The sequence below is a fragment of the Vipera berus genome, assembly GCF_964194415.1.
Source record: "Vipera berus genome assembly, chromosome: 3".
NCBI lineage: Eukaryota > Metazoa > Chordata > Lepidosauria > Squamata > Viperidae > Vipera > Vipera berus.
The window spans coordinates 177,418,194-177,706,551 of record NC_138204.1 but is presented as its reverse complement, the minus strand read 5'-3'; the positions used below and the strand labels follow the sequence as shown (position 1 = coordinate 177,706,551).

Below are 288,358 nucleotides of genomic sequence, written 5' to 3'. Positions count from 1 at the left end.
GATTACTATTCACTTTGTAAGCATTTCATTAAATATTACTTAATCAGTGAAAGTTCAGGAAACCTCTTATGTTTTGAAATATCAGAGTTTCATATTCTTTCCTAGGATGCAATATTAAATAGGGACATAAGTAAGATGAGATTTTATTGGATTATCTACCTTGTTAAGTTTACAATATTTTATGATGGAACTGTTTATAATCTGCACCCTCCTGCACTTTTTTTATCTGCTTTATATCAACAAAAATCTCTGTTGAAAAAAAAGAGGAATAGAATACAGTGTGTTACAAACATTTCAAAGAAAGCCAACTCAAATACATAAATAGCAGCAGGATGTGTCTCCTGGTTTTTGTTATGTGAACCACAAAAACAACAGAGATTCAATTGTACCTTTGTGGTCACTATCTGGACTTTTTTGACCAGGTTCTGTGGACACTCTTGGATAGGACATAGCAGAAACATCCTCAGGATTAAAGGTATAATGGGGAGAAAGAAGGAAGAATATTGCTTTATCTTGAATCTTAATGTATTAATACTCAATTTGCATCATCTTAATTTATAAATGCATTTGTGAGTGCTAACCCACCTACTTTTCAGATTATTACAATACAGTTCACAGTTTCATGTCCATACTGATTAAAGTAAATATATAATATATGTGCTATACGAAATATGCATGTAATGGTATATGAACGTTCATGGGGGGGGTTGTTTATTTATCTTCCTTTGAATTCACAGACATGTGGAATCAGAGCAAAATGAATTTGTGGCCAAGAAAAGGAGAGAGTGGAACTGAAATTGAAGGATTTAGTCATATCTATGGTTAATTTCCTTCTCCAAGAGGGAGTTTTGTGTCTGAGTAATTGAGAGATTGAAAAATAGTTATAGTAGAATTCTTTCCAAGCCCTTAATTTCTAAATTACAGCCTATGAAAATAATTGGGATAGTCCAGAGAAGAATTTCATGTTTATTAATAGCAGGAGGCTACAAAATATAAAACATTTTTATTTGTAGATGGATAGATAGATGTGTGAATGAGTATAAATAGATTTTTAAAAATGAATCCATATCTTCAGTATTGTACAGTATAAATATTACATCACAGTAGTATTGATTACATGTGAGACCATGTAGTTGTGGATGTAGCTGCATGTGTAGGGCAAGAAACTTACCATAAATTGGCTAAATCATTGTGGAAATGTGTGTGCTTTATGAACAGGAAGGCAAGATTTACACAAGGAGAGCTATTAAGCTTGCACCCTAAATAATTCATTGCATATAGCACTCTGAAAAAAACTATTGCTATTTTTTTCATGAATAAACTGTATTCTGCAAGAATTGAAGCCATTCATACACTGCAAAATATTTTTACCTGCTCAGGTTTTTCTGCTTTTGGTGATATGTTGCATGCCTAGGTTAGGTATACATTTGATTTAATCTATGATATTTTGTACTTTAGTATATTCATGAAGTGTAATTGTTATCCAAAAGCTTTCCTACTGTAGTGCAAGCATATAAAAATTACAGCAATGTCTAGAAACAAAGCTCTTTCTCTCTCTTTCTCACTGGCACACTCATGCACACCGAAATACATATATACAAACATACCCCCCTACAAATAATTATTTGGTTAACATCCACACAAAGAACTATACTGTATTTCTTCAAAAATAGACTCATAGACTTTATACTTCCAGGAACAGAAATGGGTGAAAACAGTTGCAGAATATATGCATACCAAAATCTTTGAAAATACATTTAAATATTCCATGTTAGCCAACATGATAGCATTCTCCTGGGTTTCTGGACAATGCAGGAAAGTATTAGATGTCCTTCTCTCAGTAAAATGGACTTAGTTTCTTTTTTCTTTCAAGCTTTTTCAGAGATTAAGGAGAGGAGTGGTAATGATGAGCCTTTAAAAGGAAGCTACCAATCCTTTCAAATAACTTGAAATTATCCTGATGAAAATGTACCATTACTTGGACACTGAATTTCAGCAATATGGTGACAGGCTATTGCTAGGGCTCAAGTGGAGACCTGGCAATAAGTGGTCCACATTGCCCAGCCCTGAGTCTTTGTGTCACAAGACAGATTTTAGAAAGAAGAATAGAAGTCTGCCAATCACTGTAATTAGGAAAGAAAACTGGCAATTAAAATTTACATCTGCCAAGCTTATTTTTATTCTGCATCTAAATTCTTCCTCTTAGAAGTCTTAAATCTTTTGACTGTGATACAATTTATCTGAAAGCTGCATTTGGTGAATTGTGCTTTGATTAATGCATGCCGTTGGTCTAAAGAATCCTACTGAATATTGTGTTTATGTTACATGACTAAACATAGCAGTAAATGCTTTAGCTGGCTAATTCTGGATTGAAGCAAGTTATTTTCTCTTCAAAATGTAGTAGTCTTAACCAACTGCTAGGTGGTTTGGATAGGAGTAGATAAGAAGCAAATCAAGATACAGACTATCATGTTTGATATGTAGGTCTGAATAGCTGATTAAATACAATTTTTGAAGCAAACCCCCCCCCCCAAAAAAATAGTAAGTGAGGTCGATGTTTACAGACATTCATTCTTTGACATTCATTTGGCCTTTTGTTGTTCGTTTTATAAAGGAAAAGAAAAAGATGAAATCACAGCAAGCAAAAATAATTTTAGAGAAGAAAAATAAAAAGTTCACTGGCTGTGTATCTCAGCAATCATTTTATAATTCTCGTGCAAGACACAGTAAGCCTATTTGCTCCCTGACAACACAAGGCTGGCTCATATTGCTGTTATATGTCACGAATTGTATAACCACAGCAAGCAAAATTCAATTCTCTTTCCTATTTCAAAACACAGCCTGTGCTGCCATCAAGGCTTAGATTTCTATGCTCACTACAATTTCCTAATTATATCACAAACAAAATAGAACATAGATTAGAAATATGAAAAAGTTTTCTTGGTGCGAGGAAAGGGACCTGCATCAATCAGGGATTAATTTCCATTTTTCAATTCTGAATTAATATTTGTAACTATTTGTAAGGTTTTAATATACACACATGTATGCATTCCACATATAAATAATGGCATGCGTCTTTGTTTATAAGCATTTATCTAATATATATTTAAACATAGTTTTAAAATATGGTATATTTTTATCACTTTATATAGATCTGCGTAATGCCCCCTTTTCTGTTGTTTTTGAAATATAACTGAATTTTGCTTCATGTATTAGTTTAAAAAGTTAAAAATAAATGAATTTACATTTGAAAACTGGACAAATCAAATTTACTCTTCATTCTTTTCCTTTTACAAGATAATAAAATGGGTTTTGTTTAACTGAGCATAGTAGAATCAAGCACAGTGCCATTCCCCAGTGGAATAATAATACCAAACTCAGAATCTCTGTAAGAAATGGATAGGTATATAATACTACCTTCATGAGAAAGCCCTAGAGGCTGTTACCCAACATCCATCATCTTTCCTATATTATACATTGGCCTCAATTCCTGGAAATGTGCAGAGGAATTGTCGCCAGATTTCTGCTGTACAGTGGCTCATGGATTAAGTCACAATTGGCTTCAGGCATTGCAGACATATATGCCCATAATGTACATCTAAAGTATTAATCTGATCAGATTTTTTTTATTGGCAGCAGAAGCTATGGTAAAGTGTCAATTCACACCATTATGCTTCTCAATTCATGAATAATTGTTCATAAGTTTAAATTTTATTTCCAACTTAATACACATGGCAAAGACAAAAATAAATTGGGCAGGTTTTTATTTTTCTTGAACTAAGTGTTCATTTCCCCTCTATGTATCTTATAACTTATGGTATCTCTAATCAGGGAAGGTAACAGCGTTCCGTGCGCCTTTGGCGTCTAGTCATGCCGGCCACATGACGACGGAGACGTCCTCGGACAAGCGCTGGCTCTTTGGCTATGAAACGGAGATGAGCACCGGCCCCTAGAGTCGGAAACGACTAGCACGCATGTGCGGGGGAACCTTTACCTTTACCTTTACCTTATCTCTAATCAGAACTGGGTACAAATGATGAGATCCTCTACAAATAAAAAAAAAATAGAGAACCCATTTTCTAAGATTAATCAAAAGCAGAGCTCTCTTTAGGGTGACAATCTTCCCTGCTCCAGCAGAAGACATTCCCTAGTGATATTTTCCTTAGAAAGTAATGGAAATCAGAAAAGCCATAGCAGCTACAGACTACTGGAAAGATGATTGAACAATGAAAGGAAATATTCACAGACACATGGGAATTTCTCTGAAATAATTTCTTTAAAAGAAATTTATCCAAAGGATTTTGTTTCATTACATTAAATGAAAGATGGTAAGGAAAAAAAACTAAGGAATTTTTGTATCTGGCACAAGTTGCTGTGAAACTTAAAAGAGTAGATTGATTTAAAACATAGACAAGCAACTGCAATCTCTATTTGGAAATTTCTTAGCACATGTGTGGATGCTGGGATATGAAGATTTTTTCTGGACTTTAAGGTGGGAGAGAGAGAGAAAGTGTGTGTCTGTGTTGTGTGTTGTATGTACTGGAAAACACCAATTGCATACACTCTGCGCTGAGTAGCATAATCAGGCAAAAGGAAGAAGCTTAGAATGAAGCAGTTGCTAACATTCCAATTACCAACCCAACTGCTCCACCACAAAGATGCATAGGAAGAATGTTTCTGGATTTCCACCCACCCCCACCCACAGTCACTAACCTGATCCTGCTTGTATTGGAACTTGATCTTTCTTTTAGTTCCTTTCTTTTGTCTTCTCTCACCAAATATGGTTCTGTTCTGTTGTTTGAGAGTTACCATGAGAACAGTCGGGCACATGGTCCCAAGTCCTTTCTACATATTACTTTCCAGTATTCTGTTGAGTTGGAAAGAACAAAATGCAGTCTTTGGAAAGAACAGCTGTGAGAAGCCCTAGGCTGGATTCCATACTACCCTATGTACATCTGGCTTAATGTGCTTCATGTATTCAGCAAGTTGAAGGAGAAAAATAAAATATGAAAATGGATTCTTCATCATATAATGAGTCATATAGTTCTAATTAGTATCATAAATCTTTCATTTTAAGATAATAATTTACAGGTGAAAAAATTAATTATAAGCTAATATCCATATTTTTTCCAGAAAGTAATCAACAAGTTATTTGTTACTAGTCATTTAATATCCCTCTCATTTAGCTTTATTTTACAAATGAAAAAACAAATATATGCATCTACCCACAAAAAGTAAGCATAAACTTAAATTCATATTCATATAAAACTAAATTGATTGGGCATCCCAAATATTACTTATCTGTGGAGAGATTTTCATTAGCCAGAAACTGGCTCTAGAGTAGTACTTCCATTACAATGCTTCCATTGTGGAGCTGCTCACAGGGACTTCTAACCCCTTCCCCCATCAGTCCTTGCCTGGGAGCCCCTTTTCAATTACATATTGATATATTTTTTTAATATTCTTTGGATTTCTCAATTATCCAGCAAGTATCAGTAATAATGTTTCTTGTTCCTTGTTTTCTTCTAAACTAAACCAACTGGAACACATGGCAATTCCCTGTTCATGTGCAGCTCTATCTGTGTTGAATAGCCCTAAGTATTATTGTATTAGCATGTGAGATTATGGAGACAATACAATAGTTTGCAAAACTGTAAGTCTCCTTTCTTTAGTATTGATATGTAGACTAATTTATTCCAATATGTTGGACATTGTTATTCTCCAAATTTGTTAGAATACTTTCATTAGAACATAGACTAGACTAGACTAGACTAGACTAGACTAGACTAGACTAGACTAGACTAGACTAGAATAGAATAGACTAGAATAGAATAGAATAGAATAGAATAGAATAGAATAGAATAGAATAGAATAGAATAGAATAGAATAGAATAGAATAGAACCTTGGAGGTCTTCTAATCCAGTCCCCTGCTCAAGCAGGAGAACCTATAATATTTCAGACAAGTGACTGTCTAGTCTGTTCTTTAAAAACCTCCAGTGATGGAGCACCCACGATTTACTACTTCTTCTGTTCTTTGTCATATATATGAAGATATTTCATGAAGTTCTATAGCTTTCTGATTTGATAATGACTGGAATGCTGATCTAAGTCCATCTTCTATCTGTTTAGGGTTTTGTACTTAGGAAATATCTTTGGTATCTTGAATGTTATCTTTACTATATAGAATTGTGTTATAGTCATCCGACTCTTCTATTTGTTCTTTAAATCAGGTGCTGTCTGATTCAAGCATGCTAAAATATTTTATAGCATATAATTTAAGGTAGGAACTTCCTTCTGAACCAAGAGACTTTTGAAAATATTCCATCTTTAATTTCTCTATAGTGTAATATTGCTCCTTGTTTCTCCTAACCATTTTCTAAAATTCTTTTTTTTCCCTTGAAATCTTTTTTCTTGGCTTTGGCTTTTGCTCTTAGCAATTTCCACTGTTGTTTTCACATCCAATTTATTTTGTTCTTTTTTCTTGGTTTTGGGCAGTCTCCTTTCACATTCATCCTTAACAAATTCTTCTCATTTCATAGTTACTCTGGTTCCCTATCAATGGAGAAAAGAACTTTAAAGTGATACTTGAAGTTTTCCTTGAAAAGTGGTGGAGATAGGCTCAAGGTAGAAACTCGTTTACTTATTCTTCCGCTTACCTTGAACTGGAACTTGCACATGGGCAGTTTGTGATCTGTTCGCATTCAGTCCCTGGTCACATCTTTGTTGTTACACTTGATTTTTTTAATCAACAATATAGCCATTTGATCTCTGGAGTAAAAGTATAATTTTAGTTGTTTAACAATAAAGAAATTATTGGAAATAGAACCTGATCATTTCTAATTACTTCATTTCTATTTCCTAGGTCATATAGTCCAATTTTATTTTCCTCCTTACTATTTTTAATTTTGCCATTCTGACTGCCAATCACAAGAAGCATATCTTGCTTTTATGTTCTGTTAATTTCAGGCTGAGCTTGACTGTCGATATTTATCAACTTTCTCTTTTTCTACAACACTGATTACCATGTAAATTTGAATAACTGTCATTAAAGTATTGCCTGAGAAATCTAATTGCTATCATTTGGTCACTGGCTACATTGTACTCAAGCACTGCTTTGCTTGACCATTCCTGATGATGAAACCAATGCTATTTTTTTTTACTTTTCATGTCCTTAGCAGTAAATAGCTTGGTCATCTGACTGAAAGTATCCAATTCTATATATATATATATATATATATATATATATATATATATATATATATATATATATATATATATATATATATATATATATATATATATATATATATATATATATATATATACACACATATATACATATACATATATATACATATATGTTAAATGCTTGTTAACTATTTAGATTACCTTGCTAGGCCCCAAACATGGGACAAATCTTTATTTCCTGTTTCAGCCTAACCGAAGGCCATCGACAGGCAGTAGTCACAACAGTGACAGCTCATATTTGTGTAAATTTTTTTTTTAGATTGCTAACAAAGAATTAAAGGGAGACTGATATGCATTTCAAACTTATTTGTTTTCATCAGTCAGCCATACCCTTCTGATATTCGAACCTGGGCTGATTGCACATTTGGCAGTTGTTTTAACCTCTAGGCCACAAGCTCTATCTCACTTTGTTAGCTGAGAAGCAAGGGAGATATGTGTTAAATGCTTGTTAACTATTTAGATTACCTTGCTAGGCCCCAAACATGGGACAAATCTTTATTTCCTGTTTCGGCCTAACCAAAGGCCATCGACAGGCAGTAGTCACAACAGTGACAGCTCATATTTTAATTTAATTTTAATTTAATAATATTTCTATACCGCCCTTCTCTATTTGTGTAATTTTTTTTTTAGATTGCTAACAAAGTCTCCCACTATAATGAGGAGGCATACCAAGACTGGGGCAAGAAGTTTTAAATATGCAGTTATTAATATTGATTTTTCAGATGTATTTAGAGACAACTTAAATGTCTTTTAATATTTCCAGTAATGTTTCCAATCAAGTCAAACATCTGCACATGCCAAAGCAATTATAAGATTTCCCCATAATGCAAAAAGTATAATGTTGTCTGAATGCACTGATGTGGAAGAGATAATAATTAAGTAAGCTGAACTTCATATGTCTTTTGTACAAGATTCTTGTGTGAAGAACATTTAACACAGTATTATATAAATTTTGACAAGCATGGAAAGCCATTCACTGCAGTTTTCTCTTTTATTTTAAAGTCCTTGAAAATTATATTCTATACATACAGTATTTCTGATCTTCTATTAGAATAATAGTACTGAAAAGTACTGAAAAGAAGGGGAAATAGAAGAAATTAAGAAAGCTAGAATTAAAACTGTACAGAATTCCAATCATGCTGGAAAGATGTGTGAGGGTAGACACACTGCAAGATATTCTAATCAGTTACCTCTTATGCTCAGGAATAGTATAAGAATTATTCTGTGAATTCATCTGATTATAAATTATTGGAATTCTCATTCAAATTATATGGATAGACCTTGTTGTTCTTCACCTTTATCTTTACATAATATATATTAAAATTGTGCTCCAATAAAAAGTGACTTCTTCGAGCTTCTTCATAAAATCTGTCATGTGTAACTTAAATCTTTTGTCAATACAGCAGAAATAAACCTTTCCATTGTACATTAACAATATGCTGTCATGGACCACAGCCCACTTTATTATACTGTATGCATTAAACCATATACTTTATTCTGTTAATAAAACAGAATTATGATTATGATTAAATTATGATTTAAAAAACAGAGGCTTGTTAATAAAACCCAAAGGGGCAAATATGAGATCATTTGGAGTCAGAAACAAGACAAAGAGCAAAGCTGTCTTGTATACATATTTGAAGTAATAGCAATAGCATTTAAGCTTATATACTGTCCCCATAGCATGCTCTCTGGACAGTTTACAATGTAAAAGCATTATTTGCATATTGCTCCCAACAATCTGGGTCCTCATTTTACCGACCTTGGAAGAATGGAATGCTGCATCAACCTTGAACCCTTTCAAGATTTAACTCCAGGCTGTGGGCAGAGTTTGCCTGCAATACTGCACTTTAACCACTCTTCCACCAGGGCTCCTCTTGTGTAAGACAATCTGTATTGTGCTTGATTCTTCAAAAGTCATATATAGATCTACTCTGCAAGCAAACTGGATGGTCTAGCTAAATTTTATAAGAAGGCCTGAGCTTGACAATAATTGTGGCTTTAACTCACTGATGATTGAAATTCAAAAATTCTATCAGGTTCAAGGTTGCTTTGTGTTAGGTTCTTTATGACAAAATAATTGCATTGTCCTCAAAGAACTGGAAAACTGCCTGCAGTTCAAAGGGGGGCAGGAATTATTCACATTAATACTTTATAGCAAATATAATTATTAAATTTATATAGCCAGACATCTCGCATATTTGTCTCTTGGGCAGTGCCGATAATTAAAATAACAAAAAGCAAATAGTCAAAGCAATTAAAAAACAATAACTGTTGGAATACAATTAGCACAGTTAAAAGCTGTAAATAGAACAAAAGGCGTGGCAGAGTGCATTTTAGAACCTACAAACATTAAAAACAATTTCTAAGGATCCATCCTTCATGAAATCCCCAGGCCCCATGACAAAACCAGGTTGTAAGGACCTTCTTGAAGGTCAGTAGGGTCAGGAGCAATCTCATCTTGCAGACAATAATGTTCCCAAGGGCAGGTTGTGAGGTAGAAAAGCCTGTTCTTCTGAGATATTATTAATTTGATGTATTTTTTATTGTTTTAAAATGTTTTAATTATAGCATGTTTTTTAATGTAAGCTGCCTCAAGTCATTGATTGAAATGGGTGGCTAAAAGAATTGAATAAATAAACATACATACATACATACATACATACATACATACATACATAAATTAATTAGGCAGCAACTCTTAACTAGCCATGGTAAGGAATTTGTTAAAATGATTGTATATAATGCTGTTAAATGAATATTGCAATCCGATTAAGAAGGTTAAAAAAAATAAGGATGTTGCTGTACTATAAGATGTTGATAAAATCTCAGTTAGTGGATGGAATCCCTATCAGAAAGGATCAAGAATCTGTTGGGCCAGAGGGAACACTAGAAATTATCCCAGAAGCTAGATCTGGGAGGAAATCCATGACACAGATGAAGATTGCTATATAGTATTTTTATGTGGTTCAAAGTGTCTTAGATTAGGCATTGGCAATTTCTTGAGCTGATAAACACCTTTAAAACTTTGACAGCTTACTGTAGCTCATGGAATAGTTGTTCCTGTTGAGATAGTAATTCACAAAGTAACAAAAGGAAATTGTTGTGGAATTACTGATACCTTCCCTATAGCCCTTTCCCTCCAGGATGACTCCGACATTTCCAATTTATATTTATATTTGTATTTTATTTGGGCAAGTAGATACCTTCTTATAAAAGCACTAAACTATAGCTACCCACCATTTTTATTCCTTCAAACAGTGTTTTTCAGCTTCAGCAATATTAAGATGGATGAACTTCAATTTCCTGAATTCCCCAGCCAGCATTGAGTTGAAGTCCACACATCTTAAAAGCAGCTGAGATCAGGAAAAAAAGCTCTAAAAAAACAACCTATGTGGTTTTTGTAGGACTGATAAAAGCCAGAAGGAGGAGCAATTAAAATATGTCTCTTCTTCTAAGTAAAAGATACATTATGAGAGAAAACCAGTATCAGTTAAGACTATCTCCTGATGATGTTTCATCTGTCCAACTGGACCAGGATTTCCCCAGTCCAGCACTAAGAACATACAAAGGAGAGTGATTTGGAACTTTCTAGACCCAGATAAATAGTTTAACAAACATGGTAAAACTCCTGAATCACAGATGGTAACTATGCAACTCGATATGCTTGCATATGAGAATAATTTTAAATGGAAAATTGCCTTCTCCGGCTAATGAAGCCAAATCTATAGATGCAAAAGGCTTATTGGGGGAAACAGGAAATACAGTAAAAAAAAAGCAAGGCAATACTCACCAAAGCAGCACTTTCAAATAGAGCCAATACAGTCAGTGTTCCTAAACTAATTGCTCCTTGAATCTCCTTCAGATTTTAGCACATATTCATTGCAGAGACTATGTCAGAAGAAAGAGATCATTTGAGCTTCCTGCATCATTTATTAGCAGGCCCTTCTTATTCTTTCTCTTTTTTCCCCTTCCCTCTTGTTTTTCTCCTTTCCTTTGGAGTACTTAATTCTTTTTATTTACAGATTATAGACAGCTAATTAAAAGCCATCTCTTTGGGAAGACTAATTGTTGCTTTGCTCAGTGAAGAATATGTATTTATATGTATTTATCAGAAGTTTAGGGGATAGTGTGATGCTATACTGTTAGGGATTGTTACAGGATTTCAGAGCATTCTTGAAAATAAAGATATTTATTAAACCTAAGCAATTATTTTTGCACTATGCTTCTTTAAACTGAAAGACCCCACAGCTTCAGAAACAAACAAGTGCATAGTATTCACAGAAAGATTACAAGGAAATCAATCATATGTTACCTATCACCGGGTTACATTTCAATAGAATATAAGATTGAAGACTTATACAAAACTCAAATGTAACAAATATGACTCAAAAATTAATGTTAACTTAGAAGTTTCAAGAAATACATTTTGGCAAACTCACTTTTATAACATTTGACTAACTGATGGAATCAAAAACTCTTCTTTTGGTCAAGGGTTCCTTCTATGGATTTCTATGATTTAAAAGACATTCATTTTAGTAAGTGAGCAAGCTTTATGTAACCATGGAGCCATTATCATCTTTGCTCTTTGCAATGTTTATTTTTAAAAATTTATTAATTTGTATACCACCTTTAGGACAGGAAGGCCTGGAGGAACGTTGTCTGTGGGATCGTGATGGGTCGGACACGACTTCACAACTACCAACAACAACATCCCACCTTTATTATTTTTACAAATAACTCAAGGTAGCAAACACATCCAAAACACCTTCCTCCTCCTCCTATTTTTCCCAAAACAAAACCCTGGACTGACAGAGAGTGAGCAGCCCAAAGTTATCCACCTGGCTTTCATGGCTGAGGTGGGATTTGAATTTGCAGTCTCCTGTTTTCTTGCTTGGTGTGCTTATATTTTTATATTATTTTTTCCTTTTGGAGAGAAAAACCAAATAGACATAAAAGGGGCAAAAATAAGAAAAAAACAAAAAAAATATTCACTGAATTTTCAGATAAGCTATATTGTCTAATAGATATAATATAGCTCCAATAAATTTGATGCAAGTGTTGAAAACAAAAAAAATTCTCTAAATAACCAAAGTAGATAATTATTATGAAGCTTCAATTTGAATAACTCATTCAAATTATTCACCTTACAGATAGCCTTAAAATAATTAAATACTTCTTTTTATTTAAATATATTTCTAACTTAGAAAGATAATTACTAAAATAAGTACACATTTTTTTTAAAAAAAAGTATGAAGTCCAAACAGAAAACTGGCAGGGCTTAATATTATTGTAGGTTCAACTGAAATGCTGATCTAGGTATAAATAATGTTCTTGTACTAATAAAAAATAGTACAAAATGAAGAGATGAGTATATGGCAATTATTATATAACAAATTTGTTATGGGTAAAAGAATACTCAGAATTATTGAATCATTCATGCAGCTGGCAAAATATAGAAGAAACAAACATTGAATGATGTTAGTATATGAATAATCTAAATTAGATAAAAAAATAATTTAAGCATGGATGAAATATAAGGTCATTCCAATGAAATTAGAAATTGCAAAACAAGTGAAGCATAGAATGTTGTGAAGAAAGAAGGGAAGAAAAGACAATTAACTGAAGAAGAAATTTATACAGTGGTAAAGCCATTGTTCCCACAACCTTCTCCAACAGGGAAGAATTAAATATCCCCAAAGACATACAATAGCACAGAGTTTCTCAACCTGGGTGACTTTAAGAATGTGTGGACTTCAGCTCTCAGAATTCCCTTGTCGGTTATGCTGGCTGGGGAGTTCTGGATGCTGAAGTTCACATATCTTAAAGTTGTCAAGGTTGAGAAAAATTGCAATAGTAGAATGTTATTGGGAGGTGGGGGGAGGGGAGAAATATTTTAAGCATGGAGACTATTAAATTTATACTTGTAAAAGATGGTTCAAGCTTGTTTTCATTATTGCTGTTGCTTCTTCCTTTAAAAATATAAAAAACACATCAAACAGCTGCTAAATTGCCTATCAAGGAGTGTATGTAATCTAAGGTCTTTTTCTCAAATTCTTAAATCAAAAGAGGTAGAAAAAAGTCAATGATAGTTGAAAATAAATTATTATTATTATTATTATTATTATTATTATTATTATTATTATTATTATTAATAATAATAATAATAATAATAATAATAATAATAATCCCATGGCTGGGCCTGGACAGCTATCGGGTGTGGTCCCTATGGTTATGGGATTACCGGTCTTCTGATTGGTAGTGACGTAGCCACCATGAACCAACCCAGGCACCTCCCATCACCAATGATGAGAAGAAATAAAAAAAATTACATACCAGATCAATCATTGCCCGGGTCAACAAGGACCACGTCAGATGCTATGGCTCCTGGACATCTGTGAAAAATGGACCACAGGGCTCAGTTGTTACTGCTGGGGAACCAGAGCATACAACTGTAAAGCAACTGGAACAAAAGCGCAAAACCTGGACAACCGAAGAAAATTGAAAAATCATCCAATGCTACTACCAGGCAGAAACAACAGCCAGGGGATTTCAAAAAAGAATGATGCAACTGTGGAAGGAAAAGCACCCAGAAAGTGACATAACCAAACAACAATTAATGGATCAAAGATGTTTCATCATCCGTAATAAAGTTTTTACAAATGTGGAAATTCAACATCTAGGAACATTGGCTAAAAAGAAAACAACAAGCAATGATGATGAACAGGCTGAAGAAATTGTTCCAATACCTGAACAAACTGACCAACCAGTGGAAGAAGCCACCACACAGGATGAAGACTCCCCTGTGCAACAACTCGAAAGTGTAGAGCTAAGTAATTTAGCAAAAATGCTGAAAGAAAAGATTTAAAACCACATCAAAGAAAACACAGAAAGAAAAAGACTGCCTGCCATCTGTGAAGTGCATAGCAAACGAGTGAAAGATCTACTAAATGCTGTGAACAACATTTTAACTTCCATCCCATCCACCACACTGTATGAAATGAACCAACTAATGTACAGTACAGCTGCCATTATAACTGCAGAATTGGGTTATAAAATGCCCAAAAAAAAACACTGGGACACCAAAGTGGAAAATTCAACTTGAAAATAAAACAAAAAAACTACAAAGAGATGTCAGCAAATTGAAATATTTGAAAGAAGGAAAACTAAAGAAAAGCTGAAAAATAGTTTATACAAAAAATATAACCTGGATGAAAAAACAATAACAGAAATCATGGAAAACCTAAAACAGCGTGTAATAGCAACAGCAAAGAAAATTGAAAGATATGAAGGACGAATAAAACAATATCGTGAAAACATCCAGTTCAGAAGAAACCAGCACCTCTTTCTATCAGTCACTTGATGAAAATAAAGTCCAAACTACTGTTCTACCATGTAAAGAAAAAGCCTTAAACTTTTGGAAAGAACTGTGGGAAAACCCAGTGGAACATAATAAAACTACCCCCTGGATCAAAGATATTGTCAGAATCCATTTATATCATATTCATAAACGGAATGTTTCAAACATTATTCCATGGATTCTGCCATCTCCCGAAGAGAAGAGAATAGATGTGTATTGAACCGGCAATAGGCATTTCAAAGGAAAGGAGAAGCCTTTTGAACTGGGGAAACAAAAGGGGGGGCTAGCATCTGGTTTTTGTCATGGAAGACAGCAATAAACAGGAAGAGTCCTAAGTTCCTTTTTCCCACGAGATGGATGATATGAGAGAAAGGATGGGGGACTGACCAAATGGGGGTTAAGGGGGGTTAAACCGGGAACTCTTTATAAGGGTTTACTTCGTGGAATAATATTAAGTCCTGTCTCGTTCCTACAACCAAGCATGTCATAGTAAAGATTCTTTTTGGAATAGATTTGACTCCAAGAATTTTGTCTTCCTAAGACGTGGTTTGGGGTGGGTCCTGACAGATATCCAAAAACAAGCAACACAAAACAAAATGGAGAATATTGTAGTAACCACTGATATGGTTGCAAAACAAGTAAAGAAGGTCAAGAACTGGAGTGCACCTGGCCTGGACAAGCTGCATGGACACTGGTTGAAACACCTCACCAGCTCCACCGCATGGCCACTCAGTTTGATGAAATGCTTCAAAATCCCACAAGTGAAGAATGGTTAACAGCTGGTTGAACATACTTGATAATGAAAGACCCTGAAAAGAGCACAGAACCAAGCAACTACCACCCAATTACTTGTCTGCCAACAATGTTCAAATTTTTTACAGGAATACTGGCAAATTCAGTATTCAATCATCTGATGGAAAACAATTCATATCCAGCAAAACAAAAAGGAAATTATAAAAAATCAAGTGGAACAAAAGATCAGCTGCTCATTGACAAAATAGTACTTAAAAATGCAAAATGACAAAAAACAAATTTAAATATGCCGTGGATTGATTACAAGAAAGCATTTGACTCATTACCCCACAGTTGCATGGACAACATTTGAAAAACATTGAAGGAAAATGTAATAACAACTTGACATGGGCATGGCTTAAGGTGGGAACGATCAAGAAAGAAACAGAAGGCTTAATACTGGATGCTCAAGAACAAGCACTACAAACTAATTCCATGAAAGCAAAGATACAAAAATTTACTGACAATCCAAATTGCTGACTTTGCAACAACAAAGGTGAAACTGTTTCACATTTAATATGTGAGTGCAGCAAAATCGTGCAAACTGATTACAAAGCTAGCCATGACCGAGTTGCTAAACTAATCCACTGGGCATTGTGTAAAAAATACAACTTGCCTGTGTCTGAAAAGTCGTGGAAACATAGGGTGGAAAAAGTTGTCAAGAATGACAGGGAGAAGATCTTGTGGGACTTCCGAATACAGACAGATCGCCATTTGGAACACAACACGCCAGATATCACAGATGTAGAGAACTGAAGCGTACAGCTGATTAATATCGCTGTACCAGGAGATGCCAGAGTCGAAGAAAAAGAACTGGAAAAAATTATGAAATACCCCGACCTGGCCATCGAAACTGTGCGATTATGGATGAAACTTGTAACAGTGGTACCCATTGTCATCGGGGCACTGGTAACTATGTCCAAAAACTTTGCAAAACACATCAAGAAATTTCAGCTTCCTGCCATAACTCTAACAAAGTTACAAAAAACTGCGCTACTTGGAACATCTTACATTTTAAGGAGATACCTGGTTGATACCTAGGATGCTGGCAGCAGCCCATGTCAACTATTTGTGCCAGTCAATTTGAGTGTTCAGTTGACTGAGTTTCATGTTTTATGAATAAAAGAATAATAATAATAATAATAATAATAATAATAATAATAATAATAATAATAATAATAATAATAATAATAATAATAATAATAAAGTTGGAAGGGATCTTGGAAGTCATCTAGTCCAACCCACTGCTCAGGCAGGAAACCCTATACCATTTCAGACAAATGGCTGTCCAGTCTTTTCTTAAAAACTTCCAGTGTTGGAGCATTCACAGCTTCTGGAGGCAGGTTGTTCCACTGATTAATTGTTCTAACTGTCAGGAAGTTTCTCCTTAGTTCCAGGTTGCTTCTCTCCTTGATTAATTTCCATCCATTGCTTCTTGTCCTGCCTTCGGGTGCTTTGGTTTTATTTTTTCATATTACTACCATAACATATTTTCAGAAATAACAACCTTGCATACACACACACACACATACACACATATACATATATATACACACATATATATACACACACACATATACATATATACATTGTGTGTGTGTGTGTATATATCTATATACAAACATAGACACACATATAGATATATACATATGTGTGTGTGTGTGTGTGTGTGTGTGTGTATAAAGATGAAATAACATGTCAGTGAGAAAGTCTATTTGTAAAGAAACACTGAAAAATTTACTGAGTGGAAGATAATCTTCTGCTATTTATGCATTTTTATTTTTTGTCCAACATCTGGAAAGAATGAATGTCAATCTTCTATCAATAATATGTCTGGAAATAAGCTTCTTTGTTCAAAATATAGCTAATTTTTAGTTTCAGAAGATGCCGGGAAGATATTATTAGATCTGCATGATTTCATTGTTTTTGAAAGTTTTGAATGTATTCAGAAAGACCTTTGTATAGTTTTGTATTTTAAGCAAAGAAAATCTTAGTGAGACAACAAAATTGTTTATATAAAGTATTTTTTTGATTTTTGTCTAAATAAAATATTCCTGGTATTTCAGACAATAGTCAGTTCTCCATGGGTGAATAATTGCTTTTTGGCAGGTGGGTGAAATATGGGAATCCACACATTTAAAAATTCAAGAACATAGTTTTTTAAAATAAAACTTCAAAATTCATATTTTGGATCAGAAGTTTGCTCTAGAAAAACAAAACTGTAAAAAAGAATGTCTTTCCATTTTTCTTGAGGAGGGACTCATTCCATCTTTCTTTGGCATAAGAATTGTGTTTTGTCGGGGGAAAATAATGCCTTAGGAGTTGTAGCCAACACTTTTTATGGAGTTTATGTCAAATTCTTTCATTGTGAAATATTACACTTTTACTTTAATTATTAGCCTGGTGTTTGACAAATAAATGGATTCCTGACCCCACCCCAACTGCAGAATAAATAGGAATGTATTGTTGAAAGAGACCTGAGGAAGATTTACTATATGTGCAAAAATCCAGTTATGCTTCTCTGTTTTAACAGTCATCATCAGGATGGCTAACATATCTTTTCTTCCCCAGATTTTCTTCTTTTGATCTAACCAACTTCTAAACTAGTTTTCCCATCCCTTAGCTCATGGGTGCTCAACATTCTGGTGGCTGAAAGATGCATTTTGGGAAAAAATCTTGGTGCCAGATTGCTTGGGTCAGGAATTTTGCTTTTTTTTTGAATACAGAGAACTTTTGAGTGTATTTTTAAAGCTATGTACCTTGCTAGTTAAATCTTCTTTCCTGTTTCAGCCTAACCCAAGGCTATCCGCAGGCTATAGTCACAACTTACAACAGTTCATTATTTGTGTAAATTATTCAAATTGCTAATAAAGAATTAGGGAGGCTGATATGGCCATTTCGAACTTATTTTGTTCTCATCAGTCAGTCATACCCTTTATCTGAGATTCGAACCTGGGCTAATTATATATTAGGCAGTTGTTTTAACCCCTAGGCTACAGGCTCTTTGTCTCTTTATTAGCTAGGAAGCAAGGGAGATATCAGCCTCCCTAATTCTTTATTAGCAATTTGAATAATTTACATATATATGTACACATACGTGTGTGTGTGTGTGTGTGTGTGTGTGTGTGTGTATTATCCATCAGTGGAACTCTTTTACACATTCAGGATTGTCTAGACCACTGTTTCTCAAACTCATGCTGGCTGGGTAATTCAGGGAGTGAAAGTCCACACATCTTCCAGTTTCTCAGGCTGAGAAACACTGATCTAGACTATAAGTTACGCCTAACTATGACAGATAAAATAGTTGTTCTATTTACCAGCTTGATAAAATTGTGCTATACTGTTTGACAACACATTATGGCATATAGCATCTCCAGACTAATTCTGAGTGGATTAAATTGCATTATTGGGAAAAAAATCCCAGAATCAGACATTTGGTTTGGTTTTCATACTCTCACAGATCAATCAATACTGGTTCAACCTTCTGAAACATTATTTTCTGGGGCTGTGAAGGAAATCTCCCAGAAGAATACATGAAACTTTAGCTTCTATTGAGAGAACTCAAAAAAGGAAGCAAAAATACATCAATGGGAATGTAACATATATTTGTTAAATTTAATTAAAACACCATTTTTGCACATAAGTAACTAAGTACTCTTAACCACATCTATTAAAATGCAAACCCCAAAAAGGAGTTACTATGTAATAGTTGAAATACTGGCAGAAATCTCTCTCAACATCTTATCAACTAGGTATTTTATGCATGTTTAATTTATTTAAATATAAAATCACATTACAACATACTTTAAAATATGAATATAATCAAGATGCAACATATTTTAAATGACCCCAGAAGGTCTCAAGATTATGTTATATTGGGAAACTGGAAAAATATTCTGAAAGAAGGCAAAACTTTCATATAATTCCATGTGCCCATATGTGTTTTCAGAAATGGCACTTGACTTGAATGCATTTTTACTACTATTGAGTCACTCTGGAAAAATTGTGTTTTGAAGATTACTGCAACATTAACATTTTAAAATAAATTAAATTTAAATTAAATTAAATTAACATACAATAAGTCTGCAGCTTCTACATACAGTACATTAGTAATTCAAAGGACAAAATGCATGTTAACAGCTCAAGAGGATATATCACTTTTCCCATTCCTAGCAAGAAATGACTTCCTCCTCCACTAAGTTGATATTCCTTATGAGGTGGAGATGTCTTCACCAGGAAATCTGCTGAATAAATGTATTTGCTTCTACATTTAAATTAGACTTCCACCTCCAGCATGTGAGCATGGGATTGGGAAAAATTCTGACTCGAGCCACTTGATCCAAAATTCATCACCTTTACAATCCACCTAATAAAATGATTTTGTTCTTGTTTCTTCAAACATGCAGTACAAAGGGGAGTTCATTGATTTTGCAAATCAGCCTGGAAGGTAAAGTTTAAGATTCTTCCATGTCTATGCAAAAAATTTCCTCTGGGCTGGTTCACATACTTACTTACTGAAAATAAAAACATTAGCAGTGGCTCACTGAATATTTGCTTTGCTGTGTAATTTGGTTTTTAACTTATCAGTGAAGTTTATCTTTGGAAATAATTTGAAACATCAAATATGTATTCATTTGTTGAAAATGGAAAAAAAAGAAAAGAAAATAGTAAGGAAGGAAAAGAAATCACTGTTCAAATCTCTCTCAGCTCACAGTGAACATCCAGGAATGGTATTAAGATGAGAAGATTACTGTATCTTCTCTGACTCTGAAATTGGATATCTTCTCTATTAAGGCAGGTAGCATGGCAGTTTAGAAAGAGAATTTGTTATTGCTTCAACTGAAAATAAAAGTCAGTATCTCAGATGACAACTCTGAATTTTTTTTATATCTGTTCTGAATCTAACTCACCAAAATATTGTTGCTTAATGGGATTCTATTTCTATAGTTATGAGTTACAGCACTTATGCATCTAGGCATCTATGAAAAGTAATAAGGAATAACATAATTTCTGCTGCCATGTTCACAGACTGAAGCACAAATCTTCAAAGCCCAGTGATAGATGTCTGGCAGAAGCATGTTGCTCCCAGACAACCTGCTTTGATGAGATGCATCATCTTGCACAGATACATTCTCACTGAAGCACAAGTTATCAAGAGGTACTGCTTCATCTCAAGGGTGTTTTTGTTATTACTATTACAGTTTTATCGTACTAAAAAGAAAGGAATGAGGGGAAATAATTAAAATGTGAAAAAAGAAACAGTTAAAAGAAGAATATATGATGTTAAAATGAGATGCCAGTTTAATTTTTAATTATAACACTAAATGTTGAACTAATTGAATTAAATAGTTCAGTCTTCCAATTGAAATAATAGCCCCTGATTGTCAGAAAGCGACAATCCTAGGATGATGCAGTCTTTTCAACTCTGAAGAGTAATCTTTGTTATTGCCTTTTTTAACTACTCCCATGAGGCTTGTAAATATATACCTTTCATATAGTGATAAATCCCAAATTTTGGGTATATAATTTAAAAGCATATTCACACCCTTAACTTGTATTTTAGGTGAAGGTTAACCTCATCAATTCCTGCATTTAAAAAGTGGTGAGTGGCCCATACTGGTGATGAGACAAGCAGAAAAGGAAGATCTCTTGTCAAGAGATGATATCTTTTCCTCATCAAGGTGTTTGACATCCAAAACTCGCCTGGTAATAATTGATTGAAAGCATTAAAGGAGGTTGCTGTATATTAAAAAGCATGCATTCATAATCTACTTCCAGCTACTGGAACTGCTGAGAGAGACTTCAAACCAAGGCAAAGCAATACAGTCTGACAATTGTGGATCATTTTAGGGCTAGGATGAGAGGTTGATTTATAGGAGTGTCTATAGGAGATTCTCAGTCATCCAGGTATGGTTGTCCCAAAGATGCTTTTTCAGGAGGCAACTGGACTTTCTTGTTTTTCTTTTGAGACAACTTCATGAAAAGCAGAGTGAACAACAGCAGCAGAATGAAAAGCCAACTAGTAGATGGACTCTTTCAAATATCTGTGAACAAGGAGAGGACTTGAGATTGACCACAAATGCTTCAGACAGCTGCTTCTCATGAGGAAACTATAAGATAATAGTGTCAACAGAGAGATCTGTCTCTGCAGAGAGACTCTGTTTAAAAGATATTTTGGAAGATGTAGAGGCACTGTGGTATTTCAAAGAGTTTTGTGATTTCTCCTTCATATTAAGGAAATGCTAGAATTTTGTAACTCATTCTGAGCTGTTTTACCTGCTTGTTTTTCACTTTTGCTTGATGAATAAGAAAAGGGAAGAGTGGGAGGACTTCATACAACTGTGCATTGTTTAGGTTTGCAGGTTGGCTTATCAGCAAAGTTTTCAGAACTCTCAGTCCCATCCCAAAGTTCTATACCATCCAGTTAAGGTCAGGTCCTGCAATCTCTTGACCATGGAAGCAGGGCCATCTTGGTGCCAAGTTTTAATAAAAACATTGCACATTGCTTTTTTTTTAGCTTTGAACTTTGTACTGAGCACTCAGTGCTCTGCAAAACCTGGCCTTTCATGTCCCCCACTATTAAGCGCTTCCAACAGCTGAAGTGAGAGCATGTTATGTTTTTATGTTTCTGTCTATATCTGCCTGCCAAAGTTATTAATAAAGCTTAATATCTTCTTACCCTCTAGTGTGCTCATTATCCCTGGATCCTCAAAGAACCAATTGTCTGGCACCTGGCCACTACCTGACACTTGGCAAAACAGAATACGTTTTACATGACAAAAACAAGACTAAGCTGAAAGTAGATTTACAAATGATAGGCTACAAGAACAACATGGGAAAAGACGCAACACTGGACATACAAAAGAAATTGGCTATGTTTAAATCATTAAAAGGGATATACAAACAATAAATTGGTAGGTATTATGATAGCAGTTGAGAACTATGATGCTGGCAACAGCTGCATAAAATGTCCAAAGCAAATCTGATTTGCTTGTGGCAGCAAGCTAACTTTCTTTTCCTTACATCATCTTAATTTCCTCCATCCTTTCCTGGGTGTTCTATTTCTTAGTAATAATGCAATAGTAGGTATTATAATTGTATATTTTTATATTTCAGGTACTGCTGATATAACCTGTTGCTTCAGGAATACACGCTGATGTTGATTTAGAAAGAGCTGCACAAATTCCTTTGAATGTCTGTAAGAGTATGTTCATGAGGACCCAGATTGTTGGGGGCAATAAGCTGACTTTGTAATAATGCCGCTTGGGGGGGCCTGAAAGCCCTAATAAGCAGGCATATACATAGAATGAAGGCTATTGCTAAGCACATTGGTTTGTGCTTAAATTGTAAGCCGCCCTGAGTCTTCGGAGAAGGGTGGGATATAAATGGGATTAAAATAAATAAAATAAAATAAATAATGCCCTCTTACCTAGAGGGACCTGTATCACTCAAAGCAGGGTCCGGAATGACAGTCTGTATTTGCAATAAATATGAAGTAATGATGCTTCACCACCCTTACCACAACAAAGTTGGCCTTAATAGCAGTTCTAACCCATGTCTGGTCTAGTTCATCTTTTGTTGGGTGCCAAAAATTCTGTTAACATCTCTTCTCTTGTTTCATCTCACTCAGATCCAAGGGGAATGCCAGAATCCCAAGAAGAGAGAGGTTGCATGGGCACAATCCAATCCAAGACTTTGGTTGCCCCCTTATTCAAAGCAACAACCAAGGCATTAAATGGACTGTTATGTTTTCAGTTCGTTAGGCATTAAGCGAGATGAAGTGTTGAAACAGCAAACAAGTTTATTAACTCAGAACAGAAGCAGCCCTAATGGCTGTTGTGCAGCTATTTATACAGTTAGCCTCTAGGAGGTGACCAATAGGTTTAAAGTAAAAGTTTTCCACCCAGAACCTAATTATCAGCCTGGAGACAGCAAGTCTGGCTTTCAGTAACAGCAACCATTACATAACACAGAAATCTACGTCAGACATTAAGCAAGTGATCTAAACAGTTATGGCCAATACATTACATGGACCATAAAACAGATCAACAGGGATAACCCCCAGTTCCCTCGGAAACTGCTCTGGGTCCATAAGGCACCAGGGGCAGACCAATTAATAGGTCCTTCTTGCAGTGGGCAGTGGTGCTAGAGAACCCCATGGAAATCAAGGAGTGGTTCTACCATGACAGAGGGGAACCTGAATGCTTCTCTAGGAGTATTCCTATATGTATAATAGGAATGTGGGACTTAAGCTAAATGATGGCTAATTCAAAAAATGTTTTGCAAATGAAAATCACTCTATACATGATAATAAGTTGCCAAAAGAAGAAAAACTATTTTGGAAAGACATTATAGCAGTGCCCCACGTAGAGATCAAATATTCATAAATATGCATTTTCCATTACAGTGTCAGAATTTTAATATAGAATCACAATGCCTTTGCCCATAAGCAAATGTTAAAGTGCCCACACAATATAGGAAGATTGAAAGGAACTCTTAGCTGAAAAAGAAAAAAAAATACTGGTGTCTATTCATACTAGCTAAAATTATCTCCCAAATGATGCAGAAAGCATATCACATGTTCTTTCCGTTGATGGTTTCATTAATAATAAGATTAAATTAAGGATACATTCATTTGGAGACTGGCAAACATGATTTGCCTTCATACATACACACCTATACACAAAATGAAAAAGGAAAAGCAAAAAAGTAAGAAAAGGAATGAAAACACAGCTAAAACTAGTTCAGACCAATGTCCTCTATTTTTCAAATGTGTAGATCACCCATTTCATTTCATAACTCTGCATAGTATACACGTACAGTATAAATGCAAGAAGAATGAATACTAATTTATGTAACACATTTTTTTCTATCCTTGCAAGTCAACCTTGCTTGCACCACATTTCTGCCATACCATATGTTGCCTTTCCTCCTTTTCTGGAGGAGCAAACACTTAAAATTAATGTGCAATTGTTCCATGGCAAAATCAAGGTATACAACAATTCAAGAGAAAATGTCATTCTTAAAATATGAGAAGAGAGAGAATTAGTCCCTGAAAACTCAGATCAGGTTTTTGTAAGGAAAACAGTTGTTTTCAGAGAATCCAGAAAATATGTGGGCCCTGCTACTAAAAATATCCCATGAATATTACCAGAGAGAAAAACTGGGTTAATTCTACTGTATCTTCATTATATTGTAATTCAAAGCTTTTACCTTGTAATTTTCAAATATATGAGGCTGTTTCCTTTTTTAAAAAATGCCTCAGAAAGTCATCATTTTTAATATCAAACACTGACTCCCACATATTATCCTTCTGTCTAATTCATACCTTTTAAAATAATTTTTATTTTCTATATATTTGCTATATAAGAAAAAAATTGTGAATAAAATCCCTACTTTTTTCCCTTTTGTTTGGAATTCAGCTTTACTACAGTGTTCAACCCTCAGAAGCAATACAGGAAACTGGGAGGAAATTTTCAAACCAGATTTCTAAGAAGGAGGCTTGACCACTAGACTGATAAAACTGATAATACCTTAGTGCAGGGGTGTCAAACTCAATTTCATTGAGGGCCGCATCAGCATTGCGGTTGCCCTCAAGGGGCCGGGTGAGTATGGCCAGGGTGGGTGTGGCCTACTGGGTGGGCATGGCTAGAGTGCGTATGGCCTACTGGGTGGGCATGGCCAGCTCTACATCGTTGGCATCAAGGGTGCCTATGGGGGCCTGGGCAGGAGTGGGACAGATCTGAGGGTCTCTGGCAGAAGGAGGGTCTCTGGGCCAGGGCCAAGGCAGTGGGGGCCGTTCCCTCACTGTTTCTAGGATGGCTTCACAGGCCACATGAAATAACTTCGTGGGCTGGATCCGGCCCCCGGGCCTTGTGTTTGACGTGTCTGCCTTAGTGTGCTTCCACATTTTTTAAAAACAGAGTACACTGTCATTGGAACATCCTACGACCCATAAGCTTACCTGTTATCCTACAAAACATTCTGTGTTTTTTTAAGGATTTCTTTAAAACAGTATTTTATTTTTCCTATTGAACCTCAGTACTGTATCATTAGTGACCGCCCTGTGTAACAAATGTTACACAGCAAATGTTTGTAGAAAAAGTGAAACTACATCAAAGAATGCAAATGTGAAGTTCTTTCCTTTTCTGAAATAGCCTACAATTTTCCTAAGCCTTATTATTTTCACCATTGGAAAATACTTCTCAGATATGCATTTGCATTTACTTGTGGCTGCCATGTACAATGAAAGCAATACGCATGTGATAAGCATTTCCCATTGTGATCCCTTATTCTGAATAACATTGAGAATTCATTGTAGTGCTGCAGCTATAATCATAACAAACTTGCTTAGTATTCATGGGGCTGAGAAACCCATTTTGTTCCATTATAATTTAGCTATTGTTAATGGCTACGTTTTTTTTCTTTTTTTTCTTTCTTTTTTCTTTTTTCTTTTGGAAGGTTCAGTTTACAGCAGTTAACATCTGCTGTGGAATACATATATAAACCACATTTGGAATGTTTCTTTGAAATGTTATTGGGTTCAATGCTCTTCTGCAGGAGGTTGTGGGAGTTGCACAATGCCATCATCTTAAAACAAGTGTTATTGATAATTTCTATACTTTGGCCACCTAATGAGAAGGAATGACTCACTGGAGAAGAGCCTAATGCTGGGAAAGATCGAGGGCAATAGAAGAAGGGGACGACAGAGAATGAGGTGGCTGGATGGAGTCACTGAAGCAGTAGGCGTGAGCTTAAATGGACTCCAGAAGATGGTAGAGGACAGGAAGGCCTGGAGGAACATTGTCCATTAGGTCGCGATGGGTCGATCACAACTTCGCAGCTAACAACAACAACATATGTGATCAAAGCCTTTGGTGTCAATGTATGTGAAAAGAAAAACATACATATCTGTATAAGAAACTAGTATAATCGTATTATCCATGACAAAGAAGAATAGGCAAAAGTCTGCTCTGTCTCTCTTTGGGGAAGGGATACAAGCTGCTGTATATATTTTTCAAGGAGGTCTGATGTCAAGAGGAACTGAACTACTATTGTCTATGATGGGGGATGGTCAGGTCTGGTGAGACTGAAGCAACCATAGTTAATTTAAAAAACAAATTTGGGCATGTGTTTCCTCTTTTTTGTCACAATTCTTTTCTCAGTCTCTGCTTTCATTCATTTACAGATGCTCATTTCACTCAAATTTGGCAGGATCAATTAAGTAATGGGGGGAAAAGCTGGCTTCAAAGAAAACTACCTTCCAGAGCAATATTTTCCACTTTCTATATAACCAACCATTTGGAAATTAATCTACCAGAGAAGACTAGGAAGTATTGAATGAAGTAGGAATCCCTCAGCTACAAAAATCTACTTTTCCCAGCTGCTCTCCTCTAAAAAGGAGAAAGCAAGCAATTTCAGGGTGGACCACCAAAGTCGAGTACCATAAATTCTGAGAAACTGTCAAGGATGAAGGATGAAGATGAAAATGAACCAATTCTGGTCTTTTTTGAGGAATGCAATAGCATCTTTCATTATCTCAAAAATGCCAGGAAAATATTGCCATTTGAAAGAGTAAATTATTGATTAATGTCACTCAGAAGATACTGAAATACATTCCTTTCCATGATTTTCACTCCTGTAAATATAATCCCAAGTTACCTTTGTGAAGGACCACTGATTACAGGCACACAACACACTCATCCAGATTTCTGAAACTATCCATTTTCTAGATATCTATAATATATTGGGATATAAACCTTCAATTTTGTGTTAAGCCAATATGCTAAGCCTAAATAAATCCATTTAACCAATGTTAACACTAATCAGGTTTTGCTGTGAATGTATCTGCTAAACATTTATTTGGGGCTGATTAAATGTGTTTTATGAGTACAGTCGCTGAGTTTTGGCTCTTAAAAAAGAAAAAAAATCCAGAGCACAACTAGAAGCTGGTAGAAAAGCTCTTCTAGCTTCTATGCAAGACTACAAATTGTTCAAATTGTACTAATGTTTGACTATGATATCACCTTTGCTGGTTCTGAAGCTTTTATTGTCACCTCAATAGCTATCCAAGGTTCTGAATCAATATGTACTAGAACTGTACACCAAGTTGCTTCCTCTTTCCAAGGCCATTACACAGATTTCCATGAGAAGCTTCAGTGATTCTCAGTATTAGCAGCCAAGTTGTGATCTATTGATTTAGTTCAATAACATGCTTCAGTTAATGCAATGTGTGGTGAGCCTCAGTTAGCAAATTTACGATCAATTCATGGCTTATTCTGCTCAATTCACACTGAGGATCAAACCAATCTGTCCCTTTAAAGGAATTATTCAGCTTTCTGCTTTAGCAAATCAAATCTCATTCAGCTTTTAGAAAAGCCTATGCATTTTGGTCCATTCACACCCACATACACTTACAGATCTGTTCTGGGTCCTATTTAGGACTGTGTTGGAATAAACTGAGATATCAGATATATGCAATTCATGAAAGACACTTAAATTATATGCAAAAAGCTACTGGGCCCAATATATTTTGAAGAAAAAAGGGATAAATCAACTTAACCAACTTAACAATGCTACATTATTTTCCTACCTGATGACTATAAAATGAACAGTGGGAGAATAAATGCAAAATAAAATAGCAATAGTACTTAGACTGACTGTATATACCACCATATAGTACTTTACAGCACTCTCTAAGCATTTACACAGTCAACATATTGCGCCCAACAATCTGGGTCCTCATTTTACCGATCTTGGAAGGATGAAAGGTTGAGACAACCTTAATTCGGTCAGGATTGAATTGCTGGCATTCAGCAGAATTAGCTTGCAATACTGCATTCTAACCAGCACAGCAGATAGAAGGCAGATATCAGGATCAGACTGTTATTTCCTTACCTTGTCCAAATGGTTCTTTAGGTAGATTGAAATGAAAAATACCAGGAACCACATCCTGCTGCTGAGGCAGTTTATAATTATGTGTGTATATAAATATTTTTTGGTTTTATTATTTATTTAATCAGTTCATTAGCTGCTTGAATTAGTGAAAATATTTTCATTTTTCTTTTAATTGGATATTTCACATAAATGTGTGTTGTGCAGATTGGAAGGACTTTGAAGTCTTGCATCTTAAATCTCCTTCTCTGCTGTTCTTCCGGTTATTTTTTTTTTATTTGCTCATAATAAGCCTTAAAAAGTTGAATATTGGAGAGACAGAGGACAAAGAAAAAATAAGGAGATGTTAGCAGCCCTGGTATTAAAACTCCAGGAAAAAGTGTCATGTGTGTGTGTGTGTTGCATGCTCTCTTAGATTCAGGATTATTGAAAGTCTGGGTGAAGTTCCTACTATAGACTTGCATGATTGAAAACACAGTGATATAACTTGCCTTAATAGAGGCAGTTCCTATTTCCAGTCAAATCCTTCCAACTTGACCATTATCCTAGGTGTACATCGTCTGAGATGCAGGAATAGGATGAAGATTTACCATGTGTTGAAAATACGGGGTCTTGGCAATACAATTAATGTAGGGGAGGTTCCATGAAATAATGATAAATTGATCTGATTTTCTAAATTTATCCACACATAACCTCTGCTATCTCCTTTGCCTTGGCTACTGAGTAGAAGCTATTCTGATTGATATATTTTGATATTCTCTGCTGGTTTTTAAAAAGATGTTTCTGTATAATAACCCAAAACAACTTGATTAATCTAATTTTCCACATTCACTGAATAATTCCCAGGATAAGTGGTTTATAACCATCTATAGAAACATATAGATATTTAAAATAAAGGATTACAAATTTGACTGCTGGAATCCCCCTATTTATTCATTGAATATCTACAAGTATGATTTGTGAATGAAAGTCATAATTTCATTCAATAGCAACAAAAATGGAGTCTGTATAGACATTGTTTACTGATAGCATAATTTATCACTTTTTTGAAATATCCAGCCTCATGAAGCCTTTTAGCATCTTAAAGGCATCTTATTATTTTATAATATTACTATAACTTCAGAAGGTGGCAGCATATAGCTGATCTCAGAGCTTGGCTAGGAATTGGACTTCTATGGTGGACTCCTTAGGAAATCCTATAGGCTCAAAGGTTGAAACTCATTTGAGAAGAAAAGAAGGTAGTGACAAACCACTTCCATAATAGTGAGTGGAAAACTGCAAGGATACAAGTACTAGGATTCAGCTTAATTTGGAATGTTTTTACTAATATTCAAATTTGATTTTCTTTCCATCATGTACTGCATTCCTCTGCTTCTTATTTATTGTTTTTATTTTTTAAAAAATTGAGCTGAAAGGTAGCTTTCAATGCATGAATTCAATGGATGATAGTAATGCTATTTCCCTGAGGGTTTTTTTAAATTTACTGTATAAAATGATTTTGTACATTAACTGTATTTTGGTTGAGGCTTTGTAACTAAAACTGAAGAAAATTCAGATGTCTAGATTAGTCTCCAGCCCAAATTATATGGGTCACAAACATCTTTAAGATCATAACTGGCAATTATTGGCTTCTATTAAAACAGACAGGTCAATCCAGTGACTGGATAAAATACACCACAGATTTAGGAGGGGTCTTAGAGTTCATCAAGACTACAGCATCCCCAACAAATGGATCTCAAAACTTTTTAAATACGTTTAGCTAAGGAGACTTTATCACTTTCTAAGGCTAAGCAGTCTGCTGATTAGTTACCATTGGAAAAATTTTCTTGATGTTCAAAAATGTAATTGCAATTTTTTATCCTGCCTCTGAAAAAATTCTACCCTATCTTCTACATGACAACTCTTTATCAGTTGAAAACAGCTATCATGTCTCTCCCATATATATCTTTTCTCTGGGATAAACATTCTCGTTGTCTCCAAACATTATTCATATTTTTTTTCAAGCTTCCTCATTATCGTGGTTGTGCCCCTTTGGAAAAATTCCAATTTTTCAATGTTCTTCGTAAAATATGGTATGTTTTGGAGGATCATTCAGTCCAGAACTGAACCCATTATTCTAGGTATGTTCTGATCAATGCAAAAGGGACTAGAATGATTTTTTTATACTGTTGCTAATGTAACCTAGACTGCATTAGCTTTTCTTGCAGCTGCATTGTGTCATGTTTGGCTTATAATAGCAATAGCACTTAGACTTATATACCACTTCATAGTTTTTTACAGCACTGTCTAAGAAGTTCACAGAGTCAACATATTGTCCCTAACCATCTGGAACTTCAATTTACTGAACCTTAGAAGGATGGAAGGTTGAGTCTACCTCAAGCCAGTGAGGATTGAACTCCTGGCAGTGGGTAGAGTCAGCCTGCAATACTGCATTCTAATGACTGAGACACACCGCTCCTTTTGATCCTCCTAAAATGATCCTCCAAAACATACAGATTTTTTTTCACATTTGCTCATACCCTATTCCCTTCATTCTACAACTATTCCTTTGAATTTTCTTACCTAAAAAAATAAAATTTGCCCTGTTCGATTCCACTTGCTAGTTTCTGTCCCTTGTTCCAGTTGTCAGGCACTTTTTCAATCCTAATTTTGTCTTCTAAATATATTTGCTATCTTTCTTTTAGCAGCAGATTTGATAATCAAATTTCAAACCACACATGCAAGTCACTTATAAATATCTTGAACAGGACAGAGCCTATCACAAAAGCTCTGTACTATGCCACCTGAAATTTCCCTCTAGGAAGACATAAAACATAAAATTGATGGATATAGTTTTTTTAACCAGCTCTGGATCTCTCCTTCAAGGTTCTGTAAGGTAATTAATTGGTCTAGTACTAGAGATTTAAGCTCATGCAAATACTATTTTTCTTAGCCAGATATTTGCTAACTATCTTATTATTTATTTTGGCTTGGCTCTACCTCTTTTTGTCATTGTTCAGTTTAGGTTCATTTGAATACAGTTTTTCTTAGTAGAACTCCCTCTGCGCTACCCCTACCCTATTCCTTTTTTTCCTACTACTGACAATAAAACAATGATACAGTAGTTGTTATTTTTAGCTTGCATTGTAAGTTAAGTTCCTTTTCCATTTAAACCTTTCTTTTTGTTTTCAGATATTAGCTGCTTTGATGGTACATCTCCTTGGTGATGAACCTATCTTCCATTTTCTTTATATTTCTTTTAATTCTTTGCTCAGTCAAAAGCACTCTTTGTGTCCACAATGAATTCTTCAGGTGCTTCTTTGAACCTCTTTTTCTTATGGGAATGACATGCGATTATATTTTCAGTATCTTATTCTTAAGAGGTTCCTACGTTTCCTACATTCCTCGTAAACTGAAGATTTCTCTCCATTGTGGAAACTGTTAGTCACTGCAAGTGCCTCCTTTGCCCAGTTAAAAAATTATCTATCATCCTGATGAGTTTTTTCCTCAAACTCCTACTCCTTTTCTTCAAGGGGAGCACTCATCTTGCACTTGTAGCATGTATGGTTGTTGTTGTCTTCAAGGATGAAAACAGTCATGGCACAGGTGAGAGGAACAGTTCTGTTTCTTTTCATGTTCCTCTGATAAACAAAGTGTCTCCCACTCTCACACACAGAGGGTTGACAAACTATTTGTTGGACTTCCTATTTGCTTACTTAGTGAGGTGATTCTCTTATATATCTCCTGAAACTCCCTCAACCTGGACAGTAGCAACTAATACTTTGATTACACAAAATTGGCAATCAGCAACACGGAGCACAATCAGCAGCATTCAGGAAACAATCAATAGTTGCACTCAGTCAACAGTATCTCATAGTCCAGTGGTCTCTTCAGAAAGTTGGTGTGTTCTAGATTATTAAAATGTTGTTAACAACCAGTGAGGAAAGTGAGACACACAAGGAATAAATTGTTTTATAAATTCTGTGCTATTTGAAACACAGGATTGGTTGGATGTTAATATCCAAACTCTTTGTCGCAGAACATCCACTTTAAAATATAATAAACTAAAATTATTTGAAATTTGGAATGGGCAAGCTAAAGCCTATTAGTCATATGTATCCCTAGTTCCTTCTTTGTCCATCTCACGAGCTATCCAAATATGCACTTTGATATCACCCTTTCTCTTTTCCCCCCCAAATAAAATAGATATGTAACAAACAAAAATATGCATAAGCTAGATAGAGTACACTTCAGCATACTTCATATTCTCATCATATTCAAAAAGTAAAACAAAATGCCTTGCCTTTTGTTAGTTAGTTAAGTGTAGCGTTTGGCTGAAAAGGGTTGGCTTCTTAGATAAGATGCTTTGTGTTATGACAAAAATGGCAACAAAAAAATTCCATTATTTCAGTTTCATTGTATAAATTGGTGATTTTGCCAAATCATCATCCACTCAGTCTGACACAATAGCTGCCAGATTGAGTTTGTTTAAGGGCATGACTGCACAGGAAGTTGGAGTTCGACTTGCTACAATCAATGGGATAGTATTAAGCTGAATCTGGAAGCATGTGTAAAAATGAAGCTCTGATGTGAACATTCTAAAATGGTCTTAAAGTCTAACAAACTTTACTGTGATGTAAATGTAACATCAAAAGTGTGAATTATTATAATTATTATTATTATTATTATTATTATTATTATTATTATTATTATTATTATTATTATTATTATTATTATTGCCAGAGCTTTTCTCACTGAAAAGAAAAAACATATTGGGTAAATAAAATAAGAAATATATGGATAATATTATATGATAATCCATATATCCCCTAGGATGGTTAATAACCCAACAACAGAATTAGAAACATACTCAAATGTAGTTTTTGTTTGTTTGTTTGCACAGCTGCTGGACTGCTTCCTGCAAGTAGGTTGATCATGAGATAATTAGATGCTCAGCTCTCTTTCTAGGGCTTGCAGTCTTTGTAATTAAGGATCACAGTTTCCAATCTCCGGTATGTGTTAATAGCAGATTCCTTAGGGGTTGAACTACATGCTATCTTCAGGTAACCACCCACACACAGTTTCAGGCTTTCAGAAGTACAAATTGTCTTTAAGGAGAAAGGAACCATTAAAGACTTAGAAAAATTACTGCTGGAGGAGAAAGGATGGAAATTAACAGATAGTGATAGAAAGAATGGAATGCAATATACTGAAAAAGGCCATAGATAATTGGTTGTCTGATAACATCACCCATCAGGCAATATTTTGCTGCAGCTTTATTTTATCTATTTAAGATGAATCCAATGGTAATATGCTTTTTACTTAAATACATAAATCTCTACATGTACAAAACCCAGTCCTATCCTTAGCATATAGACTATTTTTCCTGAGAATGTCTAATGCAGCAAGCATAGACTACGTAAAACAGATATTTTTCCAATATAGAAACCACCAAATAAATGCAAACAATTTGAAACACCACCATCTTCAACTAAAACATTTCAGAACTCTGTCAAAACAATATATTTAAGTATCATCAGAAATGCTTTCCAAAACTGAGAAAAAAAACTAATCAAATACTCATTTTTTGGTATGCAAATCAGAGTAAAATTTACTCATCTACAATATCCAAACCTTGGTGAGTAATTCAAGAGTCTGAATCTTTCATTTGTTGCTGCATCCATTTCAAAGATTTCTGGGCTGTTGAAAATGATGACCATATTTTAAACCTTGTACTGACAGTCAAATATCAGCCTTTTGGAATTAGCAGTATATAGGGAGCATGTATACAGCATGTATGAATGTATGATTAGGGGACTGGAGGTTAAAACATATAAGGAACGGCTGCTGGAATTGGGTATGTCTAGTTTAATGAAGAGAAGGACAAGGGGGGACATGATAGCAGTGTTCCAATATCTCAGGGGCCGCCACAAAGAAGAGGGAGTCAAGCTATTCTCCAAAGCACCCAAAGGCAGGACAAGAAGCAATGGATGAAAACTAATCAAGGAGAGAAGCAACCTAGAACTAAGGAGAAACTTCCTCCCAGTTAGATCAATTAACCAGTGGAACAACCTGCCTCCAGAAGCTGTGAATGCTCCAACACTGGAAGTTTTTAAGAAGAGACTGAACAGCCATTTGCCCGAAATGGTATAGGGTTTCCTCCAAGGTCCCTTCAACTTTATTATTATATGTATGTATGTATGTATACACCATGTATACAAGAAAATAATCAGCCACAATGGGCTGCCTTTCCATTCATTTAGAAGTTAGTGTCCAATATGCTCTTTCTATGAGAATATACATTCCAGCATCTTCAAACCCCACTCCTCCAAATAAAAAACTTAGTTATACATGTCCAGTAACATGCTCTTTTATGTGACTTAAAGTGAAGGGAAGGGAAAGGCATTAAGATTAGAACATTAAAAATGGAATGTTAAGAAGAAATGGAATGTTAATGTACAAATATTAGCATTTTTATGTATATGTTCTCTTTTTCTTTCTTCTATCAGAATCGCCATTGTTGAAAATTAAGAGTTGTTTCAACAGCACTGTGCTGCCACAACCGTTGATTAAACCATATTATTGTTCTGATCAAGGTTAGGTTTCTAAAGTAAAACAATCTGAGATTTTATAAAGCCCACTTGTCAAAAGAGACTGATAGAAAAGGTGCATTTTTCACACACTCCTCAATCGAGCCTATTAGCAGTCCAACTCTCACCGGTTTTTTTTGTACTGTGTGTATACTTTGTGCACTATGTATGAAACAGAATTTGTATATGTATCTTTCATTTACTTGATTCAACAACTATACTGTTTCTTTACTTGGATATCCAAAGCAGGCCCTAAGTGGCAGGCTTTTTCTGCTATGGTGCTCACATTGTGGAAACGTCTCCTTCCTTAGATGAGGATGTCCACATCCCTGTTGAGATTCTGGGGGTCCCAAGACCTGGTTATGTCAGGACCCCAGAGAATGGATGAATTAGTGAGGTGGCTCTGCTACTTTTAATATCTCTTTAATTATTATGTTTCTCTTTGTAATTTATTTTCCATCAAATTCTGATAAGATAGCTTCTCAAGTATTTATCATTAAGATAAACTCCCCAATTTTTATCCACTTTCATGTGGGTACTTTCAAAGAAGGTGTCTAAACTGAGTAATTTTTAATGCATTTACACACAATTATTAAGAACTTCAAATAAATATCATAGATATTTTTCTCCCTAAAAATTACAAAACTGAATTCTGACTTCTGTAGCTTAATATTTTACTACCTTAGGCCATCTGCTGTAAGTTGTGTACTGTCCATTTCATCCGTGATTTAATAAGATTTTATTTGTAAAGAAAAGTCTACTCATTCTATAGCTTCATTATTTCTTCTTTTCCCCTCCAGAAAAAGGCAATACTTGCAACAGTTCAGTAATTCACAGAAGACAAATTATTTTTCAGCATGGATCCTATTTTTAACTACTGAGTTTATTAATGTTAAATAGATTTTTTTCTACAAAACTTTTAACTAGAAAATATAAAACTCGTGCCAAAGTAATTCTTTATATGAGATATATGATGAATGGAAAAAAGAGATGGGGCTTCCATCTCAGTTCCTTGTAGACACCTTTGTTTCAACCATAATGCTTCTTGCCAATGAGTACATAAAAGACTCAGTCTTAGAACAAACATAGATTTAATTAGCAATGGGAGATTACAATTCCTCCAAAGCTGAAGCAAGCATGTTAGCCAGGGGTAAAAGATGATCAATGCATAATTGTAAGGTCAAGAAATAATAAAGTAAAATATCCAAAATATCAATAACCAGTTAGTATTAACTACATTTTACTTACTTATACATTTTTAAATAACATGTTTATAATATATGACCTAGAATTTAAGTGTGTGTGTGTGTGTGTGTGTGTGTGTGTGTGTGTGTGTACATTATCTGTCAAGAAATTAACTATAGTTCCAAGAATGGAAGTGGCCCACAAAAATAATTATCAGGAAATGCCTCCCTCCCTGTAACTATATTTCCATTGAGAATTACATGTTGAGTGCAATTGGTCAGCCAGTCACGAATTCATCTGGTGGTGAAGTTGTCTATCCCACATTTTTCATTCTTACTAAGATGTAGGTTGTGGTCTATCAAAATATACAGCTGCAGACAGGCAACTATCTTGTAAAGAGGTTCCTGGTTGCAAAAAACCCCACAGAATTACTGAGCTTGTTCCAAGAAATTCAAGATATTTTTTTTAAAACAGTTATGTACCTAAGCATTTTTATATCACCATTCAGAGATAACAATTTTCTTTTTGTCTCAAGACTCTTCCAGAGTGTTGGGAACTGTAAAAGGTAAAAGGCTGCTGGGAAAATAAAACAATCCTGTTCCTCTTCGTAACCTCAATTCCTAGCTATTATCTTCATTTTTAAGAGGAAAGGATTTATAATGGATCTCCCTGCCTACAAGATCCCAAGCCTTATCTAGCAAGGATGAAACTTGTATCTCTGCATTTTATCTTGCCTTTAGATTGGGGTGGAGGGGAATGTTACTTTCAAGTGGGTTAAATGGAGAAATGAAACCTCTTTGATTCAGCTGAAGACAGTGGGAGCCTGAAGCCTTGTTAATGACACCAGAACAGATGTGGATTTGAAGCAGATGGTTCCCATAACAAAGCGAACTTGTTGATATGAAATACATAAGACATTGGGGGTTTGACTGGGGAAATTATTGTTTCAGTCTATGAATTGGTGTTGGAACCTCAGTTAGTTTTACTTTTGACAAAACCATGTAGTATATTCAATAAACAGTAAGGTTTTCAGAAATGGAATAAACCTGGAGTTTTATTTGGATTCTCGAGTTGAATGTTGACAATATCTCTGTCAGCATGAAAGTTCATCGGAAGAGAAACGTGTTTGGCTGTCAGTGAATTTCAAGCAGGAGCTTGCCTGTCCATTCACCATAGGTAACTTAGTAGACTATCCCAAATGCCATAATTCTCACAAAGTTTTTGAACAAAGGGGCTGTTTCTTTCTCTATTTCTGTATGAATATATAGTCATAATACTGAGTATCAAAGAATTTGTAATACAGAATTTTAAAAATAAATTTTGAGGATGTTTATATTGTAATTCAAGTATGGCAATCTACATAACCAGAATGAATATTTGTGATAAAAGAAATATTATTCCTTCTTACCAACTTACCAAACAAGTTTCAGAACTCCTTCTATGTTTTAGCTGAATATTTCATGCCCATAGCCAACCTAATTGCCTGCCACTCAGCTTGCAGTGGATATGTTCTAAGGACAATCTGCTTCTTAGTTTATATGAGGCTGTTATTGTGCTTGTCTCCCTACTATTCAAACTTGGAGATTTAACAGAAGAGCTGAAATTATTCATGTTGCCAATTTGTAACTGACTCACTACATTTCAGTGAAATAATTGCCTTTTTTTGTATAGAGAAGGACATAATGTCCTACAATGGATCACAGTAACGTAAAAATTTCCACATACTTACCCAATTGCATTATAATCTCTCAAATTCTTTTCAGGCTAGATACATAATTACTGTATTGCCTAAATGAAATCTTTTAAATGAACCACTTCACCTTTTTCCCTTGTCTTCCTCCCTTCCTCCCTTCTCAAGGCCTATAAGTACTACTTAATGAACATAATATACAGAGCTAAACAATCTTCCACTAACCTATTTCTATATTATAGAAAATCACTTCCAATGGTAATGGAGAATTTCTCAGTGACTATTTTTCCCTTTCTATCCTGTTATTTGTGCATTATCATGAGAACATTAATCCTTGGTGCTATGACGGAAATAAAAATAATAAAAGCATTTTGATAGCATACCATGCTGTTATTTAGTCAGTGTTTATCTTGTCATAAGCCATATGACAGTAAATTTCAGAATGTCATTGATATTCTACATACAGCTGTATGTAGATGTATATGTCTGTATATGTATATGTGTATAGGTAAAAAGGTAAAGGTTCCCCCGCACATGCGTGCTAGTCGTTTCCGACTCCAGGGGCCGGTGCTCATTTCCGTTTCAAAGCCGAAGAGCCAGCGCTTGTCCGAGGACGTCTCCGTGGTCATGTGGCCAGCATGACTAGACGCCAAAGGCGCACGGAACGCTGTTACCTTCCCACCGGAGTGGTCCCTATTTTTCTACTTGCATTTTTACGTGCTTTCGAACTGCTAGGTGGGCAGAAGCTGGGACGAGTAACAGGCGCTCACTCTGTTACGCAGCACTCGGGATTTGATCCGCCAAACTGCCGACCTTCTGATCGACAAGCTCAGTGTCCTAACCCACTGAGCCACTGCGTCCCTTGTGTATACACATGTGTTATATGCATATCTGTGTGTATGTGAGCATATGTATGTCTGTGTTGTATATATGTTACCCCTGCATAGTGTTTTCATAACTGGCTTTCTTTTCCCACCTTGCTACTTTCAGCCCTAATTTCAATATTGACATTAATTGCCTTTTTATGTTTCAAGCATGTTGCCGAATAGGAATTACTTCAGATGCAATTCTAAATTAGGAATAAGCTTCATGGAATTCAATATGACTTCTGCTAAGATTGCACTTTTAAATGTTCTTGATGAGCCTGTTACAAATGGAGGAAAAGAGGGAGGAAGGGAAGGAAAGGGTTGTTTTTTTCAAGAAGTGCAGCCTGTGCTATTTGTATATATTCATTCTGGTTCCTTTTTGTGGATTGAATGAACAGTCATTATTCTACTAAGTGCAAAAAGATGTTTTATAGTAAGAAAGATATGAAGTTATAAGGACACCTTGGGTCAAATTCTTTTTGTCTCCTTTCCTAGGTCATTTTCCTTATTGCTGCAGCCAATGCTAATTTGCTTGACCTCCAGCATTGGTTATAACCCATCTTCATAGCTGCTCAGGAAATGAAACCAAGAAGAATAACAATTTCTTGCTTGCCTGCTTGAAAAATGTGGCAGACAGACAATATAATCAATGTGGAATGTTGAGGCCCCTATGGAGATATACTAAGCTGGAGGTGGGTTGCATTGACAGAGAAGGCACCAGTCCCACTCCACACAAGCCCTTGGTTTTTTTAGCCTGTATTTAACTTTTGGGATTTAAACATGATTTTATATTTGTAATTGTTTTTATGTTTATATTTTTATTGCATTGTAAGCTGCCCAAGGTGCTTACATATAATTTGAACAATAAATAAATAATAAATAAAAGTAACAAGGCCAGAAGCATCAGACATTGAAAATGACCCCTTACTGCAGGGGTGTCAAACTCACAACATCAGGTGATGTGTCACGACATATCACAACTTTTTTGCCATTGCTAGCAATGGGGTGGGTGCGGTTTTACTATGATGCATCCGGGCCAAGGGCCGGCAGTTTGATACCCCTGCCTTACTGTGTATAACCTTGGTAGGTATCCAAAGTGCCAGCTTCTGGCTTTAGTTCTGACAAGACTAGTATTTCTTAAGACAGCAGAAAGTTTTGAAGAGCTGAAATCTTCTGAAGCTGTTTCACAAAGCAAAACGCCCCCAAGTGCTTCTAAAAGTAAAAATGGTGTTTGCTTCTCCTTTAAGGATTGTGCCACAGTGTTGTGTCACCCTATAGAACTAAGGTGGTGCAGTGATTAGAATGCAGCACTTCAAGCTACTTCTGCTGATTCCCAGCTGCCAGCAGTTTGGCAGTTCGAGTCTCACTGGCTCAAGGTTGACTCAGCCTTCCGTCCTTCCAAGGTAGGTAAAATGAGGACCCAGATTGTTAAACTGCTTAGAGAGGGCTGTAAAGCACTATGAAGCAGTATATAAGTCTAAGTAGTATTGCTACGGTACTAATGCTTTGCAACTCTCTAGGATTTCAATGGTGTGTGGTTTTCTTCTTGATGTCAAGATGTTATGACTACAGCAATAAAATGTGCAACAGAACTGTATGACATAGAGCAACATAATATTGTGTTAAAAATGAAACAGTCTTTATTTTATTCCTCTTACATTTATTTATTGATCTACTCTCTTAATTATTAAAGAGAAATGGGCATATTTGATTTGAAAATTCCTGCTGTGGCTCATCAGCCTTCATAAGGAAGACAATAATTTAAAGTCTTTCCAATCTTCAATTCTTTAACAGTAATTCAACCCTTAGAAAAAGAAGATAATATTAAGATTTCTCTTTTGAAGAAAATGAAAAAGAGAATTACTTTGGATCTCCAGCTTAAATATAAATAAAAAAAATAAATTGCTGTGAAACAGACCAAAAGATGTCCACTACTTGAAGCCTGATGCAAAAAAATACTAATTATTCACTCTGCACAAGAGACAGCAAATCACATTAGTGATGAACGCAATTGGAATCACTTATCCATTTAAGATTTGCAATGTTCTTTAATAACAATAATTCTTCAGTATTACATTTCTCAAATCAGTGGAGCACTTTTTATTACCTATTTTTTTGTATGAATGTTGATTATGAAAAGGTTTCTCTATAGTATTAAAGCTCCAGATTACAAATTGTTATCACTGAGAATTCATTTATTTGATTATAATTGTAGTGTATGCTGCTAGCATACACAGGAAATGCCAGCGCAGCAGGGGGCTGGACAGCTCCAGGCGATAACCGCTGTGGCGGGAAAAGCCGGACGGAGCAAGTTTGACAGCCCCGGCATGGTCAGCTCTGGCGGGAAGCCAGGGTTTAAACCTATTGGCCACATGCACTGGCGGGAAGCCCAGGTTCAATTCTATTGGCCATCATTCACCTGGGCAGGTATAAGAAACACCAGGTAAACCCCTTGTCTCAGATTCATTCCTGATCCGAATAAAAGAAATACTACCCAGCTCAAGTGTCCGTCTCTCTGTGCGACCACGCGACTTTGCACTGGCGACGAGGATGGGATCCTGCATCGGACAACGCTAGCCGCGGACGGAATCCAATTGGCAGCCCCGGATCCAGACGCAGGACAACCAAGACGACGGGATGACACAACTGGGTCAGTATCCCCTTTTCAATAGCGGCCGCCCCGAGGAGTGGGAAGCCTTCGTGGGGCAGATAGAATGCTACCTGAGGGCGAACGGGGTGAAGGAGGACCGGCAGAGAGCGGCGGTACTGCTCTGCAGCTGCGGCACAGAAACCTACCAGCTGGCGGTCGGTCTCTGCGCACCCGATGACATCCACTCCGTCGGCTACAACGAATTGCTGGCGAAGCTGTCTGAACACTTCAAGCCCGAGACGTCCGAGATCGCCTGGCGGTATCATTTTGAAAAACGGGATCAGCGACCAGGTGAGTCTGCCAAACAGTATATGGCAGCTCTGAGGCTGGCAGCTCGCCTCTGCAATTTCGAAAATCTAGAAATTAGGCTGCGGGATCGGCTCGTTTGTGGGGTGAGGGACAGGAAGCTGCGCCAGAAACTTTTTGCTAAGCAGAAACTGACCCTGAGGGATGTCCAAGACGAACTCCTAGCCTGGGATGCAGCCGAGGAGCCCGAGACGAGGGAAGGCGGATCCATCCACCAGGTGAGAAGAGGCACCGGCGCAGACGGGGCAGAGCTGGAGGTGGATGCCATCAACCGACCTCAGCGATCCTTCAACCCCGACCGAGACAACAGAAAAGAACCGAGACCAGCCACGGCAGGCGAGAGAGACCAGGAGTGCAGATGCGGAGCGAACGGACCCCGGTCTACCCAGCTTCACGGCCACAGCGCGAATCGCCCTCGGTCTAACCAGGAATGCGGCTGCAACTCCCGGTCTACCCAGAACAGCGGCTACGGACAGTCCCGGTCTACCCAGTGCTCCGGCTGCGGCGCGAGCGGCTCCCGGTCTACCCGTTGTGCAAGCTGCGGAGGACAGCATCCCCGGTCTACCTGCCGTTTCAAGTCGGCGAAGTGTCGGTCGTGCGGAAAAACGGGGCACATTGCGGCGGTCTGCAGAAGCAAGCAGCGGGACAGCCTACACGAGGTGGAAGCCGAGTTCCAGTATGCCACAGGTACTGGGAAGCGGTCGCTGGGGCTGACTGTGAGTCACACGTCGGGACGGCCGGGCGTTTTCAAAACAGGGGCTTCTGCGGCGCTAGCCTGAAAAATAAAACTGAGGGTGAGGCTGCAAGGGGTCCCCTGCTTGATGGAGCTGGACTCAGGGTCAGCCGTATCCATCATCTCCGCCAGAACGTTTTTAGACATTTGCAAGCGGAGCGGCCAACGGGTTCCCTTGAGGACATCCAGACTGACCCTCTCTGACTTTCAAAATTCACCGATCAAAATCCGGGGGGAGGCGTTGTTGTGGGTGCAGTACAAGGGATTCAAGGGTAAATTAAGTGTGTTGGTCGTCGAGGGCCAGCGGACTAGCCTTGTGGGGTTAGGGTGGTTTAACGCCTTGGGCATCAAAATCACAGGGATTAATCAGACACAGAGCCATTTGTCCCTAGAAGCAGTCTGCGAGGAATTCGCGGACGTGTTCGATGGGCAGTTGGGAAAGTACACGGGTCCCCCAATCTCATTTAGACTAGATCCCCAGGTACAACCCATAAGGATGAAGGCGAGGCGTGTCCCATTCGCGTTAAAGCAAAAGATAGAGCGGGAATTGGATAAGCTGGTAGACCAGGGGGTGTTAACACCAGTTGATGGAGCAGATTGGGAAACTCCCATCGTAACTCCAATTAAAGCAAATGGGGAAATTCGTATCTGTGCTGATTATAAAGGGACTATAAATCGAGCTTTAAGTGCCCATTCCTATCCGGTCCCTGCAGTCAGCAGCATCTTAGCATCCCTACAAGGCGGGTCGGTGTTCGCTAAATTGGACCTCGCCCAAGCTTATCAGCAATTGCCGGTAGACCCAGGGGCTGCTAGAGCACAAACGATCATCACTCACAAGGGAGCGTTCCAGGTAGACCGGTTGCAGTTTGGGGTTAGCGTAGCGCCAGGGATATTTCAGGAGGTGATGGAAAGGACGCTTAAGGGAATACCAGGGGTCTGCCCTTATTTTGATGACGTCCTGATCGCAGCCAGCTCCCTGGACGTGCTGGCGACCCATTTAAGGACGGTCCTTGAGAGGTTCAGGGGGGCAGGTCTCAAACTCAAAAGGGAAAAGTGCAGGATTGGGGTCCCAGAGACAGAATTCCTGGGGTTCAGGATAGATGCTCAAGGCATCCACCCATCTGCATCAAAGGTGAGGGCAATCAAAGAAGCCCCTGCTCCCAAAAACAAGCCTGAATTGCAGGCGTTCTTGGGGCTCCTCAATTTCTACCACACATTCCTGCCTCACAAAGCCTCAATTGCAGAACCCCTACATAGGCTACTTGACAAGCAAGCGCCTTGGGAATGGACTGACAAACATGCAAAAGCATTCCAAACACTAAAAAACATGTTAGCAAGCGATGCCACTGTCACCCATTTCAGGGAAGATCAGCCAATCTGTCTTGCGTGCGATGCATCCCCTTATGGGATTGGAGCAGTGCTCAGCCATCTCAAGGAGGATGGAACTCAGGCTCCCATCGCCTACTACTCCAGAACCCTGTCAGCTGCAGAGCGGAACTACGCCCAGATAGACAAGGAGGCACTGGCAGTGGTTGCTGGAGTAAAGAAATTTCATGATTACCTGTATGGCAGAGATTTCATAATCTTCACAGAACATAAACCTTTATTAGGACTATTCACAACAGAGAAACAAACACCACAGATTTTTTCACCTAGAATGCTAAGATGGTCAATATTTCTCTCTGCATATTCTTGTAAATTGATACACAGACCAGGGAAGGAGATGGGGCATGCTGATGGTCTCAGCAGACTGCCCCTAATGGACAGGGAGCCGGACCCAGCACCGGCTGCCCAAATCCTGGCAATCCAAGAACTGCCAGAATCCCCCCTCAACGCGAAGGACATAGCCACAGAGACACCAAAAGACAAGGTTCTGAGCAGGGTTCATTCGTGGGTGAGTAGTGGGTGGCAAGACAAATCACCAGGGCAAGAGTTCACTGCTTACTTCTCAAGAAGGTTTGAACTGTCCACACACAAAGGGTGCCTCTTGTGGGGAAACAGAGTCATAATTCCCACAAGGCTCAGGGAAAGAGTTCTCCAATCACTACATGAAGGACACCCAGGGATAGTAAGAATGAAGGCTCTAGCAAGGAGTTACCTGTGGTGGCCAGGGTTGGACAAGGAGATAGAAGCACAGGTAGCGGGGTGTTACACATGCCAGAGGACACGGCCAGAACAACCACATGCACCAGTCCATAAGTGGGAGGAAACACACTCACCCTGGTCCAGGGTGCACATAGACTACGCTGGCCCATTCCAAGGTCACACATTTCTGGTAGTTGTGGATAGTCATTCAAAATGGCTTGAGGTGGTACCTGTAAGCAGCATGACATCAGCAGGGACCATCCAAGCATTGAGGGGGATATTTGCTACACATGGGTTGCCTGATGTAATCGTGTCAGATAATGGAACGCAATTTACTTCCTCGGATTTCCAGGTGTTCCTGAGGACCTTGGGGATTAGACACGTCACCTCGGCCCCCTTCCACCCTGCCAGTAATGGATTGGCAGAACGATTCGTGAGAACAACAAAAGATGCACTCAAGCGCATAGTACAGGGAGATTGGAAGCAAAGACTAGCCACATTCCTCCTTCACCAACACGCAACACCTTGCACTGCCACAGGCAAAAGCCCAGCGGAACTCAGATGGGGGAGACGCCTTATTACAACTTTAGACAGGCTCCATCCAGACAGAGTAGCCGCAGACACGGGGAACCCCAACATCAAGACACATTTTACCTCAGGGGACCTCATTTGGGCGAGGAACTACAGTACGGGTTATCCATGGGTGCCAGGGGAAATTATAGAGCAAACAGGGCCCCTTTCCTACAGAGTAAGGGTGGAGGGGGGACTCCTGTGGAAAAGGCATCTGGATCAACTGAGGAAAAGGACTCCTGAAAGGGGGGCAGAGGACACACTGGGGGGTGAGGAGGAAGATCCAACACAAAAGCAAATACAAACACATTCACCAAGGAGGATGGTTGGGGGGGAGCAATGGCAACCCCTGTACAGGCAGGAGTCTGATAGAGAAACCAGGCAGTCACCAGGAATCAGCAAATCACACACACAGACACACAGCAACCTTCCTCAACAGGAGCTTCAGGAAGGAAGGAATAGCCACGCCACCATACCTCCGGAAGAACATGTACCAAGAAGGTCAAATAGGCCACACAAAGCGCCAAGCTACCTCGCTGACTATGTACGTTCATAAGGGGGCAACAGATCAACAAGTGTATCCATTGGAACCATGTTTTGTAAATATGTGTATATAGTTGGAGATGGTATGACAGAGGAAAATCCTCACTATGGGGGAAGGGGTGTAGTGTATGCTGCTAGCATACACAGGAAATGCCAGCGCAGCAGGGGGCTGGACAGCTCCAGGCGATAACCGCTGTGGCGGGAAAAGCCGGACGGAGCAAGTTTGACAGCCCCGGCATGGTCAGCTCTGGCGGGAAGCCAGGGTTTAAACCTATTGGCCACATGCACTGGCGGGAAGCCCAGGTGTTGTGACTCAGGGCCAGCCTGTGGGTCCGACAGCCGGCTCCGATGTATCGGAGGACTCAGATGTGGGGGAGGAGGGAAACGAACCGGCTGATGATGATGATTTGGAGGCTTTGCAGAGCCCTCAGCCGGGGACCTCTTCTCAGCTGTGTGAGCCTGAGAGTGCGGAGGATGATGACCCACAGCTGGCCCTGTTCAAGGACGCCCGACGCAGGAGGCAGACGAGCAGGGACAAACAAAGAAAGACTATGGGACTCCTCGGGAGGAGGCACAGGGAGACCACGCCCTGAGCTCTCTATAAAAGAAGTGTTTGGGGAGGGGCTGGTTGCTGAAAGCAACCTTTTCCGCTTGAGAAGACAAGCTCTTGTGTTTTTGTTAACTGCGTAATTAAATCTTGGCAGAAGCCTTTTAGCCTTGGACGCTTTCCAGACTCTTCTTTTGATTAGGGGTGCGAGAAGAGGGCTGGTTCAGAACAGTTTGCTTTCAGCCGTCCACCCCTTAATACTACGATGGAGCAGCTTCTTGCCGAGAATGCCCAGCTCAACCAGCAACTCACCTTGCTGGCCACTCAGGTGGCACAACTGCAGGCTCAGGTACATGCTGCCCCCCCACCCAGGAGGAAATGTCAGATAGCTATGCCGGATAAATTTGCTGGTAAACCAGAACTGTTTCCTGCCTTCCTGGGACAATGCCAGCTTTATATCAGCGTGAGAGCAGCTGATTTCCCCACTGACCGAGATAAGGTGGGATTCGTGTTGAGCCTTCTGTCGGGAGATGCAGCTCGTTGGGGCACGCCTCTGTTGGCACAGCCTAGCCCTTTGTTGGATAACTTTGGGGGGTTTTGTGACCATATGCGCCTCATGTACGAGGACCCGATTAAGGCGCAGACCGCCACCCGACGTCTGAAAGCTTTGAGGCAGGGTCAGCGCCCCCTACAGGCCTATATCAGCGATTTCCGGCTGCTTAGCCAGGATTCCGCCTGGAATGAGGCTGCGCTCGTGGATGCCTTTCAGGATGGCTTGTCAGAGGAGATGTTGGATGAGCTGGCCCGCGTGGCCATTCCCTCAGACCTGAATGGGCTGATCCATCTTTGTCTGCGGATCGATGCCCGGCTGCAGCAGCGTAAGAGTCGCCGTGCCACCCCACAGACCCCTGCCGCCCCTGTTGTGCGTGAGCCCCCAGTCCAGAGGGAGGAGCCAATGGAGCTGGGTGCCGCCAGGTCCCGTCTATCGGTGACGGAAATGGACAGACGACGATCGGAGGGGTTGTGTTTTTACTGTGGGGACCCTGGACATTTGGCTGCTTCTTGCCCGAAGAAGCGTCAGCGGGCGTCAGTGACCAAGCCTGCCCCGAGAAAGTCCCCTGCTTTGCTATCGGGAAACGGCCCGAGCCCGATCTAGACGGTGTGAAAGATCGGGCGACCCACAACGATCACGCCGAGCGACGCCGTTCCGACGGTGCCTGTGAACCTCCACGGCATTTGATTCTGGAGGCACGACTGATCCTCCCTGGCAAGCCAGAGGGGATTCCGGTCCATGCCTTAATTGACTCTGGGGCTACCACTAACTTTATGGATTCGGCCTTTGTGGCCAAATGGGCTGTTCCCCAGTGTCCGGTGGATCCGCCCATGCTTGTGGAGACCATCGATGGTCGAGTGCTCCTGTCCGGGCCTATCACGGCCGCCACGCAACCCGTGTGTATGGCCATCAGTACCCATGTGGAGGCCATTCAGTTTTACGTCACTTCGGATCTGCACTTCCCCGTGGTCTTGGGACTGGCGTGGCTCCGGGCGCATGATCCACAGATCTATTGGTCTCAGAACTTGGTCACCTTCCCAAGTTTGCAGTGCGTGGACCACACCCGCCATATCTGTGCCGGCCAGGTGGAGGGTTCCCCAGGGGTTTCCTTGCCTCCCGAACTGTCCGACTTTGCTGACGTGTTCAGTGAGTCAGAGGCGGACCAATTACCCCCGCACAGGCCCTACGACTGCTCCATTGACCTAGTCCCTGATGCGCCTCTCCCAGTGGGGCGTTTGTACTCCATGTCGGAGCCCGAGTTGGCTGCATTGCGGGACTTCCTGACAAAGAACTTGGCTCGTGGTTTCATCCGGCCCTCGTCCTCGCCAGTGTCTGCGCCCGTGCTCTTCGTCAAAAAGAAGTCGGGCGAGTTACGGCTTTGCTGTGACTACCGGAAACTCAATGCCATCACGGTGCGTAACCGCTACCCGCTGCCCCTCATCCCCGAGCTCTTGGACCGACTCCGGGAGGCTAAGATCTTCACGAAACTGGACCTGCGTGGAGCTTACAACCTCGTCAGAGTTCGGCCGGGTGATGAGTGGAAGACGGCGTTTGGTACTCGCTATGGACATTTCGAGTACACGGTGATGCCGTTTGGCCTGACCAACGCCCCCGCTGTGTTTCAGCATTTTATGAACGACATCTTTCGGGATCTGTTGGACCAGTTTGTTGTGATTTACCTGGACGACATCCTGATTTACTCCCCGTCGCGTGAAGCGCATCATCAGCATCTCCGTCAGGTCCTGCAGCGCCTCCGGAAACATCGGCTGTTTGCCAAGTTGGAGAAGTGCCAGTTCTACCAGGTGACCATTGATTTCTTGGGTCACCGCATTTCTCCTGAGGGCATCGCCATGGAACCGAGTAAAGTTGAGTCGTTGCAGAGTTGGCAACCCCCGCGTCGCGTGAAGGATGTTCAGCGACTTCTTGGATTTGCCAACTACTATCGGACATTCATCCCTGGCTTTGCTGCCTTGACAGCCCCCCTCACCCGGCTCCTGCAGAAGAAGACTCGGTTCCAGTGGAACGCCCCCGAACAACAGGCGTTCCAAGCTTTGAAGGACGCCTTCATGAAGGAGCCCATCTTGAAGCATCCTGACCCGCAACGGCCGTTTGTCGTGGAGGCGGACGCCTCCGACATTGCCATTGGGGCCGTGTTGCTCCAGGCAGCGACGCCCAACGGTACCCTTTTCCCTTGCGCGTATCACTCTCGGAAATTGAACCCCTCGGAGCGCAACTATACCATCTGGGAGAAGGAGCTGCTGGCCATCAAGGCGGCGTTCGAGGCTTGGAGGCATCATCTGGAGGGGGCGCGGCATCAAATCGAGGTCCGGACGGACCACAAGAATCTGGAAAGCCTGCAGACCGCTCGGAATTTGAACCAACGCCAGATCCGGTGGTCCCTCTTCTTTGCGAGGTTTGACTTCCGGGTGCGGTACATACCAAGCGGGCACAACCAGAGAGCGGATGCTCTGTCCAGGAAGCCCGAGTACACCCGAGTGGAAGACAAGCTTCCGCCCAGGACCGTGATCCCCGTCGAGTCTTTTGCTGCGGTGCGGGAGCCGGTGGATATACGGGCTCGGATCCGGGAGGCGCAGCAGCAGGAGGCGTGGGTGGCTCAGCGGAAGGAAGAGGTGGGGCCAGATTCGCCTTGGTCGGTCACGGATGGACTCCTGTATTATCGTGACCGGCTCTATGTTCCAGGAGGGCCACTCAGGGGACTCGTCCTCAGCCAATGTCATGATAACCCGGCTGCGGGGCATTTTGGCCTGTTCAAGACTCTGAACCTGGTCTCCCGTACCTTCTGGTGGCCCCGAGTCCGACACGATGTCCAGTCTTATGTCACCTCCTGCGTCCCATGCAGGCAGGCCAAGTCAGCGACAGGGGCCCCGCCTGGTTTACTGCAGCCTTTGCCAACGCCCAAGAGACCCTGGGGGGCTGTGTCCATGGACTTTCTGACGGATCTACCCCCATCCTCCGGCTTCACGACAGTGTTTGTGGTGGTGGACATGTTGACCAAGATGGCGCACTTCATCCCCTGTCGCGGCTTACCGTCAGCTCGCGCCACTAGTCGCATGTTCATCCAACAGGTGTTCCGGCTGCACGGCCTTCCCGATAGAGTCGTCTCCGATAGGGGGGCCCAGTTTACAGCCCGCTTCTGGCAGGAGTTGATGCGGGCGTTGGACATTAAGGTTTGCCTCTCGTCCGCGCATCATCCTCAGACCGACGGGGGTACCGAGAAGGTCATCGGCATCTTAGAGCAGTATCTGCGCTGCTACGTTAACCTGCAGCAGGACAATTGGGTGGACTATTTGGCCATAGCCGAGTTTGCCTTTAACAACTCGCAGCACACCTCCACGCAGATGACACCGTTCTTGGCCAATGTGGGTTATCACCCCCGGTTTTTCCCCCTTTCTCCCGTGGACTCACCGGAGCCGGCAGCGAACGAATTCATGGCGGAGTTACAGGCGATCCATCGGTTGGTGCGACGGCAGCTGGAGAAGGCCAAGGCCGACTACAAGAGGTTCGCCGATCGGTCGAGAAGGGATACGCCTCCACTATCGGTGGGGGATCGGGTCTGGCTGTCCACCAGGAACCTGCCATCCACTCGGCCGGCGAGGAAGCTGGACCACCGTTACCTTGGACCGTTCCCAGTCGAGGCCGTCATCAACCCGGTCGCCTATCGTTTAACTCTGCCACGTTCCCTGCGCGTGCACCCCGTCTTCCATCGGTCCTTGCTGGTCCCCGAACGACCGGCCTGTCCACTTCGCCAGGCGGAACCTCCACCATCAGGAACTCGTGATGGAGACAGCACCCCCGAGTACGAGGTCGCCAGCATCAGGGATTCCCGCTGGCTGAAAGGTCGCTTCCAGTACCTGATCGAGTGGAAAGGGTACGGGCCGGAGGACTTCACATGGGAAGACGCGACCGCCGTTCATGCCCCTGCGTTGGTGACTGCGTTTCATGAACAGTTCCCATCCCGACCGCATCCGGATCGGCAGACCCGGGGGAAGGGCCCTGCGGTGCGGGATAGTGTTGTGACTCAGGGCCAGCCTGTGGGTCCGACAGCCGGCTCCGATGTATCGGAGGACTCAGATGTGGGGGAGGAGGGAAACGAACCGGCTGATGATGATGATTTGGAGGCTTTGCAGAGCCCTCAGCCGGGGACCTCTTCTCAGCTGTGTGAGCCTGAGAGTGCGGAGGATGATGACCCACAGCTGGCCCTGTTCAAGGACGCCCGACGCAGGAGGCAGACGAGCAGGGACAAACAAAGAAAGACTATGGGACTCCTCGGGAGGAGGCACAGGGAGACCACGCCCTGAGCTCTCTATAAAAGAAGTGTTTGGGGAGGGGCTGGTTGCTGAAAGCAACCTTTTCCGCTTGAGAAGACAAGCTCTTGTGTTTTTGTTAACTGCGTAATTAAATCTTGGCAGAAGCCTTTTAGCCTTGGACGCTTTCCAGACTCTTCTTTTGATTAGGGGTGCGAGAAGAGGGCTGGTTCAGAACACCAGGTTCAATTCTATTGGCCATCATTCACCTGGGCAGGTATAAGAAACACCAGGTAAACCCCTTTGTCTCAGATTCATTCCTGATCCGAATAAAAGAAAAAATACCCAGCTCAAGTGTCCGTCTCTCTGTGCGACCACGCGACTTTGCAATAATAAAGCTATTATTATAATTTCTTTTGTTCCCTTTGGAACTGCATTTTTATTTCTTAGATATAGGAGTTTTGATATAGGAGACTAGCAGACAAATCAAAGATTCCAGCCAGTTTTTTAATTGTTTCGTATTCTACTCAATGGTATTATAGCTTTAAGAATTTCCTGAAGTTAATCTTTCATCTATGAATTAATATTCAAGGAACCAGAATAAATGTAATTACGTCACTAAGTCTGACTGATGACAATAGAATGGCTCACTGTAGTAATTGGCACCATTGCACTCTATCTAGCTTGAAACAACATATTGTTATATAGTATAGCTATGCATCATAATATGTATGATGCATCAGTTGCAAGCTGATTAAAATCCCAGTTTATTCTGTAATTTCATTGTTTATGCTTTTCAACAAGGTTTTAAATTGTGGTCTATCCACAACTATAACTCTGTTAACTTTTTGCTTTATTCGAAGTAATTTATTTTATGGTTTACTTTAAACCTTTTCCTTTTGAAAATTGTGGCTTTTAATTTGCTTACATACTGTTCACTCCCCACCATCTGAATTTAGGCTTGAAATAATTAATATTTACATATATTATCTCAAGATTTTGTCATTATGATAACTAAAATAAGGACTATTTGTTTCTGAGAAATAGGCTTCAGTGTGCCATTTACATCAGCTGAATTATAAAATATACAATTATTTTATTTTTTTTCCTTTAAGTATCAAATGAGCATTATATAATTTGAGAGTATTGTAGATTAAATTTTACAATCTAAAGCAAGCATTATCTTTTAACCATTATGATTGTTCCATTCCATTTCAGATAAGATTAATGCTGGCTGACCCTTTTTAATTATTCTGGCTTTTGTAAAGGAACATTTGGCTGGGAAACAGATTCCAGGTTCCTTTCTGTAGATTACAGTTTATTGCTTGATTAGAACCCACTTAAACCACAAAAGTATTTCTTATTTATTAGAAGTTTGTTTATGTAGAAAACTATCCAACTATCATTTCTTTGTTTCATGAAAACCTAGCCAGAGCTATTAATCTGTGGGTCAGTATCTTATGTAACCTTAGGAAATCATAGTAGTTGCAAAATTCATGGTTAGGTTAAGTATGGGAAAGCAAATATGCAAATTAATGCAGGCACTGGTACCTATCCATAGTCTTCAAGTACCTCATTTTAAGTACCTCAATTCAACTCAATTTGTTTAATTACAAGATATGGGAGCCCATCAGAGAATCGTCAGGCTGCAGACATAACTGGGAAATCATAAAAACACCACAGAAGAAGCCCAAAGCATAGCACTTCTGCTAAGATAGCTACATGGATCTGTCTAGGTTGTTTCCAAACGTTGAGCTGCAAAGGATTCATCTTTTATTTATACAGATAGTCACCTTTTAGAGCAATGAGTTTAACTTGCTCTTAGCATTAGATGGGACTATTGATTGTATGATTGTAAGTGTAATAATGAAAAGAATTTTATAATCATCTTTAATTCTCAATATAGTAGAAGAAAATCATTTCAAGAAAATGAAAATGAAAGAATTCTTATAACCATAGAATTCTATTGCAAGAAAGTGTTGTAGTTTTGCACTTTTTCAATATTTAATTATGTTTACTATTTAAACAGTTGTTACTGTTAGAATTTTACAGGAGTTGAGGAGATTCTGTCTCTTCCACAGCAGTTTCACAGAAACTAACCAATAATTGCCTGAACGCTCAGGAAAATGTGTATTACATTATAAAAGTCCATCACACTCTCTCACACACACAGTTGTACTGTTCACTGTTCAAAATATTTAGCAAATGATTACTCCAGTGAGTTTGAAAATCATCCCTCCAGTTATAGGAATGTTGAAGACATTTTCATTATTTTAAACTCTTAGGTTATCAAAACTGAACTTCCAATAGCTATTTCTAATAAAACATTTCTAAACATTTACTTCCTTGTTGATGGAAATGCAAATCATTTGCATTCTACAGAAACCTTCATATTTGCTGTGTGCTCATGTTATATTCTAAGCATCTTCCAGACACAAGAATGTATTTTAATAGGATGCTTACAAAACTATTACTGTAAGCTAAGTAATGAAAGAAAGCTCATTGTCTATTTGCTAGAGGTCCTTTGCATTTTTGCTTTCTCATTTTTCATTCCTTTGCAAAATGCAAAAAAGTACCCTAATTTATCTGAATAATTGACTTACATGACAATGGAAATGAAACAAAATTAATTTCTTTTCTGTAAAAATTATTTGAAAAACAAAAACCTGTGACCTAGTTTTGTTCTGGACTGAAAATCAGATTTTCCTGTGGATTTTTTTTCTTGGATAATTTATTTTAGGTTAAATTGTAGCAGTTATGTTTTTTAAAAAACAATATGCACTATAGAAATGAAAGGCTGAATGCAATCCATGTTAAATTTATTAAATACAGCTAGTGATTATGACTTACCGGTATTTTGTCAATGTATTTACAAACCTCTAGACTGATAAACTCCTAAGCAAAAAGCTGGCAATTTGCAAAGTCAATGAAGACAAATTTGCAATCATTGGAAGATAAAAGGGACAAAATTCTATGACTATTATCAGAGTATCTAACAAAGGCTTATATGAGCCAGTTGCCTAATTCACCACAGGACAATGTTTAGTTTTCCTATAAATACAGATGTAGATTTAAGGATTTATCTAGCTGTCATTCATCCACCTTACCACAAATACAGATAGCACTCTAAATCATGTACCGGTAGTTCCAGCCCTGGCATCTCTGATTACTTTGAGACCATCAGTCCATCTTTTCCAGCATTTCAGTCTAGTAGATACAAACAGAAACCTTATTCAGCTTGTTTTCTGCCATCCTGGTTTATAATTGACCTAAAGCTTCACTTTCTAGAGTATGGACTACACAGTGACACAGCCATACCCTCAGATCACAATTATAATGGCCAAACGTGTTGTGCTTATTGAGGTATGATTTTCAGTCAACATCAGTGTTGAATAAACTTTCCTTGCTGTTAAAAAGTCTACCTTTGAAAATCTGCTGCAAGGCAATGAGTGCCCTCTAGTGTACAAAACTGGCTGAAAAAAGTTACAGGGAAGATTAAATGCAATGTTGAAATTCAAGGAATGCTCAAGGTGCGTTTTGCTTTCTTCTGGGTTCTTACTCTGAAAACAAAAGATGAAAGAGCGACAACAAGAGGGAAAATTATAATACGGATAAGGGAAATGTGTTACAAAAATTTAAATAGACAATGTCTTGTGGTAATCATTTGTGGGATCACAGAAACATATTAAGTTATTACATCAAAAATAGAAGGTTTTCTGGATCATTTGCAATTTGCAAACAATAGTAACAAGACAATATCTCTTTCCTAATATGTATGAAATAAAAAAAAGGTCTAGGATAGCCAGAAGTGGATTTTCATCTGGACCAACTATGAGTTGCTAGGATTACTATAAGGATTACTTTAAGAATCTTGGAATCATCAAATCTCAATATTCTATTTTAAAAACTATAAAACAAAATGGATCCTGCAGACTTGAAGACTGAGGATTCCATTCCTGGTCCTTAGCAGTATTTTGAACTCTTCGTCCCTTTTTGGCTACCGTGCTGTTGACTTTGTCAGTTGAAACTACAGCAACTTTTTTTTCAAGTATACATTCTGTATGTTTTCAAAACATCTGTATTACTTATCTTCATTTCATTTTTTCTCTGAGTTCAAAATAGTTTTAACAGATATCCATTCAATTTTTATGAATTCTAGGAAAGAATGAAGCAATCAGAAGCTGTGATTTCAGACCCTTTGTGGGAATGCTTTCTATACACGATATGAATAACACAAAAACAGTCTTCTGGCATCTGGAAAAAATATATAATGAGGATAAAGAACAACAAAATAAAAGGATATGAGTTACTAAGTATCTCATATCTCAACTGAAGGGAGCCTAAGAAGGGCCAGATAAATAGACAGGCTAGACTAGATTAAAAAACTTTAAAAATCTGAATGTCGATAATGACAAACCATTTTTATATGAATATGAGTAAAATAAGATGTAAATGTCCATGTAGTCATCAGCAATCTGGCTCAGGGATCTTTATGTTCTAATGATCTATTTGGACTTCATGTACAAAATAAGCACATGCCCAATCATTCATTTCACTAATAATAGACCAACCAACTGAAACCTGCTTCTTTGTACTCCACTAATGGGATTTATGGATGTTGTACTATTAAAATAAAGAGAGATTTATTTCAATATAGCTAATTGAGAAACTTTCTTGGCTTCAAGCCTTTCTTCTAGTATCTACTCTTGACATTAATTAATCAGTGCTCTGCCTGACATCACTGAATTGATTGCTTCTCTTCACAGGGATGCTTTTCCGCAATGTACGATTTTTGGAATGGTGTTTACCTAAAAGTTAATTAAAAATATAAAAAGGAGGTATCTGAACTTGTATATTTTTTTCTTTTTTGATGCAGCTTTTAAAAATGGCACAGTTTATTCCAGAGTAAGATAGTAAATAGAATCGACCAATACTTTATATACCGTGAATGTTTATCATTTTAAAAGATTTGTTTTCCAGATATCTAAAAGTATATTAAAAGTCATTCAGAGCCACAGAAATCTCATCTAACATCACAAAAATTATGTGTTAAAAGTTTTGTTTCAGACATTTTTTTAAAAAAAAATGCATTAAACATTTTATTGCCAACAAATCTGTTGCCCTTGAACATTTATTGGCTCTCATTTGTTTTCAGTAAAAAAAAAGACTACTGTGTGGTAACATGTAAAAGGATAGCATTTTTTTTCCAAAAAAATGATCTAACAGTTGTGTGTTATTTCAAGCTGTCCTTCATAACAGCAGTGTAGTTTCCTGCTACCTTTTTTAAAAGTAAATTGTTTTGCTGATGATCTCTATATAGCAGTCAAATTAAACTCTGGCATTCAAACCCTTAGGGCGTGCTTAAAATTGGATTTCATTATTAGCAACGCATATATTTTGTACAATAATCCTTTCTTCACATATACATTATATACAGCTTCAGAAAAAATACATCCATATGCCCTTCTCTTGAATTAAATGACCCAATTGCCTTGCCTGTCACCTTCACCATTATTTTTATCACTATTACTATCCTGACTGATGAAACTTTCTGTTTTCTTCCTTGCTACCAGGGCCCTCTCTATGTTATCAGACCATGGGCTTACAGATGCATCAAATGTGGAAGATGAGCTAAAACCACCCAACCCTTATGCATCTGACAACACAAACAACAAAATCCTAGAGCTTCTGAAAAACAAGGGGAGGGAGAGATCAAGAATAAATGATATAGACTAATTTCCCCTGCCTAGTGCTCTTCCGATGCTCCCTCCAGCTAGGGAAGGAAGGAAACTGAAGACTCTAGTCCCGACACATTGGGGAGGTACTAATTTAGGGCCAAATTGAGACAAAAATCTTTCTGGCAGACTTCTGAACATGACAAGTTTCTTATTACATCCTTAAGTGGCCTCTGTTAAAAAGAAGTAAACCCCACTCCAGCTTTCCCTGGGATGGGGGTCTGGATCACCCTCCAGCAGAAAGGAAGAACTTTTGAAAATCCCATGTAGCCAAAGGTGATTGGACCAAGGGTCAACATGGAAGGCCCCACTGGAACTTGGGGTGATAGGGAGAAGCTATCCTGGTATGAAATATCATCCTGATCAGGTGGGGATGACTACCACATCCACCCACTCACTCAAGGGAACAAGAGAATCGTGAGTCTTGCTTTGGCCCTAGGCAGGCTGATGCGTCTCTCCCCACCTCCCCACACCCAGTACCATATGCTTTACTCCTACTGGATGGCGTAAGTCTTGCGTCACACGGAGGGCAGTAGGCGATTGGGAGAATGGTGCCCGCGTCTCCTTTTTTGACTAATTATAAAGTCGCCTTCTCCACTTCTTTGCTCCTGATTTTGCTGAAGAGTTCCGAAGCTACAAGAGATACCCTTCTTGGGAAGCGAAGGAAGTAGTCCCAGCACCGCCGCCGTCGCTTCTCTTCGGTAAGATTGATTTGGAGTATTGCAGCAGGTCGTCCTTCGCCAGCTGCCATGCCTTTCCTCCTCCCCCCCCCCCTCCCTCCCTCCCCGTTGTTCATTTCTTTCTCTTTTCTTTTCTTTCTTTCCCCTGCAGTCAGTTAGCTTCTTGGGAGAAAAGCCCTCGCAGGTTTCTTCCGTGGGATCTTCGCCGAGAGGCTCCGAGCGAGAGCTCACTTCAGAAGCGCACCGTATATTCCGGAGCAGAGGAGAAATGTAAGTCTGGGCGTGTGGCGAAGGAGGGGACAGCTGAGCTCCAGGTCTAGGCTTCTCCAGATTTTTCTTTTTTTTAGAGCCTGGGTTTCACTCGCCCGCCTCCCGTGGCTCATTGCCGGCGGGGATGAGAATGGAATCAGATTTCAGGTGAACGGGATGAAATTCGCTCGCCGCTGGTCATAGTATAGCATCTGTCTGGAACTGTTTGTTGTTCACGGTTAAATCATCCCGTGAAAGTACGTGAAGTATTTTATTCTTTGCTTCGTTTGTTACTAAGATTTTTCCCTCCTTTTTTTCCAGTTATACTGAAACTCTGTATAAAAGCCAATATTTGCAAAAGGATTGTTCTGTTTATTATGAAAGGAGCTATTTGAGAACTGATAAGGGAGGGGAGGGTTACACTCAATTCCAAGGAATGTATTCTAATTATATGTTCTTTAATGGTTTCTAGCATCATGCATGAAATTGTCCATATATGACATTATTGCAGGATCCAATCTGGGTTGGTCACCGGGACCACAGGTCACCATATAAATACCACACACTCTGCAAGAGACAAGTTTCCTGAGGATGAGTTCCAGCACAAATCTGAAAGCTTGGAAGAGTAAACCTCTGGTCCTGGTGACCAACCCAGATTGGGTGCTGCAACATTATACTTTGGATTTTTTTTCCCATATGTATTTGTTAATGCAATCTATTGCTTATAAAAAAGGGAATACTGTGACTGAGTTTAATTCTTCTTCTTTTTACAGACCATGACATTGCTTCTGAGGTGTTATTTCTTGCTTTTGGCTCTTAATGCATACCTTATCCTTACTGTTCAGGCAGAATGTGCAAAAGATTGTGCATCCTGTGCCCATCAATTGGTGTATCACGCTGATATCAACCCCTTGGTAAGCAGAATTTACTCATTGTTATTTTGAGATTCTTTCTCCTGGCTCAGCTTGATACTTCATAGTTGCACAAATAGATTACAAACTCAAAATTAGATAGATCACTAACTTAGATTAGTCACTCGATGGATTTGAATTATCACTGGAGAACTTATAGTTCGTTGCCCATGTATATTTTCACACAGAGCATTGAATCTAATGTATATCAACTACAGATAGAAGCACTACCATACTGAAGATTAGTCGATGTTCTTCATCAACAAAATTATAATAGTACATCAATTATTATTTATATAATTTTTCTCCCCAATGTGTTTAAGTGTTATGACTTCATTCACTAGTAAAATGTTGCTTGAAAATTGATGTTTTTAAATGTTATTATTGTATTTTATTTTTTTGTACTTTAAAATTAATCTTGACTTCTGGCATTAGCAGGGACAAGTCCCTGCATTTTTCTTGGCTATGTTTTTTTTTCCTAAGTGGTTTACCACTGTTTTCTTCCTTGGGCTGACCCATCTGGGTTCCTGTCTAAAACTGGAACTCATGGTCTTTCAGTTGTAGCCTATTGCCTTAAACCACAACACAAAGTGGCTATCAGTCTTCAATATATTAAATATTCAAGTTATATATACTTCATTGACTAATTAATAATGAATATGCATTAAATTCATTGGTTACATTCCTCTACTTCATCGCAGCCATATCAATGAGTTCACAAGTCCTCTTTAACTCTCTGTATTGGAAAATGCTTGCTTTTGCTGTAACACGCTAAACAACAGATGAAATAGCAAATAAGATGGAATGCCTTTCACATATTTCAGCTCATCATGTTGCAAACTTAATGGAAGCTATGAGTTTCAGAATTAGTACAAACAATAGTGCCTCAATTTTATGGTTTATTATTGTCTCCCTATATCCTGCTTATGTCATAATATAGTGATGGCATAATTATTTCTATTGTTGGTTTCTGTAGCCCCCCCCCCCTTTTTCAGTCAGTTTGATGAAGATAAAGACTTGGAATCTGTCAACCATTTCATTTTATGAAGCTGGATCAATTAAGTCTCACATGAACACTTAAGTGAGAATAATATGATCAAGGAAAGATTGAAATTTCTATTTAAAACCTGGGCTTGATTCTGGCATGAAAGTACGTTTGAGAAGGTATAGCACACTTTTTCTACTTTTGGAGATCCAGCTCTTATCTGGCTATTCTGGATTGTATATATTTTTGCCAAAGCTTATAGGAGAGATTTTATCCAATTAGTGTCTACTTTCTTACATTTTTATAACTATGTAGCTAAAATGATATGCAGGAGAAAATGAGCTTTTATTATTCAAATAGTGCTCCTCCATTCCAGATAGCAAATGTTTTTTAAAACAGTCTTATATTTCTTTGTTTTATTCTATCAAGCCTAAGCATAGGACATGATTAGCTTCTTAATGTCTTTTCATATTGTTCTCACAACTTTAGGAATTGGGTAAGGTTGGGAGGCACCAAAGGGTCACATTATTTCCGTTTCAGGTGATATTTGAACCTGGTTTGCATTTTACCTTTCGGGGTCTAATCTGACCCAAAGCAATATATATTTTAAAAATATATATTAATGTACATCCTTTCTCCTGCCCTCCCCCTTCCCAACGGTCTTTCTTCTGTGAATTTGTTTTTAAAATATAATCAGGTCCATAAGAGCATGTGCATTCTTCTATATAATCTCTTTGGTTAATAATTAAGACAATTGAAACTAATAAGATTGACATAGAGAAAAACGTGTCTGCTATGTTCTTAGCTGTCTATGTCCTTTGCAACTCAAAAGCAAAACAGCAGCTGATACTTCATGATATTAAGCTCCCAGACTTTCTTCCAAAATATATTTTTGAAAGAAAAAAAGGTATTGTTTTTCAAGTTTTACACTTATTCTTCAGCATGCACATGAAAGGCAAGAGCATCAGTTTGAGTTCAACCATACTCCTGTTAAATAATTAGGATCGTTAGCTTCATTATTATTCTAATAAATAATATTAACCAAAATAATCAGGATATTAATTACTATCTTAAAGAAAATTGAGGCAAAATAAAATAAAAGTAAGGTGCAGAGCCCTTATCAGATTTTCATTGTGGAAATGAATTAACAGCCCTCTCAAAAATAAAGATAGTACAAGATAGTACTATGGCCACAAAAGGCATCATTTAATTTACAATAGACTTTTGAAGAACTTCAGGAATGGTTGTGTTGGCCAAAAATGAGTTATAAACCAGCATAATTGGATGGAATCGGGTGAATGTATCTGGGTAGACTTCCATGAGTCCATTCCAATGAGCAAAGATGGACATACTTCTGGGCAAATAAGCATAAGTTTACATCAGATAAGAGAGCAAAATAGCACTGAAATTAATCACTTGATTTTTTTTAGCTCATAAATACGTCGTTTAAATTTGAGCAGCTAGCCATTTATTTTTCCTTTTGTTTAATTGCATCCTGAGTAACAAGTCCTTTCCATAACTATTTTGTTTGGTTTTTCCTTCTTAGTTTAGAATAACAGAAGTGAAAAATAGGCATTATTTTCATAAAGAGTGAAAGATTTCCCTTAAAATAAAGTCATACACAGAAAATAGCATAACCTAATGCTACACGGGGTATCACAGTTCACTCATTACATATTTGGTTCTTTTTCCTTTAGCCTACTAAAAAGTTTTTGGTTGTTGGTGACTTTAATGCTAATCTATACATTCACTTAATTCTGCATTTTGGTTCTTTTTTCACATCAGATCTATTAAGTGAATGCTCCAACACTGGAGGTTTTTAAGAAGAGACTGGACAGCCATTTGCCTGAAATGGTATAAGGTTTCCTGCCTGAGCAGGGGGTTGGACTAGATGACCTCCAAGGTCCCTTCCAACTTTATTATTATTATTATTATTATTAAGTTAGGATTATCAATCAGTGGTTGATAGTTACCCTGGTCAATACATGCATTCACACCATAATCACAACAGGATATACTGCAGAGGTTAAAAATGTTTTGGATATGAGATTTATTTAGATTTATTCTAAGATGGCAGCGCCTGGAATGGCTCCGGCTGCATTGGCTCTCAAAGGTGAATAGTTTTGGGAGGCATATTAAGGGATATAGGCCACTTGATCGGGAAGGCTTTAGTGTGTTTGAGCAATATGGTGGAACTAAGGTAACATACGACTGACAATCTTTGCTGGCATGGCAAGTTTATAGCTGTTTCGGAACTATTGGTGAGACCGTTATAAGTCGTTGGCACTGTTTGAATTTGTTCTGCCAGCAGCAAGATCTGACTGCTGGCCTAGCGATGGATTCTATTGCAAATCAGGGCTGTTTCAAAGGGAGGCAGAGGAGAAGAGGTCCCAGGGCTTATGGAGCAAAGGAACTGGTGGCGGCGGCAGCATGCTCCAGGGGCGAAAAGAAGCAAGGGCTCTTTAAGGAAAAAGTGGAAGAGTCAGGATCAGAAAAAGGAAAGAAGGCGAGGTTGTCGTGCATGAATAAAAGCTAATTTGAGGGCTAATCCACATGGAGCCCCATTTCCATCTGTCCTGTTTGCCATCATTTGCTCCCGAGGCTAAAATGGACGATCTGAAACTTGAGCTGGGCATGAACAAGGAGTGTATATTGGAGGTGGTGACCCTTTGAGAGCTGTATGCAATGAAATTTCATTTTGATGTATGCCGATTGGTGTACATTCAAAGTGACAATAAAGTTGTTGTTGTTGTTGTTGTTGTTACACCAGCAGGAGGCAAAAAAATTGCTAAATATTCTGTCAGACTTTGAAAACCAAAGAATTTTCAAAATGTTTCTGTATAATAATGTTCACATACAGCTCTATGCTAATGATAATTGCATCACAATTCTATTGAAGTATACAGTATATTTATAGCCAAATATTCATATTCAAGCATGCAGAATTTTCTTACTTCAGAGAAAAGTGATGAACTCCTAAGGGTTCTTGAAGAATCCCTAATGAATATAAATTATTCCTTCATCAAAACTGAGCTGCAAGAAATAAGCTGGTAGAAGTAAGCCACAGTCGTAACTGGTAAGTCAAGCTAGTATAATTCCAAGCATGAAAAACAAAAGCAAAAGTAAGAAGCAAATGTGTAAATAAAGCAATAGCAAACTCTCAGTTTGAACAAGAAGCATTTATTATAAAGAAAGCTAATGATCAACTTCAATAGTTTGAATTAATCACATATGCAGGAGCTAGGGACTGTCCAATAAGATGCTCTAACTTATAAACCTTGGGCTTAGATCCTTTTTTATTCTAGTTTCTGAAGTTCCTAATAACCTTTTAATAATCAGAAATTAGAGAAAAAGTCAGTCAAGGAAGGAAATTATATATTTCATCTTGAAAGAATGTGACCTGTTTGCTTCCAACCTCTTTTGAAAAACTATATTATTTCAGTTAGACTGATATATGGAACAGGACAATGAGTGTCAGAGACCTAATAAAACCAAAATTTGCTTTCTGAAAGCTATGAATGAAAATGGTTATAGGCTGAATAACCATACCTTTTAGTATTAAGTTTTGCAGATCAAGAATGGACCAATTTTAGGGGGGGGGAAAGTTGCCATAGTCCCCACAATACAAAAAAGATGTTGAGACCCTAAAATAAGTACAGAGAAGAGCAACGGGTCTGGAGGCTGACCTGTATGATGAATGGTTGAGAGAACTCGGTATGTCTAATCTAAAGAAGAGAAGGGCTAACAGAAGGAATGATAGCAGTTTTCCAGTACTAAGAGCCCTCACAGAGAACAGTGGGTTGACCTATTCTCCAAAGAACCTGAGGGCAAGACAAGAAGTAACAAATGGAAGATCCTTAAAGAAAGATCCAACCTAGAACTACAGAGAAATTTCCTGACAGTGAGAAAAATTAATCAGTGAAACAACTGGCTTCCAGAAATTTTGGGTACTCCATCACTGAAGGTGTTCAAGAAGAGATTGGACAACCATTTATTTAGAATGATAGAGGATCTGCTCAAGCTTGGGATTGAACTAGAAGGCTTCAAATGTCCCTTCCAACATTATTATTGTATGTTCTATGTACTAAATTGTAATAGCACTGGAAGAAATAAAGCTGAGGAAATTAGGAATATTTGGCTACTCCAAATGAATTCTCATGGTTCAAAATGTTTAATATTAAGTGTACAGATTTTATACAGTTCAATCTTTATTCAGTATAGAAATTAACAGAATATTTAGGGATGTCAATTATAAAATGCATTTCTTTCTTCAACCTGTGTTTGAAATCAACTTTCATATAATTCAACAACCACTTATTGAATCAAGCAGCAGAAATATTTTATTTACTGTATATGCATGTATGCATATTTGTTTGTCTGTGCATATATCTTTTTGTCGATCATTATCTATCTATCTATCTATCTATCTATCTATCTATCTATCTATCTATCTATCTATCTGTCTATCATCTGAAACAGCACAAGAAAACATTCCTGCCAAGATTCTGCAAGATAGTTCTGAAATAATTCTGAAGTTTCTTAAACCAATTTCTTTGAAAGCAGCGTTTGAGTAGAATTTTTAATTATACCGTATTCCATACATCAAAATGGATACCATCCCAGTTTCTGAGAAATCACACAATAAGGAAACTTTTGTCAGACTCAAGGACAACAACAATATAGTGAAATCTAATTGAGTCCAGTTCTTCATTTGTTTATACCTAATAGACAAAATCTTGCCAGACTAAAGCTAAAACCCTCTAATATAATAGAACTATGCTGAAAGATTCTAGAATGTGGCTACCCGGAAACTCTTCCTCCCTTGCCCATCCAGCTCTGGATTGTGCAGTCTCTTAATTTGGGTTTATCTCTCGAATGTACTGCCAGCTGGAATTCCCCCCCCCCCATTTCTTCTCCAGGTGCATAGTCCATCACACATTTTGATTTATCAGCAACAGTGATTATAGAATATTTGGAGAAAAACTTACTAGTTTTAAAACTAGCTGAACTGCCAACTAATATATGCTTTTTGTTTTGCTTTTATCAGCTTAAGCCCTTAAACTTCATAGTCATATATAATCGTTTAAATGGAGAGTGATATGTGTATTTGTGTATGTTGTCTTTATTCAAAATTGTTTTCAATCCCTTAAATGAGGGATAAATGGGGGATTTATAGCTTATATGTGATTCAAAGTATTCAAATTGCAGTACAGAATGAGAGGTTTACAGATGGTTGCTTGAATTATCATTCCAAAGAATTATGTAATTATGAAGTATTGAAATACTTATGCAACATTGCTGACATACTTCTGTTTAACCCAACTGTGCAATACGAGGCAAAGGTAGCACCGGTAATCTATCTGGATAGCTGCAAAACCTTGCGTAATAGCTTTACCATAAGAGCAGGGGGTTGGACTAGATTGGACCTCCGGTTGGACCTCCAAGGACCCTTCCAACTTTATTATTATTATTATTACCTTGAGCTCTATCAGATAATCAGAACAGTCAACAATTAAGCATGCAATTATCTATTAAATCCAGAGATGCCTTAGCAAATGTCCTTGCTATACATGCCTCATTTCCAGGTATTGCCTTCAATGAAATGAAATGAGCAACAACACAAATTAAGCAGATAGGGAAGAATGGGATTTATGGACACTAGTGTTTCTGAATTGAAAGAACTCTGAAATCACTTTACTGATCCAACTAGATCATTTTAAGCAGCACCTTCTGTTTAAAAATTAATATCTCTTATTGGCATAAATCAACTGCTCAAATTATATCACTGTATGTAGACTGTGATAGATAAAAGTGTAGTCATACATAGACTCATCAAAACTGTAATTTTAATTAATAAAAACTGATGTGTCTTGTTGATTTCAAGGGATCTAAGAGCAATTTAGTCTAGTCCTTTTTTATGCTATAGAAAAGGGCCAGGGAAATAATTATCATAATATTTCCCTACCCTGAAGTTCTGTGTGTTTTTGAAAAGGCTGGGAAAACTACATGCAATATGCTGCAGTAGGAAGAGGCCATTGGTAAAAAAATTACTGTGCTATTTCCTTCCTTTAGTGGGAAGTCTCCTGGTATCTTCCATGACCACAATGAAGAAAGATCATAGGATAATATTCATTATTATTTAATACTTTAAAGCTGTTACTTAGTCAAGTTTTACTTAGGAAGGCTTTGAGGATTAATTTTAATAAAGTTATTCTGCAGCATCCTTAAAAATTTAGTTAGTCTGTTATTTTTTATGAAGTGATTTTGCAGCAGTTTTATTGATATGCAAAAATTTGAAATACTTATTTCAAAAAAATTGTATTACAATAATCACACTTAGAAACAGGATTGTGCAATAAATATGTATTTATTTTCAATATACTTATATAATCTGATCATTGGTTCAGTCACCTTTATGCCACTCATCTTGGTTTCACCTACCTTTTTGTTCCTCTTCTACACTTTTAACCAATCCCAAATATTTTCTACAGAATTTTTTAACAATCTAAACTACAGGGGCAGTCTGACTATATTCAGTTTCACATTGTGTAGATGTGTGAGACATTATATCCCTTAAAAATATTTTTTGAAAGAGCACTTTCTTCTATCCATAAACTGAGCAATCCTATATTTCGCAAATCATGCAAAATCTTTATCACTATTATTAGACTACTGTTCTGAGAACTACATCTTTTTAATTTTTTAATTCCATCTTTTCCATGTTTAAAAATTACTTAGATCATCAGTTCAGGAAGAATTTTAAAAAGTCAAGTACATTTGTTTTGTTTTGTTTGGCCATATTCAGAATTTAAAATTCTGAAACATAAGACAATATTTCAAATGTTATTTCTATTTCTAAAATAACTTTATAAAACAAACTATTTTTCAGGCATGTACACTAGAATGTGAAGGAAAACTGCCTTCTGCCAAAGCCTGGGAAACCTGCAAGGAACTTCTTCAGATGACTAAACTGGGCTTCCCCCAAGAAAGCAGCAGCATCCTAGTGGACAGTCCAACAGAGGATGAAAGCCATTTGCTAGCCAAAAAATATGGTGGCTTCATGAAAAGGTATGGTGGCTTTATGAAAAAGATGGATGAGCTCTATCATGTAGAACCAGAGGAGGAACCCAATGGTAGAGAAATTCTTGCTAAAAGATACGGAGGGTTTATGAAGAAAGATTCAGATGATGATGGTTTAGCTAATTCGTCTGATCTTCTAAAGGAGCTTCTTGCAACAGAGGAAAATGCTGAAACAGGACACTATCAGGACTTGAGTGATAGTGAGGTCCTCAAGAGATATGGTGGCTTCATGAGAAGCATAAAGCGCAGTCCAGAGTTGGAAGGTGATGCCAAAGAGTTACAAAAGAGATATGGTGGTTTCATGAGAAGAGTAGGAAGGCCAGAATGGTGGCTGGACTACCAGAAAAGATATGGTGGATTTCAGCAAAAGCGTTTTGCTGATACGCTTCTTCCTTCAGATGATGATGGAGAAAATTATTCCAAAGAGGCTCCAGAGATGGAAAAGAGATATGGTGGATTTATGAGATTTTAGCATCCCTTATTTTGTCCTTTTGATCCCAAATCAAAGACTGCCTCATTGACCATAATTTATTGTATTGTGTTGCTTGTACTGTACAGTTTTTTACTGTCCTGGTTAATAATGCAACCTATTGTCTGTTATTTCAAGTTTTGTGCTCTTTTCAGTAAAAAATAACTTCTGTTTTAGTCTAATTTGTCTATATTGTACTTTCATGCTAAATCTATTTTAATTACCATATCCATTTCTTTAAAGAATGTAATTGTTTAACTGTATATACAATAAATTCTTCATTTTAACTGCATAAAATATCTTGAAGCATTTTTTGTAGTCACTAAATGTATGAACAGCAAATATTTAACAGTGGAATGTTTTTATGTGAGTTTTATGCTGTCCATGAAATAGAAATTAAAATTATATCAGTCATATTTTATCATTTACTTTCTGAAAATATTCCATAAGGTTACTTTTTAAAATCCTGTATTTCAACAGCTTAACCATATTTAATAATTTATATATAAGCTTACTCTTTGCTGTAACCAGCCTTTATGTTTGTAAAGAACAGATTTCATCACTTCAAGGCAATAATCCAATCTGATTAAATCCAAAGGGATATTATTTTCATAACCATGTATATAATTGGTTACAGTGTTCTTAAAGATAATTAAGAATATAATCCTATTTATCAGGGGTGTCAAACTGCCGGCGGGAGCGTCATGGAGAAACCGCGCCCATCCCATTTTCAGCAATGGGAAAAAGTTCCGATACATCGTGCGACGTCACGTGATGTCGCGAGTTTGACATGCCTGCTATATATGCTTTCTATTATTCAGTGACTTAATTAATTCTATAGAATAATTTGAGAATTTTACCATAAAACGTTTTATAGTTATGAAATTACAGAACTACATATATACCTTAAATTCAGCAAATACAACAGATTAATCAACTTACGTAAATATTTTTATTTTTATTTTTTAATTTTAATTCCATTTATATCCCACCCTTCTCCGAAGACTCAGGGCGGCTTACAAGCTTAGCAGTAGCCTTCATTCTATGTATATGCCTGCTTATTAGGGATTTCACACACACCCCAAGCGGCATTATTACAAAGTCAGCTTAATTGCCCTCAACAATCTGGGTCCTCATTTTACCTACCTCGGAAGGATGGAAGGCTGAGTCAACCTTGAGCCTGGTGGGATGCGAACCTGCACTAATTGCAGGTAGATTCAGAATTGCATTCACTATATTTCAGGATTTAAAAATTTGCTTGTCTCCAGATATAATTGGTTGTTTGTCTGTTGCATTCAGGCCTCAGCAGCATGAGTCCAAACAGCAACTATGTTAGCTTCTTTAGTCATAGAGACTATCTACCGGTATATATGTATAGTTATTTATAAGGGTACAGTTTCTCTAAATGTTAATTAGTACTAATTTGTGACTTTATAATAGAATATGGATGAATAAAGGAAAACAAGCTAGAACTTATTGTATTCATCCCCAGTATTATTTTCGGGGAAACATGGTGCAACATATTTTGAGCACTTTTTCATATGTTGCAAAGTAAGGATAGAAGAATTGTATATGCTGAAATGCAAAATTGCAGCATTCCTGACTTCTAACCTAGGTATGGCATATTTGAGAAAATGCTTATCTTTATAGAATGATATTTAATAAAGAGTATTTTGCTGAACATATTGGGACAGAGCTAAATGATCTTATATAACATGCGCTATATTAAAAAGACTTGTTACTTTTGGTCCTCTTCACTTAAACTTTGGAAAAAAACAAACCTTGATACATCCTATGATCGTTCTGTATTGAGATACAAGTTAAGGTTTTAAACGGTACATGCTTTCTGTATCAAGCATATAAATGATGTTGTGAGTAGTCTAGGATTAACATTACACTAGTTATCCCATTTGTTCTTTGCTTCTACATATAGTTCTTGTGAGAGAATGGTCAAGGCAGCAAAAACACTCCCATCTTTATTTTAAAGAAGTCAGCTAGGAAAGTAAAGGAACCAGTTCTTCACCTGAAGTGGTATAGAAAACACTAGTTTATATACAGGTAGTCCTCAATTTACAACAGTTTCATTTAGTGATTGTTCAAAGTTACAACGGCACTGGAAAAAAGTGACATGACCATTTTTTATACTTATGGCGATGGCAGCTTCCCATGGTCACATGATCACAATTCAGAAGCTTGGCAAGTTGTTCATATTTGTGACGGTTGCAGTGTCCTGGGGTCATGTGATCCCCTTTTGCAACCTTCTGACAAGCAAAGTCAATGGGGAAGCCAGATTCATTTAACAGCTGTGTTACCAACTTATCAACTGCAGTGATACATTTAACAATGGCAAGAAAAATAATAAAATGGGGGCAAACTCACTTAACAAATGTTTCACCTGGCAATATAAATTTTGGGCTCAATTGTGGTCATAACTCGAGGACTATCTGTACAGTTTATCCCTTGCAGAGAAAGTTGATTTTATTATAAAAAGCAGTAATATGCACTAATTTGACTTGGAGTATGTAAATGGTCTGAAGTCTTATTTACTTACTTAGAAAATTATGAATTTCTATTTATTTCTATATATCCCAATTTATATCAATTTCACACATCATAACAAATCTATGCTCAATCCTTTGGATTATCTTTTATCCTAAAATTTATTGTATATTTTATCCTACAGTTATATTTTCTATTCATGACACTCCTCTGTTGATTTCTATCCAACCTAGCTTTAGTTCTGTTTTCCTTTTATAGCACGGGTGTCAAACTGCCGGCCTGCAGGCCAGATGCATCATAGTGAAACTGTGCCCATCCCGTTGCTGGCAATGGCAAAAAAGTCACGATACATCGTGACATATCACATGACATTGCAAGTTTGACACCCCTGTTTTATAGGGATTATTGGGATCATTCTATTTTCATAACAGATAATTTCATTTTCAGTGGCTGGAATTGGCTGATTTCCCTGGACCATTTCTTTCCCAACTTTGTTCGCCACGTGTCTCTATTCTTAGCAGAGCCTGCCACCTGGGACTGTTTGAGAACAGAGGTTTGGGAATTGATCTTGAAGAAAATCCTACTGACTGGGGTTGCTAGTAGCTTGGTCACATTTGATTTCTCCACATGTGGAAAACTTTGTGTCTCCCATTTTCTTTCATGCCACTGAATGTATGCCATTCATATTTCTAAACATGTTGCAATTCATTGACTTTTGTACTGCTGTTGCTCTACCAATCTTTTGTCAACTGCTGCTCTTAAATGCTGCCATACTGATTTCTTTTACACTACTACTGCTCTTCTCCAATGCTGCCTTTTTTCTTCTGAATGCTGCTCCTATCACTCAGTCATTGTCTCTGCATAGCACTTAAAGTCACCCTGTTGCACATGGATCAATGCTATTTTTCTTTAGGACAAGAATGTTTAACCAGAAAAGCAGACTAGACAGCTGTAGCTGTGTAAGTTGTCTGGGATGTGTACATGTCAGCCTACAAACCTACAAGAGCAAGCAAAGCGCATACTAAATAAGTCTATGTGCCAGTGGGAGAGGATGGCAAACAAAGGAATTTTTTTCCCAATCATGGTCTCCCAGCATCTGTTTTGGAGCTGAGAATATGTTCTGCACATGTGAAGCAAGATTAGATTTAAGGAGAATCCAATCTAGATTAAGCACCCACAGACTTATAATTAGTCTGCATCAATTGCACATGTGAAGCAAGATTAGATTTAAGGAGAATCCAATCTAGATTAAGCACCCACAGACTTATAATCAGAGCACATCAGTTGCACGTGTGAAGCAAAATATGTATTTTACTCCTTGTGAAGTAATAGGATCAGGTGTCCAAAATAACCATCTGCCTGGCCCGTCGCGCGCAGGTCTCTCCTGGGCAGGCGTGCGTGAAGCCAGTTGGGGCCTTGTCCTGGCGCCTGCAGGCCTCTCCTGCGCAGGCGCAGCATTGGGACCCTCAGTAAGGCCTACCCGCACTGGCACGGCCGCCGGAAATGGCCGGGGTCCTGCCCCGTCACGCGCAGGTCCTGCCCCGTCACGCGCAGGTGTGGCATGTGGAGCCGGTCGGGGCCTTGTCCTGGCTCCTGCAGGCCGGGAGCCTGCCCCGTCACACGCAGGTTTCTCCTGCGCAGGCACGGCATCCAGAGGTGAGAGAGGGCCTGTCAGGGCGGCTGCGGCTGGGCTGAGGGGTCCTGGAGCCACCCCCGCTGCTGAATGTCGGGCCCGTGGGGCTCAGCATGCTGCCCCACCAGCGCTCTACCTGGAAGAGAGGAAACAAACGGTAAGCGGTCATCCACCCAACCCACGGACTCGGTTTCTCCCCCGCCCGGTTTTCCTGGATGCTTTTGATGAAAGGCCCAAACCAGACAGGGAGCGTGCATGTCCCCCACCCCCACCCACGAGGCCTCCTCCCTGGGGTAGCCTTTCCAGAGCAGTAGGTACTGCAACTTTCCCCTCCGTAGCCTGGAGTCAAGGACCTCCTGCACCTCAAAGTGCTCGCCGTGGACGGGCCCGGGACCCCCCTCTCCCACTGCCGTTGCAGACGTTGTGGCAGGCTTCAACAGGCTGCAGTGGAACACTGGGTGGACCTTGCCCAGGAACCACGGTAGCCGGAGTCGCACCGTGATGGGGTTGATCACTTGCACCACCTGGAACGGCCCAAGGTATTTGGGTCCCAACTTCTTGCAGGGCAATCGGAATCATAGGTACTTGATGGACAAATAGACAAGGTCCCCCACCTCAGGGGTGCTGAAAGGCCTCCGTTTCTTGTCCGCCAGCTCCTTGTGCGCCGCCGCAGCTCACTCTAGTGCTTTCTTTGCCACACCCCATACCTCCTCTATCTGTTTCATCCACTCCCTGGGCTGGCAGGGAAGCACCCAACGCTGACTTACTGTCAAAAATAACCATCCGCAAACAGCAGGGAGAACCACAGCAGGAACGGTAGGCAACCCACAAAGGAAACGTTTATTCTCTTGTACAAACAATCCAAAGCGGGAACAAAGTCAGCGTTGGGTGCTTTCCGCATCCAACGCTCTTTAAAGCCATCTGGCGCAAAACACCACGCCCCCCAACAAACCGGCATGCGCCCACCTCCCCATAAATGTGCAACTCCTCCCCTCCAGGGCCTTTTGGCTTCTGCTCTTCTTCCGTGCCCCACATGCAGGTATGTAACCCCGGAAACCCCCACACCAGACCCTCAGGCCCCACCACCTCTGGTCCTCTCCCACCCGAGACCGTTCTCTTCACGGTCCCAGGCCCCAGGACCCCTCCACCCGTCGGAGCCGCCCCAGCTCCCCAACCAGGCTGAGGGGTCCTGGAGCCACACACCCCGCTGAATGTCGGGCCCGCGGGGCTCGATATCAGGAAGGAAGCACTGACATATGGAACCAAGCTTCATATGTATTTGTCTTTTTTTCAGGCAGTATAAATGACTCAAGAAAAAAATTGGGAGAGTTTGGCTGAGGAGACCAGATTGGAACTGTTCTAGGGACACAAGCCAACTTCAGTTGAGAAAGTATTTTTATTACAAAAAGGAAGATACAAAATATTTTTTGCTTTTAATCAAATAAGATTGTGATTTCTTAGTGCAATAATTCTATACTTAATTCATAAAATCCTTATATATAAAATGTCTTATGCAGCATTCTAAACTGATCATGTTCCTAATTTCTATAGTCCTTATAGAAAATACCCTTTTCTATAGTTTTTATATGCCATTTATAGTTACTGCATACTCTTTCTTATACATATTCCCAATTGCTTGCTTTTTTAATTCTAGTTTATAAATCTGTGTGCCAGCTTGGAGTTTTAACTTCTTCTTTTTTTGCCTTTCTATGTAGTTGGCTATATATCTAAGCCATGCACCTGTCAGTCAGACTATTGGAAAATCTTTGATCTTAAAAGTGATATGCAACCTTTTTTTAAAAAAAATGACTTCAGGGCAGCACATTCTTCCACCAGCAAAATGCAACTAAATTGCTATTAAATCCTAAGCATGGAGAGTAAAAAGGAACCAGCCAATCAATAACCCTGTTTACAGGACAGAAAAAGAATAACAACTGAATTGTAAGTTATGCCTGAAAATATATATAGAAAAGTATATCATACCTACAAGGGTCTTCACTGTGAGGTTTTCTGAAACCAGGCAGAAGCATCAGCATGATCAATTTGTTGCAGAATATTCTTATGTGACTGATTCCAGGGTTTGTAGTTTGAGAGAGATTATGCTTCCTTACATTGAAATGTTCTGTCAAGGATAAAATGTTCAGTGACCCTAGTGTAGATGAAGAGGAGAATGAGGCAAACAATCTGATTTCAACTGTTCTTTTCTCTCAGTGTATGGCTACATATACAAATGAGGTAGTCTGAAATGCAGTTATAACAAAATGTTTTCTAAGACAATGTAGGACAGCAATAGATACTCCATTTTTTTTCCTTCGGACAAAAGCTACATGTAAGTGGTAGATAAAGAAAAGCAAGATTGCAGTTTAATAGCAATAGCACTTAGACTTATATACCATGTCACACTGCTTTATAGAGCCAGCAGTTTACTACTCTAAGCAGTTTAGAAAGTCAGCTTAATTGCCCCCAACAATCTGGTCCTCATTTTACCAACCTCGCAAGGATGGAAGACTGAGTCAACCTTGAGCAGGTGAGAATCGAACTGCTGGCAGTCGGCAGAATTAGCATGCAATACAGCATTCTAACCACTGTGCCACTATGGCTCCTCTAATAATTAATAGATTACAGCATTTTTGTAACCATGGTTATCAATGAAAACTTATACCAGACACATGCTGAAAGTCTAACCTAATAGTTTCAAACTATCGTTAAAGCAAGTAGTACTAATACATTCAAAGAAGGATTTGAAAACACCCCCCCTCAAAAAAAAACCAAAGATACCATAGTCCTAGTTGAAACATGTTGTTGTTTTTCAAAACCAGGTTTGTGATCTAAACTGATACGAGATTGTGTCCAACAAAAATATCTGGGGTCCTATTTGACGAAATTCAGAAGCAATACCAATTCATTATGTTGGTTAGCATAAATTTCCAAATTTTCATCTCACATATAAGGCTTCTATTGGAGAACAGCTGCCAAGAAACTGGCTTGTCTAGAGTTTTACTAATCAAGCTTGGTATTGTTCCATGCCAGCTATTTCTGAATGCTTATAGTCAAGCAGCAAAAAACAGGGGAAAATTATGCAAGGACAGACTTACCTTTTATGGAAAGTGTTTTCTCAACTCTGCTGTATGAAGGTGCAAAAGGCCATGCTTGCTGGGAATTGGAGCCCAAAGAATCTTGATTGATGAAGGTTTTATTACAATATTTGGTGTACATAAATATAAGTTTTAATTTACTAAATTGGATTTAGGACAGCATTTTCAGAACCTAGCAAAAACATTTTTTTAAGATAAACATTCAGGATGTAATGACTCTCGTGCTTTTCTGACAAGCTTTGATTTTTATTCTCTTTTCTAGTTTCTAAATTACACAGCTACAAAGCCATCATTTGGCTTTTCGTAGCTTAGTAGGAAGAAAGGCCATATCATCATCTATTCAAGTAATATGAATATAGAATTTGTACTCATTTAACAGAAAAATGTATGCTATATTCGCAGATGTGTACGATTCAGCTAATAATAAGGATTAGTCACAAATGGTGAATGTCTTGATTTATCAATCAATTCTTTTTTTATTTATGAAGACTTAAAGATGTCAAATCTTGATAGATGCAGAAAAACTGATAATAATACAGGAAAACTATAAATGCAGAGCTTTTTGGTATGCTGTTCAACATATTTATAAATTATAAATAATTTGAATGTGAGATTAGAAATTGTGATTTAACATTATAACACAAAGATAGGGGGAGGGTAAATACCTTAGGGAATTGTAGTTGATGCTCCCATTAGATGAATACAGAGCTGGGTGAACAATTACATCCATGAGTATACATCAGAGGATATAGTAGAAATATAGATCCAGTTTGGTCTATAGTTAAGGTATCAGGCTAGAAGCAGGAGACTGTGAATTCTAGTCCCATCTTAGGCATGAAAGTCAGTTGGGGTGACTTTGGGCAAGTCACTCTCTCCCTCACCAACTCTCCTCACAGGGTTGCTGCTGTTGGGAAAATATTATTATTATTATTATTAATTTTATTTATATACCGCCCTTCTCCCGAAGGACTCAGGGCGGTGAATAGAAGGAAGAAATATGTGTTTGCTGTCTTGAGTTATCTATAAAAATAATAAAGGCAGCATATAAATAAGCAAGGGGCGTGGTGGCTCAGTGGGTTAGGACGCTGAGCTTGTCGATCAGAAGGTCGGCATTTGGCAGGTCGAATCCCGAGTGCCGCGTAACAGAGTGAGCGCCTGTTACTCGTCCCAGCTTCTGCCAACCTAGCAGTTCGAAAGCACGTAAAAATGCAAGTAGAAAAATAGGGACCGCTACGGTGGGAAGGTAACAGCATTCCATGCGCCTTTGGCGTCTAGTCATGCCGACCACATGACCACGGAGACGTCCTTGGACAAGTGCTGGCTCTTTGGCTTTGAAACGGAGATGAGCACCGGCCCCTAGAGTTGGAAACGACTAGCATGCATGTGCGGGGGAACCTTTACCTTTACCTTATAAATAAGTACTGTGGGGCTCTTTTCCTAGCCCTCAGTTATTCAATATATTTATAAATGGCTTAGAAAAATATTTATAAAATATTATCAAATTTTCAGGTGACATAAAAATAACAAAGCATAGCAAATGCCTTAGAGAAAAGCTTTAAGGCACAGGAGAATCTTGGCAAATTTGAACATCAGTCAAAATTCATTAAGATGAACTTTAACATACAGAAATGCTGACTATTGTGAAAAGGATTTAGTGGATCACAACCTGAACATGTATGAACAGGATGTTGAAATCATTTTTTTAAAGCAAATACAGTCCTAGGTTACATAAACAGATGTACAATATCAAGATCAAGATAACACATTATTCTTCTCTATTCTGCATTGATCAAACTATACCTAAAATATTGTGCCCAGCTCTGAACACATTTTAGGAAGAACATTGACAAAGTGGAGTATGTCCAGAGGAAAGCAAACTGGACCACGGCCCTGAAAGGAAACTCTTATAAGAAACAAATTGAGTTATGAGTGGTGATAAATCTCATTTCTTTTTCTTGGTTCTGCTGGAAACTGTCCTTTCACAAGGGTGGCACCAAGCTGAACACAGACCAACCAACATCAGGCTTGGGCAACAAGCTAGTCAGTAAATTTTTATCACAACTAAAGGATCAACAGTTTGATTCTGGTTGCTGCATTTGATCACATGAAATTGCATTTGTTGATCCAAAAAGCAGACACTGCACATGGGAAATGCTAGGATAAAGAAGAAGAACAGTTCAAATCACTGAGTGACTGGGAAAAAGACTGCAGAAAGGCATGATAGTTGTGGGAGCTGGGGCAGATTTATTCAAAAATCAGGACAAGAAACAGTGAGTTTGGAAAAACATTTTAATTATCAATCAGAAAAAAATCCAAAAGATAAGAATTAATAATGTAAAAGAATGCATCAGAAAGTGATGGACTCTCTTTCACTGGGAGTACTTAAACAGGAAGAGTGGCCCTCAGTTAGGAATAGTACAATAGTGGAACCCTGTAAATTGGGCAGGGAGTTGGACAAGATGATCTTTGGAGTGTTCTAATATTTACATTGTATGATTCTATTAAAAATAAAATAATGTGGGCTCCAAAGTGAGTATTGTCAGGTATAAGAATTGACATGAACTCTTAGAGCAAAAATCTTAACTCTCTAGAAATACTACTCCATGTTCCATAACTAGCTAATAGATACATAGATATATCACAATGTATATATTATTGCTGTATGTATGTATTATTGCTATATACATAGAAAGTTACCTATTAAAGAAATCAAGCCTTGCATATGTGTTTTTGCATTAATGTCAGCTCCAAGTCCTCTTGCCATTTTAAATAAACAACTTTTAGGCATTCTTTTCTGGCCATCAGAGTTTTAAATATTTGCTTCATGTTTTCATAATAATTATTTTTGGCTTTAAAATTGCTGGTTATCAGCTTTTACACCAGATTAACTACTTGATTTGACCTTTGCATAGTAGGCAGATTACTGATTACATTTTTCTTAACAGGTATGAAAATACACTATGGAAAAAGTACTGGATAATAATAGGTCTTCTAAGATATGTGTGACTGTATTCACAGTTAAATAAGAATTTCTCCTTTTAGCTTCTCCAAAGAGAAAGGATAACTCTTCCCAAGAGTTCCCTTCCCTATCACCTGTCTATTCATCTTCCAAGTTGTTACTCTGCTTTAACTGATCATGCACCTTTTTACAGAGATGCTTAACATATAAATTTACTAATTAGTTATGAAGCTTATTGTTCTATATTTGGTGCATTAGAAAAAATATTATCTGTGCTAAAACAAACATTACATAATATACAGCAATAAGTAGCTTTCTGGTGCTTGGATAATACAATACTGCTATTTCACAATATTCAAGAAGCAGTTGTATAAGTGACATTAGATTCTGTTAATAGTATTATTCCTACCATGGCAATAATATCAGACTCACTTAAAATAAACTGAAACTTCACATTTTGGCAGTTACACCATCTCCAACCTTTGGGTATAAGTTGGCTGTTGAGTTGATTGATCACCTAAAATCAATCTTCATCTTTGTTAACATACATATATCTTCATGACTTGGCTTTTCTTGAAATTCATTCTGCATTTTCACTAATTTTATCACATGGCACATAATTCAGTCTAATAATTCAAATTTGGGAAGAGTTTAATTAGGCTAATTGAAGTCCAAATGATCATAAACTGCTAGTTTGTATCATTGTTAAAATGAGGTAAATTCTTAAACCCCATGCTTTCAAATTTTAGTCTGGATCTGTCTTTCCCTGGCCACACTCCTCTCTCCCACCTATGCTTAGCGTGTCTTTTCTGAGCTCACCCTCGACAACAAGAAAGTGCCAAGAGGCGGTTGCTCTGAGTAAACTGCCTCAAGCACATTCACCTGACCAAAGCAGTGAGACGAAATACACACTGGCTTGCTTAAGAGCGCAAAGAACAAACACACGCTGGCTTGCTTAAGAGCGCAAAGAACAAACAATCACTGCGCCCAGAGTTGGCAGGGATTCAATTGCAACAGGATACTTCTAGTTTTCAGCTGTGCCAAGCGGAACGAGAGGCTCAAGCCGTCCGAGCATATTTCCTCTTTGAGGGATGCTTAAATGGGTTAATGCTGCCCACCGCACTGCCCAAGGGGACGCTCGGTTTTCTAGTTTCTTTTTTTCTCGGCAGCCGAAGTTGGGATAACTGGGCGGACCGGTGGAGGGGAATTTCCCATCTCCTTTGCAACAACCCCGTGGCGTAGCACCGAACCCTGTGAGTCAACTTCTCCTTTCAATTGCTTTGGCTGAACAACGAGGAAGGCAAACTCGCTCCTGGAATTACAGATTAGACTAATCAGTCGTCTGCGCTTAGATGTTAGGACCGCCTTTGGGGTGAATGGGCGGGTCCTCTTCTGGACCGCCATCATTATAAACTAAAGAATCTCCGCCGGCGGTACTACTTCGTGGCCGTCCTCTTGCTGTCAATACGGACGTAAACTTTTCCTCTTCAGCGAGGTATTGAGCTGGGAGGAGTGAAATAGCTGAGTAAGTCGGTGCGCGGGGCTGATCATGAGTTGGAAAGTTTATACGGCGTGGCTCTGGGGTGCTGAGGGTTGTGGTTGCTTCGGCTCAGGGCTAGGACCCTAGAAACACTTAAGAATACTGTAGAAGATTTCACTTTGTGTGTGTGTGTTTGTGTGTAATACACGCGCGCACACACATAGAGGGGGTGGAAGAATAGAAAGGTCTTTTGGGCCGCTATGTGCGGGTTCGCCCTGTTGACCTTTACGTCGCTGCTTCCTTTAATCCAAAGTTCAGAGTTACGTCGCCTGAAACGGCTGGTAAATACAAGAGCAGTTACTTTTTTGTGGGAGGGAATTTCCTTTCGTTTCTGCACAAACCATGGTTAGGTCAGAACTTGTTGAAATTAGCATAGGCAATATTAAACTTATTTGCCTAATCCATATGTTGGGCTGTGGATTTATTTTATTTAAAAGATGTAGAAGGCCCCTCCTTTTTATGAAGTATAACATTGGATGGGTAACAAATCAAACCTATTCAATATATTAAAAATACAAATGTGTCTCTACTCCCAAGTTCTAGCTTGTTTTCCTTTATTCATCCATATTCTATTATAAAGTCACAAATTAGTACTAATTAACATTTAGAGAAACTGTACCCTTATAAATAACTATACATATATAGATAGTCTCTATGACTAAAGAAGCTAACATAGTTGCTGTTTGGACTCATGCTGCTGAGGCCTGAATGCAACAGACAAACAACCAATTATATCTGGAGACAAGCAAAATTTTAAATCCTGAAATATAGTGAATGCAATTCTGAATCTGCTTGCAATTAGTGCAGGTTCACATCCCACCAGCCTCAAGGTTGACTCAGCCTTCCATCCTTCCGAGGTAGGTAAAATGAGGACCCAGATTGTTGGGGGCAATTAAGCTGACTTTGTAATAATGCCGCTTGGGGTGTGTGTGAAAGCCCTAATAAGCAGGCATATACATAGAATGAAGGCTACTGCTAAGCTTGTAAGCTGCCCTGAGTCTTCGGAGAAGGGCAGGATATAAATGGAATTAAAATAAAATAAACCTTGTTGATAAAGGACAGATAAGTTATGGAATGGGCTTAAAGACGTTGTTAAGGATGAATGTAAAAATGTCTGCCAAAAATGAAGAAAACAAAACAAACTGGAAGTTGGAACAAACTGGAGATTCTCAGGAAGAGAAGAGAACCAAGAGAGAAAAACTCTCAGGAGTTTAACAAAGAATTTAAGAGCACAAAACAATAAGCAAGATTGCAACATCTGTAAGAACACTGAAGATAGAAACATATATGTTAAAAACAAGGAAACTTTCAATATAACTCCCAGCTAAAAAGGAGATTCTAAACTTAAAGTGGTATGCAAGCATGCCCCATAGCAAACTAGGTTTATTTAATAACCATGGCATTTGCTTTTAATGACCACTGCAAAAAAGGTTGAGAATTTGAGTCAGTCACATGATGACATATTTTATGACGGTCACAAATTAACAACCATAATTGGCAGGTTAAATTACCATAATTGGCAGGTTATTGAATCCCTGTAATTTATTAGTCCCTAAGAAATAATTCAATGATACTGGTGGCAAAAATCCTGAAAATTCCTAGTAATATGTGTCTGTAGTTATATGCTGGGGCACATAAAAAGTCAGTTGACTCAACTATTGTGCATATTTACTGCATTTCAGGAGAATGTATACATAAATTCCTGCCATTTTTGGACCCAAATTCACATGGGTTTTGTAATCTCTAGGCAAAACTAGATAAACCCATTCTTCATGTGCTACACACCATTTACTGTCTCGTGTATTGTACTTTTATTTGTATTTAGCCAAATGCCACAATATCTGTACATAGGATAAACATTAATTGCAAATGTAATAACTGAAATTATTTAATTTATTTAAATTTACCCATGATGCTTCCTTACTAATTGGGAAACCTTTGGGGAATAATCATGTAAACATGAAGCAATGAAATCTTTGTGAGATTTATCCCAGGTTTGCTTTAAAAAAATCCATATACAAAGAATGATATCTTCTATACATTGAAATTAATACTGCAAAGCTTTTCTTCCAAAGAAATGTTAGAAAGTCCTACCATTAAATAAATTGAGAAAAGTGTTTGAAATCCATTCAGTTAAAGCCCGCACATTTTAAGACAAAATGGAAATGAACACTATGTTCTAATTTATTTCTCCTTGAACAATAAAAGCATCTACCGGTATTTAAATGAAACTAGAAGTCATAGCCATCTTCACCTCCATAATAATGATAAGTCTAGTTCAGCTAGCTAGACAAATCAATAATCATCTGTTCAAACATTTCCCATTCTAAGGTTATGTTGCTTTATACTAAACCCCATCTCTATTACTCCATCCCATTAGAGGTGGAGGTAGGCATTACCTATTCTATTCATACTGTGCCAGAATTTCAGATAATACAGATATATTCTAACTACAATAAATTAGACTGGATTCTTCCAAGAGGAAGGCTGTAGATATACTGAATAAAGGTCCAGAGACAAGCTATCACCAGCAACTGAACTTAAATATGTCCTTTGTACATTATGTGAGTGAAAGTAACATTTGGTTAATACTTGTCCATACAGATATTCCAAGGTTTTGTATAGAACTGAGAAGTTTAAGCGGGGGAAATTAACACTATAGCACCTCTGTTCTATTGCCAAGAAGAAAATATGGATATGTCCATGTAGTCACTATGATCAAGCTCAAGGAAGAGATCTTATTTTGGCTGAAAAAATCTTCAATAATGCTTAACAGTCAAAAACTATTTAAAGCAGTTTGTTGCTTTAGTTTCATCATTCACCCTGTCCACAGGAATGATATACATCTGCCTCTTTCTCATTGATAAACCCTAAGTTTTGGAAGATCCCAAGGGAGGAAGAAAGGATCGTAGCTGAAAGGGGTGAAAACAAGACATAAATGTTTGGCAATGTATTTAACTGATGTTTGAATTTATTCAACAGGTAATCTGAAACGTTTTCTCCAAAATGAATTTCTTCCTGGAAACACTCAAAATAATCTTGCTGTGTATATATTATCTGATGGAGTTTTTCTTATCGTTTATCTATGCACGGAAGAAAAATGTTGCTGGTGAAATAGTGCTTATAACTGGAGCTGGAAGTGGAATGGGAAGGCTGATGGCTTTAAAATTTGCTCGACTTGGAGCTACTTTAGTTCTTTGGGATATTAATCTGGAAGGAATCAAAGAAACAGCTAGATTAGCACGTAAAATTGGGACTGAGAGAGTACATGATTACATTTGTGATTGCAGCAAAAGGCAAGAAGTCTATCAAGTGGCAGACCAGGTAATTATATATTGTTATAGGTTTTTACAACACAAAATATTTTATTATTTTATCTGCTAACATGGCATCTGTAATCACTGGAATCATATATTGCATTAAACTATAGTTCATTTAAAACTGGATTGACCCAGCATGTTAGGCAATAGACCATGATTTATAAAGTACTGTGTCAAAATCATAGGTTTGTATGTGTGAACCCAGTTGTAAGACTGCATAATATGATGAACCAGAATCCCCAATAGTTCTAGACATGACCAATAGTGAAATATTCTGAGGACTGAAATTCAGAAATATCTGAGGACTGTACATGGTATTCCAAATTACTTGCATGTATATGTCATTCTAATATTACCTGTGGTCTTTGATTTATTCATATAACAGTCTTTTTCATGGAGACTTCTGCTTGTAAAACACATGCACCCCAATTTTTAGTGATGTCATTTCAAACAGCAGTGAAACCCCTAACTTTACCACAGATCCTTAATGCTGAATGATGAATTAAATAGAAGGGAATGAAGGTAAAAATCAGAGAAAAAATGTTTTATCTTGCAACTTTCCCCAGTGTTTTCCCTTCTTTGAAACTTTAAAGTCTACTTTGCTGAATGGTGAAATGTTACAATAAATGACAGATAAAACAAGCAGACTGAGCCTCCATTTCATGTGATGTCCGATGGCATGTTTAATACAAACATATCAAGATCCTTGTATGAAGATTTTTGGTAGCTGTGCTTTCTTTTGAATTATGTAAATTTACTAAAATTGTTTTAACTTGGGCCTGCTCTGTGATTGTTCTAGGTGAAAAAGGAAGTTGGTGATGTTGGTATCCTGATTAATAATGCTGGCATCATAACAGGAAGGATGTTTTTAGACACCCCCGATATGCTTCTAGATAAGACTATTCAAGTGAACACAATGGCACACTTTTGGGTAACAGATTTTTGATTAATTATGAAAGTATATCCAGTATGAACTTGCATTTTTTATTAGTAAAAATGGTCTTACAGATAGAACTCCTGTAGAAAGTCCTTTGTCTTTTCTCATCATATGTTGACTAATAAGAGAAATGATTTCATAGTAGAATATCTTCTCTCACTAGTTTCCAATCAAATTTCTAAAAAGCAAACTAAACAGAAGCCAAGAAAGGTGATAGATGATTGTAAGAAAATCGTAACTATAAATCCTGTTTCTTATAAGCAATTTCAAAGCTATGCATAGCGTCCTCAGCCCTCAGTCAATTCTACTCTATCAACACACAATATATTTCTATCCTACTGAACAAGCTATAAGAATTGCACAAAGGCTCTTTTAGAAGATGATTCAATAATTTCAAAGAAATAATTCTACTATGATGGGATCGTGTTCTTTCACAAAAGGATTATATGTGATGTCTAAGATCCACAAATATTTTAATGAGCCTCTTATCATTTTCAGACCATGGAAATCAGCCAACCTGAAGAATGCTTGTATCCCCTCTCCCTGATCAACAAAAGATTATATTTTTAGTAATTTGGTTTTTTTAAAAAAAAAATAAGCTGTACAATTAAGCATGTCCCTTCTTAACCCTTCTCTGGATATCTGGAAGGCCACCAATTGTTTAAGCAGATAATATTGATGTTGATTTTGACTAAGATCTTCATTTATACACAATCAGCTATTGCTGTCAGCAATCACAGGTTCAACCCTATAAGTTTTTCAAAACATGTCAATCATGCTTCTCTAGACAGTGCTTTTCAAGAAACAACAAAAAATAAGATTTTTACTTCTGTAGCACAGATATTCAAAAATGTTTTTGTTTCTACTTTAGACTTCAACCTTGATTCCTGGGAACTTCCTCAATACCATAATTCTATGCAGTTTTAAAGTCTGACTTTTTGTTATTGATGCCCTCTAGTGGTCTACCAAAGAAAGACAAGAATCATAGCTGTGGTTACTCCATATATTAAGTAATACATTTGAACACAACACAGCAATAATATAGAAACATAGAAAACTAATAGAAAAAGACCCAGTGGTCTATCGAATCTGCTGTTTGAGGGATTTGTTTTGTTTTGTTGTTGTTGTTATTATTATTATCAGTGCTTTTTTTGTAAAAGAAAAAGGTGCCGGAACTCACACGTCATACAACCTGCCTTGCCTACCCTACAAGGTTCCATCCAAAAAAGGTGCCAGAACTCCGTTCTGAGCGTTCTATGAGGAAAAAAGCCCTGATTATTATTATTATTTTTTTTAATTTTTGTTAGATAAGGTAAAGGTTCCCCCGCACATGCGTGCTAGTCGTTTCCAACTCTAGGGGCCGGTGCTCATCTCCATTTCAAAGCCGAAGAGCCAGCGCTTGTCCGAGGATGTCTCTGTGGTCATGTGGCCAGCATGACTAGACGCCAAAGGCGCACGGAACGCTGTTACCTTCCCACCGTAGTGGTCCCTATTTTTCTACTTGCATTTTTACGTGCTTTCGAACTGCTAGGTTGGCAGAAGCTGGGACAAGTAACAGGCACTCACTGTTACGCAGCACTCGGGATTTGATCTGCCAAACTGCCGACCTTCTGATCAACAAGCTCAGCGTCCTAACCCACTGAGCCACCGCGTCCCTTTTTGTTAGATAGACATATTTAAATTCTCTTCCTAAGAACTAACCTATTACCTGCCCCAAACATTGACTCCCAAGTTTCAACTATTCAACAGCAAATATTTCCCACAAACGGAAGTTTGGAGACTGGATGATTATTATCATAAAAGAGGGATCTAGAGGTGACCTCTTGAGAGTGTACCCCACCCTTTTTTCAGGGAGATTTATACCACCACATAGACCCATCCTTGGTCACCTCCAGGTTGCCTTAACATCCCAGAAGAGACTAAAATGAAGCAGATAGATGAACTAAAAGACTGGAAGACCTTTCAGAAACATTGAAATATTGTTGTATCTACCTGATTAGGTCATTTTTGAAGTGAAATTAAAAAAAATTCTTATTTTTTATATATTCATATGCTGAAATGTATTTGTTTTTACCTCTTCTCCATAGACTGTCAAAGCATTTGTTCCAGCCATGGTAGCTTCTAATCATGGACATGTGGTGACTATTGCAAGTTCAGCTGGCTATTTTGGTGTCAACAAAATGACAGGTTAGTATATGGCAAAGGTTCTGCAGAAAAGATTAAATAGAACTTTTAATAGTTTAAATAAGTCTTAATTTGACAAGTGAAGTAGGCCAAAGAGTTAGCAACTGTTATTACAAATCAACATTTCCTTCCAACAAGAAACAAAACACTGTAGTAACAAGAGAAAAGAAAGAAAGAAGCAATATGAAAGAGGTAATCGGATTTATAGAAGTATTTGAATTTTTTGAAAAAATGATAGGGCAATTTACTTCAAGTAATGGAATTAAATTCAGTGAAATGATGGCTGTCGTTTTTGTTAATTATTCCTTTCACATTTCATTGATAATATTTGAAAGAAATGTCTAGGGGTTCCCCTCAAATATTTTAAACATGAGACAGGAGTTAATAACAAATAGTTTGATTTACTGTTGCTATTAAGTATAATATGCATAGTAATTAAGTTGCATTTCCACACATCTGGACCGTGTATTTTGAGAAAATGTGTAGTTTACCCTAAAAATTCCCAGCCTTTTTAGCAGCAATGTTGTAAATATAGAAAATAGACCTCTGAATATACAAACGAAAGATACCAATTGCCATTGATTTTATTCAGTTACTTATATGGGATATCCAAAATATTTTAGGAAGAATATTCTGCTTCATGCACATACTATTATGTTTTTTTCTCACTTTTCAGATTACTGTACAAGTAAATACGCAGTTCTGGGTTTTGCTGAATCTCTAGCTTTAGAGATGATGGCAATGAAAAAGAATGGTGTTAAGTCTACAATTGTCTGTCCATATCTAGTGAACACTGGAATGTTTGAAGGCTGTGAAACAAAGTGAGTTGTTTGCATTGTGTGTGTGTGTGTGTGTGTGTGTGTGTGTAATCCTTAAATTACATAAAATCACATAAAATAACGACACATTTTAAATAAAATAGTAATGACAGGTTTAAATAAAACAGAACTTGCTCTTCTACAGTGTTTTGCAACCTTAGTACCAATTGTGTATATGAATTTCCCCAGTTTCCCTTCCAGAAGCTATTTCTGATATTTCTAGAGTTTAAGTCCACAGATCTGGAAGACTGCTGTTATACGTTGAAGTCACATACAAGGAAGTATATTCTTTTGGACAAACTCATTCTGGTTATGAGCTCCTGCTCTCGGTAATTTTAGTAATATGTATAGGATAGCCATGAATGCTCTGAGGCGCACTTGGCACTGGTTCTGTTTCAGCCATCTTATATTTTCTCCAAAAGGTAAGCCAACAAGAGAAGATGCTTTGTTAAAGCAACTGCATGTTCAATTGTGAATCATGCAGGAAGGGATGATTATGGTGACTGGCTCAATAACAAATCAAATTGAAAATTTCTTCAAAACAGAATTGAAGGAAAAGCTCATAAGGGATCAGGATTTCCTTTGTTCAAAGTTCCATGCATTATTCAGCCTACCAGATCCTTCATCAGAGAAAATCTGGCCAATAAAATCAAAAAAACACCACCCTAATCAAGGAACAGCCAGATAAGCTAACAATAAACAACCCAACCAAGAAACCTCCAAGACCACCCCTCACTCACCAACACAACTGACAGGGCAAGCCAGTGGTATATAAACTGAGAGCAAACCTCACTCCTTACTAGCACTGATGATGTTACCTAGTTTGGATAATGAAATGTCTGCAGAAAAACAACCAAGCTCAGAGAGCACCAAGTATTTCTCAGCTCTGGTGGCACAGTGGTTAGAATGCAATAATGCAGGCTAACTCTGCCCACCGCCGGTTCAGTCCTGATTGTCTCAAAGTTGACTCAGCCTTCCATTCTTCAGAAGTCAGTAAAATGAGGACCCAGATTGTTGGGAGCAATATGCTGACTCTGTAAACCATTTGGAGAGCGCTGTAAAGTATTAATGAGTAGTTAGATAATTCTATTACTATTGTCATTTCAACCCTGGACTACAAATACTCTCCTTTATTGGTAAAATTTAGTTTTGGTAAAATTTGGTATAATGATTCTTTAGAACATGTATAAAATGCTTGAGCTATGCGTTATGGATAGTGATGTTTTTATACCCTTGGTATCAAATTTTACACTGGAATATAATGTAATGTGGTCAGCTAAATCCACAAAAGAAATATCATATTTGCAATGTTAGATGTGCTTCTCTGAATGATTAATGGAGCATTGGCAAATTACTCCATTAGAATTAAGAAAACTACCTATACAAAATTGAAACGTCCTAAGAAAATAAAGAGTTCAAATTCTGATAAAACAGAACAATAAGGCAGATGAGAAGATATGGATAGATGATAGCTGGTAGGCAAGCAAACAGGCAGGCAGACAGAAAAAATATTACAGAAGAGGGATTTTGCTGGATTGATAAGATACCAAATCTAAAATCAAATTTTAACAAAGACTGAAAAATTAAGTTGGGAGAATTATTTATATAAATTGTAACTGTTTCAAAGCCTTTTTTTAATCCCATTTATATTTATTTATTTAATTGATTGATTTTATATACCGCCCTATTCCCAAAGGACTCAGGGTGGTGTACAGGGCGAGTTAAAACAATACAAATAAGTACACTTTAAAATAGAATTACATTAAGACTAGCCCACAATTAAACAAATTAAAATCCCACCCTTCTCCGAAGACTCAGGGCAACTTACAATCTAAGAAGCACAAATCAATGGCTTTCGGGGGGGGCCCAAGCGGCATTTTTACAAAGTCAGCTTATTGCCCCCAACAATCTGGGTCCTCATTTTACCTTCCTCGAAAGGATGGAAGGCTGAGTCAACCTTGAGCCTGGTGGGACTCGAACCTGCACTAATTTTATACAGAAGGCATATGAAGAACTGAGTAAAATAGCCTTGGTGGAGCAGTGGGCTTATGCCTCCTTAAGTAACACCAGCTGCCTGCATTTAGTGCAGGTTCGCATCCCACCAGGCTCAAGGTTGACTCAGCCTTCCATCCTTCCGAGGTAGGTAAAATGAGGATCCAGATTGTTGGGGCAATAAGCTGACTTTGTAAAAATGCCGCTGGGGTGGGGGGAAGCCCTAATAAGCAGGTATATAAATAGAATGAAGGCTATTGCTAAGCACATTGTGCTTTAGATTGTAAGCCGCCCTGAGTCAAATTGAGGATGAAATATGAAAAAATTAATATAGATTGTCCAAAGATGTTCTCCATTAACTCAAATATGCAATTGTTACCGGTAATTTTCTAACCAATGTTTTGCTCTAGAATACTATTTATTGTAGTATTTATTGTATTATTGTAAGTTGTATTATTGTAATATTGCAATAATGTGAAGATATCTGTATTAAATATACACAAAGAAAAAACATGAGCAAGAGAAGATATTGTGGTTACAGATTGTGCGAAACAGGGAGACAATGTTCATGGGTTTGGTTGGTGCAGTATGGTTCTTGATTGCTTTGTTTAAGCTTTAATTGCTATTACAGATGAAATTCAAGAAAAAAATATAATTCAAAATGATGGTGTTTTATTCCATCAGGTGGTCTAATTTGCTACCCATTATAGATCCAGAATATGCTGTTGAAAGAATTGTGTCCGGGATACTCCGAAATGAACGATACATCTTTATACCGCGAAGTCTATACTTCTTTAATGCAATGAAAAGGTAAGAATGTTTTGCCTAGAACTAATTGAAAATGTGTCAAGAAAGGAACACTGAACAACTACAAAAACAAGGTAACAGTATAAAAAGGTTCCCAAATTGTATGCTCTGTTGAAAGACCTCTTATGCCTATGTAAATTAGGCAAAATTTTATCCAGGTTAATTTTATTTTGGAAATTTATCCAATTCAATTCAATTATTTTATTTATTTATTTATTTTAATCCCATTTATATCCCACCCTTCTCCGAAGACTCAGGGCGGCTTACAATCTAAGCACAAATCAAATGTTAATTAAACTAAACTGAATTATTCAGGAAAATTTCTCTTTTAGAACAGATTCTAAAGTTGATATTCAGTTTCATATAAAAAGATGGATTTACCTAGTTAATTTTTTTTTTAAAAAAAATGAGAAATCAGTGTCATACATACGTTCATCCAATAGCACAAATAAGGAACATGCTGGGTGAAGACTATCAGAAAAACAGGGCAAAGAACAGTTTAGCAGATACAGCATCAAATTCCTGGTGTATATTCTTTGCGTGTGCCATCAGTCCTTGAGAAGATTAATTTATTTTAACTTGAGGTGACATCCATTAATTTTTGTTTTGAAAAGGGCAAGGGGAAGCTGTCGCATACACCACACCAGCTGCACCTAAGTTAGGCTTCGTCAGTATTCTCTTTCATTTTTGTTGTTACTTTAAAGAAAGAAGAAAATTGGATTTCATATCTATAGGGATATGAAAGTTTTGCAGAATATTGGAATGTGTAAAACATGACCACCAATTATTAGAGGGCATACCTGGAATTCTGAAAAAATACTGGGAATTACCTTATGAAAGGGCTGTTCAATTACAAGATGGTGTTTTCCTCTTATTTACCTTCTGTGTCTCTGCAGAATTCACCATGCTACTTCCATTTATCTTTACCCTTTTGGGTGGAAGATTAAGCACTACTTTGCAGCCATTCATTTTCCTTTACCAATAATATAAAAAAGGATGAGCACAGCCACAGCTGGAAATGCATATGTTGTTAGAAATAGTTGCTTTGCAGTTTTTTTATTATATTTTATTTTAATTTAAAAAGTGGGGAGCAATAAACCTGGTGGGTGAAAAAGATTAAAGATATGGCAAGCATCTTTAAAATAGAATCATTTCTAGAGAATGTCAGAAATTCAGATATCACATCATAGTTAGAATATTGAAGGCACATTTTATTGCTTGCAGCAGCATAAACTAAGTAGTGTACACAGTGCAGAACAAATGTGGCTTGTCTCCAATGCTTTCCTGCAGTCACACTTGAAGCAAAATTGAAATTTGGTCATCTTCAGGTATTGCCTAGAACCCTGATAAGTATATCAGGAGAAGGGGCCAACTCTTGGAGTGGGATGGGGTTACTTGTAGAGATTAAAAATCTGCAACATAACGTTGGCTTTGGTGATAGCCCAGCAGAAGACAAGATAGCAGTTAGCAATAACATTTAGACTTATATACTGCTTCTCAGTGCTTTACAGCCCTAAGTGGTTTACAGAGTTAGCATATTAATTGTTCCTTCTAGCCTTGTACTCAAAAAGGCTTTTCTTTTTTGTTTGAGAAAGACCCTGCATGAATTTTACTGTAAATTCAGCCCTGGAATAGGGTTAGCATTTCTGGATAAAAGGGACATTATTCCCAAGGGAATAAAGCCCGCTGTTCAACTAGCATTGTATTCCTGTATGCAAAATATGAGGACAATCACAATAATTTGAAGAACAAGAAAGATTTTTTCCTGATGACCCATCCGGCCAGTGAGCTGGCAGTTTGACACCCCTGGGTTAGATGGTTTTACTATATGTACTCTGCATTTCTACATCTCAAAGCAAATTGGGATGTCCAAATGAAGACGTTTTTGTGTTTCATCAATAACAAAGACTGTACAGCCGGCATGTCAAACTGCCGATCCACAGGCCGGATCCGTCACATCAAAACCACGCCCACCCCATTGCCCGCAATGGGGAAAAATTGCAATATGTCGTGCGACATCACGAGTTTGACATGCCTGCTGTATAGGATACCTAAGAAGGGTTTACATGTGTGTATGCCCCACCTGAGTTATAGACATCTCTTCCAAAGTGAATTCAATTGCTTCTCTTATTTCCTGTCATCCATTTAATATGACTCAGAGGGGTCCGGTGTTTATTAGTTTCTACAGATTATCTGCTGTCTACCATTTTAATTTTCTGCTATGTTATCAGATTTAATTTTCTTTTGCATTTAATATTTATTAAATTTCTATACTGCCCATCCCACCTAAGTGATTGTTTAGCTTCTTAATGTGTAAAACTTGCATAACACTAATATAGCAAAATTGACAGAATCTCAAAGTTTAATATACAGTGGCTTATGTTTGTCTCTTTTCTTTTTAGCTTGATTCCTGCAAAATCAGTTGATATCCTTTCTGAATATTTTGGAATTTTACAAATTATGAATAGATTCAAAGGTCAGACAAAGAAGACTGATGACTACAAATATCAGAAAAAATCAATAAAACCTCCAGGTTCCCTTGACTGATTATAAACTGAGGAGTCAGTATAGAGAACTTCCAGTTTACGCTGTTGTAAAGGGTACACTTAAAACAGCAAATCTGGCTTATTAGCAAAAGTGAAATACTGGGAGCAGGGTATGATGATTTTAACTACCACTCTTTTTATAATTGCTGAAATACAACCTAATAGTGATGCTTTATTTCAATAAAATTTCTTAATTATATAGAACAATTAATTTTTTGTGGACTGTTAGCAAAACAAGGAAAATAGTAAACTAATAGTAAACTACTGATATAGAAGGTGAAGGTGCTTTTTTCTCCACCCCGAACCAACCCAGTGATGCCCTCGTCGTTATGTCCCGTTGCCTGGAGGCAGTCCAGGTCTGGATGGGGAGAAACAGGCTTCGTCTCAAGACTGAGTGGCTGTGCATCTCGGGTTAACCAGACTATTCCATCTTTAACAATGGGGGGGTGAGGTGTTACCCCCCGTTGATAGGGCTCGCAACTTGGGCGTCCTCCTGGATTCATGGCTCAATTTTGAAGATCACATAGGATCCGTGACCAGAGGGGCTTTTGCCCAGGTTCGCCTGGTGCGCCAGTTGCGACCCTATCTGGACCGAGATGCCCTACGCACAGTCACCCATGTGCTCGTGACCTCCCGGTTAGACTACTGCAACGCTCTCTATATGGGGCTGCCCTTGAGGACCACTCAGAGGCTTCAGCTGGTGCAGAATGCTGCTGCGAGAGTTGTGATGGGGGGTTCCCGATACTCCCATGTAACACCTCTACTCCGCAAGCTGCATTGGCTTCTGGTTGCCCTCTGGGTGAGATTCAAGGTGCTGGTGATGACCTATAAAGCCCTAAATGGCTTGGGTCCGGGATATTTAAGGGAACACCTGCTGCCAGCATCAAGTTCCCTTTGTCCTGTGCGCTCCCACATGGAGGGCCTTCTCAGGGTGCCGCCGGTAAAAGACTGCCAGCGGATAACACCCAGGGGGAGGGCCTTCTCAGTGGGTGCGCCTGCCCTTTGGAACCAGCTGCCCGTGGAGCTTAGGACTGCCCCTGACCTTCGGTCATTCCACCGGGACCTGAAGACCGAAGCCGTGGGTTGCCGACCCGTGTCCTAATGTATACCAAACTGCTAAATTTATTAATAAAAATATTAGTTAATACCACTGAATTGACAGACTTGAAACTAAAGATGAAAATATTTAGATTGATAACCATAAACATTATGGTGAAGAATATTAGTCCTTAAAGTAATAATTTTTAACAAGATATTAAAATTTACTGATAATTAATGATACACTGATCTAAAATGAGCCAACTTTTGTCTTGTCTTGGAAAGTAAATCTATGGGAGTGCTCAGTCCTGTACTATATTTTCAGCCATTTCATTTGATTACATTATCTGTAATCAATTTGAATTCCTTCCTCTTTGTATATATGAATTTATGTGGTACAATGTAAAAACACATTAATTTGGCTAATCAAAACCTTATTTCTGCAAGTTTTTCCCATATAAGAATGCATTACATTCTTTAGACATTTAAAGTGTTAAGTTTCTTTGGGTTTTTTTTTATAAAATACAATACAAGGACAGTGGCAATACAGCTATCAAGAAACCAGTTTTTAAAAATAAAATAAAGCACACTGTTATAGTAAAACCATTATACATCCTATATTAATAAAACTATATGGTCAATATGGTGCTCCTCCCAATGAAGCTAGGATTCTCTCTCTTTCTTCTGCTATAGGCATATGTGGTTTTGTTCCATCTTGTCTTCTCTGCATCATAATCCCATGCTAAAAATGAAAACAAATAATTCTGGTTAAATCCATTTTGCTGTTAACAAACATTTAATATATTTACATATTTAGTTCAGCAAATCAAATACTTGCTGTGTAGTTGGAGAAGAATTGCTCCACTAAAATAAATGTTATCTCTTGTCATCTAGAGTACCTATTTTTGAAATACTGTTTCAGCATCAGAAGATAAATCATTCTGTTTAAGATACACAATCATCACTCAATAGTTTGGAGATGGAACTTGGCCATTCATAGAAATATGAGTCAGGATAGTTTGCACATGACAGAACTATACAGAGCATCATGCTTTGACTTTCTCTATATATGCAGACACTGATTTATATACATGGACACTACCAGAATGAAGTCACAACGTGTTTAGGCCTAGAGGCTTAATGTCAATGATCTACCAGAAGAGTCACTTTTTTCATTAAAACAGAAATGGTTTGGTAGATTCTAGTTGAAGAGTGGTATAACATCAGAGTATGGTCAGCTATTTTTTTGCACGTGTGAATAAATGATTGCTTTCACCCATAATATTAAGTGAAGGAAAGACAGCCTCTCTGGGCAAGTGGCCATATTTGGACTTTTGAGAGCATGTGATGGATATATTAAAAAATGGCTGCCATGGCAAGCTTGCCTCTTTTAACAAAAAGACTATATGATATCAAAGCCTCAATTCACCAGAACTAAAATTAATGAGATTACTCTCACCCACTTGGCTTTTTTAAGTACCGGTAGGTATGAATATTTTCAAAGCAAGCACTGGGATACACTCACCCACCATTACTTATCTTTTAAGAATGACTAAAAGCTTAGAAATATTATAAAATATAAGAGACTAGAAAATGGCCACTTACTTTGCAACATATCAGCTTTATTTTTAAAAAAAAATACATAGAAAAAAATGGAAATTGCTCTATGGAAATCTGGAAAGCACCAAAAGGAGATGTCTACGAGAATGTTATCTAACATTGTGAATTTTTCTTAGTATGAATGTGACCTATCCAAAGAACAAAATGATGGTTTATAAACCAGATCAAACCAATTTTTCTTCTCGCTACATACAATATGGATTGATCTCATGTGTAAAAAAAAAACACCAGTAAACAAATTCTGATTTGGTGTCTAAATTCCTGAATAAATAAACGATTACCATAAAGTTTTAAATACAGGTAGATTTATCCTTACAGGTAGATAAAGGATAGAGGTATCCTATCATAATTGTAGTATTATCCATAGGATTCAATTTGAGTACCGGTGTCCCATCATGAATGTCAAAATTCATTAGGACCTGTATATAAAGAGTGTGCTTGTTCTGGGCCATCCTCTTAAAAGGTGTTTCATACTATCAACTAATTTTCTAGACCCCCTATGAGGAATGGGTAGAGACAAGTCTCAGTGTTCCAGCTGATGTTGGTAAGTAGTTAAACCCATCACTCTTTTATAGGATGCAATAGGCTCTGCATTGTTCTCCATGTAATTTAACTTCTTTAGGAAATTACTGGGGCAGGTGATTCATTAATTAGGTTGAGGTATTAAGATAAATATCCAATTACATATTTCCACCATTGGCAAAGCTGATAGGCGGTAGGTATCATTAACTGTGTCTTGAGGATGGATGGATAAACCAATCTAAAGTAAAATATTAAATAGAGTTTGAATACTGTCAGCTATTCTACTTTTACAGGATAAAGCAATTGCAACTTCCAGATTCTCTTGCGTTTACAGAATCTGGCTGAGGTTAGGAGAGCCCTTGCCTAGTTTCAACCAATGGAGCAACTGCAGCCCTTTTTGAAGTAGTCAGCACTAGCAAGTTACGCTCACTCTTACCAATTTAAGATTGATCTGTTGCAGCGCAGGTTTTTTTAAAAACCTTCCTGGAAACATCCATTGGTACAGCATGTAGCAATCCACTTACTCGTGTTTGAAAGCCAGGTCAACAGCATCTCAGATACATTGCAAGTAGTTGATGATTTTGATTATAAAGTTCCATAGTTCTTTATCTTCCAGAGTACCTTCTCCAAACAGAATATGCCCATTCTGATGCATTCAATCCAGAATGAGATACTTCAGATCCCAGTGCCAATGAGATTGTGAGAAGTGAGTGTGAGGATAAGTCTTATTGAAAGTACACTATCTCCATAGATTAGTCTGCCCCTGAGGTTCAAAGAACCAAATAATGTTAGCATTTAGTATGATAGTGAAAACTATTCATTTTTTACTGGAAAATGAATTTCCTTGGAAATTGTATTCTTGGTTATTTTAATTTATTGTGTATAAAGAATGTGTATTTTAACTTAACTTACTATTTAAATTTTAATCTGAAGTAACTGTAACATTGTTAGATTCTGTGGCGCAGACACATTGTAATGTAATTTCATATAAATGATGCAATAAATAATCTGACCTTTTAATTTTGCCAGAGAGACAATAATATTGATAGAGACAGAAATAGATTAGAGGCAGGTTTAGAGCCTTATTTCTGTTTCCCTTCCTGAACAAGTTTATTTATAAGCCTTTCAATTTACTTACCCAAAATTTTCGGCAATTTTTGTACTTTAAAAAATAGATTGCACACATATCCTTATTGGATTGATTCGCTTCCAAACACTTTCTAGAAGCATCACTTTCCTTGAATATGAAAGGAAATAAAATATAAAAACCTAATAGTTGGTTTCCACAATTTGGAAGAGTACCATATTTATTTGTTGAAAGGCAACTAAACAGTAAGAGTGCGATCTTATAAATATGTTGGAATAAAATCCTACTTAACAGTAGTGTAACTATATGTTTCTTCAAAGTATTAATCTAAAACATTGAAACTAAGATTAGGCTAAAAGTTAAATCTATAGTTTTGTAAATATTAAGATAATAGGTATCTTAAAATTCTCCCAACAAAATATATTATCAAGAAATGTAACTAAATATGATAAGGATGCAAACTTTTTGGCTTGCTTTAAATTAAAATAGAACTGGTAATTTAAAAGATATTCTAGAATCCCAAGAAATATGCAAGAAATAAGATAATTTCCTCATCTGACTAGATAGTTTTAACAGTTTAAAGCTTTTGTAACATCATACAATATCACCTGTAACAAATCACAATTAAAATTTTAAAAAGCTACATCTTCAACTGAATTACTTATCAATTCACAAAAAGGAGTTGGGAGATGAAAAAATAAATCTAGTGGTACTTCTCTGCAGAACCAAAGCAAAGGTATCAGCGGAGCTTCCTTCACAGACCTTATAGGAAAGCAAGGAAAGAAACATGGAATTCTTATTGTTGAAAAACAGTACTATAATAGCACTGAAGAGGCCATGTTTTATTTGTTGTATAGGCCAGGTTTTGTTTTTAAAACATTTTAGGTTAAAATATAAATTACATTAGCCAATAAAAACATTTGGTTTATGATATCTTCAAGATTTTAATAAAAGTGCTTAAAATATTAAATTAGTGATTATTACTATTTAAGGATGTTAGATGTAACCAATATTCTATTATCAGGAAATACATTGTTTATAGGTATATATGGATAATTATTTATATTTTACTTGTTCTGTAAAGGGTTAATAATCTTTGTGCTAACTTATTTGGAAAAACTAACTAACTCAAAGGAATATAATAGATCTTGAATTATATTCTATCAAATCAGTTTATTACAGTGATAAATCCAGGTAAAATATCCAACAGAACTGCCTTATACATCTATATGTGACACAAAAAAAACAATGAATATAAGACTTAAACCAAAGAATATCTTTAATAAAATAAATTATTAAAAGTGAACAAAAAAGCATTCAAACTTAGATTTTGAATTATACCTACATTCAAAGAAGCCTTATATTTTAAAAGCCTTATATAAATTCAACTAATAAATAAAATAAATATTAGTATATATATTTTTAAAAAGAAAACATGATTAAATTTTATTTTATTTTATTAAATTTATTATTGCTGCCCACTCCTTTTATACTGGTTTTATCGTATTACAAGATGCAAATACATTATAGAATTCATATGTTAGCTAGGTACAAAGGTATTTACACTTTAACTATAGGGATCAGAAGAGAGCCAGATCTGGAACACGAAGTGTGTGGGCACTGTATCTCTGGTAAAATGCTGTTTCAGAGGGTAAGGACAAAAACAAGAAATGTTTTGTTTAAAACTACTGAAGTTCACAAGTTTTTCCAAACTTTTATGATTTTACAATTCAACAGAAACAAATTTAGAATATATTTGTAGTTACAGGATCCCGTCAATATCAGTCATCAATGTTCTGGTCTATCTCCTATCCCAATGTATGCCATATACCCCACCTGCCTACCATCCCAATCTTCCCAACTTTTTATCTTCTTCTCCTGCCACCCTTGATGTCCCAACACAGCACATCGTTTTCATTCCCAGCATCTCCTCAACTGCCACTGGTTAGGTCTTATTTATTTATTTAATAAATAAGCTGTTGCCAAGAAAATCCCTTCAGACTTTTTTTTAAAAAAAAACAAACTCTCACCCCTTCTTTGAATCACACTTGCCTAGATAAATGTTATCTAAAAGAACATTCTACATATAAACTAAGATACCTAGAATACATGTCTATGTTTGGACACAGATTATCCAGTCAACTGCCATATGCAGTATTTTGTACATTATTATTATGTAAAGCTACATTTCAGAATAAATTAAAACCTCATAACATCCATTTGAAGAACTCAACTTACCACTAAACATGGATTAATGTCATGATCCTGCAATCGGTGTTTTTGGGACATAAAGTCAGTATTGTATTGTTTTTTTTCTGTGTGTGGTTTTTCTTTTAAGGACAGCAGCTTAAAAAAAAGATAATTTCAACACATCAGGACTTTTGTCTTAACAAAAATTTAATACTTTTTCCTAGGGATTTGTAAATAATATTTTAAGAAAAGAAGCATAGGAAGAAAAAAGGTTGTTTGTAAATAAGTATAATTAAAATCAGCTTATTATGCATTAGTATGTTCAGTATTATTTTTTAAAAAATGTAACTTTTTTAAAAAAATCCCATTTATATCCTGCCCTTCTCCGAAGACTCAGGGCGGCTTACAATCTAAGCACAAATCAAATGTGCTTAGCAATAGCCTTCATTCTATGTATATGCCTGCTTATTAGGGCTTTCGCCCCCCCCCCCCAGCGGCATTAATACAAAGTCAGCTTTACCTTGAAAGAAGTACAAAGTTCTGAAAAATAATTATTTAAAAATTAGAAAAGAATATGGCAATGGGTGACACTTTTTAAAAAAAATATTCCGCAAAGCAAATATATTTGAAACTACCAAAGTTGGCTGAAGTGAAGCATATTTCAGAGAAAATTCTGATTCCAGAAAATCTGCACTGGCATATTTTTGAAAGAAATATAAAGTAGAAATAAATTTTTGCTCATTCCAAAATTATAAATTTACAATTTTCCATATGGTATGGCTATCACATGAATTTAGAGGTAAGAGGTGGGGAGCTAGGTCAAGCAAGTCTAAAGGGGGTTCAGATGTCATTTGAATATATTTATATAGCCATGGGGAGGGGCAATATAAGACCTATTTTTCTACACAGCATTAATTGGGGTCTTGGGGTAACATTCCTGAAAGCTATGAAATAAAAAGAGCAATTGCAATAGATATTACAGAAAAAAGTCTGGCTTTATTATAATTTTAAAAAGAGCAAAATTTCTTAGCTGATGTTTCCTGTCACTTTATCTACTATCTCCTACAGAATGACTTTTCAATGACAATTAAAGAAAAGACAAAGCATGAAGATGATTTCCAGACCGAATCAATTGTGGCTGGCTTTCCTTCTGTTGTATATAAGTACTGGCTTAACTAAAATGCAGCAAGTTACAATTTGAGCTTTGAAATAGAAAGCAGTAAGAAATTTTCAAAGTTTTAGTATCTAAATTAAGAATACTTTTTTTTACATTCATGTTGCAGGATAACCACGTTAGCACAGCCAAAATTCAAAAGTCTTAGCAGTCTCTACATCTTTTCAAACTTCAAGGCATAAGTTTTCATGAACTATAGCTGCTTTCATCAATCAAAACCAAACTGATCAAAAATACTTCAGATTATAACTTTCAATAAAATTAGTTATTCTAAAAAACCGCTACTAGATTCCTGATACATGGTATACGAGCAGTCAAAGGAAGAGTCAGGCAGGACATCAGTTTATAGTGTGTCTATATCAGACATGTCAAACTGGCAACGTCACGCAACCTATTGGGACTGTTTTGCCATTGCTGGCAATAGGGTGGGTACAGCTTCCACTTGATACGTCCAGCCCGTGGGCCGGCAGTTTGACACCCGTGGTCTACATAGTCACAAGAGGACGAAGTCCAACTCCTTTGAATGCAATTGACTCATCTAATTTTATCCAGGTGCAAACCCTTTGTCTGAGAAGATTCCTGTGCACAGGCTTGAGAAATAAGTACATGTGGACCTGTTTATTTAAGCCTGACAGTACAGCACTCTCTTGAAATGGGACAACAGATATATCACTTAACTTGGATATAAGTCAAAATAACAGCAAATCAAATAACATAGTACTGGCAACCACTTAAGAAATATTGACACACACCCCAAAAAACCCCCAACCTGGATCGGTCTATGTAGTCATCATAAGTCAAGGTTGACCTTATGGATCATGACATATACATACACTGATTTGAAAGCAAGCTTCTAAATGTGATTTACAGCCTAATATTTATTTGTGTGGTTGACTACTACCTCAATCCTTAACATTCTTACATTTACCTGCTGATATTGGTCATTCATTTCTTCATTTCACAATATGGAAAGACATGTATTTTGGACACTGGTTCTGGCAAAAAAAGGGCAAATTGTGCTTTTAAAGATTTTCTATGATAAAGCAGTATACAGTACAGCTGTACAAAATAGACTTGTATCTACGCAGTAAACAATTTATGTGAAATTTGCAATCTAATCCTATGTGTGTTATATTAAGTATCAGATTGCTGAAATAGTTACAGCTTATATTTAAAGATCTGTATTTTCTTAAAATGTTGCAAACTATAACTACTAAATATACCAAAAACTAAATTATAGCACATGTGAACACTAAAATACTATTTTTATTTGTATTTGTAACTTCAGGCATTTGTACTCTAACACTCTATTCCTAAACAGTCTAAACCTTGTGAATTCTCAAGCTTCGTTCTTCCGTTATATATTCAAGATTGACAGTGTTTAATATTCACATGTTGTAGGTCTATACCTATATTGTATAAAGTATATATGTTGTATATAGTACGTTTAGGTATGTGTCATGTATGTGTTCACTTTGAGAGTGGGCAACTAAATTTCATTTTTGATATATGTCGTTGTGCCCACAGTAAAAAATGACAAGGTTTTCTTATCTACATCTTATATTAGGAAAGCAATCCTTTATTTTCCTCCTTGGTGGAAAACACACAAATATATGCAGGCTGAGCTCTGTGAAATTGAAGGCCAGTCTATTAGATCTCTGCACAACTTGCAGCAGATAGGCAAGTTGCCCATATTCCCAATGATTTAAAAATGGTAATAGCAAATATCAACATATTCCTCCGAAAAACAGTTGCAGAAGTGAAGAGTGGGGAAATCAGCAAAGTAGCCCTAACACTGAAACTAAATTCCCAAACACACTTTTTTTCAGGTCTACATATGTCCTGCATTATGTCCTTTCTGGTTAGACTTGACAAATACTCTTAAGAATACAATAAAAATTCCTTGAGTCTACTTTAATCCTAATGAGTTAATAACACTTTCTTGTTATTTTCTAGATGACAGTATATGGAAGCGGTCTCATTCTGGGATTTGCAGTCCTGGGATTTTCTATTAGTCCATATATATATACTAATATAGTGTTTCCCGATCTTTTGGGCACCAGGGACCTGTTCCATGGAGACAGGTTTTTCCGTGGACCAGAAAGTGGATGGCTTTGTGTGCTGCCTGCATCTCACAGATGGGACTTTGCTTGTTTGTATGGACAGGTTGCTGGCATGCCATGGCCCAGTACCACGGCTGGGAACGCCTATAGCAGGGGTAGGCAACCTTGGCTCTTTTATGACTGGTGGACTTCAACTCCCAGAATTCCTGAGCCAGCACAGCTGGCTCAGGAATTCTGGGAGTTGAAGTCCACCAGTCATAAAAGAGCCAAGGTTGCCTACCCCTGCCCTATACTAATAGATTCAACCTTGTTTAACGTTACAAGACAATCTCTAACTGATAAGCTCGAACTATCTAGCAAAGACGTACAAACGTTTCCCATCGTTGTGTACATGCTTAGTTCCTAGTTTTATGACCCTGTTAATTATTAATAGTTTCTAATATTTTGACATCTTTGCTTTTATTATATATATATTGTAAGCCTCCCAGAGTTGCTGGTATAGTGAAATGGGCGGAAAATAATTTTAATAAATACGTTGCTTCCGTAGCATTCTTTTCAATGGAAAGCTTTCGAGAAAGTCTATAAACACAAGGGAAACAGCTCGTCTCTGAGCTTCGAATCTAACTTTCCGTACAATTCAATGGAGCACACGGCCATTCTCAAAAGAAACTGAGAAAGCCTTTCTGCACCCACTCTTTTTCTTAATTCCGAGCCCGAAATGGGGGAAAAACCTAGGAGGAGGATTGAGTCTCCGTCGACTGAACCGCTGCCGGGGCCTTCCAATGCAATTTAGCCGACGGGAACCTGGAGCATCTTGGTGAGCGGCGGTAAAGCCACTCCGGCCCGTTTTGTGGAGGAGCCACGAAAGAAAAGCGAACCTAAGAGAGCCGGGATCACTGCGACAAGAAGAAGAGGTCTGAAACGGACCGGGGGAAACAGGACGAGGCCCGCTTCGGCCACCTTTCCCGCAAAGCTCCTTTCTCCTCATTCTTCAGAGAACAGCCAGGGGCAGCGTTCGCCTTGGGCGCTGCGACGCCCCCAGAAGGCAGCTTTAGCGAGGATCTTCTAAGCGGGCGAAGGCGCCCCACGCAGCACAAGGCGAGACCGCGCTCTCACGACGCCGCTCCGCAGCGAATACTCACCTCGGCCACCACGAGGAACTCAGCTCACGGCCTGAGGGCTCGTCTCGAATTCGAAAGACGTCAGCGGCTTGGGCAACGACCTTATAACTGGCGCAGCCTACCCCGTTTCTGGCCCCGCAGCCCGGTGGAAAATGACAGCTCCTTAACCCAATGCAGACGACCGGAGCTCTTTGAAAGACAGCCCCAAGCCGCCTCAGACTGGCCAATCTTTGCTCGGTTCCTCCCCGGCCTGTCCCGAGCGGCGTTTCCACCCACCAACGGGGCAAGCTGTGAGCACGAAAGGCGCCACCGACTGGGCGAGGCTAGAAGGCTGAGTGACAGGGGGAGGTGTCCAACCCGCGGCGCGTGTGGGCGGCTGGCGGTGTGGGCGCGGCGTGTGCGGCAGGCTGAGCTGCACCGCAGCGCATACACTACAATGGCTGCTGGAAAGAGGGGAAAGCAAACAATTTCCAGGCCCGCCGCGTCCAGCACGAAATATGGGGAAAAAATTACAGAAAAATCGGAGAACCCTGTAAAAGGCGGGAAGCGGGCGCTGAAGGGATGCTGAGGCTCCCGGGGTAAGTCTGCTGTGGGTTAGGGGTTCTGCAGCCGGGGTTCAGCAGGGAAATATTAGGGTTATTTAAATTCTGAAGGGGGAGGAGGAGGAGGAGGAGGAGGAGGGACGCGAAGAGAGAAGCAACAGCAGCCGAAGCAGGGATGGGGAAGGTTTGCGCGGCTCCATCTCTTTTTAGCCCTTCTGGGCTTCTTGGGGGGTCCCTAAGTCCAGCACGGGAAGGCACCCTAAAAGTAAGACTCGCTTTCTCCAGACTTGGCTGGGAGTTCTTCCTCGCTCTCTCCCTCCCTCCCTCCCTCCCTCCCCTTTGCCTCGGTCCGGGTTTCTTGGAACGGTGAAGAAGTGCCCCCCCCCGCGCGGTAGTTTTAGTAAGTGGGGAGTTTTGCAGAAACTTGGAGAAAAGTGCCCCCACACACACACACTTCGCCTCTCTGTATGTGTGTCTTCTCCACCCCCCTCCCTTCCCTGAGCTCCAGCGTCTGTGCTGTGAATATAGTGACAGCAGCGGTAGCAGCAGCAGCAGCAGCAGCAGCAACAGCGAGGAAGGAGCGGAAGACATTAGAGTCCGCGGTGCCCCAAAATGAGAGAAAATTAATGAAAATTCAGCGGTGTCGCCGAATCGGACACATTTTGCGCAGAAACGTTGCAAAGGGATTGCTCTTGCCGGACGGAGTACCGGGGTGCCCGCAGCTGAAGCTTTAGGGGGAATCTGGAGTCACTTTGGGACATCCAGCGCCCTTCTCCCTCTTTTCATTGGACAAAAGTTTTTTTTTCTCTCTCTCCCCCCCTCCCCAGCAGCATAAAGAAACGAATTTGCCTCCTTTTTTGACTTCGGCGGATGCGAGAGGCTTTCTTTTCCTTTCTCGTGTGGGTTTGGAAGAGAAGCTTAGGAAGGCAAGCAAGGTTGAGGGTGGGTAGCATTGGGGAGCGGGGTTCGCTAACTGAAAGCAGGAGAGATCCGGAGAGAGAGCAGGGACAGCTTGTTGTCAGTATCATAAACAACCAAAATGGAGGGAGAACTGAGGCATATAACAAAATTAAAAATAGCTCGAAAATTCCTAAAAAAAATCCCCAAGTCGCTCGAGCTTCCGAATTGCCCCCTAAAAGATCACACTGAACCCGCATACCCTCATGTGAGTTTTTAATGCGCTCGGAGAGCAAGGAGTTAAAATTGATGCCTATTTTTGTTGATGATCGCTTTAGAAAGGCAAAAGCCCTTTTACAGCTCATTCCCGACACTGCGAGAACGTGAAAAAACCCCTTTCTTCCTTGAATGGTGGCGGGAGGTGGGAATGCACGAGCTGCACAGCTTTGGGGCAATGTGGAGCTGATTGTAAAGGAGGTAACTGCTACATTTGCCAAACTTTGTACCTTCCTTTTCTTGTTCTTTGTCTGGAGAGGGGGGGGATTTGGTAGAAACACAGATGGAAGAAGGGGGAGGTGGCGAGAAATGAACTACCTCGAGATTGTCTTTCTGTCCCTCTCCCAGTTAAGATGTAATGCAGTGTAAAAAAGTAAATCTTAACTGGTTATGAAATGTCTTTAGGTTGATTATGGATCTCAGTGTTTGGGTTCCTCTCTGTAAAGTGCATTCTGTTGTACAATACGGAGTTAAAGCAGCGTGCCTTAGAGTGAATTGGCAGAAAATACATGTAGTGAGGTTCTCTCTTCTGGGAGAGAACCGGTCACTTGGTCTAGTATACTTACTTCACTTGGTTTGTATTTTACAAAGTATGCAATCTATAGTTTTCTCCAGATAAAAACAGTGTATTCTTTGCATCATATTAAAGTTAATGTGAAAGTGCTGCTGATGTTGGTTTCCACGTGGGATCAGAGACAGAGCAGGGTATCTTAAAGAGACAGCTCCTCTTTTAGCTATCCTCACCTATGTCAGAGCTCTAGCTGAGGCAAAGCAGTTGTCCTGTATTTGCTAAACTGTAAAGTCATAAATCAAACTCAGAAGGGAGGCTATAACTACTTAAGCTGACAGAGTTACACTAGTTCCATTGTGATTTCTATGGATATTGATTGGATCTAAGTATTTACTTGCTGTGATGCCATAAGGCTGTATAGTGCAGTGGCTGAATTTAATTTAAATTGTGCTTTGGAAATTGATTTTGCAATGTTATGTGTAGAAACTGAAATAATTTCTGCAAGTCATAGCATAATTTCCTAGAATAACCTAAAGTTTTCTTTATATTAAAATAAATTCAATTGAAGGCACTAGGGAGCTGATAATTAGACAGACTATGGGGGTGTGTCTGTTGAAGTAAAAGTATGTCTTTTTAAGATATTCAAACCTGATCAAAATATATGGCTAGAGCACATAGGGGACCTAATCTGTGTGAACGTTTTACATATGCTTATGATATCTCTGTTGTTTTCATTGAAATACAATATAAAGTGAAAGCAGGTCGCATTTTTAGAATTTGTTGTTGGTAATCACCTACCTAATAATTTGAAGTACCAGTGCCTGTTTTTTAAGTGAATAATGTTAAGTCTTTGTGATATAAAATTGACCATACATGTTTCAAAGCTTCTAGCAATATACCTGAAAAACATCTGTAATAGCCCTCACTTTCCTCATGCACACATATCTAACATAACATACTTACATAGTATAGATTATAAAGTGAATTCAAATAAGTATTCTACCCAAAAGGATGAACTGAATGTTGAGATTAAAGTCATTTGTGTTTATTTTGTGTATTTGAACATCTGTTTTAGTGTGTTTTTTATGTGAGCAACTGAACTCAAGGATTATAGCCTTGTGATCATACACGTCTTGTCACTTCCTTGGGTAAATATGTTGCCTGAATAATCTTGTGGCTTATTACCCTTTGCACAAAAACACCAAATTTTAAAAATTTCATCATTGCAATTATTTTTAAAAAATATATTAGTTTATTTGGGAAGGGATTAATTTATTTTTATGAAGATGCTATATAAACTCTTTTGCTGAAGATTTACCTATTTTTGCTATATGATCCAATAGTTCAAATACAATAAAAAGAACTTAAGAAAAACAAACTTTCAAATAACTGATGCACACCACATGTTTTAAGAATGACACTTGAGTGACATGTGTTTATAGTACATAAGCAATTTTGAATTACCAATTAAAGTCACTACATTCATAAGTAGGTGTATATATAGGGGAATAAATAGGAAATAGACATGTAGTCTTCCACTGTTACCTTAAATACATGATACACTGGCATTTGTGAAGCACGTATAGAAATATTCAACATTGGCATTAAACTTAATGCTGAATTTTGGCATGAATCTTGATTTCTGTGGAGTTCACATTAAATTGAATTTCTCAGAGAAAGAAATAAAATCTATCTGCTTTTCATAATAGAAGTTATCTAAAATAGATCTACAAAACTTGTATTGATGTATAGTTTTATGTGGTATACTGATACCATGATAAATTCATTGTTAAATGAATTAATCTGAAAAATACAATCTGAGTTTTATTTTTTGCTATTTTATGAATGTTCTCCATTTATGGAAATGTTTAATGAAATGAAATTAGAGCGTTTGTTATTTAGCTCTAAATATATTTAAAGCCAAAAGATTGAGAAGGGTATTTGTTTCTAGAATATATTTTATTTCCCTATTTTATTTTTACAACAGGTGAATTTCTTGATCTTTTAAAAATTGAATAGACTTCCAAGAATATAGATATTTTATTACTGAGAACCTACAGTTCTTTTTAAAAAGTTAAAACTATCTTTTAAGAAGTTATCTTGATTGTAACACTCTTTAATTAATATAAAATTCCACCTTCTATTATGCTATAATGTTAGAAATTTCATAGTTCTTCAGTGAATTTTATTCTTCATGTTACTTTTTAATACAACCTTGTTCCACCAAATCTTTTAAATTTTAGTTAGGTTTTCACACTTGATGTATGAATAATTCAATTATGAAATTCAACCTCTTAATAATATTTTATCAAAATAGTTTCTTTCCACTATAATTTTATTCTTTTGATTGTGGAGATTTAAGTTGGTCAGTTTAGTGCATTATCTCAGTAATTTATGTAAATTTGTTTTACACTTAGAAATTAAATTAAAAAGTGGCTTTAAATTGTGTACTTTACACTTAGAAATTATCATTTTAATCTGATTAATTATAATAGTTTTCACACATGTTAAACTTTAAAGGGATACTGAATAATTATGTGTTAAAGGTTTATAGTATCCAAATCTTCAATGAGTCACACTAAAATGCTGAAATGTCTTAAGTGATGAGACTATCCTTGTGAATAGATAGGATTAATAATTCTAGTAGATTTCAGCATGATTTAGTAAATATCTGAATGATATGCTGATCATCTTTAACCAATTACTGTTTAAAAAGTGTTAGAGAACTATGAGAATAAATGAAATATGAAAATATAATTTGTACTTGTCTGACATAGAATTTGTTTAAAAATTTACATGACAGACAGCTACTACTTTAAGTAAGATGGTAGAAACAAAAAAACTACATTTAAAGAAAGCAAGAAGCAGTTGTAGTTTTTTTTCTTTACAATAATGCAGATTTTTGCAAATAAACATAATAGTGTTTTCCTCAAAAACAATAAAATAATTTATCTTAGTTTTATGTATATTTAGTTGCTATTGGATAATAGCATAATTATATCTATAATGCATCAATATAATCTGAACATGTGTGTCTGCCCTATAACTGCACAACAATTAGATAACCAAAACTACATGATGTAAGTTGGTACTATCAAATAATGGTGTAAATTTTTGAAAGAAAATTTTTATCTTTATATTGAAACAACTAGTATGAATATATTTGTTAAAAATTAAAATTCTTATCTGTTTTAACAATTGCTTCATACTGTATATTACTACAAAATTACATTATTAGAGTTTTTGTGAATGTGTAGAATTTGGGCAGCTTATTCGTACTTTGAAGAAATTATAAAGTATAAAACAGAGTACCATAAGTGGAAAAAAGCTTTATTAAAATTAAAAAGTTTTCTTAATCTGTTCCAAAATTAACCTCTTACCATGAAATTGTGTGTATGTGTATAGTTTTGCTCCAGACCACTAAATAACAAAACTGTTAAGAGATATAACTTTTCAAAACAAAAATGTGAAGCAAGATAATATATATGAATGACAATCAACTTGATTTCATATCCCCCCATATGAGCCAAGAGGCTATGGGGAAAAAAGAAATAGGAACATGAAAGAAGATAATGGAAACATACTTTGAAGAGGAAAAATGAAAAGAAGATATGTTTGAAAAAGCTAGTATAATCATATCTGTAGTTTGTATGCACAATATCCCTGGAAATCAGATTTTGCAGACATCTGCTAAAATTAGTTTTTAAAAAGCTAATATTCATGTACTGATGGGACAAACTGGATCACTTTCGATTTTAGTAAACTTCTCTTTTGAGAAGTTGAAAAAGGTATCCTTTTTATGTTACATTATATGGATGTGTGTGTGTGTGTGTGTGTGTGTGTTGTATCTAATGGTATAATCCTGAATTCAGAATGCTGTTGTAAAAACAGTTTTAATAAAAATATCAGCACAATAATTGATGACCAAGAGATGAGTTGTAATTGGCTGGAAAAAATAAGATGCATAGATGAAAATAATTGTAGAAATATTGTAGTATACTTTTATTCTAAAATAGGGATACTTATAATAGAGACAGTTTTAATTGTCTAATTTTCTGACAAATCAATTCTTAACATTTTCACAATTATATGTACACATGCTAAGGCAGTATTTTCTTATTGATGCTGACAGTTTTTTAAACTATATATTTTTGTTTTAAAACTTCAAAGAAAAGGAATTGTGCAACTTATATCCTAGAATCAGAAAGACTTGAATATATATTTATTATGTATATGATAAGTATAAATAATTTCAAAGTTTGTATCACTCATTTACAGTTAAAATTCATTCTGCTTGATAGAATTGGATGTTCTGTAAATACTGTTTCAGTCTAATGTTACATTATGCAACTCAAATTACATTGAATTAAAGGTCCTATAAATGTACAATACTTCTGTTTAGGATTAGGAATACTGTTATTTTTCCCATAGATGTTAAAATTATATTGCTAGTCTTATTCATGTACTATTTATTCTGAAGTTAAAATACGTACAACACATATTGTAAGCCTATTTTCTTTCTGTCTTACAGCCTTCTAAGTGTATGGAATACTTGTAGAACTATTTGTTATGAATGACATTTTAAATAGGGAAGTTACATACAAGTGTTTCCAAACACTGTTCTAGTGCAATGTTATTTTTTTTCTTTACTAAGGGATATATCTTTCCTTCCTTCCTTCCACCTTACCTTACCTTACCTTACCGCCTGCTTCTTACTGGTTAATTTAGCTTCTCAATGATTGATTTTCTCATTCTCTTTTTCAGTTTCTTAAATAAAATGATTAATCTGTTTTTAATAATCTTATTCAAAACACCTTGAAATAATCTAACCTACAGTGTAAGGTATATAAAGTTTGTTACACACAGTATTTTGGATTTTGCTCAAAACTGACCAAAGTCTAAAATACATTACATAGCATTACACAGTTTATATGTATGCTTAAAAGAAACGTTCTGGGAAATATTGGTAATGGAATAATTTTTATTTTCTTACAGGAAAAAATAGTCTGTAATAGGTGAAATCAGATTGTAATGGTTTTAATATGGTATATACATTGGGAATTTCCTTAATTATTCTAAGTTTTCAGAGAATTAATATTAATATAAAATTCTAGTTCTTAAAAAGGGATAGACATTTCTTTGGTATTGTAATAAAGTTAGGACTGTGCACTTTATTTCAGAATCCATGATTTCATTATACTACAAGTTGCTTTTAATAACAAGAAGTGAAATTGGAAGCAAACCATAAATTGGGGGCCAATTCTGAGACTTAACTATCTGACAGACTGGATCTACATCTTGCTCATTTTGCCTATTTTAAAAAAAAAATAGCAAAATTTATGTGTTTATATCCATGAAAATAGTTCTAAGATAGTCCATGGTTTTAAATTATTGTCTTTACTTTTGGCTTTTGTGATATAGTAAATTAATAAATTGAGAACAAAAGAATGTTATCTTGTACATTAACTAATATACTGTGGACAAAAAAAAGCTTTGGACTACAATTAATGAAAGCTTATGCCCAGAAAATATTTCAATTTTTAAAGAGCCACAAGATTACTTATCATTGCAGTATGTGATTTACATAGTTTTTTTTATTTCTAGATGGATGAGTATTTTAAAAAATACTTAAAACCATAAAGCTTGCTCAGTTCATGTATAACTGTTTTTCTTCTTCTTCTGGGGGAGTAAATGAATTTGTGGCAGATTTCACAAATCGTCCAGTAGTAAAATGCAAATTACATAACATTTTTTCTTGAAATATTTAGTTATATCAGAGTTTCATATATTCTCTGAATACCCTTGCTTAATATGATAAACAATATTCTGGACAGTATTAATGGGAATTGTGTGTAATAAATAGTTTTCATATTTACTAAAGTAGTTGAAACCTGTTAAGTTAAAAAAAATCTATTACTAAAGTTTTAGGAAACTCATCTCTATCCAACAAATTAAAGGGATCTTGCAACCATCATATGCATTACTTGGGTCTGAGATGCACAAACAATTGCAATTTCATATCATGAAATGTAAGAGAGTAAGCAGTCCTGTGTATAAGTAATTTTTTCTAAGTAGCACTCTGCTCTTGGGTCTTAATAAAAGAATTAAATGTAGTTTATTTATTTATTTATAATTTAATTTGTATACCGCCCTTCTCCCGAAGGACTCAGGGCGGTGAACAGGGCAATAGTTGAAAAATGAGTCCAGTGAGTTGAATCCCAAATTTCCTTGCTGATTTTTTTAAAAAATTTCAAGCATTTTTCTTTACTCAGCAATTTTTTGGCCTGAAAATGTTTTTAACAACTGGGAACATAGTGGCAAACTGCAGAAATAATGAACAGGCAATGTAGTGTTAGGTAAAGTTAATACAGTGCTATACTGAAATCTACATTCCATTTTAAAGTTCTGCCTTTTGGGAATATTAATATTAAATCAAATAATAATAATACAAATAAATAATTGTATTTCCTGAAATATATACTGATATTTACTGTATAAAATTGTAAATTGATAAATTTCTTTCAAAAACTATTATTTTGTAATCTATTAATAATAAAGAAGTGCAAGTCACTATAACTTTAGTACAGAACAAACTATTGGAAAAGAGTTTGAATATGGCCTACATATTCTGTCCCTGTTGCTTCCCTAGCTTAAATATATCAATAACGTGATCCTCAATAAAATGTCAAGGCACAGGCAGATTCAAGTAGTTCCAGGTTTATCAAATCTTTTCCCGGATCCATTTTATTTTAAAATAAAAATAGCACTTTGAATTGGATCTTGGAAACTCCTTTTAATCTTGACAAAATAAAATTTGATTTTATTGGTTTCTACTTTTGCAGTTAGCCTTGCAATTGATGTCCTAGCAGTCTAGGTTACCTCTCGTACTTTTACAGGTAATCCTTGACTTACAACCACAACTGAGCCTCAAATTTCAGTTGCTAAGCAAGACAGCTGTTAAGTGAGTTGCATCCCATTTAATGGCTCTTTTTGTCACAATTGTCAAGTGAATCATGTCCTTATTAAGCAAATCTGGCTTCCCCCATTGACTTTGCTAGTCACCAGCCTGTTGGGAATATTACAAATGGTGATCACAATCTCAGGACAGTGCAACAAATACATGCCAGTTACCAAGCATCCAAATTTTGATCACATGACCAGAGACATGTTTCTTCCTTAAGAAAGAAGAAAAAATGTTGGGTTTTCTTCAACAATAATGTTTGTTTTTTAAAACAATCACAAAGCATATTATTGTCTTTAATTTAAACATTAGAAGCTAAAGAAATTGGTGAAACCTCAATTTACCAAAACACTATGCAACAGTCTGTATGTGAAATAGACCAATTTCGATTACGTGTAATCTGTGTAATAAAAACTATATAAAACACACAGATAATAAATATTCTAAAATTTTATGGGCATGTGAATAGTGGGGATCCTATTTCCCCAATTAGTCTACTAAAAATGAAAATTATTATTAATATTCTGATTATCTTTGAAGTCACAGTGACTTTTGAAAAACAAAGACCTTTCCTGAAAGGATGAACAATCCATGTACTTTGGAGGAATCATACAACTGCTATGAAGGTTTCTGATTGTGTATGCATATGTAGACTCTTCAGTCGAGTCGGAGAACTGTTGCCTGTGCAACACATGAATACAAATAGAATATTTTTTAATCAGCTGCACAAGCCTTCCAAAGATCCAGCTGTGCCTTATATTATTGTAATATAAAATTACTAGTAATATAATATAGTAACTTTATAGTAATGTTACAGACTAACTGTTGACTGTGGTGGTAAGCACTCTATAGTTATTCAAAGTAATACAGAGGAATAGGAACCTTTAAACAAACTACAAAATAGTTTTTGCTTATTCCAGGTAAGGTTTTAAAGTGGTCATTAATTAGTTATAAAAATAATTACCCATAATATAAAGAGAACGCTACAAAATCAATGCAAGATCTGTCTCTAGTATTGTTAGCCATCCCTTTGTCTTTTACATACATTTTGCATTACTATCTAGGATAGAGTGAATAATCAAAGTCACTTCTTTATCAAATGTATATAATGGCCCATGTCACCAAAGGTAATTCTGGATAGCACACAACAAATGGGTGAAACCACATATAAAAGCTACAGATACAAAAGATATTAAAATTACATTAATAGTAAATATTACAAAACCAGAGGTACAACGCTAAGCAAAAAGGAAATAAAAAATAGCCACCTCAGCAATTGAGCATCAGCTGATGGGCAGAAGCAGGACCAAAAGTGGGTAGAATTTTAGAATTACAGAATAGCTTTTTTCCTTATGGCAGTCCAGTCATCTTGTGACAAATGCCTTACAACTGTAAATGCATATGAAATGAATAGTAACTTACAATAGAATAGTGTGAAGAACAGGAGAATTTGTAGGCATCTAGCAAAACAGATGATAACATGTTTCCTGATTTTATTTTAAAAAAACCTAAAATCTGGAATGAAACAATAGGCAAAAGTCATTTCTGTGTGTCTGCAATATATTGGAATGTTTCTGAATAGTGTATCTGTCATAGCAGAAAAAGATGTATAAATGAAACATTTTTTTATCCACTACAGAAATACGGCATACTTCCCCGTTCTCCAAGTTATTGTAGTGAATTATAGTCATTAAAGATCTTTTTATAAGCCATTGAACAACTCCACCTGCATGGTTGGATGCCTTTTGGTTGTTTAAATTAGCTGCAGAAGATTTTTGAGTGTTGCTGCCGACTAGAAATATAGCTTTGGGAGAAATTGCATTAGCAGAATGTTTGCTTTTGGAAAATTAATGTTTCTTTAAAAACTGTCAGGTTTCAAAAGCTCTCCCATTCTCACTTTGTACATTGATAGATACTGAAAACACCATGACTTTCCAGAATAATCTCAAAAGAATGTGCCCTATAAAGACTATTGCTATAGCTTAAGGAAATAAGAAACACACCACAATATTGTTACTTTCATAAGAATATGTCTGAGCAAGTTAGAAGTTGCTTTTCCATCTAGCTTCAGCACAAACCAGACAAACTATTTTAGTGTGATACGTGAATCCAGGCAAAGGCTCTTTGTCCTCTACACTACAGTCCCAGCACCTAGATTGATACAGGATGAGATGAGAATGTCTTTTTCAACTTGCTGGATGGATTGAGGAAAAGAGACTGCAGGCTGGAAGTGGCAATCTGAAGCTTGCATCCACCCATGGCCCAGAAGTGTTTGGAGCTAGATAGTTGTCTAGCCAACTATGTCATAAACAGCCAAGTAATGCTTCTTGCAAACTAGTTTGCAAAATGACTAAGCATATTGTCTGTACATTAGATTATGTTACCTATAAGACACTTTAAACTGTTCAAATATAAGTCATGAATACATACTAAAGTTTGCAGGAAACCAGAAATGGTTTGTATTAAAACAATACCTGAAAATAATTAGCAAGCTAGAGACATCATTGTTCTTGTCACATGCAACAGGAGTACATTCTTAATCATTCTATAGTGAGTGTGATCATGTAATGAATCTTTTACAGTTTCTTTTAATTATTTTCTAAGACTGGATTCACACATCATGCTAAGCAAAGCTATAATAAGGGGGGTGTTTGGTCACTTTGCTTAGCATATGTGATTCCAGTAATCAAGTTGGCTTGTTAAAATTACCATAAATGAATGACACTAACAATTTAGAAGTTCTGCATACCATGAAATTAAATTTGATGACAGTCTTAGGTTTTCATGGTTGAGAAAATCAATGGCTGAATCATCAATACTGTCAAATAGATTATAATTAACAGACATCATAAAAATTGTTAGAGCTCATGCATAGACATAGAATTATTGATTCCAATAGATGTATGAAATAAATGAAGATTTGCCCATATCTGTCCATAGTTGTGATGACTATATCTGTCATTGTGAACTTATATGAAGTCTTATTGTTTGAGATAATTCTTTTGTTTTCCTCCAGCTTTTCCTTTCCTGGGCACCAAGTTCTACATATTCCAATAATAGTAATAAATGCAGAATATATACAAAGTTTTACTTGTGATAAAAGTCATTGGAGGTATTTTTAATACGTGGAAAAGATAACATTGAATATATGAGCTTGTGTGTCTCCACAACGTTATTTTGAAACCAATACCTTAAGCTTTGATATATTGCTTGAGTGATATATCATGTTTGTTCATTTTTCATGCTTCTACAGTATGCTTTAACAAGAATTTCCAGAAGCAGCCTAGGGAAGAACTTTGGTGTTGCATCGAAAATTGAAGACCATAGAGGACATTCTCATTATCACAGGCTTCTTTCAGTAAAGTAATTTATGTGTTGTGGGGTTGTGGAGAAAAACAGTAGTTGTAAAGTTACTTGATTTGTTATGCAGGTTTTGGTGTAGTTTGTAACCTAACCTGTAGAGAAAAAAGGTTGAGGCTGAAAGACCAAGACATATGCAGAAGGATAGAACTTAATTGTAAGCAGGCATAATACAAAGCAAAACGCTGTGTACAACATTTGAAAGTTGTGTTGAACTTCAGAGCTTAAAATGAGTATGCTTTTTCATGCAGTAATACATTACTAGGCACTTGTTTCTTCAATCAAACCTCTTGTACTCTTTTTTAAAACTTTTTTTAAACTATGGATGTACGTATTTCTTTTCCTAAACAAATACATCTAAATGGGTAGTTTGTATAATCCCATATGTATCTGCTGAAAAATGAATATTATTTAATGGTCATGAATGCAGCCCTGGAAACGTGGATCTGATTCACTTTTATCATTTATTATATGCCATGAAATAGGTTTTTTAAAAAAAATACTGTCCTATATTCTCTTGTCCAATGCAGTCCTGGACCTTGGGGGTTTTTTATCGGTTATTTCCAAGTTTGTATTTCCAAGTTTGATTTTTAGGTTAATGGGTCATGTTTTGCATAGCAATATTTCATGCACTGAGTTGTGATTGTGCAAATATCTGTTGCGATATAACTTTTTTCTAACTTTAAGATGCTTTGACGTCAAGAGTTTACATGGTTGATTTGTTCAGCTCTTTCTCTGAAAATTGTTTAAATAGAAAGGCATTCATAAAATAAAGGTAGCATATAGGCTGCCATAACAGAAACTCAGTTCAAATTGTGTTAAATATTTGTCTTGGATCATATGATGTCTAGCTCTTTCTTTTTCTTTCTTTCTTTTCAGATCAGCAAAAATGGGAAGCAGTAGATTCTGGTTTACTTCTAGAAATGTCAGTGGAACTGGTTAAGACCAAAATCTGAAGGTTTATCTTCGTTGCCCATCACCAGGTGTGCACTGACAGAGGCTACCATAAAACTATTTTGAGTATGAACATCTTTTAAAATGGTATAATATATATATATGAAAGTATTGTTTTGTAATATAATTTTAAATTGTTATTGATACTGTATCATTCATTCTACAGTTGTGAAAGAATGAATATGAATAATGTGTACTGAAGCTGAAAATAGACATTGCTCAAATTTTTTTCAGCTGGTCTTTGAGAAGTGTAATATTTGAGCAACAGTATTAAATACTGTCTGCATTGCTCAGCCTGTACATCCACAACTGAATTAGCAATATATGACAACTACAAATAATAAGCTAGTGTTTTAATTATTTAAAAATTTACCCTAGGGATAACAGAACCAAAAGCAGCTGGGCTTCAAAACACTATGCGCATTGTTCATCATTTACATGAGAACTTTTCCAATAATCTTTTTCTGCGCTGCTCCTCATATATATTTTCTCACTCTCTACAAAAAAAACACTACTGCTTTCGAAAACCATTCATTTTCTGTGTTATTATTCAATAATGTAATTTAAAGGGAAGATCAGTTTTCTCTTCAGATATTTTATATGCACAGACCTCTTTGGATACGGGCCACCAAAATTATTATTTTTTTAAAGAACCCATAATTCTGAACTTGATTATCACTTGAATCCACATAATTCATAATCAGTTAAGTCATAATCAATTAATTTTAAAGCAGCAGGCAACAAGCGCTATTTTCCTTTCTCTCATGGGTTGGATAAATATCTTTTGGGGATCACAGGCTGCATGATTTCAGAAGATGAGCCATATGCAGCCCATAGACTGTAGGTTACTGAACCCTGTTGTAGGGAATGCATCTACAGTTTACTGAGTTGTTTCAAGATTTTGTCTCCAGTGCAGATAGAATTACCGGAAGCATGTAAATGAAACACTGGTTTCCATATATTTTCATGTATTTAAAGTACAACTAGTCCTCAACTTACCATTCATTTAGCAATCACTCAAAGTTAATAACAGTGCTAAAAATAAGTCCTTATACTTGCAACCATTACAGTGCACCTATAGTCACAAGATCAAAATTTGGGATCTTGGCAACTGACATGGATTTATGATAGTTGCAACATCTCAGGGTCACATGATCAGCATTTCCAACTTTCTTAGTTGGCTTCCACCAAGCAGAGTCAGGGGCGAGGGGAGGGATTCTCTTAATGATTGCATGCTTCACATAACAGTTGTGATTCACTTAACATCTATGGCAAAACTAGTCATAAATTGGGTGCAACTGCCTCAATTAGCAACAGAAGTTCCAGTCCCAATTGTAGTTGTAAGTTGAGGACTACCTGTAAAATGCTTCCTTTTTCATCTGAACCTGAGGCTCTTACTATGTGCCATATTATTAATTTTATGGAACCTCTACTGCATAGTTCCAAGATGCAATGAATGTGAACTTTTGTAGTTATTCTTGAGAAAATGAACATTTGTTGGTATATGCTGTGCACTGGGGAGAAGAAAGCAGACTTAAACCAATAGGGTCACTTCCCTATTAAGCCTTTGCAGGGCTACAGTGGTAAGAATGGATTGGTGAAAATCACTATCCCTTTTTCTCCAACAAAACACTGCTGAACCATTAGCTGAAGCCAACTAATATAAACATAAAGGACAGGAGGGATTGTAAGAAAAAAGAGTTTTATTTATTACCCTCAGTTGTATCTTCTAAAAAGATTTGATCACACCTGGGCTTGAATATCAGTATTAAATATGCACAGGAAAACTATGTTGGGGATATCTAATTTAGGAAATGGGAATGCAGAATCTGAGAGAGAAGGGTTCAGTTGGCCATCACAACCTAAGATATATTTATTTTTAAGAAGTTGAATATTAACTAATGGGAAATAGTGAGCAATATAAGGTATTATCCTTTCTTTCCTGCTCCATAATGCAATTCTGTAAAAATCTCTTGCATTTTATTGTTTTTCTTTCTCTGCTTACTCAGTTTTTTTTTTAGTGTTCTTTAATCATGGTCATAATAGAATCTAGGGTGTTTTACTGATTAGTTCCACATCTGTTGTACTTTATTAGTTAAATAGGCATTAGTATTAATAAGAACAGTTAACAAGCTAGCTTTATTAAAAGTCACTTTTATGATTGTATTGTTAGAGATAGAATTATAATTTAAAAAATCAGATTCTAAAATTCAGTATAATTTAATTACATGTTGAAATTTACAGAGCAACATATATACCAGTGTTATTAATTCTATTAAGATTCAGTTGCCTTAGGAGTTAGGGCTTCTATTGCTTTAAGACAGGCATTTGTTACTTTTTTATGATTGGAAATGTTCAGAATTCCCTCCCTTAGCATAAGTTATAATACTGAATTGTTCAATAAATGACCAAATTTGTGCTTGATAAATACAAATTATGTATCAAACTTTTTTACCAATAAATAACTCCATCATCCTGTACTTAAGTTTTTAGAATGACTTCCAATTTTTCTGGTGGCCAATTGTTAAGCAATCAACAGTCTCTTGTGGACTTGATTTTTTTCCTTCCTTTGATGCCATTTCTTCCTCACATTTTTGACTTAAATATAATTCATATTGCTGTATAGCTGCAGTTTTACTATAGCATTAAAACACTTTTATAAAGACTTTATCAATTATATTTGCAAAGTGCTAAATAAAATTTCTATAATCTCTAACTGCAATTAGACTAAATCTGAAGAGTGAGAAGTATCCATGTACTTCTGCCTACCTAAGACCAAATAAAATTATCTGTCCATATCTTAATGTATTTAGCTAAAGTGTTGAATATTTGGATATTTGTGAGAACACCTAAAAATAATTTTGTGCCAACTATTTTTATAAGCTTTGGGTTTTAAAATACGCATTCTTTAGAACTTTTCCTTAAAAAATCATGTATACGTAAAAAGAGTTACAGCAATTTCTACATTACTAAACAGAAGGCTTTTATACAAAAAGAGACTTTACAATGATTGTATACTTTCTACTTAGCAGAGTATCAGCAAAGACGTCATTTGGATCACATAGTAAATTAATCTAAGACACTAGGAAAAAATATTGCCCTTTTTATTTCTGCCATACCTTTTCCCTTGTAGACAACTCTCTGAATATTTGAAAACCCTATTGAAGAATTTGGGATAATTTTCTCTTAACACTCCATTTGCCTTGTTCAAGTGGGAATGATGAACTTATTAAAATCAAGTTTATTGAAGGATCTAAACCTGTGAATCGGTATACATGGGTATACTGTCTACTATATACTGTTATATTAGCCGCCCTGAGTCTTCGGAGAAGGGCGGGATATAAATGGAATTAAAATTAAAAAAAAATAAATACTGCAAAATCAGTGAGCAGCAAAAAAAGTCATAAATATTTACCGTAATCTCTACCCTGTAGCACCATGTTCATGCAAATGAAAGTTCCATAAATTTCCAGAACAGATTTTGATGTCGAAGGGAAAGAGAGGGAGAGGAAGACGAAAAACACATTACACTCCATTGATTGAAATTTATGTTCACAGATCTATTCTAGTTGGATTCAATATTATGTTTGTAGTAGAGACCCAAATAGGCATAAAAGTTGGGGAACTCTCTAGCAACTAACAGAAAAGAAATACTGGATTATTCAAAGATGTAGATTTCCTGAAGTTATTCTCCCCAACCGCTCAAGCATTCAGGAACAGGGTTAAAAACAAAAACAGGATTGTTGGAGCATCAGCAATTCAAATCAAAATTCAAAGTAACATTCAAAATAAAATGTCTAACTAAGAAAGTAAATAGAAAGCCAAGGCTTGATTTACTGCTCTTGCCCCAATAGTCTTAATAAGCATTACAGCCTAAACTGTGGGTGGATATGTATCTCATTACTTGTATACTCTCTGGCTCCCTTCCTTTCTTCTGATGAAATATTTGCAAGTTGAGGAATCAACTTTCTTCTCTGCTTGGGCAATTTGCTGACCCAGGTAACGGGTAGAGTTTAGTTTTACTGACCTAATAAGGATTTCATCAGGTGCTTTCTTTGCAGACTTCTTAGCCATCTTCCCTCAGCTTTCTTCTTCTTCAACCCCAACCTGCCCTTCTTTCAAAGCTGCGTTTAGGCTCCGCAAGCAGTGCTGTGGGTTGCTGTCAAGGAGGTTGGTGTTTAATTTCTTTTTAACCCCAACTCAGGATTTACACGGCCCTTTTTGATAGGTTTCTTAAGCTTCATATCTACCACGGGATAGGAAGAGACCAGCCATACTTGCTTCTTGGTTGCTCTGATAACTTCTTGCCTCACTTGACTAAGCCACATGACACAGAGGAAGTGTGTCTTGACTATCTTCTGGCTCTTAAGACATCTTAGTGAAGAATGGACCTTCTGTTCTAAATAGCTGGCTTATTCTGCAAATAATAAAATTTAATATAGAGATAAAAATACATTCTTAAGAGAAAAACAAAGAAAAGAAAAACAGATGTGAAAAATAAGATTCATTTTTTTAAAAAATTAAAATAAAATTGATGTTAATCAGGAAGAAAAATGTTAGGTTGATTTATCTTTTCTACAAGAAACTACCATTTTCAGGGAAGTAAAACTCATATTTAGTAGTATATGTTTTATGATATGAGACATTTTAAAAATTGATCAATTAGGAAGAAGACTACAAAATATATCAAATTCTGTAAACAAACTTTAACTAAGATAGGTCTTAACTCAGCTTATTATGGCATCTTCTATGCTTATATTTGTCTTTTCTGAAACTATATCTGTCAGTTATTCCAATCTATTTCTCTGGCCTTGCTATCTGTGATCCCATTTTAATCTTATATATCTTAGGGTGATAAAAATTAAAGCAATTGCACAGTGCCTATAGTACTAATATTCAGGATATAAGATATTTAAATAATTGGCTAGTAAATATTAGGCCATTTTCATATGTTAAAGCATTGCATAGAAAAACTGAGGAGTTTATCACTTCAGAATATACCTGGACGATCTGCATCTGTGAATATTCTCATAATTTTTTAAAAAATCTATATTCAGGATGATAAGATGTTAAAGAAGGAGCTTGGTTAAACTTTATCTGACTTGCAAATAATAAGAATGGTTTGGATTGCCTGTTCTGCTTTTATTTTTTTATAAAGGTTGGGGGTTTTTTTCCTATTTTTTGCAGATTGTTGCTTTTATTATATAGCTTTTATTTAAGACTATTCAAATTCTCTTTGCAAACCACATAGGAAGAAAAGTAAAAATAAAATTAATAATATAAACATGAGACCCTTCAAACATGCAGATCTTCCTTCTATTCTGTAGTATTACTTCCATATTGCTGTATCCTATAGCATTCATTTTCACAATGCTATGAGTCAGACAACAATCTTTTGGAAGTATATATTAGTCAACTTGAATTTTGATGCTAAAATTTCATGAAACAGATAAATTAATTCAAAAACATATAAAGCAATATGAGGTACTTCAGAGTACATGTGGATCTGTCCATCCTGAGCAGTGAATTTTGAGCTTTAATAAATAGTCTAAAAAGCGCCTACATATATTACATTAGACCAGCTGAACCTAATTTTATATCTGCTTTATTCAAAAGCATCACATAGCAAGTAAACTTCAAAATTAAGTGTAGTTACAAATAGTTGTTTCTTATTTTTTTTTCCAGTCCCCTTTTGCTTTCTTTAACGACCACATGAAACTTGAGAAGCCATCTAAAGCTAAATCATTTAGTGGAGTTGGGCAGTTCCCAAGTGTCCAACAAGAAGGCCTGGTTTAGGCTGCGATGGCCACTGTCATTCCTGGTGATTTGTCAGAAGTAAGAGATACCCAGAAAGTCCCTTCAGGGAAACGTAAGCGTGGTGAATCCAAACCAAGAAAAAACTTTCCTTGCCAACTGTGTGACAAGGCCTTTAACAGTGTTGAGAAATTAAAGGTTCACTCATACTCTCACACAGGAGAGAGGCCCTACAAGTGCACACAACAAGACTGCACCAAGGCCTTTGTTTCTAAGTACAAATTACTAAGGTATTAAACTCTATTTATTTTTCAGATTATATTATGTGTTGGCCATTTTAATATATATCTGTGTACACTTCAGCTGATTTTTCTGAGAGGAAATGTTAATTTAGACATCAAATTGTACAATTATAAACTACAGTGCTTAATATTATAAACAAATCTGAATTTGTGTGTGTGTATTTGAAGAGAAAAGTTTAAACAAGTTATATAAACTTGTTACAAAGGAGTGAATGGACTGAGCACTTTGGGTATGGTTATAACAAGTAATACTACATAATAAAATGTTAATGTAACTTAAAATCATCAAAGCAGCAGTTGAATAAATTAGCTTATAATGTGTGTTGCTACATTTTAGTATGATATGTACTGTCTGTAGTGACATGACTTATGTAAATTTCTTTCAAATATATTTAGTATTTAGGTACCATAAAAATGATCATATGTACCTTCTGGTCAAAATAAATACTTACAGAATATATCTGTGTTTAAAGGCATATGGCTACTCATTCTCCTGAGAAAACCCACAAGTGTAATTATTGTGAGAAAATGTTTCATCGAAAAGATCATCTAAAGAATCACCTACATACACATAATCCCAATAAAGAGGCCTTTAAGTGTGAAGAATGTGGAAAGAACTACAATACGAAGCTTGGATTTAAGCGTCACCTGGCTTTGCATGCTGCAACAAGTGGTGATCTCAACTGTAAAGTATGTTTGCAGACATTTGAAAGCACAGGGGTGCTGCTGGAGCACCTAAAAACTCATGCAGGCAAATCATCAGGTGGAGTGAAGGAAAAAAAACACCAGTGTGAACATTGTGATCGACGGTTTTACACCCGAAAGGATGTCCGAAGACACATGGTAGTACACACTGGAAGAAAGGACTTCCTCTGTCAGTATTGTGCACAGAGATTTGGCCGGAAGGATCATCTAACACGGCATATGAAGAAAAGTCATAATCAAGAACTTTTGAAGGTCAAAACAGAGCCAATGGACCTTCTTGACCCATTTATTTGCAATGTTTCTGTGCCTATAAAGGACGAGCTGCTTCCTGTGATGTCTTTATCTTCCACTGAACTGACATCAAAGCCATTTACAAACACTCTACAATTAAATCTATACAACACACAACTTCAGTCCATGCAGAGTTCAACATCTGCACATCAAATGGTTGCCACATCATTACCTTTAGGAATGCCTTGTCCAATAGACATGGAATCAATCCACCCTTCTCACCAGCTTTCTTTAAAATATCCACTCAGTTCTACCTCATATACAGTTTCTATGACTGAGAAAGACCAGCCATTGAAAGGGGAAATGGAAAGTTACTTACTGGAACTGCAAAGTGGTATGCCTTCTTCATCCCAAGATTCTCAAGCATCATCATCTAAGTTAGGGTTGGATCCTCAGGTAGGTCCACTAGATGATGGATCTGGGGAGGTTTCTCTTTCGAAAAGTTCTGTTTCTATGAGTGAACCTCTAAATACCCCATCACTGGACTTCTCTCAGTTATTCAATTTTATACCAGTAAATGGACCTCCTTTTAATCCTTCTGTTTCTGTGGGAAATCTTGGAATGAGTTACTCACAAGAGGAGGCACACTCATCTATGATTCAGCTTCCTCCACAGGCACAAGATCTTCAAGACCCTGGTAATGGTATTAGTCTTGGGTCTCTTCACTCATTATCTGCAGCTTTCACTAGTAGTCTAAACACAACCACAACTCTACCACGTTTTCATCAAGCGTTCCAATAAGATGAGAAAATGGCCTTGTGACAAATGTGTAGAAATGCCTTAGATGACATTAAATACTGTAGTGCCTACTATGTCATTTGTAAATCTACTTTTGTACAGTATCAGTCTCATTAAGCCAGTATAAAATTCAAATTAACTTTTAAAATAGTTTGAATGTGTTCATTCACAGTTGTTTACTCTGGTTGTTAAAACAATCTGTATCCTCACTGCCAATAGATCCACATTTTTTTAAAAAAAAGTGTATGGAAAAAATATTTCCAGAACATTCTGGATCTCTTGTTTTAAAGCTTCATCGAGATTTGATAATTTTTATGATAATTAAATGTGGCTCTTCTGATAATTTTAAGAAAGAACAAAACAGTAAAAAGACACTTTCACTTTCCTTGTATAAAACAACTGAAACAATGATTTATGAGTACATTTGTCACCAGGATGAAAAATTGTCCAGCTTTTTACGTGCAAACTTCTAAGAAGGTCTGAAGGACCTATTTTTTCTTAAATAATTTCACTATTAGGCATGAAAATGTATTTCTTCATTTAAGTGCAATTACAAAGAAGTATGATTTGGCAAATAAAAGTATGCCTTATTGGCAACTCTAAATAGAGACAAAATTAAGAGCTTACCTTGAAATATAAATATTTTGGTTTCATCATTCTGTAAATATCTGTCATTTCCTATTCTCATAAAAGATGAGTCAAAATCTGCCAAAAGGTTTCACATGTTGTTGATTTCTATTTGAAGTTATAAAATGAATGTAAATCCACAAATATATTTTTCCCATAATTACATTGGAGCTAATCACTTTTGAGTTGTATTTCATGACATATATTATCCCCTGTGCAAGACCTTTGCTGGTAATCTTCCTTACCACACCTGGGTATTTGGCTAGTGATTTTTTTTCAATGCCAAGAATTTAAAACAGGACTCTTAGGAGTGAAGTAAAAGCATATTGCTTATGCCACTTTTACTTAATATTCAAGGTATTTAAAAAACTAATAGCAAAACAGCTATTCATGCTGTATGTCAAATTGCTATTCCTTTTCAAAACGTATTCTTATATTCCCAATAACCAAAAGAAAGAAAAACTGATATAAAAATGGAAAATGTACTTTTGCTGTAATTTGGAAACATATCCACTGATACCTTTAGACTTTTAAATCATATAATTATCTCTATTCATTAGTGTGGTTAAATACATGAGTTTTAAGTAGTTAAAGGAAATATATTTAAGAGAAACAAAGTTGCTCCCATTAAGGAGCTTTGGCTCCCAATATTTGTATCATAAATTCCTACTTTATCGTAGGAGCAATATGCAGGTATGATTTTACTATTTTATACTGATGTATTTAAATTTTATTACTGAATAGTAACTTTTTATAAGTGTTCCAAAGGCATTAAGATAAGGATGTATTAATAAGGAAAAGACCTTTTCAAATTTTGTAAGCTGCTCCAATATGCTGTGAGAATACTTTCTCAAAGTAGTCATTAGCTCTGCTGCATGATTGCTTCTTTTAGTTTCTATGAAACAGATTGCTAAAATGTATCTTTAATAGAATGATTTGTTCAATATTGCTTTTCAGGCTTTTAGCACCATTATTTTAATCCCAGGGTGGGGGGATTTCAGAAAGGAAAAGGCTTTATCATTTCAAAGGACTCATATTCTACAAGAAATGTTTTTTTGTAGATGGTGATTACTTTCAACCCTTAAAAACAGAATTGGCTTCAGGCTTCATTGTCTTTATACCAGTTTTTTCATTACTCATAATTGTTTGTGTTTCTAGGAAAATACTGTCATAAGACATACAATTGAAAACAAAGTTTCACTTATTAAAGAAGTGAAATGAACCAATTTTAACCTATCAGTTTTTCATATTTACCACTACATTACTTATAATTTTTGACAGGGTTGGTATGTATAAAGCATGTTATAACAATGTTTCAGTATTAGTTGCTGGTTACCTTGTTTTTCTAAAAAATAAGAACTAGTTTTTTCAATAATCCTTGATCCATGTTAAAGGTCCATATTGTCATGGCAGCTCTTTCAGATTCTGAAATGGGATTAATTAGAGAACAGGTGCATTTAAAATTAGCAATAGAACTTCAGACAAGATATTGAACCTCATTCAGTTAGTACTTTGGTAAATGGCTACACCTTGTGTGAATGTCACTGAAGATGTATGAATATATGGAAGCAGGATGACTGTAGGTATTATTTACACACTAGTGCTTTATGACTATCATTTAAGCAGAGACATTGTTTGGCATCTTTAAAATGTCAATTTTAAAGCCTATTTTATAATTACCAGGTTAACTCTTAAGAATGAAGTGTTGTGTGTGCTGGCTGCTCATGCACCACACTTTGTATGATATGTTTGCTTATGTTTTATTAGTAGTGAATTGTGGAATAGAGTGATTTATTCATTTGACAGTAGAGGTTTCCAAAAACCATGTACTGACTAAAACATGAGCCAGACCTGATTGCTTTATTAAGCTAATAATGAATGTTAAGAGTACATATTTTCAGGATCTTTTACCTAGTGAGCGTTATATGTATTTTACGCTGTGTGTGTGCATGTGTGTGTTTTAAACTAAAGCTCGATCAATTTCTGTGTTACACATAATACAAGATATAGCACTTTCAAAACAAAAATATAAATCTTATAAAAAATTCTTGCAGGTTATGCTTTGTTTTTTTTAAAAAAAATATTACTTTTTCAAGTGCCATTAGATGACATATGCAGGCTTTTGGTATAATGCTTTGGGTACAAGATGGTAAACAGTGTAACTATTAACAGGTACATCATAAAGTATTCTTTTTTATCAATTTGCTCTATTGCACAGAACTAGAGTGTCTTTTTAAAGAGTTTTACAGTAGATTCCTAGGTTTACAATTTCAACAATATCTTTTACTGCCATTTAATATCAGTCCAATAACTGAGTGGTTAACCATATTTAAGTGTATACATAGAACTTGGAGGTTGCAGTCATGTGCCCACAATTGTTAGCTGAATCCCATATAATTCAATGGGAAAGACATTAAGCACAGGATTTTAAGCTAACAGCTCAGCCCTGTATGTTTTATTTGGAATACCTGTTACGTTTAGTGAAATTTATTCTATGCATTATTCATAGGAGAGAAATCTTCAGAATGTTAATAAACAGAATTTCAAAGTGTGATATCCTGCCACATGATGCTGTTGTTGAAATTCATAGGTTGAAATCAACATAGGTTGATCTTATGCCTATTAATATAAAGAAAAGGATGAAGCTCTTAATTATTTGTCTCATACACTGGTTGGTCAGGTTAAAATGATGTGCCTCTGAGTACAAAGATCTCTACATTTACATCTAAATCTAAATGAATGACAGCTGCCTATCAACATCATATCAGTATACAGTAAGTTAACCACCCATTTGAAATTAGAGATCATTTAAAGTAAGTCATGTTGATTAACATACCCTTCACTTTTATAAAGGTGTCCACATATTGAAAGTCCTTGACTTTCAATAAGTATTTAACCCTAATTAACATAGAACTATTGTTAACTGCATGCAAAGACTTTTCAGTATCCGCATCAGTGGTACAACTGAACCAGAATGAATGTTTATCTTCTCAGAAACACTCCTGCAAATATATTATAGTGGATCATGCTGCTAATATAACTTGGGATACAACTCCTCTCATGGTGCTACAGATCTCCCTGTCTCATTTAGACTGATGTATTTTTATCCATAGAGAAAGGCCTATATTAGATTTATAGATGTATATTTTTATACTGTGACTTAATTTGTCATTAATGAATTTTGTATACCACAGTTTTTTCATATACACTTGCAAAAAGTAGAAACTTGGACATATATGCCCAATAAACCTATCATCAAAACTAAAATGAATGGGGCTTTTAATATGGTGTGAAGTGAAGAACATACTTGTTTATAAAAGCCCTTAAATATTGACAGACTGGGAATTAACATAAAAAAGGATGACATCTGAAACAAACCTAGATTGCTGAAACTATTTTTAGATAGTGAGAAATGTTTAAACTTGCGTGCTGAAAAGTTTCAGTGATACAAATTTTTGAGTCAAAATAGAAAAATGCATTCCAGACTGAATTTGTGTATTTCATTTAAAATTACTATCCTGTGATATGGAAATTTGTGTTGCTTATCATATATATGTACTTTACAATGTATTCACAAACTACTGTTGTATTTGTATAAAATATAGACAGATTGCATATATATTTTTGTGTATAAGCTCTGTAAAATAGCTATCACGTTATGAAGCTGCAGCAGAAATTCATTTTAGACATTCATATCCAAAGAAACAGACTATTTATTGTACACATACCCTCATAAAAATATAACTTGCTGCTATTAAACAATAGTGCTGCAGCTTCTTGCGGCCTACAGTGTTATGTTTGCTGTACAAAAAAGTATGTGAACTCCACAAAATATCAATAAAACTACAAATGGTTTTAGTTATGTACAAAATATGCCTGGATTTAAGCTACTGTATGTTGTTTATCTGTTGTTGCGGTAACCATTAATGTCTTTGAGCTACTTTTTAAATTTGTGGATAATTAACTATTTTACTGTTTAAAAGAAGAATGATAAATAGCATCACTGCATCATTTGACCCCAGAACAAGGAGAACTCCTGGGTAAAATTCATTCCCCACATTCAGAATGTCCCCAGAGGTTTTTCCTAAATGAGGAATTTATAGTTTGCCACTAATTATGCTGCATCTTAGAACACCTTACAGATTATCCTGAATTTTTCTTTTGTTTTGTTTTGGCCTTTGAGTCAGTTTTTAACTCCTGAAGATTGCCTGGACTAGTCACTGCAGTTGTGGCAAAGTTTTTAAGAATTGGTTTGCCAATGACTGCTTCCTAGGGTTGAGAGAAAATGACTAGCCCTAGGTTACTGGTTTTATGCCTAAAGTGGAACTGGAATTCACAGTGAGTTCCTAGCCTGAAGTTTTAACCTCTACATCAAACTGGCTTTGCTGTTGTTTGCCCATCTCAAAATGCTTTCAATTTCCTCCCATGATTCAGAAACACAAAACTTGTAAAAGAATATGTAATTTCTGTTGAGGACAACATTAAATCTTGCACAGCATATGAGGGTTCCACATTAATAGCTCAGTCCAGGATTCATTGTTTTTGTGTTTTGAGAATCATAAAAAAAACGAAATTGATACCATGCTTCTGCAAGACTTTGACTTTTAGTCCCTCTTCCATGAAAAGTGGGAACTGGAAGATTTATCCATGCTTGGGGGAGAGCTCAGAAGGAACAGCCTTAAACCCTTAAGTTCACAAAACAAAGCTGTGCAGCCCTACATGTGAAAATGTTTCAGTAAAAAATCCCAATTAAAAACAATACTGCCAGTCTGTTGGCAACTAAAAAGAATTCCTTTTGGGAGATCGGGAAACAGAAAAATATGAGAAGGAAACCATCAATTGTTTCCCACAAAATGCTAGGCCCAAAGCAAACTACTTTGTATAATCTGTACATTCAAATAAAAATAGTCTAACCCTGCTATCTGCAAATTATATAGATAACAAAATATTATTATTATTATTATTATTATTATTATTATTATTATTATTATTATTATTATTATTATTATTATTTATTGAATTTCTATACCGCCCTTCTCCCAAAGGACTCAGGGCGGTGTACAGGGCAATAAAATACAACATACAAAAGTTAAAAGTAAAATTAAATTAATTTAGCCCTAACAATAAATAGTTAAAAATAAACCCAAACCCTTAGTCCAGGCCGGCCTGTTCTAACAACCAGGTTTTCAGGTCACGGCAGAAAGAGCGAAGGTCGGGAGCCATCCAGAGCTCAACAGGCAATTGATTCCAAAGGGCTGGTGCACCCACAGAGAATGCTCTCCCCCTGGGGGCCGCCAGCCGGCAGTCCCTGACCGACGGCACCCTGAGGAGGCCCTCTCTGTGGGAGCGCACAGGACGATGGGAGGTTGATGCCTGCAGCAGGTGCTCCCGTAAGTAATCCGGACCCATGCCATTTAGGGCTTTATAGGTCATCACCAGCACCTTGAATCTCACCCGGAGGGCAACGGGAAGCCAATGCAGCTCGCGGAGAAGAGGTGTTACATGTGAGTATCGGGAAACCCCCATGACAACTCGCGCGGCTGCATTCTGCACCAGTTGAAGCCTCCGAGTGGTCCTTAAGGGCAGCCCCCTACTACACATTGCAGTAGTCTATCCGAGAGGTCACAAGCGCATGGGTGACTGTACGCAGGGCATCCCGATCCAGATAGGGCCGCAACTGGCGCACCAGGCGAACCTGGGCAAAAGTCCCCCCAATTCCATTACCAATTCCTGTAAGCTGAAGAGGCTGAAGTAGCATATATTGCCTTCAAGTTCACACACGTGGAATAGCCAAGGTTGGGAAACCCTGCTGTAAAGTCAATGGTGAAAAACAGTATTAAAGCTCAAGATCTGAAGGACTGTAAACTCTACTTGTGTTCTGCAAGCACAACTGAATTTTATCAGAAATAGGAATTCTTTTATGAAGCTTTATACTTCATATAATCTATTTCATCAGGTGTTCAGATCTGCCCATTTTTTAAACTGACACCATCTCATCAACATTGGACACATGAAATATGAGGTGAGTGAATCTAGCAAAACTGGTTTCTTCATACACTTGGTTGAGAATAACTTGCTAAGCCCTTTTTGATATGGAAACAATAAAATAGTTGGTGATTCATGGGTTGCGTTTTTCCCCTTCCACTTTACATTGGAAATTTGAAGAAGAAATAAGATTTGTGATTCCCTCACAAATACAGCCACCCATCTTACTGGCATGTGACTCTGGGAGGCCTACACAATTAAAAACTACTAACATAATTCAACCAGTAAAACATAACAAAAAGACAGGAAAAGAGTGCATTCTACACTTACACCAGCTATTTAATGGACTCCACACTTCCATGGGATCCCCAAGCCTGATGGCAAAACCCAATTTTGAGAAACTTCCAGAAATCCAACAGGGTTTGGTCCAATTTTACCCTGGGGAAGGGTGATACTCCATAAGGTGGGCGCCAGGCCAGAAAAGGCTCTTTTCCTGGGTCTCATCAAACAGCTCCTTAGACCACAACATTCCCCTTCTGCCAGACCTGATGGGATGAGTAGATGTAATTGGGGAGAGATCTTCTTTCAAATAACCTGGCTCCATGCCATGTGGGGTTTTGAATGATCACCAGTGCCTTAAATTATATCCAGAATCAAACTGGCAACCAATGCAGCAACCAATGCAGCATACGTGTGCTTGGAGCACATATACTTCAGCTGAAACTTCCAGATACTCTTCAAGGACATTCCCATATAGAGTAATTCATCTGGGAGATTACTGTGGTATGAGTGATCAAGTCTCAATCCATATCCTAGTATATGAAATATTTCCTTATCCCAGCATGAATACCTATGTTCTCAGCTTTTTGTTTATGAATATAATAAGATATAATAAGATGGAAATGTTTAGTAAAGTTGGAAAACAAGTAATTGGATTTATGTTTTCATTTATAAGATAAAATCTAATGTGATTCTTTCCTATCAATACTAGCAATTTAATAAAATTACTTTAAATGGCTTGTTCAAAATTATTCTTTGGCTACATTCATGCAAATAAAAGATAAGATTGCCCTCTTGTGTAGACAAACTGTATTAAACATTTTGTTAACCTTAAACCCACAGCAGGAAGGCAGTACCATAACTCTAAATTAAAAATTTCAGGTCAAAGATTTGTGATTATTGTCCAATTCTAAATTCAGCAACTTGTGAGTAGTAGTTAGTTTGGGGTTCTTCTGCTTAACATTTGTAATCATGTTATAATAGGAAATGGCAGTTCTTTAAAAAGCCATCCCTGATACTTGAAGTCATCATTGCTTTTCATCATAATGTAATATTAATTCTAAAGGTTCGATGAAATTTAAATGACAGAATAATATAAGGATCAGAAAGCATCTTGAACATCATCCAACCCAATCCTATCTCCAGTACAGGAATTTATTACAACTTGTAGCTATACATTATTACTATTTAACAAACTAAGCGAACACTGGGATGGAATAAGAAAAACTAAAAGAGTTTTTATTGCTAATAAAAGGTTTAGCAATAAAAACTGTTTTAGTTTTTCTTATTCCATCCCAGTGTTCGCTTAGTTTGTTAATTTTAATATGCCTGGGATTCGCATTTTTAATCTTATCAAGGAATATTATTACTATTTGTAGCTATACATCTACTACTACTTGCAGCTTCCATTCCTATAATAGGACTAGAATTTACAATTTCTCAGTTTCTAGTTTAGCATCATAACCTGGTGCAGAACCAAAAGCTTTAGAGAGTAGCTATTAAAGTACAAGTAGGCAGCATAAGAACCCCAAATACATGGCACAAAAATTACTTCTTTAGTTAGTGAGAGTTAACAGAAGGCCAGGTAAGGTTCTCTTAGAGGGAATTCCATAGCTTTGGTGACCTATCTCAAAGTAATTTCTTCAACCAGACCACTGGAGATTGAAAACAAGGCTTCAGGTGACAAATATAATTGGAAAGAGGAACCAATTCTGCAAAAGCTTACAGTTTTCTACAGTAAACTGCTTTGACTTGTTCTTGGAACCAATTTAAAGTAGTTAATTTAGAGTAGTACAAAATAACCAAATCTGAATTATACACTCCAGAGTAGAAGCCCTAAAGCTGCAAGGGCTGCATTTTTGCAGGAGTGGATTCTTTCAAAGGTAAGATTTAAGAATGTTTTATCATATTTAATATCATTTAAATAAGTCAAATACATATCTGTTGCTAGATTCCCTTTATCTAACAGGAGATTGTGGATTAGCCAAATCTGTTGCAAGGCACCCTCAAACACACAATTATCTTCCAAAGACAGATTAACTATGTCTAATGCAAACATGGTTTCCAAATCTATTTTCCCTAAGATTGGCTTCAGTTCCTTACCTACACCCAAACTCTACACCCAAAGTCACAAAGTTAACTATTATGAACATAACTGGGCTTTTTTCCCATTAAGGTCTTCTCATTTTGAGAATCATTAGACTAGCAACACATTCAACCTCCAAATCCTTAAATGACTTTTAGTGTTAATGATATCCCATTAACTGACTCAACTCCAAAGACCCAATAGATCCTTTGAAAATCTTGGAAATAAACCTTCAAGTTTAGTCAGTGGTCTTCTACCGAAGAACACTGAAATTTTATTACCTATTTTTGTGATCTTCATAAATTAAACCTTAATTTATGTGAGAGTGCTTATGAGACGAAGCATTCTCATTCAAATACCTTAGGACAATATTCCATATCTAAGGATCCTGGAAATCTCATATGTATATCAGCTACATTAGAAGATTCTTCTGTATCAGAAAAGTTTATTTCTACAGGCATTAAAGTGTTTGAGGTCAAACTCTTGAACAGAGCAAGATCTTGTGACACAGGTTGACTTTGTTAAGAACATTCCCAACAAGGCCCTATAAACTATATCTTTGAGGTCAATTCTTGCTACATTAATCTAATGAAGGTATCAGACTTGAAATAGGTATGCCCAAAACTGAACATGGGGTTTGGAGGAAAGTTTTGAGTTATTAGTTAAAAGTTTTGTTTCTTTCAGTGAAACCTGCACCTCTCATTTTAAAGGATGACAATGCTTATCCAACATTGGTCTATTTAAAGAATAACTAATCAAGCCAAAATGAGCATATATATTTAAAGCTGGAAATGTAGAATTACAAATCAACATCAGCTTCCTAAGATAGTTCCAAAATATTTATCATCATGAACACCTGGAAATCTATGAATTATGTAAGCATGTTGAGCAAAAGGAAAAAAGAACACCTGGAAATCTGAATTATGTGAGCATTTAAGCAAAAGAAAAAAAATATTTAGAGTTAGGAATAGCATCCTACCAACTGCCTTACTCTATACATGGAAGATTATGATCATTCTGGAGAACTAGAAACAGATAATCAAGAGTTTTGTTCAGTGGAGTTCCATTATGCCCAATTAAAACATTTTGGGGGGAGGATTCTTCAAGGAGAAATATGTGCATTTGTTTTTAAAAGATATAGAAGTTCCCATGAGACTGAGAATTAAACATGTTTGGCTTTTGTAGAATTTTTATTCCGTGAATTTTTATTTTTAATTATACATTGAAAAAGTTACACAGCTTCACAAATGCTATCACATAACAATAAGCAATTCCACTAAGAACTAATAGCATTTTTTTTCTCTTTATTTTTGCAAGACACAGAACATCAGTTGTAATGCAATGAATGTAAAATAACATGAAAGCCACAAATTCTCTACTTGAATCAATAGCAAATTAACATACAACCAGCAACTGGAAAAGTATTATTATTTTGTTACTACTATAAAAGATAACTATTGTACAAAGGAAAGAAAAAAAGAATTAGCATAATTGCATATTAACTAATTAGCTCTTTTAAGGAAAGGAGATTGGTTACAGACCTGTTGGAACAAAGGATCAAATTTGATATGCTGTTAAAGATAACATATTCAAGCTACCAATAAACGTTTCATGGCCAAACTTCTAACCCAATCCCCTTATGGAATATAATTAGGATTAGGAAGTCAGTTATCTCTACTTGATTCTGTCCAGCCCAGGTTAAGAAGATCAAAACATAATTTATTTGAAGTAATAGCTATTTAGTTTACTACATAAGTAGCTCAGTATCTCAAACAACTTATTCTCCCAAAGGATCACAGAGTTTTCATTCTTGCTTTGATAGTCACCCATCAACAATCCTTGACGGTTGATATAAGAACATCCCTTAAAACAAAAGATTGTGTTCATGCAGATATGGATCATCAGAAATTATTGTTGCTCAACAGATATTGAACTTTGAACTTATATAAGTATCTACTTGGAGATAAAGATCCAAACACTACAAGGGAAGTAGCAAACTTCTAACAGCATGCTGAATACGAAGATCCCTTAAGGAGCACCAAACTTAGCTAAGGTAAAAAAAACTAATAGGATTTTTTATTATATCACAGAACTCATGGAAGCTGATTAGCACCTATTTGTTATCAATAAAGAATTTGATAAAGTATCTTACAATAAGTAGGTCTTAAACTTAAAATTTCTAGTATTTCAAATTTTAAAAGCTTAAAAGCATGTTACTGCCTATGTTTTATATTATTTTAAGCAGTTTATAAATATACTATTTTATCAAGTTGACCAGTTATGGAGGTTCTTATGACAAATTATGCATTTGAGTTTCTCTTGTTTTATGACTCCTACTAACAGCATTTTTTATCTGTGTTCATTTTTGTGTTCTTACCTGGAGTTTACAATTTTACTTGTAAAACATGTATTATATTGGTCAGTGACTACTTCCAATTGCCCCTCTGAGGTTCACTTTTACAGTAATTTACAATTCAGCAGCTATCAAAAAGACCAATCAAGGAAAGAAGTAACCCTTTGATCTCTGCTGATCTGATCTCAGCAAGATTCCTATTGAAGCAATTTACCTCTGAAGGAAAACTGTTATTAGTGCCAGTAGTTACTACTTTGGTTTATAAAAGGGAGTGGGAGTTGTTAATGAAGAAATTTAACATCAAATGGATGAAAAATTCCTTTTATTAATTTCATCCATAGCACTTGTTTAAGAAAAATACCTAAAATACCCAGAATTGTAGTTTATCAACAACCTATGTTCTGTAAAATTGCAGGTAACACTTTGTTATTCAGTTGTGTAGCTCCATAAAATTATCACTTCCAGGGGGACTTTTTGCTTTTAACTGCTGCTGGAAAATGCAAAGAGTTGACTTCTTTCTCACAAGAGTGAAATACTTGAAGATGTTTACCTGCCATACAGTTTAAAATAAGGAAACTGTGGCAGAGAATTGTGTTGAAATTTAAAATGAATCTATAAAAAGCATATAATGGACTGTTGTAGTGTTTGTTCCACAAAGAGATATGGTTTGTGATTTGCATCATAAAAATGCTGTTGTCAAGTATATGAAGGGAGTAATTGCTATGAAATTGAAGAAGATAGATTTTGTAGTAATTCTTTTCTAGAACATGATGCAAGTCTGTTTTAGGTTGTAATTTAGCCTGTATGAAACAAAATTATTAGGGAAATATATTAATTGTCATAAAGAGGGTGTGATGGCTCAGCAGTTAAAAATGCTGAGGTCAGCTGGAAAGTTGACAGTCTGGGTTCGAGACTCAAGAGTTGCACAACGGGCTGAGTTCCTGTTTCTAGCCCAGCTCCTGCTCATCTAGCAGTTGAAAAGCATGTGAATGCAAGTAGATTAATAAATACAACTTTGGTGGGAAAGTAACAACATATGCCTTTGGCATATAGTCATGTTGGTCACATGTCCATGGAAAATGTCTTTGGACAACACTGGCTTCCTCGGCCAAGAAACGAACATGAGCACCGCACCCTAGAGTCAGACATGACTAGACAGGGAAACCTTTACTTTTACCTATCATCTGAAACTGATTGCCATTTATTATTTGATAATAGCATTTATGAAAAGTATATAATAACTTGGGTACAAAAAAATAGAAGAGTTTTGAATTTGCTTTTACTTTTTATTTCAGAAGGCAATATTTTCCATCTTTGTTAATCTAATTTTGCCTAATCTTTTCTTTAGATAATCATGCCATCTCCTCTTCCTCTTAATCGTCTTCTCCACCTGGAATTTTCTCCATCTGTGAATGCACGACCCTGCAGTAGCCCTTTGGTCTGTCCTGCCAAAGGAGAAAAGTTCTTTGGGGTGGGAAGTGTATCTAGGATTCGTCGGCTACCCCCCCACTTAGCTTGGTGTTCAATCGACTGGGATCAGTTATGTCTCCTGCATCTCCTGGGCTCTGGTGGCTTTGGTTCTGTCTACAAGGCAATTTACCATGGAGCTACAGTGGCTGTAAAAAAAGTGAAGAGATGCAGTAAGAACCATTTGGCATCACGGCAAAGCTTCTGGGCAGAACTAAATGTAGCACGTCTTAACCATAACAATGTGGTACGCATAGTAGCTGCTAGCACATGTACCCCTGCTAGTCAGGATAGTTTGGGTACCGTAATTATGGAATATGCAGGTAATTGCACTCTACATCATGTTATCTATGGGACTGGCTATTTAACAGGAAATAACAATGATAGCCTTAAATGTGACCATGGGTTTTTGAGTACAGCTCAGGCTGTCATTTACTCCCATGATATTGTGGCAGGGTTAATGTTTCTCCATTCTCAGTTAATTGTGCATCTGGATTTAAAACCTGCTAACATATTCATCACAGAACATAATGTTTGCAAGATTGGAGACTTTGGATGCTCCCTAAAGCTAGAAGATAGTGAATCATCAGGACTATATATTTGTCATCAAGGGGGAACATACACACATCGTGCTCCTGAACTACTTAAAGGTGAGAAAATCACAACCAAGGCAGATATCTATTCTTTTGCTATTACTCTCTGGCAAATGGTAACACAGGAAGATCCTTATTTGGGTGAGCGCCAGTATATACTTTACTCTGTCGTAGCATGTAACCTGCGCCCCTCTCTAAGTGCAGCTGTGTTTAAAGGTTCATCCACTGGCCAACAACTAGAGACAATAATTGAAAGCTGTTGGGGAGCTGATGTAGTCAAACGTCCTAGTGCAGAATGTCTCCTTCACAATCTTCATTGCTTGCCTGTAGTAGTATAAATAGATTTTGTCTTATATTTTGCTACTTTTATTGATTATTATCTTTCTCCTAGCTAAAGTGTATCATTGATATTTGGTGCTTTCTAGAAATATATATATTTAAATAAATATTGCTCTAGACATGAGGTTCGTTATAAAGAAAAGTGGCAAGTTTTTTCTGCTCATTAGGATTCAGAGTATTGTTTCTTATTTATTTACAAAAGATGTATTCACCTCTTCACACCACAATAAAAAAAATGGCCCAATAATTTGTCTGTGAACTTTTGGACAAATTATCATGAGCTATTCTCCCGCTCCCATTAAACAATATATAGCTTATCAATAAAATGCTGACTATTTTTGAATTACTGCAATTCAAAATATGTAAAGAATGTATATGTAACTTTAAACATGGTAGTGTTCATTTGTCTATGAATTGAAAACCATAAATAAGAAAGAAATTTAACTGCAGATTTTCTATATATTTTCTGAGACAATTTTTACAATAAAAAAATAACTGCAGTATGGTGTTAATTCATTTCTACCATGGAAATTGGAAAGGAAATTCTTAGTTCACATATATTATTTCTCTTCCTTCGATGCTCTCTTCCATATAATAAATGCAAGAATTTGTTATTATATTTAAATTATTAGTCTCATTAATTAATCTAGCGTATATTATTTTACTGATATTTTAAAATACGTTACTATACTTTTTGCCTCAAATAAACTATAAACTTTCTAAAAATATTTGTCAAGTGTACAAAAAAGTTACCAATCTGCAGTTCTAAAGATACTTCAAAGGTACAGTGTATTTATTGTGGCTTATTTCAGAGAACAAATGCTAATCTAATTCTATGTATACTTGTAATTTAAATTCTACTGAAATTAGTGGAAATTACTTTTAATAAAAAATAAATTTAGACATAGTTGTATTATTTTATAAAAATGTTAAAAACAAAATGGGAAAGTTTGGTTTGTGATGTATATGTATACAAAGCTTTAAGCCAATTGCTGAAGAAAATATCTGCTCCTACTACTCTTCTTTATAATATAATGTGCATTTTAATTTGTTATCTTTAAAATGTTGAACAATAAAAAATTTATTTTAAATTAGAATCACAAAACATCAAAAATTAAGATAAACCGAAATGTCCTTAATCTATTTAGCCAAACTTTTTATTGACTACATTTAGCATTAACTTATTTAGCAATGTAAATAATTTGGCCTTCTAAGAACAGAGCAGCAACAAAGAACTATTTAAATATGAATTTAGGGCTACTGAATTTGTGATCAATTAATTGTTTAATCCCTATGAATCATGAGTATGGCACAGTTCAGAGTGGTCCTCCAAGAAAATGATGTGTCCAATGGCTTCTGCTTAGGCAGAAATGTCCATTTTTATCGTATGTCAACATCTAATGTTGTAGATTGTGTTTTTAGAAAAACTGACAGAATTCCATAGGTTCAATTCTAATCGTTATATTAAGAAGTCTTTATAAGTATGGATTTCTGAAATCTCTATTTCAGAAATTTTAAATAGCTGCTATAGTTTAATCACTAAATGGTGATTAAAAAATCAACTATCAGCTGACACTCTTGAATTTTTGCTAACAATTTTCCACTTCGGTATTTACTGGGGAAAAAATGCCAATACCCTGCCATATCTGATAATTTTCAGAAAAATAAAATATTGGGTAACTTCCTATGCAAACAGTGCTATAAATATATGAAACTACTGAAGGTTTTTAAGTACTGAAATAAGACTTCCAGATTATCTGATTTTTTCCATTTTATAGTGATTATCCCTTAGCTAACATCTACTTGCATCTGTAAACAAATACATAAATAGCACATCAAGGGAAATATTCCTGTATGTGACTGTTATCATATCAGCCCCAGGTAGGTAGTTCAGCCAGGAAATCAATTCAATAGGAAGGTTAGAACTTGAAACTATTTAAAAAAATCAAGTCTAATTGTGCTGTTTGTCTTCACCCTCATCCTCATTCTTCAATGAAAGAGGCTTCCACGTGTTATTTTATTTATTATTTATTTATTTTAATTCCATTTATATCCCGCCCTTCTCCGAAGACTCAGGGCGGCTTACAAGCTTAGCAGTAGCCTTCATTCTATGTATATGCCTGCTTATTAGGGCTCTCATACACCCCCCAAGCGGCACTATTACAAAGTCAGCTTAATTGCCCCCAACAATCTAGGTTAAATTAATGCTTCAATCCCTTTTGCCTATATATTAAGGAGAACCTGTAATATTCTAAAGAATCATAACATTTTGTTTTTGTTCATGGAGCCATTCTGTCATAACCATAATTTACAAGTCAATGAAAATATACTGTTTTTCAATTAGTAAATCAAATATAAAATTATTGCAGGTATGAATTCAACTTGTGAAATAATTTTTAGATAGAGTGGTACCTTGGTACTCAACTGCTTTGAAACTCATCAAATTTGGTACTCAACACATGTTGACACAAAAAGTTTGTCCCAGTATTTGTTTGTTTGGTAGTCAATGCACAAGCTAGAACTTGTTGGTGTCAACTTGTTGTGACTCACTATATTATTCCTTACGGGAAAATTTGTTTGATACTTATTATCTTTGGTACTCATCACATCTCCTGGAACCAATTAATGATGAGTACCCAGGTACCAGTGTAATTAAGTTTAATGGTACAATTTATTTTGTAACTCTCTCCTTCCAGAATCTGAAAAACTTAATATAAATATTACTTACACTAGTTATTTTTAATGTCCCAGTATTTTAGCTTTGTTAAATTCAAATGCAACTTTTCCAATATGATGCACTCCAGACTGCTTGGACTACATTTCCCAAAATTCCAAGGCAGCATGTTTTCCACCAACTAGGAACTCCTGAGAGGTGTAGTAATTTAAATATGTCAACCAAGTATAGTAAGGCTAAATTCAATTATTTGAATTACATAAAATAACTAGTTATTTAGAGAGGTGTCTACTGGAAATATACACTTCCAGTACTTTACAAATTGAGAAAGCATTATGGCATGTGACTGCATTTCTTCTTTTGCTTTTCTCCTCCAGGGAAAATGGAGAAAGATTTCTAGTCTTAGTAATTGACAAGATCCTGAAATTTTCCATTGCAATGTCAGAGGAGGGTGGAGTATGTGAGGAACACAGAAGTTTAAAAATAAAACGGTTTCAACTGATTAATAAAAGGATTCGCTGAGACAAACTGCACGTAGTTGCTAGATTTGCTTGGCTATAAAATACACTTAACAAAAGGGTGGCAGGGGGAAGTTCGAAACAATGTAATCAGGGGGAGGGATGATGTATTCTGGCTGTTGAAGTCTCTCACTAGGATCCACCGTGCTTTGCAAACCGCTTTTCTATTTTCTGCAGAATAAACTTTTCTTCCCAATCCAATTTTGTTGGTGATTTAATTCCGTTTCCAACAAATTGGCTGCCCAACGTGAGGCCTCGGGCATCTGTTCCTGCATCTTCGGGAGGCGAGGTCAGCTGAGGACGGCATGCCCTGTTGATTTCAACAGTCCAAGGTTGCAGTCACAGGTCAAGGAATCTTTGAGAAAACAGCAACTAGGAGGGAGGCCACCTGCCCTAAGACCATTCCAATGCATTCAGGTAGATTTCACTGAGCTACCTAGAATAGGCAAACTAAAGTTTTTGTTGGTTATAATTGACCATCTAACCGGATGGGTAGATGCATATCCGTGTAGTAATGCCACTACCAAGGTGGTATCCAGGGTACTACTAGATCAGGTTATTCCTAGGTATCAAATTGATAGTGATCAAGGGAGCCATTTCACAGCAAGGGTATTGCAGAATATTATTGGGAATAAATTGGAAATTTCACACCCCTTGGAACACGGCGAGCAGTGGAAAAATTGAAAGGGCTAATGCAAAGATAAAGGAATCATTTACCAAACTAATTTTATACACCCACATGCCCTGGACTAAGTGTCTTGCACTGGCACTGCTGAGAATTAGAACTCAGCCACGAAAAGACATAGGACTGCCACCCTATGAATTATTATTTGGCGTTGCTTTTACCCTAGGACAAGTTTGTATAGATTCACTCAGTGCTTTTTTTGTAAAAGAAAAAGGTGCCAGAACTCACGTCATACAACCCGCCTTGCCTACCCTACAAGGTCCTATCCAAAAAAGGTGCCAGAACTCCGTTCTGAGCATTCTATGAGGGGAAAAAAACCTGGATTCACTCCAAATTCGAGATAGAGTACTGGAGCAATATTTACATAAACTGTCCAGATATTTTGATTTTCTCAGGAAACAAGGATTGCTGGCATAAACACCTCCCTTGAGTTTCCAGTCCACAAATTCCAAATCAGAGATTGGGTGCTGATCCACTACACCCGTGTAAGAAGCTCCGAGTGGAGAAGTGTGCCTCAACCTGATCCTTTGAAGTTGATAAAAAGGAAAAGCAAAATATAGAGCTATTAGAAAAGGGGGAGGGGAGTTTTAAATGTGTTGGTTTTGTGACTGTAAACGTTGGTGTAATTGTCGTTGTACCCATTGCCCAGACTGTGCACCTGTGCATCTTAAGAGTAACTTCCCTGGTGGACGTTAACGTCTAACCCAGGGGTCTTCAAACTTGGCCCTTTTATGACTTGTGGACTTCAACTCCCAGAATTCCTCAGCCAGCAAAGCTGGCTGAGGAATTCTGGGAGTTGAAGTCCACAAGTCATAAAAGGGCCAAGTTTGAAGACCCCTGGTCTAACCGGTGTTTCTTAACGTGAATCAAGTTTAACATGAATGGATTCCAACTTCCAGGATTCCAAATTTCCTAACGGCTAATATCAAACCTAGCCTCTTTTGACGCAATAAGAATCATTTTACTCTCGTCCAAAGCGGGGGCGCCACGCCCACCCTGCCTCAGCAAAGACAAAAACCGTCGCGACGCGTCGCGATCGAGTTTAACAACCGTGCTCCGAAGCACTAAAAAAAAACAGTGACAAGAGAGCACGCCACCTTCCCGAGACGAAGCTTCGGTCTTGCCAAGGCGGGAGAGCCCCCACCCCCACCCCCACCCCCAAAAGACTCCGCCGTTCTCCGGCACCAACAGGCGCACCCGCTCCCCTGAGGCCACGCCTGCAGATCTTCCCCTATCTGATTGGTTTCTGGAGGTAATTGATATCAGTTCCGGGACAAAGGGGAAGGGGCGGAGAATGGCTCTTCGTCAGACTATATAAGCGTGTGCTGTTGAGGGCGTTCTTCCTTTTGGGCGAGTGTCATCGTTGCCGTTTTGCCCTTTGTTTCCTGGCTCACCGCTGTTCCTTCGGCCTCTAGTGCTCACTTCGGCCGGGATTAAGTCGGTCAGGAAAGCTTCGCGGCAGCTATGGTGAGGAGGAAGGGAGCCTCTCGCCGAGACAGGGGCGGGGGGGAATGTACGAAGTCGAGCGCCGTGAGAAGCTCTTAGGCCACGTTCCTCCTTTCCTGCCCGCCCCTGCCTCGTGCTCGCTGGCGGCTCGTGCCTTTCTCTGGCAGCCCAAAGGCGCTTCCTGACTGGATAGAAACTGAAAGAGCTCAGTCTGTTCTTTGGGAAGAGAGAGGGCCGAGGGGAGTGGTCTTCTGTTCGCTATTCATATTTGCCTTTTGTTGCCCGAGGCAACCGTTCCGCGCAGACGGAAAGATCCCTGCGGGTGTATCCAGTAAGGGGCTACATAAGTACTTACTAATACGGCGGTTCGGACTACGAAGCGGACAAAGGAGGACGGAGTACGAAGGAAATTTAGAGCTCAACTTTTTTTCTCATAGTTTTCTGAATGTCTTCCTGTTTCTAAGAGGTCTTAAAACGTAGCCAAGATTGGAGACGTACTAAAGCTAGAATTCTGCCAAAGCTGGCTAAGTTTATTTCCCGAGCTAGGCGTTTCCTGTGCATCTTCTCCTGTCCCAAGTATAAGGTAATCCTATCCTGTATTGCAACACGAAAACCAGGACGCTTTCAAACTGGGAAAAAAAACTTATTTTTTTCTTTAGTATGAGGACTCTTATTTGACCTGAAAGAGTTTATTACAAGTACTCCGTCAAATTACTGCTCCTTAATTTAAAAGTTTAAAGACTATAACTTATTTGTTGTTTGAGAACATAGAATTGGGTTATAATAAGATAATAAAGATGGTTTCACAATTCTGACTCAAATTATAGTTCAAAAAGTTCAGTGCGTTATGACAGGGATTTGCATATTTCTGTAAATGTAGTTCACATTGCTTTAATTAGTGAAAAATGGCATAATTTTGATTGTGCCTGATTGAAACAGTTCCACAGTTATGATTCCCTCTTATTAGAAATGAATTGAGAGCATCCTTCTCTGGATTAGGGCAACCTGTTCTCCAAGGAATGCACAGATTGAACAGTCTGAAAAGTTTTATTGCAAACACTTGTATCAGAAAAGCACAGGCAAATATATACTAAGATGTTACTTCTCAGATTGTGTGAAGCAGAGTATTACCCTCTCCACAAATCTCAGAAGGCTAATAAAATATAAGTACTCTTTTTAAAAGCCTTTTCTAGCTTACTTTGATAGTAAAGTGTCTTATTACTCTACAGTTACTAATGTGTAAAGCAAACCAAGAATTGAACAGTTTCTTCCACAATTTCTTGTTTGGGTCCCAGTAGTATTCAGTTTCATTAGATTTCTCCTAATTATTCCAGAGTGTAATTATTCTTACACTCTTCTTGAAAATATCTGACCTTGAAAAATAGTTGAATTGCTAATTTTCATCTTGGTGGTTTGTTTTAGGCATATAAAGATACTGGGAAGGCCCCTGTGGAACAAGAAGTAGCAATTCATCGAATAAGAATTACTTTGACAAGTCGCAATGTGAAGTCTCTTGAAAAGGGTATGTAACAAAATAAAACATTTTTAAACGGTAGTTTCCATGGTATTATCTAAGCTGCTTCTTGTTAGCTGCGAAGTCGCGTCCGACCCATCGCAACCCCATGGACAAAAGTTCCTCCAGGTCTTTCTGTTGTCCCCTTTTTCTCTTGCCCTCAATCTTTCCCAGCATTAGGCTCTTCTCCAGTGAGTCCTTCTCTTTAGGTGGCCAAAGTATTTGAGTTTCAACTTCAGGATCTGGCCTTCTAAAGAGCAGTCAGGGTTGATCTCCTCTAGGACTGACCGGTTTGATCACCTTGCAGTCTAAGGGACTTGCAGGAGTCTTCTCCAGCACCGTAGTTCAAAGGCCTCAATTCTTGTGACTCTCTGCCTTTCTTATGGTCCAACTTTTACTGCCATACATTGCAACTGGGAAGACCATAGCCTTGACTATACGTACTTTTGTTGGCAGGGTGATGTCTGCTTTTTAGTGTGCTGTCTAGATTTGCCATGGCTTTCCTCCCCAGGAGCTTATGTATGTATCTAAGCTTATGTATTCTTATACAGACATTGGGATGTCAGAATAATTACTGGTTCATATATTTTGTTGTATTAATGAATTATATATAAAGCAATATGATGTGCTTGGGCTGCTGTATTAGGGTTTTATTCATATAGAAATAAAATATTCTACATTGGTTATATTAGTGTTGCTATATAGTTGGCAATGAGGACAAAGACTTAATTGAACTACTATGATAAGTTTATACGCTATTCTGAGCCAACATCCAAAACAATGCTATAGTGACCTGTATGTAATGTTAAGTTAAAATTCTTGCTTTTTTACAGTTTGTGCAGATCTCATCAGAGGTGCTAAAGAAAAAAATCTAAAAGTGAAAGGCCCTGTTCGCATGCCTACTAAGGTATCTAATTTGTGGAAAGTTTATTTTTTTCCTCTTATATCAAATTATTAAATTTTAGAAATAGTTTTGTTTATTGAATACATCTTTTTGCTTACATTTTAGACTCTGCGAATCACTACAAGAAAAACACCATGTGGTGAAGGTTCCAAAACTTGGGATCGTTTCCAAATGCGTATACATAAGCGCCTCATTGATTTACACAGTCCTTCAGAGATTGTCAAACAAATAACTTCTATCAGCATTGAGCCTGGGGTGGAAGTTGAAGTTACTATTGCTGATGCTTAAATGATTGTTACGTTTATCAATAAAAGCTTTTAAGTTTTTATCATTACTTGCTGGTTGTGGTAGTGACTTTATCATGAAGATGTATAAATTGAGTAGTTTACAGGTTTTAAGAAATGTTAGGAAAGTCATGATCAGGATAAGTAGTTATAAATCTATGGTTTATAAATTTGTAATGGTTTGTTTTGGGTAATTGAATAGTCTACAACATAATTGTGTATAAGGATCAAACAGTTATTCTTATCTCTCTCTCTCTCTCACACACACACACACACACACACACACACACACACGGATCAAAACAAAATTAGTGCTACTCCATAATCTGATTGCGAGTTTTAATTCTTTGGTCCTGAAAGAGTTTCTGTGATGGACAGTTTTAACTAATTTAAAAAAGGCACTAAATCTGCTGCACACTGAAATCTAAAGCCATTTTTCCTTTATTTTAAACTATCTGGAGGGTCCAGCAGTTCCTAAGCTTTTTCCTGAAGTCTCTGAGTACAAATGCAGTATACACTTAGATCATGTAATCATGGGGATGCTGCAACAGTTGTGTGAAAAAGTTGTAAATCATTTGTTTCAGTGCTGCTGTAACAGCTGTCACTAAATGGTTAAGTCAGGTAGTCCTTGACTTAGAACTATTATTTTAATAACTGCTGGAAGTTACTGTAGCACTGAAAAAAGTGACTTAGATTTTTTCACACAACTGTTGCATCCCCATGATTACATGATCAAAATTAGGCACTATGCAACTGGTATGTATTTATGATAGTTGGAGTATCCTAAAATGGGGCAAAACCCATTTAGCTGTCTTGCTCAGCAACAAATATTGGGCTCGAATTGTAAGACTACCTGCAAATGATTTCGAGTTAAATAATGACAGTTGCTGTCTATTTACCTTGCAAAGAAGTTTTGAACAGAAAGTAATGTTTTCCTGCAAATAATACTTTTAAGTCAGTACTGCATAAATTGCTTCGTAAGCAGGTTCATCACAGATAAAAAGTTATTTGGCAGAACCAAGAGATGAGAAGGAACTGGAGAAAAAAAGAAAATTTCTCAATGAAGTTTTTAAGAAAGCAACACAATCGGTTTCCATAACACAACTTGTAAAATGGACTCGTCATGAGTGTCTCCTTCCCTGTTACAGAATTATGTGGACTGAGTAATTTATTTGGAAAACATTACATTAGCGGTGATGTTACATGCATAAACCACAAACATTTTTAATTTAAGCTTGCAATAGCTTAATAGCTGATGAATTCTATAGTGTGAGACTGGTAGAGATTTGAAGTAAGCAAAGATGGAAGTTTGAACTCAAATTTACTTGCTTATTCTATGGGACATTTGAAATAATTTACAGGACTGGTAGCTTCAATACTGTTTGCTAATCATTACATTATTAAATATGAAAAATTATTACATTATTAAATGTGATTTTAGGGTATTCTTGTTCAATCTTTTTTTAAACCTGCTTTGTTAATGCTCTCTAGTGGATTATTGTAGCCACTGTAATTTTAAAAGTAAACTAGACCAGTTTTAACTGGCTGCATTGTATCTGAACTTTTTACAGGAATCTTTCCAGATGTTAACATCTGACAAACGATCTCATTCAGTACTCGCAGCAGGAGCTATATTGCATACAGTATACAATTGGATATTTATAGAAATACAACACTGGCATGTAAATATATGTAAAATATGTTTTTCTAGCCATATAATTTAACAGTGGGGAAAATTGTATATTTCCTTGCAATGAGAAGGGATTTGACCTCATATTCTCATAATCAATTATAGAAATGAATGTTTTTGCCAAGTAGAATCTCCTTAAATGTAGTAAGACTTTCTGTTCTGGCAGTACCCAGAGTAAATTATACAGCAGATGCTTTATTAAGATGGGTAAAAACATTTAAATGTCTGCTATTGTAGATTTATCAGATTTTCTAACATGTCTGATCACCAGAAAAACGTTGCAATTCTACAGGTGTATCTGCAGAAGGTGGAATATGACTCTGAATTTTAATACAATTTACACAATACAAAGCTCTAATTCAATAGTACTATCTTGGTTGGCTGAAAGAGCTAGCTATACTCCCACAATATGCAAAGTCACAGTTTATATAATTAATAATTATGTAATTATTTATTAAGCTTTAGAATTCATACACAGAAGTCATGACTTATAAGCATAGTGGGTGGGTTTATACGGTAATTAAACTCCATTTTGACTTCTAGGTACATGTGAAGAGAATTTTTCCAGATTGTCATTAGAATAATGATATGCATGGCAAGAGAGTGGTTTTGTTGTAATTAGCTGTTTTCACAGCCTCTCCATGATATGCTGGACCATTAATTACATAGGTTAAAGTAAAATTGGCTAGGTTGTAGTTAGGTGCTTTTCAAATGCTAACGAATTAATGCAGAGAGCATCTTGTGTGAACACCCTCCCCGCCCCCCATTGGCAGAGGTTACTCATGTTTCAAGCTGTAATCTTCAGCTGCATTTGGAAATGTCAGGAATTAGACATTACATTCTGAATATAAAACAAGAACTGCAGTCCTTTCATATGCCTTTCCTTACCAGTGTTATGAATCATGAGTATTATAATCCAAGAGTTGTCATAGAGGCAAGATGGGCCACATGAAAATTAAAAAGGATTCCAAATTCTGTGAGCATATCCCAACACAATTACTAAACTATTAGATTCTTTCCCCCCCCCTTTTTTTCTCTTGTGGGAGCAGCTGCAACAGGTTGACTTCTGATAAATAGGTATTTTGTAATACTGTTGTAATAAATGATTTGTGGCAGGTATTTGGGGAATGTGCAAGACCCCCCTCCCCCATATTCTAAACCAGAGTTCCTCAAATCTTAGCAACTTTAAGATGTGTGGATTTCAATTCCCAGAATTTCCCAGCCTATCCACACATCTTGGAAGTTTTTAAAGTTGAGAAACACTGCTCTAAAAATGTTAAATATATGCACCTGCTCATATTAACCAGAAACACTTTATTCCTTTGTTCTTTACAAAGTTTAGCCTGTTCTGAAGGCTACTGAAACTACTACCTCAAAAAATATGTTCACTAAACATCTATGGACACAAAAACTACACCTCTGCTGATAACTTCTAAATATAAATGCTTATATGCAGTATATACAATATTTACAGCCCAATAACTTGTTTAGGCAAAAGTCTGCTCAATTAAGCTTACAGTCAAATATGGAGATTACACAGCTGCCACTCCCAGAAGTATCAGTACAATATGGGGAGGGCATATAAGCATAAATTTACTTGCTGGTTTTTAATTGGCCAGCAGTCACTTATATAAAATAACATTTGCTGGGGGGGGAACAAACCTTTAAATAAAAAGGCTGTGCTTCTATGTCTGTAACTTCCAGAAAAATCAAAACAGGTAAAATATAGTTCAGGGTAAAAACAGAATTTAAACATTTCTAATATCTATAAACAATTTGTAGAGAAAAAAAGTGTTATGTATGCTTATTTAGAGAATCTAGTTCACTTTAATAAAGCTTATCCTGAAAATGTTTGTGGCTAATTTGACTGTGGTGATATACTGTATTAAGCTATGATTTGTTTCAACCATGGTTTGTTAAACCTACAATGGCTGGGTTTACTGAACATATTAAGCCATTATCAAACTAAGCAATTTAAGGTGTAATATGTGTGAAAGACCTAAAAAAACCCTTATTTAATGTAAAGGTTAAGCCTGAAATGAGGAAAATATATAAAATATGTATCTGGGTGAACAATTATAATTAAGGAGTATATTTTTTGAACCAGGTTCTCTTTAACATAGAATCTGTATTATTAGTGTCATAAAAAAACAACTACCATATGGTTAGGTTCTGAGGCTCTTATCTATTATTCTTTGGAATTCTACTTGTAGTTTACTAGTGATTTATTTGTAGTTTACTACTAACATTGCTAAATGTCTATGGAGATTCTCAGTTTTTTTCACAAGGCAACTGGACTTTGTTGTTTCTTGGATGAGAAGCGAAACATCTTCAAAGAAAAACAACAAAGTCCAGTTGCCTTGTGAAAAAAGCATCTCTGGGATAACAGCCTTAAATGTTTTGATTTTTACAAACCCATACCAAAGTAACATAATTGGTCCTAAAAAAATCTGGAAAACTTACAGGGCAAGAATTTATTCTTGTTTTAGATCCTGTTTCTCAAATAATAATGTACTCATTTAACTGACTTCTTGATAGTTTGCCACCTACAGGTTAGTAAGCATCAATGCCAATTTGAAAGAGATCTTGAATAGATATTTCCTAAGATCTGGGACCATTGAAAGTGGCTTGATAATGTAGCCAATTTTCACTTTATTAAATAATTCCACAAGGACTGGAAATGAATTAAACTTAGTTTACAAATTCAAGCAGACATTCATTTGGTCTGGAATTCCATTCTTATGGTTACCAGGCCAGGACATAAACGCAAGACTTTTGGTTTTGAAAATGCGGAAGCAAGTCAGTTGAAGCAAAAATGGGATATGGAGCTAAGTCAAAATTAATTTCCATTTCTTGCTAAAGCAATGATGCAGTTTTATACAGTATTGATCTTACAGCCATGCAATGATCATTAAATTACTTTTGTGATGTGCTGCAAGTTCTTTTTTATTACCTTTAAAGCTAATACATGGTTATTTTAGGCCATAGTTTTATCTTATGCTACATATGATTTTTTTTCTTGTTTTGGTGAGATTCAAAGAACTATTTATCTTTAATAAAGAGAAGCTTAAATTCTGGTATCTTCATGGATACAGGTAGAGTATTTGGTTTTGTACAACAGTATAGAAGTACTTTATTTTTATTTATAAATATTTTTATGTTACTTTGACTTCCTGCTAGCTCATAGCCCTGATGTTTCCCAATGATCTTCCCTCCAAGCAGTTTTCATCCTCCAAAATCAACTAACTGAGCAAAAATAAAAAGCCCTTGAGCATAACAATTTCCTGGACAAATCCAAGTATATATAAGTGGTCTGCCATTCTGCAAGAAATTTGATCAACTTTGATTAGTCTATTCTGCAGCGTTAGGGCTCAATCCTAGTTTGTTTCTTTAACCCAGGCAAAATCAACTAACTGCACCACCTGCAATGTCTCCCAAGTATTCTTAGTTTAGCATTTGTGGTGAATTTTAGATTCATTGGTTTGTATCCTGAATGATTAAGTAGATTTGAATTGAAATCAATGGATCTTTATGATAATTTAAAAATTACATTATAATTAGTTGTCTAATAATACTAGGTTCATAACACTAACTACAGGGGGGGGGTTGGTTAAAAAGGATATTCTGTACAAGCTAGGATTTTTCTTTTCTGCTGTCATATAGTGAAGAATGAATTGCCAAGAAAATTATGGAACTGCTTTTATGGGGTGTGGCATGGTAGAAGCAGTATCTTGTGAAGAATTGTCTGAATTATCTACTCCTGAAGAACAAGAAGAAGTGAAGGTAGATGACTTTCTGTTTAACCACTAAGAATGTTCGTCTAGATTTCGAGACTGTCCAGATCCTCCTGTATCTTAAGCCTATCTTCTGGAGTATTGGCTATTCCTGCCAGCTTGGTGTCATCTGCAAATTTGATGAGTTCCCCATCTATCCCCTCATCCAAATTGTTGATGAAGATGTTGAAGAGCACTGGGCCCAGAACAGAGCCCTGGGGCACCCCACTACACATTTCCTTCCATGTAGATGCAGTTTCAAATGTTTCAAAGAAATAATTTTTTAGGCACAAAAGTAAAGTTGAGGCAAGTCAGAAAGTAAATGGTAGACTATTCAAGACTAGTAATTCTAAAGGATAAAATAGACATTTATATCTTTATTAATTTCTTCTTTAAGGAACTGTATCAGCCACTGAAAGTTTACTTGAGAGTTCGGCCCTTCTCAAAGGCAGAGCTTGAAAATAATGAAAACCAGGTTTGTTGTTCATCATTTGTATATTCAGAACAAGTAATCTAAAACTGTTATTTTCACTATTTTGGTTTCTTAACATGCTTTTAGATTGTTTTTTTTATCATCATTGTCTAAGTATCACCTACACTATACTACTAGATTGATTTGCCTATGATTGCCTTTTAATGGAAGTATGTCTCTTCCAGTGTATGTCTCTTCCAGCTGAGTTCTGAGATCATTGCTGTAGGCCTGATTTTATGACTCTCATGTGGTAAGCTACAGGGGTTCCTCATTTAATGACCACTTGTACAGTGTTATTTGAAGCTACCATGGGACTGAATGAGGAGACTTACAACTAGTCCTGTTGCAGCCATCACAGTGCCTTTGCGGTCATGTGATCACAATTCAGACATTTGGTAAGCAACTTGCAATTAGTGCATCACAATAACCTCACATGATCGCCATTAGTGAGCTTCACTGCTGGTTTCCAACAAGAAAAGTCAGTGGGCAAACCGGCAGTAGCTGCTAACGGCAATCATGTGACATCATGCCTAACAACTGTGCAAGATTCTTTTAATGACAGAAACCAGAACTGACACAGTTGTTGTAAGCCAGTGTGGTCATGTGACATCATGCTGCCTGGCAACAGAGTTGCTGGTCCCAATTACTATTTTTAAGTCTATATGTACAGTATAGCGCTCCGTGCGCCTTTGGCGTCTAGTCATGCCGGTCACATGACCACGGAGACGTCCTCGGACAAGCACTGGCTCTTCGGCTTTGAAACGGAGATGAGCACCGGCCCCTAGAGTTGGAAACGACTAGCACGCATGTGCGGGGGAACCTTTACCTTTACCTTTATGTACAGTATAGGGATAGCTACTTGGCAGCCACTTGTTTTAGCAGGAGCTCTTCAGTTAGGAAACATTTTTGGTATGGATTTTAATTTTGCGCCTTTAAAAGTATTTTAATTTAACTTGATTTTTTCTCCTGTTATGCTTTTAAATAATTTGATTTCTGCATAAGACTGTTATTTTTAATTCTTTTTAATATGCTTCTATATTGATTGTATTTATATGGATTATGTTGTGCTTTAATTGAGCAGCACTATGAGATATTTTTAGCTATAAGATAACTAATGTATTTTAAGAATAAACCATACAAATAAAGTAAACAACTGGGTAAGTTAAAAAGGTACAATAGGCCATAATATTTAAATCCTAAAATCTAAATATGTTTATCCTCCTGCCTGAATGTGTATCAGAAAATAGCTACTCTTGGTATAGAATAGTTTTAACAACCTTAGCCATGTTAAGATGTATGGATTTCAACTCCCAGAGTTCCCCAATCAACAACATGATAGCAGTGTTTCAATATCTCAGGGGTTGCCACAAAGAGGAGGGACTCAAGCTATTCCCCAAAGCACCTGAAAGCAGGACAAGAAGCAATGGATGGAAACTAATCAAGGAGAGAAGCAACCTAGAACTAAGGAGAAACTTCCTGACAATTAGAACAATTAACCAGTGGAACAACCTGCCTCCAGAGGTGGTGAATGCTCCAACACTGGAAGTTTTTAAGAAGAGACTGGACAGCCATTTGTCTGAAATGGTATAAGGTTTCCTGCCTGAGCAGGGGGTTGGACTAGATGACCTCCAAGGTCCCTTCCAACTTTATTATTATTATTATAATTAAAGTTGCTATTGCTACAATTCTAGACTCCATTGAGGTGTCATGAACACTAGATGGATAAGACAAGTGGTTTGCATATACTGCATATCTTGTTCATTGTGTAATATCATTTAAATTTAAATGATTTGTAAAGGATATTAAAATGTTTTTTGTATTAAGGACTGCTTAATTATTGAAAATCAAGAGACAGTAACACTTCAGGCTCCAAAAGAATTGGCGCAAATAAAGAATAACGAAAAGAAGATTGGACAGTCTGCACATCAATTCACCTTCACAAAGGTAAACTGTCCCTCTCTCCCCCCATGGCCCAAATTTCAGAGTTTTGAAAAGCACATAAAATAGTGTCAAAACATCCTTTTTTGCTTCCTACTTTTTCAGGTCTTTAATTAGTTTATTAAGTTGAATACAGTACATTCTTAAGTAATTTGTAAGAAATTGCAGTCTTAAATATACAAATATACAATTTTATATACTATATAATTAAGTACAAGTTAGTTTTCAGTAGTAACCAAGTAACCAACAATATTATCTTAAGGGACACACACTGTTCATTATTTCAGTGGAATCAAAGCTTTTAAAATCAGAGTGGCTACTACATCCTCTAGTCCAATCTAACATTGTATAAAAGATATGTAAACATGACCATTTCTAACAGCAGTTACTGGAGACTTCAATTTAAATCAGAACCACAGCATTTGAATTTGAGGATTAACCTTTTCAGCCTTTCTTAGCTAAAATAATTTATTTTCCACAAGTGCTATTTTGAGTGGAAAACCCAACATGCATTATGTTGCTTTGTGAATTGAACTATCTAGGTGGAAAAGATGTTAATTTTTTTCAGCACAGAGTCAATATTCCCAAGGGAACTTTCTATCTAATATCTATATATCATAATTATGTTAAATAATGTTCTAAAGCCAATGCAGGTTTTTCTTGTGGTTTCAAAAATGGAAAACTTGATGAAAAGAGGTGGAAAAAAACTAGTAAAAGTATTTTTAGAATAATCTGCACATTCCTCAAAAAGAAAAAGTAAAGAAAGGTTGTAAATATTGTTTGTAAAGCTCTCATGCATACTGTTTAATTTGTCTCTGAAAATAACTTGTATTTTCTGTGTAGGTTTTTGGACCAAATACAATGCAAAATGAATTTTTTGAAGGCACAATGAAAGATATTGTAAAAGCTTACCTTGATGGAAGAAATGGGCTTGTTTTTACTTATGGCGTTACTAATGCAGGCAAAAGTTTCACTGTCCAAGGTATAATCTGAGGTTCAAAATTCAGAACATTTTCTAATATACAACATGAAAAGAAACAAAATTAATTATATCCTTAGGTTGTCCAAAAGATGGTGGCATTCTTCCTCGTTCCCTTGATATGATCTTTAATCATATAAAAGGAAGACAGTATTCAAAGATGAATTTAAAACCTTGCTTCAGTAATCTTACCAAGAAGCTAAATGATATGCAAGTTAAACAAGAAGAATCCATGAAAGCTGCACTTCTTTTTTCTTTGAAAGAGGTAAGTGGACCAATATGTTGGGTATTATCATGTATCAAAAGTCATAAAAGGCTTCATAGGCAAAACTCCACATAACCCTAACTAAAATTTTCTGTGTAATTCATTGTGGTTCTTATTTAGCTCCTAGGATAGGAGCAGGTTGTCTTTTTATTTAGCCAGAATTTGGGACTAGAATAAGTCTACAGGCAATGAAAAAATTGTTTAATGGGCGGTGTTTTCTATACAGAACAAAAACCGTAGAATGAGTTAAGCAAATCCACGTATGTGCTCTTTAAACTGAAAGTTGATTTCTGCCTTGATGTTAGTCCGTACTTTTACCTAGGATACACCAGATAAATTACTGGCAAAAATTAAATATAAAAACACATCTAAAGAAAAATAGATAAAACAATAGCTAAAACAATTCCTGGAGTTAAATTGAAACTAATCTGTACCTATTTTTGTTTTAAGGAAGATGCATGAAATAATGTTTTTAATTATCATTTTAGTGATCCAACATGTAGCCCAAGTATTTCCAACTTTTCAATTAGTTGGAATGCTTTCCAGAAGGTATTGAAGGTATTCCAGTTCCACGTATATAACTGGGTCTCAAACTTTCATCACAGGAGAATTGCTTGTATCAAAATAGCCACATATTTAAAAATAAAGATTAAAACCTTACAGGATTGCTTACATATCTATTTAAAGATTATATGAATAATAGACTAAAAATACATTACTAGTACACAGCAAATTCGGTCCTTCCGCCGTGACCTGAAGACCTGGTTGTTCCAACAAGCGGGTCTGGACTGACTACGTTTTTTAATTAGGCTTTTTACTGGGTTAAATTGTCTTGTAATTTTGCATTTATTGTTTAATTCTCTTTTAAATTTTTTACTCTGTTTTTTAATTTTTATTGTTGTGAGCCGCCCTGAGTCCTCAGGGAGAAGGGTGGCATATAAATTTAATAAAATCAAATCAAATCAAATCAAATTGCCATCTGTGGATTAAACCATATGATGTATGAAAAATACATGCACCTGTATATAAGGCAGGAAAATGGCTAAACATGTCAATATGTTAATCTCTGGGAAATATTGACATGCTTTAGTGTTCTCAGAAAAACATATGTGAAGTTTTGGGGAATAAACATTTTAATGCTAGATTCATTAGAAGCTATAACAGCTTTTTTTGAAAAAAAATGATGGAAAGTTTGTGGAATTTTTTAAAGAAATTTAAAACAAATTCATATAACTTAAGAATAAAATATAATTAATCTATATAGGTTTTTTTTAAGGAAACTGAAAATATTTGGAAACCTTCAGATTCAGATTCAATGTCATGCAGCTATAACTCGTCAACCCTTCCTTTGGATCAGTTAGGTAAAGTAAATAATATTCTCTCTCTCTCTCTCTCTCTCTCTCTCTCTCTCTCTCTCTCTCTCTCTCTCTCTCTCTCTCTCTCTCTCTCTCTCTCTCTCTCTCTCTCTCTCCCTCCCTCCCTCCCTCCCTCCCTCCCTCCCCCCTGGAGAGATAGTTATATAAAATGCAGAAATTTTGTGTAATAATATGGAAAATGTCAAAACAAAGGTGTATGTCTTCCATCAAGTTCTTCAAAGCTAAGATTCTGAAGCATCCTTAGGGATGAGATTAGGCCCTTAATACTAGCATTTAACAAGTATAATAATATATCTATAAATATGAATAAAATGCCATTACATTGTTGAATAAATGTTGCCTTCTATTTATTTTTTTGCTGTCCCACAAACTTTTGTAAACAGATTACAAACCTGAACGTGTAAAATCAGAGGCTTATACCAAGGGTCAGAAAACCTTGGCATCACTTTGGGTTTCCTTCTTTGAAATTTATAATGAATATATTTATGACTTACTGGACTTACTACCAGTCTTGAAAAATCAGAAACGCAAAGTTTTAAGAATCTGTGAGGATCAAGGAGGAAACTTTTACATTAAAGGTAACACTGGCACTTTGTTGTTATTCGTTTAGCTAGACAATTACTAAGATCAGTTTCAATAATTATTTTGGCAGCTCAGTTGTTAGTTCTTGGACATTGCCCAGCATAGACAATTTTTGCAATAGCAGATGGAATCTATTTCTCCTCTTATGCAAATTCAGAAATGCTTATTGCAGGTAAACAAACACTCAGTTTCTTATACAGTTTGCTATTTTTTTCAAAAGCAAGTAACCTAGTTTGAGTCTCTTATTTTATGAAAATCCTTTTTCATAATAGAAGACGACACCTGTATTAACTTGTTATATTTGTATTAATAATATTTGCTGATTATTTGATTAATCTTAACATCAGCTTTATTGAATATGTAGGTTTCTTTTTAGGGATATGTGACTCAGGCCAGAATTCAAATATCATTTTATAAATAGAAATCTGTGTCACAAAAATTAGGGTAAAATTTCAGGTCAAAAACAGTAGGACAACTCTGCGCAATAAAACAGGCCTTTTGTATTGGTCTTGATTCAAGGCTTCCTGAGAAGTCAAAACCCTAACTTGTGTTATCACTTTATTCTCTTTTACTCATCTTATGTCATCTCTTTATTATATTTAAGGCCTCAGAATTGTTTTCTAGGCACAAGAAAGAATCCCATGTGTGTCCATTTTCTTATCCACCATACTCAAAAGTAGGGTTAGTTTGAACACAGCAGGAGTACTTTCTGAATATTCATGTAGAGGATTGCACTGCAAAGAAGCAACAATTAGTTTCATTTTTAATGTGTGCTAATGTTATCTTCTTCCCCAGATTTAAAATGGGTCAATGTAACAAATTCAGAAGAAGCTTGTAAAATACTTAAAGTAGGAAATAAGAATAGAAGCTTGGCGTGCACCAAGATGAACCAGCAATCCAGTCGAAGGTTTGCTTCTTTTAATTTAGTTGTGCTCTTCCTCCTTGAGCTAATGACATCGCAATGCAAAGTGTAATAGGTGGAAAAGGAATAAAGAAAGCATGCACACAATGTTTGCTATAGCTTACACTATAAGACTGCAAAAAAAACCCAAACCCTGCCACCCACAATTGTTGGCAGATTTCAATTTTTTTCCTAGCACTGTGAAGTATCTGCAAGAGTGTTAAACAATACCCCCATATTAAACAAGTAAGCTAAGTAGCAGAAAGTGTCATGGCTCAGATGACATCCCCCCATTAAACTCTGGAAAGTGACCACAGGAAGAACTAGAGAACTTCAGTCTACTCCCAGTCCAGTCCCAGAAACTAGATGGACTCCTTGAAAGCTAATTGTATCATTGGACAGCCAAACCTCAATGGTCACCCCATCTTGGTTTAGTGGAGTAAATGACCCTGTGCATCAGAGACCATTCCTTGCTACTTTATCAATAGCTGTGCACTGAATGTGCATTCTTGTTTAAAGCAAACAAGCTCAAAATTTGTCAGTTCTGGCAGCTTGTGAAAGCTTTGGATGTGCCTTACAAAGCTTTTCTAATAGCTATGAAATATTTAGTCACCATCACAGAAATAGGTTTAATTGCATTAGATGTTCCTATCCATGTAGCTATCAATTTATTCATCCAAATATTTTTTTCTAGTACCCAAGTACTACTAAGGTAAACCTGTCCTAAGTACTATTAAGTATTATTGCCAGTAGATCTGAGCTCTACTGAGACACATCCTTCTTTTTTGCTATGAATTCACAGAATTCAGAGTTTACTCAAATACTTTTCTGAACTGATGATCATAGTTATGCTATCTATATGCCACAGTGAAATATTAAAATGCTTGACAAAGATTAGAACACAACATAATATATGTTTTTTTCCTTAGTCATAGTATATTTTCTATTCGACTCCTCATTTTGAGTGATGAAGATATGCCACGTACTCTTGGAATCTCTGAGTAAGTGTCACCTCACTAATGATAGAATACAGTAGTGTAGATGAATTGACTGTATGTCAAATCTCCAAGACTTACAGCAGCTAACAACAGTAAACCATGCAAGATCATAATTAAAGCATCCATGGTGACCAATTTACAATATAAAAAATATATAACAACCCCCAAAGCATAAATAGAAATAGTTGAGAACATCCCATTAGTCCCAAACTTCCTTTCAGAAGAGTTTTAATTAAATTCTGCAAAGAAGGAATTAGCCTTTCTTGTTGGAGAAAGTAGTCTAAGCATAAGTGATATAAAATCATCACTTTTGATTGTACCTAGAGCTTACTGGCAGCTAATGCAAGACTCACAGTAGAGCTTTTAGATGCTGCTAGTATCAGGCACCTACTAATGGCCAGGCTCCTGCATTTTAACTCCAATGCAGTTTCTGGATAGTCTTCAAAGGCAATTTCATACAGACTGCTTTGCAGTTGTCCAAATGAGTGGCAATAAGGCTGTTAATCACTACGTGCATATACTTGTTTGCTACAGAATTGTAGTATAATAGCTGAAAGTGAACTCATTTTCACAATTACAGCCTTACAGTTTAGCTATCTTAATGAAAACAGTGGCCTTCATTTACTTCATCTAGTGTAAGATCAAAAGAAATCAAACAGATGTTGTTGATTTGTACAGACTTTCCCTCTGTGACCTGGCTGGTTCAGAAAGATGCCATAAAGCTCAAACCTTTGGAGACAGACTGAAAGAAGCTGGCAATATTAATAATTCTCTTCTTATTCTTGGAAAATGCATTGCAGCTCTTAAACAAAATCAAAACTCTAAGTAAGTAATATAGATAAAGCTTGGGACAACTTCAATTTAAAACTGTTTAATACATTAATAACTTCAAATAGTATGAAAGGATAGTTTTGGTTTCTTTAAAAAAATCTGTAATGATACCATGATATAATACAACTGTTTACTGCAGCAGGTAACAAAAATACAAAATCTGTATCATATTTCAGAAGTGTTCCTTGAACAGTTTACTGTACACTTCCCAAATTACGTTTGCCAGTATTATTTCTCAAAGACCACACTTTTTAATTGCTATCCAAAACTTTGTTTTGTTTCTCTCTCTTTCTCTCTCACTCTTATCTTACATCTTTGGATTTTGCAAATTATCCTGATTCTGAAGTTAACATTTATACAACTTTATTCCAAGATTAAGACCAACTTACATTCCTTTCCGAGAGAGTAAACTGACTCGCCTCTTCCAGCCCTTCTTCTGTGGTAAAGGCAAAGCCTGCATGATTGTCAACGTTAGTCAGTGTGCTTCCACTTATGAAGAAACACTTCATGTAATGAAGTTTTCTGCTGTAGCAAAACAAGTAAGAAAGATGCTATATCCTTCACAATATAGTGAGCATATCACATATCTTATGCTACTATATCTTTTACCATATTGATTGATTTGTTTTCTATGGTAGCTTATCTTGTTTGAATTAAAAAGCTGACTGTACTCACTCCTTTCTTCTTTGATGATTAAAATTAACCTGCACTACACACTACACAAGCAACTGATTTTAGCGTGAGGACAATAGCATTCAATTGTTGAACCTGCTGTTAGTGATTTTTCCAATAGAAAGTATATATAAAAGGTGTGGTGTTTATAGATTCACAGATGTTGGGGTACCAGTTCCGTCCAGCCTCAGACTGCCTGTCCAATTTCCAAATAGAATGGAACACACATTCCCTCATTCTATGTTGTTTGCTTCAGAATAGAAAATTATACATTTGTGGTGAAAGTTTAACTTTGAATGACAGGGTACATAGATCTACTCTGTGAATAGATATTTACTGCTGAAAGTACTAAAGCTAGTTAAAAAAGCTAGTAAGAACTAGTAAAAAAAGTTAGCGGTATCTATTTTATACTAGCAGAATCTCCAGTTTTCCATCATTAAATTACCTCTTGATGATGATCTAAAAGTTTTTCCCTTAAGTTAATAGAATTTCTCTGATAGTTTTTCAAAGAAAATAAAAAAAAAACAAAAATTAAATTAAAACAATGATCTTTCCATTTTAATCGGTCTTAAAATGTGTTTTGTGTGTGTGTGTTTTAGGTTATTCCAACATTTCAACACAAACTCTTTGATTATTTTCCTCAAAAATACAGCAGGAGAGAAGATAAACCTACAGTGCATTTTGATGAAATATCAATTGAGCAATTTCCCACGTATGCCGATATTCCCTCTTCCTCTGAAGATGAGGAAATAGATATTACTATTCTGAGCCATGAGGTAGTCAAAAACCAATTCCTTACAATACAGTATGTTCAGGAAAAAATATCATTGTGCTTTCTTTAACAAAAAAATATTGTGTAAATTGTAGCTGGTTGGAAAACATATAATTGTAAACCATAGGCTGCAATTTGTAAATCCAAAATGGTTGAATTCATGTACCAGATGGTTTGTGCATGTGCAAAACAAATCATGGCAAGATAAGAGCTATGATTTAAGGACTGGAAGCTTTGATAAGTAAACTTGGACTACATGTTGATTGTGTTACAGGACTAGTAGTAAATTTAGTTAAAATGTGAAAGTAGAAATGAAGTCAGAAAAAAGCAGAGGAGGTTGATCATCTTGCAATAAAAGTCACTGATTTAGGCCTCATTCTTTTGAAGAACCTGATTTTTTTTTTGAGAAACTGGAATAGCTTTTATTATCTGGGAACCTTTCTATAGAACTACAAATATAAATAAAGATGACTGCATCTTTTGCACAAGATTTAATTCAGACTGGAGTGGATGCCTATGATAGATTTAGACCTCCTCTCCCCATTTGCTTACTTTCTGGAATTCAATATCCAAAATAAAGACTTTTTTAAAAAAGATTCAATTGCTCATCACCACTAGTGAATTTCAGAAGCTAAATAAGAGTGGCAGGAATTTAAGCATTATGCTCCTTCCCTAGCAGTTTCATTCTGAAACACCTGCAAACTTACAGTAAAACACAAGGAGTCACTGGTACACAGTATATATTTATTCCTGCATTACAATGTTATGCATTCTTAGTTGAGAAATCACCCTATTGACTTCTGCATGAACAATTATAGCAGCCATATGTTCAGTTACCAGTGCAATGGTAATGTTTTTTTCCCCATTTATTACAACAAAAGATGACATACTTAATTGGGCCAAGCTTTTAGTAAAATATGTTTTAAAGTCAATACAGCTCATATATGAAGTACATTGGGCCATTTTTAGTAGTACTGCACAGCCTGAGATTCATGTTTCTATATGTGGTTCATGTTGGTATTATAGGATCTCTTGAAAACCACAGAGATGCTAAAGAATAAACTGATTGCAGAGAGACAAGGCAAATTACTCCTTGAAGTCCAAATACGCAAAGAGATGGCCAAAGCAATGTTTCAGCAACTTATGGAAACAGAAGAAGCTTGGAGGTAGGCCAAGGAAGTTATATTGGTAGGACTGACAAAAGTCATCTGTCTGTCTGATTTCAAAAGTAGCAAAATGAACCAGCAGTTAAATTAAAAGACATTTAATTATGAATATAAACTGCAGCAAAGATAGACCCTGATCTATCTTATTTAATTTTGTGTAGCAGTTACTTCAAAATAATTAGCCTAAAACTGGTTTGCAATTTGCTTTATTAAAATTAAAAATTTATGGCAATTTGTTTAAATATTTTTGGCTGCTCTAAAAAAAGCCACATCATTTCCAAGTCTTTTGAGCACTTCTATGCTTCTATAATACTCAGAAAAGCTTGGTAACATTGTGGAGTATATTATGGAATTAAAAGTTCTAATTTTGATACTTCATTTCATGTCCGTATTCTATCCAACTATCAATAAAGTGATCCCATCTTTAGAAAGCTAAAATGCATGGCTAATTCAATTCATGCATATTTATTTGGAAGGGACTATTAGACCAAGGCTTTACACATCATTTATGTTTTATGAAATATTATATGAGAAGAAATACTGCTGTTTACCAAACACTCATATTCAGTGGAAGTATCGTTAAAGAAAAATCAGAAATGGATTTTGGAAGGCAAAGCATTCTGTGTATGAGAGTTCCTGAAAATGAGAATTATAACAGAAAGAATATTTGTTTACAAGAAATATGTTACAGGGACAGGCAATGCTGAGCACCTAGCTAGATTCTATACAAGGGAGAGTTCAAGAGTATATGCCTAGGATGAAAACAAGACAGAGAAAAGTGATCCCAAATTAGCAATAACTTGGGCACAGTGCAGGTAGAGTAATAGAGAAAATCCTTAACTCTAGCTCAGTGTCTGTCAATCTTGGCAATTTTAAGATGTGTGGATGTCAACTCCCAGAATTCCCTAACTAGCGTGGCTGGCTGGAAAATTCTGGGAGTTGAAGTCCATACATGTTAAAGTTATCGAGGTTGACAAGCACTGGTTTAGTTATATCATATTTTTGTCTTATGATCAATAAGTCACAAGGTGCTAAAAGGGGAAAAATGACATTGCCATAGGTGTATACTATAGGCCGCCCAACCAAACAGAGGAAATAGATGAACTTTTTGCTAGTCAGTTAACTAAGGTATGTAGGAAGCGCATCACAATAGTAATGGGGGACTTTAATTACCCTGATATCAACTGGGAGACAAATTCTGCACCAAGTGGAAGATCTAACAGATTCCTGACAAACCTAGCAGACACCTTTCTCTCCCAAAAAGTAGAGAAGGGAACTAGGGGATTAGCCATATTGGATTTAATTCTCACTAACAGAGATGAAATGATAGAAAGTGTCAAAGCCACAGGAACCTTGGGGGGAAGTGATCATGCAATATTGGAATTCAACATTATGGAAGCACAAGCAATAGAATACAGCCAAACTAGAGTCTTGGACTTTAAAAGAGCTAATTTCAATAAACTTAGAGAGACCTTGGGAAGAATTCCATGGATGAGAATCCTAAAGGGGAAAACAACTCAAGAAGCTTGGGAAATTTTGAAAAGTGAGATAATAAAGGCCCAGTCTAGCACAATACCAACAAAGAAGAAAAATAACAGCTTTCAAAGGAAACCAGCATGGCTGCATAAAGAACTCTCTGATAAACTGAAAGATAAAAGGGACAAGTATAGGAAGTGGAAAGAGGGGCACATAACTAAGGCAGAATATCAGCAAACAGCCTGTGCCTGCAAAGATGAAGTGAGGGAAGCTAAGGCTCAAAATGAACTAAGGCTTGCGACCAAAGTCAAAAATAACAAAAAAAGCTTTCAACATATAAGAAACAAGAAAAAAGTTAAGGAAATGACTGGTCCATTAGTGGGGGAAAGTGGCAAGAAGGTGACAAGCAACAGGGAGAAAGCAGAACTATTTAACTCGTTTTTTGCATCTGTCTTTACACAAAGGGAAAAAACAGTCCAACCTACCAAAACCAGTGCCATAAAAAACAGAATAGAAATGCAAGTTAAGATAGGCAAGAAAATGGTAAGTGAGCACCTGTCCAGCCTAGACGAGTTCAAATCACCAGGACCAGACGGATTACATCCCAAGGTTCTCAAGGAACTGGCAGACGTGATCTCAGAACCACTGAACTATATTTTTCAAAGATCCTGGAGCACTGGGGAACTACCAGAGGACTGGAAGAGAGCTGATGTAGTTCCCATCTTCAAAAAGGGGAAAAAAACAGATCCAGGAAACTACAGACCTATCAGCCTGACCTCAATACCTGGGAAGATTCTGGAAAAGATAATCAAACAACAAATCAGCGAACACCTTGATGAGAACAAAGTTATCACTAAAAGCCAACATGGGTTTGTCAAAAACAGATCGTGCCAGACAAACCTTATTGCATTCTTTGACCAAGTGACAAAACTAGTGGACCAGAGGAATGCTGTAGATTTAATTTACTTGGTTTTCAGTAAGGCATTTGATAAAGTAGATCACAACCTACTACTTGATAAGATAGAAAAATGTGGGTTAGATAGCATCACCACCAGATGGATTTGTAGCTGGCTGACAGGCCGTACTCAGCGTGTGGTCCTCAATGGAACTGCATCTACATGGAAGGAAGTGTGTAGTGGGGTGCCCCAGGGCTCTGTTCTGGGCCCAGTGTTCTTCAACATCTTCATCAACGATTTGGATGAGGGGATAGATGGGGAACTCATCAAATTTACAGATGACACCAAGCTGGCAGGAATAGCCAATACTCCAGAAGATAGGCTTAAGATACAGGAGGATCTGGACAGACTTGAACACTGGGCACTATCTAACAAAATGAAATTCAATTGTGAAAAAAGTAAGGTTCTGCATTTAGGCAGGAAAAATCAAATGCACAGGTATAGTATAGGTGGTACCTTGCTCAATAGTAGTAACTGTGAGAGAGATCTCAGAGTCCTAGTGGACAATCACTTAAATATGAGCCAGCATTGTGCTGCAGCTGCCAAAAAAGCCAACACAGTGCTAGGCTGCATTAACAGAGGGATAGAATCAAGATGACGTGAAGTACTAATACCACTTTACAATGCCTTGGTAAGGCCACACCTGGAATACTGCATCCAGTTTTGGTCACCACGATGTAAAAAAGATGTCGAGACTCTAGAAAGAGTACAGAGAAGAGCAACAAAGATGATTGGGGGACTGGAAGCTAAAACATATAGGGAACGGTTGCTGGAATTGGGTATGTGTAGTTTGATGAAGAGAAGGGTGAGGGGTGACATGATAGCAGTGTTCCAATATCTCAGGGGCTGCCACAAAGAAGAGGGAGCCAAGCTATTCTCCAAGGCACCTGAAAGCAGGACAAGAAGCAATGGATGGAAACTAGTCAAGGAGAGAAGCAACCTAGAACTAAGGAGAAACTTCCTGACAGTTAGAACAACTAACCAGTGGAACAACCTGCCTCCAGAAGTGGTGAATGCTCCAACACTGGAAGTTTTTAAGAAGAGACTGGACAGCCATTTGTCTGAAATGGTATAGGGTTTCCTGCCTTAGCAGGGGGTTGGACTAGATGACCTCCAAAGTCCCTTCCAAATTATTATTATTATTATTATTATTATTATTATTATTATTATTATTATTATTATTATTATTATTATATTATTATTTATTATTATTATTTATTATTATTATATTATTATTATTATTATTATTATTATTATTATTATTATTATTATTATTATTATTCAGTCCCCTTGGCATTCGCATCTTCAACACAGGCAGGGAGGAATTCGCTAACAGCCCTTGTTAATGGATTTGATAATGAGTCAAACTAGCATTACAGAATCTTTTCTACTCTGTAATTCTGGGTTATTTAAGATTTCCCTTGATAGAATTATCAGAGGTACAGTAATTTTCAAGAAATAGCTAAATAAAGACACTGCTTGGCAGTAATGTTCTCATAGCCGATGGCGGAACCCAGCCAACTTTTGCTAAGCTAAATAGGTTTAGACCTTGTTAGGACCTGGAAAATTCAAGCTTTCGGGGTAAATTGGAGAGTTATAAATAAAAAATAAACACTCAGAAAAGGAGATGGAATGGCAAAATTGTGCCTAGAATGATGCATGAATTTGCTTATGTATTTCATCAGGAACTGAGTTTATGATTTTACTTTATGAAGTATTTCAAGCAAAGCTAAAATGATCTGACAAGGCAAATGGATTGATGAAGATGATTCTTTCTATTGACTAGTGGGGAATAAGATAGATGCATTAGGGGTCCTTGGGGCTCACTGAACTGGCTCTAATGATGTTACCAAGTTTGGGTAATGAAATGTCTGTAAGAGAGCACCAAGAACCCCTCATTTCACCCCTGAGCTACAAATATTTTCTTTTTATAGATGCATTACGTATCTGGGAAGTGGGATATAGTTGAATATTAACATAAGCTTACATCTGTATCCTGATCCAGATATGGTAAATTCTGAGCAAGCCCATATGTAAAAGGAAATGCCAAACAGCTGGAATCTGGAACATGTTAGCATTATACTGATCATTCTCAATGGTTATCAGTTGAAATCAAGGTAACTGAGCAAGGCAATTCAATATAGCAATAATTAAGTGCTAAAAAGTTCCCTGTGTTCTGGTTGTTGCACCTTGCTGATCCAGTAAACGCTTAGAAGATTTGAAAGAAAGTTATGAAGAAAAACTGGAGAATAAATTTGAAATGTATAAAGATGCCATAAAGAAGCATGCATACACATGTGCAATGGACCAAGTAGAAGAACGCTATGTTCCGATAGAAGAATTCATAGCTGAACAAGAAAAGGTTCAGGTATGTCTGGATTTAACCTATTATAGATTTTGGCATTTTTGTATAGTTCGCTCCAGGAATTCTATTCCAAAGTATAGTTGGTAAATGTAAAACATAAAATTATATCTTGGAGTACACTGAATGCCTGGTTTGTTTATTTGTCACATTTGTCATTTTATATGGCCACCTAATTTCATAAAATCTCTGGCTTACAATGAGCAGAAGTATAAAAAAAACTTTAGAAATAAAATTATTTACAAATTCAATACTGGTAATCCAAAACAGAAAGAAGCATGAGGCATAAACAGTTTCTTGTGCTTTTTACAAAGTTTTATTTTGATTAAGGAAATCAAAACATTCAAAATGATTTTTGCTGCATTTCTAAAAATGTGTGATTTGTATGAAGCCCTAAACTATTATAGAATATTATTGCTCAGGAAAGAGAAATGAACATACTAGAGCTGAAACTACAACTTGGAGAACAAAACAGCCTGCTTTCGGAAAATCCCTGTTTAGACTCTACCAAATGGAAGATGGATCTAGGTAAGAGATCTGTGTCCTTAGCCTTGCATTCATTTTAGAATGTAGGTCAGTATTCTAACCCTTGTTTGGTGTTCACAGATGCTAAATGCAAGATGATGGAAGAAACTTCAGATGCTTTACAGAAGCCATGTAAAGAGAGAGATGAGGTACCGTAACTTCGTTGTTTATATAAATACTGGTAAAATGCACATTATCAGCATCATTCTCTACATAGATCAATATGTATATATAGCACGTAAAATTGTAAAAATATTTTAAAGAAAAAATAGAAAAAACAATTAAATTGATGCATGGAAAAATATTTAAAAACACAATTTCAGTGTAGATAATTTTAGTACTATTAAACAGATTTGCATATCTTGAAAAATAGGACAAGCTACCTTGAGCATTAATTTGAGTATTTCATGAACATATGAAATGATTGCAAGGGTGTGTAAAATTAACTATGGATCTTGGCCAGTGCATGACAGGAACCTGTCCAGTGTTGTTTGGTTTGCGGATGAAGTGACCTGGCTCACTCTACATAGACTTTACTTATTTGCTATGTTATAATTCTGCTATTCATTGAAGGACCAGCTTCAATCACAAAACTAATTGTTGGCTCTAGAGGCTTTCTGGTACATGGAGATTCATCAAGAGACCAGCTTCATAACCTTTTTGTAGGGATTGCCTTACCTACAGGCTTAGGATCTAAATACAAAAGAAAAGCAAAGAAGTGGGGAAGAAAGTGAAGTAGGCATTTCAACAATAACATCTAGAGAAGTATATTAAAGCCTTGTTTAATTCTTAGTTTTTAAGAGTTGGAAGACAATGAAGGTCAAGGGTTCTTTTGAAGCAAATTGTAATGTTTAATCTTAGTGCTAAATTTGTTTTCCCAACTGGCTTTTCTCCCAGTGGATTGGATATGACTCACAAAACTTGCCAGCACATTAGAAAAAGTTATACTCCTAACATATTGAGATTTTATTAAACATTTAATAGTTTCATGTAGCATGATGGAAGGCCATAAGTTGCCAGTTGATTATAGAATCATTCTCAATATATTCAAACATTTTGTTTTGCAGTTAATAAAATCATTGAAATTGAAAATTCAGAAGTTAAATGAAATGCTGCAAGATGCCAAAGAAGAATATAGAAAAATAGTTGAGGAGGACAGTACATTAAAGCAGATGGTGAGGCTTAAGGTTGGTCACATATCTGTTCAATATGTATTTGGAGCTATATGTTAGCTTGGCACTATTCTGCTACAAGACTCAAAATAATATGCTGAGGTACGCTCTCCAAAAGCTTCTTCTGTGCTCTCGGCCTTATTTAAAACCAATTTAACTTCTTCACTGTGATTTTGCTTTTTCAATTAAAAAGTAATTGTGACTATAGGTAATTTATCGCTTAACAATGCTAATTGAGATTGGAGACTTCATTTTTAAGTGACCAGATTGAAAATCCAAAAACATATGACCACACCACTTAGTCCCATCAGTTCCAGCAGTCCTGGTTGCCATTGTTAAGCCAGGACTGTGTGGTTTGTTAAATGAGAGCCTTACCCTCATGTGACTGCAACTTCCCACTTTCTGTCAGCTTCCTCTTTGATTTTTCTTGTGGGAAGCTATCAGAAAAGTCATAAATCACATTGTTATTGTTAAACAAAGACCACTTATAATTTTACTTATTTATCAAAGGAATATGCCTCCCATGTCACTAAGCAATTCCAATATAAAACACTAAATGGAATTTCAGAGTTCAAGGCACTATTTAAAGTTACAATACTCTGATATGAATAAATCCTGATTGTTAATAATTTTCTATTGGAAATGGCTGTGGTGACTTTTCAGAACCTTGAACAACCACATGAGATCGAACATCTAAATTCTATTTACTTTGTTTCCCGTGACTACATTACAATTAGGCACTAGAATGTTAATCGACAGCAATATTGGTGTGCCTCTTCCCCATATTTGTAAGAAAAAAAATATGTAACTATTCAGTTAAGATGTGCAACTTCAGAAGAAACTAGGACAAGAGGATTTAAAAAGGCAATGTTCTTAATTCTATTTAAACAAATCTTGCTTTCATAGGAACAAGAAATCATTGGGCTTCAAAATACGACTAAATGTGACCACGAACTTAAAGCCACATTATCTCACCTGCGAGAAGAATTAAAAGAAAGCAAAGGTGCAGAAAGCATTAAACAACATAAATCCAAAAAGAGCTTCTTTGCAAGTCTGAAATATTAGTAACAGATGGTCCTAGGACAATGAAAAGTAAAGAACTGGAAAAACCTGAGGAGCCACCTTCTGCATCACCCAGATTGGTGTCGCTAGCACATGAAATAAACATACTGAACCAAAACTTATAAAATCGGAAACCATAGGGATATAAGCTTAATCTGAAAGGAATAAAATGTTCTGTATTTTGTTCATGGTAATATGGACGTAAAAGAATTCACTTGAAACAAATTGCAATTTTTATCAGTGCTAAATTTGCCATCTTCCTGATGGTGGGATTACAACCCATAGAATTTGCTGTTGTATCAGGAAGAGTTATTCTACCAATGTATCTCATGGATATTAGATGAGGGAAGCATGCTAAATAATAATTACATTTACATTAAGAACGCTATGTCTTCTTCTAAAATTCCTTCATTCCGGTTTTCCTCTTTTGTAAATGATTTTTTAAATTGTTATAACAGTGCATGTAATATTTAGATCTTAAACATTCACATATCTTAGGCTTATAACCATTGTGAAAATGTGCAGAAAGCAACCTTACCTCTGTTCTTTTGCTTCCCAGGAATTCAGCCAGGACAACAATTTTAATAATTGACACATTGTTTATATTTTGATACTACTGTAACTAATTGTTTGACATCAATAAACTATTATATTTCATTTGTATACGTTCAACATCTGTAATTTTTCCCTTTTCAAATAAATGAAATAAAACATATGGAATTCCTGAGACATTAAATTTGCATAACTTCATATATTTAATTAGTAAAAGGAGACTGATGTTTTGCGGATGTTAAGCTGTCAGAGGAATATGGGGTATGTGTGAGTGAGAAGTGATTTCATTCTCTTCAGTTGTTAGTATTTGTTTAAAAATCCAAATTGGTTTCTAAAAAATATGGATTTATTGGTTCATAGTAAAATGTATTTTATTTTATTTTTTATTTTTATTTTAATTCCATTTATATCCCGCCCTTCTCCGAAGACTCAGGGCGGCTTACAAGCTTAGCAGTAGGCTTCATTCTATGTATATGCCTGCTTATTAGGGCTTTCACACACCCCCTAAGCGGCATTATTACAAAGTCAGCTTAATTGCCCCCAACAATCTGGGTCCTCATTTTAAACATTTTAAAAGTTCCAAGGAAAGGAAAAAGGACTATAAGAGCTAGGAAAATATTTTATGGAAAAATTTATTTTATGATAATTTAATAAATATATGTAACTGAAAATATCTTGTAATGATTACAAGAGAAGCTACATTAGAGGAAAAATGAAAACTTGTGATATTCCAGATATTTATAAGGGGAGTTTCTAGCATCCTTTATCATTGAACAGCTACGACATCTATTTGATGTACTCAAACTCCAGGATAGATGATTATATTTTGGAACAGATAAGTAAATCCAGGAGAATTAATTTGTTAAAGAAACTGTCCATTATTGTAATAAGGAGTAAGAAATTGACATTGTATTGGTTCAGATTTTCAAAATGCTTATTTATTAAAATCACATAAACAGTGAAATTGTATTTACAAGTTGACAGTCTGATTATCAGTCTACCAAATAAATTTCTTCATTAAAAGTATATAACAGTATTGACCAGCACTACTGAGCATAGGTATAATCATGGTGTTCCAATAATAATGAAGTGGTGAAAAGCATTTCAGAAGATTCACCCAATACACATACATTTGTGTGTGTTTGTGGGGAGAGAATTAGTAAAAATCCTGATGCACAGAATTGTGAGATGTCTTTGGAAGTCTACCATATTGTTTATTGTGAATTGTGTTCTAGTACTCCTGTGTTATAAAAAACAAAAGTTTAATTTTCCTCCCATATAATTTATATGTGCCAAAACATACTAGTTATAGCTGCAATATGCAATTGTATTTCTAAAGCTAAACATTTTAGTTGGCTTTTTTCCTAAACAGTTAATAAAATGACATAATCAGAGAGGAAAAAAACTAGGAATGTTGAATTGCAGAAAACCACAAAAGATTATTCTAAAGTGATATCATTTCTTTTTAATTCCAGCATATTTCATACTACCCGTTTTTGAAGGATACCTTTAAAGGGAAAATTTGAGTCATGCTTAGAGAATGGATTTTTACAAAAACAATTTTTTGTGTGCAAAGAAATGGCAGAAAGATAAGGGGATTCCCTCTGATCTTTGGTAGCTTTTCAGCAAACAAAATGCAGTAGTTCATATAACTTGTAGCTCAGCCGTAAAACAGACTAATATTTTTTTTTCCCCAGAAGCATGTTGCACATGGCTATTTGGAGTAAGTGTTGATTGACTTCATGGAGTTTTGGTTTTGCACCAAGATCTTACACAGACGATGATCTTCTGTTATAATTCATTTCAACTATTTGTTTACTTAATATAAATACAAAGAAAGCATCAGTAAAGGAAATAAAAACACCTTCTTAGCCTTCAGCAGGATTTGTCTTGCCCACTTGAGCTCTAGCTTTCAATTTTGGTACCACAAACAATTAGGGTGTTCCAACACATGTATGTAAGTATAAAAGAATTGGCTCAATCAAATTGTCTTATTAAAAAGTCCCTGCCATTTGGAAATAAGAGCAACAATTATTTCTATGGTTGCTGCTGATACTGTCCTTCAGTAGCTGTGTAGAAATCATCAAGGACACTTTGTAAATATTCAAATGTTGGTCTCTCTTCTGCTTTATCTTTCCAGCATGTTTTCATAATATCATAAAGCTCAGAGGGGCAAGATTCCATGCATGGCATGCGATAACCACGTTGAAGGGCTGCCATTACATCAGAATTACTCATACCTGATATAATTAAAAAAAGAAGCAAAATGTATTTTTAATATGGTTGATCTGATTATATCAAAACAAGACAAGCTGGTTTAGAAAAGGAAAATATACATTTCTAAAGTAAATCATGTGCTTATATCATTATTCACAAAATGGGCAGGATTTGCTTATAGGAGAAATGCAATATTTGAAGATTTCTTTAACCTAAAAAAAATTAGGTTATTATGAAAATCATAACTTCAAAACACAAAAAGGGGCGTGTTGTTTTCCAAAAGCCTAATCTAAATTTCTTATTTCTAAGCTTTGGAAAAAAAAGTCTTGGCACTGTATGCTCAGTTGAATAAGGGTGAAATGCTCCTTGTACCCCGGGAATGGGTAGGACCAAACTTCAATTGTTTTGGCCTCTGAATATTGCAATAGGTTTGGTTCACATGCATTTTTTCCTCATCCAGTTCAACAATGGAAATCGCAATGGCAATAATGGCCCAAAGCAAACATAAATAAATAATAAATAAATAAACCTTTATTTATTTCCACCTTTGTCCACAACAATAGGAGCCATTAGTCCAATTATGCAAGAATAATCAGATTTACACTTCCATTGTCTAGGAAAAGATGCAGCTAGTGAAGCAACCTAAATTGTTGAATTTTAGTTACTTAATTGTGGATTGTACTGGTGTTTTATTATGGCTTGGATAATAAAACATTGCTCCACCTAATGTACTACTGCACCCACACTTTCCTACCATCTTTTTCTTTTCACCTTTCGCCAAGTAACTATGTTTAATGTGTTCCTTTTATTGACTCTGATATTTCTCTGTATAGTATAAACAGAACAGAACAATACATAAGAAGAAGCACAAACCTGGATAAGGAATTTTTCCATAAGTAATTATTTCATACAGAAGAACTCCAAAGGACCATACATCTGATTTAATAGTAAAAGAACCATAGTTAATGGCTTCTGGTGCTGTCCATTTGATAGGGAACTTTGCACCTATGGAAGTACAAATAATTCCATCTTAAATCTAGACATTAAAAAGTGAAAGGTAGTTAGGACATTGGAAAGAATTATGAAGTGACTGGCTAATGTCTTCTAGGAAAACATGGAAACCTGTTTTCCTCCTCATCCCCTCCCTTACCATAACTGTCCTTCTTGAACTGAGAACAAGTAGGGAAAACATACAGATCGTGGTTTCTGAAATTCTTTCCACCCCTTTTCCAGCAGTGGTCATAGGAAGTGTCCGCATTATTTTCTGTGTAATGAAGTAATGTATTTCCTCTATTTGTGTGACTATGACACAGGAAGTTCAGGTTGGGCACATACCGTATATACTTGAGTATAAGCCGACTCGAGTATAAGCCGAGACCCCCAATTTCACCCCCAAAAACTGGAAAAAGTTATTGACTCGAGTATAAGCCGATCCGCCGTTCTGCAAGCCTCTGCCGCCAGCAGAGGCTCGATCCGCCATTTTGCAAGCCTGAATACACAGGAATACCCTGTGTGGCCGCGGCTCGTCGGCAGGTCTCCGTTCCTCCTGCCGACCTTTGGGGAGGTTTGGGCGCCTCCCCAAACGTCGGCAGGTCTCCGTTCCTCCTGCCGACCTTTGGGGAGGTTTGGGCGCCTCCCCAAACCTCCCCAAACCTCGGCAGGTCTCCGTTCCTCCTGCCGACCTTTGGGGAGGTTTGGGCGCCTCCCCAAACCTCCCCAAACCTCGGCAGGTCTCCGTTCCTCCGCGCAGACCTGCCGACCTTTGGGGAGGTTTGGGCGCCTCCCCAAACCTCGGCAGGTCTCCGTTCCTCCTGCCGACCTTTGGGGAGGTTTGGGCGCCTCCCCAAACCTCCCCAAACGTCGGCAGGTCTCCGTTCCTCCTGCCGACCTTTGGGGAGGTTTGGGCCCCTCCCCAAACCTCCCCAAACCTCGGCAGGTCTCCGTTCCTCCTGCCGACCTTTGGGGAGGTTTGGGCGCCTCCCCAAACCTCCCCAAACCTCGGCAGGTCTCCGTTCCTCCGCGCAGACCTGCCGACCTTTGGGGAGGTTTGGGCGCCTCCCCAAACCTCGGCAGGTCTCCGTTCCTCCTGCCGACCTTTGGGGAGGTTTGGGCGCCTCCCCAAACCTCCCCAAACCTCTGCAGGTCTCCGTTCCTCCGCGCAGACCTGCCGACCTTTGGGGAGGTTTGGGCGCCTCCCCAAACCTCCCCAAACCTCGGCAGGTCTCCGTTCCTCCTGCCGACCTTTGGGGAGGTTTGGGCGCCTCCCCAAACCTCCCCAAACCTCGGCAGGTCTCCGTTCCTCCTGCCGACCTTTGGGGAGGTTTGGGCGCCTCCCCAAACCTCCCCAAACCTCGGCAGGTCTCCGTTCCTCCTGCCGACCTTTGGGGAGGTTTGGGCGCCTCCCCAAACCTCGGCAGGTCTCCGTTCCTCCTGCCGACCTTTGGGGAGGTTTGGGCGCCTCCCCAAACCTCCCCAAACCTCGGCAGGTCTCCGTTCCTCCTGCCGACCTTTGGGGAGGTTTGGGCGCCTCCCCAAACCTCGGCAGGTCTCCGTTCCTCCGCGCAGACCTGCCGACCTTTGGGGAGGTTTGGGCGCCTCCCCAAACCTCCCCAAACCTCGGCAGGTCTCCGTTCCTGTTTGGGGAGGTTTGGGCGCCTCCCCAAACCTCCCCAAACCTCGGCAGGTCTCCGTTCCTCCGCGCAGACCTGCCGAGGTTTGGGGAGGTTTGGGGAGGCGCCCAAACCTCCCCAAAGGTCGGCAGGAAGAACGGAGACCTGCCGAGGTTTGGGGAGGTTTGGGGAGGCGCCCAAACCTCCCCAAAGGTCGGCAGGTCTGCGCGGAGGAACGGAGACCTGCCGAGGTTTGGGGAGGCGCCCAAACCTCCCCAAACAGGAACGGAGACCTGCCGAGGTTTGGGGAGGTTTGGGGAGGCGCCCAAACCTCCCCAAAGGTCGGCAGGTCTGCGCGGAGGAACGGAGACCTGCCGAGGTTTGGGGAGGTTTGGGGAGGCGCCCAAACCTCCCCAAACAGGAACGGAGACCTGCCGAGGTTTGGGGACGTTTGGGGAGGCGCCCAAACCTCCCCAAAGGTCGGCAGGTCTGCGCGGAGGAACGGAGACCTGCCGAGGTTTGGGGACGTTTGGGGAGGCGCCCAAACCTCCCCAAAGGTCGGCAGGTCTGCGCGGAGGAACGGAGACCTGCCGAGGTTTGGGGACGTTTGGGGAGGCGCCCAAACCTCCCCAAACAGGAACGGAGACCTGCCGAGGTTTGGGGACGTTTGGGGAGGCGCCCAAACCTCCCCAAAGGTCGGCAGGTCTGCGCGGAGGAACGGAGACCTGCCGAGGTTTGGTGAGGTTTGGGGAGGCGCCCAAACCTCCCCAAACAGGAACGGAGACCTGCCGAGGTTTGGGGACGTTTGGGGAGGCGCCCAAACCTCCCCAAAGGTCGGCAGGTCTGCGCGGAGGAACGGAGACCTGCCGAGGTTTGGGGACGTTTGGGGAGGCGCCCAAACCTCCCCAAAGGTCGGCAGGTCTGCGCGGAGGAACGGAGACCTGCCGAGGTTTGGGGACGTTTGGGGAGGCGCCCAAACCTCCCCAAACAGGAACGGAGACCTGCCGAGGTTTGGGGACGTTTGGGGAGGCGCCCAAACCTCCCCAAAGGTCGGCAGGTCTGCGCGGAGGAACGGAGACCTGCCGAGGTTTGGGGACGTTTGGGGAGGCGCCCAAACCTCCCCAAAGGTCGGCAGGTCTGCGCGGAGGAACGGAGACCTGCCGAGGTTTGGGGAGGTTTGGGGAGGCGCCCAAACCTCCCCAAACAGGAACGGAGACCTGCCGAGGTTTGGGGACGTTTGGGGAGGCGCCCAAACCTCCCCAAAGGTCGGCAGGTCTGCGCGGAGGAACGGAGACCTGCCGAGGTTTGGGGAGGTTTGGGGAGGCGCCCAAACCTCCCCAAACAGGAACGGAGACCTGCTGAGGTTTGGGGAGGTTTGGGGAGGCGCCCAAACCTCCCCAAACGTCGGCAGGTCTGCGCGGAGGAACGGAGACCTGCCGAGGTTTGGGGAGGTTTGGGGAGGCGCCCAAACCTCCCCAAACAGGAACGGAGACCTGCCGAGGTTTGGGGACGTTTGGGGAGGCGCCCAAACCTCCCCAAAGGTCGGCAGGTCTGCGCGGAGGAACGGAGACCTGCCGAGGTTTGGGGAGGCGCCCAAACCTCCCCAAACAGGAACGGAGACCTGCCGAGGTTTGGGGAGGTTTGGGGAGGCGCCCAAACCTCCCCAAAGGTCGGCAGGAAGAACGGAGACCTGCCGAGGTTTGGGGAGGTTTGGGGAGGCGCCCAAACCTCCCCAAACAGGAACGGAGACCTGGGGAGGTTTGGGGAGGCGCCCAAACCTTCCCAAACGTCGGCAGGTCTGCGCAGAGGAACAGAGACCTGGGGAGGTTTGGGGAGGCGCCCAAACCTCCCCAAAGGTCGGCAGGAGGAACGGAGACCTGCCGAGGTTTGGGGAGGTTTGGGGAGGCGCCCAAACCTCCCCAAAGGTCGGCAGGAGGAACGGAGACCTGCCGAGGTTTGGGGAGGTTTGGGGAGGCGCCCAAACCTCCCCAAAGGTCGGCAGGAGGAACGGAGACCTGCCGAGGTTTGGGGAGGTTTGGGGAGGCGCCCAAACCTCCCCAAACGTCGGCAGGTCTGCGCGGAGGAACGGAGACCTGCCGAGGTTTGGGGAGGCGCCCAAACCTCCCCAAACGTCGGCAAGTCTCCGTTCCTCCGCGCCCTGCCTGCCTGCTTCTTTCCGCTGCGGAAAGAAGCAGGCAGGCAAGGCGCGGAGTTTGGGGAGGTGCGCGCGCACCTCCCCAAACCTCCCCAAACTTCGGCAGGTCTCGGACGGCGGTGGCTTGGGAGAGGTGCGGGCGATCCCGGAAGCACCAAAGCCTCGGCCGCGCACAAGTCCTCGGTAAGTTTTTTTGTTGACTGGAGTATAAGCCGAAGTGGAATTTTTCAGCCCAAAAAGTGGGCTGAAAAATTCGGCTTATACTCAAGTATATACGGTACTCTTTGCTCTGAATTGTGCAACCAAGAGGGAGGGATCCTTAGAATGCAGCAATTGCTAAAATTTCAGCTTGCTGTCCAAATCTCTCTCCCATAGAAATGCATTTTTTGTCTCCCCACACAACCCCACCCCCCCACCGGATTGTTTGTCCTACGGAAAATAACACATTATTCAATATATTAAATTTAATACATTAAATATACTAAAAATTTAATTTATTACAATTTATTGATTAGAAACATCTAAGAGATCGCTGGAAAAAATCTCCCCTATCATTAAATATATTAACATTAAAAAACAGTACCAACCTTCCCTGGCTGTGTATTCATTATCCTCAATTACTCTTGCGAGTCCAAAATCAGCAATTTTACACATAAGTGTGTCTGAAACTAAAACATTTGCTGCTCTCAGATCCCGATGTATGTAATTTTTTCTTTCAATATATGCCATCCCCTCTGCAATCTGCAAGAAGAGATAAAAAGGTTTTGATTTTTCTACTGCGTTGTTTATATGCATAAAAATATCTAAAAATAACAATTTACATACAAACCTAATATCTTCTTTTATTTGTATCTGAAGAATATTTGTAAAAATTTATAACCTTTTTGTTAAAAAGTGGTGATTGTTTCGTGCAATGTTTACATTACATTGTAAAATGTGTCTAAAAGTTATATTTGGATCTGTTTCCAACCCAGAGGCCAGCGGCCTAAATACAAGTATGACATTTTCCATTTCTTTCCAAACAATAAAAATAGAGACAAGAGACTTCCGGTGGCGACGCGGCGCCGAAGACAGCCGTCTCCGGGCTGTCCGCTCCGCAGCTGTGTTTATCCATCGTAAACAGCGCCGATCAGCTGTTTAGATGGATTTGAAGCCCCCTCCTCGGGAGAAGAGGAGGGGGTGAGGCCCCAGGTAGGGGTTGAGCTCTCCGGGGCCGCCTGAGCTGTGAGTTTGGGCGGCTGAAGGATTGAGCCCCCCCGAAGCCTGGGTTGCTCCGAGCTGCGCAGCGTCTCTGCTCCGTGATTTTTGGAGCAGAGCCAGGCGTTAGCAACCACTCCTGCCAGAAGGAAATACCTTTGAGTATCAAGATGCAGGCAGAGCGGTACAGGAGGTCATGGTGATGTGGACTTTTATTTTTACTCTCTAGCTCAATGGATTTTATAGCTTTAAAGTGAAAGTGCGCAACAAGTGAAAGTGGGGAAAGATGGCGGCCAAAACTTCTAAAGCTCTTCAGAGTGCGGGGTATTCCCCGGTGCAGCAGACCTCGTTGCAAGCTTTGCTTCCTCCTGCACCTCCTCCGGCATTGACGCTTAAGGATTTACAAGATGCCTTTGAAAAGCATTCACAATTAATGTCTGATATGATGGATGAAAAGTTGAAAAAGCTGGAGGAGAAATTGGAGAAGAAGATGGAAGAGAAGTTTAGAGCAATGAGGGTAGACATGTTGTCTATAATTGAAAGTGTAGCTGAATGTGTGCAACAGCTGGGGGAAAAAGTGGAGGATCTCAGTCAAAAGAACTCTATATTAGAAGTAAAGGTATTAGAGAATGAAAATATAAGGGACAAAATGGACGGAGAATTGAGCCTTGTTCAGTACCATCAGATGCAGTATGCTATTAGAATCAGGGGCTTAAAAGAGAATTCTAAAGAAGATTTAAAGCAGCTGATCTCTGAGGCTTTGGAAGTGGTATTGGGCCAGCCAGCATCTGAAATTGAGGGAAGCATGGATAAAATTTTTCGTGTAAATTCATGGATTGCAAGACAGAGGAAGTTACCCAGAGATGTGGTGGTCTATTTTCCAAAGAGAGTAATTAGAGATGAAGTCATTCAAGCTGCTTATGATACTAAATTGGTAGTTGCTGAGCAAGAAGTCCTGGTTTTAAAAGAGATTCCTCCAAAGATTTTAAGGAGAAGGAAACATTTTGCATTTCTTACACAGGAACTTAAGAAATGTGATATCAAGTTTAGATGGGAGATTCCAGTCGGACTGGTGGTGATGTACGAAGGTAAAAGACATTGTCTGGTTACTGTGGCCCAGGCACGTGATTTTTACAGCAACGTGTTAAAAGCAACCCCCCTATCACTTCTGGAAGCTGCAAAGGGGTATGGTGAGGGAAAGCCTCAAGATGTTGCAGATAGACAGACAGAGGAGAATGGTGTTGGAGGGGATCAAGTTACAGTCTCATCGGATGCTGCTGGAGAGCAGAGGATGTCGCGTGCCGCCCTAAGACGAGTGAGACGAGAGCAGGAGCGAGACCAGCAGAAAGTTATGGAACCTCCAAAGCGTACTTACAGTGAAGCTGTGGGAGGGGCGCGGTCCAAAGAAGTTACAGGGGCCATTTCAGACGTGCTCCAAAAGCTTTGGGGCGTCAAGATTGGTGACTAAATTTCTAATTTAGAATGTCAGTGGATTAAATTCATCATAGAGGAGAAAGAAAGTTTTTCAATATTCAAAACAATTTAAGACTGATGTTATTTGGTTGCAAGAAACGCATATTAGGGTTATGGACCAAAAGTATTTATTGAATTTAAGATTTGGTACGCAAGCTCCTAATTAACAATAAGTTGACTTTACTTAACTTACTACATATAAAGGGTACTTAATTGGATTATAAAAAATTTTAAATTTTTTATTTTTTTTTCCATTGGAGATTGGAATGGTGTCCTAGACGTATAGATGGATAAAGTGGGGTGTTTTTTTTTAAGCGTGTCATGAATCATGCTAGATTGCCTAAATTTCTTTTTTATTTGAACTCAAGGATGATCTGGAATTGTGAGACATTTGGCGTGATATACGCAAGAACTATTTTTGATCATAGTTCAGTTTGGTTGAGATTAATAAGGTTAATAGAGATAGGCGCTTTTGGCGCGTAATTGAGAATTTGTTTAGAAATTAGAGGTAAATAGTAGATGAAAGTTTTTTTTTTTGAAATTAATATGAATAAGGATTGGGACTAAGAAATTTCATTTAGCATTTGAGTAAAGCTCCTTTTCTGTTTTTCTTCTTTTTTTTATCTGTAATATTAATATTGTTTGTAATCATTTTACATGAGCTAGAGGGTGATAGAATTAATAGTTTATTGTAGATAGCATATGGATGCTTATGTTTGTTTTTTGTTTCTATACCCTGTATTTAGCTCTGGGAAGTTGGGGGGGGGAGGGGGGAATGGGGGAGAGGGATAGGGAGGGTTAGATAGGGGTGGGGGAGGGGGGATTGATAAAGTTAAAATGTACTGTAAAACTTTTTAAATAAATAAAAAAAAATAGAGACAAAGCGGGTGGCCCCTAGTTGTGTCCTATTTAAATAATTGATATTTAATTTATACTTTTAAAAGTACACATTATTTGATTTTGATGGCAATTGCTTTTCTAAAATTTATTAGGACTGGAAATCTTTGAAGGACCCTTAATTTTATTTATTAAACAGATGTACTGAAGAATCAGGATCAATTTATAATGTATTGTTTCATAACAACATACCATAAGTCAAGAATAAGTCAAAATAATGTTAATACATTATGTTATTAATGCACAGTGAGAATGCCAACATTGGTAAAGGATTCATTAGGGTTTCAACAAACCTTGGACAAATTCTGTCTTTCTGAAAGATGGCCAGACTGGTGCCATCTGAACTTTTGGTGAAAAACTTCCATAAGGCTGGAATACCAAAGAAATATATTCAGGTAATCCTTGACTTACATCCACAATTGAGCCCAAAATTTCTGTTGTTAAGTGAGCTTTGCCCCATTTAATGACATTTCTTGCCATGGTTGTTAAGCGAATCACTGCAGTTGTTAGTAACATCGTTAAGTCATAATTATGGCTGCAACTGTTTGGTTCTGATAGACGAGGACTCAGAGTGGTTTTGCAATGAACGAGTTTATTGAATACACATTAGTCAACGCTCAACTGTCAAATGTTGCAAGCTTTTATAGTAGAACTGTTTGAACTCTAGCCAATCAGCAGAGTCTATTTTCCCGCTTCTTGTTAGTTGTAACCAATGATTGCACCGGAATCTCCCGCTCTAAACCCAGCTCTATTGCAATCTGCTATTGCCCTTGTTTGCAACTATATACAGACACAACACCCCTTACCCCCCAGTTGTTGTTATTATTGTACAAAATCCTTTAAATATTTTGGTGGCCTATGGACTCTAGAAGGGTATCTATTTCTCTGGCTGCTAGGGTCACCTCTTCCTGATTGTCTGCTTGGCTGATTGCCTCTGTTGGACCTGGACTCTTGGCTCCCTGACTCAGACGCTTCCCTGTTGCTGTTTTGTGGATTTGTTTGCGTTTGAAAATCAGCTATCGCTGGCCTACTCCGCAGGGGTATTTCCCAGTCAATTTGACTAAATTGTTGTTGTTGGTTACCAGGGGATGAGTTGTTTTGCGGTTCTGCTACCCCACTATCTGGCGTATTGTTATCACTGAACCTGAATGTAAAATTCCCCCCAGATATGCTTTGATCCCCATCTACTGGCACACATCCACTAGTTCTCTTCCTCAGCTGATCTATGTGTCTTTTGCTGATCCAATTCCCTTCCCCTTCAATAGTGTAAGATAGGGGCCCCAATATTTCAGTAACCACCCCTGGGATCCATTTGTCCCCTTGTGCATAGTTCCTGGCCCAGATTAAATCCCCCACTTTAAATGTTCTATTTGGAATGTCCAGTTCAGCACTTGGTAGAAGTCTGTCAGGGTGTAATCTGTCCAATTTGGTGGTTAGTCTCCTACCCCACCTCATTTCAGCTGGACTTTTGCCGGTAGCTGTACATGGGGTCGTATGTTGGGTCAGCAAGAATTCGGCCAGTCTTTGATGCCAGTCGCCCCGAATGATTCTTTTTAAGGCGTCTTTTGTGGTCCTCACATTTCGTTCAGCCAAGCCATTGGTGGATGGGTGGAAGGGTGCTGATGTCTTGTGTTTAATCGAGTTGGCCTTGAGGAAATCCTGGAATTCAACAGAAGTGAATTGGGGCCCGTTATCTGACACAATTACATCCGGTAACCCATGAGTGGCAAAGAGGCCCCTTAATACCTGTATTGTTCTACTTGAAGTTACTGAACTGACTGGTACTACCTCTAGCCATCTAGAGAAACTGTCCACTACCACCAAGAATGTTAACCCTTGGAAAGGTCCAGCGAAGTCAATATGAATCCTGGACCAAGGATTCCTAGCTAATTCCCACTTATGCGTGCGAGTGTGTTGCTGTTCTGGCCTAGAACGTTGGCACAGATGGCAATTGGCGACACATTCTTCAATGTCATTGTCCAGTCCAGGCCACCACAAGTGGCTCCTAGCCAACGCCTTCATACGAACTATTCCTGGGTGCCCTTCATGTAACTCTAATAGAATAGCTGGTCTGTGGATTTCGGGAATGACCACACGGTTTCCCCACAGTAAGCATCCCAAATGAACTGACAGTTCACCTTTCCTTCTAAAATAGGGAATATACTTGGCATCAGGGTTGGCATTAGGCCACCCGCTCAGGACCCAGGCCATTATTCTCTTTAAAGTTTGGTCATTATTTGTTGCCACAGCTATATCTTTAGCAGTTAAAGGCCAGTCAGGAATGTCCTGTAGGGACATTATTTGTCCCACCGGGGCAGGGTCTTCCTCCGTGATGTTTAATGGCAGTCTGCTAAGGGCGTCAGCATGACCCATGTCCTTGCCCGGTCTGTATTGGAGAGAAAATGAATATGCCGAGAGGAAAATGGACCACCTCAGCATTCTGGGTGACATGATCTGGGGAGTCTGTTTATCCGTGGTAAACAGTCCCAGTAGGGGTTTGTGGTCAGTCAGTATGGTAAAGTTCCTACCATAAAGGTAGTCATGGAACTTTTTTACTCCTGCCACGATTGCTAAGGCTTCTCTGTCTATCTGAGCATAATTCCGCTCAGCTTTGGTTAACGTCCGGGAATAATAAGCGATTGGTCTTTGTATACCTTGGTTGTCTAAGTGGCTGATAACAGCCCCCACCCCATATGGTGAAGCATCACACGCTAGATAAATTGGTTTATTTTCGATAAAATGAGTTACTGTTGATTGGCTGGAAAGAATGTCCTTTAAAGTTTGGAAACTAACTCTATGTTTATTCAGCCACTGCCAAGGAGTCTTTTTATCTAAAAGTCTATGGAGGGGTTCTGCAATGGCAGCCTTGTGTGGCACAAAAGTATGGTAAAAGTTCACTAAACCAAGGAAGGCTTGTAATTCAGCCTTGTTCTTTGGTTCAGGAGCCCATTTAATTGCTTTAATTTTGTCAGGGGTAGGATGTATTCCATTTTTGTCTATCCTGAACCCCAAGAAATCAGTGGACTTAACCCCAATGCAACATTTTTCCTTTTTTAGTTTCAACCCAGCCCTCCTAAATCTTTCCAGTACCTGTTGAAGCCGCTCCACTAACATTTCCTCATTTTTTCCAGCTATCAAGACATCATCAAAGTAAGGGCATACACCAGGTATGCCCTTTAAGGTCCTCTCCATCACTTCTTGAAAGATGCCTGGAGCTGCTGCAATACCAAATTGCAGTCTGTGGACCCGGAACGCCCCCTTGTGGGTAACAATCGTCTGTGCTTCTGCAGCCTCTTCAGAGACAGTCAATTGTAAGTACGCATGCGCCAAGTCTAGCTTGGCAAACATGGCGCCGTCCTGGATCGTGGCGAGGACCTGCTTCACCGTCGGGACCGGGTAAGCATGTTTTTTCATTCCAATGTTCAGGGTGGCCTTGTAGTCAGCGCAGATTCTCACATCCCCATTGGGTTTTAGGGGTGTGACAATCGGCGTTTCCCACAGACCACCCTCAACAGGTTCCAGGACGCCCTGGCCTACAAGCCGGTCGAGCTCGGCCTCGATTTTTTCCTTCAGGGCGAAAGGTACCCTTCGGGCCTTAAGCCTGATAGGTTTTACTGAGGGGTCTAGATTAAATTTAATTGGGGGACCTTTGTATTTACCAAGAGATCCATCGAATACGTCTGCAAAATCATTGCAGACTGATTCGAGGGTCTTATTTTTAATTACTGAGTTTATTCCCCCAATCCAAATGCCCAGGGCTGGGAACCAGTTAAGGCCAATTAAACTAGTCCTTTGTCCCTCGGTTACTATTAAATCTAAAAACCCCTGAAACCCCTTAAATTTAACGCTAAGGCTAACCTTCCCTTTTATTTTTATTGGGGTTTTTTGAAAATCAGTTAATTGAATGTTTGTTGAACTAAGTGGAAGTTGCCTTCCACTTATTTGTTCAACCCTTTCAAGGGTTTCACTGGAAATTATTGACACTGAAGCCCCTGAGTCAATTTCCATCCTGCAAGGAACCCCTTGCAGGTGGACTATGATTTTTAATTTTCCGTCTGGAAAATTGCTATTTTTCCCTTTCCTACTGCGATTGACACGCGCCACCTCCCCTAGATTTGAAATTTCAACCCTGGGTCTAGGGGTCTCTTTGCCACTAAAGTAAGGGGTTACCTTACCATCGGCCCACACATCGACTTCGTGAATGCGGTTGTCGCGAGCACGGTTTCTACAGATGGCCTGGATGTGGCCGGTCTTCCCACACGCTCTGCATTTTGCGGTACGGAAACGGCAAGAGGCGCGGGGATGGTTGCCTCCGCAGCTGCCACACTGGTTGACATTTTCGCGCGGTCTCGTTGTGGCGTCTCTCCAAGGTCGTTGGGCCCCTGTTGTTGGTCGTTGCGGCGTTGCGGCTTGGTGACGGCGGTTCGGTTCGGGCCCCTCACTTCGGGATGAGTTTGGCGCCATTTTCCCGAATCGTCTGGAGACTTCAGCAATATCTTCTTCCCACTGCTGGTCCACCTCCCCGCAGTCCACATAGCCTTCTTGGTTGATCTCGGCAGACACGGCCATGCTACTGCGGGGGGGGTCGCGATACCCGGTGGACTCGTATGTTAAAAGTTCGTCGAGCACTTCTTGTAAATCGCCGGTGGGTTTGGCGATTATTCTGTTTTGCAGCTGCTCGTCTCTCAAGCCCAGTACAACTCGGTCCCGAATTCTAATTTCTAAATTGTCGTATTTGCAACGTACTGCGGCTTCCCGGACGGCAGCAACGAATTTTTGTATGGATTCTCCCGGCCTCTGGTTTCTTTTCTCAAAAATACGCCGCCAGAAGAGTTCGGATCTCCTGGGTGTAAAATGGACCTTTAGCTTGGCTAGGAGGTCAGCATATGGCACGCTTGAGACCGGCTGCGGTTGACACAGTCCGACAGCGATTCGGTAAACCGGTGTGCCACAAATGGTCAATAATGCTGCCGCCTTTTTTCGGTCGTCTGTGATTCCATTCACTAGCAGGAACCCTTCGACTTGTCCGATGTATTCTTCCCAATCCTCTGGGAAGTTTGGGTCGAATTCTTTCAATGACCCTATTTGCGCCATTCGGAGAATTTTTATGCCGCCGCGGCTGCTCGGTTGACTGTGACACGCTTTCGAATTTGCCGCCTTTGCGCCGCAATTCCGCCGATTCTCTGGTCTTCTGTCTATCCCACCTTCGTCGCCAATTGTTTGGTTCTGATAGACGAGGACTCAGAGTGGTTTTGCAATGAACGAGTTTATTGAATACACATTAGTCAACGCTCAACTGTCAAATGTTGCAAGCTTTTATAGTGGAACTGTTTGAACTCTAGCCAATCAGCAGAGTCTATTTTCCCGCTTCTTGTTAGTTGTAACCAATGATTGCACCGGAATCTCCCGCTCTAAACCCAGCTCTATTGCAATCTGCTATTGCCCTTGTTTGCAACTATATACAGACACAACAGCAACGGTCATAATTATGAACCAGATGCCAAGCATCTAAATTTTGATCATGTGACCAAGGGCACGCTGCAAAGGCTGTAACTGAAAAACAGTCAAGTCACTTTTTTCAGTGCTGTTGTAACTTCAGATGGTCACTAAATGAACTGTTGTAAGTCGAGGACTAACTGTACTCCCTTTTTGTCCCCACTCTTTCCAGCTCATATATGTAGGGTACTCCAAGCCTATATCAAGTGCCTGTGTACCAAATAGGCCCAAAGTACCTAAATCTGAAAAACATATAGAGCCATATAGAGTTTAAAAGATTAAAACAAGAACTTGAACTTGAATAAACGAAGTCACTGATTTTGTTAGTCAAAATCAAACTCTAAAACTGCAATATTGTAATTAGGTGTCTGCACACTCTTTAAATGCAGATAAACATACATAAAAAGAGAAATTGTTCTCTTCTTGTTCCTCTTTTTGAGGTCCAGTAATGGAAAAATTCTTCTGGTGCTTCTCATTCTACTGTCGTAATTGCTGAATGCTTCTTTTAAAATTTGGGAAATATTATTTAGATTAAATGCATGTTTAGAATAAAAATGGATGATTTCAAATTTAAAATACCATTTATAAAGTTTTTGAAAACAAAGCTGGCATGTTCACAGAAAATAATTCACTGCACTTTATATCTCTGTTTAAACAATTTAAACAGAGGTATAAAGAGTTGCTGATGTTAAAGTAGACTGGGCTAAATTTTACAACAGAAAATTAAGTTCCTTTTCAAAGCATACTTGTTAGAAGGCATACTGCTATCTAGTATTTTGATCTGTGGTATAACTGATAGTAATGTATTCTAGCTATTTGCTATTTTATTTAATGAGAAAGAAAGATGTAAGATGAAACACTCTTTACAAAATGCAGTCTGTTTCTCTTCCGCTCTTCTAACATTTTTTATGGCCTTGGCTTCACTGCATCTGCTTCCTAGTAGTAACGGGGCCTATCCTCTATAAGAGTTATTTCCTCTTCTTACAGGAGATAGGGGTGATTTAAATGAACCCTTCTTTAAACTCAGTCAAATCCTGAAGATTTCTAAACTAACTGGAAGGAGCCCAGTTTCTATTCCTTTTTCTAAATTGGCCTGAAATTGCATTTACATGGCTAAAGAAATTCAGTTCTTAATGATTTTTTATAATGATCCAAACATTAGTCATAATAGGTCTTCGATTCTCTTTTCTCAAGTTTATAAACGAGATCAACAAAGAGTCTTCTTGGGAAGTCACACCTAGTTGGCATTTCTTGTATTCACTTTTGCAGTACTAAATAGCCATCATAAACACCTAAGGACTGCAAGAACTGTTCTTGAAGCAGAAAAAATACTTCTTCCTGCTATGTTGTTCCTTGAAGATAGAATATGAATACTTATTCCACGACATCAGAAAAGCCCAGGCAACAATTTGGAATGGCTGAAAGCTCTATAAACACAATTACTGCTTCATACTTAAACTGAAGTTTACATAATAATACTAGTGTTGTTGATAAACCATAATTATGGTTTTCAAGAGATACTTTTACATGCCTGTAATCAGGTTGAGCCCAGTTACATCCTATTATACTGTGTAGTTTGGTAACAGTTTATATAGTTCAATCTAGTCACATAGTTCTATTATTTTACTATAGCATCAAGAACACACTGCTTCTTAAATTTATACCTGGTTTTGTTTACCTGAGCTGAGAAATCAATGAGCTTTGGTAGTAGTAATTTTGTCCCTTCTGTACTCTTCAGAAAATCCAATAAACTTCCTGTGTGGATAAAGCAAGTATATTGACAATAAATACAAATAAAACTCAAGTGTTCTGATCATCTTGTTTTCCAGATTGTGCTAAAGCATGCAATTTTAGATTATGATTTACTGCATAACTCACAGTTGACTGAATTTAAACTATTATGGATGAGGGCAAACTGTGAACTTAGCCACCGAATGAATATGTAAACATTTCTATTGTATATCTTCATTCTTCCAGCATGTTAGGACTTCAACCTCCACATAACCTGCTTTCTGGGAATTCTTGAATTTTTACTCTTAAACATATCTGGAGAAACCAGATAGGGAAAGAATGTTATGTGCAATATATTCCTGCAAGGTACTTTAATTTATGAAGAACAGTTTTGTCCAGAAAAATCCCAAAGTTCAGGATGAGAAGCCAACTGTCCTGCCAAGATTCAGAAGTTAATGTAGATTATCTCACTACTTCAGAGCTAATGACTATCAATAAATAATATTTTTCCTACCTTTTGCCATAAATTCTGTTATAATGTAAATAGGTTCTTCTTTGGTGACTACAGCGTATAGTCTGACCAGCTTGTCGTGCTGAAGTGTTTTCATCAGGTTGGCTTCTTCTAGGAATGCTTGGACGGACATAGTACCAGGTTTCAAAGTTTTAACTGCCACTTTGGTATTGTTATTATAATAACCTAGAATGAAATTGATAAGACCAATCCAAAAATAATTAGTATTATTTGTATTCAATTAATACAAATCTGCTTAAATATAAATTTCTAGATCTAGACATATACTTTGTACTATGCTGTACATATAGGCAAATATCCAGCCTTATCCAGATGGGTGTTCCCCACATATTAATTGATCAGGAAGAACTACTTTGGATCGTGCATTTATTAAATGCAAAGTCTGTTATTCATTGAAGCAACTTTTTTTCAGGCTTCCATGTGATACACAAAAAAGATGCTGCTGCTTTATTATATCCATACTTCCAAATCAGAAAACTCTGGGGGATGGATGGGCCTATAAAAGAGCGCAGTAAGCTCTTAAATAGTTGAATGACTTTCTTACACCTAAACTGTAAGAAGGAATATAATAGTAAAGACAAACTCATGACAAGAATCCAGAGAGACCCTGTATATGTTTAATTTATATTAGGTAGCTAAATAAGGAATAGCTGTTTCTCAAAATTATACAAAATTGCGTATATGACTGACATTTTTCCCCAGGTAATGAGGGAAGTTAGGCCCACGACCACTCAACTAAACTGACAGAAAATGATTTTATGTCTGAATATTCTTGGTAGTGCTAGTGGGATAACAAAATTTCATTTCAGATGTATTTTTAGACAGAATCCTCTTCCAAAGTTTTTCTTAATTTGTATTTTATTTTGTGCATTTTTTATAAATTTTATCAGATTGCTTGCTTCCTTTTCCATATGATTAATTCCCATAAAAATAGGATGTATTTCTGAATGAACGTATTATATAATCTTTTGCATGCAATTTTTTTCCACAAAGCAGATACTCTCTAATGAAATAGATTTCCTCTTGCCTATGAGAGCTCATGTTATAATATGGTTCAGGATGTAAAATGTTGTGAGATTCTTTGCTGTTTTTGGTCACTAGATAAAAAGTTATTCTTCTATACAATTTAAAACATTGTTGGGGGCAATTAAGCTGACTTTGTAATAATGCCGCTGGGGTGTGTGTGAAAGCCCTAATAAGCAGGCATATACATAGAATGAAGGCTACTGCTAAGCTTGTAAGCCGCCCTGAGTCTTCGGAGAAGGGCGGGATATAAATGGAATTAAAATAAATAAAAATAAAAATAATAAAGGATTAGTATCTCCCTTTCATTAACTCTCTTGGGTTTCTTTGTCACACTAAAATCATTATGGAGTAAACAAGGCAAAATATATTTTATTTTGGAAAGACAAAGAAAACTAAAATCTATAGAGTAATTGTGATCAGTTCCAGGACATTTCTATATGAGGCGTATGAGAAGCTAATAGAGCCTTGGTGGAGCAGTGGGCTAATGCCTCCTTAAGTAACACCAGCTGCCTGCAATTAGTGCAGGTTCGCATCCCACCAGGCTCAAGGTTGACTCAGCCTTCCATCCTTCCGAGGTAGGTAAAATGAGGACCCAGATTGTTGGGGGCAATTAAGCTGACTTTGTAATAATGCCGCTTGGGGGGTGTGTGAAAGCCCTAATAAGCAGGCATATACATAGAATGAAGGCTACTGCTAAGCTTGTAAGCCGCCCTGAGTCTTCGGAGAAGGGCGGGATATAAATGGAATTAAAATAAATAAAATAAAATAATTTGCACGTTAGCAGACATTAGCAATAGCAACCTGTAGTTTCCCTTCATTGCAGTAAATTGGTAATTGTCTAGCAGTTACTTTAAAGAGTTATAGTATGCCAAATTTAGATGTCAAAGTGGCTACATAAACAAGAGGAAACATCTTGAACCAGAAGCACCCTCCCTTTCTTTTTTACATAAAGATGCAGGAACATAACTTCCTGAAATCGGTTCTTCCTTTTGCAGATGACAGCACTTCACTAACCTACAGTATGTTAATTCATTTTGCCGAATTTTTGCTACGGCTGTACTAAATAGCAAACATCCTAAGATGATGCCTGAGAAGCATACTACTGTATATCTGCATGTCTTACATTAAATTAACAAATCAGACATCACTGTGACAGGAAGTCAAGGCATGGCAGAGAGGCAGTCATTCAGTGGGCAAACGGAAACTTGACCATGTAACTGAAGTCAAGAATCATAACCAAGATTTGTTCTGTGCTAGCCAGCATTATCTGACAAGTACTGTATAAAGTATAGTTTCATGCTATGAGCAAATAGGTTTTTTTATATCATCTGACCAAAGAAATGTTCAGAGTAATTGGGCAAAAGCGAAGGCCCATTTTGCTTATGACCTTAGGAGCTGCAACATCTGGGAATGTGGGACCATACTGGATTTTTTTTGACAACTTATTTGATGATGTTGGGAAGAGGATGCACACATTCTCTGACACCTTCTGTAATCTCTCTTTTCTTACACACTCACTCAGTTCAATGATCCTAATCAATACCATTGTTTCTTGATTGTTGAAAGAAATCCAAGACCAGTAATTATGCTTGCAAGAAGTGCCAGCAAGATCATTCTTTACTGGTGCCTAATAAGGTTCACAACAATTAAGTATCAGATTAAAGTTCTCTCTCTCCTCCCTCCCCCATGAATCTAAAAAAAATAATTAATAGTTGAGAAAAAATTAAATTGCTTTCCTATGAGTCTGATGAGTTAGCAACGGAGAATAATGGATGAAGCTCATAGGCCACACACTTATTTGAATACAGAACCTCAGTTTTGAAAAAAAAATATTTCATTTTTCCAAACACTCGGATTTGATTCATGTCCTGCACTGTATCACTGAAAAGAAACATGTAGTACAAAGCAATGTAGTACATACTTTGAATGCAAAATAATGCTTATCAATAACCTTTTCCCAGTTGAGGAACACAGATATCATTGAAGAAAAGTATTCTAAGGTTTGCTTTATGTGTGGTGATTATGATTATTTGTTTATTAAAACAAATAATCTATTTGTTTTAGTTTTGGGGAAGGGTTTTAGAAATCCTTTTATATGTCAAAGCAGCGTTAATCCAATTTTAGGGCTTTATAGTATTGTTTTCATGTATTTCCTGCCCAAGATGGCAGAAAACAGAATCTCCATTTCTCAGTAATCATGGCTATGATGGATATTACAAGGAAGACTCAGGATCCACAGTCCCCTTCTCTCCTCCTTACCCTCTGCCATTTACATGTTACAAGCATCTGAGAAATTGTCCATATAAAATGAGTACCTTACCCATCCAAACTTCTCCGAACTGACCCGCTCCAAGTTTTTTCACTAATTTGATTGAATCTCGAGGGATTTCCCAGGCATCTTTATCCCATGGTTTCTGTGGTTTAGGACTAATACATGCTTTCTCTAGCTTTCTGCATAAACCATCTGCTTGCTCTGTTTAAGAAATAAACATCCTATATTTGTATCAGAGATTTTCAGAGATCATATACCTGTATTTTCTTTCTAGAAGAAAGGGTTAATTTTTAATGCCACAGATTCTGTGGCATTCGTTTTTTATCCCCAAGTGGGCTATCAGTAAGATTAGTGTGATCCTGGGTACAGCCAAAGAAAATTATATGGGAATAATTACATTAGAACTATGTGTACTTATGCAGCCTTTCTTATTTTCAATTTACAATGTTACTTGGTGAAATGCTACCTTGTGCCACTAATAGGTAAATATCTAGTGAAAGATATTTTGCTAATTATAACAGATAAAACAGAACTTTTTTCTTATATCAGTCATGATATTCAAACTTAGAAATATGAAATTAATGCTTGTATGTTTAACTAAACATAGATATTTGCCATGCATTATATGTTCAAAGAAACCACTCCTTACAGTGCTTAAGCTGCTGGCCGAACATCAGAGCACTATACAAAAGTGGATGGAAGCATGGAGTAGCTACACCTCCCAAGATATTTCTGAGCATATTAATCCTAATAGTATCTCCAGGATTTAATCTACCCCGACACATATGGGTGACATACAATAGAATTAGAACAACTCATCGGGTGTGTGCCGATTCTCTGTATAAATGGGGAAAGACACCTTCAGCACAATGTGATTGCAGGGCTCCCCGACAGACTATCCAGCATATAGTGAGGGAATGCACTAATAGAAGATACCCAGGAGATTTTAAGGACTTCCTCTGTGTAACAACGGCAGCTACTGACTGGATCTCCAAACTCGACATTAAACTCTGAAATGTTATTTCTGTTTTCCTCTTAGGTTTTATAATTGCTTCTTTTTAAAAAAAAATGTTTTAACTGTTCTAACTTGTAAATATGAAGTGCTTTTAATTCTGTGTGTGACCAGCCATACGCTAAATAAATAAATAAATAATGTTCAAAGAAACACAGAATTGTATTTAAGGCACAGTAATCAGATATAGCTTGACAAAGCAGTGAAGATAGGCATAAAGGGAAAAGAAAGGTCTGAAGATATCTATATAAAACATTATTGTGAATGAACTAAATTGTACTCCCTTAAATATCAACTGTGGTTTTTCTTTCCCACAGCAAATATGTTCACAAGACTGCCACAGTGTTATACAAATAATTGCAATGTTGATAATCTGAAAAATGTTCTGTTTCAAGCCAATCTGATATTCCTCAATCTGCACTTAGCTTATCCTTGTTTCACGTTGATATATGCTTTTTGATTATTTCAATCTCTACCCTTCTGAGAATTCTCCTGGACTTATACTGATGCTCACCCTTGACACAATTTATTTTGTAAGTCCAAATCGATTTGAAATTGAAATGCAGAAATGTTTTCAATGTTGGCTAGTATTTGATAGGTAATTTTTTAAAACAGCTGACTTACTTTGATAATGTTTAATCATATCACTGATGCAGGGAAAAGTAATTCTTGGAGAGATGTAATAGCCTCCATTGTCTAAGCTTCTGATTTTGTAGTGCTTAACAACATCACCATTTTGTCCATCATGGTCTCTTATTGATAATGAATAACTACCTGTGGACAAAACAAAACCAACAATACCCCATAAAACAATTGCCAGTTGGTTGCTACATTTAAAATAATAACTTATAAACAATGTTAATAAAGGAAAAGGTTAAACTGTGTCAACTTTGTAAGGTAGTCCAGACAAGAAGTCCGCCCAGAAGTACTACTTCTATTCTATTGTAAGGTTATATTAATATAATTGTGCAAATCTTAAAGTATCTTGCCTTCAAAGCCCAAAATACTGGTAAGGGTCCCTTTTGAGATGTTTGCCTTGCCCATATCCCTGCTGCATGCTAATTGCCTCATATCCAAACATTGTCCTGGATGCATCTCTTCCTTCCATCTTGCTACCTACTATTGCAATAAGACAACAAAGACTAGGTCCATCAAACTGATGTTTTTCTTATGTCTACTAAACAGGTTGCAATAAAATAATTATTACTTTAGAAAAACAGGCTTCTGGAAAAAAGACAGCATTCCCATTTGTTAAAAAAAATGGCTTCTTTAAAAAAACCCAAAAGCAACATTTTTCCTGGGTGAACAATTCTGACTCTTCTCCAAACAAACAATGAATCAGAACAAGCAAAATAATCATGGGACATGTTTCTATTTTCCCAGTATAGTTAATCATCTTATAAACTATTTTTCCCACTGTACCACTCATTCCAACTGCATCCTCAGGGAAAGGGCGGTATATAAATGTAAATAAATAAATAAATAAATAAATAAATTTCTTATAAATGTGAACAATTATATTATGTTATAGCTGATTAGTGGTAGTATTTGACTTTAAGAAGAGTCTCAAAGGAACATAAAATAGATCTTCCTAATCATATTACAACTTTTTTCCTTAAACACTTTCCTTTTCTTCATATACACAAATCTAGAAATCATGATCATATGGCTGAGTGGCATCTGGTGGAGATGGGAGGAAAAACTAACATTTTTTTTTCTCTGTGGTTTCCTCAAGGTTTTACTCTCTCTCCACTCCTATTCAACAGCTACTAAAACCAGTAGGTAAAATGTCAGATATCCTCAGTACTGGTGATATCCAGTTATATAACTCCAACCTAGAGCAACCAAGACATACTGCTAAGGTTCCTTTCCAGTTTCTAGAAACTGTAGACCTGAATGGGACCTGACTGTAGACCTGGCTATACCCAAGCTATAGTCAGAAACTGTGAGTTTTGGGATCCCCAATTCTAGGGATTTTCCTCCTTCAGTCCTGGATAAAGTTGTATTCCATACGATAGAACTGGAGCAGTTTGGGAATCCTCTTATGGACTTGGGTCCTGCTGAAACAGGAGATAGCAGCTGGTGCCAGGAGGCTCTTTCAGATAACAAATTCTATACATTCCTGGAGTGGGGGACAGTCACTGATGTCTCAGTCACTTCCCATATGGGCTAATGCAACATGCTATACATAAAACTGCCTTCTACCTAGGAAGAATATTATTGTATGATGTACAGCTTGATGTACCATTGTGTGCCATGGCACATGGCCATGTTATTTATGAGACACCTGTATCTCTGCTTATCTCTTGATATTTGGCAGGCAGGCATGTTTCAGGTTCCTTCTAATGTTACCTGGCAGAATCCAGTTGCCATAACTTCTTTGTCACAGTCCTCTTAAGATTTTAATGGCCACAAGTCTGCTAGTCTTTAAGGCTCTGAAAACCTCGCTTTCACTGGGCATTAGACAAGAGCTTAAGATGAATCTGTACAAAAAGGATCTTTTTAATGGATTGTGCATATGTTGGCCTTGATTGTTCTGATATTCTGTTCTGTTACTCTTTGTTTTCTTTTTATGCTACTATCAAACTGTAAGTTCTTTTGTAAGTTGGACGGCCATATAAATCAAAGAAAGGAAGGATCAATTTGAACAGCAATATGTATTATAACTACAGAAAACTTCAAGTCTTATTCCTGATCTATTAATTCCCTTTAGAGGGAATCTAGCTAAAATGGAAAAATCTTTGCTAGATTCTGGTTCGATGACTGGAAGAAGGTTTTTTTTTTGTCATGGAATGTCCAAGATTGTACCCAATAAATTTTATTGTGCAAATAAATGTTATCATATGGAAGCTTATTCAAAAGTTTGTGTCATAAGCATTTAAGACTTTTAAGACAGAAAATTGAATTTATTTTCAGCTTGAATGAAATCCAGAAAACTTACCTTTTAATGTTTCACTCTCTCTGATAAGGAATGCTCCAGGAGAATTCCCTGGTGCTAAAAGTTGCCTTTCTGCATCTTTTCTGGTTATATCTTTAAAGAACCATCTGAAAAGTATTATTTTAAAAATATATTTTATTGTTTTCCAAACATGAGAGGGGAAAAGCAGTGGAAATCAAATATTTAAAAGATAAGAAACCTACTCTTCTGTTTCTAAGGTGTTGACTTTTGCAACATAATTGCTTGGGATAAATCCTTCTTTCTTAGTTGAAAGGGACTTAGCCCTCCACCATTCGCCATGTCTAAAAAAAAAAGAGTAAAATAAACGGTATTATTTTTGTAAAGAACACTTTACTGATCAACCTCAGCATCATTCAAAGAAGCTTAAAGGTAAAGGTTCCCCCGCACATGCGTGCTAGTTGTTTCCGACTCTAGGGGCCGGTGCTCATCTCCGTTTCAAAGCCGAAGAGTCAGCGCTTCTCCGAGGACATCTCCGTGGTCATGTGGCCGGCATGACTAGACGCCAAAGGTGCACGGAACGCTGTTACCTTCCCACCGTAGTGGTCCCTATTTTTCTACTTGCATTTTTTACATGCTTTCGAACTGCTAGGTTGGCAGAAGCTGGGACGAGTAACAGGCGCTCACTCTGTTACGCGGCACTCAGGATTCGACCCGCCAAACTGCCGACCTTCTGATAGACAAGCTCAGCATCCTAACCCACTGAGCCACCGCGTCCCAAAGAAGCCTACATTTCAACTAAAAGAAATAGTAACAATGTTCAAACATCATACTAATCCAGGATTAATGGTTTGGCATGAATCACATACAATGAAAAAGTTGCCTCATTTACGGCTTATTATCCTAATGTAGAATATACTACTTGCTTTATTTAACTGTAGACATAAGCAAATCACAGGTAGTTCTCAACATAACCTGGAATTATTATTGTAAGTTGTTGTGGTCATAAATTTAGGCATTGTGTGAGCAGATCGCCATTTTTCAACACTTTTTGTGGAGGCTGTTAAATGAACGCTACAATTGGAACGACAAAATCAGCAAAAAATGTCACAAATCAGTCATGTGACTGCAAGATGCTGCACATGGTCATACTGATGATCATGTGACCATGGGAATATGTCTGATCACCATAATTTTGAAAATGGGTGGTAAGTAGCTTTTGGGGCTCTGTCATAACTTCAAATCTTGTTAAGCAAGGGGTTGTAAGTTGAGGATTATCTGAACAAGGTATATTTGTTTCAATGACAGAAGTAACCTCAATCTCTGAGGGTAAGGCAGACTAGGATAACAGGGAATTGCTTACATGATTTAATTACTGAGCTGGCTGTTTTTATTCCCTCTTTGCCAAGAGCCTGTATCTGTTTCATACGACTACTATAAACATCACACACACACACACACACACACACACACACACACACACACACACACACACAGTATGTATGTATATATATATATATGGTTTCTATACGTGGTTTTATCCATTTGTTGTGCACTACCCATAATCTCCTTTGCTGAAATGTGCAGCTATATTAATTTGATAAAGAAAGAAAGGAAATCTTAATTTGCCTGTTTCTCAGACAGGCTAGTTAGAAATCTAAACTGTGGATTCAAGCACTTATCTTCATTCACAGCTACATTTAAATGGCTTAGCATGCTTTTGAGTGATGGCATGGTTTAGCATGCTACCAAAGTATGCTCAGCATAATATCTGTTAACTATGTTAGGAATCAAAACTGGTTTGAAACCTCATGCATATTAAATCCTGTATTCACTTCCAAAACTAGTATTGCTTCTCACACAGTTTTTGATGACTAAATAATTAAAGAAATGTATATATCAACATACTGTTATCCACATTAACTTCTGCATTTGCATTTCCACAGAAAGTAACATTATTTTGATAGTAAAGAAATCCTAATTATTTAGAGGTTGATATTTTTATTTAAACATATAAAATTAATGGCAGAAAAAGAATCAGTGGTAAATCAAGTCTACCCTTTGAGGTTTTTTATTTTTTTAATTTTTTGTCAGATGTTGGACATGTGTTTATCCCAAGAATATTTAAACTCAGTTACTGAAGATTAAAGCAATATTTCATGGACCAGGAGAAGCAGGGAACTTTTAAATGGAAACAAATTACACAGCTGTTAAGGGATCTATCTATCTATCTATCATCTATCTATCTATCTATCTATCTATCTATCTATCTATCTATCTATCTATCTATCTATCTATCTCTATCTCTATCTCTATCTCTATCTCTATCTCTATCTCTATCTCTAAAAAGTAAAGGTAAAGTAAAGGTAGCACATGCGTGCTAGTCATTTCCAACTCTAGGGGCTGGTACTCATCTCCGTTTCAAAGCCAAAGAGCCAGCGCTTGTCCGAGGATGTCTCCGTGGTCATGTGGCTGGCATGACTAGACTCCAAAGGCGCACGGAACGCTGTTACCTTCCCACTGTAGTGGTCCCTATTTTTCTACTTGCATTTTTACATGCTTTCGAACTGCTAGGTTGGCAGAAGCTGGGACAAGTAACAGGCACTCACTCTGTTATGCGGCACTCGGGATTCGACCCGCCAAACTGCCGACCTTCTGATTGACAAACTCAGCGTCCTAACCCACTGAGCCACCGCGTCCCTATATCTATCTATATCTATATCATCTATATCTATATCTATATCTATCTATCTATCTATCTATCTATCTATCTATCTATCTATCATCTTAGTATTATACGTTTACAAACATGTTGAATGGGAAAGTATGGGAAGAAAACCTCCCTTTAAAAACTCTAGGACTTCTGCTTCTGATCTTTTCCATTAACCTATTCTTCAATAAAAAATCCTAGAGATCAAATCTGAAAGTATGCAGGGGTTGTGGGTGATCCAACAGTCCTTTTATTATACCTTTTCAATTGGACAGCTGGTCAGAACAGGTTAAGTTGAATGACAGTCCATATCTTGTGAACTTTGTGGCCAATGAATATAGCCCTTCCCAGTTTTTATTCAGCACAATGTTACCCTCATTATTTTAATAATAATAACAAGCTTTGGCCTATTGGAATTAAAATTGCCAGTCTAAGTCTAACTGCTGAGCATAACCCTAACCTCATGATTACCTAGAAGTAAATAAAAGCAGGGCAAGACTTCTATACTTACTCCTCCAGAATTCTCATTTTTTCTCCTTTTTTGAAGGACAAGTCATCTTCATGCATGCCTTCATAAACATATAAGGCTATCACAATGTCCCCATGTTCTTTCTCCTCATCTAATTGAGAAATGTAATAAATATATTCTTACTCATTTAATATAATGAAACAATAGGAATTTGTTGTGGTAATCAGTGATTTTTTTCTATAAACATACCTTCATTATAGAACCTTTGACCTGGCAAAAGAATATCTTCATTTCCCTAAAACAAAATAATAAGTTATTTAATATCACCAGATTTATTTTAATTTAAAATACAAATCCTATAGGGTTTTTCTTAAGTTGATTAGTTTATTTTGGGCTATCTGACTTAGGTGCGAAATGTCTGCACATACAAATTTATCAGGAAATTCATATCAGAGTACATCCACTTTGGGAACTAATTGGTTCCTCTTTTACCTGAACCACAAGTGTTCTTCTCTAAATTTCAAAACTATAAAGGTAAAGGTAAAGGTTCCCCCGCACATGCGTGCTAGTCATTTCCAACTCTAGGGGCCGGTGCTCATCTCCGTTTCAAAGCCGAAGAGCCAGCGCTTGTCCGAGGACGTCTCCGTGGTCATGTGGCCGGCATGACTAGACGCCAAAGGCGCACGGAACGCTGTTACCTTCCCACCGTAGTGGTCCCTATTTTTCTACTTGCATTTTTACGTGCTTTCGAACTGCTAGGTTGGCAGAAGCTGGGACGAGTAACAGGCGCTCACTCTGCTATGCGGCACTCGGGATTCAACCCACCAAACTGCCGACCTTCTGATCGACAAGCTCAGCGTCCTAGCCCACAGAGCCACCGCGTCCCTTTCAAAACTATATAGATTTATAAAAACTTTCCTGAAAAAATTGCAAGACCCAACTGGGCGGATGTCTATTTATACAACAACTAAAAAGTATTCTGGGCATTCTGCAATACTAGGCTATTTATTGCCAAAAAATATTATGGCAAAATTGAACATTTTGGCTAGAATTTCATATTTTATGGATTTCCTGAAAATAAAATTGATATACTTTGGTAAAAACAAATTTATGTGTCAAATTTATATGTTTATATACACATTTATTTTAATAGAATGCTTTGCCATTTTAGAACATAGTTTATGAATATATCACTAGATAATTGTTGATCACTCTTCAAAAGATCTTTCAATTATCCAGTAAGTAGGGTAAAGTTGAGATATTAAGGGAATCTTCGTGCTGTGGCCCCCTTCTAGATCACTCAGTTCCAACTAGGTTTATCTGACAGAAGACAATCCAGTGTAGAAATATCTCACATTTTTGATGATGTTCCTGATCAATCCAGCATACTGTAAGAAAATTAAATGGAGCATATCCTTGATTTTTTTTAAAGGGGGTAACGCTTTGTATTCTACTACTTATTCTTCTTCATGAAAACCATCTCCAACAAGTAAAATCATGCATGGCAGGGTTTAGCACAGTATGTGACCCCAGATGGTTTTCTTACCACATGATAACTGAAAAACAGCTATCCTGTTATGGATAAAATTGCCAGGTGCATTATCTAGTTCTCAGGTTCCAAACTGTGGATTCAAAACAACTTTCTTATACATAGGTTTCTGTTGCAATTTGTTTTTCTTATCTGTAACAGTTTTTATTAATTGAAAAAAGTGCTTTATGAAGGCATCCATCTTGAAAATGAAGAACGTCCCCTTGACAAATATTTTTTGAGAATAAATGCACTATCTCTGTAAGATTTTAAGAGTCAGTTCATAGTTTTAAAAAATATTTTGGACACTTTCCAAATCATGTCCAATCAATTTAATTTACCACAGCTAGACTCCAATCAAGGTATAGAAACATGTCAGCTGTGATCAAGAGAACTGGCAGGCACCTGACCTAAATTTCAAGTACTGTTGCAAAAGGTCTGAATACTTATGCCAATGTGATATTTTAGTTTTTTCTTTTTAATAAATTTACAGACATTTCTAAAATTGTGTTTTCATTTTGTCACTATTGGGTACTGAGTGTAGTTTAATGAGAAAAGACTGAATTAAACAATTGTAGAATCAGGCTGCAGCATAACAAAACTGACAAAAATGAAGAAGGGGTACGAATACTTTCTGAATGCACTGTATATATAGCTCTAATAAAGTAAATTTCATTTTTGATGTGTGCCGTTATGCCCACAGTAAAAATGACAATAAAGATTATTTTATCTAATATATACTGCACACAAAGTTTCGGCAATTTAAAATGAATTTAGATCATTCAATTTAGGCACTGATTCCAGCTAACTCAAAGCTATCTTTTAATCTGTTTGGTTGCTAATACAGGAATCCTCGCTTAGCAACTGCCCTGTTTAACAACTGTTAGAAGTTAGGACAGTGCTGAAAAAGTAAATTTACTGACTGGTCGTTGCACTTATGTCCATCACATCATCCCCATGGTCATGTGATGAAGATTCTTGTACTTCACAATCAGCAGGTGTTTATGACCGTAGCATTGACTCATAGTCACATGATCACCTTTTGCATGTTACATAGCTGACTTACAACAAGCACAGTCAATGAACAAGCTGGCAGTGAAATCGCAAGTCATGTTCATGTGATGTCTTGCTTAACAACCACATCTTAAAATCTTGCTCTTTTTTACTCTCTCAGCCCCTTCCTAATGAAATTTCCTTAAATACTCTCTAACTACTTAGTTTTTAAAAGTAGTACAAAACAGATAATCCAGAAAGAATTTAGATTCCTAGATGACCATAATTGGGACTGGCAACTTGGTCAATAAGCAAAGCAGTTGTTAACTGAAACCACGACAGTGTTTATGATGTTACTTCAGCTTTCCATTGCTTTACAGACCTTGAAAGTCATAGATACAAAGGCTGGCCGCAAAGTTATTTTTTCATTACCAGTCTTTTAAAGGTAAAGGCAAAGGTTCCCCCGCACATGCGTGCTAGTCGTTTCCGACTCTAGGGGCCGGTGCTCATCTCCGTTTCAAACCCGAAGAGCCAGCGCTTGTCCGAGGACGTCTCCGTGGTCATGTGGCCGGCATGACTAGACACCAAAGGTGCACGGAACGCTGTTACCTTCCCACCGTAGTGGTCCCTATTTTTCTACTTGCATTTTTACGTGCTTTCGAACTGCTAGGTTGGCAGAAGCTGGGACGAGTAACAGGCGCTCACTCTGCTACGTGGCACTCGGGATTCGACCCGCCAAACTGCCGACCTTCTGATCGACAAGCTCAGCGTCCTAAAGAAGACCTAAACAAGGACTAGCTGTAAATAGCTGAAATATGAAGAGGTGATGAATATAAAATACACAATATGCCATTTCTCTCCCCTTTTCTGTATATAAACACACACATTTTATTTGTGTTATTACTTCTTAGTTTAGATGATATTTAGGATTAGGTTTGGGATTAATCTATGCAACATATTTCTCTTAAAATCATGAAGAATATCTTTTACAGGGATAATGCAGTTCCTAATTTTCATACAGCATTCTTCCCAGAAAATAAGAATACTCTTAAAATTTAGTTATTGCTGTTTCACCATTTTCTTTTAAAATGTAATATATAAAACAAGGAAAATAAATTCTAAAGAAATTTCCTCCATCGCGAGCATTTTTAAAAAAACATAAAATGTTATAAAATGAATTACTGTATTTCCAAGATTCCACAGTGAAACTAACACTGCTGGGTGATCTACAAATGCAGGGCTGTATATTCAAACTGCTCTTAGCTGGAACAGAGGACACAAAGACATAAGATTCTAGATTTCAGGTACATTCTTTATGGGCTAATGAACGCACTGCCACAAAGTTAAACTGCAGTTCATGAAAATGTAATTTTCATTCCTGGTTATGTGTTGTGTGTTTTTTTAATGAAATAAACACTTAAGGCATGCCAGTCAAACTGCAATCTCACTGTTGGAATTCTTCCCTGAAACTATCTACTTACTGGCCTTTGCTGTTTAATGGACGTTGGATCCCTCACATAAATAGTTCGTTCACTTTTACGTACTGATTTGTTCTTCACATCTAGCCCATCTCCACGCAGACTCTCTTTTTGTTTGGATTTTATACATCCCATATTTTCCTGTTGGGACAAAGCAAAGCAATGGAAAGATTAGACAAAAATGCTGTCACGTGTATTTGCATAGTCAAAGCTATATGAATTTTCTGGGGGTTTTCCAGCTTGGCGACAGCATATAAATAATAAAATATCATCCCCAGAGATTTGTATGGTATTTTTAAACAGACAAAATCATTTAGCTATTTTGCCCAAGGTTTCACATAACGTTTTTATTTTCACTTTACACTGCATATAACCCTGAAAACTAACATTCATATAAAAGCATTTATCGTCTCTAAATAAAAGGGATTTTTGCTTTATCTTCAGAATGAGGCATTGATATATATTACATTTACACAATGATAATCATCGATGTTCCATAAATAATTTTTATGATATCCTCATATAAGGAAAACTATAATGCCCACATCAGAGTCTATTTCTTCCAAATCATACTCCAGTGACCTGTTAACTGAATCAGTGTGCAAATGCTCATAATAGACATCTATTTTTCATCTATAAATGAAAAAGTTGAAAGTGAAATCCATGGCAACACCTTTCAAATTTGACACTTTCCCAACCCTACATTACAGCTCCTACAAATATAACTTTAATGAACTTAATTCAGTATGTTGAAAATAAAGTCATCCTATTCAAAATAAAATTCAGCATATGAGGTCTAATGTTCCTAAAGCTTTGAGTTAAAAACCAATGTTTTCAAAACTGCAAAAAATCAGTATATAATATGTATACTTATTAAAATTTTATATTTAGAAATGTGGTTTGGGTACAAATGTATCAAAGGAAGTATTTTCATTTTTACTCTATTTTAACTGCCCTGGAAATTTTAATAGATTTTTTTTAAATAGATGGCTATACAAGGATAAATATGCTCAAGGATTACATAAGCCCATGAAAACTGCCAGAAGTGCACAGAGCTTAGCGCCAACTGAAATATCTCTTCATTCATTCCAATAAGAATGTTCAAAACAGGAGGATAAGGAATAGGAAATTTACTATTCTTCTATTTACTATTCTTTACTATTACTTCTCCACCCTCATCGCGTCCGCAGATAATCGCCCGGCCGCCCTGTTTAGGGTGACTCGCTCACTTCTTAATCAGGAGGTGAGGGAGGATCCCTTGCAGGGTCGTGCCGAGGAATTTAGTCAACATCTGTCGGATAAAATCGCTCGGATTCGGACCGGTTTGGACTCCAGCTGGGCAGAGTCTGGCGATCAGGACACGGGCGGTCTTGTCAATGTTATCTGGGAAGAGTTTGATTCTGTGACCCCTGATGAAGTGGACAGGATTATGGGAAGGCTGAGCTCCACCACATGTTTATTGGACCCGTGCCCTTCCTGGCTGGTTTATGCAGCTAGGGAGAGGACACGAGGCTGGCTCCAGGCGGTTATATCTGCTTCTTTGAGTGAGGGTTATTTCCCCACCGTCTTGAAGGAGGCAGTGGTGAGACCTCTCCTCAAGAAGCCTGCCTTGGACCCAGCTGTATTGAACAACTTTCGTCCAGTCTCCAACCTTCGCTTTCTTGCGAAGGTTGTTGAGAGTGTGGTGGCGCATCAGCTCCCTCTGGTCCTGGATGAAGCGGATTATTTGGACCCCTACCAATCGGGTTTCAGGCCCGGGTACAGCACGGAGATGGCATTGGTCGCTCTGGTGAATGATCTCTGGAGGGCTCGGGATAGGGGATATTCCTCTGTCCTAGTCCTATTAGACCTCTCGGCGGCTTTCGATACCATCGACCATGGTATCTTGCTGCGGCGCCTCAGGGGATTGGGAGTGGGAGGCACAGTTCTTCAGTGGTTCTCCTCCTATCTCCTGGGACGCTCGCAGTCGGTGTTGGCAGGGGGGCAGAGATCGGCCCCTAGGTCTCTCGTTTGTGGAGTTCCTCAGGGGTCGGTTCTCTCGCCTCTCCTGTTCAACATCTACATGAAACCGCTGGGTGAGATCATTCATGGTTTTGGAGTTGGGTATCATCAATATGCCGATGATACCCAACTTTTCTTTTCGACCCCAAACCACCCCAGTGATGCCCTCGCTGTGATGTCCCGTTGCCTGGAGGCGGTTCGGGTCTGGATGGGGAGGAACAGACTTCAACTCAACCCTGACAAGACTGAGTGGCTGTACATTCCGGCATCCCGGGACATTCAAAATGTTCCATCTCTTTCTATGGGGGGTGAGCTCTTACCCCCCGTGGATAGGGCTCGCAACTTGGGAGTCCTCCTAGATTCACGGCTTACTCTGGAAGATCATATAGTGGCCGTGACTAGGGGGGCTTTCGCCCAGGTTCGCCTGGTGCGCCAGTTGCGGCCCTATCTGGACCAGGATGCCCTGTGTACGGTCACTCATGCGCTCGTGACCTCTCGCCTTGACTACTGTAATGCTCTCTACATGGGGCTTCCCTTGAAGACCACTCGGAGGCTCCAAATGGTACAGAATGCGGCCGCGAGAGTTGTCTTGGGAGTTTCCCGGTACTCCCATGTTACACCTTTGCTCCGCGAGCTGCATTGGCTACCAGTTGTCTTCCGGGTGAGGTTCAAGGTCTTGGTCATGATCTTTAAGTCCTTACATGGCATGGGTCCGGGTTACCTCGAGGACCACCTGCTGCCGGCGTCAACTTCCCTCCGCCCAGTACGTGCCCACAGAGAGGGCCTCCTCAGGGTGCCTCCGGTCAGGGAATGCTGACTGGTGGCCCCCAGGGGGAAGGCCTTCTCTGTGGGCGCTCCGGCATTATGGAACCAACTGCCAGTTGAGCTCTGGATGGCATCAGACCTCCGAACCTTCCGCCGCGGGCTGAAGACCCACTTATTTGAATTAGCTGGTCTGGCCTGATGGGGGAATATGGGTTTTTAAATTGGTGTTTTTTAGTACTTTATTATTGTTTTTTAACTGGGCACTGGTTTAATTTCCTTTTAACTTTTGTATCGTTATCTATATATGCCCTGTGAACCGCCCTGAGTCCCTAGGGAGAAGGGCGGTATAGAAATCAAATAAAACTAAAACTAAACTAAACTAATTTTTTAAATAAAATTAAAATTAGGTTGTAATTTGTCTACTAAATTCCTAAATAGTATAGGGTTTTTTGTGTTTGGGCTATTGTTATTTTTTGCCCATTTAGTAAGCATCTTCTCTTTTTCTACCTTGTGCTCTATTTTTATATCCTCCTAATTTCTTTTGATATATTTTTGAATTTACTGTGTTTTTGAAAGGTGAGTGAAAGGTTGCTATTTTTTCCTCCTCCATTCCCTGTATGTTCATTCTTTCTAAATTTAAACTCCTCATGATTAGTACCCTGGGATTTAACTGAGGCTTTAGAAATTGGAAAAGTTTACATTGCTTGAGAGAACATATTACAACGCTGCTGAATGTTTGCTGTAATCATGCAAGATTTCATAAAATCATCAAAATCATGTCAGGTTTCATGATCTCATGATATTGTTTTTATTGTTTATTTGGAAGACTCTTGCAAATTGGTACAAAACCTGGTATCCCATGTCACTGCTTTGTGGCTCCTGACAGAATGAAGCAATGTTCCATAGCTATCATTTCAGCATGGCTCTAGAAAGGGGAAAAGGCAAAGGCAAGTCTATAAGAGCCTATTTAAAAACTAAAGTAAATGTCAGTCTACTGTCCCTTTTATTCATAATAAGAAAGATCTCACATGAAGCATCATAACAGAGTGGTAGATTGATAAAATTCTATGTATAAAAACATAGTTGTTGAGTATATTCCTAATATGTATGAAGTAGATGAAGTTCCATCTAAGTTCTCAGAGAGGTATCAACAAATTCAAGGTATTCTTAAGCACTGCATAATTACAATCATTCAATCAAAATGTTTAAGAAACATAATCCAAATGAACAGGGATGGAGAGCACAAAACCATATTAACAAGGACTGATCATGTGCTAGCAGCATTGGGAAAAGAAGGAAAATTCCTGATTGAAAGATGATTAGAATTTATCTGTACTCCTCCCACCCCACTGCGATTTATTTCAAATCCATTGTTTTTTTTATTTTTCATGATGCTGCTTTGAATTTTGGATTTCTCAATCTTCTTCATTCAATTGTGTTTGATTTTTGGACACTTCCTGGACAAATCCTTCTAGCTTTCTTGGCCAGGTTTTTCAGAAGTGGTTTGCCATTGCCTCCTTCCTAGGGATGAGAAGAAGTGACTGGTTCAAAGTCACTCAGCAGATTTTCTGTCAAAGGCAGGAGTAGCACTCAAAGTTTCCTGGTTTTGAGTCGGATGCCTTAACCACTACACTAAACTGGCTCAAAGTATCTGGGTATAAGAAAAACTGGATATAAGAAAAACTGGGTATAAGATGTATTGAACAGAGTTAACACTCCACAGCATACATTTTGTCACAAATTCCATTCACAGACAAACCTTTTTTATGTGTTGAGAGTGACCAACTCTAGCTATTCATTTTTAGATGCTAAGTACTTTCCTGTTTTAACAACTAGTATTTCTTGTGTAGTTCTCCTTTGTATAGCTTTATCCTGAAGTCAAAGTACAAATATAAATTATCATGTTGCAACAAGTTTGTAAAAATACATAAGTTACTTGTACCCGTGACCTCTTAGTACCTTTAAGCTAACTATCTGACTTTTGATCGCATGAGTTCCTGGGAGAGTTCTCTTCTCTACTTACACACTTGGGAAATATTAACACTAAAGGCCAGGCCCCTGTTCTTTAGTACTGAGAGATTTGTGGTAAATCCTTCCCTTCATCTCCTTTTTTCCCTACCCAAGTGAGGAAAAAAATATTACAAATGCTTCCATCAAATGATCCAGAAATTGGAAAGAGGAATGACATGACATTTGAAAGACAAAAATTAAAAATGTGACTGAACTTTGCTTTAATGCCATAAAACTCTGCTCCAATTAGCTTTATTTTTTAGATTATTTTAATTCTGTTTTGAAAATGTAGCTAACATCTTAAGGAGTTAGAGATTATTTAATTTATTCTAAGAAAAATCATGTAAGAAAGCAAAATCAACATTAGCCTAAGTGTAGCAGTGATTGTCACTGATATATGAAATTTGGCCCTCAGATCTAAATATCAGTTGCTTTTTACTTTATGCCAGGCCATTGGATGTAAAGTCTCTCTTAAAGACTCAAAAGAGACCTCCTGAAAAGGAAAAAAGTATCATAATCTCTTCACGGACTTCTTTCTATACTCTAAATAAGTGTTAAGTATATTCCAGTACCTAAAAATACTGTATTTTAGATTAAACATGACTATTTGAAAGTTGAAGAAGGCTGAAAATCAGCAATTCTACAGCAATGCTTTGAAAGCAGGTTTCATCCAGAAAATATAATTGAGACTAAAGTTACATACTTTTAATTTTCCCCCAAATATCCTTTGGTTTGGCTCCCTTACATACATTTCCAGTTTATCAGATTGATCATACTGTAATTAAATCCTTCCTTGTACCCTTAAAATAATCTTTGTTTATTCAGTTAGTTTACTTTCTGGAGACTTTCCCCTTTCTCTACCACTACCAACTATCTTTTTGTCTCTTTCCCACTTTTTCCACCAACTGCTCTTTGAACTACATATTGCAGTCCTCCAAAGTTTAGAACTTCTTCTTGATTGTCTTCTTCAGAACAGCTTGCACTCTTTAAGGAGGGAAGTAAAATTTGCCAAAGACTGGAAAAAATGCTAATGCAGCAAAGGGAACAGATGAAGAAACTGTGGGGAAAGCAACAGGAAGAGAGAAAAGGAGGTAGTGTGCTGTTGGGTAAGAAATTCATGCTACAGCTGTTAGGAAGAACACAGATCTTCTCCTGATATCCACAGGTCTGCCAGTTAATTATTTCTTGGCAGTCTGTTGTTTCGAGCACATCTCTGCTGCTAGTTCTGATACTGGAATTAGGTAAACAACAGAAAAAGAAATATCTTCAGAAAAAAACAAAGGGATAGCCCAGAATTGTATTTTATTGTATAGTTTCTTCCCTTCCCCCCAACATTCTTATTACCCAAAGATAGTCTTTATTGTGATACCTGTAGATGAGGGCAGAAGAAACAAGAAAAGGCAGGAATACCATGAGCTTCTCAAACTTCATCTTATCTGACAAAATAGACCAACTTTACTTCATCTTTCTTTAAATATCAACAAAATTTCAATGCAAAATTTTTATAGGCCTTATAAGACAGTCCATGGAGTATCTCTGAATATTGGACAAGTAAGAAATGGCCACAGAGCAATTCTATTATAGGGACATGTGTCTTTTGAGATGAAATCAGATATGTCTGTGGAAATATGCCTTTCTTTGATTAATATTAATTAATTGGCATATGCTCAGCCAATTAAAGATCTGCACATACTTTTACTCTCTTATGGCAACATCCCTTTAAAGCAACCTCATTGTTATGGGAAACGTAACTTCTGCTGCACTGCATAGAAAGCCAGCATTCTGCAGTAAATGCTGACAAGAGGAAAGAAACAATGATATCTTGTTAGCATGAAACAATTCGAAATAAACGTTGTAAATTAATGCTAAAGCATATACAACATAATTTTAAGTTCCATTTCTGATATCATTATTTAAAAGAGTCTTGGATATAATAATAGTAGTAGTAGTAGTAGTAGTAGTAATAGTAATAGTGGTAGTAGTAATAGAGTTGGAAGGGACCTTGGAAGTCTTCTAGTCCAACCCCCTGTTCAGGCAGGAAATCCTATATACCATTTCAGACAAATAATTGTCTAGTCTCTGCTTATTAAGATAGGAAATTAAAAAAATAAAGGAAGAGCTGCTGCTAATCAAAGCACAAACTACTAAAATTGATGGATAAATGGTTCTGAATCCACACTAGGTTCATATTACCTACCATATTTCCTACTATTTCACAAATAGCAGAAAATTATTTGTGAAAACCACAATTGTTTAGCTTCGTTGTTTGTGCTGATTGAAACCAAATGAACTTCACTGTGCCTCAATGCGTGTGAATCTTGCCAGGATGAAATACATTTCCACAGGCTATATAACTTGGAACTTCCTAATATAGAGTACTGTCTATATTTGGAGTCTCAAATTGTCATTATAATTATGTGAACAACTAGTTTATTAGTGCAAAGGCTCTAAAAGATTCTCCCCCCCCCCCCATGTGCTGATTCAAAAGTCTCTACTGGGTCAAATATGAAGATTAGCATTAAACATACATTTATAGACACCACCAACCCCCACAAAACAGAGCTCTGTTTTCACTATTTCACTTTGTCTATTTACTTGGCAACATTTTTCATTAAACAGAATACCATTATTTGCTTTGGTTGTTAGAGAATAACAACATACCCTGTAACCACACTGGAAACTTGGCAGGATATATCTCCTCTGTAAAAGGAACTCTGTCTGAAAAAAATTGTCCAGTTCTACCCAGAATTAAGAACGTTATTTGGCAATTTTCTTTAAAGGAAAAAATGTTGTGTCTTCCATTTGGCATATGCTGTCTCTCAGAACAGGCTGCAACTCCTGCAGATTTGATTCTGTTGTGATTCAGGGTCAGCCTGTGGGTTCGGCAGTTGGGTCGGACGACTCAGAGGAGGAGAGGGGTGTTGAAGACCTTGCTGAGGGGGTTGAAGATCTTGCTGATGATAGCCCCCAGCAAGGCCCCTCTCATCTGGTCACGACGCAGACCCAGCTGTGTGAGCCTGACAGCGTGGATGAAGATGACCCACAGCTGGCCCTGTTCAAGGACGCCCGACGCAGGAGGCAGTCAGTCAGGAGTAAACAGAGGGAGGCAATGGGGCACCTCGGAAGGAGGCACAGAGAGGCCACGCCCTGAACTGTATTTAAGGGGAATGTGTGGGAGGGCTGGTTTGCTGAAGGCAACCGCTTGGATTGTTCCTGTATCTTAGCTCGTGTTTTATGGTTGGTGTCTTGTCTTGCTCTTGTTTTATGTGAATAAATTTGGCAGGCTTTATTCCAGCCTCTTGCCGTTTGTAAAGGGGTCGTCCCTGCTTTTGCTGCAGGGCCGGTAGCAGGCTGGTACAGAACAGATTCATATTCAGTTTACTTATAAAGCAAAGCAAATTAAAAACTGATTAAATAAGTGCAATCAACCACATAAGGAAAAAGTAATCATCACTTGGAGCTTTCTCATTATAACTATGAAGTACAGTAGAATGCTGGCTTGGGTTTTCAAATTAAATACAATAGATTTTAGTCAAATTCTTGAAGAAATTAGTACCAGTCCTTTGGGTTGTGTGTATGTGTGGGGTGTGTATGTGTGAAGATGACTTAATGCCAAGAGCGGCACAAGCCATATATCTCCTAGGAAAGACCAGAAATGGCATTCCATGAAGATGTAGCTTGATCAAATTTCCTGTACTATTGCTACTGCTGTTTCTTGTCTCTTTTCTCCATTACTGAGGTAGCCAGACTCTCATATATTAGTGGTTATCTGAAGACAAAGAGTGTCTGAGTGATTCTGGTTTCATTGTCCTGTTGTTGTCAGATAGAGGAAAGTAGCCTTATCCTATTCATGGAGCCGTGGTGGCTCAGTGATTAGAATGCATTATTACAGGCTAACTCTGCCCTCAGCCAGGAGTTTGATCGGACCGGCTCAAGGTTGACTCACCCTTCCATCCTTCTAAGATCAGTAAAAAGAGGACCTAAATTGATGGGGACAATATGCTGACATTTGTAAACCACTTAAGAGAGTTGTGTAAAGCTCTGTGGAGCAGTATACAAATCTAAGTGCTATTGCTATCCCTACCACTACTGGATTGCTGGTCCTAGCTATTTAGAGCAAACTGACAGTTCCAACCTCAGCTACGAGGGTATTTCAGTTGGGGCTACTACTGTCCCATCTAGGCATGGAGCTTGGTTTTTTCCATAATCCTAAGGAAGTTCCATGAAACCTGGCACAAATCTGCAACCTGTTCATTTCCAACTGTTGCTCTTCTGCTGTGTGAATATAGCCACACAAAATATTTGGAGGCTAAATGTGGCCTGGTGGCTGGGAGCTTAAAATCCCTGATTTACTAGAGATACACTTGAGCGATTTATATAGGTTCTGCTCAGAAGTTCTAATCAACATTGTACCCTTCTAGATGTTTACCGTAGCCAAAATTAGGTCTGAAGTGGCTACAAAAATAGAAGATGAAAGTCAAAATGTCTCTTATTTAATGCAGATTACTTTATAAAGTTAGCTTCTATTCTCCTTTAAAATGTTGCCTTAAACCAGAATCAATTCAGCATTAGTGGATGTCAGTAGAAAAGCTATGAATCCAAAAGATAAAAATTAAATGTATTTATTAAATTTGCATACATCTGTAATCAAGACCTCCCAGCAGTTTTAAAAATAAGAACAGCATATATAACTTATAAATGTGTCCACTGTAATCATTACTATTGTTATTTCTAAATAAATGAGACATAAATCCAGAGTTATAAGAAAAGCAGTTACGGTAATTATCTTTTCTCCCAAATATATTAAAGTAATATTGTATAATCACAAGTCAGAGCAAGGCATTCACTGCTAGTTATTAGCTTCTTTTTAGCAGTAAGCAATAACCATCTTTTCTGTGGTGATGCTTCAAGGAATAAAGTAAACTTGCTTTAAAGAGGAAATGTTCCTTGTACATAATTTAAGCAGCAACTTCGCCAGTCAGGAGGATCTGAGTCATGCCTGGAAACCCATCACTGTGCAAGAGGGGTTTTTTTGTCTGCAAGGGGTGGAGGAGAGTAGTATCTTGGTAGCATTATCACATAAACTTACTGGAAAGGAATAGCTAACAAAATATATAAACAGTCAAAGAAAATGAAAACCCTATATTTCAGAGATGCATCCAGGAAGTATTATAAAGACATTAATTACATGATATTTTTACATGGTATTTTTCTGACTAAGCAGCACAACCTAACTTTCTTGTTATTCAACAATACAATATGCCCCAAATATAAAGAACATGAAGTCTGTATCTAAAAAGTAGAAAGGGAAAAAAGAACATTGATAAAGGATAATGTTTGTAGGTCAGAGTTGAAATGTGGGTTCCTTGGTGCTCTCTGAGGTTGGTTATTTTGTTGCAGACATTTCATTACCCAAGCCTAGCGCACTAATAATGTTACCTAGTTTGAATAATGAAATGTCTACAACAAAACAACCAAGCTCAGTGAGCACCAAGGACCACTCAAAGGAGAGCATATCTGATTTGTCTTATATCAAGTCACATCTTTGGATCACAGAGCTTTGCACTAAGATTTCCCAAGGCCCGTGGAAACAATGTTTTCCAGAACTGCGTTACTATGCCTAATCCAACACAATCTTTTTTTCCTTGACATTAAGTTTAAGTTTAAGTTTTATATACCGCCCTTTTCCCGTAGGACTCAGGGCGGTTTACAAAGTATTTAAAAACATCAATACAATATAAGAATTAAAAACAGTTAAAATAATTAAATTTGATCCCTGAGGGGGAAAAAAATTAGGGAAAGGACTTGCTAAATTTTAAAAAGTATTAATTATTAATAGAACTAAATGCTATACTTTTCATTTGCTCTTTGTTCATAACTACTCTGGACATAAAGAAGATAAATTTACAGAGTTGCAAAATAAATAACTATCCAGCTATAACATGGCTACTTCCTTCTCGGAAATTCCAGCAGAATTAAGTGAGGTATAAAAATGAAACAAAACACCTTCTTAGTAATGGACTGATATCATATAACAGGAATGGCTGACCTTTTTATGACTGATGCCATAAATTATCTCTCCCAGTTCTAACTGCAAATGCCAGATTGCGTGAAAATGCTGAACTCTGTTCAGCATTATTAGTGAGTCATGACCCCCTTACTCTATGTAAATGGTGGCCACACTGACATCTAAATACAGACTAGGAACCAGAACTCATTTCATAATCATACAGAAATTAAAAGAAATATTTCATTAAGCTTCTATTGAAGGATTTTTTTTGTTTTACGTGAACGCAAACTGTTAAAACTGCATTACTGTGTGTTGTTTATTTGGTTGTTACTGCTGCACAATAAGAGTTATAGGAAAAGATTATGAATGATTTTTCTATTTGGTATGTTGTTTTGCTACATTATTCTCTTCTTATATGTCTCTTGCCTTGTTTCTTTTATTTTTTAAATCAGCTTTTGTTATATACTATTCCCTTTATTATTTTTTCTTTTCCCTCCCTACTGATTTACACAGCATTAGTAATTGGTTGATCATTATTGTTAATTTGTATGTAGAGGACAACTGGAATATGTGTCATGACTTAAAATCATATTTTATAGGATTTTTTTTTACTTTAATCACTCTTATTATTTGGAGAAGAATGCTTTGGTCTTTGATATGTTTCAGTATAATATAGATGGTTGTGATGTATGACTTTTTCTTGGTTGTTTAAATTTTAATAATTTGTAATTGATAATTTGTAATTTCCTTTGTAACATGACATTTTAAAAGGTTGGGATTCCCAGTTAACTGCAGACAATTGCTGTATATAAATACTGTATATAAAACTGAAATTGCTTCAATAGACTGACATTGTTCCTAAAGTTAAAAAGTTGTTATGGAAAGCTTGGTTGGCGAAATTGATGTATGTAATAACTTTAACATGTGAGAGGTATTGGCATTATATTTTAATAGGCTTCTTAAACTCTCAAGAAGAAATATTGGATGAAAAATGTTGTATTATGAGATGAGTGCACAGCTCTTCTGAATTTCTATGGTCCAACCAAAGATTCTTCAGAACAAATAACTATTTATTTTCAATGCCTTTATATTATGGGTTTGTTTGTTGCCTATGAATTAACTTTGATTCCTGGCGACCATGCAGACAAGTTTTATTGGAAACGTTTTTGGAAGTGGTTTGCCACTGCCTTTTTCCTGTGACTAAGAAAGAATGACCATCCAAAGTCACCCATGTAGAAAGATTCATGCCAAAGGCAGGACTCCATAGTCTAATCTGGAATGATATCTTTAGCAACTGCATCTTTCATATACTAAGTTAAAAGGCCGAATGAGGGTTGAAGATTGTGTGAATCAAACTTGGTTTAGATCATAGGACATATATTTGGTTCCAGACTCAACGTCTTTGTCACTGTGCTTGTCTATATTTTCTCTGAAGCTTTGAGTGCATTACATGAAGAGTTTTGTTTATCAGACAGTTTGCCACAGTGTGATGCTGATTAGGGCTAAAAGGAAGTGACCTGCTCAAGGTCACCAGGCTGGATTCTGTGCAAAAAAAGGAAAACTAAAACCTGGATCTCCATGTTTGTAATCTAGCACCTTAATCATTAGACCACACTGCAAAAGTGTGCACCTACATTTAATTTAATAGCTACTTGGTTTGCTGTTCTCTTCAACAGGAATAACATGAATCTGGCATACAAAAAACATTTTTGCTAGATAATTTCCTGATAGTGGTTCTTTAATATGTGGTAGAGATGCCTTCAGAGCCTTTTTACAGATGTTTACAGATATTATAAAGTTTGTGGCTTTAAAAAAACTGTTATATATACTGTTTAACAGGTACTTTAATGCATCATTTCTGAATAATGATGATTTTATTAAGTAGAAGGAACTGAAAAAGCAAGATTTTTAAAATTAAGATGACTTGATTACGTCTTAGATATGGAATACTGCTATAGCCTTTATCTTTGGAGGAATCATAGTTTTCATAAATTATAAACATACAAAGAAGTTACAATCAACATTAAAGATTGGAAGGAAAAAATTACATGTATCTCTTTACTCACTGCCTCTACCTCCTAATCAATAAGCCTTATATGTCCAAAATACTTTTATTACACTAAGTCAATGAAAATTGGGAAAAAGAAGAAATATCTTAAATATAACAATTAATATTGATAAAACTACTAAGAATATAAAAGATAATGTAAGATATTGCATTATTTGGGAGATTCTGATGCATTCTTCCATGACCTTACAATTTATTGTTTTAATGTTTAAGTTTGATTGTTTTATTGTATGTCACCCACAGCAACATTACTGGGATGGATAATTATATACATTTGATAAACAAACAAACAAAATGCGATTCCAGGATTGATTAGTGTTTAGAGAACTTTTATTATCATAAATATACTTTTAGATGAATTTACAACGTATAAAATTAATTTTGTTGTATTTAATTATCTGGATTGAAATTGGATTGTGTTTACTAAATCAGTAATCTTCTTTCATAAGAGTCCTGAACATATAGCACTTTGTTCAAGCACTGGGCCAAAGCTCATTACCAAATCTGTCTGGATTGTGGTTAATGGTTGTAATTTGTTTTGTCTGGCATAGCCATAGTTAAATAGCTGGTAGATCAATAAAGGGTTGGTTCAAATAGTGTGAAATATCTTTCCTATAATCTTAAAACTACGGATAATGCTTAACAATCACAACCACAATTGGGATTGGTCACTCTATCACTAAGGAATGTGTTTAAGTGAAACATCACATAACCTCATGTCTGCCATAGGCATTAAGCAAATCACCCACAGTTATTAAGCAAGAGATCATGTGACTGCAACGTGCAATTTTACTGCCAGCTTCTGCACTGACTAATTATTGGAAATCAACTCTGAAGCAAGTAAATGGTGATCATGTGACCATAGAATGCTGAGACAGTTGTAAAAACTCACCAACTGCAAAGCGCCCAAATTATGAACATATTACCACAGGGATGCTGCACTGGTTATAAGTGTGAGAACCAATATAAAGTTACTTTTTCAGTGTCACAATAACTTCAAACAGTTGCTAATCAAAGTAGTCATTAAGCGAGGACTTACTATAGGATAATATTAGAAAAAGCTAGCTGCATATACAGTATACTGGATTCTTTAGTGAATGTTAAATAAACATGGCTTAAAATTACCTTGTTGTTGGATACAAAAAGTCAGACTCTTAATTCATGCAGTTTGTTTTCCCCCTATTTTAGATTGACAACAACAGGATCACTAAAGGACTCTGGACTGATTGCTATGTATTAAAGATGCACATTACCTCCTTCTTAGGGCTGAGGTAGTGTGACTGGCCCAAAGTCACCTTGCTGGCTTTGTCCCTGAGGCAGGACTAGAATTCAGTCTCTTGGTTTCTAGTCTAGTGCCTGGTTTTCATACCACATAAGGTAGAACTAGATATATTGAAAAATTCCCATATAAATATTTATATTGGATCACCAGAATTCAATAATTAAAATTCATTGGTTATTCTGATGTTAGTCTAGTATACGTGAATGTTTTCCCTTTGTCTATCCCCATTGATAAAGGCTGGTATTCCTCAGAATTCTAACCAATCTTGACATTGTTGGGACCTATTGAGATTTCATCTCCCTTCTCTCTTCATAAGGTTTGTGTCTGAGGAGTTCATTCAATCAGTTGGTCATCCAATCATATTTGTCCTCAGTTTTCAAAAGTCATCTGATCACTTGACTAGCTTTCAAAATGTTTTTTATTTTGTGTTTTTGAAACACACATAAATAAATGAAAAGGAGAAGCAAACTGCCTGCAAGTGCTTTTCTCTATGATAAACGAGGATTTGCAATTTCCAGTATGCATTGTTTCTTAAATACAATGGAAACTCTGCAGATGGGCCTCAAGAACTGTTGATTGATTGGTTTCGACAGCAAACATTACAACATCCCCTGATCAACAAGGTGGATGCAATTTTAAGAGATATAACAAAGTTATAGACTTGTAACACAAATTTGATTGGTTTTATATCAGATTAGCAAAATACATGGTAATATTCTAAGACATAATATAGTATTTATTTTTGCCTTAACATAACATCTGAAACTACAATGCCACATCTACTACAATGATAATAAAATGTGCTTTGTGATATACTGTATTTTCTGACTTTTTAACCCATGAAAATCTTCTCAAAAGTCAGGGGTCGTCTTATACGCTGGGTAGTGAAACTTTAGGGACAGGGCTGGCTGGAAAACCTGGAGCGGATCTCCCATTTGGTCTGGGCAGGAAAAGCGGGACCAATTGGAGAAGAAGCTGCAGTCTGTGATTTTTTACAGGCTGGGGTCTGGGCGTCTTTCCTTCTAAAGTTGAAGAGCAGCTGCAGTCTATCCCAACTTGAAAGGCAGGTGGGGAATGCAGCAGTCAGAGCAGCTGCTTAGCTCTAAGGACACATTTGACTCAGGAACTGGGCGGGCGGGCTGGAAAACCTGGAGTGGATCTCCCATTTGGAAAGCTTTAGAGTGAATTAGGAAAAGTTTAATCCACTTGCACTGTTTTATGTTTACATGTTTGATGACAAACAGCCTTATATTTATAAGTGACAGTTTTCCTACTAAGTACCTGCATGTCATAAGCATTTGAATTAAACTTACCATATTAAAATCAAATCTGATGTTTTTAAATTTTTATTTGGTGTGCGTTGGAAGAGGGGTAGTCTTATACGGCGAGTATAGCCCAAACCCTATAATTTAACAGGAAATGTAGGGGGTCGTCTTATACGCCCAGTCGTCTTATACGCCGGAAAATACGGTAACCCTACCCATTCATACATACAACTACCTAAGGGATAGTGAGTTTTCATTGTCACATCTTGGTTCATGTTAATTACTTTTTTATTCTCCCTGGAGATGCCCATGCACTCTTTATGTGAACCACAATTCAAAGCTTATTTAGAAGCATGTGATTGTAAGAATCCTGATCCATATGAGCTTCCAACCAATAATTTTCCTTTTCACCAAAAGGAATAGGGTCTACTTAATCTCTGTGCTTTTACTTTAGTATAAGATCTTTGGACTTCATTGTTTTGATGCCTAAAGGAAGACACACATACACTGTATGTCTAGTTTACATATAATGTTTAGCCACAATGTATCTTTATGTCTGAACATAATGTTCCACATTCATTTTTTGAAAATTTAAGAGTAAAGCTATAGATTCCGATTCAAAATGCAAAATAGGATTCTGAACACAAATGTCCATGCACATAGCAACTGGAAACACCTTAAACCAACCATGACTTTTCCTAACTTTATATGGCTATCTTTTGCCATATAATCTTGGGAGAAGATGAATTTCATTTAAAGTACTCTTAACATGTGCTATATGCAAATTCACATACTGTACACTTCTGAACTTGGTCACTACCTAGCTGCATTTGCTAATTGCTTCATTTGGTTTGTCTGTGAAGAAAAAACCCTGAATGCTACTGTGGGAAGTCAGCCCCCCAGAGAAGGAAATATTAAAAGGGCAGAAAAATATATTTCCTCAAAAGATCTTAAAGAGGCAGAAAAGCATGCGCAGTTTTCTTAATAGCCCCAAGTCTCCCTCCCCCAAGCAGGAACCAGCTCTATAGAAATGCAGATGTGGTAATCCAGTCAGGAAGGTTGGAGGCCTCCAGCTAGAAGCTGAAGAAGACAAAGACACCTAAAATCTACATATCCCATCCAAACTCTAAGACAGGACATAATAGGATTAACTCACAGATGCCAAAAGGACACAGGTCAAAATACATGACACCGGAAATACAAAGCCTCAAAACAGGAACAGGAAACAACTCCATACAAAAGCCTCAGAGGGTATAAAAACCCACTCCTACATGTCCTCCCTCTTTCTTCCAGAGCCATCTTTCTGTCTGGCACTCCTCTTCAATAAACTGCAACCTTCTTTCTAAAGCAGTCGCCATGTTGTTTATCCCCAGCTTGGACTGAACCATGTTAAAGACTTTTCCTTCAACACTACTGAGAATATAAATCTAGAAGTTACCTGCACAAAAAGTATGCAATCAAAAGATTACTTCAGCACAATTATTTATTATATCATTTATGTATTTTACATAGCAATTAACCTTGCAGTTGTGACTATAGGTTGCTTAAAAAAGGTAAAGGTAAAGGTTCCCCCGCACATGCGTGCTAGTTGTTTCCAACTCTAGGGGCCGGTGCTCATCTCCGTTTCAAAGCCAAAGAGCCAGCGCTTGTCCGAGGACGTCTCCGTGGTCATGTGGCCGGCATGACTAGACGCCAAAGGCGCACAGAACACTATTACCTTCCCACCATAGTGGTCCCTATTTTTCTACTTGCATTTTTATGTGCTTTCGAACTGCTAGGTTGGCAGAGGCTGGGACGAGTAACAGGCACTCACTCTGTTACGCGGCACTCAGGATTCGACCCGCCAAACTGCCGACCTTCTGATCGACAAGCTCAGTGTCCTAACCCACTGCGTCCCTAGATAGGTTGCTTACATAGTGTTAAAAGTGAAACAAAAACCAACAATTAATAATAATGGTGCTTAATGACAAACTCAGTTCAAACCTTAAGAAAACACAGAATCACACGAACAGCTTTCCTAACCTTCAGACTTCATGCTGCAGTCTTAAAGGATTTGCAAAATGCTACTAGTGTCAGGACTATATTTTTCTCTAGGGCAGGGCTTCCTAAACCTTTTGCAATCAGACCTCCTTCATGTACACACCTTCCCTAATAACCCAAACAGCAAAATGAATACAAATGAACAATGAAAACATATAATGCAAGTTTACTTTTAACAAAGACATAAAGTAAAAATTTTAAACCTTCACACCTCCCCTAGATTCCCAAGGGAAGTACACTTCATTTTGGGAAACTCTGCTCTAGGAGTAATGATGTTCCAATGGACAGATGCTCCATGCAAAATTCCTGGATCTCCTTCAGAAAACAAAGTTAGTAAAAAGACTTGGAACATGTTCATCCTCTTACAGTTGGTGGAATAGCAGAAAAGGATAGGTACCTCTGATCTATGTGATAAGAATCATTTGTTTGGCATTTTCATTTTAAAACATACATGCCTTGATTTTGAATTTAAAGTTTGTAAAGCACACTATTAAATAAAAGGATGCCCCTCCTTGCAAAATAATTTTCACATAAAAAGCAAATATAAAAACATACACTATTGATCTAGTGTGTTGGAATCCAGAGTGATAAGACTGACAGATAAAATGACTTATACAAATATTTAATTTGTTATTTCTACTTACAAGTTGTTCTCAAAGTTTACATTTCCCAAAGCAATTGCAATCACTACTGGTTTATTCAGTAAAAACAGACATAAAGAACAGATTGTAAAAGTGTACGCAACATACACCAGCAACTATAAGGGTAGTCCTCATTTTATGATCACAATTGTGACAGGCAACTTAGTCATTAAGCAAGTGCTCACTAAGTAAAAATATCTGTGCTTATAATTTTATTCCAGCTTTCCTTTGCGTTGCAGAGACCCATAAAACTTGTAAATGCAAAAATTCATCACAAATTTAATTTTTCCTCACCATCCTAATGCAAATGGTTGTTAAACAAGGACTACCTGTAAAGACTTGTGCTTTTCAAAGGACCAAGAGATTAGATCTGAAAAGTCTTTATCAAAGAAATTTCACAGAGCCACAATTGAAAAAGTGGAATACTTAACAGAGAACAATCTAATTTTCTTTGTGAGTGGAATGTATACCTGCCTCATCACTTCACCGTAATGTGGTGTATTAGAAATCAGTAGGGAAAAGATGTCCCTTCACAATACTCTGATCCGGGCTATAGTTGGGCTTTCAGTACCCTGTTGCAACATGCCCAAAGAACAAAAAAGAAAATGTTAAACAATAATCTAAACAATTTATTAATATATTTAAGTGTAAATTAAAAAGATGCAGTATTTTTATGATAGTTAAGAGATCTATACTTAGCAAGCCTACATGTTTTTTAGTGGCAAAGTACTTAAAATAAATTTATCTGAAACACTGGATTTCCTGCTGGTGTTAACATGCAATAATGAAACTTCAAGAAAAGGAACCATGAAAAATATTATCCACAACACATATTTTCTTTAGTACCTGGGTAGCTTTACAGTTCTTCAGTCACAATATCCACACTATAATAGGGCAGCTGTCCAGCTATTTGAATCAGATACTTTTCCTTTTTCAAAGGCAAAACTTCATTTTTTTAATTGATATTCAAATATCTTAAGCATCTAATTTACATAGCAGCCCATCTCATAAACATGATTCTGGACCATAAAACAAATACTATAAACAAGTAAAAATAACCATTAAAAACAATTCAACATATACAGTAAATAAGACAGTGGGAGAATGGAGCAACATACTACACACAATGCAATCACCTCATGGGCTCTCTATTTTCATGGAATCCCCAAGCTTGATTGGAAAAAAAAAGATTTTGAGAGAATTCTAGGCCATTAGGACTGGGGCTAATGTCACTTTGGGGCAACTGATATTCACAGGGGTGGGTGGGGTAGTAAATTCTGCTGCAGAAAAGGCCCACCTCCTGATTCCCATCAGATGTCATAAGTGCAGATGTGACTTTTAACATGCCCCTCCTCCCAGAGTTGATGGTATGGTGGTTAACAGCAGCAACTGTAACAGATCATTTATGACATTTATTTCGAAGCATTCACATTTTAAAATTAATGACTGTAGATGACTTTCAAACTCTTAACAAGAAGCGGCATAATCTTAAGTATCTGAAAGGTAATAGCAAAAAGTGCCTTGCTATGAACTCCGGCAGCAAATCTTTTTGATTGCTTAGACTCATCTGAAATTTTAAGAGACCATTTTCACAAAATGTCTTGAAAGTTTTCAGGTGAGGTTCCAGAGAATTCTGGGATTTCATGACTGGTCACCAGGGGAATTACAAACCTACGGAATATTTGTATTAATTAACCATGTAACTTTATTCTCCAAAGCAGACTATGAATATTTGGTGGTCTGGCAAGTGACATACGTCTGAACATTTTTACTGATGGAAATTATGCCGCCACTCTCACTACTAGAGTGACATACACTCCTTGGGTTTCTCTTTAACAGAATATATCTTGGTGAAAGTTAAGAAATTCTCAGCTCTTTTGTACTACATGTGCCTTTGCTTATCTAATAATAATTATATTCATATCTTCCAATGGTTTCATTGTGCTGACCAAACAAAATATATCTGCATATGTTAATCATGTGGATTTTTTCCTTTTCTTTACATAGAAAATTTTTCACACATTAGAAAAAGTGGGATAGAGACAAAGAATTACTCTAGTAGTGAGTTCAGTGGGCATATATATTTAATAAATAAATAAATATAATTTTCATCAGTAAAACAAATGAACAAAACACTATATTCCAACATATGCATCGAATAATCAACACAGCAGCAATTATCTACATCTCTTTAAACCTAAATTTGCATGCACCAGATGTGGGGGCATGGGTGGGTGGGATGACCTATCAAGTCATGGTTTGGCTGGAGCATTCTAGCCACCAAGATGCAATTGCTTCTGTTTTACCATCCTGACTTCTCTATATCCAATGTGAACACATGTACATGTGTGCAAGGACACTCCAAATTGCCTTTTTACCATTAATCTTTTCTAATTTCTACTTAAAATTGGAAGATACCCTGCTGCAGTACATTCTGTATAAACATATACTTATTAATTTAACTTCTGAATTTGACAATATAAATTCACTTATCTAAGGAGTAAACTAAGAACAATCAGAGAATGATTTGGAATCATGACTAAGCAATTTGTGACCAAACATTTATTCTAAAGACCTCTACTGTCCACTTATATGCCCTTCTAGTGAACACAAATGGGTTATAACTACAGAAAATATACACTATGCTGTCTTTGTTCATTGAAGCAGCAAATGTTTCAAACACATGCTCACAAGAATATCAACTCTACTCCAATTTTTAAAAAACAGGAAACAATTTTTCCCTGGATTCAAGTTACAAAGAAAATCCTTTTAAGAATAAAATCAACTAAAAGTTTATTTGTCCAGCAATATAAGTAATTGTTTAACATTCCATTTTGAGTAATTATTAACTTTTGCTTGTATCAGAAAGCTATAAAAACAATGGATGAGAATGCTAAATAGTAAACAACTACTGTTCAGATAGCCAGGTCAAGATTCTGAAATAGGAGAAATCCAATGAGCAACAAAACAGAAGTATATTGCTAAGATGAATACGCTAAGATTAAGACTAGTTTTTGTAAATCTTTAAGTATCTATAACAAGGGTGTCAAACTCGCAACGTCACATGATGTGTCGTGTCATGACGTATTGTGACTTTTTTGCCATTGCAGGCAATGGGATGGGCGCAGTTTCACTATGATGCATCCAGCCCATGGGCTGGCAGTTTGACACCCCTGATCTAGGTAAATAAGGAACTGAAGACAGCTCTTCAACTGCTCTTCTAGATTTTTTTAAAAAAACTCACTATAATTAATGATAATCAGAAAAAAATAACATTACATCATCATCTTGTAGCAATGATTTAATTAAAATATTACTAATATATAAGAGCAGCTCTATTATTATTAAACTGCGTAAGACAGTAACATATTGTGTTCACAAGTATTATCTGGTTTAGGAAAACAGGTAATAGTATGTACAAATGAGTAAAATAGCTAACAGTAAATTTATCTGGTATGGTTTATATTTTTTAAAGTAATGAATCAATCGTATCATAAGACAACTTACTTTTAGTAAGACTGAATGTGTAGTGACACTTGTAAAACATTCCAAACAAGAAAAATGTCTGTCAAAATTTAACAACTGAAGTGCATGAATTCACTTCCCTATAAACTGATGGATAGAGGAGCTATTGTAATAATAGCACTGACTTCCTTTCAGCTAATGCAACTGTAACATAGATGGTATACAGATAAAACTTCCTCTTAAGGGTCAGCTGTATAAACTGCCCATTTAGTACACCACTTCCTCTTTTTTAAAAGAACTGTTCAGCATACAGTTCAAATTGCAGAGCATAAAGAATTTAATTAACAAAGCAGGAAATGGCTCTATGTTGTAAATGGTTTCAGAGCTTCTTTAAAAATATTTATTTGTACCTCTTTGCTAAGGTTATTATTATTCAATTTTACAGACAAACTTGTCCGTATGGCAATGCATTCAAAGCACCCCTAAAGAATGATATTGCAATAAATAACGTCTAGACTACTGGACCCAGATTCAAATCCTAAATTTTTCCCTGAAGCACAGTTCAAAGTCTTATGAGTTCAATTACAGTTCAATTACAAATTGAATCAGCGCTCCGATGATACGCTTATCGCTGGTTTTCTGAAGTAACCCAATTTTTCAGGTTTGCAGGCATCATTGCATCATATATTACTGTGGTTGGTATGAGGCACAATCAGTATTTGAAACAATGTCTGACCCAACTAACATCTAATAGTCTGGAGAAAATTGGTTTGGGACAGGCTGATCTTCCCACTGCCTCTAATTCCACAATATTATATAAATATTAATATAATGTTAATGAAATTACTGTAGGGCAGATTGTCTGCCTAACATGGGTTAATTTCAACACCTTGTAAAAATATAGACAAAGATTCTCGAATAAAAGGGAAATGATGGAGAGATGATGCACGCACGAATATTACAATATATTGATTAGCTTGTTGAGAGCCGGTGGGCCCAGACACCCCTTCAATTGTCAACACCAGAGGGCAAAATCTCCCTTTAACTATTTCCAAGCACCGCACATCCGTCAGAAGAAAATTAGAAGCAACGACCCACGATGATTTAATTCTCTACAGACAATTTGACACTGAACAAAGCAACAGCCAACTAACCCCAAGCAGCTTTCAGTCGAACCGGATAGGTAGGAAGACCGTAGTCGGATCAAAAGAAGTTACCCAGACTCCAGCAAAACCAAGCCATTCTGCCTGGACAAGACTAACAAGAGAGAGAGAGAGAGTGGCCGCCAAAAACCGCTTAAAAGTGGTTGGAAAAGAAGAGGGACTTACTTTCCTAAGCGTGGAGAGTTGAACTCCACCAATTAAGTCTACCGTTTCTTCAGCCCGGAGGCTGGGAAAAAGGAGAGCGAGCCCACAGCCCAGAAGGAGCCTCTCTGAGAATGAAGTCGCCCGGTTTTCGGAACTTAGAAACAGGGGAAGTGAAAACCTAACCAAGAAGAACCGGCGAGGCTCATTCTCGCTTCAGCCAGTCCTGCTCCGCTGCAGAGAGGAACCTCGGGCGCCTTGCAGAGGCTACGGTGCGTTCCTACTTTACTTCCTGGTCGTGGGCAATTTGCATAGTTCCTCTGGAAAGGGCGCCCGGGCGGGGAGGGGGGGCTGCGCTGGGTAAAAAGAGAAGTAAGGAAAATGTGGGCATTTTTTCCAAAAAGGGCGGGCGGAACCAAACTTGCAAGAAAGTTGCGTCTGCAAGTAGCCACAAGGGCGTCCTCCCAAATGGGCGCAAGCCAGCGGCTGCGGGGGGGGGAAGGGGAGGGGGATGCGGGAGAGAGATTCGTTTTTTTGTACTCAAGTAACGCCAATGGATAGAAGCGGCTTCTTCGCTGCGTAAAAGAGGGAACGGATTGGGTAGAAGCTGCAGTGGTCTCACAGCGAGCCTCAAACCCAAATGGATTGCCTCTCAGCTTTCCTCGCCGCTTTTATTCCGATTTCCCTCCGCGAATCCGCCACGAACTGGGTTCCTCCTCTCGAAGCCTCCGGATTACAGTTCTTACCTAGAGTTTCCAAGCAATGTCACCCAAACTATGTAAAACGAGAATTGGAAGAATCCGAATATATCTGCAGGGGAAAGTTCTCTTGAGGTCAGTGAGGTTATTCTCAGGGGGGGAAGATAGTACAAGAAATCACAGCGGCAGGTATTTCAGTGGGCTAAACCGGCGTTTCCCAACCTTAGGAACTTGAAGATGCGTGGACTTCAACTCCCAGAATTCCCCAGCCAGCTATGCTGGCTGGGGAATTCTGGGAGTTGAAGTCCACGCATCTTCAAGTTCCTAAGGTTGGGAAACGCTGGGCTAAACGTTCATTTCGGTTCAACGGTGAACATCTTATGAACATCTGTCAGCATCTGCTCATGGGTAAAGGGGTTAACGTTTCTTGTTGTTGTCTTTGTTTTCAACTGTGAAGGTAACTATGGAGCACCTTTGTAATTCAGTCATTAAAAGCTCTTTGGTTACAGCGCGCCTCTGCTTGTTTTATATGTACCTATCTACATGCTTGCGTGCACAACAATGCTACCCTGGGATCATGGGAATTGGCCAATCTGATCTTCAGGTGGTGGGAAAAAATTTTTTTTTCTTCATGTATTCCAGCGCCTTCTCACCAATTATCTTTTAAAAGGGGAAAGCTAAAATTAGTCTTACAAGGAAGACAAATGCCATTAGATTCTTAAATATGGACAAAAAATATAGTAGTATGAGAAGGACCTCTTGCTTAGGGGATTTTATTTGATGGTGTTACATTTTGCAATGACTTTATTTAGCTCCTTTATTTTGCATAAATAACTCATGCAGCAACCACACCTACCTCCTTCCTCCTCTTATGTTCCCCACAACAATTCTAGGAGGTGAGTTGGGCTGAGAGAAAGTGATTGGTTCCAAGTCACCCTTGGCTTTCATGCCTAAGGTGGAATTAGAACTCAGGGTCTCCTGTTTTTAGCTTGGTGCCTTAACCAGTAGACTAAACAGGCTATTTATGGTAACAATTTCAGGGCAAACAGAAAAAGCAACATTTTGCTCTGAAAGACCATGATGGCCCTAACTTGGTTTTAGTTGAAATGGCTTAGAGAGCTTTGTATATTTGGGGCTATACTTACTAACCATGATAATTAATTTGTGGATATTTTCAAAGGTGTATTAAAAGTTAATCAGAGAATGGCTCTCAGTTATGTGCTTCGTGTATCCAGGGCGCTGCTCTCAATGCCTAACATGGTTTGTTTTCATTGCATCTTGTTTGACTCTAATCATTGTTTTTTAAATAGTTAATATAATATTTGACCCCTAACAATTGTGACTTATTGAGCCAACTAGAGTTTAGCAAACTGTGTGAACGCAATCAATCAACTTTTATCTCATCCATCTTGACAATTTTGCTTGTTTCTTCAGTTTGCTTATTGAATAATGCTGAATCAGCTTTCTTAAACTCCATCCAGTTATTTTCATATTGTAGTACCCAGAATTCTGTTGGATTTTGAACTTAAAGCCAATAAACGATTAAACTGCTATCTTGTTTAATTTTGGAATGTATGAAACTAAATCTTGGCCTAGTGATTAATATATATTCAAATCAACATTTCCCACTACAGAGGATAGAAATTTGGTACAGTATAAAGTATCTCAAAATTGAAGCAATTAAAAACTTGAAGTTTTTGGTATTACAAGCCATTCCAATTGAAATATGCCATATATGTGTAAATTGTAATTTTCAATCTTTTTAAGGCACCTATAGGTAGTCCTTTACTTACATCTGGTCAATTAGTGACCAAGGTTGTAATAGACTTCCAAGGACTATTTATGACCTGGATTAGTATAGGTGGAATGAACATCTGCTGTCCTTTGCATTATTAAAGCTGGTCATAGATGTTGAAGAAAATCACCCTACTCTACAGTCCTTGTTGTATTTACTCAAAATAAGTGCCATTGAATTGAAAGTAGGATTTCAATCTTGTATTTTAAGGAAATCACTCTATGCACACTTACAATTCCCATCTGATTTTCAGAAAACTATATATAATACTGTACCTTCAGTGACAATATGAAGGGTATAAGACACATTCTCTCTCAACTGCTCAGTTATGGAAGTGTGGATATGAAATTAGGGCACATTGATCTTATATGTTATGTAGTCAGATCATATCTTGCAATACATGTTCCAAGTCTTTACAAATACAAAACTTCACCTGGATTGAAAACAATGCATCTATCATAAGGATATTATGGCCTCAAGGAGCTGTTTGTCAGCAGATACCTGTTAGGCAGCTGCTCCTATTAAGCTTAAGTAATATTATATATACAGTCTCCATTTCTGTGGCATGCTTATTGCTCTTTGAAGTGCTGCTTCTATGTGTGTTTTGTTGTCTTCCTGAACAAAAGGACTCATTTGCCATTTGAAGTGGCTTCACTATGGACCCTGGGCTGCAACAGCATTGACAAAGAGCACACATCGACCAGCAAGTGCTACATAGATCTCTCTAGCAATTCAACATTCTACTGTTGCCATGCATAGATTGTAAAACAGAGTAAACCTTTTTAAACCCTTATTGACATTTGTTTCATATTTGTATATCTTTGTTTTAGTGTTTATGTTTCATTCATTGGTGCCAGTTGAATGATATAAAAGGACTTGGCTTAATTCCACCATTAAGTCAGATAACTATGGAAACACAGAGATCAAAATTGGTTTCATAAGAATAAATATTAGGGGCTACTGGTCCTGTATAGGGACGCAGTGGCTCAGTGAGTTGCTGAGCTTGTCGATCAGAAGGTCGGCAGTTTGGCGGGTCGAATCCCGAGTGCCATGTAACAGAGTGAGTGCCTGTTACTCGTCCCAGCTTCTGCCAACCTAGCAGTTCGAAAGCACGTAAAAAATGCAAGTAGAAAAATAGGGACCACTATGGTGGGAAGGTAACAGCATTCGGTGCGCCTTTGGCGTCTAGTCGGCCACATGACCACGGAGACGTGCTTGGACAAGCGCTGGCTCTTCGGCTTTGAAACGGAGATGAGCACCGGCCCCTAGAGTTGGAAATGACTAGCACGCATGTGCGGGGGAACCTTTACCTTTACCTTTTACTGGTCCTGTAAATAGATTGTTAGCCATGGGATTGTGTGCCAATGTTGAATTCTATGTTGGAGAAGGTTACTGGTCATAAAGTAGATCACCAACTGCAAAATTTAAACATCCTTGCCAGGCCATGGTAAGCCATCATTAGGTCCTATTATCTGTCAACCCAATTATCTTTTGGATTCAGACATTGCATTAAACTGAAATGAACTATCTTGTCAAAGCTCAACATAAAGTATGAACACAGCCATTGTACTGGATTTTGCAACTGAAATCCAAAATCTATGTACGCTTAGTGTGATGTGCATTCATAAATCAAAGCTAGGTCTATCAGACTTCAACTGGCAAAAGACTGGATGACTATTAGACAACAGCTAAGTCTAGGACCTAGGCTATCTAATTGTTGTGGATTTTGCATTTCCAGTTCTGGTAGCCTACAGTAGCTGAGAAGCAAGATAAAATGACACAAAACTGTTGAAGCTTTCAAATTCTTTGTAACTTTTCATCTAAAGAAATGGTACAAAAAAGCAGGATGTAGTAAAGAAGCAAAAGATCCAAATTGTGATTGCTTAAACAAAGACTTACCTGTATTTGTATTGAGTTGACAATGTTTGCAGGTAGTCTCCATTTAGCAACCACAATTCAATCAGTTGAAATCAACCCTACAGGAAGACTAAAATTTGCAATTCTGATGGTCTATCCTTTATTTACATTTCTAAAAAACTAATTTTCCCCTGAATGGCCCTCGCTTTACTCATAAAACTAATTACAGAAAAATGTATTTAAACTAGCATATATTAAATTGAATTGTACCTATGCTGTACTGCTAGAAATCAATGTTGAACAATCATTCAGAGAAAGAAAATGGAGATGCATCTTTGACATGTAACCTAAAGATGACACTTACATGTCTACATTTAGAATTGGGAGAAATTCCTTTTTGAAATCTCAAGAAACCAATAGCATCAAGGGGCTGTATTCAAGGGCAAATTATCACGTACGTTTCTAATTGATTTGAAAATGAAGTAATGTTTCTAGTGCATATCTCATATCACATATGTTGTATGAGCATGTGGTTGGGTGACGGAATGAAGACAACTCCTCTGGGCCCTATCCATGGAAGAAGCACTATCAAAATAATGCTTTATTTGAAATGATCAGTATTTAAATTCAAGACTATTAATGTCAGTGGCCAAAAAAGTGCTGATCTAAGGATGCTATTAAAAAAAGGTGATCCTAAAATAATTCTCTCTACTCAGCCTCTCAACCTGTTGAAAGTAGTTGGCTAAAGGAAGAGAGACCATGAAAAGGATCATGAGTGTCAGCCAAGGTACAACATTCTTCTGACATTTTCAGCATATTTTACAATTACCTAAACGGGTAAAATACTATATGATGCCATCAAGTGCAAACTATTTTTTAAAAGTAATTTTAGCTCTTGCATCAGAAATGTATGTTATCTAATTTTTAAGCAGGTTATTTCATGCATTTTAAATCAGATTTGATTGTTTTACCTCAAGGAAGCACACTTATTTTTCTCAATTGTAATCTGGTATCAAGAAATGAGCAATTTCTTGTAAACAAATATTCCTGAGTGGTTACATGAGGAAATAAGTGAAGGAGTAATAATGGCTTCATAGCATTAAATGATAAAAACATAAAAGAAAGCAAGTATTATAAGGACAAAAATATTTGAAGCTAACTCACTAGGTAAACTGAAAAGCTTTCAGGCATTTAATGAAAGATAACCTTAGTTTGATTACAATATTTTGAAGGACACACCTTTATGAATGAAGTTTTGATAACTGATAGGATGAGTTAGTTGAATTAGCTGGGATTTCTGCAATATTTAATTGCATTAAACATTTTAATGATCAAGTAAGGATTTTCTTCCTGTTTAATTTACATCACCCTGCTTCTTTGGTTTAAAAGTCAGTATTCCCTGACCTTCTGTTTAGTGCAGGAGGAAATATTCTTTAGTCTTTTCTGAATATAACTATACAGCTAACATCACATCAAATCTACTATGACATGCATAATGGCAGAGGACTGAATTCTGCTTTTTCTTAATTTTCCCATTTCCTTGTTGCCATCGCTTCTTTCTGCTTCTAACCCTGATAGGCCTGGAAGAGTTAGTTGCTGGTTTTATCACTGTTGCTGCTTTAGAACTCTTTAAAACAGCTGTAAACTAATTCTACTGTGTATGCATAAGCTTTCGATAAAAAATAAACACATTTTAATAATTATAGCAAATTTTTCTTCCAAATTCTATTTTTTTAAATTACAGAGGAAAAATATACACATAAAGCAAAAATGAAAAATCAAACATGAAACAAAAGCTAGCATATCAAGACAAAAGACTTCTACATAAAATGAAATACCACTTACCAATATTTTTACACTCATGTTGTGAAACAAAGCTGCCTTAATACTCTGAAAGCAAAATATAGTCATCGACATAGAGAGGACACCAGATTTTCTAACTTGCAATCAAGTAAAAAACATTGGCACTACAATCATTGTGAAAAGTTTCATCCAAGAATAAGTTTAGGAAACTAGGAATAGGCAAGACATGAAATGGCTAAAGAAGAAATGGGAGAACCTTCCTTTGATCCAGGCACCAAGTTACTTGTTTACTTTCGAGCCACATAGAAGCCAGCTCCTCTCTGTGCCCTGCTGAAAATGGGAAGTGATGCCACAGCAAAAAAGATCAGCTCCTTCAAAACAGCTCTACCTAGGAACCTTGGTTCAGTCAATTTTCCTGTAACTAGACTTCCTTTTCTCAACTGTCTTTCTCCACAAGATGCAACAGACTCTGCACCTGGGCTGTAGGTGGGTTTGCTCAATAACTGGGAAGAACTTGAGGGACCACAAGTTTCTGTAACGACCATTTTACTTCTCCCTGTCACACAAGAAAAAACATGGGCATCCAGAAACCTAAAAAAAAAAGATAAGAAATGTCATATCATTTTCCCTGTTCTAATGATTTTGTCTTAAAGCTCATAATAAATTCAACTTAGAAAGTTATTGTTTCTTTTAATATTTGTCAAAACCTACCTACTTTCACTATGGCTATTTAAACTTTCTGACTGCAAATCAAAGATCCATGAGAAAAAGAGTTTAACACCGAAGTTATTTTTTACTTCAGTATGCTGAATAAAGCCACACAGTCCTCTCTGCTCTCTTATCATCCGTGGTGGGAAGGCCACTGATAAATTCCATCTGAAAATACTGGCAGTTAACAAGACAGCAAAAGGTAAATAACATTTAGTCTCTGATGTTAAGCAGGATAGGGCCTAGTTAGTAGTCATATTGGAAGGAAATAATAGCCCATAAACTATTCTAGAAAATTTGATAAAACTAGATGATGTACAGGATAGTTATTGTTGATAGACTAGATGCAGTTAGTATTTTTGCATATTGAAAAAGGAAATAGGCTTTAAAAACAGCACTTTTATCAGCTTTCAGAATCAATTATCTAAACCCAGTTGAAGGAGGAAAGAACTCCCTATGTCTTATACTACACATTTTGCTAAGTATTCAGATTAGTCTTTTCACAGAATTAAGTGTATTTCTCATTTCGAGATGAGATACAGTTGCAGTGAAATACCATGATTACTGCATAATCTTAAAAATGCTTTATTATTTGCAAACTGATCTCTTCTTTAATGTTGTCTCTTGAGAAAAAAGTGATTGAAGAGAATGTTTTATTTGAAAAATAGTGATATTTATACCATTAGCTGACAGCAATATGTCAGATCCTTTACCTCTTATCTATATTTTTGTATTATAGTATCCAAGTAATATTATTTCATTTGCATATTAAAAATGAAGTTCCTGTTTAGTACTCAAAGAAACTTTATGCAATTCTTTTTTTTATTAAAGTTTTACAAAAACAAAATTTTACAATATATCCCCAAATCCCTCCCACCCCAAACCCACCCACTTCCCCACCCACTTCCCAGAGCTAAATACAGGATTATAGTTACAATAATCATATTCTAAATAAAAATTATGCATAATATACAATTAACCAAATTCATAATGTGCTTTAACTCCCCTTTAACATAACTACAAACAACGTACCAATAACAATATCCCACTAAAATCTACTCATAAGCTAAATGGAACTTTTTAGTCCCATATTTGTTCTGAATATAATTTATCCATCTCCTCCAAACTGAAATATATCTTTCCTGTGAATGATCTTTCAAATAAGCAGAAATCTTAGACATTTCTGCAAGATTCGAAACTTTAAACACCCATTCTTCTATAGTGGGCAAACTATCCTTCCAATATTGTCCCACCAGTAACCGTGCTGCTGTTATCATGTTCAACATCAAGTTAGTTTCTTTAACATCACAATCTACAACAATACCCAATAAAAACAATTGCGGGGAAAACTTTATCTTTCTCTTAAAAATCTTTTGAATGTTCCACCAAATTTTAATCCAAAAAGCTTTTATATTTCTACAAGTCCACCACATGTGAAAATAGGTAGCTTCTAAACTACCACACCTCCAACATTTAGACTGTAAATTAGGATACATGTTGGACAACTTCTTGGGATCCAGATGCCATCTATAAAACATTTTATAAAAATTTTCTCTTAAATTTTGAGCCTGAGTAAATTTAACATTTCTGACCCAAATAATCTCCCAGGTGTCCAATGAAATTGGTTCCTGAATATTTTGTGCCCACTTTATCATGCAGTCTTTAACCAGTTCCGTTTCCGAATACAATTCAATTAAAGCATTATATATCCTCTTTATATGTGCACAATTTAAATCTCTAATTTGCTTTACTAAATTTTGATCTGTAATTGTGATGCCAACCTTTTGATCTGACTTCCACCTAGCTTTCAATTGGGTATATTGAAACCAAGAGTAACTTATGTTTTCTTGTCTTAATTCCTCTAATGGTTTAAGTTGCCAATCATTCCCTTGCAATCTAAGTAGTTCCTTATAAGAAACCATATCCATACTAACTCCCATAGATACGCCCTCTATCGCGTGTCCAGGAATTCCCCAAATCGGTATTTTATAATTTAACTTATAATAATACTTTTTCCAGACACGCAATAAAGCACTTCTAAGAATATGGGATTTAAAAGCCCTGTCCACCTTCTTATCGTAAAGCAAATATGCATGCAATCCATATACCAAATCCCATCCCTCAAGATGAAGTATTCTCTTGTTAGTTAAATTAAGCCAATCACTAACCCAGGTCAAGGCAACCGCATCATAGTACAATTTCAAATTCGGCGCCTTGAGTCCCCCTCTTTCCCTGGCATCTTGTAAAATCTTAAATTTAACTCTTGGTTTTTTCCCCGCCCAGATAAATTTGTTAATACCCTTCTGCCATTGATCAAGGTTGGCATCCTTTTTCAATATAGGTATCATTTGAAACAAAAAGAGAAACTTTGGTAGAACATTCATTTTAACAACTGCAATTCTTCCCAGTAATGATAATTGTAATTTTTTCCAATTATTTAAGTCCCTTTGTACCTTCAACCATAGTGCTTCATAATTATTCTTATACAATTTTACATTTGAGGCTGCAATATATACTCCTAGATATTTAACCTTCTTCACTATTTCAAAACCTGTTAATTTAGATAACATATCCCTTTCACTCATAGATAAGTTCTTGGATAATATCTTAGTCTTATTACTATTCACCTTAAACCCAGAAACCTTACCAAACTTTATGCAATTCTGATATAGATTGTCTTTCAAATGTACTCAAAAATTCCCCAACCCCTTCATATTTTGGTTTGATTTTTCATTTGCCATGAAATATTTACAATGCAGTCATATAAAATGTTTACTTTTAAGATAATAATTCTTCAAACCTGCATCTTTAGAAAAAGTAAATCCTTTAATAAAGATATATTCAAATGTCATCTACCGGTAGAAAAAATGCCTTGGCTCTTTCTTGAAATAATTAATGTTATTGGATTGTTATCTGTTATAGTAATGTTTATATAATGCTAATCTATTCAGTTAACGAGATACCAGAAACATTTTTAGTCAAGAACCATGATATAGAATGAAAAAATGTTTGCAAAGGATTTAAAGGTAACCATATCCTGTACATACAAAAATTAAACATACAATCCTATATTTTTCATGTATAAGAGATTTAGGCGGGGTAATAGTTTATCAAAGGATATCAAGCTGCAATCATCTTACAGTCAAAAGACGCTCAAAACATATAGTATATATGGAAAATCCTGAAAAAAGATTGTAATATTAATAAATGCTAGTTATTAAGGCAACAATTTGCCTTAATGATCTTAAAATGGAAATCAACATAGAAAGAGGTGTACAACAAGGCAATACAATATCACCTATCCTTCTCTCAGCCTGCTTTGAAGAAGTATTTCACAAACTACATATATCTTGGCCAATGGGTGTCAATGGAAGGTGATACAATGAAGGAAATTGAATGGCGTGTTAAATGTGATTGGCAGGCATTCGGCAAGCTAACCATAATTTTCAAGAACCTCCCCCTATGCCTGAAAAGTTTTCAGTGTCTTTTCCATCAGCGTGTGCTACCTGCTCTAACATATGATAGTGAAACATAGACACTAACCCTGTGATGGGATTCAACCAGTTCACACCAATTCGGCAGAACCGGTAGCTAATTTTTTGTTCCCCAGGCCCAGAATGGATTTCCGGAAGCAGCATCCACACAGAGAACCGGTATAGTTAGATATATGACTCACCAAATTGTTTAATAACCAGACCCTACCAGATAATTCATCCCTTTTTTTCCTGATAAAAATATATTCACATATAACCGAGCATGTGCATTTTAAATATGATTTTGAAAACAAATTTTACCTGGTCTTCATTGAAAAAAATCCTAAAAACAGTATACAATACCTATGGAAAAAAAAACTATTCACTGTCAAGCTGGGGAATGGGGAAAAGTCTCTTGTGGCTAATGACCCATTCTAAAAATGGACAGGACAAGGATTAAAACAAAACTTCCGTGAGTTTACATACAAATATTATTTCCCATAGATTTAATCATTTTGTCCATTAAAATTACAATTTGATGTAGCAGGAGGTTCATATGATTCTCATCTTCGCTTTACACTAATAGCTTAATATAAACATACAATTTTACTGCTGGTGATAATAAGGCAAGAATTCAATGAAACCCAAATACATCAGGTAAAAGGTAAAGGTTCCCCCGCACATGCGTGCTAGTCGTTTCCGACTCTAGGGGCCGGTGCTCATCTCCGTTTCAAAGCCGAAGAGCTAGCGCTTGTCCGAGGACGTCTCTGTGGTCACGTGGCCAGCATGACTAGACGCCAAAGGCGCACGGAACGCTGTTACCTTCCCACCGTAGTGGTCCCTATTTTTCTACTTGCATTTTTACGTGCTTTCGAACTGCTAGGTGGGCAGAAGCTGGGACGAGTAACAGGCGCTCACTCTGTTATGCGGCACTTGGGATTCAACATCAAGGCAGAGGTTAATTCAAAGGAGCAGTAGGAAAAAAACCCAGCACATTCAGTTGTAAATTATATCCAGGATTTAATAAATCTAAGGAATTGAATACTCATTAATTTAGAATGACAACTATTATCAGGCTATCACTACAATGTCTCTACAATGAGAAGGGCAGATGATTAGCCATCCTAACACTGCTTTGTTCTTTCTTACCCGAGTCTGTGATATGTCACAATTGTTTATCCTTTCCTAATATTAATGCTACCAAGCCCTGGATGCAGTTTTGTTCATTTGACCTATATTAAAGAAATAACAGCCACAAAACTGTATACATGATTGTAATTGGATCAATTTCATATAGTTAAGAACTGTTTCAAAATGTTGAATATCCTTTCCTCTAGGAACGTTCCTGTTCTAGCTAAGAAGTCTTCTTAAGCAGTGATTTCTTCTTCTTTTCTATGCCATTTCTCTTTTTCAACTGTATATTCCATAACTATCATAGATGCTCAGTACTTATTGCTTAATTATTTCTCCTTTAACTTTGTGACCATCCTGAAAGAACGGATTTCTTCTACTCTTTGTTACCCACAATGCTGTCAGCACTCATAGTTTACTATTAAAATGACAGGCAGTCCTTGTACAGTGACCACTTGTTTAGCAACCGTATGAAGTTATGATAGTGCTGAATGAGGAGACTGTTCCTAGAAGTTGCAGCTGTTGCAATGTACATGTAACAGTAACTTGAGAGCTTGGCAACCAGCACATAATTATATTGGTCACAGCATCCCATGATCTTGTGCTTGCCATTTGCGACCATCACTGCCGGCATCTGACAAAAGTCAAAGAGGAAGACAGCAGGAAGTCACAAGTCATAGTCATATGATATTGTCTGATTCACTTAATGACCACAACCAGTTTGTGCAGTTATGCTTTTTTTTGCTTTACAACCACATCACTTAGAAGTGGAGTTCTGATCCCTATTACAGTTGCTGAGTGAATTATAAATGCATTTTTGTGTTGGTGAAATGTGTATAATTAAATTTTTATCCAAGTCAACTTTCATTCAGAATATAGATAAAATTATTCCATAATCTCAGCCAACAATGATGAAAAGCAATTGATGAAGTATTTCAAAGGAGTATTAAATGAAATAGTTCCTTAAATAACTTCCTTCCATTGTGCCTGAAAAAGCAGGTTCCTCTCTTTTTAACCTTTTCATAGCCAAATTTATTAGAATAGAAACAAATAGATTAACCTAAGTAATGTAAGATTTTATGTGGAGCCTTGCTTCAGTCAATTCTTATCTTTTTACTATCAAAATATATTTTAAGTCTTTTTATAAAATATTTTATTGGTGTTTGTGACAAACATTTTAAACCATTGTTTTCTCAAGTTCAATAGAACATTTTGCAATAAAAATTAACAATAAAAGTAAATAAAAGGGATAATACATTAAAATTATCTCTTTTATCCCAATAAACAGCTTGCTCATAAATAAGTTAGGCTACATCTTTTCTGATCAAATCTCCAAAATAAGCAGTTATTGTCTTCAATCTGTTATTCAGAAAATTTTGTTCTATTTCAACTTTTCCTCCTGGTCCAGCTAAGGAAGCTACCTGTAAAAAGAAAAACAGTATCAGAAAATTAATCAGTATCAGAAAAAATCAGTATCAGAAAAAATAATCGCATTTATGATGAGTAGTATAATTTGCAGTAATGTTTTATTATTTACCAAATGGAAAATTTACCCATCAGATACTCCTCCAGCAATTTTAGAATTAGGGTTAGAAATTGTTTCTTTCCATAATGCCTTTCTCCAGGATCTCTTTTAGCATTAACTTATTCCAAACTCATAATAAATGGATAGATAATTGCCAATTTCAAAATCCTATTCAAGAAATAATTGGTCTTTGGTGAAAAATATTTTTCCTCATGTCAACTCTGAGCTACAAATATTCTCCTTTACTACGACCAAATATTTTCCCCTTCCCAAGCATGCTGACTGGATGAGCAAGAAGATAAAAAAATAATAAAATGTGGTAAAAGTAAGCCAAAGAACCTTCCACTTTTTGTTCTGATTCCTACTCCTGATTTCAGGCTTTTTCAGACCTACTGAAAAAATATAAAAGCAGCCTATAAAGCATTCTGGTTAATTTTTGTTCCTATCAATACTCAACTGCTTTGCAGACAAAAGGCCTACATACAGTATATAGAGACTTTCCTTCTAGAATATCTAAGGTCAACTTGTGAATGTCTGCAAAAGTTATCACTGAGAAATGGATAAGCCAGGTGCTCATGTGTTCAGCATTTCGTGTTTGATCTGATGTCATCTGGCATGCCCACTGCCAGCCATAGAATCAACCCCCATCTTTGTCACACAAGATCCTTACGCAAGGATGTAGTCAAAAGAGATTTTCCCCAACCCGTCTTTCTGTAAAGGAAAAAAAAGCATTTGCCTTTTCAGCATCCAGTCAGTCCCAGAGAAGGAAGCCAAAAAACAAGAAGTAATACGTAGAAGCCGGAAATACAAAAACCATGAAGGCTATTTAAAAATAACAAAAGAATTTTGAGAGAGGCAAGTGATAAGAAAGAAAGACTTGGAAAAGATGTAAAACCCAAAGCATTAAAACTTTAAAACTCCAGCCCCAAAGAATTGCTAAAATATTAGTTCAGAAACTATCTAATCAGGAAATACAGGAATGATGTAAAACTATCATAAATTAATTACACATTGTGCACAGAAGCATTTTCTGTATACATTATATAATTATTTAGGGTATTAACTGGTACAAGATAGTATAATAGGTGAATAATTAGAATGGTTTAAAAGGGTTCAATGAACAATAAATAGATTTATCAAAGGATCTCAGGGAGAAAAAGGGGGACAAATCAGTCAACACAACTGGAATTTTGCTGAACTGTTTGAAAGTTAAGAACTATCCATGACAATCTACTGATGTTCATAAAATTACTATTAATATTTCTATTTAGTACAAAAACTAGCCAAGTGTACAATATATTTCCATGTTCATTGTATTATTCCCCACATCTTTTAATGTTAGAAGTTTCTTTCAAATTTTGTTTACAGACTCATGTCTGAAAGACCAAATAAATCTGATTTTTTTGCATTTTACATTTAATATGAATTCCTATATGACAATTTTCACTTTTCTTCTCTCTTGTTCCAAGATTTAAACACAGATTTAAATGCAGTGAGCTTTGTCTTTGTTTAAATGATTATTAAAAATTAAATAAAAATTAAATGTAGCTTTATATTTAGCTATATAGCTATAGAGTGAGGTATAGATTTTTTTTTTAAAAAAGAAACTGATTCCTTTCACAAAATTACCCTGGGATGCTATAGTAAAAGTAGCCAGCCATCTAAATTAAACAAAAACAAAAACAAAAAAAAATCCCCCAAGAAAAATTCCAGATTCAAAGTTTAAACAGCATCAAAAACTATGTGTTAGACTGTCAGGTTGTGGAAATGTATATTTTCATCATTCTCATGTGCCATCAAATCTGTGTTGACTCTTAGCATCCATATAGTCCTTCTCTGTGATGGTCGATCCATTCCAGATTTCTTACTGAAGGCACAAATGACCATAAAATAAACTACAATTATCTTGAGCTCCTTAAATTATTCTATTTTTGTATATGCTGTTTGCTTTTAATAAAAGTTTAATGACCTCTACATTGCTACCTTAAATAAAATTCAGAAAAACGTCCTTAATTAAACTGGTTAAACCATGAAAACTGCAGACATTGAAGGACCTTTCTAGCCATTTTACCTATTGGTCCATTATGAATGCCCATTAATCATAGGTACAGCATAAAGTAAAATCTTAGTTGTGCCACAGAATTGCACAAAATTGTAGAATACAGACCACTAGCTGGCCATTCAATAGTTACTCTCCTGCTCCTTGTGTCAGTAAGATATAGGCCACACAATACCACTAGGAGAATTATAGGAGTCGAGAATGGCTATAACTATATAATTTGAGATTCTTCACAGGTCACTGAACCTTGGCATTTTATACTGTAAGGGGAACTTCTGTATTACACAATTCTTTGTAGGGAAATTGTATACAGTATTACTCAATTTTTAGTGCGAAAGATAAACACATTCAATTGTTCCTGCATGTTCAGTCTACAAAATTTTAATCCTACTTAATAGCTTTTAAGTCTCAAAATCCCTATGCAGAGACAGTACTGTATAAACATATAGAAAAATAGAGCACATATAAGTATATATGTTTTGCTTTTTAGTACATTAAGCCTATTTTAAAGTACAGTGTTTCCTTTCTAATATAGTTGGAAACTTGCTGTTGATTTTCCACAAGTGTGGTCAATCGGGATTCTGGGACCCACCAAAAAGGAGTTGGGGCAGCAAAGAAGCATTCAAGACCCTCAGGGTATCTATGCCTGCCTTTTTTTGTTGTTGTTAGCTGCAAAGTCGTGTCCGACCCATCGCGACCCTATGGACAACGTTCCTCCAACCCTTCCTATCATCTACCATCTTCTGGAGTCAATTTAAGCTCATGCCTACTGCTTCAGTGACTCCATCCATCCACCTCATTCTCTGTCGTCCCCTTCTTCTATTGCCCTCAATCTTTCCCAGCATTAGGCTCTTCTCCAGTGAGTCCTTCTTTCTCATTAGGTGGCCAAAGTATTTGAGTTTTAGCTTCAGGATCTGGCCTTCTAAAGAACAGTCAGGGTTGATTTCCTCTAGGACTGACTGGTTTGATCGCCTTGCAGTCCAAGGGATTCGCAGGAGTCTTCTCCAACACCATAGTTCAAAGGCCTCAATTCTTTGGCGCTCAGCCTTTCTTATGGTCCAACTTTCACTGCCATACATTGCAACTGGAAAAACCATAGCCTTGACTATACGCACTTTTGTTGACAGGGTGATGTCTCTGCTTTTTAGTGTGCTGTCTAGATTTGCCACGGCTTTCCTCCCTAGGAGCAAGCGTCTTTTAATTTCTTGGCTACAGTCCCCATCTGCAGTGATCTTGGAGCCCAGGAAAATAAAATCTGTCACTACCTCCATTTCTTCCCCATCTATTTGCCAGGAATTGAGAGGGCCGGATGCCATGATCTTGGTTTTATTAAGAGTTTCAACCCTTCTTTTGCACTCTCCTTCTTCACCGGAAACAAGAGGCTCTTTAGTTCTTCTTCACTTTCTGCCATTAGTGGTATCATCTGCATATCTTAGGTTGTTGATATTTCTCCCGGCAATCTTAATTCCAACTTTTGATTCAATGCCTGCCTTAGGCAATTATATTTAAATGATATGATTTTTATTTTTAGCTTATGAGAATTGTAGAAAATATGTAGTTCTGTTCTTCTTTTAACTCATAAGAGTTCAGTTCAACTTGAAGTTATTAATTGTCCCCATTTACATATTAACTAGTGATCCACAGTCAAAGAATAGACAACTAGTAGGGAGTGTTCCATATGTTTATGGAACATAACTACAGGTGCTATATGGTTAGAGCTCTCCTGCTTTAGGATTTTCAGGATGTTATTGTATATCACTGATCAAGTGGCTATGCAAACTGCAGTCAACAGGAATTTAACCCCTCAACTATCTGGGGCCCAGGGCATGAAAGCAGTATTCTGCTTGGAAAATAATTCACAATAGTAACATGTTCCTGTTACTATGCAATTGGACTAATGCATTTTTAGCTTTTAAAGGTAATTAGCACAAAATGCAACAACATGCCTGCTAACTGACACTTTTTGCCGGTAGTATATTATGGTTTTGCTGCAGGCCCTGCAAAGATAACCAGGGTTTCCTGGTTTCCACATGCAATTTTAAATGCTTATTTTGACCTATAAACCATTATATGGCTTCAGGTCTGTAACTACAATCCACCTGTCTCAGACATGTCACTTGAGAAGTTGATGGAGTAAGAGCACTAGGCCAGGGTTAGCTGTTTCTCCAATATATGGTTCCCATTGTGTGGAACATCTTTTCTGTGGACATTCAACTTGCCCTGATAGTGATGGTCTTCTGTAGGGGCTTCTTTTTTAATTTAATCCAGGTGATACCATCTGGTGAATTTTCTTTTTCTGTGTTTCTGTTTTTAATTTTACACTGGTTGTTTTTATTTCTGATTATTTTTTTGTACTGTGGATATTTCATGTTTGTCTACCATTGAGAATTATATGATAATACCACTATATAAATTTAATAAATGAATAAAATCAAAAGTGTTAACACTTATGAAAGTGATCTAAGACCACAATTGCTGACTTCAAGTTCTTGAACCTTGTAAAAAATTTTAATGGAGGCTTCCCATAAAACATTTTCACAATCATCTGCACTTCTGCAAAAAGAGAACTGGCTGTAATTACTGCTTGCGTCGGGGCAATAATGCCGTAAGTAATGGGACATAACCAATTTAACCCATGTACTAACATGTTAGTTTTCGGCTGTCAGTCTTAATAAAATACTGATCTTGTGTATAAAGTTGGTAATTGCCGAAGTTATTACCTCAACAGGTTTCACTAAACTTTATATAAACTTGGAAAATCTCAAGATTCTAAAGAATTTATAGTCCATTACTATCTATGTATTTTGGGATTGCAATGAACTAGACACTACTTTCATTTGATAGGCTGTGTTGAAATGAATAACAGTGTTATAACATAGAATGCTATTATGCTTCATTATCAGCTATCAATTTCAGAAAGTCCAGACAGTATATATGGTGCTTCTTTCTACTTTCCTGCACAACAACAAACCAAGAGTATGACTGGGCCAAAATTATCTAGTGAGTTTTGGTGGCTCAGGATAGGACAGAACTTCTCGCCCCTTATCTACTAAACCACATCTCTTGAGTTTTTAAAACAAATTAATTTATGTTTAATATGTATTACAGTGCCTGTAAATGCTATCATGGTTTTAGCATTTATCTAAAGCCCAACTAGTTTTGCTCCAAATATGTCCAACATGCTCTGAACAGTTCATCTTTTTTCTCTGTTTTAAAATACAACAAATCTTCACATTACATACTTTTGGAATTGCTGCTCCCTCTAGAGGAAATGTAATGAAACAAAGTTTTGATAGCGTCAATAAATAACAGTAGAAGTATGCATACTAAACTATGTTTTAATTCTGGATAATAATTCCCCAAACAGGATATTTATATGTATGCGATTAAAAAGTAACAAAACTAGAAAGTCAATGCTACATATGTCACAAACGGGGAATGTTGATGACAAGATCCAGAATAGACCTTAAAAAACATACATACCCATTCAGCTTTGACCATTCTTCCTAGACTTTTTCTAAAGTGTAAGATTAGTGAATGTAGGGAATGCAAAGATAGTTTAGTAAGAGGAACGCAAGAGTCATTAGAACCTTTAGGACAAAATAAGCAACATCCTGGTGCCGAGAAAGGAGAGACAGTCAAAGAGATTCAAAATAATTCTACCTTGATTCTATTTGGTGTAAGAGGGAGCAGATTTAATAAGATAAAGCTCCAGTAGTTTTAGAGTTGTTTGTTCCCTGACCAGGCCACATGTAAAAAATAAAATACTTGTTCTGCATCAAAAATACATAATTACACTACTCTTTATATACTTTATACCTGGTGTTGTGATTCAGGGTCAGCCTGTGGGTTCGGCAGTTGGGTCGGAGGAGGAGGGGTTTGGAGAGCCTGCAGAGGACAGTTCTGAGGCTACGCAGAGCTCTCAGCCAGGCCCCTCCCATCTGGTTACTACGCAGACCCAGCTGCGTGAGCCTGACAGCATGGATGAAGATGACCCACAGCTGGCCCTGTTCAAGGACGCCCGATGCAGGAGGCAGTCAATCAGGAGTAAACAGAGGAAGACAATGGGGCACCTCGGAAGGAGGCAGAGAGAAGCCACACCTTGAACTGTTTAAAAGGGGAATGTGTGCGAGGGCTGGTTTGCTGAAGGCAACCATTTGAATAGCTCCTGTTTTAGTGGTTCGTATTTTGTTTTGGTCAGTTTGCTCTGTATTGGATCTGTTTTGTGTAAATAAATTTGGCGGGCTTACTTCCAGCCTTTTGCCTTTTGTAAAGGGGTTGTCCCTGCCTTTTCTGCAGGGCCGGTAGTAGGCTGGAGCAGAACAATACTGTCAGGACCCACCCGAAACCACGTCTTAGGAAGACAAAATTCTTGGAGTCAAATCTATTCCAAAAAGAATCTTTACTATGACATGCTTGGTTGTAGGAATACAAGACAGGACTTAATATTATTCCATGAAGTAAACCCTTATAAAGAGTTCCCGGTTTAACCCCCCTTAACCCCATTTGGTCAGTCCCCCATCCTTTATCTCGTATCATCCCTCTCATGGGAAAAAGGAACTTAGGACCTTTCATGTTTATTGCTCTCTTCCGTGACACAAGCCAGATGCTAGCCCCCCCTTTTGTTTCCCCAGTTCAAAAGGCTTCTCCTTTCCTTTGAAATGCCTAATACCGGTTCAATACACATCCATTCTCTTCTCTTCGGGAGATGGCAGAATCCATGGAATGTTTGAAACATTCTATTTATGAATATGATATAAATGGATTCTGACAAATACCAAGATTAAGCAATCTACATTCTTTTGCTATAATAGTTCTGCAGAGAAAGACAATCCCATCTCCCTATTGTTGAGATAGAGGTGAGAAGTAGCAGCGACAGAGAAGCTTACCTATACCTACCAAGAAAGATAAAAACATATTTTATTTATTTGAATGGGCTTATAGATTAATCCAATTGCAAATGATTCTGAATAGCATATATCCTAACCTCTGTAAAGTGTGTTAAAAAACAATGCAAGAAAAACACAAGCATATCAAATTTACATACAGACCAGAAACCCTAATTTACACTTTAATTTCCAACTAAAACGTTTATAATTTATAACTCACCTGATCTATGTCAGCATTACGTGGAAGAAAATAAACAATGTTGTTGGTAATCTTTTGTGACAGGTTAAAAATTTCAAATGTAAAATTGTTAAGAAAAAAACAAATTTTAAACTGCAATAGTTCTTTTAGCAGGACAATTTTCATATATATATATATATATATATATATATATATATATATATATATATATATATATATATATATATATATATGTTTAAGTATTTGTCAAGGCTTTTTGAATATACAATCAGCCCGGGTTCGAATCTCAGATAAAGGGTATGACTAACTGATGAGAACATAAATAGTTCGAAATGATCATCTTAGCCTCCCAAATTCTTTATTAGCAATTTGAATAATTTGCATATATATATATATATATATATATATATATATATATATATATATATATATATATATATATATATATATATATATATATATATATATATATATATATATATATATATATATATATATATATATATATATCCTTCTACATATAAAAACTAAATACCAAATGTTTTTATCTAATCATAGTCTAAATAAGAATTATTTTTACTGAATAACCCTAGGGAGGATTTATTGCATTTTTTATATTTTCAATAAATAAAAACAGAAATAGAAAACTGAGCCAGAATGGGGAAACCAGCTTTTGAACCTGCTTCCTTTTTAACTGATGGGGACTTATGGATCAACCCATGTTGGAGGATGAGGTATTATGAGCTTGGAATGATTAATTTAGCTCAGCAACAATAATTTGTATAAGTTCCTTATTATATATATTTTTTTACTTCCATGCTTTCCACCTCATTTTCACTCTGACATTGTACATTGCATTCTGAAGTGATTTAGTCCTTTCTACCGTTTGTTTCTATAGTCTGATTTCCATTTATTTTGCTGCATAACCATTCCACTGACATGCCTTAGGACAGGGGTCTCCAACCCCCAGGCCGCGGCATACCAGCAACTCGTCCGCACAAACAAGAAAAGCCCCATGGCATGCATGTAGCACAGAAAACCACACAACCTCTGGTCTGTGGAAAAACCTCTCTTCACAGAACCAGCCCCTGATGCCCAAAAGGTTGGGGACTTCTGCTTTAGGACATAAAGCAGATCCCCCATCTCCAGCAATAAATTTGAAATGCAATAATTGGCTGTGCTGGCATGTAGAATAATGATGGATGTGGGGAACTGGAAGCTTATCTCTCAGGACTGAGTAGTCACTTTGGTTACTGATCAGTCTCTGAGACATATGTACAAATTCATGCTGTCAGTCATCTCTAATTTCCAGATGTATAAACTATAGTTTCCATTATTCTAACTAGAATACTAGTTAGATGGCACTGTATTAAAGAACTTATTTTAAACAAAACTGAAGCATGTTAATCTGAACAGGATTACTATGCTACTACTAATAATGGTTCATTGTAAGATTGATATAGCATCTGAAATCTTTCAGCTTTATGAACTCATTTAATGCTATTAATCTTTGTTTTATTTTACAGATAGAACTTAATATACAACTAAATGTGCAACTTCGTAAGAACAAAAACTGTCATATCTGATAATTTTAAAAGCAACCATGCAAATCTTTCAGATGACTTAAAATTCATTTTTCAAAACTTTGTACAAAATCAGGCAGCTTCAAATGCTGTAGTTCACATAATGAATGTAAGACTTCCAAAAGAAATAATTAAAAAAATAAACTCCACACTGAAAATCTTATTCTGACACTTCCTTTGATATCTATTACAGTAGTAAGCAAACAAAAAAAAACTATATGGCTTTTTTTTTAAAAAAAATCCATTTATATCCCGCCCTTCTCCGAAGACTCAGGGCGGCTTACAAGCTTAGCAGTAGCCTTCATTCTATGTATATGCCTGCTTATTAGGGCTTTCACACACACCCCAAGCGGCATTATTACAAAGTCAGCTTAATTGCCCCGAACAATCTGGGTCCTCATTTTACCTACCTCGGAAGGATGGAAGGCTGAGTCAACCTTGGTGCTCTCTAAGCTTGGTTGTTTTCTTGCAGACATTTCATTATCCAAACTAGGTAACATAATAAGAGAGCACCAAGGACCCCTCATTTCAACGCTGAGTACAAATATTTTCCTTTATTGGTATATGACTTTTTATTTACCACCTTATTGTTCACTTCTCTTGTAGTTAGAAATCTCTTCCCACTGGTACACAGATATCAATCTGCAACTTTATTATCTGCTTTGCCAGTATTAAGAAGAATTATACAAATTTTCCTTTAAGTTACAAAGATTACCATCTAATATCCTGAATTCCATTAATACTGTCCAGATTAACATGCTTCAGTTTTGTTTTAATCTTTGTTTTGAGATTAAGATTAAAATTTTGTTTTAATCTTGTTGATTAGAAACAAGATGGAGCGAAGAACCCCCTAACGTAAAAATACAAAGCTTTGTCACTCAAAGGAAAATAACATGAGTTACCTTTACAGAAGGAGGACTACGGCAAAATTATTTTTAAAAAAGGATATCCATCAGGAGAGATCATGGTTTGAATATCAAATATTTCTGCTGCAGCATATTCAGGTCCACCCCAGGGAGGACTCAAAAACACAACATCTGCTTTCAGACTGGATGCCAGCTTCATGAAATCACCACATATGAAATCTATCTGGTCTGCCACTCCGTAAACCATGGCATTATTGTGAGCTAGTTGGATCTTCACAGGGTCGATGTCAACTGCAATTACTGAAAAGATCAATTTTAAATATCAGCCAGGTTAAAAAGAAAATATATGAAACAGTAAATTTTCATATACTTGCTACAAAAATAGTAACTAGCCTAGCTGTAGCTAAAATATATATATTGCCTAGGGTTATTGCCTACATCTGTATTATTTAGTCAGACTAAGAAACCTAAAAACTTTCAAGGATGATCTGATTATTATTTTTTTACAACTGAAACTGAGCAACATCTGGACTTCAACTCCCACAATTCCCCAACTAGAATGCTGGCAGAGGAACTCTGGGAGTTGAAAGTCCAGGTATGTTAAAAGTTTCCAAGATTGAGAAACACTAATTGGGAACAATATTTAGTCTGAACTAGCAAACTCTTATGGCTGCTGTGAAATGTCTAGTAAAGTTCAAAGCTAATGAAAGAATTTACCTCTTCTTGCTGCCAAGGCAAACTGAATAGCGTTTCCCCCAACACCACAAAAAGCATCTACTATTATGTCAGAGTCAAAGGAGAGCTTTACACGGTCTGCAATGTGTTCAGCAATCTTCTCAGGTGTTACGGAAAACCATCCCTCTGATAAAAAAAGAGCAGTTAACGTATTTATAATATAGCCTTAAAAGAAAAGAATCTCAAAAACAAGTACATTAGTGCAATGCACTTTATTGAATAGCCACACATACTTGCAGAAATTAAGAACACAAGTATAGAATTGCCATGCAGTATCACACAAAGGCATCCGCATCCCTTCCTCAACCTCCTAATTCCCAGGAGGCAGCATCAAGAAGCAATTATGTATGTGAACGATTCATCAGAGAACACGGTTATTCTCTGAAAATAATTTTTAGGTCACACAACGTAATATCATTAGAAGCTTACCTCTGTCTAACTGAATCCCTTCATCAAAACGAGAGAACAATCTATATCGTTGTGCCCAATATTTAGACAGCTCAGGATCATCGGCTATTTCTTGAGGAAGGCACTTCAGGTTTCTATTTTTCCACCTCTGCATCTTTTTATTTTTCTTCTTTTTCATAGCATTTGCTTCACCTATGTCAAACAAATCATTTTTTAAAAAAACCATTAAAAATCTTTAAAAACACCAAGGAAGCTTCATTTAATTTCACTTCATCTTTTAAGACACAATATTCCAGAAATCAAAACAGTTTCTGGTGTGATGTGCTAAGCTATTATGTTGATGTGCTAAACTATTAGCATCTATAGTAAGAAAGCATAAATTCATTGGACATTTATTTAATGGCTGTATAAAATGCAAGAATAAGATAAAATCTCACCCAGAAAAATCTAAATACAAAACTACCGTTTGTTATTAGTCAATTATATTTTTTTCTTATAACATTCGTGTCTGTTCACTATACAACTATATATAAACACAACATTATTTTTAATTTCACGTACTTTCTGTTTCCATTTGTAGGTAGTCTGGAATATTCAGGGGAATGAGTTTTCTTCCCAATGGAGCTTCTTCTCCTTCTATCAGCTTTTCCTTGCTTTTTTCAATACTTTCAAGTTTGTGGGTATCTGGACTAGGATATAGCAAGTCACAATTTTGAAGACTCAAATTCTTCTGTGAGTGAGAAGCATTTTCCTGTTCATCTGAATCACTGCTGGTAAAAGTATGATAGACTCTACTTTCAGATCCAATTTTCACATCTTCATTTGCTTTTTGCAAGAATTTCTGTACCTAAAAACACTACATGTTATAAAAGTCAAATTTAAACAAAAAGATTCTACCTTTAGCAGACACTGTGCCACAAAATCTACCTTGGAAGAATTTTGGTAATAGGTGCATGAGTCTTCTGCTCACATTTACATCTGTTAATCTTTCTTACAAAATAGGCAGTGAAAAAATGGGCAGAAACAAATCTTTTGTTTGTATGAATGGTTCATTCCATACATAATGGCACAATCAGATTACAATCTTATGAGTGATATATGGTTATTGTCTGGCAGATGCTGCAAGGATTCCGCCCCCCTAGAGATTTTGGATACTTATGAAAAGACTGAAGTCCTCCCAAAACTGCTGATAATCTCCACACCACTGTATACTTAAGTCTGTTATCTGAAACAGGAAATGTTATCTATGCTTCATGTTTGTCCTTAGGAAAATCTCCCCAGGGCCTCACCTTTGTGCTTGTGTTCCAAACATTGACATCTATTTTTAAAATATATTCTTTTGATAAATACATGTTACTTTTCACCTTTTCTCTTAATGCCTCTAGTGCAGAATGCCATAAGAAAAGCCACTAGTTAAGTGTCTGTAAGTATTCTATACTGAGAACAAAGCCTTGTAATCATTTAAAGAGACACCATACATTTCCTCTTCAGTTTCTTAACAACTTTCCTTCAGCTATTTGTTCTGTTGTTAACATATGCCAGAAAGTGTATACTATTTTGTATATCGTTTAATTATTTAATATTATAGCATACTATGATAATATCAAACAGTGTAACACAATTAACATTAGAAAATGCAGTCCACTATAATAAAGAAACAGCAAAATACTTTGTGTACTATACCAGAAGTCCTCAACCTTTGGGGCACCAGGGACCGGTTCCCTGGAGAGAGGTTTTTCCATGGACCGGAGGGTGCGTGGTTTTGTGTGCTGCCTGCATCTCATGGATGGGGCTTTGCTTGTTTGTGCAGCCAGTTGCTGGCACGCCACAGACCGGCAGTGGTCCACAGACCGGCTGTTAGTGACCCCTGCACTATACTATATTTACTATATTCCATATGCAAGCAATATATATATACCTTATTTAAAGTCTTACTCTTCTTCAACATAAATGTTTCAGGTTCATCTGTAAAATACGTATGCTTGTTTTTAGTCTTGATTGTTCTGCGCATGTCCAAGAACTCAGATTTAAATTTAATATTTTTATTAAGACGAATCACTTTTGTTTCACTGAAGGTAGGAATATCTTTGTATCTGAAGAAAAGAGGTTAAATATTTACTATTTAGAAAAAATGGCTTACATTTGTGTGTCTGTGTGTGCATGTTGGAGAAATATAAGCAAAATTGTACTTTTTACTCTTTAAGATGGGATAAGTATAATTTATATGCAGTAAATCTTGGGATACAGAGGCTATAGTTAGTATATAATGAGGTAAGAATGAAGCCTATACCACAAGCTTGTAGATGTAGTTGGCAAGTTATAAAGTCCTAAAAAACCTTAATATATTCTGCATATTTTCTATTAAACAACGTTGATTCTCAAGTTTACTCAAGGATGAATCATTAGTACAATTTACATTTACTTTATTCTCTGGAGTCTTAAGAGGGACTGGGGGAAAGCTTCACTTAAAAGATACTGTTGTTTTTAGGAAAGGTCTAAAGCAAATTTGACAATATTAAGACACGTGGAGTTCAACTCCCAGAATTCCCAAACCATCATGCTGTCTTAAAATTGAGTAGCACTGATCTGAAAAATGTAAAAAACAAACCAACAAACCCTTTAGTATACATTACTTTTGTCCTGTGCCATGCTTGAGCCCCAGTTGATAGCAAATTCCATCTGAATCAGCCTGAGGATTTTCTTCAACATCTAGTTCATGGCTTCAAAAAAAACACAATATCCATTACAATTCAAAACATGATGAATAATTAAATCTTTGTTGCCTTAACTGAAAACAGGGCTTTTTTAAAAAAAATAATAAAATATTATATAGAAATTAGTATACTTTTCACTCAAGCATTTTTTTCGCCATCTAATCAACAGTGACCAAAATGCAAGTGTCAGAAGCCCACTTTCATACTCTCCCATCAGCTCCCCTGGTGAGATTTCATGGGAGTCTTTATTTACAGAGACTTTGTCCTTGTGGCTGTAAGGAGGTAGCAACTGTCGGCCATAGGGTGCCCTGTGTATGATGCCCCAAGACATGCTTTGATTGGCACAACCATTTCCAAATACCAGGCCCATGCAGATAAATTCTATTTTTATTATTTTTAATAAAAATAATAAAATTCACATATCAGGTGGCCAGTACACAAAACTTGTATTAGATGTTTCATATCTAATTATTTTTTTCTACTCCAACAAGATTACTGTATTAAACTACTTCCTCGTTTACTGTACTCTTTTATTGTGAAGGCTGGTCGAAGACTGCAATAAAGATATTTGATTTGATTCAAATACTTGTTCTGTTTTCCTTAATTATGCAGTAATATATCAATGAAAACTTGCTAAATAGTTGAAATATGGTATAAATATGATATAAAAATAAATATGGTATAAAAATACAAAAGTGAATAGTAAAATTCTTTTCCTACTTTCACATTATGTGCATTATAGCAGAGACAAAACTGAAAACAATTCTGTTATTTAAAAAAAGCTCATAAGTAAATACATATTTTCAGCAGAAAAGGAACAACAGACATCATGGAACAGAATAGCCTTCTATCTTGCAGCATATCTTAAATTAATTTCTTAAACTGGGGGATGCGTAGCCTGTGGTTCTTGGAAACACCTGATGAATTTTGCTTCCTCTCATTTTAAAGTAGGAATCAAATGTGTATGTGCATATATAAATAGTGGCAGTTCTCACATGTCATCTTATATACGACTGAGGACTTTTTGAAGCAAGAAATTCGAACACTGGGACAAGGTAAAAAACTAAAAGTTTTTAATAAAATCGAGCTTTCGTTGGCCAAACTGCCAATGTCGTCAGGATAAAAGCGCTGGAGTGGTGAAACTACATTTATATCATTGGCGTTTTTGCATAGTATAGATTGTCTCTGAGTGTTTACTGTCTGAGGGGGATCTAGTCCTCAGTCATATATAAGATGGCATGTGGGAACTGCCACTATTATTGGGGAGACTGCAAAATGGCTGAGGACTAAAATACATGAACATGAGCTTGCAATGAGAAGACAGGAACAACATTCACAGGTGTGGGCACACATGGTCACAATCACACCTTTGATCTTGTGAGGGTTAAGGCGATCGCCTGTGACAACACCAAAGGATCAGGATTCCATAACTACACAACAACCCCACACCGCAGAAGGTGAGAAAGAGGAAGAGCAACCATTAAGATCCTTCGGTATGAGAACATGTGCAATGACAAGAGCAATGGCTATGACTAATAGAACGGATAGCGATCCCCTTGGACAATAAATACTCATAGACAATCGCAGCCTACAAAAACGAGTGCGCGGCAGGTTGAGAAAATACGGCTGACAGAAACGAACAGACCGGTGACGCGTTCCGTGAGTGGAGCGCAAAAACGTAGTTTCACCGCTCCAGCACATTTATCCTGATGACATTGGCACTTTGGCTAACGAAAGCTCGATTTTATTAAAAACTGTTTTTAACCTTGTCCCAGGGTTCAAATTTCTTCTGTGTGTGTGTATGTGTGTGTGTATACTGCTCAAAAAAATAAAGGGAACACTTAAACAACACAATGTACTGTATTTAATAGTAGGATGTCCTATTTTCTGTTCCCTTTATTTTTTTGAGCAGTATATATATATATATGCCTTAACTATTAAACTAAATGCTCCTACAAAGAGTAGTGTAAGATTAAAGTAGACATACATGTTAATAGAAAAAAAGAGTTTAGCACAGTCAATGCCCAATGAAGCATTAAACCTGCAGCCCTCCCCCACAACTATCAAGCGTAACACCCCCCCCCCAAAAAAAAAAGCTCAATAGCATGAGAACAACAATCTGTTGACATGATGGATAACCTGCCTCCTCTTTAGTTTGACAGGCTTATGCTCAGGGGGCTCCTCATCATCATCATTACTCTCAGATCTTCCCTCTTTTGTGGTATTCAAAAGTTCCTGCTGTGAAGCTAGTATAGAAAAAAGAAAAACATAACAGAATAATATATTTAAAATTAAACACTTTGAGAAAGAAATTATTTTCTTTTCTCTAAGTAAATATATTAATCTAGTTACTACAATTTTTGAAAGACAGAAGTGTCACAGGAATACATTATAATTTAGGAATAATTCCTGATTTAGGAATATTGAAATACTTTGTTGCTTTATTATAGAAATTAAAACATTTAAAAAATAAAATCAGAAAAAGGGAAATAAATATATATAATACATATTAAAATACTTAGTTTTTATGATAGAAGTAAAACTTGAATATGCCAAGTAATATTGATCAGTCCTATTACATCCAAGAGCTGGTTTATAAAAAAATCCAAGAGTGTAAATCTTCGTAGGCACCGTTATATCATGAAAAATAATGTTTTTAGCTCTGATCTATGCCTAAACATAATCCCTTTTTTATTTCAGAAAATCACAAATGCCTAATAACAGGTATGTAACACAAAATAACACGCACAATTTGAAACTGTAATACTATAGCGATTGAGAAGCACTGCTCTAGGTTGTCCAATAAACTTTTAAAATGATGAAACTAGTTGTCTAGTGCTGTGTACCATACTGGTCAGTAGCTAATGTAACCCCTAAAAACTATATAAGCCTCTCTTTAAGTGGAGACACCCTAGAGGTCTCAAGTATGAGGCCCGAGCCAAGAAATACACAGAAATGCTCTATTAAAATTACTAAAGAAATCTCAGTTTTAAAACTATAATCAACATACTTTATATATTTTAAAATCCAACTATTTTGCTAATATGCAATATTCCAATGAACAGAGTAACTAATATTCATTATTAACAATATTTTAAAAAGTATGGTAGAAACAGATTCATTGAAATAAATTTCAGTGCCAATTGCAATTCAGGAATTTTGATGGCACTAAGGAGCCTGGATCCAGGAGTTTAAATACTTGATAACTCATTTATTTCCAATAGCCACAAAAATACCAGATTAAGATTGGAATACCAACCTGGCTGATTTGAGCATCCATTTTTAGAAGACCCATTTCCTTCTCTTGATCCCTTATCTGATTTCTCAGTCTGCCCACAATTGTAAGGACTATGTCTTGCAATGCTTGCTGAAATCAGTTCTTTATAATTTTTAGCATCAGCTGCACTTTGCAATTTACTGTGTTCTGCTTCTTCTGAATTTAGATTTATTTCACTGATTTTAGAAAAAATGCAATCATTACTGGGATCGTTATAAATAATAGGATTTTCTTTGCAAATGTCTATGGAAAGTGGATAAGTATGAAAGGCTGAGTCTTGCACTTCTCCATGGCTGCCCGGGTTTAATGATTTTTCTGATTGCTTACTATACAGCTTTCTTGTATTCATTTCTAGATTGTGTGTAACAGCAACAGTCCAACCTTGACTTGCCCAGTACTGAAACTGTTCCCAGTAGTACCAGTAGAGCTCATTATAGTGTTGCTCCCATTTATCCTTCATTTCAGGATTATTCCAAGGTTCAGGATTATCCCCCTCCTGTTTCTTTTCCCAGCTTTTCCATAGAAGTTCTTCTCCAAACTGATGCCAGTATTTCTCCCATTCTTCATTCATATGAAATTCATTCAGTGGCATGCTTCCATTTTTACAGTATTCATCATAAAGATCTTCCTTTTCCATTAAAATTTGATCATCAGAAAGAGAATGGTCATCATCACCCTCTTCCAAAGACTGTTGCATTGTTTCATGGATATCCTTTTGTAGCAACTTTTTTTTCCTTTTCTTTTTCTTCATCATTTTGTTAACTATCTTGCCAGTCTTCTCAGGAGCCTAAAATGTAATATGAAAGCAAGCAAATAGAAAAATTCTGGATTGCAAGTTCAGATCTAATATCCTAAACATTTCATGTACCAATCTTTTCCAATTTCCAATCTTTGCCACTCTTCTGATGCACTGAGATTATACCAGTGGCTGGTATATCAGCCATTAAAACTAACATTGATGGAGACTCTGAATGTTTCTTTGGAATTATTAGAATATCAACAGTTTCAAAAAAAACCTACAGAGTTTTCTTTCTGAAGCCACAGGATGGCAATTTTATCAATAAATACCAAAAAAAAATCTCTTCAAAGTTTCCTGCACTGAAGCAATATAACTGAGGCATAAATGGCCTGCATCTTCAAAAATGAGCTTCTGCACTTCCAGTTTATTCCCTCAATTACTCATAAAGCAACATACTTTGTTATTTGAAACCCTTTAGACACATTTGCACGGAGTCTTCTTTCCCCATCAAACAGAGGAAATAAAATGTCAGAAGATTGTAAATTCTAGTCCAACCTTAGACATGAAAACCAGCTGGGGAACTTTGGTCCAGTCACTGTCTCTCATCCCTACCCACCTTGCAGAATTGTTATGGGGAAAACAGAAGGAAAATTATTATGTATGTTCACTGCCTTCAACTACTTACAGTAATAAAGGTTGGATGAAAAATCTACGAAATAAAAATATAACAGTAAACATGGAAGTAAAAACCATAAAAAAATCACTATTCTCTTTATGTGCAATGTAATTCCACTGCATATTTCTTAGTTTATTTTATAATTCAATAATTTAAACAGAATTGAATTTTACCACTTTTGTTTTATTGGCTGACAAACTGCCAAATTGTACAGGTAACCCCATACTCTTCATGAGTTCAGTTTCTGAATCTAGTTCGACATCAACCTCTCCCAGAGCAAGACTGTTAAATTTTTCAGTTGTCTCAAAGATATGTTTCTCCTCCTTTTTGTTATCTTCAGTAACTTCCTCTTCCCCTGTTAATACACAATAGAAATTTATAAGGTAACGTCCATCAATTTTGGATTTCTGATGAAGAAAACTGGTTTGGTTTCAGGTCTAACATCAGATTTTTAGGTTATGGATTCTCTCACAAACTCATAGGATCTCTAGATTTTCCCCCCTTTCTTGCTCTATTTTCTATGGTATCTGTTTTTTTCTTCCACTTGCATCATAGCCTGACCTAAGCCCTCTATCACATTTCTGAGATTTTCCTTAATCAGTCCTTTCCCAGACATTCATAGCTTTTATGCCATCTACCCTTTTTTTAAAAAAAAAATACAGTCCTCAGTTAAGAAACACTTGTTCAGAGACCAGATTTAAGGTGGTGCTGAATGAGTAATATTTAAGAAGATGGTCTTGAAAATTCCAGTCACGCTAGCAGTCCCACATTCATGTGCTTGGTAGCCAACCTGGATTTTCTACTTTTATGGTACTCATGTTCACATGATCAGGTTTTATAATCGTCCCCTCCAGCTTTCCACAAGCAAAGTTGATGGGGAAGCTGGCAGGAAATTAGATAGATAGATAGATAGATAGATAGATAGATAGATAGATAGATAGATAGATGATAGATAGATAGATAAGTATTAGTAAACTGTAGGCGAGTTCTTGGTGCAACTTAATGGTTATTGTAGAATTTGCATGCTAGCATTCTGATATTCAGTGTAAAAGGATATAGATATAACACAAAATCCTTTACAGATTTTAAATAATTCTCCTTCATGAAGAATTCTTCTTAGGAAGTGTTCCCATTCTTTGGTGTTTTTGTATGAATTATGGCTCAAATAAAAATCTAATGGAATCTAATTTAATTTCACACAGAATTCATAAAATAGGAAAATATCTGACAGTAAAATGAGAAAATCCAACTCTTTGATGCAATCTTGTGGTTGGCCAGATATCTGCAGCCCAGCTATGGTAATACCTTTTTATAAAAGCTTTAAATGTCTTAGTCAATTAAACACACCTGAAGATATTAATTCTCATACTGGTCTATAACTGTAGTTGCAAAAAGCCAAAATTAACAAGAAACTTTCAACAATAAACTCACCTGTGCTGTCATCAGCATCTTTAACATAAAAACCTTTTAAGCCTAGTTTGTATAATTTTCTATCTCTGGAAAAAAATCAATAACAACAATGAGATATGGAAATGAAGCATCAAGAAACAACACAAATGGGTAATAAGTGTGGCTTTTTTCAGTATGTATTTCATGTGCTTAATTTGCTTTCAAAACTTAATTTGACATATCAGTAACAAAATTTCAATCCAGCCAAAAAAGAGCACACTGCAATCTAATTTAAACTGAAACAGGTATAGAAAACAAGCTCCCAGCTGCCTAATTTTACAAAAGAATGAATACTATAGTTAAGCAGAAAAAAGGATCTCCCTCACATTCAAAAATAAGCAAAGTCTTATCACTTGGACATAATCAAGTGTTCTATTTATGCTAACAATGCTTTCCCTAATTTGGTGATAAAAAGATCATTCCAAAAGCAGGGAGCTACCCCTGGAAAAGATCTCTTTTTGTATAGTGAGGGTATCTGGATGAAATCTCTATATACTGTGCTGAGATAAATAATCCTACAGATAGCCTTGAATTGAAGCAATGAAGAGTTTTAAAAGGGAAGACTAGTATTTTCAGTTTGGTTATAAAAACCTATGTAGCACCTGAAGCAGGTAGGACTATTATTAATAAAGGCTAATTCCTATCTGCAGTTTAGAAGACATATTCCAGACTATTTACAAAGCACCATTCTATTCTTATAACAGTACAGTAATATAAGTTGCAGCTCTATAGTTTATTCTAATAACATTTCCATGAGTCATATTAAAACATAGTGTGGCTTTCTTTAATTAATGGGTAATGTGGTTTGTTTACTTTGGGCTCATGTTATTATACAAACACACTTGGTTAGACTGTGTTGTATAAAGAAGCCCTGGTTAAAGGGGCACAGCAACTTTCCCCTACAAAATGCGTTTCTACACAAAATGAAGAAAAATGCCCCATCTCTCTCTTTTGCTCCACTCCAAAAAGCTTGTCAGGCAAAAATCAACCTCCACGCGAGCGTACACTGCTCGCCTCTGAGCTTAATTTCCTTTGAGATCTACGAAAGAGTGATATTATGTCTAAGTTCCTAAGCGCTAAGAGGTGACATGATCATCTTTTATGCCTTTGAATTGGCACAGGATTCTTTTTTTTTCTTGCAAAAGACTAAGAGGCTCGACTCATATCCGAAATCCAGTCTCGCCCCCGCATACCCTCCAGCTATAATAATGTAAACCAATGTTTTTCAGCCTCAGCATCTGTGGACAAGCAAGCTGGCTGGGGAATTCTGGGAGTTGAAGTTCATATATCTAAAAGATCCTGAAGTTGAGAAACACAGATCTGGGTGATCGAGAAGAGCCACGAATCGACCAAATGGCGCCGACTCACTCGACGAACGCCCGGGTGCACAAACAGAAGATGTCTCCGACACTGCTGCTGTCCTCTCCTCTGCTCAGCACCATTAGCAGCTCTGCCACCAGCAGGCTCCGCTCGCCCTCGCGCAGCATAGCGATCTGCGGCCGCCGCTGCTCTGCCTGCTGTTCCCTTGCAGAGAGGCAGCAATCTCAATCTTCCCGACCGAGCAAGCATGGGATCGACCTTACAACGGAAGCGGATCTGCGCGCCAGTTACCCTCTTGGAGTCCGGAAGGGGAGGGGCCTGCAAGCAAGTTGCGAGCAAGGCATTTTTTTTTGGCTGAGTTGTGAGCGTGAATTACTGCTTTCAGTGTAACCGAGGACGGAGACCGACTATAGAAGACGACTTCGCATAGAAACAATGTAAAAAGTAGCATTTGACCAGATGTCTCTAGAGAGCGGCCTACCGCATCCCCTGGAAGAAAGAGATAGATATGAATACTTTGGAATAGTGTTACTCAAATTTAGCGGGCTGGAGAATTCTGGGAGATGAAGTCCACCCATCTTAAACTTGCCAAGTTTGAGAAACATTGCATTATAGAAGTAGCCTCGACTTATGACCACAATTGAGCCCAACATTTCTGTGGCTAACTGGCTACTTTACAACTTTCTTGCCACAGTTATTAAGTGAATCACAGCAGTTGTTAAGTTAATAACACAGTTGTTAAGGGAATGTGGCTTCTCCATTGACATTGCCTGTCAAAAGTCACAAAAGGTGATCACATGACCCCAGGACACTGCAACTGTCATAAATGAGTCAGTTAACAAGTGGCTGAATTTTGATCAAGTGGCCATGGGGATGCTGCAATAGTTGTGTGAAAAATGATCATAAATCATTTTTTTCAATGCCATTGTAACTTTGAACAGTCACTAAATGAACTGATCTAAATCGAGGACTACCTATATAGGAATCATGGTGGTCTTTTACGATAATCAATCCCTTGCTTGGAAAACCTTCATATGTACTATTTACCAGTGTCTCAGGCTTTGATTTGAGAATTTTCCATTTCTTGTGGGAAGTCTCTGTTTCAAGTTACTGTTAATGGAAACCAGACTAATGATTGCATAAATGCATTTTGTCAACAGACAAAACAACTTTCCCCGTGCTCTTTTCCAGTTAATGGACAGCATGGAGCTTTGCCTTTCTAATCAACTTAAGGTTTGAGCCTAAGTTCAGGAATCTTGGCCCTCCCTCCCTCCCTTCCCAACAGCAGCCTAAGACAAAACGTTTCCATCTCTGCTAATTTTCCCCCCTGCCATTCAATCCCACTAATATAGCTAAGAGATTCTGAGTGATACCAGCCCTGTTGCTGTCCTTCCTGAAGATAGGAAACCACTATTTTCATTATGTGTCATCAAGTCAGCATCAACACCTAGTAATCAGATAGAGAGTTGTCCCCAGTCTGGCCCTTCAGGTTTTGCAATGGAGGCATTCATTGTCACTGCAACCAAATTTGTCAACATTACTGTTGGTCATTCTCTTCCTTAGTTTTTGCTTGAGAAAGAGCTATGGATTGATTTGTGTAATGGTCCATTTTTTTGGTTTTCTTGGCTGTCCATGGTATTCTCATGATTCTTCTCCATCCCCAAAATTCACTCTTGAGAATGTTTCTGATTCATGGACTAATTAGATTTCAGAACTAATTGAGTCACCTGTTAGAAATAGCCAAGACTATTCTGTTATAAAAGGGACGCAGTGTCTCAGTGGGTTAGGACGCTGAGTTTGTCGAAAAGAAGGTCGGCAGTTTGGCGGGTCAAATCCCGAGTGCCGCGTAACAGAGTGAGTGCCTGTTACTCGTCCCAGCTTCTGCCAACCTAGCAGTTCGAAAGCACGTAAAAAATGCAAGTAGAAAAATAGGGACCACTATGGTGGGAAGGTAACAGTGTTCTGTGCGCCTTTGGCGTCTAGTCATGCCGGCCACATGACCATGGAGACGTCCTCGGACAAGCGCTGGCTCTTTGGCTTTGAAACAGAGTTGAGCACTGGCCCCTAGAGTTGGAAACGACTAGCACGCACATGCAGGGGAACATTTACCTTTACCTATTGTGTTTAGTTATGTATTTGATGTGTTTTTAATCCGAAGGTATTTTTGTATTCAATGTAGTTTACATTTTGAACAGAGCTGAGACTGCATTCCATGATGCACAGTGAAATATTTACAATTCTTTTACTTGTAAAATATATTCTCCAAGAAATTAATAAAAGTTCTTTGGCCTCTATTAATTTTAAAGTGCCCTGCTACAATTAAGATACAATTTAATGTACTGTATGTACAGTATACATAAGGTGTTTCTCAACCTTAGCAAATCGCTTCCAGGTTAAGACGATTTAAAACCTTTGACCACGCGAGATTTTTCGCGCGAGGGGCTCGGACTTCAGATGGAACGTACCACAACAGATTGTAGATAGGGGTTTTATTTTTCTCTGCTTTCAGCTTTCCCGCTGAAAATCTCCATATCTCTACAGATAATCTTTTTAAATTAAAAACAAAACAGAATGACGACTCTTGATTATATTTCTGAATTTCAAGACGTGTGTCTGCAGCGTGTCTGATCGTCCGCAGCCTGAAATGGTCCAGCCCAGAAAAAGGCAAGAAAAAGCCAAATCCTCCGCAGTTTCGGGTGCGTTTCGTAGTCCTGAAAAGAAAGACGCTGCCGAAGGTCTTCTCCTCCTTTTACATCTGCACGATGCGCAACTTCATACTGCATTGCGGCTTCTCGGTGTTACAGGTTTCTGCGCGATTTCCCCGTTTGCTCTTCCATCGAACGCCTTTGGGTCGAACCGAGCCGGGGCCATCGCTGTCGCCCAGATTCGTTCTCGCCCGGGATGCTGTCAGAACCCCCCTGATGCTGTGCTTAGAGTCCTTGGATGGAGCGCCGAGATTCAAGTGATCCCGAGCGAGGGCGCGGTTCCCAAAGGTTGCTCGGCCGGCATCTTTAACGCTGGTAGCAGGGAGAGCCCGAGGGTTGAAGAGCCGAAACGTCGCGGTCAGAACCAGTGGATAAATGACGCCTCTCCCTGGGAATGGAGAAGCAGCTCTTGATGAGTGCAAAGGCCCAGGGAACGCTCCCCCACTGGTGCTTGGGCTCTTTGTGATCCGATGAATTAGTTTCATCAGGAAAAAAAGGCTTCGGAAAGGGCTGACTCCATAATTGTAGCTTTTAAGGAAGCCCCCTTCCTTCTCTTCCTCTCAAGTCTTTCATTGCTCTGTTTCCAGTTCCGGCAGAAACTTTCAATCTGTGGAGTCTTGCAGGTTTTATTTATGTTGTATGCCTATGATTTTCTCTGTCAAAATTGCCTTGAACGAGTTTCTGCCTAGAATGAAAAGGCATCCTGGTTGGGGATTATGGGAGTTTATATACAGTACATCTGAAAGGCACACAGCATGACCCGCTTCTGAGTTAAATATACCTTTTTTTGCAGTTAGTGGTCTCCCTTGACAAAATTGTTGAATGTGGACAATCTTCAGAATATGGAAATAGGCTGATCCTTATTGCAACAATGATAGCTACTTAACAATTGTCTGCATCCAGGGCCAATGTTAAGAAGCTGTTTTTCCAGCACATTGCTTTTTTAATTTTAAACAGAAGAGAACTAATATGAATTCATTTTCTGTTGGGCAAGGCAATCTGACCTGGGTCATGGAACTACTGAACAGCATCAATATTTCTCCAAATAAAATCATAAACAGTTTCACGGACTACTCAGCATACTTTTTCTGGATGTTAGTACTGTTCCTACTTCTTTTTTCCCCTGTTGTAATAATTCTTGGTTTTATTTATCTTTCTAATTTTCTCTTGCATATTTACAAGAGAAAGGTTAATTTAAAGGAAGATTACCTCAGTCAGTCATGGGACAATGGACGGAGGGCTGTGGCTCACCTTTGGGATGTATATAGTACTGTGTGGCATGGTAAGTTTAATCTCCTCCTTGATCTGCACATTGATGTGGCTTTGTTGACAATACCACAGTGGTTTATAATATTCCTTAAATGGCACAGGAGGAGAATATGCAGCAATCGTGATCTTCAGAACGCTCCATAAATGTCATCAAGTTGCATTGTTTAATGTGTGGGGATTTAATGTAGAATATCTAACTAATGTAATCCTCTTGGTGATAAATGTTATTTTGCAGAGCAAAAGAAAGTAGTAAGAAAGAATAAAAATTGCACTGCATGTAACTTATTGGAAGAATGCAGGCAGTAGGATGTTGGCTTGCAAAAAATAGATTAGAAACCCTATCTTATTAGAATAGCATGAACATGCTTGGGGTAAAATTGTTTTGGTTGACTCATACCACTATGTGCTAAAACTGATCAGTACTTTTCTTATTTTTAGTGAAGAGTGCTGCATAGAAACAACTGAAACTCCTTTCTTATCTTTCTAAGATGTGTAGATAATATCAAATTTAGGTTTTGCTCTGGGTGAGAACTCTTCATTGTGCAGATCCTTGGCATGTCTTTTAAAGGCCAATGCTGTCTTTGGCCTGAAAAAAAATGAACTCGTAATGATTTACTGAAGGCTCTTTGGCTACAAATGAGTGTATATTTCTAAAAGAGGTCAAGAGACTGTATTGCTTCGTATCTGAAGTTTTGGAAAAGGTATGCATAACAGTTGGAGTTTCCTCAGAGAAGGTGCATCTTTTCCTGTGATCACAGATAATTGTGCAGATCCAGGAAACAATGCATTTGACTTAAGGAGACGCTAGTAAGTAGTAACAAACTACTTTGTGGATTGGCACTAACTTAATTCAAAGTCACTTTTTTCCTTTCACACTGTTAGTGCTATTCCAAATATGGGAATATTTGCTTATGGTGTTCTAACTTATAAATACTTCATTTGGCACATAGCTATTGTGTATTACTATATGTTTTGCTGTTGTTTTATTTTAATGTTTGGTTGATTTCTATGGGAATTTGAAATGTGCTATTTAATTATTTATTAACAATAATGATTCTGTGTAATGAAGTGATATTAAAAAATATATACTTCCCAAAATAATTTGAATGGCTGGAATAGAAATTTGCAAAAAATAAAAAATAGAGCTAACCAATGCTTATTAAATTTTTGAATACTATGAATATTATTATTATTATTATTATTATTATTATTATTATTATTATTATTATTATTATTATTATTAAGTTGGAAGGGACCTTGGAGGTCATCTAGTCCAACCCCCTGCTCAGGCAGGAAACCTTATACCATTTCAGACAAATGGCTGTCCAGTCTCTTCTTAAAAACCTCCAGTGTTGGAGCATTCACCACCTCTGGAGGCAGGTTGTTCCACTGGTTAATTGTTCTAACTGTCAGGAAGTTTCTCCTTAGTTCTAGGTTGCTTCTCTCCTTGACTAGTTTCCATCCGTTGCTTCTTGTCCTGCTTTCAGGTGCTTTGGAGAATAGCTTGACTCCCTCTTCTTTGTAGGTTGTGATCTACTTTATCAAATGCCTTACTGAAGTCCAAGTAAATTATATCCACAGCATTCCTCTGCTCCACTCATTTTGTCACTTGGTCAAAGAATGCAATAAGATTTGTCTGGCATGATCTGTTTTTGACAAACCCATGTTGGCTTTTAGTAATGATTTTGTTTGCCTCTAGATGCTCGCAGATTTGTTGTTTAATTATCTTTTCCAGAATCTTCCCAGGTATTGAGGTCAGGCTGATAGGTCTGTAATTTCCTGGATCCATTTTCCCCCTTTTTTGAAGATGGGAACTACATCAGCTCTTTTCCAGTCCTCTGGTAGTTCCCCAGTGCTCCAGGATCTTTGAAAAATATAGTTCAGTGGTTCTGAGATCACATCCGCCAGTTCCTTGAGAACGTTGGGGTGTAATCTATCTGGGCCTGGTGATTTGAACTTGTCTAGGCTGGACAGGTGCGCACTTACCATTTACTTGCCTATCTTAAATTGTGTTTTTATTCTGTTTTTATGGCACTATTTTTGATAGGTTGGTCTGTTTTATCCCTTTGTGTAAAGACAGATGCAAAAAATGAGTTAAAGAGTTCTGCTTTCTCCCTGTTGCTTGTCACCTTCTTGCCACTTTCACCCACTAATGGACCAATCATTTCCTTCACTTTTTTCTTGTTTTTTACATGTTGAAAGAAGCTTTTTTTTGTTATTTTTGACTTTGGTCACAAACGTTAGTTCATTTTGAGCCTTAGCTTTTCTCACTTTGTCTTTGCAGGCTCGGGCTATTTGCTGATATTCTGACTTAGTTATGTGCCCCTCTTTCCACTTTTTATACTTGTCCTTTTTATCTTTCAATTTATCAGAGAGTTCTTTATGCAGCCATGCTGGTTTCTTTTGAGAGCTGTTATTTTTCCTCTTTGTTGGTATTGTGCTAGACTGGGCTTTTATTATCTCACTTTTCAAAATTTCCCAAGCTTCTTGAGTTGTTTTCCCCTTGAGGATTCTCATCCATGGAATCCTTCCCAAGCTCTCTCTAAGTTTATTGAAATTAGCTCTCTTAAAGTCCAAAACTCTAGTTTGGCTGTATTCTATTGCTTGTGCTTCCATAATGTTGAATTCCAATATTGCATGATCACTTCCTCCCAAGGTTCCTGTGGCTTCAACACCTTCTATCATTTCATCTCTGTTCCAGAATGACACATGTATCACCCACATAAGAGATCCATATTTTGGATGGTATCTCTGAGAGGACTATTACTTCTAGAAGTTGCACTACTTTCTGTACTGTGAATCCTGAGATGGGTTTAATCCTCTAGTCTGTTTCTATATTTGTTCATCAAATTGGAAATAGGTGATGAGGCTGAAATCTATCAGTTCCACAATTTTTGGTATTTTGACAGTATAAATACTGAAGAGGATTATAGCAAAGAATGTAGCTTCAAGTCAGTTTTTGATCTCAACAACTGTGCTTATATTGACTGCAGTTTCTTCTAGATTCCATGCTAATCTTAATTGTATTAAAGCAATACTGAAACTCTTATATTTTATCCTTTAAACAGGTTATGAGATACATGGGATGGATAATATACCAGAAGGACCAGGGCTTATCGTATCTTATCATGGAGCCTTTCCTCTGGACTATTTCTACTTTGTATCTAGATTATATTTAAGAACAGGCAGATTTTGCCGCACAGTGGTTGATTACCATTTTTCCAAAATACCAGGTAAAATATATTATCTGTGCACAAACACTGCATTGCAAACCTTTAACACAGACATAATTACAAATTATTTTTAAAAAGTACATAGTTCCTCTAAAATTCAAGCTTATCTGGTTTCTTGAATTATCAAGCAAATGTATCTTTTGACATTTTGATAGTTACTGAAAAATACAGTCTTTGTTACCTGAGCCAGCTTAGGTCTGTTCCACTATTACTAGCATCTTATCTAAGGCAACTTAGATAAAACAATGTTTCTTGGTCATTTGAAAATGAAAAATGTCCAAGCAAACTATTGAAAAGAAGTCTTCTGTTTCTCTTTGCCTAAATAATCAGAAAAAAATCTTTATTTTAAATGATTAAATCTTCGAAACATGTATAATTTTACTCTTATACTATTCTGCTCATTCAAATATTATCTAACAAAATGCTTCCTAAAAATAAAAGGGTTTTCCCCTGTTGATTTTGTCCAGATTTTTTTTTATTCCTCATCTATTGGGGGGAAAATCTTTTGCAAATTTGTCTGATTTTTGTATCACTTTGTATCAACACTTTGACTGAAGAGCTAGTCTTTACTAGAAATGAATATCCTGCTCTGTCACAAAAAAATATTGACAGTGATTTTTTTACCTTCTGTTAGTTACTGTATAAAATCTCAATTCAGTAAGGCAAGGTGAAGGTTGTGTGGCAGTAATGGGTAAATTTATTTATTACTATCCCACCTTTATTATTTTTTTACAAATAACTCAAGGCAGTGAATATGTCCAACACATCTTCCTCCTATTTTCCCCATAACAACAACCTTGTGAGGTGGGCTGGACTGAGAGACAGTGACTGGCTCAAAGTCACCCAGCTGGCTTTCATGGTTAAGGACTATGGTTTCCTGGTTTCTAGCCTGGTGCCTTAACCTCTCGACCAAATTGGCTCTCACCAGGCCATCCACAACAAAGGTATAATGAATGATGTTAGTCTGTGCAAACTGTCACTGCCTTTTCCCATGTACAGTACTAGCAGTACTATTCCAGTTTCATACATTTTACAGTCAGCAAGGTAATATAAGCCCTGCCAAACCTGTTTAATATTTGTATCCTGTCTGAATATAAAAGTCATTATGTTCTATTAAATGTGTTGCTGAGTATACATTTAAAATATCAGCTCCCTTCATTTTAATCACAATTTACTTGTAAATTATGTTTGGATCTGTCAGCCTTATGAAATGGACCAAACTAGGAAACCAACCCCACAGGAAGACTAGAACTTTTTAAGTGGGTTAGGACGCTGAGCTTGTCGATCAGAAGGTCAGCAGTTTGGTAGGTTGAATCCTGAGTGCCGCATAACAGAGTGAGCGCCTGTTACTCGTCCCAGCTTCTGCCAACCTAGCAGTTCAAAAGCACGTAAAAATGCAAGTAGAAAAATAGGGACCACTATGGTGGGAAGGTAACAGCGTTCCGTGCGCCTTTGGCGTCTAGTCATGCCGGCCACATGACCACGGAGACATCCTCAGACAAGCGCTGGCTCTTTGGCTTTGAAACGGAGATGAGCACCGGCCCCTAGAGTCGGAAACGACTAGCACGCATGTGTGGGGGAACCTTTACTTTTACCTTAGACTATAGTAACAGAGTCTTTCCACCTGTCTACAGGGGCAAGCCAGACTGAGCCTCTTAATATTACTTCCTTTTCCAGGATTTAAGGAATATATGTGCCCTTGTTTCCGCATTGATTTATGAATATTTTTTTTCAAGGCCATCTCCATGGCTCTATATAGCATCCAAATAATACATTGAAGTTTGGGTTTTTGTTAGAAAACTATATTTAGTAGTATTTCAGATAAAAATTATATTTTATCCATATTGTATGAAGAATTTGCATGTTCATCCAGAAGCACAACAAGGCAGCTGTGTTCCTTGATAATTATTTAAAAAACTTATAAATTTATGTATATAATACTTGTTTCTTTGTGCGGTTCACAGGATTTAATTTTATATATGGTATACAAAAGTGAACTCAAGGGAGGAATACTTTTATTTAAGTGTGTAGAAGTTTTCTAGGTATAATACTGTATATATTCTAAATATGCTTTTGCTGTTATCTTGTGCAGGTATAAAACTGTTTTATAATGTGGAAGGCCTTACACATAATGGAAGGACAGAGTGCACTGAAATTCTGAAAAGGGGATACTTATTGGGAGTTTTACCAGGTGGAACACGAGAAGCACTCTTTAGCGATGAGAACTATGACTTTCTATGGGGTAAACGCACAGGCTTTGCTCATGTGGCTAGAGATGCAAAAGTGGTGAGTAGCTTTCTACTATGCATTTAAAACATAATGAATGTTACAATGGACATTGGATTAAATAGAAATCTATTCCAGCAATCATTAATTCACACTTTCATATCATCTACATCATTCCAGTCATTGATCTATATTTGCTGCAAAAAACCCCCAAACCAACCAAACAAACAAACCTATGGGTAACTTGTATGAATTGTGGGGTGAAAATTTTTGCCTTCTTGATAGTTGTGATTCTGGGCAACTTATACTTTAAAAAGAACATTAAAAATGCAGAAACAGATGATACAGCTCCAAAAGAGAATAGAAACTAAATGAAACAACAAAAATGGGGTCAGCAAACACAACTGTTCCAAGGTCTAAGAAAACAGCCAAGTTTTTGGAGTTGTATGAAACATCTTTATGGTGGAGAGCCATATGGATTTCTTTAGAGATTGTCTTTCTGAAGTGTTATGTATTGGGCTCACTTGTAACACCACGTGGTAAGCTGGAGCAGCTAACGGCTCTCCAGCAACTCAGACTCCCCGTCTCCAGTGCTGCTATTGGCTGCCCCAAGGCGGCAATGGGTTGCTTCAAACCTATTGGCTGCCGCCTAGGGGCCAGGCTATAAATTGCTGCAGGCTGTAGCCTAATTCTCAGTTCAGATCCTGCAAGCAAATAAACATGACCATTGTTGAACTCACTTGCCTTGTCTCCATTCCTGCACAACGAACTCACTACACAACACTGGTGACGAAGGTGGGATCCTGCTTCTCCAAAAGAGCTGAAGTTCACTAGGGGGAGAGGCAGCGCACACCTGGCGGGAAAAGGCATTCCCCCCCCTATGGTCGGCTAGCCAGACACGCTAGCGACCACATGCTCAGTGGGCCTTGGAGAAGCAGGATCAGAAGATGCAGGAACCAGCCGAGAAGACCTGAAGAATGCCGAAGGTCGGAAGGCTGCATGAGTTCGATGTCAAGCATCCAGAGGGACGGCCATCCTACTTGTCCCAGGTAGAAAACTACCTCCAGGCAAACCAGGTCACGGAAGATGGACTAAAGGCCACCACGCTGCTCTGTGTGTGCGGCCCAGCCACATTCGACCTGACCGAAAATCTGTTTGCCCCGACGGCGCTGGAGTCAGTCTCCTACACTGAGCTTAAGAGGAAGCTAGGAGAGCATTTACAGCCGAAGATGTCGGTGATTGCTTGGCATTACACTTTCGAACAGCGAATGCAGCAGCTTGGTGAGACAGCGTCAGAATACATCGCGGCCTTGAGGCAGGCCGCACGCCTGTGTAAATTTTCCAACATAGAAGAGCGACTGCGAGACTGGCTCGTTTGCGGCCTACAGAACCGAATGCTCCAACAAAGAGTGTTTGCCAGACCGAATTTAACCTTCTCGGAAGCCCAGGACGAAGTTATGGCAGACGAAGCCACCGGGGGTGCAGTCCAAACAGTCCAGCCCACCAAAGCAACGAAACATGAAGAAACAGTCCACCACGCGGATGTCAAACACTCAGAGGAATCTTCAGAGGAAGAAGACCCTGAAGTCAACAAGCTACACAAGCAGCCCGATGCACAGCACCGCAGCAGCAAGCAACAGCAAGAGGCACCTTACAAGGCAGTTCTCTTACCTAGATGTAAAGGTTGTGACGGCACCCACCAATGCACTGATTGCAGATTCCGGTCAGCCACGTGCAGGGCTTGTGGCAAAACAGGCCACATTGCAGCAGTTTGCAGAGCTCGCCAGAGAGACCGGCTACCCAAACACCAGTCGGAAGATCTGACCAAGAGAGGTACCGGGGCCCAGGGACCGTTTAGTGTGGGGTTTTGTGAAAGCCGCAGAAGTGTATGCCGCACCGGGGCCCAACGCCCCCTCAAACCAAAATTTAAACTGCAGGTAGAGCTACAAGGCATCCCCTGTAAAATGGAGTTGGACACAGGCTCTGCTGTCTCCATTATTTCCTGGGACACTTAATTTCGTGTGCAGTCACAGCAGAAAATGGGCCAAGCTAAGGCCCTCTGACATGATTTTAACTGATTTTCAAAATGCTCAAGTCAAAGTTAAGGGGGAAGCCATCTTGGCTGTAAAATTTAAGGGGTTTTATGGGCACCTGGATGTCATAGTAGTAGGGGGCCATAGAACGAGTCTGATAGGACTCGATTGGTTTGATGCTTTAGGCATTCAAGTAACCGGTATCAACCGGACACAAGCTGAGAATCTAATGTCAGTTTGCGAGGACTTTGCAGACGTTTTTGATTTAGCCCTAGGAACATACACAGGCCCGCCCATCTCATTCGAGCTAGATCCCAACGTGGTCCCCATTAGGGTTAAGCCCCGAAGCGTCCCTTTTGCCCTCAAACGTAAAATTGACTCAGAAATAGACAAGCTTGTAGAACAGGGTGTTTTACAACCAGTTGATGGTGGGGAGTGGGAAACTCCTATAGTCACACCACTTAAGGCCAACGGAGAAATTAGAATATGTGCAGACTATAAATGTACAATTAACAAAGCCCTTAAGCAACACGCTTACCCTGTCCCAGTGGTGAACCACATTTTAGCTTCTTTGCAAGGGGGCACTGTTTTTGCAAAATTAGATTTGGCACAGGCCTGTCAGCATTTGCCGGTTGATGAGGCCACAGCCGTGGCTCAGACGATCGTGACTCACAGGGTGGCTTTCAAAGTAAAGCGTTTACAATTTGGTGTTAGCGTTGCTCCAGGCATTTTCCAGGGAATCACGAAACGCACACTTAAAGGCATTCAGGGTGTTTGCCCTTATTTTGATGATGTACTTATTGCTGGAGAATCTACAAAGGTATTAGCCAGCATGCTCAGGGCTGTCCTACAGAGGCTTCGCAAAGCAGGCCTCAAATTAAAAAAGAGTAAATGTAGCATTGGGGTTTCTTCAATGGAATTCCTGGGATTTCGAATTGATGCTAATGGCATTCACCCTGCTGAATCCAAAGTGAAGGCCATTAAATTGGCTCCTAGTCCTAAATTCAAAGAAGAGCTACAAGCATTCTTGGGCCTCCTCAATTTCTACCATGCGTTTCTGCCTAACAAGGCCGCATTGACAAAGCCTCTTCACAGGCTCTTAGATAAGAAAGCTCCATGGAAATGGACTAGCATTCACAAGAAAAGTTTCCAGGACCTAAAGGCACTATTATCAGTTAAATCTACTGTAACTCATTTTAGGGAGTCTAAACCAGTCTGTTTAGCATGCGATGCATCTCCTTATGGGGTGGGGGCAGTCTTGAGTCATTTAGAAAAGAATGGAACACAAGTTCCTATTGCATTTTATTCAAGGACACTGTCCTCTGCTGAGTGTAACTACGCTCAAATTGACAAAGAGGCCTTAGCCATTGTAGCAGGAATAAAAAAAATCCATGGCAGGGACTTCACAGTCTTCACAGGCCACAAACCACTGTTGGGACTCTTCACAACAGACAAACAAACTCCTCACATAATTTCCCCAAGAATGTTGAGATGGTCTATTTTCCTTTCTGCATACACATTTAAGCTGGTTCACAAACCCGGCAAAGAAATGGGCCATGCTGATGGCCTGAGCAGACTCCCACTGCCACTAACGGAACCAGACCCAGCCCCTGCAGCCAGAATTCTGTCCATTCAGGACCTGCCAGAATTTCCCCTCCACGTTGGGGACATAGCTGCAGAAACAGCTACTGATAAAACACTTAGTAAAGTACTTTCATGGGTTCACACGGGGTGGTTAGATAAAAGCCCAGGCTCTGAGTTCCAGAGTTACTTTGTTAGAAGACACAAGCTATCAGCTCACAAGGGGTGCATCCTATGGGGGAACAGAGTTATAATTCCCTCTTCACTGAGAGATAGAGTTTTATAGTCACTACATGAAGGCCATCCAGGCGTTGTCAGAATGAAAGCTTTAGCTAGAAGCTACCTTTGGTGGCCTGGTCTAGACAAGGACATTGAGGCACTGGTACATGGCTGTTATACATGACAGCAATCAAGGCCTGAGATGCCACACACCCCAGTTCACAGGTGGGAGGAAACGCACACTCCCTGGTCTAGAATTCACATAGACTACGCTGGGCCCTTTCAGGGACAGCTCTTCCTCATAGTGGTGGACAGCCACTCCAAATGGCTTGAAGTAATCCCAGTTGCAAACATGACTACTGTTAGGACCATCCAGGTGCTGAGAAAACTCTTTGCCACACATGGGTTGCCAGATATCTTAGTTTCAGACAATGGGGCCCAATTCACTGCTGCTGAATTTCAGGCCTTCCTAAGAGCAAACCTCATCAGACACACAACATCTGCCCCTTTTCACCCGTCCTCTAATGGTCAAGCTGAACATATGGTGAGGACAATGAAGGAATCACTTAAACACATAGTTACAGGGGACTGGCATCACAGACTGGCAGATTTTTTACTTTGCCAGCATTCTACGCCCTGCACTGCTACAGGCAAAAGTCCTTTAGAACTTCGTTGGGGGAGGTGACTGATCACTAAATTGGACAGGTTGCATCCAGATAGAGTGGCAGCAGAAGCCTCTCGACCAAAACCCCCAAGGGGGCTGCAAGTGGGCGATTGGGTCTGGGCTAGAAACTATGGACATGGGAATCTGTGGGTTCCTGGTAAAATTACCAAATCATCTGGTCCCCTTTCTTACGAAGTGGGGCTGGAGGGAGGGCAAGTCATCAGACGCCACATTGATCAACTCAGAAAATGGTTTCCAGAATGGCCACTAAGCGAGGACTGTGTCATAAGTCCCTCCCAGAGTCCCCAAACTTGCAGCCAAGCCAGCCCATACATGGATTTTCAAGTCTCTTCCTTCATAAGCAATGAGGAACGGCATAGAGGAAGGGAGTCCAGAAGTGCAACATGGATCCCCTGACAGTGCAAGCCAACCGGATTTTAATTACCGCTATGCTAACTCTGCTGATCAATCTGACTCTGGGGTGAGCCAACCAGGCCAGGCCAGACAGAGAGCATCTAATTCCTTTGACACAAGTACATCAAGGGACACTGGTCTGCCTGGCCCGATGGGTAAGCTGGTAGACCAGAAATTGACTGGAACACTGAGGCATTCCACAAGAGCACGCAAGCCTCCTACTTATCTAGCTGATTATGTTGTAAAATAAAAGAACTATAATGTTGTCAGTACTGAAACAATGATGGAGCTATGATGTTAACTGTCTAATGTGCTGTTAATGGAAGCCTATTCATTCTGGTGTTAAAATTGTGTAACCTGGCTAATTGATGCTATGATATTAAATCTTGTATTGATGTTAATAGTTGCTATGATGTTAAGTCTTGTAACTTGTTTTGTTTGCTAATTGTTGCTATGATGTTGTCTGTTCTAAGAGGGGAGGGGTGTTATGTATTGGGCTCACTTGTAACACCACATGGTAAGCTGGAGCAGCAAATAGCTCTCCAGCAACTCAGACTCCCTGTCTCCAGTGCTGCTATTGGCTGCCCTTAGGCAGCAATGGGTTGCTTCAAACCTATTGGCTGCTGTGTAGGGGCCAGGCTATAAATTGCTGCAGGCTGCAGCCCAATTCTCAGTTCAGATCCTGCAAGCAAATAAACATGACCATTGCTGAACTCACTTGCCTCGTCTCCATTCCTGTGCAACGAACTCACTACACAACATGAAGGTACATGATGGAATAAAGAGAACTTAAGTGGACTAAGAGATACCTAGAATGTTGCTGGTGAAATACAGGAGTGAAGACAATCAGACATGAGCTAGAACCATTATTAAGGACTACTGCATGGTAACAAGGGTGGCGAAACATAAGTACTTCTCCACCCTTATTGCGTCTGCTCATAGTTACCCAGCAGTCCTGTTCTGGGTGCTTGGTCTCTTTTGGAGAGAAAAGGACCAAAGTCTACTTAAAAGGTCACTATGAAGAATATACTGCACATGTAATGCAAATCGTCACTTTCACTCTATGTTGGACTCCAGCCTTAAAGCAAAGTCTGTGGAGGTGATGGTGACTATGTCTTGCAAGGTAATCTATGAAGAGTTTCAGCCTGTTGAACCTGAAGAAGTAGACAGGGCTCTCTTAGCTGTTAGTTTGGCCACTTGTATGTCATGCCCCTTCTGATTAAGGCCTTGCAGGAGGGGATGTGTTGAGTGGGTTTGGGCAACAATTAAGTTCTCCTTGAGAGATGAAGTGATGCTGCCAGCTCTGGTGTGCCCCCTCCTCGAAGGACCATTGATTGACCCAATAGCCTGGACAGTTTCTATCTGATGCCCAACCTCCACTTCTAGGGAAAGTGGTGAACAGAGTGGTTGCATGGCGACTTCAGAAAACTCTGGAATAAGCAAATTATCTAGACCCCTTTCAGTAGTGGTTCAGTCCAAGGTTTGGACCTGAGGTGGCATTGATCATGGACATAGATGACCTCTCCTGGGAGAGGATGGAAGTAATGTATCCATCCTGGCTTTTCTTGACGTCTCAGTGGCACCTGATACCATTGATCATGGTATACTTGTGGGCTGGCCTCAGGAATGGGTGGCATTGTATTGTGCTGGTTCTCCTCCCTCCATGGTCAGTTGATGGAGGGAGAGAGATCTAGCCCACATCCCCTACTTTGCGGGGTATGTCAGGGTTCTGTTCTCTCTCTGTGTGTTCAATCTTTACATGAGACTGCTGGGTGAGGTGATCCATTGGTTTGTGGTGAGACATCATCAGTTTGCACATGACACCCAGCTTTATATCTCTACCCCAGGCCTCTTGAGTGATGATCTGGATATCCTATCCCAGTGTCCGAAAGCTGTTTGGGACTGGATGGTGAAACGAGGTTTGACTCACTCTAGCAAGATGGAGTGGCTGTGGGTATTTAAACTCCCCTGAGTCACGGTTCTTCCATCTCTGGTTCAGGATGGGGTTGCACTGCCCCAAACAGACCCAGTGCGTAATGTGGGGTCCTTCTAGACTCACAGCTCCTGCTCAAAGAGCAGGCAGCAGCAGTGGGTAGGAAGCCTTTTCATACTTGTGACTGATGTACCAGTTACAGCCATACCTGGACCAGGAGGCCTTGTTCACAGCAATTCACACACCCTTGTAACCTCAGGGTTAGACTACCTTAATACATTCTACATGGGGCTTTCCTTGAAGACCATTCAGAAACTCCAACTGATGAAGAATGTGGTTATGCAGGAAGTAAATGGTGCCAGATATACGACACATGTAACACCACTCCTGTGTGAGCTGTACTGGTTATCAGTATGTTTCTGGGTACAATTCTGGGTTCTTGTAGTTACCTGTAAAGCCTACGTGGCTTGGGACTGGGGTACCTGAGAATTGTCTTTTTTCAAGAGTCTACCCATCCGACTAGGTCAAGCATGCTGCAGATCCCATCAGCTAAAATATGGCTCCTGCTGTGTGGAACATCCTCCCTTCAGAGATCAGAATGGTCCCCACCCTGTTAGCCTTTCATAAGGCCTTAAAAACCTGGCTATGTTCCTGAGCCTCAGGTGCTGAATGTGCTAAGGGCCTGGTTTTCTGGCTATATTGCTAACCAGGTTACACACCTTGCTTTTATGTATCTTAAACTGGATGCTTTTTATTTTTAAAAAATGTTTAAATTTTTAGTTGTAATATATTTTATAAGCTGTAAGCTACCAGATTCATTGACTAAGATGGGCAGCCATAAAAATTGAACAAATAAAATCAAATGAAACAAACAAACAAAAGTCCAAATGACAAAAACACAACTGGGCAGGAGACAAAAATGGAAAAATAATCACATAGGATGATAATTCTTTCCCATTGAAAATCCATGAGATTTACAAAAAATTGTCTTTAGGAAAATTCATGTTTTATAATAACTGAAATATTCTGTTTTCAGGCTTGTAATGTTAAAGTGCATGGTGATTCTATTGCATACATTTATTACCACATGAATTGAATATCTCATTTATTTATTTAAGAAAATTTATATGGCAAGTTTTCATCTTGCATGAAAATTCCATATCAAATAGCTGCAGCATTATTTTAAAAACTTTTTCAATTTTCATAGCCATCACATACTTTAAACAAAAGGATGGCTGTGTTTAAATTTAAATTTTGATGAGGTAAGTTTATTCTTGCATTAATGATGCTAAAACTCTTAGTGATAAGATTAACATATTTCAGTTCCACTTCAACAAAAAGTAGGATAGCCTTATCTTTAAAAAGTTGTTAGCTGCAATTTTAGTTTATTGAAAAGACAACATCAAATCTTGAATTATGAATTGACTTATTTTCATAAACTGTATTGATGAATTGCCGCATTTCAGATTTATATTGAATGCTAAACTATAAGATAGTTCAAGTGAAAGCTTAGAATAATCACATTAGGAATCTCCAGAAATGAATGTGGAAAGATCCCATTCATATACATTGAATATTGTTGTAGCTGAATTAATCCCTCAAATTCAGGTTTTTTTTCCATGATTTAGATATTATGTGTTTTACTAGAAAGCAGTTTTAAAAGTGAGGTATCTAACACTGAAGAAGATATAATTTCCTATGTGAATGGAGATAATATTTATTGTACTAATTATTCAATGTATGATGCTAATGCATGATCTTTAAATTGTAGAGGCTGAAATGCTGCCCTAATTCTGGCTAATTTTCTCCCACCTTTCTCAGCCTGTCATTCCTATATTTACAAAAAATCTACGAGAAGGATACAGAACACTTGGGAAAATATGTAAGAAAAATTCAACTTGCATATCTACTCATTGTGCTGAGGGATTTTTTATGGAAGAAAATCATGCTGATTTCAACTATTTAATTGTGTTTTGACTGTTGATCTTAGATTTAAAAATGTTCTAAAGTTTTTGTTTTCATATATCCATCTATTTCTCCATCTCTTTTTGGCCTTGGACTTCAATCAAATTGGTTTATCTTATTTTGTTTTCCTATGTCTTTGCTTCTCTTTCTTTTTATCTGTGATTCTTTTTGTTGTGTTATCTTTAAATTTTTTCAGGTGTACAATAGTTGTGTAACAAATGCAAATTTACATTAGCTATAATTTGGTTGCATTTTAGTTGCATATTTATACTGATGGAAATTAACAAGACAAAATGGCTAATTTTATATAGAATTAGGACTTTGACATTTGCTTTGCATAACGACTGAGGCATGCATTTCTATACAATTAAGATATAACTGCATGGACTTAGTTTCCTTCCAGTCAGGGCACCTTGAATATTGTTTAGCCCAAACCATGTTATTGTTGTTGGAACATGACCATATTTTTGATTTGCGCACAGGGCCATTCAAATGGTTGTATGAACGTACACGATGGCCACTTGTTCCTATATATGGTGGATTCCCTGTGAAATTTTGCACATACATAGGTGATCCCATTCCTTACGATCCAAATATATCAGCTGAAGAATTAGCTGAAAAGGTAATTTAAGTGAACTGCAGAAACATCAATTATAATACTTGTCATTATAATACTTGTCGTTATTATTTGTGAGTCTTTATACACTATGTCCACGATAAAGGAAGTTTGTGATCGCAGGTATCCAAACCTCTGAAAAGATAAGTGAATCTTGTTAATTTTTCTGTTCAAAATATCATAGTATACAATACTTTTATGTTTAATAATGTTTACACTTAATAATTATCTCTGGCTTTATATTCATTGCTTGTGGAATCATGCCTTTTAAAAAAATAAAGGCAAATATAATTTAAAGTATAAATCTAGTTACAAATGTGATATTGTTCAGTTCAGCACTTCATTGTTCACAGTGGCTTTTAAAAAGCATAATATGAATGTAGTTTACGTATTTTCCAGAGGAAGAAAATAAGATAATATAAAAGTTTTCCCCCCCCCCATTTTTTACTCTTTTACAGACCAAAAGTGCAATGAAAGATCTCAGAGATAAACACCAAGAAATACCGGGTAATATACAAAAGGCACTATTGCAACGGTTAGAGAAACACCCAGAGAAATAATGCCATTCTGCTTGTGAAAATGTAGACACCATTCATCCCCACCAAGAAATATATTGTCTAGTGATTTGAGACTTTTTTTAGAAAAAAAAACAATTCACTTCAGTCACTAAATTTTAATATATGTATATTAAATATGCAAGTGGAATATCTATTTGTTGCTTGTTTTCATTTGAGATTTGTTGTATATTTCGCATATAGAAAAGGGATATGGGTTTGATGATCTGAACTTCTTCACATGAATTCCGTATCTTTAATGATGACCGACCTTTTTGATGTATTTACATCATTTAATAAACATTGTTCTACCTAAAACTGGGAAAGAAAACTTCTTATCCCTGAAAAAATAGATTCAGTGGCTCTCTACTTTTTTAATAGTGGAAAGGTGTGTGAATTCATACAAGATTTAATTCAAAATTCATATGTAAGATTCTATTCATATTTTAAATTGATTCAGAATTTGATTTGATCAGATTCAACTATAGCCTATAATGAAGAAACATTAAAACTCTTGCAGCTACTTCATATTTAATGATGAATTCATTAAGGAGGAGAAAGAGAGACTTAGCAGGATAGGGTGAAAATGGCATCTTATGTCTACCTACCCCCTGCTTTTGGACCATATAGGAACACACAGGAGCTCAGATTTGGCCCTGAAGCCATAGTTTGCTGACCACTACTTTAGGCAACTAGCATGGCATTAAAATCAAAACAACAAAATAAAAAAAATACAGGCTGTCAAGCACCAAAATTTTGCTCATATGACCATGGAAGTGATGCAGTGCCTGTTACTTCACGGACCAAGCCTAGGTTACATTTGCTCAGTGCCATTGTAATTCAAACAGCTGCTGAATGAATAGTCTAAATCTGAGGACTACTTGTATAAATATTAAAATCACAGTTAATCACATACTCTAAATGAGCTATCCTTGAAGAGCATCTGCAGCTTCAGCATGTGCAAAATGCAGTGGCACCACATTCATGTGTGCAACTGAATTACAGCTCCTCCACACATTACATCTCTCTCCTGTGAGCTGCGTTTGTTACCAGTTTGCTTTCAGGGTCAATTGAGGATGTTAATAATAGCCTACGAAGGTCCTTATCTAATAGGTCTGGATAATTTGAGGGGCTCCGTATCCCTGGTTATTTATTTTATTTATTTATTAATGGGGTTTATATCCCGCCCTATCTCCCGAAGGACTCAGGGCGGCTAACAACAAAACATATAATAAGTACAGAAATTAAGATAACAATAAAATTAAAATCATCTGTGCAATAAATTAAAATTAAAAACTAAAAATAAATTAAAAATTGTAAATATAATTAATTAAAATGCCTGTCAGTCCAGGTCAGCCTGGTGGAATAGGAGTGTTTTGAGGCCGCGGCGAAAGGATTGGAGATTTTGGGCCATCCGAAGCTCAGGGGGGAGCTGATTCCATAGGACTGGCGCTCCCACAGAGAAGGCCCTCCCCCTGGGGGTCGCCAGCCGACATTGCCTAGCTGACGGTACCCTGAGGAGGCCTTCTCTGTGTGAGCGTACTGGGCGATGGGAATTCATTCCCGGCAGCAGATGGTCCTGTAAGTATCCCGGGCCTAAGCCATGTAGGGCTTTAAAGGTAAGTACCAGCACCTTAAATCTCACCCGGAGGGCAACCGGTAGCCAATGCAGCTCGCGCAGGAGGGGTGTAATATGGGAGTATCGGGGTGCTCCCATCACTACCCGTGCAGCTGCACTCTGCACCAGCTGAAGCCTCCGGGTGGTCTTCAAGGGCAGCCCCATGTAGAGAGCATTACAGTAGTCTATACGGGAGGTAACGAGTGCGTGGGTGACTGTACGTAGGGCATCTCGGTCCAGAAAGGGGCGCAATTGGTATATTAGGCGAATCTGGGCAAATGCCCCCCTAGCCACGACTCCAATATGATCTTCAAAACTGAGTCGTGAATCTAGGAGGACGCCCAGATTGCGTGCTCTATCAATGGGAGGTAACATCTCTCCTCCTATAGTCAGAGATGGAACCTCTTGGACTAAACGAGATGACGGTATGTAGAGCCACTCAGTCTTGGCCGGGTTGAGTCGGAGCCTGTTTTTTCCCATCCAAATCTGTACCGCTTCCAGGCAACGGGACATCACGTCGAGGGCATCACTGGGTTGGTTCGGGGTGGAGATGAATAGCTGGGTATCATCAGCATATTGATGATATTTCACCCCGAAACCACGGATGATCTCTCCCAGCGGCTTCATATAGATGTTGAACAGGAGGGGCGAGAGCACCGATCCCTGAGGCACTCCACAACTAAGGGGCCTAGGGCTTGACCTCTGCCCCCCTGTTAACACCGTCTGCGAATGGTCCGAGAGGTAGGAGGAGAACCACCGCAGGACGGTGCCTCCCACTCCCAACCCCTCAAGACGACGCAGTAAGATACTGTGGTCGATGGTATCAAAAGCCGCTGAGAGATCTAATAGGACCAGGACAGAGGAATAACCTCTATCTCGGGCCCGCCAGAGATCATTCACCAGTGCGACCAATGCCGTCTCCGTGCTATACCTGGGTCTGAAACCTGATTGGTACGGATCCAGATATTCAGCTTCCTCCAGGTTCAAAGGGAGCTGTCGTGCCACCACGCTCTCAACGACCTTTGCAAGAAAGCGAAGGTTGGAGACAGGATGGAAGTTTTTTAAAATAGCTGGATCCAATGCCGGTTTCTTAAGGAGGGGCTTTACCACCGCCTCTATCAAGGCGGCAGGGAAGTACCCTTCACTCAGTGAGGCATTGATAACAGCTAGGAGCCAGCCACGTGTAACCTCCCGAGATGCATAGACTAGCCAGGAGGGACACGGGTCCAACAAACATGTGGCGGCACTTAGTTTCCCCGTCTATCTATCCATCTTGTCAGATCTGGCAGAAAGGATGTACTATGGATCCCATGTATTGGACAGACCTTTTCTCTCACAGCCCATGTCCTTTGAACATCATTTTCCCCAGACTGGCGCTGCTTGTGTTTTGAAAGTCTTTAAAGCAAGAGTTCCTAAATCTTTTAGTGCAATCTTAATGTACACATCTTTAAAAATCAAATCAATAAAATAGACACAATGAAAACAATACGAAACCTTGGTAATCATGGACTTATTATAACCATGTTACTAAAATTTCTTCAACCCTCCTCTGGCCTCTGTCTATACCAAGGCTTTTCAACCTTTTCACCCATTGTACCACTTTTAGGATATGGCAACATCTGAGTACCACCAGTTGCCTAGCAAGGTGTTAAAAACTTGATCAAAAAAAAGGGAAAAAAAGTGATGAAGTACAGGTAGTCCTCGACTTACAACAGTTCGCTTAGTGACTGTTCAAAGTTACAATGGCACCGAATAAAGTGCCCCCAAGCCACAGCCGAGCAACACACCTGCCTGCCTGCTCGGCAGTGTTCTTCCTCCTGTCCGAGGTTTTCATTGTTGTGAACATTTCTGTTGAGGATTGGCAGTGGGGGTGGGATGGGGTGGGAGTTTGGTTTTTATTCCCCCCGTCTGCTGCGTGGTTGCAGCAGGTTTTGGTCACTTCACATGACCCTGGGACACTGTGACCATCATAAATATGAATCAGTTGCCAAGCATTTGAATGTAGATCACCCTGGAGATGCTGCAACATTCCAGCTGATCAGCGCTTCTTCTGGGCTCAGCAGAAGAACCAGGATCAGCACCGAGCTCCAGCTGGAGCCTGGCACTGATCCTGGCGTTTCTGCTGAGCCCTGACAGCCCTGCAGCTCTAGCCATCTCTTGCTCAGGCTTGTGCGGTGCTGCCACTGGTTCAGCTCATTCCCCTCCCCTGTTACCACTTTTCTAGGATGGTCGTGTAGCACCTGCTAGGTGCCAATGTACCACAGGTGGTACCCATACCACTGGTTGAAAAGCCCTGGTCTATACCTCCATATCTCACACTGTCGAGCCCCGCGGGCCCGATGTTCAGCAAGGGGTGGTGTGCCACACCCGTGAGTCCCCTTCGGCACACACATCCCTCCCAGCCAACTGACAAGCGGCTCCGACGGCTGAGGAAGCAGCCCGGCAGTTGCTGCCTCTCCCGGACAACTTACGTGCTCCCACGCTGCTCCAGATGGTTGCTGGCATCCCCGAGCACCTCCTGAGACTGCGCCTGTGTCGGACGGTTGTCGGCGTCTTCGGGCACATCCAGAGACTGCGCCGGCGCAGGGAGGCCTGGCGGGTCAGGAGGCCGGTTTGCCTGCCACTCAGGCATCTTGTGCGGCCTTGGAGACCGCGCCTGCGGAGAAGGATCCCGTAGACCGGGTCGTCGGCTGCTGTGAGGACTTTCAGCCATCCACAGATGTCACGTCTGCGCAGAACGGCCCTGCTGGCGAGGGGACTGGGTCGGCCGGTGCCGCTATGCCCACAGGGGGTTTTACCGGCACGTTTTACCGGCGCATGGACGTCGTCCGGAACTCCTTCTCCCGCCAACGGATGGATGTCTTGGACATAGGGGGGAGATGCACACCCACTCCCTACTTACATGTGGCTTGCCGCTGGGGCCTTTTGGCTGGGGGTGTGTGAGGGGACCATAACGGGCTATGGGGAAGGCCACAAGGGGATCGGATTTAGGTGGGAAACAGCTAGCAGCTAGCATGGGGGGGAGGCCTTCGGGGTGAAGAATGGAAGGAATACGTACCTGGAAGGACTGTGCATGCTGTGCAGTGACAAACAGCAGAAGCAAAAAGGGAAGGGGAGGGGAGGAGCGGTGTACATATAGGGAGGTGGGCGGATGCTGGCTTGTTGGGCGTGGTGGTGGTTACTGTATCAGTTAGCCATATAAACAGCGTTGGGTGCAGTGAGCAGCCAACGCTGACTTTTTTCCTGCCTTGGTTTGCTGTATTTTGAATAAATCGCATTTCCCTTGTGGGTCGTCTCTCGTTCCTGCTGTGAGTATCGTTACCTCGACTTCTACAGGACGGGATTGTGACACACACATTAGGAAACACTACACTAAAGGCATGATTGTGTCAAAAGATCTGGGGATCTGGTTATGGTTTTAGACTGCCAAAATGGGTATACTGAGAACTTACACTTGCCTGTTTTTTGTTTCTTGGTTGTAAGGTGGGTATTTTAATTGCATGTTTAATGTAGAGCAATAATTGTATTTATTTATTTTTATTAATTTCGCTATTTTATTTATGGGTTGTGTTATTTGGTTGCTTTTAATTATGTGACCTGTCCACTAACAAGCTATATAAACTGAATGAAATGAAATGAATGAATGAATATTAATAGCTAATGCATGGTATTATAGGAATCGCTTCTTTCCTTTCTCCATACAATGCTCAAATGAGTAGTTGAGCAATTTCAGATATTTAATTTCATTTTAAATTTAAAGGGAATTTAGTGGTGATTTTTTTAAAATGATTTCTCTATTTTATTTCTGGGTTGTGTTACTTGGTTGTTTTTAATTATGTGGGCTGTACTCTCACAAATGTGAGATTAAAAGCTATGCAAACTGAATGAATGAATGAATGAATGAATGAATGAATGGTTGAATGCATGAAGACAATAACTAATGCATGATATTGTAGGAATCACTTCTTTCTTTCCTAAATAAGATATTCAGATGAGCAGCTGTTGGCCAATTTCAGGTATTTTAGGATGAGACTCACTGTCTAGATCAGAGATAGCAAATGTTGTGCTTTGAGATATCTGTTGTATAACTCAAGTATTGGTGTTCCTTGCTATTCAGTTAGTTGATTTAATCCACAACTAACTTCATTTTAAAAGCTGTGTTAAATATAAAGTAATAAATGGGATGCTGCTATGTTTGAAAGTACTATATTTAAATCCCTTTTGCATGCATTTTAAACTGCATTACTTGCTTTACACTGCTTCATCTCTGCCTATTTTATTCCTTTCTCTAAGCTTTAGATTAATTTGTATCACCAATGTTTCCATTTTTTTTCTATCTCCAAATATTTTCTGAAATTTTAATGGCTTGTATGAAATGTGTTTTTGTGATTTTTTTAATGGTGATTACTTGGTCTGAGTGCTTGTAAATAATTCTGCAATTCTGGTTATAGGCTAGTCCACAGGTCTGCAACCCGCGGCTCCAGAGCCGCATGCGGCTCTTTCAGCCGTCTCCTGCGGCTCCCAGTCCTCTGCTATGTGTAGTCCCCCCCCCAAAAAAAAAGTGGGACTAAAAAAGTTCAACCAATCAATTCAAATATGCAGGGTAGGTGCATATCACGCCTTGCCTCCACTCTTCAAACCCTGTTCTGCGCATGTACGCGCATGCGCACACATTTTTTTGCGGCTCCCAGTTTTTCCTTTTGTGAGGGAACCGGTTCCAAGTGGCTCTTTCACTGTTTCAGGTTGCTGACCCCTGGGCTAGTCTCTGTCTCTGTATGTCTGTCTGTCTCTCTCTCTCTCTCTCTGTGTGTGATAAAATGTGTGCTGAAGAAAAGTAATTCAACTGCTGTTATAAGAGTCACTTATGTAGTCATGTTTTTCTGAATTCTGTTAAATGCTCCAAGACTTAAATATACTCACAGACTCTTTCACAAATATACTCATGAAGTTTGGACTCTAGCAGACTTAGGAGACTATAATTTCACATTGATTCAGGACATTGTTTTAACTCAGTTTTCCTCACTTTGCTTCTCATTGGATATGCTGTGTTTCAAATCTTAGGAATTCTAGTCCAGGGCTTTTCAACCTTTTCACCCATTGTACCACTTTTAGGATATAGCAACATCCGAGTACCACCAGTTGCCTAGCAAGGTGTCAAAAACCTGATGACCAAAAAAAAAAAAAAGGAAAAAAGTGATGAAGTACAGATAGTCCTCAACTTACAACAGCTCGCTTAGTGACTGTTTGAAGTTACAATGGCACTGAAAAAAATCCCTCCCAAGACACATGCCTGCCCACCTGGCAGCGCTCTTCCTCCTGTCCGAGTTTTTCATTGTTGTGAGCATTTCTGTTGAGGATTGGCAGTGGGGGTGGGATGGGGTGGGGTGTTTGGTTTTTATTCGCCCCATCTGCTGGGTGATTGCAGCAGGTTTTGGTCACTTCACATGACCCTGGGACACTGTGACCATCATAAATATGAATCAGTTGCCAAGCATCTGAATGTAAATCACAAGACCCTGGAGATGCTGCAACATTCCAGCTGATCAGCGCTTCTTCTGGGCTCAGCAGAAGCCCCAGGATCAGTGCTGCTTTCCAGATGATTGGCGCTTCTTCAGGGCTCAGCAGAAGCACTAGGATCCACGCTGAGCTCTAGCTGACAGTCCTGAAGAAGCTCCGATCAGCTGGAAAGTGGCACTGATCCTGGCGTTTCCCCTGAGCCCTGACAGCCCTGCAGCTCCAGCCGTCTCTCGCTTAGGCTTGTGCGGTACTGCCACCAGTTCAGCTCAATCCCCTCCCCCATTACCACTTCTCTAGGATGGTCGCGTACCACCTGCCAGGTGTCAATGTACCACAGGTGGTACCCGTACCACTGGTTGAAAAGCCCTGTTCTAGTCAATATCTGCTGGCCAATACATTTTGAGTGCACCAACCTGAATAAGGCTATTCTAATTTGATGGATCATTTGATGGAAAGTAAGTTAAAAGATTACCTGATCAATGCAAGATTTATTTAGAAGAATACTTTTTAAACATTTTTCTCCAAGGAACCCTTTACACTTTAAAATTTATGGATGATCTCAAAAAAGTTTTTCATTTATATAAGTTATATTTATTATTCCCTTCCCTTCCCTCAACAGAGCAAAGACTTTGCTGGGGTGTGTGTGTTATGCAAAGGGCTGCTATTCACACTCACACTAAAGTGTAAATGTGGTTTCTGTTTTCAGAAACTGTAATATCCATATCCATCCACTAGGCGTCAGTATTGTATAAGAATCAAATTATGTTTAACAATTCTGTCTGAAGATGATGTATGAATATGAGCAATAATGCTTATATAACAATGTACTGTATGCTAAATAGGTTTCTGTAAATTATGTCTTACCATATAGTTTATTGGAGAGACAGTCCTCATCTGTTTTGTCTGCAGAGACTGGTCCAGGATGGTTGAACATCTAGCATAGTTCTCACATTTGTCAGAGCAAACGAACCCCATAACATGTTCGTGTCTCACAGGGATAATTTTATTATTTATCCAAAAATGTGCAATCATGGCCGCCAGTTCTTCAGCTTGTATTGACCTTTATAACATCAAGTTTTTCCCCAAAACCTAGGAAATCATAATTTATCAGTATCAAAATAAAATATTTTTATTATGGTCTTTGACCAGCTTTTGCACTAAAAAGAGTACAGTAAAAACAGAAATAGTTTGAAATAATGATTTGTTATTTGGAAGCTACAACTGGTCCAGAGTGCAGCAGCATGGGTAGTTTGGGCCCCCCCAAGACTAGCCCTTGTAACACTGCTCCGAGAGCTGCATCGGTTACAAGTCTGCATCTAGGTGCAATTCAAGGTGTTGGTGATCACCTTGAAAGCCCTTCATGGCATGGGTCCAGTTTACTTGAAGGACCATCTCACCCCACTGGAATTGGACTGTACCACTTGTGCTGGCATAATCAGCTTGATTATTCCAGCTGGCGGGTCCAGGAGGAGGGACTTCTCTGCAATTGCTCCTACCTTCTGGAACATCTTGCCCCTCCCCCCTGATGTTAGGTTGGCCACAACCCTCCTACCTTTTTCTAAGGGCCTTAAAGACATGGCTTTGCCAGCTGGCTTGGGGCCCCATTCGGGGAACAACGCAATGGAGTGGTTGATTAATAACAGATCCCACCTCCCCCCCCCCACTCTACCCCATGTATCTTTGGTTTTAATGTTTGCTTTTAACTTCTTATCTGTTAGCTTAGATGTAACTGGAAGCCATCCAGATTACCCTATGGTAAATGGGCAGCCAAACAAACAAACAAACAAATAATTGAGGAAGGAAAAAACCATTAGGCAATAAAGCAATATATCAAATTAATAGATTTGCACAGTTGTATAACTTGATGTAGATATTTGTCCTCCTGATATGTAAGATTAGCATTCCTTAAAAATAAAAAATAAAATAGACATAAAATTTATCTGTCTCATATTTCAAAATGATGGAGGTGATCAGAGCAAATCTTGTGAGAACGTGAATGAGAATTTCTATTTCCCTGTATCCACTAGGGGGAAATCTTTGCAAATGAGTTCCAATAAATCTTCCCACGAGTAGAGGTGATGGGACGCATCATAGTGGGTTCTGAAAAATGCCCATCTGTATTTGCTTAGGTAAGATACCCTGCAGTAGAAGGCATTTGATTTTCTTCCACTTGGCAATAGTATTCAGGGGCAATGTCATTTTGATGATCAGTGTTCCTGATTCTCTTTTTTTACTATTGATTTAGCCTTCTACAGTGTTAATTGGCCTAAATCAGAGGTAGGCAACCTTGGCTCTTTTATGACTCATGGACTTCAACTCCCAGAATTCCTAAGCCAGCTGCTCAGGAATTCTGGGAGTTGAAGTCCATGAGTCATAAAAGAGCCAAGGTTGCCTACCCCTTGGCCTAAATATTCAGGAAATAGGCGAAGACTGCAAAGTTCTGCTGTACAGATAGCAGGCCCAATGAAACTGGTAATTCTATGGCAACAGCGAAGGCAGCAGGAGTGTAAAATCAGGCATGATTTTAAGTCCTGAAATTAGAATCCTAGTCCAGGTCTGAGCCTTAACACTTGACACAAGATTTTTTTTTTGTTATGGTACTCAGTGGGAGCACCACAGCCAGTTAAGGCCATTATTGTTCAACTTTCATTTTCATATCTTGATACTTTGTGATCTTCTCCAATTATTTG

At 37.6% G+C, this 288,358-nt stretch overlaps 10 protein-coding genes and 1 long non-coding RNA gene across 25 annotated transcripts; 7 read left to right on the top strand and 4 right to left on the bottom strand.

Moving 5' to 3' along the window:
- The first annotated feature begins 57,127 nt into the window (after window positions 1-57,127).
- PENK (proenkephalin) lies at window positions 57,128-67,098 on the top strand. The gene is made up of 4 exons (XM_081322161.1): window positions 57,128-57,293; window positions 57,424-57,542; window positions 58,295-58,435; window positions 66,307-67,098. The coding sequence occupies exons 3-4, from the start codon at window positions 58,298-58,300 to the stop codon at window positions 66,967-66,969; spliced, it is 801 nt and encodes a 266-aa protein (XP_081178287.1). The 5' UTR covers window positions 57,128-57,293; window positions 57,424-57,542; window positions 58,295-58,297; the 3' UTR covers window positions 66,970-67,098.
- A 3,629-nt stretch (window positions 67,099-70,727) lies between these two features.
- On the bottom strand, window positions 70,728-74,236 carry LOC308666846. The gene is made up of 3 exons (XR_014026175.1): window positions 74,194-74,236; window positions 73,082-73,247; window positions 70,728-71,234 (listed from the first exon to the last, which is right to left on the bottom strand). It is a non-coding gene; the product is annotated as an uncharacterized lncRNA (long non-coding RNA).
- Window positions 74,237-78,198: 3,962 nt separating this feature from the next.
- Window positions 78,199-91,384, top strand: SDR16C5 (short chain dehydrogenase/reductase family 16C member 5). 3 transcript variants are annotated; one of them, XM_081325817.1, is made up of 7 exons: window positions 78,199-78,405; window positions 81,675-82,016; window positions 82,812-82,943; window positions 85,037-85,136; window positions 85,810-85,954; window positions 88,628-88,753; window positions 91,153-91,384. In XM_081325817.1, the coding sequence occupies exons 2-7, from the start codon at window positions 81,699-81,701 to the stop codon at window positions 91,295-91,297; spliced, it is 966 nt and encodes a 321-aa protein (XP_081181943.1). In that variant the 5' UTR covers window positions 78,199-78,405; window positions 81,675-81,698; the 3' UTR covers window positions 91,298-91,384. The 3 variants fall into 3 exon arrangements, with proteins under 3 accessions (XP_081181943.1, XP_081181941.1, XP_081181942.1); XM_081325815.1 differs by lacking the exon at window positions 78,199-78,405 and adding an exon at window positions 78,423-78,677; XM_081325816.1 differs by lacking the exon at window positions 78,199-78,405 and adding an exon at window positions 78,454-78,647.
- Window positions 91,385-92,885: 1,501 nt separating this feature from the next.
- Window positions 92,886-102,243, bottom strand: CHCHD7 (coiled-coil-helix-coiled-coil-helix domain containing 7). Its single transcript, XM_081325818.1, has 5 exons — window positions 102,133-102,243; window positions 99,856-99,922; window positions 97,802-97,909; window positions 95,615-95,713; window positions 92,886-93,076 (listed from the first exon to the last, which is right to left on the bottom strand). The coding sequence occupies exons 2-5, from the start codon at window positions 99,874-99,876 to the stop codon at window positions 92,972-92,974; spliced, it is 333 nt and encodes a 110-aa protein (XP_081181944.1). The 5' UTR covers window positions 99,877-99,922; window positions 102,133-102,243; the 3' UTR covers window positions 92,886-92,971.
- Window positions 102,244-102,500: 257 nt separating this feature from the next.
- On the top strand, window positions 102,501-124,585 carry PLAG1 (PLAG1 zinc finger). Of its 4 annotated transcripts, none has more exons than XM_081322159.1 (4): window positions 102,501-102,689; window positions 115,538-115,641; window positions 121,298-121,656; window positions 122,142-124,585. In XM_081322159.1, the coding sequence occupies exons 3-4, from the start codon at window positions 121,415-121,417 to the stop codon at window positions 123,403-123,405; spliced, it is 1,506 nt and encodes a 501-aa protein (XP_081178285.1). In that variant the 5' UTR covers window positions 102,501-102,689; window positions 115,538-115,641; window positions 121,298-121,414; the 3' UTR covers window positions 123,406-124,585. The 4 variants fall into 4 exon arrangements, with proteins under 4 accessions (XP_081178285.1, XP_081178284.1, XP_081178283.1 ...); XM_081322158.1 differs by having other exon boundaries at window positions 115,538-115,678; XM_081322157.1 differs by having other exon boundaries at window positions 115,538-115,699.
- An 11,501-nt stretch (window positions 124,586-136,086) lies between these two features.
- On the top strand, window positions 136,087-137,166 carry MOS (MOS proto-oncogene, serine/threonine kinase; the record flags this gene model as incomplete). The annotated part of the gene is made up of 1 exon (XM_081322782.1): window positions 136,087-137,166. One exon carries the CDS (start codon window positions 136,087-136,089, stop codon window positions 137,128-137,130), a length of 1,044 nt encoding a protein of 347 aa, XP_081178908.1. The 3' UTR covers window positions 137,131-137,166.
- A 5,159-nt stretch (window positions 137,167-142,325) lies between these two features.
- On the top strand, window positions 142,326-145,205 carry RPS20 (ribosomal protein S20). The gene is made up of 4 exons (XM_081322471.1): window positions 142,326-142,475; window positions 143,877-143,976; window positions 144,801-144,874; window positions 144,977-145,205. Exons 1-4 carry the CDS (start codon window positions 142,473-142,475, stop codon window positions 145,157-145,159), a joined length of 360 nt encoding a protein of 119 aa, XP_081178597.1. The 5' UTR covers window positions 142,326-142,472; the 3' UTR covers window positions 145,160-145,205.
- A 3,309-nt stretch (window positions 145,206-148,514) lies between these two features.
- On the top strand, window positions 148,515-170,349 carry LOC308665900 (kinesin-like protein KIF20A). 3 transcript variants are annotated; one of them, XM_081324246.1, is made up of 19 exons: window positions 148,515-148,563; window positions 150,509-150,628; window positions 151,016-151,093; window positions 152,915-153,034; window positions 153,872-154,010; window positions 154,100-154,272; window positions 155,549-155,633; window positions 156,032-156,226; window positions 157,026-157,137; window positions 158,061-158,132; window positions 158,808-158,954; window positions 159,334-159,499; window positions 160,232-160,408; window positions 161,431-161,570; window positions 166,205-166,370; window positions 166,787-166,892; window positions 166,971-167,038; window positions 167,957-168,076; window positions 168,968-170,349. In XM_081324246.1, the coding sequence occupies exons 2-19, from the start codon at window positions 150,515-150,517 to the stop codon at window positions 169,124-169,126; spliced, it is 2,337 nt and encodes a 778-aa protein (XP_081180372.1). In that variant the 5' UTR covers window positions 148,515-148,563; window positions 150,509-150,514; the 3' UTR covers window positions 169,127-170,349. The 3 variants fall into 3 exon arrangements, with proteins under 3 accessions (XP_081180372.1, XP_081180371.1, XP_081180370.1); XM_081324245.1 differs by having other exon boundaries at window positions 154,088-154,272; XM_081324244.1 differs by having other exon boundaries at window positions 154,088-154,272; window positions 155,537-155,633.
- Window positions 170,350-170,591: 242 nt separating this feature from the next.
- LYN (LYN proto-oncogene, Src family tyrosine kinase) lies at window positions 170,592-225,478 on the bottom strand. Of its 3 annotated transcripts, none has more exons than XM_081323275.1 (13): window positions 225,242-225,478; window positions 202,370-202,507; window positions 198,617-198,662; window positions 198,410-198,518; window positions 195,434-195,532; window positions 195,234-195,337; window positions 192,917-193,066; window positions 191,329-191,481; window positions 187,965-188,147; window positions 187,398-187,474; window positions 177,244-177,397; window positions 172,766-172,897; window positions 170,592-171,915 (listed from the first exon to the last, which is right to left on the bottom strand). In XM_081323275.1, exons 2-13 carry the CDS (start codon window positions 202,499-202,501, stop codon window positions 171,713-171,715), a joined length of 1,542 nt encoding a protein of 513 aa, XP_081179401.1. In that variant the 5' UTR covers window positions 202,502-202,507; window positions 225,242-225,478; the 3' UTR covers window positions 170,592-171,712. The 3 variants fall into 3 exon arrangements, with proteins under 3 accessions (XP_081179401.1, XP_081179402.1, XP_081179403.1); XM_081323276.1 differs by having other exon boundaries at window positions 202,433-202,507; XM_081323277.1 differs by lacking the exon at window positions 225,242-225,478 and adding an exon at window positions 225,068-225,134 and having other exon boundaries at window positions 202,433-202,507.
- Window positions 225,479-237,552: 12,074 nt separating this feature from the next.
- TGS1 (trimethylguanosine synthase 1) lies at window positions 237,553-259,386 on the bottom strand. Of its 5 annotated transcripts, XM_081324692.1 has the most exons (14): window positions 259,170-259,386; window positions 257,784-257,848; window positions 256,526-256,707; window positions 254,920-255,724; window positions 253,804-253,906; window positions 251,580-251,666; window positions 250,865-251,039; window positions 249,508-249,793; window positions 248,968-249,138; window positions 248,521-248,664; window positions 247,887-248,103; window positions 245,376-245,454; window positions 238,878-238,918; window positions 237,553-238,103 (listed from the first exon to the last, which is right to left on the bottom strand). In XM_081324692.1, the coding sequence occupies exons 1-14, from the start codon at window positions 259,286-259,288 to the stop codon at window positions 238,100-238,102; spliced, it is 2,478 nt and encodes an 825-aa protein (XP_081180818.1). In that variant the 5' UTR covers window positions 259,289-259,386; the 3' UTR covers window positions 237,553-238,099. The 5 variants fall into 5 exon arrangements, with proteins under 5 accessions (XP_081180818.1, XP_081180821.1, XP_081180820.1 ...); XM_081324694.1 differs by lacking the exon at window positions 238,878-238,918 and having other exon boundaries at window positions 237,554-238,103; window positions 245,376-245,438; XM_081324691.1 differs by lacking the exon at window positions 238,878-238,918 and having other exon boundaries at window positions 237,559-238,103.
- A 2,426-nt stretch (window positions 259,387-261,812) lies between these two features.
- On the top strand, window positions 261,813-278,836 carry LOC308665895 (DGAT1/2-independent enzyme synthesizing storage lipids-like). 2 transcript variants are annotated; one of them, XM_081324238.1, is made up of 6 exons: window positions 261,813-263,108; window positions 266,164-266,328; window positions 268,421-268,614; window positions 277,220-277,280; window positions 277,846-277,985; window positions 278,438-278,836. In XM_081324238.1, the coding sequence occupies exons 1-6, from the start codon at window positions 262,796-262,798 to the stop codon at window positions 278,537-278,539; spliced, it is 975 nt and encodes a 324-aa protein (XP_081180364.1). In that variant the 5' UTR covers window positions 261,813-262,795; the 3' UTR covers window positions 278,540-278,836. The 2 variants fall into 2 exon arrangements, with proteins under 2 accessions (XP_081180364.1, XP_081180365.1); XM_081324239.1 differs by lacking the exon at window positions 266,164-266,328.
- The last annotated feature ends 9,522 nt before the right edge of the window (window positions 278,837-288,358 follow it).

Excerpts from the sequence above, each read along its gene's own strand:
- LYN (XM_081323275.1), bottom strand. The coding sequence starts at position 202,501 with ATGGGATGTATAAAATCCAAACAAAAAGAGAGTCTGCGTGGAGATGGG. Across the intron at positions 188,148-191,328 it reads GTTCGGAGAAGTTTGGATGG|GTTATTATAATAACAATACC; the intron begins GTAAGGTACTCA and ends ATTTCATTCTAG. Across the intron at positions 177,398-187,397 it reads TCATTGATTTCTCAGCTCAG|ATTGCAGAGGGGATGGCATA; the intron begins GTAAACAAAACC and ends CTCTTCTTGCAG.
- TGS1 (XM_081324691.1), bottom strand. The coding sequence starts at position 259,288 with ATGCTGCGCGAGGGCGAGCGGAGCCTGCTGGTGGCAGAGCTGCTAATG. Across the intron at positions 249,139-249,507 it reads CCTACAAATGGAAACAGAAA|GTGAAGCAAATGCTATGAAA; the intron begins GTACGTGAAATT and ends TGTTTGACATAG. Across the intron at positions 248,104-248,520 it reads TGCCTTGGCAGCAAGAAGAG|TAATTGCAGTTGACATCGAC; the intron begins GTAAATTCTTTC and ends TGATCTTTTCAG.
- CHCHD7 (XM_081325818.1), bottom strand. The coding sequence starts at position 99,876 with ATGAATGACCAATATCAGCAG. Across the intron at positions 97,910-99,855 it reads TGAATGACCAATATCAGCAG|CTGCTGTCCTTAAAAGAAAA; the intron begins GTAAATGTAAGA and ends CTTTTTTTTAAG. Across the intron at positions 93,077-95,614 it reads AAAATTGCCGAAAATTTTGG|CATGGGATTATGATGCAGAG; the intron begins GTAAGTAAATTG and ends TTTCATTTTTAG.
- SDR16C5 (XM_081325817.1), top strand. The coding sequence starts at position 81,699 with ATGAATTTCTTCCTGGAAACACTCAAAATAATCTTGCTGTGTATATAT. Across the intron at positions 82,017-82,811 it reads TCTATCAAGTGGCAGACCAG|GTGAAAAAGGAAGTTGGTGA; the intron begins GTAATTATATAT and ends TGATTGTTCTAG. Across the intron at positions 88,754-91,152 it reads TTCTTTAATGCAATGAAAAG|CTTGATTCCTGCAAAATCAG; the intron begins GTAAGAATGTTT and ends TTTTCTTTTTAG.
- RPS20 (XM_081322471.1), top strand. Across the intron at positions 143,977-144,800 it reads TGTGAAGTCTCTTGAAAAGG|TTTGTGCAGATCTCATCAGA; the intron begins GTATGTAACAAA and ends GCTTTTTTACAG. Across the intron at positions 144,875-144,976 it reads CTGTTCGCATGCCTACTAAG|ACTCTGCGAATCACTACAAG; the intron begins GTATCTAATTTG and ends CTTACATTTTAG.
- PLAG1 (XM_081322159.1), top strand. The coding sequence starts at position 121,415 with ATGGCCACTGTCATTCCTGGTGATTTGTCAGAAGTAAGAGATACCCAG. Across the intron at positions 121,657-122,141 it reads TCTAAGTACAAATTACTAAG|GCATATGGCTACTCATTCTC; the intron begins GTATTAAACTCT and ends CTGTGTTTAAAG.
- PENK (XM_081322161.1), top strand. The coding sequence starts at position 58,298 with ATGACATTGCTTCTGAGGTGTTATTTCTTGCTTTTGGCTCTTAATGCA. Across the intron at positions 58,436-66,306 it reads ACGCTGATATCAACCCCTTG|GCATGTACACTAGAATGTGA; the intron begins GTAAGCAGAATT and ends ACTATTTTTCAG.
- LOC308665900 (XM_081324244.1), top strand. The coding sequence starts at position 150,515 with ATGAATTGCCAAGAAAATTATGGAACTGCTTTTATGGGGTGTGGCATG. Across the intron at positions 154,273-155,536 it reads TTCTTTTTTCTTTGAAAGAG|GTTTTTTTTAAGGAAACTGA; the intron begins GTAAGTGGACCA and ends TAATCTATATAG. Across the intron at positions 167,039-167,956 it reads CATGTAAAGAGAGAGATGAG|TTAATAAAATCATTGAAATT; the intron begins GTACCGTAACTT and ends TTTGTTTTGCAG.
- LOC308665895 (XM_081324238.1), top strand. The coding sequence starts at position 262,796 with ATGAATTCATTTTCTGTTGGGCAAGGCAATCTGACCTGGGTCATGGAA. Across the intron at positions 268,615-277,219 it reads TGGCTAGAGATGCAAAAGTG|CCTGTCATTCCTATATTTAC; the intron begins GTGAGTAGCTTT and ends CACCTTTCTCAG. Across the intron at positions 277,281-277,845 it reads CAGAACACTTGGGAAAATAT|GGCCATTCAAATGGTTGTAT; the intron begins GTAAGAAAAATT and ends ATTTGCGCACAG.